General features: G+C 37.4%; 8 protein-coding genes, 1 long non-coding RNA gene and 2 other non-coding genes across 31 annotated transcripts; 5 read left to right on the forward strand and 6 right to left on the reverse strand.

The window, feature by feature from the left end:
* The first annotated feature begins 4,445 nt into the window (after positions 1–4,445).
* LOC113662540 (glucagon-like peptide 2 receptor) lies at positions 4,446–14,171 on the forward strand. 2 transcript variants are annotated; one of them, XM_047817004.1, is made up of 13 exons: positions 4,446–4,883; positions 5,834–5,930; positions 7,150–7,254; positions 7,503–7,624; positions 7,717–7,823; positions 8,731–8,827; positions 9,075–9,234; positions 9,523–9,583; positions 9,752–9,818; positions 11,165–11,253; positions 11,352–11,490; positions 11,571–11,612; positions 12,924–14,171. In XM_047817004.1, exons 1-13 carry the CDS (start codon positions 4,788–4,790, stop codon positions 13,254–13,256), a joined length of 1,515 nt encoding a protein of 504 aa, XP_047672960.1. In that variant the 5' UTR covers positions 4,446–4,787; the 3' UTR covers positions 13,257–14,171. The 2 variants fall into 2 exon arrangements, with proteins under 2 accessions (XP_047672960.1, XP_027033263.2); XM_027177462.2 differs by having other exon boundaries at positions 4,452–4,883; positions 8,671–8,827.
* Positions 13,784–15,221, reverse strand: rcvrnb (recoverin b). The gene is made up of 3 exons (XM_027177692.2): positions 14,759–15,221; positions 14,533–14,644; positions 13,784–14,403 (listed from the first exon to the last, which is right to left on the reverse strand). The coding sequence occupies exons 1-3, from the start codon at positions 15,137–15,139 to the stop codon at positions 14,285–14,287; spliced, it is 612 nt and encodes a 203-aa protein (XP_027033493.1). The 5' UTR covers positions 15,140–15,221; the 3' UTR covers positions 13,784–14,284.
* A 2,971-nt stretch (positions 15,222–18,192) lies between these two features.
* Positions 18,193–22,807, forward strand: pts (6-pyruvoyltetrahydropterin synthase). Of its 2 annotated transcripts, XM_027177413.2 has the most exons (6): positions 18,194–18,395; positions 20,226–20,305; positions 20,416–20,438; positions 20,597–20,653; positions 21,798–21,868; positions 22,254–22,807. In XM_027177413.2, exons 1-6 carry the CDS (start codon positions 18,301–18,303, stop codon positions 22,375–22,377), a joined length of 450 nt encoding a protein of 149 aa, XP_027033214.1. In that variant the 5' UTR covers positions 18,194–18,300; the 3' UTR covers positions 22,378–22,807. The 2 variants fall into 2 exon arrangements, with proteins under 2 accessions (XP_047673877.1, XP_027033214.1); XM_047817921.1 differs by lacking the exon at positions 20,597–20,653 and having other exon boundaries at positions 18,193–18,395.
* A 5,832-nt stretch (positions 22,808–28,639) lies between these two features.
* Positions 28,640–67,423, forward strand: LOC113662586 (myosin-16). Of its 4 annotated transcripts, XM_047817391.1 has the most exons (23): positions 28,653–28,791; positions 38,580–38,955; positions 40,128–40,355; positions 42,897–42,983; positions 43,233–43,378; positions 44,020–44,110; positions 48,818–48,874; positions 52,957–53,043; positions 53,127–53,372; positions 53,735–53,852; positions 54,083–54,210; positions 54,770–54,966; positions 56,323–56,455; positions 57,491–57,707; positions 58,248–58,384; positions 60,892–60,995; positions 61,170–61,362; positions 61,706–61,909; positions 62,077–62,202; positions 62,612–62,782; positions 62,958–63,158; positions 64,746–64,892; positions 66,004–67,423. In XM_047817391.1, the coding sequence occupies exons 2-23, from the start codon at positions 38,794–38,796 to the stop codon at positions 66,154–66,156; spliced, it is 3,333 nt and encodes a 1,110-aa protein (XP_047673347.1). In that variant the 5' UTR covers positions 28,653–28,791; positions 38,580–38,793; the 3' UTR covers positions 66,157–67,423. The 4 variants fall into 4 exon arrangements, with proteins under 4 accessions (XP_027033316.2, XP_047673347.1, XP_027033315.2 ...); XM_027177515.2 differs by lacking the exon at positions 38,580–38,955 and having other exon boundaries at positions 28,640–28,791; XM_027177514.2 differs by lacking the exons at positions 28,653–28,791; positions 38,580–38,955 and adding an exon at positions 33,725–33,917.
* On the reverse strand, positions 60,383–60,464 carry trnal-uag. The gene has a single exon. It is a non-coding gene; the product is annotated as a tRNA-Leu (tRNA).
* Positions 60,721–60,802, reverse strand: trnal-aag. The gene has a single exon. It is a non-coding gene; the product is annotated as a tRNA-Leu (tRNA).
* Positions 67,424–68,313: 890 nt separating the features above from the next.
* Positions 68,314–107,235, reverse strand: LOC113662587 (growth arrest-specific protein 7-like). 3 transcript variants are annotated; one of them, XM_027177517.2, is made up of 14 exons: positions 106,852–107,232; positions 97,126–97,246; positions 90,249–90,326; positions 86,029–86,114; positions 84,314–84,364; positions 78,808–78,900; positions 77,401–77,516; positions 76,410–76,484; positions 74,932–75,010; positions 73,382–73,510; positions 72,704–72,827; positions 70,147–70,226; positions 69,960–70,058; positions 68,314–69,753 (listed from the first exon to the last, which is right to left on the reverse strand). In XM_027177517.2, the coding sequence occupies exons 1-14, from the start codon at positions 107,029–107,031 to the stop codon at positions 69,640–69,642; spliced, it is 1,425 nt and encodes a 474-aa protein (XP_027033318.2). In that variant the 5' UTR covers positions 107,032–107,232; the 3' UTR covers positions 68,314–69,639. The 3 variants fall into 3 exon arrangements, with proteins under 3 accessions (XP_027033318.2, XP_027033319.2, XP_027033320.2); XM_027177518.2 differs by lacking the exon at positions 84,314–84,364 and having other exon boundaries at positions 106,852–107,233; XM_027177519.2 differs by lacking the exons at positions 84,314–84,364; positions 86,029–86,114 and having other exon boundaries at positions 97,136–97,246; positions 106,852–107,235.
* A 4,015-nt stretch (positions 107,236–111,250) lies between these two features.
* LOC113662659 lies at positions 111,251–112,739 on the reverse strand. Its single transcript, XR_003445303.2, has 2 exons — positions 112,493–112,739; positions 111,251–111,500 (listed from the first exon to the last, which is right to left on the reverse strand). It is a non-coding gene; the product is annotated as an uncharacterized LOC113662659 (long non-coding RNA).
* A 641-nt stretch (positions 112,740–113,380) lies between these two features.
* On the forward strand, positions 113,381–123,379 carry adprm (ADP-ribose/CDP-alcohol diphosphatase, manganese-dependent). Of its 2 annotated transcripts, XM_027177575.2 has the most exons (4): positions 113,381–114,242; positions 116,947–117,069; positions 118,653–118,901; positions 123,064–123,379. In XM_027177575.2, the coding sequence occupies exons 1-4, from the start codon at positions 113,639–113,641 to the stop codon at positions 123,093–123,095; spliced, it is 1,008 nt and encodes a 335-aa protein (XP_027033376.1). In that variant the 5' UTR covers positions 113,381–113,638; the 3' UTR covers positions 123,096–123,379. The 2 variants fall into 2 exon arrangements, with proteins under 2 accessions (XP_027033376.1, XP_027033375.1); XM_027177574.2 differs by lacking the exon at positions 123,064–123,379 and having other exon boundaries at positions 113,383–114,242; positions 118,653–120,328.
* Positions 123,380–126,485: 3,106 nt separating this feature from the next.
* map2k4b (mitogen-activated protein kinase kinase 4b) lies at positions 126,486–136,514 on the forward strand. Of its 2 annotated transcripts, XM_027177570.2 has the most exons (13): positions 126,487–126,909; positions 129,280–129,315; positions 129,764–129,796; positions 130,388–130,490; positions 130,597–130,771; positions 130,903–131,022; positions 132,667–132,786; positions 132,908–132,959; positions 133,433–133,560; positions 134,078–134,155; positions 134,244–134,392; positions 134,478–134,523; positions 134,700–136,514. In XM_027177570.2, exons 1-13 carry the CDS (start codon positions 126,786–126,788, stop codon positions 134,811–134,813), a joined length of 1,278 nt encoding a protein of 425 aa, XP_027033371.1. In that variant the 5' UTR covers positions 126,487–126,785; the 3' UTR covers positions 134,814–136,514. The 2 variants fall into 2 exon arrangements, with proteins under 2 accessions (XP_027033373.1, XP_027033371.1); XM_027177572.2 differs by lacking the exon at positions 129,764–129,796 and having other exon boundaries at positions 126,486–126,909.
* A 1,486-nt stretch (positions 136,515–138,000) lies between these two features.
* Positions 138,001–229,290, reverse strand: myocd (myocardin). Of its 12 annotated transcripts, none has more exons than XM_047817744.1 (17): positions 216,325–216,422; positions 215,713–216,148; positions 214,839–214,950; positions 174,102–174,571; positions 151,426–151,491; positions 148,423–148,478; positions 148,129–148,204; positions 147,658–147,822; positions 145,863–146,044; positions 145,428–145,529; positions 144,905–145,188; positions 144,647–144,803; positions 143,528–144,466; positions 143,212–143,355; positions 142,376–142,504; positions 141,622–141,676; positions 138,001–141,416 (listed from the first exon to the last, which is right to left on the reverse strand). In XM_047817744.1, exons 4-17 carry the CDS (start codon positions 174,520–174,522, stop codon positions 140,905–140,907), a joined length of 3,288 nt encoding a protein of 1,095 aa, XP_047673700.1. In that variant the 5' UTR covers positions 174,523–174,571; positions 214,839–214,950; positions 215,713–216,148; positions 216,325–216,422; the 3' UTR covers positions 138,001–140,904. The 12 variants fall into 12 exon arrangements, with proteins under 12 accessions (XP_047673700.1, XP_047673699.1, XP_027033363.2 ...); XM_047817743.1 differs by having other exon boundaries at positions 138,001–141,479; XM_027177562.2 differs by having other exon boundaries at positions 141,622–141,679.
* Between the last annotated feature and the right edge of the window lie 7,182 nt (positions 229,291–236,472).

Here is a 236,472-nt window from a genome sequence, read left to right on the forward strand (position 1 = left end):
ACTTTATTATGTCCTGGAAACACTGAGTGCCAGATGATAATGCACCCTGGATGGGACGCCAGTTCATCGTTAATACCTAGTGGTGATTTAGAGCATACAGTCCACCTACAGGAGATTTTTGGGAGGTGGGAGGAAACTGGAAATCCTGGATGGACACCACAATGAGAGAACATGCAAAGTTCCACTGCCATAATGAGGATTTTTATTACCAAATTTTCAGGTACATTTTAGCAACTATATCCTCCATACATCTGTGGGACATGGAGAGTTTTTACTCTTTCTTACAGATTTTTAAAGATTTGATGGATTTAGCACCTTAGGGTCATGCTGTGCTATCTTTAGTGATGCCAAGCTACTAGTAGCATAGTGTAAAGGTTTCCTACATCAACTGATGAACTAAAAGTAAAAGTAAAATTAAACATAATAGATTTAATAGGTTCTTTCATTTTATAGGTTCTTTGATTTTTTTTCAAGTGCAAACATTTTTTCTACATACCCGGGGTGTTGTTGATAAGGATAATCATTCCTTATAAATTGTTTATATGTTAAAAAAAAAAAATGAAATTTGCAAGAGAAACATGCATACAACATCTTAATGTTTGATTAAACCAAACAGTTTACATGTCTAACCAGCAGCCTGTTTAAATTTCCTAGATACCACCTGTCTGTTTTACCAAACATACTCAGACCCATTTACAGCTGGTCATAAACATGCTGTAAAGACTCCTCCCCATGCAGAGCTGTGTGTTTATCAAACGTGTAAAACATCACAAGGTAGTGAGGTACTGTGGTGTAAAGTGGAAACGAGGTGCAACCCAAATATCAGGCTTCTGTGAACTATTAATTTATTTACAGGATGTTGAATTGCACAGCATGGTATTAAAACGCATTAAGAGTGAATGCCGTATTAACACAACTTCACTGAATTCTACACATTCGTAATGTGATTTAACATTGAAAACCTCAGATAGTTCAAATGTAGAAGTTGTGCTGTTCTGTGTAAGTAATATAGATTATATATATAGATAAATATAGATAATCTAGAAAAAACTAAAAATATAATAATAATAAATAAGTTATTAATCCAGAAAATAAAGGATCATTTTTTTTATTTCTATTTGTGTTTTTCTTTCTTTCTTTCTTTCTTTCTTTCTTTCTTTCTTTCTTTCTTTCTTTCTTTCTTTCTTTCTTTCTTTCTTTCTTTCTTTCTTTCTTTCTTTCTTTCTTTCTTTCTTTCATCAGTTATTTATTATATCTTATTTCACTCTATTAACCTATTTATTTCCTATTTTATTTGAAAATAAGAGTACATGGTTATGTCCTCTCAGACACAGCAATCAATCCAGGCCAGATCATGATCTAAAAATACATCAGAAATATTATTGCTTGCTTTTGAACATTGACTGAACAATCTTTTTTTTCTTCTTTTAAGCACCTTGCCATTTTAAGAAAACACTGACCAGTCAGACCAAGCTCCTTGTTGATGAAGTCATCACTAAACACACAGTCACTTTCCCAGAATGTGATATAATGCAATCTTCAGTCCTTTGAGTAACCAGTGGGAGTAGCTTTGTTGCATTTACACAATAACACAGGCTGTGTGTGTAGCTATCTTCACTTATTTACCTGTGAATAAATACATTTTGGTACTGATAACAACCGTAAGACCTGGATATTATCTGGATATTGATTTAAGTAAAATATGACTAAATAAATAAAATCCTGCCTTGATGCCCGATGGCGCCTGAGATATGCACAGCCTCCCCGTGACCTGAGAAGTTCGGATAAGCGGTAGAAAATGAATGAATGAATGATTAAATAAAGGGAGACGAGATGAAATCTATGTTCATGTGCAGTAGTTGTCAAGCCAGTTGTGTTCCACTAAAACAATGTTCTGAAAACTCTTTACATCAATTAGCTGCTTAACACATCTTTGCGACATTACTTACACAAGCAGCACTCGTTCAGTTGCATTCTGACATTTTCTACGACTTGGTGCACGACATTTACTGAACAAAATGCTTTGCAGACTTTGGCTCCTGCGCAAATTTCTGCAGTTGTGTTCACTCTGTTCTGCTTTGTGTATCCGTTACACATCTTGACCCCAGAGACAGAAGGCATGGGAAATTTCTAAAGTCTCTTGAAGACAGGCAAAGACACTGTAAGTGTACTGCTATTTTAGTTTATATTTCTAGTATGTGTTTAAATCAAATGGAGAGGATGTTGTTCCAATGAATAATTTACCAAAGTTTAGGAAAGCAGACATTTTCATTCCCAAAGACAATGATGAACTGTGAAAACATGCTATAAATCACTGTCAAAAATTCTTTATATTTTCTAATAACTTCCTGACTTTATTATCATAAATGGACACTGCTTAACGACTATCTTATGTACAGTATATCATGAGTGTGACTTTATTTTACAGTCAAAGAAATAGGTGCACAGTCATGGTTTCATTCTTGCATGTACTGTATTTACATCGTAACACAACGTAATAAGAAATGGTCAATAATATATTACTAATCCCCTCACTGCTGTAGCCTAAATATTCTGGAATTATATCACTAGAAAAGACCTGATTCCTCTAATGGATTCCGATTTGGTCAGTGAGAGGCCATTGAAGTGCTCAGTGACACAGTGCATAATCATCAAACACTAGAATAGGAAAAAATTATGATTTCAGTGAGTGCCAGACTGGCCAGTAGGAGTATTTTATAGAAAGATTTTAACTTTGTCTTGAAATTGACATAGTTGTTGTTGTTGTTGTCCTTTGGCTGCTCCCTGTTCAGGGTCAAAACTGCGGATCAACTGATCTGCACGTCTGATTTTGGCACAGGTTTTACCCCGGATGCCCTTCCTGACGCAACACGCTCATTTATATCTGGGCTAGGGACCGGCACTGAGAGTTATCTCCTCAGTGTCCAAGTTGGTTCACTGCCTGGGAGTCAAACCCTGGTAGTGTCATTGAGAGTTAAAAATTTACACAGAACTATGTTGAAAAAATAAATAAAAATATCCAGCAAGAGGCAGGTGAAAACGTCTTCTTGGCAAAAGATGTCAGAGGACAATAGATGTCTATGACACCTCCTTTCAACCGTCTTGAGCAGGAAAACAACTTGCACACACAACATATGGAATCTTTAGGTGGACAGGTTACAACAGGAGAAGACCCACATCAGGATCTGCTCCTTTTAAACATGAACAGGAATTAATCTGAGGCTGCAGTAGGAACGAACTTGATGAAAGGAAAAACATTACAGTCAAAATGTTTGTCTCAGATGAATAATAAACGTATTTAAACAAATATTGGCATAAAAGTTTTTCATGAATTTGTATGGCCACGTCAGGCTACAAAACTATTATACAGCTTGAGGCAAAAATACCAGTGTGATCCATGTTTGCAAAAGCTGAAACAATAATCATGTGTGTGTTTCTCTGATAGGTCTGTGACTATAAACTTTGTTAATGGCTTATTATATTACCTTCATGTACCACATTAGATTAAGCTTTAATGCAAAATCAAATCATAAAGAGGAGGCACGTAATGCATGCTGAAGTACAGCCTGGTTAAATGTCGATATGATGCTTGCGCTGCTGTCTCACTATTACGATCAGATTAACTCGGCATGAACAGAAAAACACCTGTAACCAAGTTAAAAGGTTTCTAATGACAAATACGTACAGTCACATTAGCTAATCGCTTTTCCATTTTGGCCATTACTGTAGTGCCTCATGTCTGTGCAAATTAAGTTTTCTCATTTACATGATTAGCAAAACATGCAAGGTGGTAATGCACTAACAAACAAATTAGACAAAATGTTTATGTCTTAATCTTTTGTTTATGAATGTATTTTGCTCCAGCGATTCTGATGATGAAATGAGGGGTGGGGCATAGATATTTGTCTTATCAGGGAAACGTCATTGTGTTCACACTAATGCAAACTTATTAATGTGACCTGAGTTGAACACAGTGAACATTTACAGAGAGTTTGCATCCATTTATCGGTTCCTGTTAACTGCTTTAATCTATACATTAAAATAGACCCTGTGACCAAATACAATAGAACCGAGCAGTCTTTCTTGAAGCGTATCTCACATATACAATGGAGCTTACTTTTACTATCCTAATGTATATAATGAAGGCGAAACAAATATATGTGTCAAATATGAGCTTCTGTATCAGTCCAGAGTTCGAGAGCAAATTCTCGATGAACAACAGTCTAAGAATGTTAAGCAGCTGGATTATGATTACATTATGCACTATCCACACAGACGCTTCTTTTTAGATGGTTCAAACCTTCAGGATAAAGTCTTCTCTGTGCTGCTATCTATGATTCATAGGTACGGAACTCATAACATCTGAGAGTCATCGTAAAAATCTGAAACCCCTCCTGGAAATGTGATTTAGATGCAACATGTTTTTTATTTCTGAATGCTTCCTACAGAACTGCAGCTGTCATTGTAGGTTGACCTTATTGCTTATCTTGAGTGGTTGGGGAGGGACAGGAGGAGAGAAGCCAGCGAGTAAGCAAGACACTTTCCCAGTTGAAGTCGGGGTGCTAGAGGAGTGTGGAGTAGAGGAAGCTTCTGAAGACCTTACCTTTTTTTTCTAGATGATATTTCTATTCATCAAGGCTACTTTTACTCATCAAGACTACTCTGATATCATCAAGTGTATACATCAACAGGAAGTTTTCTCAGGAGCAACAGCGATTGACGGGCTCAGGGATGTAGTGAGAAGTCAAGGTGCACTGTACGCCTTGTAAGAAGGTGAGCAGTGAGACATGCATACACGGTTCTCCTTCCAGCCAGCCACGAGGATGGCAAAAACTGGTGCCATACAACTCCTCAGTCTCCTTCTGCTGCTCCCATACACACGGGTAAGTGTGAACATCCTGGCTGCCCTCTTCACTGTTGCTAATGGTTAAAGCATGATTCTTTAAATCTGTTCATTTGATGAGAAACAATATTTATTGTATATTGGAAAGAGTTTGTTTTCACTCGTTCGTTTTTGCTACAAAAATTAAAATACAAAATGTGATTCGATTCTTAGAGCATTTGTATAAATAAATCATGTATACAATCATCTTCTTACAACAGCACAATTTAGTAGAAAGCAAAGTGGACAAAAAGAAATTTTCGATTTTAAGCTGATTCTATCCAGGCGCTACCTTAGACATGATGTTTTGGAGATAAATCCCAGCTCTTCCCTGTTCAGTTGTCTAATTTAAAACTTTCCAGTGATGCAGTGTGGAAATTTGGGGTAAATATTTGGTAAAGGGCTAAAGTGTGAGCAAATGGTTGCTAGGCTGTGAACAGGCAGCAAATATTAGGTCCAACTCCCCAACCTTAGACACGTATATATTTCAGCGCAGACAGCAGAGGTGTGTCTATGATTTAAACTGTATTAATTATAATATTAGTATGTTAGCTGTGTGATATCACCTGCACTGTCACTTATGAGACATATTTAAATATTTAGAAAGAATTTTGATTGAATAAAATGTATTTAAATTTTAACAATAAAAAAATAATTGTTATTATAACAATTTCTTTAGAGATAAAGAAAAGACCGTTCCAAAAGATTCAGTTATTGTATTATGATATTTCTACTAATTTGAGAGGTTTTCACAAATTAATGCAAACAAATTAATGCATATTATATTATATTATATTATATTATATTATATTATATTATATTATATTATATTATATTATATTATATTATAAGCAAAACATTTTTTCCCTTAGTTTTATTGTGCTAACTTGATATTGTGTCTGAATTTGTCAAGTAATCAAATCTTATTGTTGTTTAACTCCATTCCTAAAGGTCACTGGCACCATCTTTGAAGATCTGTTGCAAAAACATGCTGAATATAAAGAAAACTGTACCAGAACCCTGGCAGCCACCCAGCATACTGTAACTGGTGTGTAGAACAAATAGATCAACCAAATAATATTAATTATTATATCAAAATGATAATTTCTATGAAAAAAATAATACATATTGACTGGATATATTTTGTTGGTGAGTCATTCTCAAGCCCACAGCAACTGGGGTTTAAATACCCCAGAGGTACTTCTGTTGATACACTCATACCCATGCCACACATGCTACTATGACACTAGTGCATTATATCAATGTCACAGATGATTAATATTTGGTTTGTTGTCCTGTGGTGGTCTCTATTCATTCATAAACAGAGGTTTAAATTTCCCCAACTTTGGTTTACGTGAATGTCAAGTAGAGCAGAGCTTTGCTACTATCATTTGGAAAACAGAATAAACCATAGCATGGCATAATAATGCTAAGACGAATCATATACAATTATATTTTGTTGTAAAAAAAAAAATCATTTCAGAAATATCAAAAGTTTTTATATACAACCTTTTGTGTATATATTATTTATATCATCATATCAAAAAGTGCTTACTTAGTTAGTTTAAAGGCTTCACTCTTATGTATTTTTGGTGTAAAAAAAAACATATAGAAAAATCTAAAAGGTATTTTGATATTCAAAGCTAGACTGAAAACATTTGCCTAATTGAATTTAGCTAAATTTGTTCTTTGTCACCGAACCAGATTCTGTATATCTGTAGCTTCGGCGGGAAATACTTTTGTTGTTGGAGCAAAATATATATATTTTAAATATATTCTTCCATAATTCTGTCTAAAGAATTGGAGATTTATCTAACAATACATTGCTTTCTTGCATACAGAACTGATGATTAAAAGTCCCAAAAAAAGTTCCCAATCATGCTGTGATAATATCAGCATGGACTCAAGAATCACAGCCATGCTGATATTTAGTATAACAGCACTCTTGCTCATGTGGTATTTTTAGCTGTACATACAGTATTTAGCCACCACAGTTTAAAAAAAAGGTATATATATATATATATATATATTGTTTACATTTATATGTTGCAATGAAGTGCATTAATTTTCAGTAAACTATAAGAAAATGCAATGCATTATGGGATAACTAAAGAGAATGATCTGGACATCGGAAAATTAGGTTTTAAATAATATATATTTATTGCAAGTAAATATCATACATTACTATAAATATGTTTAATTGCTTATCAGTAATTTTATGATAAAGTTTAACATAAATGTTGACTGACCCTTCTTTATTTTTAAAGGAATATACTGCAACGGGACATTAGACCTTTTTGCCTGTTGGCCATATTCATCTCCGGGCAACATATCAGTGCCTTGTCCCTCATATTTACCATGGATTAAGGAAGGTAATACTGTCTTGACTCCTCTCTTGTAAATATCTGCCATATTTGCATGAATAAACAAAAAAGATAGCTCAGAGAATTTGGGTCATTGCTGCTATAGTGGTTTATGTGTTTTGTTTTCTTACCCTGTACTTGAGGGAACTGTGGAATTCTGTGGAAAGACGTGATGTGACAAAGAAATAAACATCTGCAAAGACAAGAACTCTATTTACTTTTTCAAGTTTTATCTGCAATGTTTCTGTTTTATTCAGGTTTTTCAGGAAAAGTTTATAAAATATGTACTTCTAATGGAACCTGGGAAACAGAAGAGAATTCCAGCACTGTCTGGCAGGATAAATCTGAATGTAAAGACCCAGGCTTTTTTAAAAATAAGGTAAAAATTTGCTTTAGTTCTAAGAATAAGACTAAATGTTCTTCCATACATCAGTTAGCAATGGTGTTTACTTTATGTGTTGTGTAACACAGGAAGATGAAGCGTTTCAACATTCAGTCTTGAGGGTCCTCTCCATAGTTGGCTACACGTTGACCTTGTCCAGTCTGATTCTAGCTATGATTATTATGGCATTTTTGAGGTAAGTGGAGTACTGTAGTATGCAGTTCTTGTTCATTCTTTGTACATATGTTGTTATGTAGAAATGTACATATAATTACAAAGCCAGAATTATAGGGACAAATGACCATTGCACCCTTATGTGCTTGCTGAACATCCCAATCTAAAACCATGGGCTTTAAGATGAAGTTGGTCCACTCTTACAGCCTCCAAACTCCTGTGAAGGCTTTCTACTAAAATGTGGAGAATAGCTGTGGGGATTTGCCCATTCAGTCACAAGACTGTTAGTGAGATCAGATATGACAATGATATTGGGTAAAGGGGCTTGGCATGAAGTCAACTTTCCAGGTCATCCCAAAGGTGTTCAGTGGGCTTGGGCTCCGTGAACAGCCACTCATTTTCTTTAACTCCAACCTTAGCAAACCATGTGTTTATTGACGGTGCTTTGTGCCCAGGTGCATTGTCATGCTGGAACATTTTGGTCACATTAGTTCCAGTTAAAGTGAAGTCTTACTGATATAGCATGCATGGCATGATAGACAATTGAATGCTTTTAACTCTCTGGCTACTGTGGGAGGATGACCCACATGTGAGGATGACCAGGTGTCCACATATTTGTGAAATTATTGTGATTTTAGCTGAGTTGTTAAATCCGTGCATCTGTTTCTGGCATGACTTTGTTCCCCTCACCAATTGATCAAGCTTGTTGTTTTTGTTTTTCCCTATCATTGATACATACTGTATGGAGTCTGCTGCTGGCTCCAGTAATCTGATTGTCTTATTATATCGATTACCGTCAAAGCTTACTAATTATATTGATCCTAAACAATGGTTTATGCAATGAACAAATCTCTATTTCTAATTTTCAGGAAGCTTCACTGTACTAGGAACTATATCCACATGAACCTCTTTGTGTCATTCATGCTTAGAGCTATGGCAGTCATTACCAAAGAAATCGTAATCTACATCACACGCTCCAACAAGCCCAATGATGAAGCTGGATGGAACAACTATCTGGATTCTACAGTACTGCATTGTTGCGCATTTCTCAGTTAATCTTTATTGTTGACTGTGATGAAAAATAAAATATGAAAAAAGTAATCATCTGTATGACTGACTAGTACCATACAGTATACTGTATAACTGTGATGTTATTATATGAATTAACTTACATGCCCAGAGAATGTAGTGCACATAGGATAATTCATTATAAATTCCTAGCATAAATTGATTTTATTATATTAACTATATTATTCAAATTTCACCCTTGCAGAAAGCCCTGCTGTGTAAAGCCGCTGAGGTAGCAATGCAGTATTTTGTGGCCTGTAATTACTTATGGCTCCTGTTGGAGGCGATCTTCCTTCACACTCTACTCTTTACTGCTGTGTTGACCAAGCGGCGGCTGCTGAAGAGATACATGCTGGTAGGATGGGGTAGGCCATCCTCTAATCCATTAACAGTATGTTGCTGCATCATTCGATGTGGAAAGAAAGCTAACTCCTAGCTAACTAACAACAGCTCAAATGTTAGCTAATATAATATTAACTCTGATGATGCAAACTAGATGAATTCTAACAGCTAGCTGTCGCAATACCTGGATAATAGCCTGGATAAATGCAGTGTACTCAGCAGTAGATAGGATACAGGGATGGGTTTTAGGTTTGGCATATGTGTTAATCCTGGATTTTATATGAATTTCAGATTATCTTGTTTTCATTTAGGGACTCCATTTCTGTTTGTGATACCTTGGACAGTGGCTAAAGCTCTGTATGAAAATAAAGGGTAAGGCATGACAACTCACATTACTGAAATTAAACATGGACTTAATTAAATTTTATTCTACATGGCCTGTCATAGTGAGTATTTCCAATTTATTATATATGTATTAGGATTTATTTTACATTTAAATATGTTTAAATAAGCACTGCTTGTGTTTTATTTTTCCCAAAGTTGCTGGGTCATCACTAACAGATGGATCTGGTGGATTATTAGAGCTCCAATTACACTGTCAGTTTTTGTAAGTATAATATAGTCCATGCCTTGAAAAGGGTGCATGATAGATCTATAAACATTATTTTAACACCGTTTGATGTCCTTACTCAAACATGACTACTTCCCTTGAACAAACCTATCCTTGAACATACATAGTGAGCTGGATTAGGTTTTGGGAAGGAAAATGACCAATCCCCGCCAGAGTCTGGCCCTCTAGGACAGAACATAATGTCTTCTGGGTATAGATGTCAGTATCATTTGCTCATTAACATTATGAATGTTTTAGAATTTAACATTTATGAATGTTAAAGTGTTGTTTTAGAATTTAACATTTATGAATGTTAAAGTGTTGTTTTAGAATTTAACATTTATGAATGTTAAGCACCATTTTTAATAGAATTTTTTTACCCACATAAATATTACAGCACTGTGAAATTCTTATTCTTGCATATTTTTGGAAGTTGAGTTATGACATAGTGCTGCTGGAGCAGTGAAGGTTTTTAGGGGCCCGACTGTGGCAGCTTTGCAGTACTGGGGCTTGAACACCAATTTAACACTTTTGATTCTCCAAAACAACACCCCAAGTCTTAACCACTTAAGCCACCACTGCGTTTGATAACACAAAAGCTATATGTCATACTGTGGTTATTTATGTAACAAATAAAATTGAGCTTGATTTGAATTTAATATGAAGTTGTACCAGGTAGAAAATGCTGACAGAGATTGGGTTTTTCTGAAGCATTGCGCCATAGTGCTGTAGAATTGTCGCAACTGATTGGTCAGAACTTTTTAAAAAATAACAGCAGCTTTGATGGACAGATCATGGGTTTATAAATGTATTTTATTGTGCTCTTTCTATTCAACTAGCATTTATGTAGTAACAACATACAGTAGGAGTTTTATGGTGGATGAAACACATTAACAAATTCATCTTTGCAACTGTTGATATGGTGAAAAATTGTCAGTTTATTTCTCATTATTGAAAGAAGACTCCATTGATAGTGTGCTGTAACTAAGCTAAACTTATAGTTAAAGCTGTTTACATTTTGCAACAAAGGAAAGTCATCAGGGTGGAGAGTTTCTTAGTTAAATCACATTTTTGGTCTAATTAACTGAGAGAGAGAGAGAGAGAGAGAGAGAGAGAGAGAGAGAGAGAGAGAGAGAGAGAGAGAGAGAGAGAGAGAGAGAGAGAGAGAGAACTGTTTATAGCTGTTATAATCTTAGTGATAATTAATAACTAATTTGTTAAAAAAAAAATCTGCAACATTAAATGGAATATTTTTATATACAGATATAAAGTGGTTTTTGGACACCTACTTAATTCTGAAAATGCTCCGACTTAATTCTTAAAAATGCTCTTTTGTTTTTCAGGTTATTTTCTGTATATTTCTCAGGATCATAAAACTCCTGCTGTCAAAATTACAAGCTGATCAATTAAGGTTTACGGACTACAGATACAGGTCAGTATGTGTTTGCATACTGTAGTTTGGCAAAACTCCATGATTTAAACATATATTACACAGCACTTACAATGATTGTTTCCTTTTCCCCTTCACAGTTTAGCAAGAGCAATACTGGTGTTGATTCCATTGCTTGGGATCCATGAAATCCTGTTCATAATCTTAATAGACGAAACTATTGAGGGAAGTCATCGATATGTGCGAAACTTCATCAATTTAACTCTGAGCTCTTTCCAGGTAATGAGCTGATGGTTGCCTGCATCAATAATGTTGTTGCTTATAAATAATTGGACTAATCATTGAATTTCTTTCACTAGGGATTCTTGGTTGCTGTTCTGTACTGTTTTGCCAATGGAGAGGTACGTCAGTGGAGCTCATGTGCAATTTTCACAAACTAACATCGCTAGAACGTTTTAATATGTTGTTTTGAAATTGATTTTCTTCTGTATTTTGATACTTCCTGGAAATATACTCTTGTTAATTACACTTAAAAGGGAATATCTATGTCAAATGAGTGAACTCTAGACGTACAAGGAAAAAAAACTGTCATGGTTTTATTACTACCAACAATATATTGCCATGAGCATAAAATAGCAATGAAATGAGTAGACCAATTCACTGACATACCTACAGTACATGCACATTCAATGTATAAAAAAGTGACCAAACCATAGAGCAGACCTGGCAACCCTGTGTTTGCGTGAAGAGACCTGTAGTGTAATGGATTGAGAGGTACAATGCCAAATTTGTTTTATTATGGTGAATACAACAGTAGTCATAGTAGCCCACAGTAAAGGCTGAAGAACAGAGAATCAGCATCAAACACATACTATATATACATAATAGAGAAATGAGTAAAAATGGGCTAGCTAGAGTTTAATACCAGGAAACACAGAAGATGCTTCACAATGAAATCCATAGTCATTGGGGTAAAAATAGACAAATTGAGGGCAAACAGGTAAACACAGGGGGCAAAGGTGGATAAATGATCAGCAAAAGTAATGCCAAAAGAGAGTTTCAAAAAAGGTTTTTAAATCAGAACACACTTGCCTTGGCCTGCTGGCCTTGATTTTCTTGCAAATGAAAAATTTTATACCGCACAAAAGATTTAGATGGGTGTAAAGCAATGCTTTCAAAACCAGCATCTTGAACACTTTGTAAACTTGCACAAAGTCAACGATTTTGTAGGATCAGTATCAGGTGAATGATTAACCAATTGTACCAAGCAGGTGGTAATGATCATCAATTTCATATGTAGGTTGAAACACAGTCATTAACTGCATTAGGAAAAGCTGTGTATGTAGTAACAAAGTATATTTTGTAACATTCAAATGGAAGAGTTGCAAATCCCAGTTTAAAATAATTTAATTTGATAATGCAAATAATGCAAACAAATAAACTAATGGTGGCTTTAGAACAGGTTTGGCTCTTGAAATCTCCAAGCATATAGCACTTCTTTAAAAGAAGGCAGAAGATATTGTCTTAAAGAGAAAATAAGGCATAATTCAATCAGACTCTGGAAACATGAAGTAAGAATACAGCCTTAAAGGGACACTGGCCACTGAACAATGTAACGAGATCGTAACGAGAGGTTACATGTTTCTGCGAGTCCAGCTTCTTCTAAAAGTACTATTATCTCTTGATGAAATAAACATTTGTTACGTCTCCAGGTCCGTGCTGAGCTGAAGAACAGGTGGCACGTGTTTGTCTCCAACCGCATGGAGTATCACAACTGCTTTGCAGGTATGCACCCCAAATACTTATGGAAACAGTCATTGAAGGGGAAAAGACACCCCTCGGATCACAGTGACTCATATGAAGAGCGAAGCCATGCTCCCACACAAACCCAGCTCACTCAGGTGACCATCCAATCAGGGGTAGAATTGTCCTGTGGACAGTGTACAAGTCTGGAGTTTTACACAAGGAAGCGTCTGTCCAGCAGTGATGGGGACATGACTTTGGGTGAGACCATGGAGGAGATTCTAGAGGAGAGTCATTTTTAACTTTTGTTGCCTTTGACTTCTTTATAGGCCAGAAGTGCTGGTGAATTTTTGTATAAACACTGTTGGGTAATGCTCATACTGTAGGTTTTCAGCAGCAGCAGATGTAGTCAGCCCAGCATATTAATGAAAGAAAAAAAATCCTTTGCGTCTATATTATTGTCATTTCTTGGAACAGATACACTTCTATTTTATCAGCTGCTTCAATATACAGTAAGCCTTCAGGTAAAAAGCACTTAACTTACAATGCGCTGTTGTTAAACTTTTCTTAAGGGATATGTACAAACCTGCATAAATATTATAGTTGTAGATATGTCAAATAACCTAAAACAACAAGTTTTGTTAAGTTTTGTTTCTCTGATTTAAAGGATGCCATGTAATGTAAATATGATGTGACTTGCCTACCTATCAAAATGCTACTTTTTAAAACCTGCTGTTGTGTTTATTGCATGTACAGAAGCACTTTATCTTCAGTTCTTTTTGGTGATTATATATATATATATATATATATATATATATATATATATATATATATATATATATATATATATATATATATATATATAATTAACTTTTATTATACAGATAACTGCACTTCTACATGAATTAAAATGCATCTAATGCCACACTGGTAAACCTCAGAATTGATAGACTAACAATATTCAAATATTTTTAGGTGGCAAATGTGAATGTAGCATGTTTTTAATGATTGGCTGCTTTTTAAAGACTTGTATATTGGGCATACCTGTATATTGTGGACAGACTGTAACCTATATTACTTTAATGATTGAGCCACTTCATTTGTATGGTGTTTAATTGTTCCAATCATTTATATTTATCTACAATCTTCAGCCTAGTGTTTGTTCTTATAAATGTTAAAAATGATTCGGATTGAAATAATAAACATTATATTTCATACATGTCAGTCTAATATAATTATGAGTCAAAGAATGGTAGTGTGTTGTCATAAATAAAGGGCAGAAAAAAAATCCATCAAAAGGTGAAAATTTGAGCAGACAACAGTACAAACATTATTGCTTCTTTTGTTTCAATCGGTTTTGAATCTTCTGAGGCTCATCAAACTGGATCAGTCTGAGGATGTTCTTATTGTCCATCACTCCGTTGATGAACTCTCCTTCTGTAATTTTATCTGCAGGGAGAAATGAATAAAAAAAGGATAATAGAGATACTCTGTTTTTGTTAGTATATTGTTGAACATTGACAACTTAGTAAATTTAATTGCCTTAGTAAAGCTCTTTAACTAAACTCATTTCCCTACCCTTTTCTTTTTTCCCAAAAAAGTCCCAGATTTTTTTTGTTCTTTTTTCTGGTGTGTTTTCATCTTCTGGGAGGTTTTTCTGGTCCTCTTTTGAGATCATGTTAAATATTGACTGAAAACAAAAATTGAGGTAAACTGAAGACATTAAAGCATTCAATTCCTACAGCAATATGCCAACACTTTATGCATTTCTACAATGATTTTGCAAGCAAACCAAAAAAATTACCTTGACAATTTCATTGATCTCATTTTTTGTTATGCTGCCGTTCTTATCAACATCGTACAAAGCGAAGGCCCACTCAAGCTTTTCTCTGGTCCTTCCAGAGGAGGTGAGGTGCAATGCCACAATATACTCTTTAAAATCAAGTGTGCCATCACTATCCGAGTCAAAACTTCGGAACACGTGCTGAGCGTAGGCCTTAGGGTTCGCATCAGGAAAGAACCTTGCGTAGATGCCCTCAAACTGCTCCCTGCTGATGCATCCGCTTGGGCACTCTTTCAGAAAGGCTTGATACCAGGCGTAAAGCTGCTCTTCGGTATATGTAGTGTTAGACTTTAGGTCCTCTAGTAGTTCTTCAGAAAGAGCACTACTTTTACTGTTGCCCATCTTGAGAATGGTTACTTTGCTCAGCTGCTCTGCTTTAGTAAGCTGACTGACAATCACACCCGCTATTTAAAGCCAGATTGTTTTGCTCTGGATTACATGGGATCATGGTTTGGATTTTTATTTGATCCATTAAAGGGAAACTTTGGATATTTCCTGTGGCGCTAGACTTAGTGTAACACATGGCTCAGCTCACAGCAAGGAACCTCTTGGCTTTATTAATGCAACCTAATCAAATTAATGTGTTAGATCTTAACCAGTGTACAATATCCAAATGTCACTCTAACATGTTTCTTTAAAGCATATAACCATATTATTCTTATATAATAAGAGATTTTGAAACAGAAATCTGTTCAGGAAATAAATGATGGAGATGTTGCACAAGGATCTGTAACATATGGAACTAGTTCATCCCAGGGTCTATAAATAATTTAAGCGCACTCTTTCAAGGATTGGCCCCAATTCTACCATGACCATGACCAGGATAAACTAGGTATTGCAGCTGATTGACTGAATGAAAGTTTCTTTTAAACAAATATTTGTTTGACCCATTCTTTCAGTCCCCATTTATAAAAACATTTGTTTCAACTGTCCTGCTGTGTATGTTGAAATGAATTATACATTTCTTGGAAATCCTTTCAGATCACACATGCACACTTTTATTCATTCTGAACCCAATATTATATTATTATCTACAACAAAGTAAGTAAAACGGTGGTGGTTTACATCTAGAATTTTGGGAAATCATCCAAAATTTACTCATGTGGGAAGACTCAGCCTTTTGTGTTGGACATTTGAAAAGTGTAACTAGCTAGTGAATTTGTGCCAAAACAAACTCCCAGTGTCTGAAAGTTGATTTAAACATGTAGCACAGCAGGATTGAATTCATGAAAATGTAACCTGTCCTAGCTTTTCAAAATTTTTATGAGGCTTTCGCTAAATATATATAATAAATATATATATAATATAGGTTTACTAGTTATTATCCTTGTGGATCTCTACTTGACATATTTCTTTTTAATTCAGCTAATTAAGGTGATGCCAAATGTGCCTACCAGATCAAGACTGTCAGATATATGGGAGACACATGATAGATAAAATAAAGATATAAAACTTCCCCCTCCAAAATCAGGTTCAGTTTATTTTGTGTAATGAACAGATGCATGGAATCAAAATCTGATGCTTCTTTTGCTTCTGGTAGGATTTTTATGTTAACACACCACATTTTAATACCTCATCAAACTGCAGCTGTTACATAAGAGTGTTTCTGTTTGCTCAAACCCTCTCGGTTTACAATTTCTCTAGTTTTGCACTTTAGCTATCTACTTTATTATATGCAGTATGCACACTGGTCTTGTAGTGTTTTGTATTGTCTGTTTGCAATGTCATTGTCTCACACTGTCTGCACCAGGTTGCACTTTTTGTGGCTAGGACAACTTACTTTAAGTCTTTAGCTCTGTGTTGTTTTATGTAGCTTTATGTCACTTTATGTTGCATCATTGTCCTTTAGAAATCGTGTCTCGATTCAGTATGAACTGCGTCAACTACTGCATATATGGTTGAAATGACAATAAAATCTTCTTGACTTGACTTGGAAACAATGCAAGGAAAAATAGAAATGTAAGAAGTTCTTCTTGTTACCAAATCACATGCCTGAAATAGCCTTTGAATAAATATCACACATGAAGGAAGCTGTTGTGACCTTGACCCTGTTTTAGTCGAGAAAATAAATGGTATATTCTTTATGGATGTCCTATTTAGTCATAGGACATCTTAGTCTATAATGCTCTTTTGCTGTGAAGTAAAACCATTGTCATCAAAAAGAAGCACCAATGATTTGAAAGCAATTTCCCTTTTTTGGAAGATGAAATCAACAAGTGCCTCACGCTTGTCAACCAATTTATAAACCCAAATGTTTAATAATAGAATTGATTGAATTGAAACAGAGTCAGAGCAGTTTATAAATCAAAAGATAACATAAAAAATGATCATGAATGGAAAGATAAGATTAAATTAGCATTTGATGCACAGTAGCACTCATTAAGCATTATAACTGAATTCACTCATTTTTTCTGAATGGAAGTGGCATGGCTTATTTCTGTAATTGCTATCAATCTTGTAGAAATGACTAATTTCCCACTCTTTATATACAAAGAAGGTATTGGGATACTAGTTTTGGTATTACTTCTTGTCCAGTGCTAACACCCCTTTTTGGGGTAGGCCTGAGCACTGTATTTAATTGTGTTCAGGAATTCTGCAACACTGTCATCATAACGCTACTTCCTGACCACTTGAGATTTCCTGATGCCGACAAGTTATTAGAAATGTCCACTTTCTTTAAAAGTGGACATTCTTAAAAAATGGTCATCTTCAATTGTCGGTGCAATTGATGGAACCCACATTCCAATAATTACACCCATGGGCGTAAAAGTACAATTAGACTGTACTATTTGAGTCCCCCTTCAAAAATTGCTCATGACAAATTTTATATTTACCCCCCCCCCCACTGTTAAATTAAATTATTCTGACTATTCTGGGATGTTTGTGTTGGCTATTCAGGGAGTGTGCATGATGCCAGTGTGCTACAACAGTCACATTTGTGGGAGGTCCTAAGTGATGGGGAATTACTAGGGCAAACCAAAGTGACCATTAAATGTCTCACAAAGCCCTTTTCAGATACTGGCAGAATGACCTCTGAACAAAACACCTATAATTACAGGCTGAGCAGTGCATGGCCGGTTGTGGAGGTGTCTTTTGGGAGATGGAGGTGCCTCCTAAAAAGGAATGACTGCAAGCTGGAACTGAGTCGGAAAATGGCACTGAGCTGCTTGTGCGCGCCTTAACATTTGTGAGGAACATGGTGATAATTTCACTGAAGAGCACACGTTATTTTTTATTTTTTCTCAAGGGAATCATTCACCATTCCATCAAGGATCACTGCTAATGTAGCCCTTTGAGGCGGTTTTTCCAGCGGCCAATGAAATGGCTGATCAGATCTCGTGCTTCCTGGATGATGACGATGCAGGAGCGAGGTCCAATAAAAACACCGCTTTATTAAGCAAGAAGGAAATTCGAAGCCCCGCCCACATTCAATAAACCGCTGTGTTATTAAAGCTGCTCCAGCTGTTTATAACAGTGTCGCTTTCTCCCAGTCGTGTGACATAATGGAGAAACGTGTGAAGCGTGTGATCGATGCAAGGGAGCGTTTCTGTTATATTACACGGGTGCAGAGTTTCAGCGCTTGCCATCGACTGCACAGGTAAATGATTACACTTCACATCAACACACTACACTGCCATGTTTGAAAAACCTGTTGCTTTAGACAGATGCATCATGGGAGTTGTAGTTCCTGCACTCATCCAGCGTAGACGCTCACCAAATGGTTAGTGATTGGTCAGGTTTGGTTGTTAGGTACACAGGATTGTGCCATTGTGGTGAGATTGAATTTCTATAAACACGTTATGTATAATTCAGGGCTCTCAAGTTTTGAAGACAGGCAAGAGTGACATATTTTAAATGTCTAGCCCGCCCCTGAAAAAAAATAAAATAAATAATTATTAATAAAAAAAACATTATGACATAAAACATTCCAAAACTTAATATTTGAATTAAACAAAATATATTAAATCATACAGTGTAGTGCTGGTGGTTAGTAGCCTTATTTTTCTGAGATTTAATTCAGGGGCGGTTCTAGACCTTTTGGGTGGCTTCAGCCCCCCTGTGTGTGATCTCAGCCACCCTAAAACTGTAAGGATAATTTTTACTTTCATAAATAAACAATGAAAATTACGTTAAAATGCAGGACATTTACTTTGCTTTTACGCGCGTGTAGTTTTTCGAAAGTGCGTCTTCGGCTGTCAGCTTTATTTGAACGGAAAAGCACAGGTACGCGCAGCGTGCACGCGCAGTCAGAGCTGGAGGCGTTTATCTATAACGTTAAACGGCGGAAAGACGCAAAGACGGCAACCAAAAGCAGTGAAATGTCACTATTCTTATTACCAGAGTTGTCATATAATATATAATGTAGAACTCTTCTTGTTTTAAATTCTCACTGAGGGCTAAACCCCCTAAAGATGAAATCCTAGAACCGCCCCTGATTTAATTTATGATAAATTCATTATTTTATAAAATGTCATAAAGCCAGGGCCCCCTGGCAGTGTTGTCACACCATCTCAGGGCCCCAGTTTGAGAACCACTGGCCTAGACTACTTGTTCTGAGCTGGTGTTGTCAGTGAACAGGCTATAAAACTGTTGGCTAAGTTACAGACACTCATGAAAAACTGTTGCTGATTATCTGGGAAACATCTCTAACAGCAGTCAAAATGTCATTGTTTGTGTCAAACAAGAATTTTTTGTAACATTACAACAGGAGATCATGACTTACTGAGTGCCCAAAGTGATGGTGAACAATTCCAGGATATGCTTTTTTTCCATCGGTTGTTGTGTTAAATCTTACCCAGATACAATAGTGCTATTTTCTGATTGGCTATTTATTGTGTAGCCTCTTTTTTGGTTGGCATGATAAGTGTCAGGCTCGACTAAGAACTCCAGGGGAGATGCGCTTGATTCCTGCCCGGTTCCATAGAGACAGCGGTGCGGACAGATACATTTTGGGCGCTGCAGCATATTAAATATATGATAAATAGTACATTTTTCTGTATGAGAAGTACAATGTGTGGTGGGAGAGCGTGACAAAAGACACTTAATGCGTGACACTTGATAGCCATGATAAGGGGATGTAGTGTTGGACGACTGACCAGAAGGTCGTGAGTTTGAATCCCAGGTCCACCAAGCTGCCACTGCTGGGCCCCTGAGCAAGGCCTTTAACCCTTAATTGCTCAGTTGTATAAATTTAAATAAAATTGTAAGTCACTCTGGATAAGGGTGTCTGCTAACTGGCAGAAATTTAAATCTAAATATATATTGGAGAATCTTATCGAGAGCAGGACAGTTGGTGAAGTATACTAAAAAGCCACTAAATTTGTCAAAAAGCTATTTTTGTGCCTACACTAACTAAAGGGGTCTGGAAAGTGTCTGAATCTCTCTCTAGTTTTCCGATCTCTTTGCATTTAATTCCCTTTGCATTTAGTAAATCACTGACTGATGAAGAGAACGAGAGAATATTTGGAAAATGCAACAATCCCAATGGCCATGGACACAACTACAAAGGTTAATCACTGACATTATTCTCATTTATTCAGTAGCCTACAGTTAAATCCAAACTTTTACCTCATTTCAGATTTTATGTGTTTGCTTTAATGTATTTTGCATTTTTTCAGTTGAAGTTACAGTACAAGGAAAGGTAAGCAATATTGTACTGTGCATTTAAACACAACATGTTTGCTGAATTATCTTAATTTACAGTGTTTAAATTAAATGATTATGGCACATTTGTATAATATATATACTGTAGAAGTAAAATATACAAGTAAGGCATATCTGTGATTTTTCTTTATACAGATTGACCAAAACACAGGAATGGTGATGAACATCACTGATCTTAAACAGTGTATAGAGGTGGGGCTTCCCATTGGCAGTGTCCTACAGTATTAACTCATGTTATGCTTGGTCTGTTCTTGATTATTGTTTGTAGCTTAGAGACCAAATGACTAGTCCAAAGACATGCATTGGGGGATGAGTGACATCTCTTATTTGTCCGTAGTGTGTGATTGTGTCCTGCAGTGGGTTAGCGCCCTGTCCATGGTGTGCTCTGCCTTGTACCCCAAGTCTTGGATAGGCTCCAGGTTCCCTGTGTCCTTGTGTCCAATAAGCAATACAAAAATTAAATGGCTGGGTCGATAGAACTAATTTGTCAATAATCTAAGTCAATCTTTTGTCAACTAATCAAGTCAATAATCTTGTTTTAACAATACAGGGTTTTTATATACTGAAAATGAGGGTTAATAATCTATGTGTTGAATCAAGAAAAATTATCATCAGCGATCTAAATATTTTTTATCATTAACCCAATTGTAACCATCCAAACAGTGATAGTTTCACTTGTACATGTTATAAATGTAATCATTTATTGGGTAGTTACTAAGTATGAGATTAGAGCATAGGGATTTGAAAGGAGTAAAACACAATGGGCTGCGCTGAGATAAATACTGAGTGACTGAATAATATAGTGTGCACCTCAGGTGGATTATTTTCTATAACAGCATATAGAAAAAAGAGAAATTGATAGAGGATGTACCATGTACCATGTTCAGACCTACATGGTACATCCTCTATCAATTTCTCTTTTTTCTTCTCTTATAATGAATACGATAAAAAAGACGCTGCTTGTCATGGTTCAAAGAAGTTGGAAAGTGTGAAAAACGTCCATGCTGAAGAGTCTTCCATATTCGAAAACAGCTTCTGTAAATGTCTAATAAATGTTTTATCACAGAAAAGTTTACCACAGTGATTAGACTTGCTGTTTATACTATATGGCGTGTGCTTCTCGCAAGTCTCTGTGAAAGTCTTTACTACAGAAACCAGCGCATGTTAATGTTAGCTAATGTTATAGAAATGAATCAAAATCTTGTGATGAGTCAGAATCAAGAATTCAACAGCGTTATCATAAAAAAAAGGGCTTGGAAATGTGAAGGTGCATGAAAAGGCAAAGTGTGAATGAAATGGTGATATTTGATGGGAATAAAATCGGAACTGTTTTTAGGAGGGAATCCTGAAACCACTTGACCACAAAAACCTGGATCTGGATGTGCCATTCTTTGCTAATACTGTCAGGTATGAATAATACATAGTATTCCTTTGTGCCGCTATACACTCGCAGTCCATTTATTCATTTACATTATTATAAACACCTTAGAGTTCATGCAACAAACATCAAAATGAGGTAGAAATGTGATTTCAATGACTAATAATAATAAAAAAAATATTCAATGAGTGGTGGTTAATGTTAGAGGTCAGTGTCCAGATTAGTCTAATACTAAACTGAAACAATCACACTTTTTACGCATGGTGAACAGAAAAGCATCACACAACACACAATACTTCAAACTTTGAGGTGGATGAGCTACTGAGCATGAGTGTAGATGTTCCTATTAAAGTGGCCAGTAAGTGTACAGTATGTACACCTTTCCTAACACCCTTCCTGTCTCTGGTTGTGCAGCACAACTGAAAACCTGGCAGTGTTTATCTGGGACAACATGGTCAAGCTCCTTCCACCTAACATGCTCTACGAGATCAAGGTGCATGAGACGGACAAGAACATTGTTGTGTATCGAGGGGAGTAAAGCAGTTCCTTGGCTGATGCTTGTTTATTTAGCATTGTAGATTTGTATTAGATTAGAGCAAGAGGAACACCTGCTGTGGCCTGCGCATTAGGATTAACATAAGGCACAACAGAGAATGTGGCTCAGCTCTCTACCATGTGATGTGAGACTGATCCTATTAAACATGGAGCTTACGGCAAGTGTAAATCTTTTTTCCCCACAAATTAATTTACAATCCAACTTTGTTTCCTTATGTCAATTTTTGAACTTATTTTCAACATGTTTATATTATTTGCTTGAAGTAACTCTCATTTGTGTTAATAAATTGCTTACATATTTACAGGTGTTTTTTTTAACACTAATGTCATTCTTATTAACCAAGAATATTTTTTTCTCTCACAACAAAGCTTTAAACCCATTGTATATTGAAATAAACTATTTTTAAATTATGGTTATTTATCTTCATGTAGTGGTTCCTTATTCCATTTTTGTAGAATCTTTCATTTCTTGAAATGTGATCTAAATCTTTTTCTACTGTTACTGTACTTAACCTCACATTCCTCACTGAAGACAGAACACGCTTCCAGTGTGTTACCGCTGATTTACGCAGCTGTCTGTGGTTTGCCCTGGAGTTTTCACACATACATGTTGACAGTGTTCAGTGATCTATGAAGATGTAGATAATCAGTGACAGAGGAAGTAAATCTAAGTGTCTATGAAGCACTTCAGAAGAAATCAGCCTACAAATCAAAAATGACTACCTAGCAATTTATAAATCCGATAAAGAGTTAATGCTTTGCCTGTATATATTCCGGAATTAAATCATGATTTCAGTTTTATCTTTTCTGCATATGACTTTATGATATTTGCTTAATTTACCATTTTACCAATAAAGCGTCATTCATCCAGTATAGAGTAAATCTGTATGTAAATACTGTAAGGGTTCTTATTTATAATAATGTCCTGTGCACTACTATTACTTTCAATGCTTCTTTGTTAAATCTCACACATTTTGTGTTCAGAAATTAAACAGTATGAGACCTGGTATGTTTTTAAGTTGTGCTGTGTGTCTGATCAAGCAAACACACAAATACATTTTGCTCACATAATGTTACATAAGCATCTGTTAAATTTATTGCAACATCTAAACATAAAAGATACCAGATTTCAATTCACTACAAGTTGTATACTGTGTATAACTGTGTATGTGACAAAAAAAAAAAAAAGCTTGAATACTAAAGTGTTTAGTACTTGACTGAGATAAAAAATACATACAGTATGCAAGACATTTGGCAACACAATTTCATCTTTATAAAATATACAGTACGTCGCTACAGTCAACTAGAATTCCAATGTGTGTGTGTTAGCATACCGTTGCAACATCTTACGCATGGAGTACTAGTGCTAGAGCCTTGTGCACAATTCCTGAATGTTACATGGTGTTTGAGTGTATCTAGTGTATATTTATTTCAACACACTGCTTGAACAAACCAGGAAAATCATACATGTTAGCGTTTTGGTTGCACTCCACGGTTTCCTGTCCCTTTAAGCTAGTTTTAAAAGCTACATGCTAGCAAAGAGTGATACCAGGACGGACATAAACAGTACATGTATCACATCTCATATATTTCAAAACCTAATTATGTGTGGGAACTACACACAAACACCAAAGATAAACTGATATACTAACAGTTTAAATTACAATTAAACTAATAACATTACAACTGTTATTCAGATGTTCAGTGACTTTGGTCGAGTGAACAGATTGGGGTAAAACTGGAGTTGATGTAAACAAATGGGTGAAAAAAAACTAACTGTTGAAGACTTAGCATCTCCTATACCAAAATCCACTAAACTCAAATCAGGTCAGAAAAATGTTAAGCATACATTAAAGCGCTCAACATAACTGCACTGATTTTTACTGCAAAAAAATTCTAAATTGCATTTCCATCCACAGTAGTCAGGCCAACAGAAATGTAATGGTGTGGCTGTCCCAGACGTTTCCTCACCAGACCACCAGAGGGCAAACTTGTACACCTTTTTGAACTTCTTCCCTTTTTTGTGTTTTCCATTTAACCCCATGATCATGCTCCCCTGTTGTTTATTAGTTCATTAGTCCCCTTATTGAACTTCCTGTATTTCTGTACTTTTGTTTATCTTACAGCTTTTTATATCACGCCAGTCCTCGTCAAGTCCCTAGTATGTGTGTTCCATACTCCTTCTAATATTGTCCATGCTTTGCTAGTCTTGTTTATGTGTTGTGTTTGTTCAGTTCATTTTTGCATATAAAATCACTTCAAACTTACATCTGCCTTTGCTACCAATGTAGTGACAACTGGTCTTTAGGAGGTCTCATGAACACTGCCCTAAGATCATGGGCTTCATTTACCAAACTAGATATGAATAAATTGATTGCATGGACACTTAAACAAATGTGGAATGAATGAAAATCCAATTAGTTGGGTAAACAGTCATATCTTACAAAAGCTCTTGAGTTTTAAGTGTAAATATAGTTATAATGTGAACTTTACGTTACCATATCAAGATTAAAAAGCTTAATTATTGATTTTTATGACTATCCATTCAATTAGGACAAAAATGGCACCCCATAACATGTGAAAGTGACAGTCTGTGACTATGGTAGCCAGTGAGCTTAAGAGGCATTTCCTCTTAAGTCTTTCATTCATCCATCCATCCATCCATCCATCCATCCATCCATTCATTCATTCATTCATTCATTCATTCATTCATTCATTCATTCATTCATTCATTCATTTTCTACCGGTTATCTGAACTTCTCGGGTCACGGGGCGCCTGTGCCTATCTCAGGCGTCATCGGGCATCAAGGCAGGATACACCCTGGATGGAGCGCCAACCCATCTCAGGGCACACACACACACTCTCATTCACTCACGCAATCACACACTACGGACAATTTTCCAGAGATGCCAATCAACCTACCATGCATGGCTTTGGACCGGGGGAGGAAATCGGAGTACCCGGAGGAAACCCCCGAGGCACGGGGAGAACATGCAAACTCCACACACACAAGGCGGAGGCAGGAATCGAACCCCCAAACCTGGAGGTGTGAGGCAAAATGTGCTAACCACTAAGTAACCGTGACAACAACCCCCCCCCACCCCCCCCCCCCCACCCACCCCACACACACACCTTAAATGTCATTTTGTTGTTTTCAGCTTTTTAGAGTTTTAGGGTCGTCACTAAATATGAGTCAGCTGTAAACTCCAGAATACAGAATTGAAATCTTGCCAAAATGCATTTGTGTCTCATGCAAACATTACTGCTTATTCAAGTAGGCTACTTAGATGGTTTCACTCCTACTAGTGGATGAATAAGGAATTGAAAAGGACAGCTTTATGTGGTTAGTCTTTTTTGTACATGCTTGAGTCCCCCATTTGTTTGTGCCCTATAGGATGAAAACCTAAAGCTCTACACATCAGTGCAAGTTGCTTTGGTTTTAAGATGAATTTATTGGTATTGCTTTTACTTGTTTCTCTGAGGAAAATCTGAACGTTGGCCTTTATTCTGTGTGAGTTGGTATGCATCACATGTGCTGAGGGATGACTCTTACCATACCAACATACCACGCCAAAGTTATCATTAATGTCAATGGTTAGAAGCTAAATTTTTCGTTTTCTCCACAGACCTTTAATTAATCAGATTCCATTCAGGCACTGACATACAACCCATAGCAGAGGGAGCTCGATACAAGAGAATATAGTCCTATAATTACACTCAACACGAATTGAGTGAAATGTTAGCAATTAAAGTGCAAAAGCCTGTTATTACTCTTATGCTTCAGGTGATTAATATCTTCCAGCAAAAGTAATCAAGAAAGAGCTAAACCAGACTGGCTGAGTTAAATCTGTCAACCTTTCTATCGTCTTAATGCTGAGTGGTAAAACATTTCAGCCATAAGTCAACTTGCCTAATACAGAGATGACATGTCCAGGCACCGACCTATGAACGAGTCAAAAGCCAAATGGGAGTAACATTTTGGGTCAAAGGCTCCGGTCTTTAAAATGCAGATCCTTTGCTTTTAAAATGCAGCCAAATATCTAACACAGCTTAGTGTTTGCATGGAAATTTTATTCACCTGCATACAGAAAGCCTACATTTCACCAGCGCATGCATGCTAGTTATCATTAAATGTGGCTTTCTGGACAAAAGCTCCATTCACTAAGGGCCAATCTTTGCTTGATGAGCTGCACTACCCTGAAGGACTTGCACAATGAAGCTCCTATCAGGTCCTAACTGCTGTTTTGGCAGATGCCCCAGCTTTATTTATTATTTTGGGTGTTGGATTTGTGTGGATCAGTGATCACAGATTGAATAGGTAATAAAATCCTGTCAGTTTTGGAAACTAATCAGTGGAACATAATTAAAAAATACAGTATATACCTATAAAAGTGAACTGAAAGTAACCCCAAGTCTGAAAAATAGCTTTATTTTGTTGAGGAAAAACATTTATCATGCTTAAACAGTAAGTGGTAAAGCTTTGTAATGAATCATGCTAATCTGATCTAACCTCAGGTCTGTGTCTTGTTTTCTTGTATTCCCTTGAAAATAATAGATTTTTTCCCTCACCATGAAAGATGATTTATTTACCATGTCTCATTTGATATAGACCAAAAAAAGAGACCAAAATCAGATGCTGTATGAGCTTTCTGATTGATCACTGAAAACATACTCATCATTTCCTCTCAGGTTTTTAATAAATCAGAGTATCTTTTGGTATCTTTGGCAGATGACATGAGTCAATGATTTCCATTGTTAAGGATAATTAAGCGCTGAAGTACGTCTACCACCTTGGCGAAGAAGCTCAATATCCTTGCTGACAGTTTTTTCCATGTGTAAGGTTAATATAATGGCACGCTTGATTAACACTTCCCTGCAGCTATTTTGTCAGATTTCGCGAGCTGAAAAGGATTTGGAGAGCGGAAAGATGAGAAGTGAAAAGGAGTGTCAGCACCTGTCAGCATCATATTTTAACTCCAAACTCACACTCAACTTCATCTTTGTCTTGTAAGAAATGTTTATTATAAATCTTTTTGTGTTATGTAGGGAAAAACATGAACACCTGATACAAAGTGAAGTAACTGTTACCATCTGTTTTTAGTTCATTATTTTTTAGGAATGCCTGTTTTGTTTCTCTTATAAAACAGTGACTTGCCAAAACTTCTATTCATTAAAGAATTGTAGAAAATTTAGTTCCAATTAAAGCAGCTATAAAAAGTCTTTCCTGCACCAGCGTCTTCCCATTTATTAAAGAGAAACCAGCAAACATGGTAGAAATTTATTGACTATTACTAAGTGCTGACACAGGAGACTCTTTCTATAAATAGCGAAACAGTGAAAACATCACCATATCAAAATGTATCTATTTCTGTTCCTAAATAACTCATTTCTAATTATCATTAATATTCTGAATTCATTTTATTATTTACAGTCATGGCCAAAAGTGTTGCTTCACTCTTCCTTTGCAAACTGCTCCCAGTCTCTCATATTGGAGGGAACAGCAACAGCAATTTTAAGCCTTTTCCCAACAGCAATTTTAAGCCTTTTCCCAACAGCAATTTTAAGATCTCTCCACAGGTGTTCAATGGGATTTAGGTGTGGACTCATTGCTGGCCACTTCAGAATTGCAATAGTTTTTACAAATACTTATTGTAATACTTTTCTGTGAGAAACACTTCATTTTCTGGAAAAATTTCAGGGGTGTCAACATTTTGGCCATGACTGTATATAGTCATTGACTGTACATCCTTGACTAAGTTGTCACTATAGAAACAATAACTTATAGCTGAAATTATTGTGAGTGTTCTGCAACTTCTAACCAGTCAGATATAAAAATTCAAAAGGTTTCTGGAATAAATAATATTTTTATAAAGACTCTTTTAATTATTGCAGAAGATTAGTGCCTGTTCACCCTTTGATTCTTGATTATTCCCTCATAGTTATTTTGAAACATGATTATATGATGCAGTAAAATACATGCCCATGATAAATATTTCTAGTCTGATTGCACCATTTCACTAGTTCCAGATGAGCTGCATCCAGATGTGAGTGTGATCCAACATAGAGAGGGCTAACACTTAGGACTCAGGGTGGCCCTCTTGCTCTTGCACATCTGCCAATGGATGGTGATGGCAGGGTGGGGAGGTGGAGTAGAGTGTCAGAGCCAGTTTAGATGTTTTCTTTTGCTGTTGGAGTTCCCTCCCCCTTAGAGAGAGTGTGTGTAGTGTGACTCAGGGTCAGGTAACAGAAAGCTCACTTCCTCTGGGAGCCTAGAGGAGACAGCAGGATGGGCAGTGTGTGCCTGTGCTGAGGATGGAGAAAAGAGTGTGTGTAATCCAGACTGACTTTCACCAGTACAGACCCTTAACTGGAATCCACAGTAAACATCTGGCACAGGTAAGACTTTGCAGTTGATTCTCTTAATTGTTAACATGCTTCAGGTTTAGAGTGGAATGAGTTGGTGTGCAGGACACATATTAAGCCAAGATTGGGTTACAGTGATTGTCTACTGAGTAGCCTTTTCACAATACATGGTCTAGTCTATCTGACAATTCAGGCCTGTTTGTGTGATCATAAGTAGTGCACCTGTAAAAGGCTTCCACACACACACACACACACACACACACACACACACACACACACACACACACACACACACACACACACACACACACACACACACACACACACACACACACACACACACACACACACACACACACACACACACCTTACATTTAGCATTCTCCCTCAGTTCTGGATTTCAGCTCAGCAAATTTTCATGTGTACAAGTTCCCTGTGTGCTTTCATGAAAAGAGTGCTGTCTGGATAAAAACACAGGCTTAGCGGCATGCTCACACACACGCGCACACACACACACACACACACGCACGCACACACACGCGCACGCACATGCACACACACACACACTTCTCAGGAATGCAAACATTTCAGTGCGGGTCAGTGATCACAAAAAAGCATGGGAGGGTCTTCTCTTGAGTCAACTCAGGCTTAAGAAGTGGATAATTACTAATTACTAATATCTTTAAAACTTCCACATAAGATTTGGTCAGCTTCCAGCACACATGCAGTTGTGACCTGTGCTTCTGACATTATCAGCACTGCTTCCTGAGTAGCTGTGAAGTTTTGATCTGCAGGTCGTCCATTCCATCTGTTGGACTGTTGGAGATCAACAGTGGAAACTTACACATTCTATAGAACATACAACATAGTAATTTACTGATATATATGTCATAGTCCGAAGTAGTATGAAGTTTGTTTTATGGGATGCGTTTTGGATATACATACGTTGGATATATATACGTTTTCATTATCACATTTTGTATTGCAGCTAACGAGTAAAATTGCATGGAGGATGAAATCAATTCTTCCGTCCTACTTTAATTCTCCAGACTCTTCACAGAGCCAACACTTTCTCTAGCATCATCAAACCTAAACACCATGATTAGGATTTTCATATGTACTGTCAGTGATTGTGCCAAGTACTCAAGGGAGAAATGTGGAAATAAGACAGCAGTAATTTTGCAATTATGACTTCAATTTGTCAAAGTGAGAAAATGTTGAGAAGTTTAGAGATGTTGAACACAAGACCATTCGTAATATTTTGAATTTAGGCTTAGGTCCATTTTGCTACAACACAACTTGATCAACTCCTGACCTTCACACTGTGTGGAAAACAGATTTAACCTGCAACGTTGTTGTATCACTATGTGCTAAGACATTGAGAGAATATTTCTTTTGGAGAAATATATTTATATTTCTATTGACAGAAAACAAAATTTAGGCTCTATTGTTTTGATCATTTTTGGTGATTGGCATCAGGCATTGTAAAATTTTTCTCACCCACATTGCAACTCACATAGTATTAGTGTAAGTGTAGTTTAAAATGTTTCACAGTATTCGAAATGTGCCAAAAGCTTACTGTTATTACATCTAATAGCTAAAGCACTAAGATACGTTACAGATATCTGTGGCATTGAAATATCATAAACTGCCCAAATTCAGGTTATGAGCATTCCAAGAGCAATGTTTTATAAATTTCTACTCATAAATATTTGTGGAGAAGGGCTTGCAAAGCTGTTCTCATTATCTCGGGTCTGCAGCCTGGCCTCCATGTCTCCCTGTCACCTCCACTAACTGGGAATGCAATGAAAGGGAATAAATTTATTTGGAAAATGGCTGCTCGTGATCTGGGCCTGACACAATTGAGTATGAAAGCAAGAATGTTTGATGCCTGTTTGCCAAAGGGACAGTCTTCAAGTCATACCTAAAAACTCTGTTATCTTCCTCAAAGGGCCAGATCTCACAGAACTAATAAATAGCTTGATTAATATGTTTTGTGTGAAATCCTGATTTGAAACATCCTCCCAAATCAAGTCAAGGCATGAGCATTTCTGCAACACTGAATGTCTCATTCACAAAGGCTCAAGGCTGAGACACTGTAACCAGACCAGTGTTGAGGTTTGGAATGAGCATTCTTACAAAAAAAAAAATAATAAATACTTGTGCTGACTGTGAAGAGAGGTTTGGAGTTTCAGAGGAGATTAAATAACACACTGTAAAAATGTTGGGTTTGGTAGAATTTAACGTGCAAGCATTAGTGTCAGCCAATGCACAGTAGACAATCTAGTGGTGACATTTTAATTGCATCATAGTGTGTAATTTTTGCTTAGAAAGTACAGACATGCCATCTTTTTGTAAGACATAGACACAAATGCTGAACTCTACATTTTGTTAAAGCAGTTTGTTAAGGTTCACACCCAGGGATTGGCAACTAACCAACAGCAACCATGACCAGGATAAAGCTTAAGTAAAATAAAAGAATGAAAGAGCACGGACGTTTAGAAACTTGTGGGCAAACAGATCCTCTTTTCTTTTGCACTTCATCATGTAGTAAAATTTGTAGTGTTCATATCAAGAGTAGTGTCACTATCAGACATTTTTCAGTCACAGGGATAACCTGGCTCAAGTTGCAACAGGTTTCTTCTCATGTCATTTGCAAAGCTGTAATAAATGACTTTGAATGAGCTTTGGAAAATTAGTATACACTTTTTCACTATGACTAAACTACACTTTTGATTTCTTTGTTGGTTAGCCAAAATTGCTTGTTGAATCTTGTATAGATAGGAGAACATAGACTTATACAAAATACAAATTGACACTGCAAAAAAATAGCATGTCACATGAGCATGCATGCATGATATCAAGGCCAGGGAAGATCTCAGAGGTAAATGGTCAACAAAAATCGTTCCACTAAGTTGATGCATGATGTGCTAAAGTTATTGCGGTTGCACTGTTGTCGCCGTATGGTTATGTTTTGGAAGGAGCTTGTGGAAAATTAGTCAATCGGCTCTCTGCTTGAAATCTTAGCAAGAACATTTGGACTGATTTACACTACAATTTTTCTATTTGTTATTTTTGGACTGAAGAACTTGGTAATAAGGAAAGAGTGGATACTGCATGCTTTTAAAGTCTAGTATAACATTAACCGAAATTAAGTAAAGTAAAGTAGAATCGGCTTTAATAATATCTTAAAATGTCTACAATACAGCTATACAGACGTACGGCTATATAGAAAGGAACCCTTAACTCTTTAATGAAATAGCGATGTTCAGAAAGTTACAAGACACTTCTACAGTATAAGCCCTTTCTGACAATGGATATAAACCTGCAGGAAAAAAGAAAAGGCTACAGGTGTTGGCTGACGTGAACTGTCAACTTGACTTAACACTTGTGTGAATTGACAGATAGACGTCAACATAAGATTTTGTTATGACATTTTGGGTGCTGATTTATGCTTGAGGACTATGACAACTGGGCTTGTAGCTGTGTGTTTGGTATGTCAGAGGCATGTTATGGTGACGATGTTACATGTTAAACATCCAAATCAAACTCTTTCTAAGCTCAAACACAATATCTTAAAACTTTAAATTATACCATTAAAAATCATTTAATAATAATTGGACTCGGAAGTACCATCCCAGGTAGAAGATACATGCTAAAAATAACATGAGTACATAAAATAAGATGTACTCGTGATTGTGCAATCCCCAGGACAAGGAAAAGTACTCTTTGGAACCATTTTTCTGAGAGTGTAAGGTAATGTCATGGTACTTTAAGAACTCTTTAGCTCTTAATTTAATTCCCGATATTTTTCACAGCACTTTATAGCATTGTCTCTGAAATTAGAAAGAGTTTGATTTTGATGTTTAACATATGACATCATCACCGTTATGTAACTGACCTACAGTACAGGAAGTTCACATTGGTCATGACGTGCTGATGAAGACATTGCTGTTATACAGTAAGTGTTACAGCAACAAAGAATCTGTCACCTGCTTTAAATTTAATGTCAGCTTCACATCGAATCTGTCCCAAGCATAGCTGAATCCAGTTATTTTTTTTATTATATAATGATGCTTGTAAGATGATGTTCTATTGATTTGTTGTCATAAGTCAATCATGATAGCCTATCAACTTTACAAGCATTGTTGTTATTCATCAGTCTATGATCATGAGCTGCTGATGGAATAAACATTTCTGCTTTAAGTCTCAATTCTGGGTTCTTTCACGTGTCATGAAGGCCTTATGTACAGTATGTTAACCTTATTAAGCAGTTATTTATGTTATTCAGTAGCTACTAAGACACAACTATTCCAAACCTAATAGGAAAGGTCTGAACAGGCTAGACACACATGCAAAAAAAAAAAATAGCCATGGTTATATATACGCCAGTTAGAGACAGTAAAAATGAAAATGACAATTTAATTCTCCTGTGGTTAAATAGATTATCCTATCATTTGTCACATGAGCTACTGTATAGTACTGGATGTCAGAATATGTCCCATCCAATCGAGGGTGAAATAATGGCTGATTGGGAAAAACTGCTCTGAAGTGCACAATATGTAATAGTTTAAGTAAGTGGATGAAGGACGATTTTTCTGTAGTTATCCAGAGTCCTTCAAGGATGCCAGAAATATGTTTCTCTTTCCATACCTTACATATTATGTGTCATTGTGAGTAATAGCAGATTACTTTAACAGCTGTCCTTATACCTGTGCACAACTAATGGATGTTTATTATATCTTTCTGCCTCCACCCCCACCCCCCACTAAAACTCAGTGAAGAATGAAAACTATAGAGTGGGTCGTGGTGGTATTTGATCCTGGGGAATTATTGTAGTCTAAAAGTATAAGTGGAAGAAATTTGGAATTGTTTTGAAATGGGCCAAGAGGCCCCGGGAGCAGGAGGGTGGGGAGGAGGTGGGAGTGGAGGGTTTAGTCCAGAGTGATCGTAGAGAAGCGAGAGAGCGTAAGAAGTGAGCAGAAGTGGATCAGGTTAATCCAATACAGCAGTGTCTACAGGCTGAGATGAGGGAGAGAGAGGAGCTAAAGAAAGCCATCGAGCAAAGCGACATGCTGCTGACTCGTGTCCGCCAACTGGAGGAGGAGAATGCCGGACTCAACAAGGAAAAGGATGACACTTTCATTAAGATCCGTGCTGTAAGTCGACTGGGATTTTACCTGTGAGATTGTTGGTATTTTACGGTTCAGTCACTTGCACAAGGTTTAAGGTCTTTTTTTTGTTTTGATTTTTTTTATTTAATACACTTGTCTAATTGAATCACCCTTGTATTTGGTGGAAAAAGAGTTTCATTTGGAAAAAGTGTCTTATTCATGACAGAACTTATCTTTGTATCTTCAAGCTCAGGAAATTCTGTATTCTGTATGTGGCAGCTCTCACTGAAAACCACAGTCTTGCCTGTTTAGCTGAGCAGTGATGATAAGTAGGTAGCAGAGCTCACTGTTGAGTTATTGCTCCTGCCTTGCCTCATTGGGCTAGAATATGGCAGACACAGATGGCCAGAGACATCTCCATGTGGAAAGGGAAGGCATACTGAGCAGTGAAATTCACAGGTATTTTTTGGATTGGAAATGACTCAGCACTAAGTTCTCCTAATATGTCTGATTATTTTTGCTGCTGATTGCATTAACAGATCCTCCAGATTCACTCATAGGCTACTTTCCATCCACCTCTTTATGCTCTTTTTGGCAGGACTTGAATTACTGAAACTCAAGCAGGATTTCTACATTCAGTCTTTTGCACCCTTCTGTTTCTTTTGTAAGAGTTAGCTTTGTAAGATTAAATTGATTAGCATGTGGCATTGGAACATTTCATATGTAACTGAAATACTAATGCTTATCATCTACAGATCTATAGTAGATGTTCCAACATATAAAGCCATGTGGAGAAGAGTTCCTGAAATACCCCAGGGGGTAACTGCACCTTTTATTGACAGTCGTTTGATTTGATTCGAAACTCCAGTATGTGTAAATATTTGATTTATCATTAATACTGAGAGAATATTGTAACATAGTGACATTTATGGACATTTGTAGACTGGATGTAAATGTAGGTAGCTACCTGGTGATGCAGATTGAAGGACACATTTAATATAAATGTGTGAAATTTGTCCATCGTTACAGGATGATGATCGGCAGGTGTTTGAACCTTGACCATCAGAACGTTTTGGTCGGTCAGTGGTTAACAAGTCACATTCAGATCTTTTTTTTCAAGGATTCCTGCAAAGTATCTGACCAAGTGCCTAATACTGTTGGCTGATTTTAATATTTTCCAGTGTACTCGGAAAAAAGACCTGTGCTTCCCACTTTTCTTTTGCCTTTGTCCTTTATTGTGCTTTCAGCTGTTTCTGTGGGATTTCTCAGTTGTTTCCTGGAGAAAGATCATCATTCCATAAATAATGGGATCAGTGCCTAGTGTGTAGGCAGCCATGCTTCATTAACTCCATGAAAGGCCAATGCAGTCTGCTGGAGAAGAAAGATGTTTAGATTGTAGTCTGCACATAAATTTGCATTAAGTTCGGTAATAAATTGGTTATGACACTTTTATTATTTTTCCCATTTTTATTATTCATCCCATGAATTTGTAAATCCGATTGATCAGAATGTGATTCATTTTCAATAACAACATCTCTGACAGTATTTCTGTCAACAACAAAAAAATCATATTTTATATTAACACTTTTATGCTTGTAGAAAACTGTTGCAACAACTTCCACAGGGACTTGTATAATGGAAACTCAACATAAACTTAATAAAAACAAGTATAATTGTGGATGTGGTAAAGTTTGCTTTGGTTTGATGTTTAATTAGCATTCTTGAAGGAATCTCCAGTGTCATCACTATAGTCAGTAGTTATTTTCCTACCCCTTGCCCTGGCATGTTTTATTTCTTGCATTAATTATTTCAAGGAAAATATCAATATACTATTTGCATCCCGTAGGTAGGTCTCCCACTGTAGCCTTATATTAGCTAGTGTGTTAGTGCACGGAATGAATAACATATTGATAAATGCATAAGATTAGCAAGTTTGATTAGATTGTAAATTAAAGCTTGGTGAACACTGAGGCTATTGACTATCTATTGATGGAGATGAAATATTAGTTATATGTACTATGTACTTTACCCTAGTAGCAGACCTACCAGTATAGCAGGATGTGCCAATTCTTTTAAGCATGTGCACAGTTTTGTTGCTTTTGTTGTTGAAGAGAGCCAGTACAAACTATATCTGTTTTAAATAGTTTCACTTAAACACCTATGTTAGTAGGTAATCTACTAATCTACTAATCTACTCAGGAACATTAAATATATATCAAAATGCATATTATTTATGTGATAAGTATTATTTTAAAACACAGATGCTAAACTGGCAAAACGTAAACTATTGTTAATGTCAGTTAAATAGTTAAAAAACTGCAGCATAAGCTTTTTTTTTTTTTATATCCACCAATAATTATGAAATAAAATGTGAAAATGTGTTTTCCAGAATCATCCACATGCCCTATTTAAACATGTGGAAAAACTTTAAGGTCTGGGCTAGCTTTAGAGTTTTTGTGGCTTAGGGCAAGATCTCTGAATAAAACCCATCTCCTGGTTAAATCAGAGTGAGAGAAGTGAGATTAACACAGCACATCTCATGTATTCTTCTACAATGATGTTTTCTTTAAACTGTAAAACGCCATTGAGCAATTACTCAGATCTGATTTAACCCAGTAAAATCCAGATAAAACTGTAAAACATCAGAATGCAATTTTCACTGTTTTTATGATTATGCCATTTCCTCCATCTGTAAATTTTGTGTACTGCTCATCCTATGCAAGGTCACAAGGACTGCAATGAGCTGTACCGAATTCAAAACAACACCTATATTAAACTGTTTACATGCTGTTTTTGGGATGCCAGTCTATTGTAGAGCACAATCACACTCACTCAAACACTAGGGACAATTTAGGAATGCCAATCTGCATACAAGCCCATGTCTTTGAACTGGAGGAGGAAACAATAGTTCCCAGAGGAAACCTCAGGGGAGAACATGAAAACACAGGGAGAACAAGAAAGCTCTCCTATCCCTCGCTAATTGAATACCACTTTTTCTGTCCTTATTTTAATATGTACAAGGTTTGCTTAATTAGCAAAAGATGGTTGGGGTTGTGAACAAATCCAGGATTCAATTCATTATACAAGTTTATAAAAAAGATGTAGAGCATGGCTGCTTTCACATTTGTTTTCAATTTTATACAAAGGTATTTATTTAATCAATCCCAGTGAATTAAACACAATAGGGTTTGCTGCGAAAGGGAAATGATGTGATAGCATGATGCTTTACCACTCTGAAGCGGATTCATTTCACATCCTGTTGTACGTTATTCAAATTACCAAAGATTATTAATTGAGTGTTTTAAATAAGTTCTTTAATTCTCAACAAGTGGAACTGGAGATTGGATGAAGTATTATGTTGTACCATTTCATACCTTAGCCCTCGAGTGTATTTCTAAAATGATCTATTATTATTCTTGATACTGTATGTCTTGTTGTTGCGCACTAACATACAGTACTTAATTAACACTTCACTATCTGTTACAGGTATATGTGAATGGTGAAAGGGTTTGAGGATAGAGAACTATTAAACCGTTCGATTCAACCAGAACGTATAGGCAACATTTGTGACGTTCAACTCAAAGAAATGGCACCTGAATGGAAAGCTACAACATGTAATCTCTTTCACAGAGCTGACAATGCTGCAAATACTAATGTTTTGACAGGATCAACTTCTGAGCATGTGATCACATTGTCGATAGGCTTAAACATGCTTCCTGGAAACAATTTTTACATCTAATTTTCTGCCACACTTTCAAAAGGTTTGAATGAAAGCAAGGAATCCTTCTTTACTGCTTAATTTTGAAATGCATCGATCTAAAGGGAGTTACCCTGATAACCTCTGGTATCTTCCTCTTTCTATTCTGTAAACATTCACAGCATTTCCAAGGGTGGAAAAAGAGCAATCAAATGATATTCACATCTGGTTCATGTTTGGGGGAAAAAAAAGGAAAATTCCCTGTGAAAGCTAAAGAAATGTGGAGAACTTGTGGGAAGTTGCATTATTATTCATTGTCATCAGTCATTATAAAAATCCCAGAGGTTAAAGAGCATTATTGTGGTCACCAGTGAGCATTGACTGACTGAGCTGACTTTTGTTGTCTGGGTGGATGTGGGTGTAATATTCTGTTTCATGAACAGCTGGCTATAATACTGAAGAGGAGAATAAAATAGATGTCATTGTTGGGCCTGAAACACTCAGTAGATGGATTTATGCTGCTTCTTAGCGTGGGTTTAAAGACAGATTATTTTCACTTTATGAGACAGCTCAGATTCTGGAATGGTCCATATGACCAAAGTAAGTTTACATTTGAAGAGGCCCATACTGTACCTTGATGCTTCGTCACCTGCTTCGATGTTCATCACGTTTCACCCTTTGATGTTTTTAACCGACTGATTTTAACTAGCCAAAACAAATAAAAAGGCGAAACATGTATTGTCTGTTAATTCATTCAAATGTGAAGTCACATTGGAAAAGCATGTTCAATATCCTTTTTGTTCTCCATTGAGTGATGAATAGCATGGCATTTATTCATGGCTGACACACAAACACACACACTGTCTTTTCTTATCTTTTCTTTCTTAGCCCTTTCCGAAAGGGAGAGTCAGTGTCGGTTGTTTAATTTGCAATGACACTGTCCTCGTTTTGTTTCATAGCTACTGTTAGGGTTATGAAAGCTAAAGCATCCTATACCCTGGCTTTTGTAGAATCCTCTGGATAAAGTGGGAGAAGACACCACCTCACTCAGAAGGAGACGTTACATGGTGTGAGGTGGAGTAACAGTGAGCTAACTTCAACATCAAGAAAATAAAACAGGGAGCTGTGAGCACTGAGAGAAGAAGCCAAGTGAACCTGTACATAAAGGTGTGTAGAGTTCCAGTTTGAGGAGCATTTGGCAGTTGGAACCACTGCATCTGGGACATGGAGGCTGTTTGTCAGAACCAGACTGAAGGTTTTTCTGTCAATTGCCAGAGGTGCCTTTTGCTGTCCGAGGATTCAGAAGAAGCCTGTGAGACACAGGTAGAGCCAGAACAAGAGGAACTGGATTGGGATAATTTTAGTACATCCATACAACATCGCCAGGTGTGTGTGTGTGTGTGTGTGTGTGTGTGTGTGTGTGTGTGTGTGTGTGTGTGTGTGTGTGTGTGTGTGTGTGTGTGTTTGAGAGAGAGAGAGAGAGATAGAGAGAGAGAGAGAGAGAGAGAGAGAGAGAGAAAGAGTGCGTGTGCACAAGTGTGTGTGTGTGTGTGTGTGTGTGTGTGTGTGTGTGTGTGTGTGTGTGTGTGTGTGTGTGTGTGTGTGTGTGTGTGTGTGTGTGTGTGTGTGTGTGTGTGTGTGTGTGTGTGTGGTCATTTAACAACTAATAGAGCCAAAATGTTTCCTATTGGTTAATAGGAAATTAGGTGAAGCACAGATGCTAATAATTAATATTAATGTCAAGTGTGTGTGTCTGTGTGTGTGTTTGTGTTGCAGTTTGAGAGCAAGAAAAATGTCAGGTCAGGCTAAATCTTTAATACTGCTGACTGATTGTGTTTAACTAACATATCTAGCTCTATCATTATTTATCAATCATTTCTTTATACTACTGATTATTTTTTTATTATACGTTTAAAATCACTAAGATGTGAAAATAATTTTCATTTAGATTTCTCTGAAAGAATGTCAAAACACAATAAGCATGGAGACAGGATAAATGCAAAATAAATTCCCAATTGGCAAACACTTCCTTCTCATGTTTTAGTGATAATAACAGTAGTTTAAATGAATGCTATCATGTTAGGAAGTAATTTGAGGTCTGAAGTCTGAATAAAGCATTTGGTCTGATTAGTTTTGATAGAACATCTGTTTTATTTTTTTTAAGAATGACTTGGGACTGGATTGTTTTTTCTTCTGTCATGACACGTTTCTGTTTTATGCTCTCTAAATGAAGAGCCATGTGTTTTTGGATAATTCTGTTCATTTTTTTAGAAACAAGCGTTCAGCAGAGACTCATCAAAGCAGCTTGAATATAATCTATATCACATTCATATGTTTCATATTCAGTATGCATATGGAAAAATATTTATTTTGAATGCTACTGACTGTAGTGAAAAATTCGGATTTTGACCTGAAGAGACGAGGTTAAAGAAATGACACGTCTCTTTCTCTGTTTCATCTTTCTCTGACTTCATCTCACCTTCACTTCACCTCACTGCTCTCCTTGTTCATGTTCAATTCTCCACCTTCTCTTTCTCCTCTTCCTCACCACTGTGCAGGAGCAGGAGGCATTGCAGCAGGCCGAGCAGCGCTGTGTACAGTTGGTCCAGGCCAGACGTGAGCTGGAGGTTCAGGTGGCTCAACTTGAATTGCGCGTAGAGCAGGAGGAAGACGCTAACGCACAACTCGCCTCACAGCGTCACACACTCCAGGCTGAGTGCCGTAGCCTGCATCAAGACCTAGAAGAACTGGAGAGTGCGCTCAGTGCAGTTGAGAAAGACAAACAGGTGATGCATAGACAAACGATTACAGTGTCATGAGCTTGTGCTATTCATGCTAATCATTTCCACACTGGTTTCTGCTATGTACCTTATTTGTATAGATTTTGATGTTTCACCTGTCATTCAGGTGCAAAGAAAAGCATTTGAATACACAGTACATGTACAGTACATTTACATTTTACTGTTAGTCCTTCAGGTATTTTTTTATTATTAATATTTCTAGGCTCAGTTTTTATAATAGTATTTCTTCCTCATCAGCGTTCTTACTTCTGTCATCTGGTTGTTTAGTTCATTGTATTCTGATGAATGATTGGATTACTGCATTACCTTGAATGCACCTTGTAATAAATTTTACAAAGCTGTACTGTCCTTTGTTTAAGAACCGGTTACTTTTTGTATAATAAATGGCTAATAAGTCATTTGTTGCCTACGGAAGAGTAATGGGAGGCACTCAAACATCCAGTTTCTTTGACAGGCATTTTCTTTGCTAAACCTTACCGTACCTGATATTGAACTGAACACAAGAACAGACCTGTACTGTCAGTTGGCTCTTTCTCACTCTGAACAAAGTCTGTTTGCACTTCACCTATTGCCATAGCAACATAGCAAGGATGTGAATGATTTCAATTTCATTATAAAGTGCAGATAGGTTGTTTTTTTTTACTTTTCCATTAGTATTTCTCAAACTTAATCCTGAGCTTCACCATCAAACCAGGTTAAAGTTTATTAGCCTTTTTTCCACTACAAATGAACTCCACTGGCTCTCAAAATAACCTTTTATTTCAAAGTTGGTGTACCTACTAATCATTCCTCACTCAATTCCTTATTTACATTTTTTCTGTAATCAATTGGCTTCAATAACAGATGGTTACTAAAATTTTTGTCTGGTTACATACTACAGTTTGATGAGTTTCTGCCTATAAAAGTTTGAAAAAGCCTTGAGGTCAGAGTGGAGTGAAGCAACGGTACTGATTTTGAGATGAAAGCCTTGCCTCCTCCCCTCCATAAGCACTTCTGGTTTACATCTGCTTTTCAAAGTCTCAACAAGACCACATGCACACACACACACACACACACACATGCGCACACACACACACACACACACACACATGCATGTACATGTGCATGCACACATGTACACAAATAACATCCACTTATGTTTTTAAGAGAGAATGCATAATGTTTATCAGCTGTAATGGCTGTAATAATAATAATATACTCTCTCTCTATTTCTTTCTTTCTTTCTCTCTCTCATTCTCTTCATCTCGCACCCCCCCCATCTCTCTCTGATTCCATCTGACACACTCCTTCTCTCATTCTTTCTCTTTCTCTCATTCTCCATCTCTCATCCTCGCTCTCATTCTCTCTCTCTCTCTCTCTCTCTCTCTCTCTCTCTCTCTCTCTCTCTCTCTCTCTCTCTCTCTCTCTCTCTCTCTCTCTCTATCATTCCCTCTGACACACTTCCTCTCTCATCCTTGCTTTCTCTAGCTAAATGAAGTGTAGTAGTGTGCATAGTAGTGAACATACAGTAGGTAAACTTGTGGTCGATTTTTGCAGCTAAATGGTTTTTATACCTCATTCATCACAGTCCAGTTGTTCGTATTTAGCACAGTAGCCAGCACCTTGATCTCAGAGAGGACACAGAGACACGTGTAAGAAAGCTCAGGCTTGATGTTTTAGAGAAAAGGTCACTCCAGCGGGATGGAGAGAAGTTGTTTCCTGGCTGCTGTACTTCTTGAATCTCACTCGGCTAGAACACATGTTGAAGGCTGTTAAGATCTGAGATCACATCAAATCGGCAGAAGTCCAGCTTTTATCAGCTTACTAGGAAGGAATTTTAGAGGAGTACACAAGTTTTTTGTCTTTTTTTTCTTCTTCTTTAAAATACATTTTTTCATGAATTACAGTAGAATAAATTGGTAAAACAAACCTTAAGTTCCAGGGAATAGTCTAAGGACCCATGACTGCTATTTGCTGAAAAACACAAGGGAATGTTATAGAATAGGGAAATGGTCATGAACAGAATATAGTCATGAACAATTTGTCTTAAGTGCTGTAATCACATATATCTCAGAAAATTCCCTACAATTCAATGATTATCTTCTTTGAAGGACTATGAGTGTATTGTGCAGTAAAAGCTAGATAGTGAACAGTAGAAGCTCCATTTGCCAGGTTATCACCATTTGTAATTTAGAATCTGTGGCAGTGGGCTGTTTTTTTCCTCACCCCATTGAGCGTGTGTGTAAAGAGCCGGTACTGTTCATACAGATAGATGGATAATTGAGTCAAATAAAAATTATATCCAGGATGCAGTTTAGTGTTTATTTCTTGGTCAGATGTTTTAAATCTACTTGGAATTTGCATTGAAGGATTGGATTCGATTAAGCTATCGAGCTGCAAACTTCCTCTGACAGCCTCCACGGTTGAGGTAAACGAACGCATCCCAGCTGTGGATCAAAGATGGCAGCAAGTCAGATGAGAATCAGAGTTAATGTTTTAGTGCCTCATATGCTGCACAGACCGTAACATTTCTGTTACTTTTCACAGAAAACCATTGAAGACCTACAGTTTGAGGGGGAGAAGGTGAACCTTCTAACTAAAGAGAAAGTGAAGTTGCAGGTACACATCGAGGAGGTGAGAACTGCAACCTTTTTCTGTTTCCTTTTTCCCGGTGTCATGTTTGGATGATGTCATGGCTGATACCCAGAGCAATATCTCTCACTGATGCAAAATAATTTGTTTATTCTAATGCAGATTTTTAGAATAATATCAGTGATTAACTTAGATGCACTAATCAGTAACTAAATCACTGAGTTCTGAAAGTTTATGGAGCTCGCTGGTCTGAGTGGGATGTATGGCTTTGTGGTGTGTGGTGTGTCACAGTTGGAGTACCAGCTGGAACAGGAGAGGAAGCAGCGCTCTGAGCTGGAAAGGAACAGGAAGAAGTTAGAGGGAGACAGTAAGAACACCATGGAGAACCTCAGTGACCTGGGCAAGATGAGGGTCAACCTAGAGGAGCTCATCAAAAAGTGAGTTTTTAAATGTCTTAGATTTACTTAGGATTTAGGAAGCTGAACACCTTTCAATATCCATTGGAATTTTTTCAAAGTCAAGTCAAAAGGAGATCTTTGCACAAAAACAGATGTTAGATGTAAGTGTCTCAGTTCTGTAGAAAAACAGATGTTTGGATGCCTTGTGGCTGCTATAACATGATATCTGCTTGGAGTGCCGTTATCTGAGCTTTGATGAGTTAAAGGCCTTCAGGCCCTCAGAGCTGTTCAGGCTTGTTAGTATGCACTTACCATAGCAGACCCAAAGATAATCCCCAGAACAAAAAGATAACCTCAATGCAGACAACTAAGTGCAATAAGAAATAAAGAGAATGCTATTTTATATTGTATATAGAGTATATAGAGTATATAGAGTATTCAGTATATAGATGGACATTAGAAATTGTCCATTCTTTGGAGAGTTATTTATTTATTTATTTATTTAGTTAGTTATTGGACCACACTTGACAGACATTTTAATAACCCTTCAGCTGAGATGTGAAACATGAGATGATGTTTCTCAAACCTTATTACACCTGATTGCTTCTTAAGCCATGTCATACACCTCTTGCTCTTTCTCCTCTCTGTCATTCTTCTTCCCCTCCTCTGGATCCTGTCAGGAGAGATGTGGAGATTATTGACACCAGCAGTCGACTGGAGGCCGAGGAGGCACTGAGTGCAGGGCTCCAGAAGAAGAATAAGGAGTTGCAGGTGAGGCGTGTGGGGGAGAGGGAGCATTCCTGTCTTTCAGCGCTCCTTAGGTCCCAAACTCTGATTTGTGAGCCTGTGCCTCTCGACGCTCCCATCTTATGCTCTGAGATGGCAAAAACATCCCTAAGAACATACCTGATAATGATCTCTCTGATGTAAATCCCCCTTAAAATATTAGCATGGAAGGGTCTTTGAAAATAGACAGGAAAAAGGGGGAAAAAACACAATTTATACAAAAAAGCTGCAAAAAATATATGATGTATAAATTATACTCTAACTAAATTATGTTCAGTATTTGGTTTGTGAATGCACCTTTGCATTACTTTCACAGGAAGTAACATCAAATGTTAATCTCTGACTGTGAGCCAGCCCTGAAATGTAACACTGAGACTTCCAGCCATATGTCTGCAATGCAGTAATGATAAATAAGTTAAAACAGCCAGCCCTGGACAATCTGCAGAATATGTTACCAGGCCAGAGTCTTTATTCATCACTTACTTTAATAACTTAATCTTCAGTGTCCTGGTCAGGGTCACAGTGGACTCTGGGAACACCGAGAGTGAGGTGGAAACACAGATTAGATGGACTGCATTCTATTACAGGGCAACACACACACACACACACACACACACACACACACACACACACACACACACACACACACACACACAAACACACACACACACACACACACACACACACACACACACACACACACACACACACACACACGCACACACACACACACACACACACACACACACACACACACACACACACACACACACACACATTTACACCTAGGGGCTACTTATTATAATCAATTCTCTCCTCATTTAATACATTTGGGAGGTGAATCTCCTCTAATGCATGAAGAATTGATCATGAGCTATTGCTGGAACTGGGATCTCTAAAACTATGAGGCTTTAAAGTTCTATTTTGAGTTCTTACAATGATTAAAATAATTTGTCTTGTGGCATTATGTTATTTCAGGCATTGTTGTAAGGAAAATTCACAAATACTGTACTAGGTATCACTAATACAAAATGCTCTCCAATTCAACTGTAATTGTGTCTGTTTCAACCAAAAAACTTTTGTTTGTTTAGTTAAAATGCTGAACGTGAAATGAAATTTAAACCAGGATAACCTCTGTCACTCATTCTGTCACTCACTCAATCGTTGCGGTGTTATATAATCGAGCAAGTCTATGTTGTTTTTTTTTTATTTGATCATGTGGTCGGATGAGTGCGGATAAGTGGTAGAAAATGAAAACGATTGAATGAATGTGGTCGGATGTTGCTTACAAATGAACACTGATCACAGGTATGATGTCAACATCAGTGGAAATACTTTTACATACATATATAAAACCCTACAATCTAATGAAGTAGCCTTTATTTTGTCACATATACATGACAGAACAGTGAAATTCTTTGTTTGCATTTCCCAATTTTGGAGGTTGGGGTCAGAGCACAAGGTCAGGCATGATACAACACCCTGGAGAAGTTAGAGTTAAGGGCCTTGCTCAAGGGCCCAACAGTGGTGGCTTATTTATTATTTGGTAATATTTATACTTTGGTATTCAAATTTCCCCCAATTATTACTCAATATATTCAACACACCCTCTCTCGAGGGTATTCCATCCTAACGACTCTTCCTCACTCCTAACGCCAGTCTCACCTTCTCCTTGTTCCCTTAACGAGGCTTAGCAGGCAGGGAAAGATCCTTGACCCTTGAGGATACAAATTTGTGGAATCCTGCCAACTTTCCAACGACTGAAGAAGCTGCTCGGATGAGTAGTGAAACATTTCGGTCAAAATAGAGTCCAGTTAAAAGTCCAGTTTACATTACTCTTACAACTTCCAGAGTGCTTATACAAATAACAAAGCTCTCTTCTTCTCTTCCACCCAATTACTAACTACATATCGATTAAAAATCTATTTTAGTAATGTAGAAAAAAAATATATAACATCATCTGATATCTGCTGTGTCCGTCTTATATTACACATTGTAGTTAATGTTTTAGCTATCTGATGCGTATCTGTAGATAGATAAGTCTCGCGACGAGCATCCTTGACAGTATAATATGTCAAGGTGCTCGAAGAAACCAATACTCATTACTAATTTAAAATAAGGCATCTCTTTTGCCTCCATAAAGGTATTAAATTCAGTGCAGTGAATTTCAAAAACTTTGTTTAGTCTTGTTTAGTCTAGTTTATAATAGCATTCACCAGCTATATTTAAGTTATACAGTAGTTACATTTTCTTTGCTAGCTTTACTAGCATTGAGACCATAACTAATATTAAATGGCTAGAAAGTAAAATTGTAGCTAACGGTCAGCACCGTTTTTATATTGAGTTGAACTAAGAGTTATGTTTCAGGTATTATTTCATGATTGGTCAAATATTCCTAATATATTAATAAATCTTTAGTCCTTATGTCTGAACTGCTCAGAAAGACAAGACATCCAGAGAGATACCGAAAGTGACAAAGTATGCAGTTACAGTACAATACCTCTCTGATCAAGGAGGTTTTTTCCGTGCCCAGAACATAGAGGCTCTTGTGCACGCACGGCTGAAATGGTATTCGAGTGTCAGTGAAGGTAGACGTGTTTTCACGTAACGCCAGGGCATTATCTATATTACACAATGCGGGCTTTATGGACAACTCTCCATTAATCACAGCTTAGGTGGACCTGGAAGGAACAAAAGCTAAGCTGGTTTGACAAGAGCCCCAACGCGTGTTATTTTAGTAGTCCAACCGATCACACCCGTTCAGGTGGAGCCTTTCGTTAAACATACAACTGTGCGTCTCTTATCTTGGATTATTTTTCAGCACATATGATGTTTACGGTTTGAGTTTCAGCATCTAGTCCGTCACTCAATTTCCCCGATGTCTTTGTTAAAAAATGTTGGATAATATTAGTCTCTTTATCTCCTTTTGTGTGGGCTTGAAGAGAAATCCTGTCACTAGCCAGTTAGATGATCTAATGTCCTGGTTCTGTGCAGCACATAGTAAAAAGGTAACCAGGGTAAAATGTACACTAAGGTCAAAGCAAAGGAAAATTGATAAGAGTTTGGCCTCTCCAACTGCCTCTACTATTGAATATCCTGTGGACACATGTGCAATCAATTTCTAGCCTATGATGATGGTTAACCATAAGAATCCATAAGGAAGTGTAATTATGTTGACTGAGACAACTGATTAATAACAGGGTTTATACCAATAGAGCAGAACTTTCTAGTGACGTGGATGAAGTCAGTGAAGACCACAGCAAGAATCAGAAGCTTTACTGAGGAGGCTAAAGGGGGTGTGGAGTTTTCTTTCAATGCAGTGAATCAACTGTGTGTGTGTGTTTGTGTGTGTGAGTGAGTGAGTGAGTGTGAGTGTCTCTGCATTCGTATGTGCTAGACTGTTTTGGTCTAACTGCTGCTTGGCCATGGCTGTGCTCTCTGCTGAGGTTCTGCGCTGGCATGTGAGTTTCTGTGCATTCTATCCATGCACATTATTTATTTTGTAGCTATTTTGTGTAAATTTGCTCAAGCTCTGTTGTAGTGTATATTTTGCTGAGCTTTCTGGGATTGAAAATTCTGTCTATTTACGTCTATCCTGCTGATTTGTACTGTTATAAGTGAGTCATCTCTGAATGTATGGATGCTTTGATTTTAGATATTTAGATCGATCTGCTCATGATGAACGTGTGTGTGTGTGTGTGTGTGTGGGGGGGGGGGGGTGTACAGGCACGCACGTGCATGCAGGTTGCTGACTGATTATCAGGGTGTACATTATAGGATGTCCTCCAGCTATATAACTTCCTCTGTAGATTAAAAAACATACTGTGTGCCAGAAGACAAAGCAAACAATTAATTTACACACTTACTCACTTTTTTAATTTAATCATGGGGCAGGTATAAAACCTGAGATTACCTCCCACATTGAACAGTTTTGATATTCATTTCAGGGTTTTTTTTTTAAAGAAGATATACAAGATAAAATAATGTATAACAGTGAAATACAGTGCTATTTAAATCCTTGGTGCTTTAAAGACTTTACAAAAACTGCAGCAGGGTTTCTTTGTGATTGCACTGATTAGTGATCTTATCTTACAACTGGACCCAATTAACATGGACACGAACCAAAAGCTTTTCTTTCTATCCTTGAAAAAAAAAACAACATGTTTTTCTTTTTTGTAAATCAGGAAGATTTCTATTTATCACAATGAATAGAAATTCTCTGCTAATGTAATATAATGACTTGTGAGGAGCAGATACTAACTATGAGGCATTCTACAGATAAAAACAGTGGGCAAACAAATTCCTGGACTAAATTGCACCCTGTGTTAAAAGCCACCGGTATGTAGGACTAAAAGCAGGACTAAAAGAATTCTTTACCACAATACTGCTCTTTATATGGCAACCTCTTCAGCACACTTTAAAGGACAAGACACTGCAACTGCATTGCAAAGCTGATAGACTAAACATTTATGCTTGGAGAAGAGAATTGTTTCCTTTCAGACTTTTATTCTAAACGCAAATAAACTAAAGCAGATGGAGTACGAGCGCAAAATAAGAACAGTGTGTGTCAGATTACATTGTCTCATGGCACTGATTGATTGCCTTTTTCAAAATAAAAGTGAAATTGCCGTGAAATCGAACATCACCGTCTGGATATATTGACTTCATCTGCTTCCGTTCTCCAACCTGCAGGTCCGCATCGAGGAACTGGAGGAAGAGCTGGAGGCAGAGCGAGCCATGAAAGTGAAGGTAACTGCTTCAACTGCTTTAAACTACTTTCATTCTTGTGGATTTCTATCTCACATACAGTACGACCTTCTCCTTTAACTCTTTATATCCTGTTTATAATAAAGGTTTTATTACTTTATATTTTCCTTTTTAATACTTTAGAAACGTGTTAAAAGTCTTGCTCAGATCATCTCAGAGAGACTCACATTGGGAGGATTTGCATTTATACTGTAAAGGATTTCAATCACATCATGAACTTACCAACAAAGCTGCATGTGATTAAAGTAAAAAAAAAAGTGAGACAGGATTTAACTCCAAACCTGCAGATAAAAGATGGCCTCTGCTGTCTAAAGCTGCTAATCCTTAGCAGATTTGAGGCTGCTTACAGAGGACAGGTGTGCTAATTTACCATATGTTTGGCCTGTGCTTGCACTTAGGGGTAGTGAGTGTGTGTTAGCATCCTAGAGAGAAGGGATAGGGCGGAGAGTGCTCCTGTGGTTTAGCCCAAATTATTTGCACCTGGAATAATAAAGCTAAAATATTTAAAATCTTGACAGCTCAACCTCATCCTCCAAGATTTTCCCAAGAGCTTGATGAAGGATACCTTCAAGATTTATCTGTTGCATAATCTTTCAGTTAAAACTAATCATATATGTGTGTGTGTGTGTGTGTGTGTGTGTGTGTGTGTGTGTGTGTGTGTGTGTGTGTGTGTGTGTGTGTGTGTGTGTGTGTGTGTGTGTGTGTGTGTGTGTGTGTGTTCTTTTCAACTGCATTATTGTGCAGTGTTTTTAGTAGTGTGTTAGTAGAAAATAAAATAAAATAAAATAGCCAGTGTTTAAACAATTTTTTCCAGAAATGTTCCACAAACTAGAAAAGATATCCCAAATAAATAAAACATTTCAAATTTTCTCATATTCACTCAATTCAAGCTTCTATATTCTTTTCTTTTCTTTTTTTTTCTTGTAAACAAAGTATTAAATTAAGCAAAATCAGTTTATTACTGTATTACTTTGTTTATTTTTACTTTACAATCAATCATTTTTAAAAGTTTTAGTTACTGCACCTTCTGTTTTCCGTACATTTCCAGAACATTTCTAACCCGTACCTGCACTTTTACACATTACAGCATAGAGAAAGCTGATAAAGAAATATTTTTGATGATGCGACATGATGTCTGCTAGAGGCACATGATGACATGCCTCCGGGCTTCGTCTCCACACTGGGTGGCATTCTTAATGGAGCACAGCTCTTCCATTCCCTGAGTCTAAGCCAGAGTGGAGTGTAAAGAGTCATGCTCAGACATGTACACCTTTATCTCTGTTTGCCTACCTGCACCTCCGCAGACCCTTCTCACTCACTCTCTTACAAATATCAGACGCACACAGTCCTGCCATTGTTCTCATCTTTCTTTATGCTGATAGAATCCTGAGATAATCTGCAGAGAAATATCTTTTCCAGACAAAGCATAAACTAATATCAATCCTTACTGCCATGAGGTTAAATACACTTTCTTTAAAACATGTATGGTCTTTTTGACCTGTTTTATGTAAATGTAAATGGGAGGTCGATTGACAGGTGAGTAAAATGAACCTAATATTGACACACTGAAGCAATGGAAAAGTTTTCTGCCAGTGCCAGTGACAGGTCAAGCGTATGATCCTTCTAGAGGTCAAAGGACATGTTGTTGAGCTTGCCCAGGCTTGCAAAAAGAAGCCCCTCTTCGGTGTTAAATGCAGTTTTCACTTTATCAGTTTAAGACACAAAAGGTCATGAGGGTCAAAGGGCTGCAACCATTCTTCTAGATTACTGCCTCCTAAATCTCCATGCTAGCAGGAAAGTGCAACCTTCAGTCAATCTCATGTGGCTGCTACTGATACTATATAGTACTGTACAATATATATATACAGTACAATACTATACTATATATATATAATACTATATATATATAGTATATGGAAGGTTGCACTTTCCAGGTAGCATGGAGATTTAGGAGGCAGTAGTCTAGAATTTAATTCTCATTTTCTTCTGATCTGAAAATCTGGATAGGCCTTTAATATGTTTGCTTTAATTTAGAACGATTTTGTGCTAGTATTACATACCATAGCAACAGTAACCATGGGGGGCAGAGCTTAGCAGATGATAATCACACCTCAGGGTATGAAGAGAGTTGTGATTGGGCACAAATCCAACATAGTGGTGATGGAAACGCAGGAAAACCATGGATTGGAATGAAAAAAATGGCACAGTGTACTAGAATTTAGTTTAACACAATGTAATTCATTTCATTCTTAAATGCTGATGTTGTTTCTCACTAAGAAGATGAACTAATGTTTAAACAACAGGCTTCACTATTTAACGCGGCATGTCTTTTGCTCACTCTTGTGCTCATTGCTTACACATACGCCATTAATGTTTCAGATTTATTTAACTTCACAGTTACATTGTATACTAAAGATAGACTCATAAATCCTGATTATCCTTATTATCTTTATTTTTAGACTAATTATAGACTTAAAAATACAGTTCAATATTTCATTATTTGTATAGCACTTTTAACAGTGGATGTTGTCTCAAAGCTGCTTTACAGAACATAAAATATTATACAAAGATTAATATTATACAAAAGTTCAAGATTTATATTAGACTCATATTTAAATGTGTTTGTATTTATCCCAAATGAGCAAGTCTGAGGTGACTGAGGCGACAGTGGTGAGGAAAAACTCCCCTTGAGAGGAAACCTTGAGAGGAACCAGACACAAAAGGGAACCTCATCCTCATTTGGGTGACACTGGAGGGTGTGATTATAAACTGTTATAAACACCAGATTTATTATGAATGATGTCATTTCTACAGTCAGATACAGTCTGACAATTGTGTATTGATGATGAGGAGGTTGTTGTTCTCAAGGACCGTGTGTCTAAACTCCGAACACTATCAGGAAGGAGATACGAAAATGCTCTCCCGCCTTTAGTAGATATTGATATTCTGGGCACTATCTTCAAGTCCTGAAGTTGTGGACGTTTATTATAAATTATGTCCATTATATAGTAAATACTGATATACTGTTGGTCTACTTGTTAACAGTTTATTTAAAAGACACCTACCTAGGTCCTTGTAACATATGCTTAAAGTACTGAATAAATTGTTCATAAAGCAACACTATAGAATTTCTGAATGTGCATGTCACAACTTCTGAGGTATCAGTAGTATAAACTGTTTTATATATATTAAAAAAAATAGAAAAAAGTAGGATTTTTGTTTTCAAATTCAAACGTGATTACCACTTTAGTTTGAGAGCCGTAAAAACATTTGTCTGTTGTTTTTTTTTTAGATAAATGAATATGGATAGGAATTACGCAAATGGATCTGTATTAAAAACGTGAAAGGTAAATTCAGTTACAACGCTGTAGTAACTGATAGCCTCATTGCCTCATTAGTGTACGTGAACTTATTTCATCTCTTTAACCCAAATTGACAATAAAGTTTTAGATCAGTTATTTGAAACTTCCATTGTCTTGACGGCGTGTGAGCTAACAGTAATCAAGTAACACAATCTTCAGGTTGAGTTTACTCATGTTTTTTATGCAGCAGGAGAACTTTCATTTCTAAATGTAACCATTGAACAGTAAACATTACAGATTAGTGATTTAAAGCATTGCATTACTACTCAGAAGGTTGTGAGTTCGAATCTCAGGTCCACCAGGCTTCCACTACTGGGCACTTGAGGAAGGCCCTTAACACTCAGTTGCATGAAATAAGATTAAAACCGTAAGTTGCTCTAGATAAGAGCGTCTGCAAAATGTCGTAAATGAGAAGATTTCTCAATACTTCATAATTGTTCGGTTAGTAAAGTTAAACTAGTAACTTCCAATAAAACATTTTGATGTTGACAAATCCTCTTCAATTAATCAGTCTTTATCTATGTCTTATTAAGGTACAGTGTTGGTAAGCTTATAGATGACTGATTTTTTCCTCACTCTTCACATGCTATAGCACTGCATAATCTGCGAGTGAGTTCTTAAGTGTTAATTCTACAGCTTTAAATAAACTGTGTAAGAGTATGGCCTTGTACTTGCTCACTGAGTGTACGTCTGAACTCTCAGGTGGAGAAGCAGCGTGCAGACCTGACCCGAGAACTGGATGATCTGACAGACCGGCTGGAGGAGGCAGGAGGAGTCACAGCCTCTCAGGTACATTCATAGTTAATACACTAATAAAGGAAATAACTTATCAACTTGCATGCTGAATTTATGGCTCACTATATGTGCTGTAGATGGAGATGAATAAGAAGCGTGAGGTGGAGCTGCAGAGGCTGAGGCGTGAGCTGGAGGAGTCTTCGGCTCAGGCTGAAACGATGGCGTTGGCTCTGAGGAAGAGGCACGGAGACGCACTGGCTGAGATGAGCGAGCATTGTGAGGGCTTGCAGAGGACTCGTGCCAAACTAGAGAAGGAGAAGCAGAACTTGTTGCTGGAGGTGGACGATCTGGCAGCTTCATTGGACACCATGCAGAAAGCCAAGGTCAGAAACCTAGAACACCTTCAAGAAGGATCTTCTACTGTTATTCTGGGCTGTAAATGTTTTAACTCTAGTAGGATAGGATCAGCATGATACAACACAGGAAAAGGGTTGTTCAAAGCCTCGTTCCTATCCTTAATAATACCAACAGCGATTAACGAAAAATGAACCAAAAAACCCTCTGAGGTACATTATCAAAATAGACATATAATTTATGTCTTTTGGAAAACTGAATGGATATGGGGCATTTTCTTATTAATTGTACATTATGATTTACCTGTTTGATGACTGCTTATGCAGCGAGGCAGCATAAAGGAATTCCATGCATTTGGCTCAAAGCTAATGTTGTCTTTGTATAATACCAGGCATCCACTGACATGCAGCTGAAGAAACTGGAGGACTTGCTGTCTGAAGCCAGTTTGAGGAATGAAGACCTGCAGAAAGCTCTCACTGAGGTCACTGTGGCCAAGAACAGACTAATAGGTAGGAGAGATAATGTGGCGGGAAAACATGAATATATAGATTTAAAAACAGTATAGACAGATTAGAATAATTTAAAAGATACGTGTTATTTTTTTTTATAAAATATTATCCAGGTTAATGTACATACAGTGATCTTATGCTGCAAACAAAAAGTGTGTATGTAAAAAGGATTTTCTTTAGTTATGAGCAAATACAGTAACAGGATCTTTTTGGTCACGACCGTTCTGTAGCTGACAATAATGAGCTGAGCAGGCAGGTGGAGGAGATGGAGACAAAACTCAGCCAGACAAGCCGCACTAAAAGCCTGCTGATGGCACAGCAAGAGGAGCTCAAGAAACAGTACGATGAAGAGGTCAAGGTGTGTTCTTTTACTCACATGCGAAATAGGATATGATCTGAATATGATGCCATTATGTTTAAAGACACGCCTGCTCGTGAATAATGTTTCTGGTTATACTGTACACATTTCTTTAGTAACCACAACCCCTTTCCTGATTTCTGGCTGTATCTTTATGCACATAAACATTGGAGAAAATATTATGAAATATTCCTGTAAACAATCCTGTCGCGATTATGACTTTTTGGTCAGAAATTAATTGTCATACACATAATTTCCATTTTTGATAAGAATTTTATGATGCTTTTGTTATATTGATTTTTCGACTAAAAAGTTTTCAAGGGAAGGCAAATAATAAATACTGTAACAACTGATTATATAAAACCTATTACTGTAATATAGCACAACCATAATAAATATATACACACAAATCACACCAAATATTTTTTAATTGGGTATTGTTTTCAGAAATGCGTGTGTGTGTGTGTGTGTGTGTGTGTGTGTGTGTGTGTGTGTGTGTGTGTGTGTGTGTGTGTGTGTGTGTGTGTGTGTGTGTGTGTGTGTGTGTGTGTGTGAACAGAGTAAATTGGCACTGAGCAGCAGTTTGGCAGTAGTGCGACAAGAGTGTGAGTTGCTGAAGGAGCAGCTAGAGGAGGAACAAGAGAGCAAACTGGAGCTGCAGCGCCTTGTCTCCAAGCTCAACAGCGACGTCACACACTGGAGGAGCCGCCATGAGGCTGACTCTATCCAGCACAGTGATGAACTAGAGGAGGCCAAGTACATGTCTCGCATACGCACACACTCTCACATCCATACTGTATATACACACATGCATGAGCAGTTCTAGTGTGCACATGCCAATCCCATGTGCATACCTTATAATGAACCATACAAGTTAAACAATGACTAATTCCTGTCCAGTCAAAGCATCTTGTATGACCCTAGACGTGTTAAAGCTTTCTGTTTACTTTGGGCCGAAATGATTATTCATGTTTAAAATATTCATCCCAATGCATTGTTGAATTTTCAGTTCTAACTGGTCCGAAGGTTCATTCGATTCATTGATCTTATGATTCTTATGATCGTTTCTATAGTAACTACTGACACAGGGATTCTGGAAAAAGCAGAGGATTTCGTGCTACATTAACTGCTGTAAATAACACATGTAATAACTGATTATGATGACAGATTCTGCAATAAGCCTGAGCCATTTATTTAGCATTTCATGGAAGGAGAATCCATGTTTTTTGAAAAAGTTTTTAAGGTTGATCACAGTTTTTTCAGTAATATGAATTTTTTTGGGGGGCTTAAAAAGCAAATAAAGCTGGTGAGGTAAAAACTGTTGCTCTAACATGAGATAACAGGAACGAACCTGGTTTGTGGACATTCAAAATGTAGCATTTATTAAGTGTTCATATAAAAATGTGTTGCCAGATTGCTGCTGTGTAAGAGAAATAAAGCACTTCAGGATCTATAGTGATACAGGAAATCACCATAGTGTTAAAAACTTCTGTGTGGTAACATTAACTTTGCCTGTCGGGACACATCACATCATATCACCCCATCATGAATTATATTCCTAAATCAGCAAACCTGGTTGTGTTTTATTCTTCACATAAAGCTGGGGCTATATTGAAATGTCTCCCACAATGATGCTATTCATTTCATTATCAATTTGGTCTGTATCAAGGTGAAAAACCAAACAAACCTGTAACTGTATTTCCTGTCATATTTACCTCCTTTCTGTTACATTCGCACCTGTGCTCACACACCTGTCAGTACAGATTTTGAGAATATTATTGAATAATACAGTTTTTATCATTATATTGTGTCAAATCAAACAGTCTGTTTTACCATTGTGTTATCCATTACCACTGAACAGAACATAAGGGTTCAAATGAATGATGAAATGAATAGACAGGAGACAGTTGACAGTCATGTCATGACAGGAGGCAAATATAATTAACCTAATCCAGTTTTACAAGAAAGGAAAATGCTCTTTAGGAACTAGTCAAACCGGATACAGGCCCATTTTTTTGTTTGACACTTTATACAAGTATTTAAATAAATAAATGGAAATACTTTTTTTTACTAACTACTGGAAATTATTGTGCAACTGTTGTGTGTCTGCAGGAAAAAGTTGCAGGTTCGGCTTCAGGAGGCTGAAGAAGCTGCAGAGGCCACACAGGCCAAGTGCTCCAGCCTAGAAAAAACCAAACAAAGGCTGCAGGCGGAGGTGGAGGAGCTCTGTTTGGACCTGGAAAAGGTAAAGAAGCATTTCTCCAACATTCTGAACAGTGGAAAAACTTTCACTGTTACTGGAGACTCCTTCCACAAAATCTAAATAATCATCACTGAATATGAAACTTTACCACCTCAACTTGCAATTTTTTTATCATCTGTGTCTTAAAAGTTGTTACCATGGAAACAACGATGCATTAGTACAAGCACATTCATACAGTATAAACATGTGTATTAGCTGCCGTTAGAGAAATTATTCAACACTTTCTGACCAATCATAAGTGAGAATTCGAAGGCTTTAGTTAAATATACACATTTTGCTTAAGATTGGCTATAGCTTTATGTGATAAGACCATCTGAAATTATAAGATTGTATTCATGTACTCTATCATAAAAAGGATTACAAGCTAAGATTAATTAGGTTTACTTTTTTAATGTTGTCTCTCAGGCTCAATAACAAACACTCTGCAGTGTGATATGATGATTTGAGCAGACATCATGTTCATCATGGATATTATTTCAAACACATTCTGACCGAGCAAGCTTTTAATTTTTGGCCACATTAAATTATTAATTGTAAATTGTAAAGAGATAATAGATCACAATCTGCACAAGCTATAAAGTTATATAAATATAATTAGCACATTTTGGGAAGATACAGTGTCCCTAAAAAAACAACATCTCTTATAATTAATATAGTTTCATGAAATTGTTTATTTGAATAGACTTTGTTTATTCAATCAGTTTTGGAAGTATGCATGTATGTATGTATGTATGTACGTACGTACGTATGTATGTATGTATGTATTTATTTACCTCTGGTAAAAGCAAAATTTGATTTATTGGATTTTATCAAATAAAATGCATAGTTTCTGCTTTGTTCATAATTCACGAAAAAAAATGTCTATTGAGTCTTTTTTTTTTATTTAAATTTTGTTACAAATAAACTGAATCAATTGGAGATATCAGCGTCTTAAACCATATCGACTCATGGCCAGAGTGTTTTGTTACACATTATCTTAAATATTTAACTAGATGCTTCATAATTGTAATACCACAGGCCAACAATGCCGCTGCGGTGATGGATAAGAAGCAGCGAATGCTTGATAAGCAGCTGGGGGACTGGAGGCAGAAGTGTGAGGAGCTGTTAGCCGAGGTGGAAAGCTGTCAGAAAGAGAGCAGACAGCATGCCGCCGAGCTCTTCAAGCTCAAAACAGCCTACGAGGAATCTGTGGAGCAAAGCGAGGCTCTACGCAGGGAAAACAAAGCCTTCCAAGGTAAAATATGCAGTCTCTAAATTACATTAATGCAAACTTAATGCCGTATGTTAAATGACCTTAAATGACCAAATGCTGCCTGATCATGTTTGACATGTGTACTGCTTTTCTTTGTTTTATAGTAATTACAGTAAGTTGTCAATTAAATTACAGTAAGTAAAGCTGTCACATGAAGATTGGCTATTGGCTAGTATGACAGTCAAAATCAATACACATGACTCACTTAACCCACACATACATTAATTACTGTTCAACTACACTGGTATTATGAGGGATTAAGACCACACAATGCCAAAATAATCTTTCCTTTTTATGATTGGGGTTAAAAGAGAAAGCTATAATTAGCTGTGCAGAATGTATCCAGTGTGGGAAACATGCTGACTCAGTAGGGTTCCTCAGGCAGAGGTGGTGTATGGTGTGAAAAACCTGCCATATTTTCACATAAACACTGCTGCAGTTCGTTACCACCAGCCCTGAAATTTTATGACACTGAATCTAAAGTCTGTTGTGTAACTCTACACAATAATGATGTTATTTCAGAGGAAATCGCTGATCTTACTGACCAACTTTCGGATGGGGGAAAGAGCGTTCATGAGCTTCAGAAAATGAAAAAGAAGATTGAGATGGAAAAAGAAGAACTTCAGGCTTCACTGGAGGAGTCTGAGGCAGCATTAGAGGTATGAAGTGGAAAAATAATCAGAGCTGACCTTTATAAAAATAATAATAATAATAATAATAATAATAATAATAATAATAATAATAATAATAATAATAATAATAATAATAATAATAATAATAATAAAGGACTCATGATGGTTTTAAACTTGGTGCTTTTATAAGGTACAATACGGCAACATTATGAAATAGATAATGCATGTAATTCATTCATTCACATAATCTGGTAACTCATTCCACTTTTACTGTATGACGTTTATATAAGCAAGCAAGTGACACTCTTCAGTAGTCCTACATTCAAAACTTGCTCTTGGTAGCAGTGGGATTCAAACTCAAGGCCCTTAGTCTTTATGATCACCTTTAATCTGAACTCAAGCACAAATTGTCAGGTCATTACACAATTATCTTCTGCCATGGTGCTCTGCATAACTGCTACTGTATCCTTGTTTACTTTCCTTGGTAACTTTACATTCTATGACAATTTCTTTTCCACAACATACCAAAGTCGAAGGTGGAAGCAGTGCAAATTGAACTCACCTCCAAAAAGACTGGAGCCTAAAGCTTAATCTTAGACTGCTCAGACACATTACCCTGTTAATTCTGTTTAATGCCCCTGAAATCCTGGGAAAATTGGAAATGGGTTAGGAGTGTAAGAAGGTCTACATTCTTAGGGGAAAAAGATTGTTTAAGCATTTCTTTGTAAAGATTTTTAGCTGTTCTATGTAGATTGCAAACACAACCTCCTAATCAATACATCATTGTCAGACTGTATCTGACTGTAGAAATGACATTATTCATAGTATCACTCTCCATTGTTTATAACAATTTATAACCACAACCTCCGGTGGCACCCAAATGAGGATGAGGTTCCATTTTGTGTCTGGTTCCTCTCAAAGGTTCTTCCTCATCCATATATGTCTAGTATTTGTTTTAAATCTTGGTAAACTATTAAACTTTATGTAATTTTGCATTCTTTTTATGTTCTGTAAAGCTGCTTCGAGGCATTATCCATTGTTACAAGCGTTATACAAATAAATTGGAATTATATTGAATTGAACTTGCAGAGGAACAAACTGAAGAACAATTTAGATTGTTAGGTTAAGTCGTGGCCTAAATTACAGCATGATAATGCACATTATCCTATATATGAATACTTTTTTCAGTTTCTTTATTTGGCAGACACACTTATCAAGGTAACATAGAGAAGTGCTCTTAAGCCAGTAAATACAGCCTGGTACTGGTTAACAACATCAATGACTAAGTGCACTATCAAATAAAAACCCTGTTGGGGAAGTCAGATTGTATGAAAAACACACAGACAACAATACAATTTTTAAATAACCAAGGGGTAATTTATGTACACCATTAGCAGGTACTGTATGTCATTAGTCATCACTTGAAGACAGCTCAGCTTATTATCTAGTGAATGTTCTTTCCACCACCTAGGCACTAGAACAAAGAAGAGCCTTGATGCATGCCTTCCTTATACCCTGGTGGAATGGTAGAGCCAACACAAGCAGTACTAAATTAAAGGAGGGAGCATAGAGCAGTGCAGGTGATGGTGCATTTTTTGCTTTCTAGACAATCGTTAGTGTTTTAAATCTATTGCAAGGACCAGGGCCAGAAATCTTCTAGGTTTTAGAAGAAAGTGGGCATGAGAATTCCACAGATGAGGGAAATGAGGAGATGAACATTTTGGTGGCAGAAGCCAGCAGTAGAGAGGAAAAGGAGAAAGGGTTTTGAAGGTATGATAGGGTGCAGGATGTGCAGGACCATCTTACTCTGAGAGATGGTGGGACCAGTCGAGCAGTGCTAGTAGATTGGTAGTAGATTCAATGCATATAATCAGAATAAAACTTCAAGAACCACAACACTAGGTATAAATCATTCTGTTATATTGTTATTTTTCCCAAATAATCAGAATAACACCGTACAGTGCGATCAAATTCAATCTCAAGGTCTAAAAATCCCACATTTCCAGATATTCAAAAGACCTCATATGGCAGCGGTGGGATTCGAACCCACGCCTCCAGAGAGACTGGAGCCTAAATCCAGCGCCTTAGACCGCTCGGCCACGCTACCCACATATAGAAGCGCATTTTTTTAAGTCTATTAACAGTCTAGTATTATAAGTCTAGTAACAGGAAATCATCACATATTAATTAGGATAGAGGATTTATAATAGATTAGCTCGACTTTTTAGCTCGATTTTAAGGGGATTATTATTTTTCAAGTATCAAACTTGACAGCTCAAGGAAAGCATTTTATTTTATGGCCCTCGGATTCTCCTTTGATGTACAATGGTTTCCTTAAAATCATCAATCAAAACTCATTGTTTTGGCAGCGGTGGGATTCGAACCCACGCCCCCGAAGAGACTGGAGCCTTAATCCAGCGCCTTAGACCGCTCGGCCACGCTACCCACACTTTGTGGTTTTTTTACCGCTCTAACTGTAAAAACGTAACCGTTAAACTGGAAACACAACTCTAATCCTAGATTTGACTTTGCAGGCTGAGGAGACAAAAGTACTTCGGTTGCAACTGGAGCTTTCTCAAGCCAAAGCAGACACTGACCGTAGGCTGCAGGAGAAGGAGGAGGAGATGGAGGCTACAAGGTGACCAGTTTGCTGTTCTAAAATACACTACATACAAAAATGTATACTCTTAAATTAATCTTTCTCGTTTGTTTTACTATCCCCAGTAAGAAGTCCTATTCTTGACTCTTTTGCTTGTGCTATACAAAGTCGTAAAAGCGTAAACAAACTTAAAAGTGTGAATGTTACATGTAGGAAAATCCACCAGAGGGCGCTGGAGTCTGTTCAAGCCAGTTTGGATGTGGAGGTGAAGGGAAGGACAGAGGCGGCGCGTGTGAAGAAGAAGATGGACGGTGATATAAATGAGCTGGAGTTACAGGTGGACCTGCTCAATAAGAACAACGCAGAGCTCATGAAAAGTGTCAAAAAGATGCAACAACAGATCAAGGTTTCCTCACCTCTAGTGTTTTTGTTATTTGTTTATTTTCACATTTCTCTGCAACTGTACAAAGTACCAGTTCCCTTTGTATCACTTTATTATGAATCATATATTTAATCCACACTTTTAGCAGCATGACAGTTCCTCAATTACAGGGCTGTATTCCAATCTTTTAACATTTAACAGTTCCATGATTTCCCACCTCTGTGAACCTGTATGTTAGATATATGTAATAAAGTGGCCAGTCAGTGAAGGTGATAAACTGGTACATTTCCTTCGTTAAGAAACGGTGTGATGAATGATCACGCTGAACCTTGCACAGTGACACCTGACACTGTATGGTCTGCTTCAGGACCTGCAGGTTCAGCTGGAAGAAGAAGCACGGTTGCAGGAGGAGCTGAGAGAGGAACAGGCACTGCTGGAGCGCCGCTGCACTCTGCTGGTCACCGAGGCGGAAGAGAGCCGCACCGTACTCGAAGCGGCAGAGCGAGCTCGCAAAACCCTGGAGACTGAGCTCCAAGAGTCCAGGGAGAAATACAACGACATCAACAACCAGGTGCGGTCGTGTTAGAAACCTGACCTGGTGTCAAAAACAATTAAAACCAAATTGAAACAAATGATACATTAGAATACTGTTTTTATCATTAGTGAATAAATTCATCATGCCTTCGACGGCGTTATTAAGACGTTCAACTGTTTTCTCATGACTTCATGTCCGTGCAGCTACAGTCAGCCTGCAGCGGGAAGCGAAAACTGGAGGTGGATCTTCAGCAGGTCACCCAGGAGCACGAGGAGCTGCAGAATGAACTGAGAGGAGCTAATGATAAGATCAAGAAAGCTCTATGTGAGGTATAGTAATCCATGGTAGCATAGACCCAAACATCATTGGTTATGGACTCCAATTATCTGGTCAAGCTCTTGATTAAAACACAAGATACACAACATCACACTGACAAATTAAAAAGATATGCAGTGATCAGATCTTAACATTTGACAGATGGCCTTATCCAGAGAAACTTACATTTAATCTCATTTTTAGACAACTGAGAGTTAGGGGCCTTGCTCAGGGGCCCAGCATTTGCAGCTCGGTGGACCTAGGATTTATACTAACAACCTTTTAATCAGTTGTTCAACACCTAAACCACTAAGCTACCACATCTCGTAGGACTGCTATTGCTATGCAGTTAACAGTACATGAGCTTGGAGACGATTGTCTTTACCTCACAGACTCTGTGATCTTGTGTTTTTTTCTGTGCAGACTGCACGAGTGGCTGAGGAGCTTCGTGTGGAGCAGGAGCACAGCATGCATTTGGAGCGTGTGAAGAAGGGCTTGGAGGCTCAGCTCAAAGACATGACCATCAGACTGGATGAGGCTGAGCAGCTGGCCATGAAAGGAGGAAAAAAGATTATTCAGAAGCTGGAAGGCAGGGTAAAGAACAGAAATTCACACTGCCTCCATATAAACTGCACTTCAGACACACAGAGGTGTTCACCACTCAACAACCTTATGTCTCAGCATCTGTTCCTGTGCTTTTGGTTTTTTAGACAATCCAATAATATCTCCAGTACACATCAGATGTTTCCTCACTTTCTTTATCTTGTAGGTAAAGGAGTTAGAGCTGGATTTGGAAACAGAGCAGAAGAAGTGTGCAGAGACGGTGAAGACGCTGAGGAAGAATGAACGGCGCCTCAAGGAACTCCTCTTCCAGTCTGAGGAGGACCAGAAGAACCAGCAAAGAATGCAGGACCTGCTGGAACGCCTGCAAATCAAAATGAAAACCTATAAGAGACAAGTGGAGGAGGCGGTATGAAGAAAATCATTCTAAACCAAAACGAAAAATTCTGAACACATAAGTTCAAACAATTCACAAAATGGTCTAAAAATGCATAGTATAACAGTAACATAACTTAATACAGTGGTACCCCGCTTATCGACCGGCTCGGACATCGACCTTTTCGCTTAGCGAACAGTTTTCCAACCGAAATTTGTGCCCACTGAACGACCAAATCCCCGCTTATCGACCTCGACCCACGTGGCCCGAGGGGAAGGATCTTCCCAGTCTCGCCTCAGCCTTCGTGGAAAGAGCATCTATCGTAAATTAAACTTCGGTTTGTGAACAATATTAGTGTTATTTAGTGGTCAATATAATTATTTTTGTTAGTATATTTATTATTAGTAATTTTTTTAGTATTTATGTACCTGTATTATTTTATGTATTATTTCGTATTAATACTGCTAAAAAGGGGCAAAAATTGTTAATTATTGGGTATCGGTGGAGGTCTGGAATGGATTAATTGGGTATCCATTATTTCTTATGGGATAATTACATTCGCTCTTCGACCTTTTCGCATTTCGACCGGTTTTAAGGAACGGATTAAGGTCGATAAGTGGGGTACCACTGTATCAGGATATACACTGTATATATACACTGTACAACCTCAGAAGAAGACTTTAAGTGTGAGTGTAAGTAAGAAATGATTTATACTGAGAAAGCAGTTAAAACTTTTCGTATTATCAGATGTTTTCTCGGATTTTCACCTGAGTGGATATTCTTTAAAAAGCGGGATCTATTCTATAATATCTTTTCTAATTTTAAGTCACTTTTGCTTTTTTTTAGCTTGTATCCCTAAGCTAATCACCAATGCAAGACTTCCCTGTTGTGGGACGAATAAAGGATTATCTTATCTCATCTTATAATATCCTTTCTTAAAATATTAGTTATTTATAAATAATATAAATATAAACGTGTCTGTTAAATGCAGTGGCATGAGTGCAACTGAAGAATCAGCAAAAAGAAACAAAAAAAACACCTGTCATTTATCTGAGCTCTGGGTATTGAACCCAACAGTGTCGTCATCCTATTAATATGTGAGCCGACTCTCTGTTTTTAAATGAAACGAGGTGTGTGGTGAAGATATGCTTTAAGACAAGTGTGTCTAAATCATCTTGGACTAAATTCAGGCATTGGCACATTAGGTTTACTTCCACATGCTGACAAAGGCCAGGAAAATTAAACTTATGTGCAATGTGAACTAAAATGAATGGCTAGACTGCAGAATGAATAAACAACAAAGCTCAGATTTTACTTAGATCAGAGATATCAGATAGATAGAATGCAACTGAGCGAAAAGCTTCATTTGACCTAAACTAAGCCCCAGCAAATCACTGTTTAAAATCCCCTCAAATTTATTCCTATCTGACTTAGGAATCAAACTCAAATATACTGTACCGAGACCCTCTGTTTATTTAACATTCTCACATGCTCTCATCTTGTACTCAGATTTATCCACCTGCAGCCTCGATTAAAGAAGTTCAGTGTGTCTTGATATCTGTGTGCTGTCATGAGGCCAGCTAAAATATTCAGCTTCAGTTGATGAATGTCTTCTTGCAGGAGGAGCAGGCCAACACAAACCTGGCCAAGTACAGAAAGACCGTACACGAGCTGGACGACGCAGAGGAGAGAGCCGACATAGCCGAGTCTGCTCTGACTAAGATCAGGACCAAGAATAGAGGCAGCTTTGGCAAGGGCTACTCATCAGTAAGTCTGATCATGACAGCAGTTCCCCTGGGAAAAAAAACTACATATACACTATATTGCCAAATGTTTTGGGACGCCCTTTCAAATCATTGAATTCAGGTGTTCCGATCACTTCCATGGCCACAGGTGTATACTGTACATGGAAGCACTTAAGCATGCAGACTGTTTCTACAAACATTTGTGTAAGAACAACAGCAAATCAGCCTCGAACTGGTAGGCCATGTAAAATCACAGAGAGAGGTCAGCGCATGCTGAAGAAGTGGCCAACCTTCTGCAGAGTCAATCGCTACAGACTTCCAAACTTCGTGCAGCCTTCAGATTAGCTCAAGAACTTTGCATAGAGAGCTTCGCGGAATGGGTTTCCATGACTGAGCAGCTGCATATAAGCCTTACATTATAAAGTGCAAAGCAAAGCGTTGGATGCAGTCGTGTAAAGGAGTGACGACTCACACTTTTCTGTCTGGCAATCCGATGCATGATTCATGGTTTGGCGCTTGTCAGGAGAACGGTACTTACTGTATGTGCCAAGTGTAAAGGTTAGTGGAGGGGGATTATGGTGTTGGGTTGTTTTTCAGGGGTTGTGTTTCTCCCCTTTGTTCCAGTGAAAGGAACTCTTAATGTTTCAGCATATCAAGACATTTGAAACATTTCCATGCTCCCAACTTTGTGGGAACAGTATGGTGATGGCTTCTTCCTGTTCCAACATGACTGCGCACAAATCAAGCTCCATAAAGACATGGATGAGCGAGTTTGGTGTGGAGGAACTTGACCGGCCTGGATAGCGGCTTGACCTCAACTCGATAGAACACCTTTGGGATGTATTAGAGCGAAGACCTTCTCGCTCAACATCAGTGCCTGACCTCACAGATGCACTTCTAAAGAAATGGTCAAAAAGTCCCATAAACGCACTCCTTAACCTTGTGTAAAGCCGTACCAGAAGATTCGAAACCGTTATAGCTGCAAAGTGAGGGCCGACTTCATATTAAACCCTACGGATTAAGAATGGACATTAAAGTTCATGTGCATGTAAAGGGAAAGTCCCAAAACTTTTGGCAATATTGTGTATTTTATAGTGTCTTGTTCTGACATTGTGTTGTTGAATTTGTCACAGGGTTACAGCACTCCTTATGCAGGGGTGGTACGATCCCCCAGCTCTGTGGGCTCAGAAGGCAGAGGCGAGAAGATCCTCACTGATGATGATGAATCAGTCAGTTCTCTCATCCCAACTTATCTCAATTCCCTGAAAAAACTGATGATTGACTAAGCCTTTTGCTGGTCACACCTTTATATTCTCAGTATTATCCTTTTTTTTTTACTTAAAATACAGTGTAGGCTGTAAATATCTGGTCAGTGACAATTTAGTTGTTTTGGCTGAGAACTCCTGCACACTGGATCTGAAATAAATCACCACACATGAGCCTTAAATAAAAACAAACTCCATCTTATTAATTGTCTGAATCGTATAGGAATCATTTGGCCAGCTGTGTATTGTTGCACTATTAGTTCATACACAGAATAGCTAACCAGATGTGTTGTCATTTCTCACCGTTTATAATTTTTTTAAAGAAGAACTTAAGAAGAGGACCAAAGAAACAGGACATCCTAGAGTACATCTGATATCTATCAGAAACAAAGCCAAAGCAACAATATTGCATGACTGTTCAATTATTTGAATGTTTTTTGCCAAAACGTCATTCTGAAATGCCAACAAGTTCTTTTTGCAAATATAAGATATATTTGATTAGTTTCTTCTTCTTCTTCTTCTTCTTCTTCTTCTTCTTCTTCTTCTTCTTCTTCTTCTTCTTCTCATTATTATTATTATTATTATTATTATTATTATTATTATTATTATTATTATTATTATACCCACTGAGTATTTAAAGATATATAACTGTACACTGCTGTGTAAAAGTTTGGGATCACTCGGACATTTCAGTTTTCTAAAGAAAAAAACACATTTGATCTATTTCTAAAACATAAAACGAATCCGATCAATTTTAAATAAAGATCATTATTTCAAAGAGGATCATTATCAGTAACCATCAGTCCTCTGTTTCAGTCTCATGTTGTTTGCTAATCCATGTTAATCGTCTTTAAGGCTAAACGATTATAAGACGATCATTTTGTAACTGAACGGGTTGTAAACACCTTCTTTAGCTTTAGTTTCACTTTAGTTCCGTGTCTGGAGGATCATCAGGTGTTGTGGGTTTGTTATCAGGAAATAAAGAACGTTCTATCTTTTTATGATTATGAAGTTATCTTACCTTACTGTGAATTTCTCTCTTCAAAGAACAGCACAAAATAACTCTAATTAAAAAAGACAAGGGAATTTCCAAGTGATCCCAAACTTTTGAACAGAAGTGTAGGTTTGGTAGGTTTACTTACATTCCAGTTTTGCAAGTGTGCAAATTTTGGAAATAAATGGATTACTAAGGGATTTTTTTTCAGACAGGATTCACTGTATTAATAAGATTGTATTGTAATCCCTTATAAATGTCAATTTTTTAACAATAAAATTAGAAATAAAAATATTTTTGCATTCTTTTTATTTCCAGGAATGAAGGTTGTAACTTTAATATACTTTATTTCACAAGGGAAAAAAAATCAGTTGACATTTTATCCTTCATTTACAATCTTCTACATACATTTTGTAGTAAACACCAAAACTAAAGAAATGTACATCAGCAATCAAAGAAACCATAACAAAGCTGTTAGAAATTGAGAAAAAAAGAGAGAGATCTTTTTTAGTCAGTAACATAAAAACTTGTGTTATTATTATTTTCAGTACAACATTTGGTATAAAAACTAGCATAGTGCAAAATAATTTCAATATATTATCTGTAGCTCTTTAATTTCTACACATTTCTTACATGTCTGGATGTTTGGAGCCTGTCCTCAACACTGTCTGTTACAAAAAGTAAAGAAAATTCTCAAAAGATCAGAAGGAAGCAGATGGATAAAGCTGTTTATGGAGCTGTGTTGTGGAAGTGTGCCTCAGTATTCATTAGGACCAGAAGATGGTGGCAGTGGAATATGATATCAAAGCTTATGAGGTCAAATCCCCAGACTGCATGATAGCCACTGTTTGGCTTGATTTGCCAAATTAATACATTAGATGTATTCTAAAGTTTCACAAGCTCTCAAGATATTTTTTATTTTTTAGTATTATATATAGCTTGAGATATGCAGTTTCAGTGCACAGCTATACATGCTGCAAGATTTCTGAGTGAAAAAAATGATGACTAGTAATAAGACTTAGTGCGAAATCATCCAGAAGAAAAAGATCTAAAAACAAACAGAGTGAATCAGTGTATATTATAACAGAGAGATTCCCATATGAAAGATGAGCATATGAAAAGAGCATATGAAAGAGCATATGAAAGAGGTTATGAAAGAGATTGAAGGCTGTTATAAAGCCAAATAATAGGAATATAAAGTTTATTTCAATATATACACACACAAATCATATTAATATCACATTCATGAAGTCAGATCTAAACCCTTGCATCATTGCAATTGTAATTGCAAACCAATCACAATAAATGTATTCTTGATATAATAGAAAGTTTGTCTTAAAATTTCTACCCTTTTTTTTCCACAAAAAACTTTTTTTATTTTATATATATATATATATATTAACAAGCATTTGATTAGGCAGCTCAACACTCTTGGAGGAGAACATTCATGCCAGCATCTGTTTTTTCTACCTGAAGTGCTGTTGCAGACAAAAAAATTAATTCTGTGATCATGAGATGACATCACGTCCCTTAGAAGACATAATGTGACTGACAAACGGGTTCCTACTTTAGTAAAAATACGACCAAAAATATTTGACCATGACTGCAATTTAGTATAAAGTGACTGGCAGCTGCTATGATGTTCTGTGATAATGGACGAACTATACGATGGGATTGGATTCCAAATTGGATTGGATTTTTACTGTGCAATCCCAGAACGCACTGATTAATGGTGTAAGCAGAATATCATCATAGAGTCTGACATGAAGAACATGTTATCTGTTAAAAACTTCAGCCACAATTTTACTGAGCTCAATTTCATCAATGTGAAAAGTAATAAACATAAAAAATATTCCCAAAAGTATCAGTTTACAAATATCAGTTTGATAGAGAGGACGGTCCAATTGTTCCTCTATCCATAAATGCACAGCATCTCTGGGATTTGATCTCACAAGCTCCAAAAGATCAGGTGAACACTTGAGACGATTTCCCTCCAATTTGAAGACTTTAAAGAACAGCAGATTAATTCATGCCAATTTTCTCTTAAAATTTTAACACAGGCTTAACATTTTAATTAATCCAGTTCATCTTGTAACTGTCACTTCATTATATCTCTCCGTTCATTGTTTTTACAGACATTTGTGCAGCGATGGTTCTTTGATAAATCCTGTGTGAGTGAGTGTGTGTGTGTGTGTGAGAGAGAGAGAGAAAGAGAGAGAGAGAGAGAGAGAGAGAGAGAGAGAGAGAGAGAGAGAGAGAGAGAGAGAGAGAGAGAGAGAGAGAGAGAGAGAGAGAAAGATTTATACATGTTTGTATTGGATCTATCATGTGGGTCAAAGTTCCACTTCTGTATAACACACTGCTTTGGGCAGTTGAGCTCCAGCTCCTCTGACAGCAGTTTCATTCATAAACTCATGTTTCTTTCTACTCCAGTATGTTGTTTCTCCCCATGTTCTTGCAGAAAAGACCAAAGAATCCATCTCTTCTTTCACCAACACCTTCTCTCTGAGTTAGAGCTCCATGTCCACTGGTCTCACCTCACCTGTCTTGTGCTCCTTTACCCATATCTCTCTGTCTTTAGATGGATCTACAATCTGGAGTAGTTTGTCCACTGGCTCTATGGTCTGTACAACAGAAAACATTGTCATACTTTATACTGCATGTTTTTTTGTGGAAGTGTGCTAATGATAGTTTCACAGAAATGTGTGGCAGCCTGAAGGAATGCAACTATCCAGTGACTTGATCAAAGCCTGGCATTGACTATTCGAGGTAATTGTACTTAGCTGGTGGGATTCTAGCAGTGTAGGTGTGCTCCAAGGGTATGACTTACGCTTTGGTTGAACATGTCCGTCTCATGCCGCAGCGTCGTGTATTGTCCGAGATGTTTTCTGATTATTTCGATTCGCTCCACTTCAAGTCTCTCCAGCTCCTTATAAATACAAGAAATGCAAAAACAATGTCATAACAAAATTCAGTGATTCATAGTGTATTCTTATAGAGCAGGCAAATCATCTCACCAGACTTGTAGTGACCATCTCCTCAAACCATTTAGACTGACACTGGTTGTACAGGTCAACACATCGCATCAGATCATCACCTGTGGTGAGAAATCATATCCAATACTGATTCTTTTTATTTCAGAATGATGGCACTATAGTAAGGGTAGATAGCTTCATGCTAGAGAAGATCAGTATGTTAAGATGTTTAGGTAGCTTTCTTAATTATTTATCTTTTATGAACTGTGAGCTCCAGTTATCTCTTCATTCAAACTGACATTTAGTCTAACTTGAGAAATGTTCATAAGGAAAATAAAAGTAGATTCATAATAATATTAGGGAGAAAATGAACTGACTTAAAAGTTTACTACTCCATATTTAAGCGCTTGTTTTTATTTCTAGCGCAATGCACATAATTCACCGCTAGAGGGAGCCAAAACAACATTTTAATCTATACTACTTGCCGAGAAACGTGCTTTAGACTGGTTTCTTTGTGTTTATTTGTCTTCCCAAGCTTTCAAAAATAGTTCTGAAACAAGCTTAGTCTTTTCCCATTCTTCCAAATTCCCTTTGTCTATATCCTGATGTTCCAGGCTTGTGTAAGTAATTAAAGCAAATAAAAAACTATGTTTTTAGTTTTATCACTGTAAAAATTATGTGTTCTAATCTATCTGTTATGTCTTCCATCTGGATCTTGTGTCTTTTTCTATGTATATTTCTCTTCTTTCTTTATGTCTCTTTCACGTCTTTGTGTCCTTCAGTGACAATTTTTTTCCTGAGTTTTCCATTAGCTTTAGCCACAATAAAACCCTTACCGACAGACAGGGGCGGTTCTAAGATTTCATCTTTAGGGGGTTTTAGCCCTCAGTGAGAATTAAAAACAAGAAGAGTTTTATATTATATATTATATGACTACATAGTAAGGCAAATGTTATGGTATTATTTAAAATGGCAAAAGTGGACACCAAAATCTTATGCATGATGTAATGATGAATCAAATCAGTTCATGTATGTGTGCATTCTCTACGAACAGTGTGTCCGATGAATGCAGTCAATAAAAAAATATTCACAAGACAAAGACCAAATCAATAAATGCTATTTTCTATTTAGCATTGAATTGATTTTTGCATTAATATTTTGTTTGTACTATCAACACTGGTAATAAGAATAGTGAATTTCACTGCTTTTGGTTGCCGTCTTTGCGGTTTTCTATTCGATTAACGTTATAGATAAATGCCTCCAGCTCTGACTGCGCGTGCACGCTGCGCGTACCTGTGCTTCTCCGTTTTGATAAAGCAGACAGCTGATGACGAACTTTTGAAAGACTACAACGCACGCGCGTAAAAGCAAAGTAAAAAAAATCGCTCTTGGATCAAACTGATAAATAATTTTCTTTCCCATGTCCTGCAACGTAATTTTTATTGTTTATTTATGAAAGTAAAAATTATACTTCTAGTTTTAGGGACGGCTGAGATCACACACAGGGGGGCTGAAGCCACCCTAAAAAGGCCTAGAACCGCCCCTGCCGACAGACTACCTAGATCCTATGTGTTGGCCTGTTTTGAAAAGCTACCCATGAAATTAGGAGTTATTTAGGAACTAATTTTATGTAAAAATGTGCATAGCTCTGCTGTGTGTCTTTCTCTCAGGTTGAGCTACTAAGAATGAAACCCATGAAGTGTGCCAATACTCACTGTTCAAATATTCAATTAAAGTGAAAATACACTACTCATTCACCACTTGATATTCTGAACTTTCTGCAAGAAATGTGTCTCATACAGGTTTCTAACACCATTTCTGACTTGCCCCAGATGGTATCTGGGCAAAAGGGTTAACTAGGTTCTTGGGTATGAAATGGATTATTCACCACTCGGCTTATAGGTCACTTGAGTCATACTGTACTTCCCAGTGGAAATACACCTTGCTGCCCTGTTTTTTTTTTGGTTTTTTTTTTTGGTTTTTTTTTGCACTGTGCTGTAATAATAGCTCAGAAAGTACTTATCTTGGTCTTTGTAACAAATCCAACTAGTTCTCCATAAGAGCAATGGCACAAAATCTTAAACAAAAAGATAAAATATATGTGGCAGTATGTGAAAAGTGCTTCATAATGCAGGAAGTCACACATAGCAAGGCACACTGACAAGCAGACAAACTTTAACTGTTAATGAAAGCGTGTTAAAGTGGCTCTTTACCTAACACGAATTTAAAAATCTATTCAATTAAAAAAAAAAAAAAAAAAAAAAATTGGTATTTCTTCCAATATTTTTCACACCAGAATTCAGCCACGTCGGCAAGTGATGGGTTTCCCAGACTACCACACAAACTGATTTAATTAAAAAAAAATAATAATAATAATTAAATAATGTTTAATTTTAGCTACTTTTACTAAATGGCAGTCATAAAAGCATAATGATATAGATAAAGATTTATTTATCTATAATGTCTGTTTCAGAAATAAATGCACACATAGGCACTGACTTTAAGTTTAGAAACTCATTTCAAGTTTAAGCCTTCATAAATCATAAACCTACAAGGATGGGAAGAAAAGTGAATTCAACTTGACTTCTGTGAAACTGACCTGCCTGTGTGGATTTCCTGCGGGCCTTTTTGATGTCCTCCTCAATCTTTGTGTTCAGTTTGATCTCCAGCTGTTGAGTCTTTACCTCCAGGTCTTTCTGCCTTTCTGTGAGCGCTTTACGTGCCTACAAGCACAGCAGGCAGAAAAAAAAAGGGTTTAGTTTATCCTCTTTTCTGAGCGCTGTATATCTCTTATCCAATTTCCAGTCATCTCTCAATTAAATTACAGATGTGCCTCCCTATTGACTCGCTCGACTATGCGAACCTAAATTTATATTATTGGTTTTCTTCCACTTTGGCTCTTGTAATGACCGCACTGAAATTAAATCAGCTTCTCGGGGATGGTTTATTTACTGCTTTCACTTTTCCACTGCAGACAATTGTATGCTCTGTCTCAAGGTCGTGCATGAAGGGCAAGGCCATGTGATTATTATAGAGCTCAAAAAGCCTCAGGGGTTAGGAAATGGTCTAGTGATCTGGGAAATAGAGTGGAGCTTTAATAATGCATGAGAAGGATTCCTGAAATGCTAGAAAAGTTAAACAAAAGTTCTTCTTCTGTAATAGTTTTGGATATATTCATACTTACATCACTAATATTTTTGAAAAAAAAAAAGATTTATGAACTAATCCTGTCTGCATGTACAGTACTGACTTAATAACACAATGTACTGTACTGTACCTTCTCAACAGCAGCATATCGACTGGCCAGCTGTTTCCTGAGATCGGCAATTTGGTGATCGAACTTCTTCATGTCCTTTTTAAAGTTGTCTCGATATGTAAGGAGGGGCTTTTCTACTTCACTCTGTATCTGGAGAATATATAAAAAACTAAATCAACACAAAGTCCATGTTAGTCACACATGCATGGAAATAATAGATATAACACTGACTAACTCTCCCAAAGAGTTTGCCTACATTTGCCATTCTGTGGTCATATTCAATAAATATCTTGCAGATTTGATTATTACACTTGTAACAACACTCTGCTAACAATGAGATATGATTACAGCTATATGATGATAGCTACAAAATATTGTACAACACTAGTTCATTGTATTAAAGTGTGAATGTAGTGGGGACTAGAATTCCTGATGCATGAGACTGGGACCAACCTGAAAGGTTACTGGACTAGATGCATTTTACATCTTACACACGGATGGAAGTGGGCAGTCAGATATATGACTCATGGGACAAAAAAGGCCAAATTCATTAATGTTCATTCATTTTCAATAACTGGTCAATGTCAAAGGGATTCAATTGTATGTTTTCAGGGAAATAGAACTGAGTATGTTTGTTAAAAATATTGTGGTCTGGTGCAAACAAAAGTAAAAACAAATTCCATTTTTAATTAAGCCATGACACATTTAGGTCAAAGTTATAAAAGCTTTTGGGATTAGTTAACATTTCTACTGGAATGGGTGAAATGTTTCTGCAGGACTGAGTAAGATTGGTTAGGTTTCCTTGGGAGTATGGTGGGATGATGCAAAAGGTCTGCAGGAGTTTTAGGCTTGGTCAAACCTTATGTGGGAGTGGGTGACATTGGTTAATCCCTTTTGTGGGAGTGAGTAAGATGGGCTAAAGCTTCTGTCGGAGTAAGTTAGATTGGTTAAAGCTTCTGTAGGAGTGGGTTGGACTGGTTAAACCTTATGTGTTAGTGGAAGGGATTGGGTAAACCTTCTGCGGGAGTGGAAGGCACTAATTTATCTGTCTGCAGGAGTGAGTAAAATTAATAGTAGTAGGAGTAGGCGAGATTGGTTAAACTTCCCGCCTGAAGCAGGCAGGACTGTTCAGAATTTCTTGGTAAAATGCATTTCTCCTTTGGGAGTAAAACTATTAAACACACCCCTAGGTCGAACTCGGTAGCCAGTTCATGTAAATACACTCCCTTATCGACCGATGAACAAAACATGACTCTCCTCCAAACAGCTGTACAATAGATCCCATCTTCATTTATTTGAAACTTTAAAACAGTGTGTCATCATGAGAGTTTAAAATGCATAATGGCTTTATATACACTAAACATGTAATTTGTGGAGATAAAGAGAATCAATTTCTATATAGTATAAACTCAATCATATAAATTTGAACAGTATTTTGGCTTTGGTTGATTCTGACATTTGATGTGACATTCGAGGAAATTGCTGCTTTGAATTAAATATGCAGAAACGTCAGCTTGGATATACTTTTGTAAATCACTAGACAAAATTCAGTTTCACATCTTTTGAATTACCTTAGAAGAGAACTTGAGATGCACTTCGGCCTCGTCTGCCAGGCTTTTCTTCAGCTGGGCCCACGCCTCTCCAAGTGTACTAGAGATATATGAGGAATTTGCATGAGATGGTCATATTGACCTAGCTCATTCTGGACATGATGCAAATTCAGTACTTTTGATCCAGCACCATGCACATTTTGGATAGATAGCTGTGGAAATAGCTAAAGACTGAATCTAAGGCAAAAGAACATAATTGCAGCTGTGACACAGTTGTCTTTATAGTAACAGCTTATGCTGTGTCTTAAAATGTCTATGCAAAAGAGTATGTTGAAATTCACCAGGCCAAAAATGGAAAAAACTGCATAACTAGCAGACTAGCAAGTTATTTTTAAAATATGTTTAACTGATTCATCAGTTAAAGACTCATCAGTTTAAGGGTCAAGCAGTACAATAAGATGAACCTGCATGGAGAAGTGTTTATTGTCTTGTTTCAGGCATTCATCAGACTTTTTTTTTTTTTTGTCAAACTTGTTAGCCTGAACAATTAGGAGCCCAAAGTTCTGAGTGAAATAATTGTGGCCAGTGTGCAGATTTAAAAGGCTCTAAATGGGAGACGTGTGGACTTTACTTTTCCAATACATCCCTTTCCTATTCATCTTGGCACAAAACAAAGACAATACATACTAACAGTCTGATAAGATAAAGGCAAAAGTGACAGAAAAATTACTTTTTACCAAATTCTTTAATGCACACTTCTTACGTAATTATGTGGATGGAATTGTTCATGTCCTCAATTTCAGAGGCAGCACATGGTTTTCCAGCAAGGTATTAAAGGTCATGGCCTGCACTTTAGCAACAAAGCCATCTACAATGGAAACTACACAAATGTTAATTTCAGGAAAAACGTGTTTGCGGACGTGGCTGCAGGAGCCAGGCGGCGGAACAATGGCCATCACAAGTCACAGCAAAATCTGCCATGAGAGGCAGAATAATGCAAGCATTGTGGCGCCTGTCTGGGTGGGTGGACCTCTGCTGCATGATCTGTGCTCTGTATGAAACAATTAGCCCTCTTTATCAGAACTGGCATGGCGACTCAGAGAAATCTGCAATTGGGCAGAGTGACAGCTTTGTGGTAATGACAGAAAAGCTGGAGGAATGTTTTATGCTGGTCAGAACTGTAGTGGCGCACTGATTTTAATGGACACACAGATGGATACAATTAAATGTAAACAAATGTATGTAAACGTCTGATCTACTGAAAAATTGATCTAGTAAATTAAAGCTAAGCTAAGAATAGTAGCCTCTTGGCTATTAGTATAAAATGACCTCTGATGGAAATAACTTAGCTAAAACAGGAGGATTCTTACAGTAACATGAAATGTCTGGAGTTGTGAAAGTTGTAATATTGTAGTCAAAGAACTTTCTCTTAACCTACATCATATGCTTTAAACCCATTACCACTTTACCTACTACAGCTGCTACAGATGAACACTTACCCTTCCTCCTGAGCTGCGAGAGGGATCTGAGAGAGTTTCAAGAGATTCTTGGCATACTCTTCTTCGATCTTGATCCTAAAGGAACAAAAGCAAAGCATCTTTTATGTTTTTTTCTTTGTTTTTATTTTTAACATGTAGAAAACATGGTTTCTAGCTATGGTGGTTGAAGTGCATCTGGGTCTAGAAATTCTCATGATGAGGGCATTTCCTGCTCTTCTTGTCCTTTAGCTGACCCCCCCTCATTCCCACTGTGAGGAAAATGGGAAAGTGGTACTACGTTTGACCCCTTACATCCCATTCCTGCTACTTTCCCTGATTTTTCCCAGATCTTTTCTGTCAGCTGCTGGTTTGTGCAGTACATAGGACAATGGACTTAATTTAGCCTTCCCTTTAAAGTACTTGGCATTGCTGACCCTACTGTGTAAAACATTTTTTATATAGTTTCCTCATGTTATTAAAAGCTACACGGCAACAAACAACAAACAAACAAACAAACAAATAAATAAATAAATGACCCAAGTGATGGCATGGATAATTTCTGAATACACTGAAAGGGAGCTCGGACTGAATACACACTGCTGTTTCAGCGATCAGGAAACAATACTAACGACACCTAGCATGAGTTGTCATTAAGCTGAATTGTGTAACTCTGTCCACTCAGCAGGAAGATTTCCCAATTTTGAAAAGAAAAACTTGTTTTCTGTAGAGAATTTACAGAACTTCAACATCTGTCATTAATAAAATAGAGGAAATTCGATGTGACACTGGTGGTTTTCATGGCAACAAAAGAGAAGAAGTATAAAAGTGTTACACAACCCAGGATTTACAGAGAATCCTGCTGAGTTGCCAGCTGAAATGTCTTTAAAGTACCATATATTTGTGTGACAAAACAACATGGGATTCGATCGGAACTCATTACGAGTCATCTGTTCATAAAGTAATGGTAATGCAGGATACACAGACTAAAGCAGTGCTATGAGATTTGATCTACCTCTCTCTCATAAAGTCAGCCATCTCCTTCTGCATCTGTTTTCCCTTCAACTGCTTCTGCATTAAGACCTCAAAGCCTGAGATGCTGGCATTCCCCTGTGGGTCCTTTCTGTCTGCCTGCAACAGGAGACAAAACATGAGAGCTGGTAAACATGCCGAGAGCCACACTGTCAAATAAAATCAGCAGGAGTTATATGATGGAAACAATGTTTTGTCCTGCTTGGAAATTTCTTCACATATTCTTGAGGTAGGAATCTGCAGAGACTCTGTGTGCAGTGACCTAAATATTAACATGCTGTTTATCTCCTGTATCGGTACAATTTAAAAGAGTGGCATTACAAAGGAGCCTAAAGAACACAGTGAAACCCGGGCAAAGATAAGGTGCAGTGACTCAAGCTTGAAAAGAGCGCTGTGGAATATTGATATTGAAGTCTCGAAACTGATTGTTCAGAAACTGATTTTTGTATAAGTTCAAAGTTCGAATATTAAGCATAGGTTAATATCAATGTACTCATTATGTTAATTTTTTGTTTCTATAGTGACTAGTCCTGCACTGGGACTTGTATTAATTACATCACAATAAATGAAATACAAAAAATTATTGCTGTTTAAAAGGTTAATATTTTAAATTTGTGGTACAATTGTTGGTGTAGCCATTTTTTGTTAGGAAACATTTATTTATGGAAACAGTCTCAGTTGTAAGCACTATGCAACTGTCACGGTGCTTTAATTTCCCTTTTTTTTTAAAAGAGAAAGAGAGACAGAGAGAGAGAGAGACAGAGAGAGAGACAGAGAGAGAGGGTTGTTCAAATGACAGAGAAAAAGAGAAGCAAATGCTGGTGAGCTAACTACTGTTTACATTGGATAAAACATAAGTGATTACAGGGTCTTCAGTCTGATATAACCAGAGTGACACATTTATTTCTTTTATACAGCTGAACAACTGAGGGCTAAGGGCCTTGCTCAGGGGCCCAGATTGGTAGATCTGGGACTCAAACTCATGAGCTTCCAATCAGTAGCCCAACACCTTAACCACTGAGTTACTACATCCACCTTAAATAATTATCATCGTCTTAAGTCCATGATCCGTTGTGTATTAGTGCTTTCACAAAAAAACTGTACATCAATGTTTACTTTAACAATTTGCAATAGTTGATGCGAATAATGTGAGTCGAATTACTAAGTTTAGAAATGAGAAGAACTAGAATCAGAAATTACAGAATGACACGTGTACCTACGTGTATCATACCTCTGGGTTTGGACTGTATTACTTGGTGATGAAAAATCTCTCTCTCTCTCTCTCTCTCTCTCTCTCTCTCTCTCTCTCTCTCTCTCTCTCTCTCTCTCTCTCTCTCTCTCTCTCTCTCTGTGTCTCTCTCTCTCTCTATTACATCCACTGCTTGCTTACCCAAAAATAATCGCAGTAGCTCCAATCGTTTGGTTTAAGGAGTTGCTGTTCGGTGGTGTGTAACGGGAAGGGGAACGTCACACAGTTGATTTGCTGAAGAAAAACAAACAAAACACAACACACAGCATGATAGAACATTTTGTAAAGGCAGTAACAGCAAATACTAAATCAGAAGGAATATCTGGATTCATTTTTATACCAGCAGCTCTGGCTAGAAATTAAAAGAATTAAATGGATCCGTGCGTTCTTATATGTTGGAGTTTCCATAGTAGCAGCTCATTAAGTTGAGGAATAAGAGAACTGATAAAAACTAAGAGAAATAATATGAACAACGTAAGTAAGCAGACTTTTATTTAACAGTTATGGAAAACAACAAGTTGGGTTTCTTTGTGTTATAACGTCACAGGAGAGAAAAATGAGGGGCAGGTGAAGGAACTACTGTTTATGACTGATTAATGACTATGTACCTAATCACGTAAGGAGTCTCACAACATTTAATGAAATTATAAATAGTTTAAAAAAACTCAGTGTTATTGATTAAAAATTAAAGTTTCTATTCTAGTCACCGTATTATAAGAAGAGTAAACACTTGAAAATGTGCTGTTATAGGAAAACGGAGCTATATCCTAAACCAGAGTTTATCCTACACTTATCGCATCACTTTTTTCAGCAAATAATGAGTGATTTTAGTCATTTAGGCGGAGCTTTCCTGCTGTGAGATTTTCTTACACTCATTGTCACTACGTGACTCAACGTGGGCATTGTATAATGAGCCGCACCCACGCTACGGTCACATGGCCACCCTGCACTATACCACAAGAGATACACAAAAGGCTCTCCTCCTTTAAATCTGTCGTTCCTTTGAAAAGCAAAATGCAGGTCCAGTTCCTTCTCGATGTGAATGTTATTTAGAGATCTTCCACGATGAATGAGTATCATTAATCAACTCCTTCCTCATAGCGGCTTTGTGCCCGTGGTCCGCCTATGAGGCTAAATTTGCTTTGTTTATTCTGCATCCTATGACAGTTCTGAGTTCTGTTTTCAGGTTGAATACAGCGCAGAGCTGTGACAACAAGACTGACTAATAACAGATGTGTTTCGTGCTGCCTGTCTAACGGCAGCTTACAGCTCCCTGTCTCAGTAGAGTGCTAAACAGAGTGAAAACATCTGCAAGGCACCTGGTGATGTCTAGACTTCTTACATATTTACAATCTGTGAATTTTTCTCCGAGATCAAGATATACCTCTTTGGTCTATGGTCCTGAGATACAAAAAAGGTTGATAACACCTATTAAAAAAAAGGATTCATCTTTCACATAAGCTAAAAACAGCATATGTTGAATTTTCCATGAGGGATGTCTCTACCTAAACGTCAAAGATAAAGGGTGTTGTCAAGGTGCATATGTTAATTTAGTACATACAGTGTGATTTAATAAGCCTGAGAGGTACAGATGGTATTTGTTTGTGCTAATCGATATGGTTGAGGAGCAGGTATTATATTCATGGAAGTCAGTTTCGGAGACCAAAATTATATCATGAAAGTTTTTGAAGATTGGTGAAAACAATCAGACATTTTCATAAAATGCTGAATTTCAGTGGTTGGTTTTGTATTAGATATCCGCTGCATGGTGTCTAGTGTTACTGCCTCACAGCTTCAGCCCTTAATTAATGTAAAGGTTCACATGTTCTCCACATGTCCATGCTGATATCCTCAAGCTCCTGTGTTTCCTCCCAACTCCAAAGACATGCCATGATGACTGTGGTCCAATTAGCGATGTACTCCTTTGTCTCTCATCCAGTATTTACCACAACCCTAACCAGAATAAATAATGAATGAATGAATGAATGAATGAATGAATGAAGGTTCGCTCTAGATTCTCACCTCTGAAGTCAACACTTAAAAGATAGTCTGAAAGGATTTTCAATTTTTCTCACATCTCCCAGCCTTTAGATGGCTTCACACTGATAATTATTCCAAGTTCTATGTTTTTTCTTTTTACTTATCTAGGAGCTCTCAAGAACAAACAATACACACAAAGCCTCATTTGCATTTTTTTTTTACTTCCTTCACTTTGTATATGATGAAATTCACATGATTACACTTTGTTAATCTTCTGCAACATGCCCACTTTTTGCATGCCCAATTTATCCCTTTGCACATGCAAATTATTTGGGCTCTTAGAAAATCAAGGACTAAGAGTTTATTTGCTTGTATTTTTATCTCACTTTTTTGCATTTCTTTAAATACCTGAAGCAAATGAGCTTCTTTGGGATATTGTATTAAATGTGCACTATGCTGTAGTTCTGCAATTTTTTGGTAAACCTTGAGTTGATACTTTACTTGAGTGAAATTCAACCATGATGGTTCTACTACAACAATTAGTAATAAATAAGAATTGTTTTTTTTTAATGTCTGGGAAAATTCAAATGTCATTAAACCTTGGTTTAAGTGTGACATCATAACACTAGCAGTGTGTCGCAAACTACTCAGAAACCTCTTGCTAACTCTTTCAAAATCTTTTGAGGAAAATTTACTAAGCCTTGTGGAATTACTGCAATACCTGAGTGGCTCCTAAAATGTGCTCATTGTTTAAGTCATAAAAAGTAATATACAGTCTCGAAAGACAACATGAACAATCCCAGGAGCACAGAGACAGTCTGTAATGTCTGTCTAATCCTCCCAGCATTCCACACTAGGCACCCTGATGACTTAGGCCCGGGGTTCTATGGCTTCACAATAGCAGCTTTATCTGTTTTCACATTAACTCCCATGCATCTTTGCTGAGAAGAAGTTGAATAAACTAGCAACGATGCGGTCTCAGAGCTCTCAAAAACAACACAACAATCTGCTTATCAAAGTCCTCACTATGCTCAACCTTGAACAAGAGGATCAGCCCGGATCCGTCACATCCCTCTTATGTCGTACGTCTGCCATTCAGTATCTACAGAAAGAAATGTTTGAAACCATCGTGTCTGTTTATCCTCAAGTGGAACCTATAACTTTTCAGCGGCACTTCGCAGACTAGCAGAAAAAAAAACAAACAGAACTGCAACATAGTACCAGTAGTCAAGCCACTGAAATGTGTCATGTTTTATAGCATGCAGCTTGTTTTTAAGCTGACAGACACACAATGTCAGAACACATCCACTTTTTAAGTCTTGGTTCTCTGCTTAGGCAACCATTAATGGCATGTAGCTAATCGCACTTAGTCTCAGTTTAATACATGGCATTACACCATGTAACATAATCACATTGTATTACCTTATCTTTTTTGTTTATTATTTTTATTCATACAATTCATATTTTTAACAAGGTTTCTTTATTTACTTTATTTCTATGCACTGTCAAGGTGAAGCATACTGGGCTTTAATTTCACTTCGAGTTCTGTGAGAAATAAAAATCTTGAATCTTGCTCCTTATCTAATGCAAGTGATTTTAAGACAGAATTAATCACTGTCACAAACCAAACAAAACAAAACACTAAAACCATGTTAAAAACCATTTAGCATTTGTGACTATTTAATACACGTCAGTGTAAAAAAGCTTTGTGAAGGACATTTTTACAGATCAATCTAAAAAAAGATTTCTGCATTAAAGTCCTGACACTGAGTCACACATTTCTGTGGCACTGACTCACACTGAATTACTTGCAAAGCAAACACTAAATGTAGTTAGTCTATGGAGAAATACTAAGTTTTGCACTTTATCACAGCATTTTAAATACAATAAGCGTTTACATAAAATGTCAGTATCAGCTGAAAACGTTCTTTAACACGTCCCAAATGGTTTCAGACTTCAATCAGCAGATCCTACTGTGGCACAAACAAATAATAATGATGTCAGTCCATAATGTTGGTTCATTCTGAACTCTACTGGTTTCATGAACAGAATCATGTTGGCTGTTTGAAAAGAAACCGATTTCTCATTTCCCTGTGGTTTCCTTTTTTTTTTTTTTTGTTTGTTGACGTGTGACATTTGAGCAACTTTATGGCAACTCCACATCAGTTCCTGTTTTATTATTGCACTTCAAAAACAAAAAGGCTGTTCAGGGAAACATGTTGTTAAATGTGCAGCTAACTTAAAGTCCTTCATTGTTCTTTTATTTGTATATTAATTTATTGCTAGTGTGCTTTAGGGATAATATCAGCTAATATGTCAATGACATAACCTTTTTGTCGAGGCTTGTCATAATTATTTTGTTTTGTTTTGAGAGAAATTTCATGATTTGAGTTGATTTACTTATGTGGAAACAGAACATTTTGTCAAGCAAAATGTTTGTACATTTGAAAAGCCTTTTGCAACTTAGTACATTGTACATACAAAGACAATGTGAGACTTAAAATAACCACCCTACCATTTACTAAACATGATAAACAAAACTATGCTGGATGGATAACATGACCCTAATTGTGTACATGCTAATTAAGCTACACTAATAAAAGCATCTTACATCAACAGCAGTCAACATACGAGTTGTGATTGAAATAATAAGGACATGAGTAGAGGTGGTTTGTCCACTAACTTGATGGTTTTACTATCTGTGATAAAGTGAACCATATATAAGAACCTCTGCACCTCTGAACATAGAGGAGCCACTTGAGTCGGTATGGATCTCTCCTGATGGCCCCTGGAGGAGCTTTATGAGGCATATGAGACCCCAGGTTAAGGGTAGACCTAATAACAGCTGAAAAGATTACATCTTAGAGTTAGCTTGGGAATGTATAATGATCCCCCAGCAAGGCCAGGAATGTGTGTTGTTGTACATAATGCTGTACATAATAAAAAAAATTACATTGAAATGAATCTGTGGCTGGGGAAAGACTGACCTACTCAGCTTGAAAATGAATGAATGAATGAACGAATGAATGAATGAATGAATGAATGAATGAATGAATGAATGAATGAATAGCACAGATACTATGAAAAACCTATAAACTCCATGATACGCTGTTTAATAAACCAGCTCCACTATCCCGATCTGCAAAATCAGCAGTGAAAGCACACCCAGCGGGCTCATCCCATATAAATGCTTTATCTCAACAGTGCTATCCCACTACCTATGAAAACCAACGATATACCACTTCTGTAACCCCTGACACCCTGTGCCTCACGTCCACTTAAGGTTGAAAGCCAGCACTGATTATTCCTCCCAGAGCTTCTACCATGCTCAGCAGTCCCTTCATACACACAATTCAAACTTTCATTTTTCCCCCAACCATATCACAGATCTAGAACACATGAACAAATATTTGCTTCTGCACTAAACCTGTATGCCAGAATCTGATACGACTATCACAGGATCATAAAAACCAACGTCCACAAAATAACTAGCCAATGTTAAGACGCTAAAAAATGTGAAACTGCTGCTAAACCAACAGATGGACTTGCTCAGCATGATTTCTGTCCTGGTTTGGCAGCTGCTTCTTATCTCTGTACTGTGCAGGGTGTTAGGGGAGTGTGCTGTAGATATCCAGCTGCTGCTGCTGCTTTTGTTCGCAGTACTCACCGTGACTGAGGTCTTGTGCTCCGACTTCCTGGGAGATATGGACACGGGGCTCTGGGGGAGGAAATATTATCATCTTCAACTTTACTCCATAAGAGGAATACATTTTGTGCTTTAAAGTCTCTCTACATGTGTTCTGTTGTTGTTGTTGTTTTTCACCACTATGATGATCAAGAGGAGGGGCTGTAATGAGGGTTTATAATAAACTGTCACAATGCTGTCATTTTCATTTAAACATTTAAACATTTAAAATTTCCAAGTAGTCCAAAGTTTATACAAAACACTGCTTTCAGATCTATTAGAACCCCTTTAAAGTATATGATTGGTGGCCTGGGAAAACCCCTTTGCATTCTTTGTGATCATCAGATGAGAAGGCAGCTCTCCTCACACAGACACATACAAACCAAAAGATACTGACCTACAAATGTAGTCAGTCTCAAACATTACACCCATTGTGTGTCATTCTATTCTATTAAGTTTGTAATAGTAAATCTTTCAGTAAAACGTGTAACTAATTTACCTTTCAGTTAGACCTTTCAGATTGGCTCAGTTGCTCTTGTGTGTTATAATAATGCTGTGTTTTTAATCTTTAGAAGTCACATTATTTCAGGTTGGATAATTTCAGGTAGGATTTAGATGGGAATCATAATTAACAAAACAAAGACCAGGGTCACATTATGGCATATTTTCTACTATATACGTATGAATGCTGAAATATTGGTGCAACATAAAGTTATAGCATTTTAATGTCAGTTTCTCTCCCAAAACATGAAAAGGGAAAAAAATTACATTACTATGGTGTAGCCTCATAACACGACAGAAGGTATCTGATTACAAACTGAAAATCGATTAGGCTTATTCACTTTGGCACACAGCAAACAGCAGCTTCACTGTATGAGTGAATGTAATTGAATGACTGTATGGAAATCACCCTCATCTCAACAAGGTTTCATCTTTTGGCAGACTGACTGCTTTATCACAACCACCCATTAAACTGGTTCCTTATACAATGTGCAGGAAGCCTAGCTCTACAGGAGCATAAAAACATATCAATCTCCAAATAATTTTGCTCAAATATGTTAATAGGCTAAAAAATCATATTGCAGGCACAAATACATTTATTTTAGCCAGAGATCAGCCACAGAAGCATCCGATGGATTTTCCCAGACCACTTCACATCTTTTTGGTAAAGCCTTCCTTGGGAAGAATAACCAGTCTCTTCCTGTCTAATTTAGAAATACTTATAGAGTATCTTAGATACTTGTACATTCTAAACATTTTATACTCCTTTACAACTTTATAGTGTGTGATTTGTAACTGCAATAGCTTATAATACAAAAGCACTCCTATTTCTTAATACTAGTTTTTTTTTAACTGTACTGTGTGCAATTATAACGCAAGAAACACTACATTATTACTAGGATTCCCATGGATGTTTTGCTAAGGCTAAACAAAGCCTGAGTGGGAGGAAAGGCTAGGCAAGTCACCCTGTTCTGTAGCAATCTGCATATAAGCCAGAGGTTTAGGTTCTTTTAGTGCTCTTAATGTCTGCCTCACAGGTAGTCTTTTTTTTTTTGGTATGTGTGTGGAAACATTTGTGTAATGTTTCAGAGGGCTGATGAAAGACCACTTTCATAAATTTCAGCTTAAGCAGAGATGGATGGTGGTTATAAAGTTAAATAAAGAAGGCGAGATCTACAGTAGCAGATCAGTCCTACCTGTTGATCTGTGTTGGCCTTCTGTTTTGGTACATGTGACTGCTCTGTCTGATGCAATGGGCCACTGCTGCCATGAAATCCATTCACTGGAAAGAGACACAGTGGAAGGAAGTGAGCTTGACAAACTCAGAAATAAGAAATGAGCTATTCCTATCTTCAGGTTACTCCTGACTTGAGGAACAGGTCATGTCCTGGGTGATTAAGATTTCTAGATGGAGTTGCGAAAGAAAATGCACATAATGTGTGTGTGTGTGTGTGTGTGTGTGTTTGTGTGGTGTGTGTGTGTGTGTGTGTGTATGTGTGTGGTGTGTGGTGTGTGTGTGTGTGTGTGTGTGTGTGTGTGTGTGTGTGTGTGTGTGTGTGTGTGGTGTGTGTTTGTGTGTGTGTGTGTGTGTGTGTGTGTGGTGTGTGTGTGTGGTGTGTGGTGTGTGTGCGTGTGTGCGTGTGTGTGTGTGTGTGTGTGTGTGTGTGTGTGTGTGTGTGTGTGTGTGTGTGTGTGTGCATACACTCGTTACGGACAGAATGCCAACTCCAAAGCAAACAAAAGTGTTTTGAGAAGTATTATTTCTTTTTCTGTAGTATTTTTATTCACTCAACATTTTAATGGCACCGTCCTGTGCTGAATTCAATTTCAACTTCAGCGTCTGTGTTTTTAGTACTGAAAGAAAAGTGCATGTTGTGATTGTGCTTGAAAACACGCCGCTCTATTCTATTATAACAGAAGGCGGGTAGGCGCAAATGTCACCCTCACAGGGGCCTTGTTTAATCTTCAAAAACACCACAGAAGATGTGGTATACAATTCAGCAATGAATGGTCAACCAAACATAAGAGGGACTTTAGTCTTTTGATCAAATTTCAACACATGAATCAATGTGCCTGACAAGCACTCCCTTGAAAGTGTGTGGAGCTCCTCATGCTCAGTCGTATGAGTCAATACTGACAACAACACGTGCTCACGAACGGTAAAGCCACTAATAAGACACATCCTTATGTGGAGATCTTCTCATCCTGAACACATTTACAGTTTCCTTCCTCCATTTATATTGAGTGACTGATCTCTCAGGGCTGTGTCACAATTACATTAGTTGCTACACAGCAGTTTCAACATTTTTTTTTTTATAATTACTAGTAAATTCAATTATCTTTCCACCACATAAAGGAAATGAAGGTTCCTCTCTCCTGTATATCTGTACTAAATATACATTTGCTGGCCACTTTATTAGGCACACCCATAGACCTGCACATTCAAATCATTCATTATCCAATTAGCCAATCATCATCATCATCATTATCATCATCATCATCATCCATATACTGGTCAAGAGCATCAGTTAATGTTCACATCAAACATCAAAATTGAGAAACAATGTGATTTCTGTGACCTGGACTGTAGTGTGGATTTTGGTGTCAGAAGGGCAGGTTTGCGTATTTCAGAAACTACTACTGTAATATCCTGGGATTTTTACACAGTTTACACAGGAAGGTATAAGAAACAACAACATCCAATGAGTGACTGACTGTAACTGTGAGGAATACCTTGGTTAGAGGTCAGAGGAGAATGGTTAGCCTGGTTAATGTTGACTATAAGGCTACTTTAACTCATATACTGTAACCACTCTTTACAATTGTGGTCATCAGAAAATCTCAGAACATGTTAAATCCTGAGGCAAATCCTGATGCTACAACAGCAGTAAATACTAAATTAGGTTTTACTCCCATCATCCAAGAACAGGCTACACTGGGCTACAGGATCAAAAAAATTGTGTGGGAAAAGTTTGTATAAACATCACCTTGTCTGATGTATCTGAATTTCTGCAGAGGCACATAGATGGTAGAATTATGGAAGCGTTGGCTTGTCATATTTACATTATAGCACAGTGAAATTCTTTCTTCACATATCCTAACTTTGGAGGTTGGGGTCAGAGCACAGGATCAGCCATGATACAGCACCCTGGAGCAGGGAGGGTTAAGAACCTTGCTCAAGGGCCCAACAGTGGCGGCTTGGCAGTGCTGGGGCTCGAACCCCGATCCACAATCCAGAGCCTTAATCACTTGAGCCATCACTGCCCCATTATATAGATTAAAGCACCTGATTCCCAGGCAGTCTCTCATTTAAGTACTAGCCAAGCCTTAGTCTGCTTAGCTTCCAAGGTCAGACAGATCAAGCGATCTCAGAGTGGTATAGCCACAAGCACATTGAGTTACAGTACAATTTGTAAACAGCAATGAATCCATGGACCTAGTCTGTCTTGTGTCAACAGTTCAGTCTGTGGTGGCATAATGGTATGGGGAAAGTTTCCTTGACATACATTAGGCCCCTTACTACCAATCAAGCTTAATTTGAATGCCACAGACTATTGATGCTGTCTTCCCATTTATGGGATAATTTACCCATCTTGTAGTAACAATTTGCAGAATGATAATGTGCCATGTCAAAAAGCACAAGTCATTTCAATCTGGTTAGATAAAAATGACTATGATTTCAATGCCCTTCACTGGCCGCCCCAGTCACTAGATCTGAATCCAGAGCACCTTTGGAATGTGGTAGAACAGGGGGTTTCGAGCAGAACCATGCAGTTGATAAATATGCAACAATTATGTGATGCAATCATGTTAATTTGGACCAGAATCTCAAAGGAATGTTTCCAACACTGTGTGATGTTAGGAAAAATTTCTGTTAAGAATTAAGGCTGTTCTGGAGGTGATAGTGGGGTGGGGGTCGGGGAGGGTATGGTGTGGAGGTATGTAATGGTAGTATTCCTATGGTAGTGTTCCTAATAAAGTGAACTAATTGGAATTTGAGCAAGTACACTGCAAGGCTACACAAAGCTAAAATGACAAGAGCTTAATGCAAACAAGTCTCATGTGACAGCTTTTAAAAAGGCTGGGGAATCTTTAACGATCACGTTTATCACTTCAGCTTAATCACACACCCCATAGAGACAAAGATCCCATCACTGTGCTGGCTCTATTTATGGTATTGTTTGGTTGACCACAGAAGCCTGCAGCAATGCATAAGCTTAAAATTGAGAGTGTTAATCAAATCTTGGGCATCTTTAGAGAATCACAGTGTGGGTGAGTCTGTGTGGGAGGTTGTTTAATAAGAATGAGACTGGAACGAAGAGAGGTTAAAACAATGCACTGCATTTACACCACATATTGCACCTCTACTATCACAGAAATCCTGCATTTTCATGAAAATGAGAAAAACTGCATACATATGCAATGAATAAAACATGCAATGATGTAAGCATAATGTGTAGAGGCATTAATTTAACACAACATTTCAAACAAAGCCCACAATTTTTTTTTCTTTTTTCCAAAAACACTAGTTTCACAACCATTCTTTCGGAGAAGCGAACTCTGGAGTGAACAACATCCCTGAGACTTTGGGCCACTCCTCCATAAACCATCCATTCACAACACATGTTTTTAATATAGTTCAAATCCCGAACCATTATAAAACATTCATTTTGTGTTTACTATGTTGATTTGGATGCATGTTTGAGGTCATCATCTAATTGAAACATATTTATGGTAGAGACATAACCTCCTGGCAGAGCCAACCAGGTTTTGAACTTTCCTGGTACTTTGTGATATGAATATTCAGAATATCCTCATGCCAGCTTCACAGAACAGCAAACAATCCACCACTATGTTTTGAGTATTTGGTGTGTTTTTTTGTGTATACAATCCACAATGTGTTGATTTGGAGGAGGTATTTTTCATCTTCCTGTCAGATTCTCCAACTGGTCTAGACATTTAGGTGCTTGAATAAGGTGCTTAATTATATCCAATATCTTCATTTTGTCAGTCAAGCAAATGAATGGTGATGAATTTAACAGACTGTATCTAAAGTACTTCTTTGGTATCACTAATTTTGCTAACGATCTTGTCTATGCACAAAGGGAAATAGTCTGAAATAAATCTGTAAGGTCTCTTTATTTATTTGAGTAGTACTATTATTTTAATGGAACACTTTAGTCATTGTGCGTAATGTTTATTTTTCTTGGTGCTGTTATTTTGAAGCCAATTACAGGGCAATCCATGATGTCAGCATCCTGTTCTTGACTGCAAGGGAATCACTGGTTACTGAACATGTTGCTAAGGTTCAAAACACAGCTGACATTTTACCACAGGAAATATATTACCACTACTAAAATAAAGTAGGTACATGAAAAACATGAAAAGGTGCATTTTGCTTAGAAAGCAGGCTCACCTGTTGGTAAGGAGTTCTTGTGTCGTAATAATGTTCTGGGCGTCCCAGGAACACTGGAAGGCCTTTCCCATGTCGTCTCTGCAGCAGAAAATGAGAATTGTAGAGTATTTCCAGGAAATTACATCGATTAATCAGAGTGCTGTGTTGGACCTGAGAATGTAGTGCACTGTAGCAAGTAATCTGGATAATCTAAACTCCTTTAATACTTTTTTACCAGTACAGTACACTGCCATTAAATTATGCAGGCAGAATAAAAATCGACAGAAATTTTTACTCAGTATAAAGAGATGAATTAATTTATGGCCGCAGGTCTGACATAAAATGATTCAGAGATGTTTGTTTTAACCTAAGCTGGTATAACAGATTCTTATAAAGAACTTTAAGGCTTGAAGGTAACGCCTTCACATTTTAGAGCCTTATGAACAAGCACTTGCATCCCAGAGACCAGAAATTGGTTTGACATCAGCATTTACTTTGACTATGAAAATATCACCCACTCTAGGCTAGAGGAAAAAAGAAATATGAATATATGCATATGAAAAACAACAAATTGTTAAAGCCCCAAGTGTCTGCTATCATGTGAGGCATTATGCACTACTGTGCATTGTTACTTGGCAAATATATTCACTGCTGAACATGGAAACCCCAAAAACAAGTGGACATTTCTTTCATTCTGGTTTGCACCCTTTCAACTAACGAAGTTGTGATGAATCCTAAATTGTCTGAAAAATAAATCTGACCATGGGTGTTACTCCGGTTACTCATTTATGTCCAGTACGCAAACCGTGCAACAGAGTAAACAGAATTTATTAAAAGCCGAAGTAAAACAGGACTGATAATGTTATCCACACAGATTTAGATGAAGCTTTGACGTGCCAACAGAGAAAGCAAGCCCATGCCATCAGTTCAGCACAAATGGCATGCATGGAGAATAGATTTGGCAGTGTGAGCTCAAGATCTTTCAGAAATGATTTAGTATGTCATCAGAGTGCATTCAATCATGCGACTTTTCCTCCCCGCTTCTTCTAATGAGGCGATCGATAATATGAAAGGCATCAGCTAAACTGGTGATGATAATGTAATTGCCTGCAGACTGCTAATGTAGAGAAGACATGTTTCCTTCTCATAAACGCCAATAATGTTATGTAACTCTAATTAGCATGTCAACGATGTCGTTCTGATTGGGTTTATTCTGTTTGCTAATGCACAACTAATCCGAAATCGTTTCTCCCATCACTTTCCTCCGTCTGACTCGAATATCAATGGGGCACTTTAGCTACTGTGGGTATTCATCACCATAAAACTGAAGTATAGAAAGGACAAAAGTCTATGCAGGATCAGTCACTGTCTTTGCAAATGTAATAAAAGACTAAAATAATGCATGCAGATCATTTAATAATCTCTGACTCTGAACTGGTTACTTAGCAACAAGCATCTGCGCTAAACATAAATCAAATGATCTCGTTCAAACAAGTGTCCTGCAACAAGATGTCAGGGCTGAGATTCCACATCGATGTCCTCCGATCTCTCGGGCAGGCTTATTATCGATGACAACGGGCAGAATATCATATGCTTCTGGTCTATAAAGCAGATATGGCTAATGCTGTAAATATTGCCCTAGTTACGTCTAGTTATGAAGTCCATCTTTTATTTAGCGCCATCTGTAACGGCATCGACTGTGGTGCCTGCTGCTCCTGCCTGACAACTTCTCCAAGGGTATAGCCTTCATTTTTCATTGATTATAAGCAATTTCACCATCTGATATTTCCAAAAAAATTTCTTTATTTTGTAATTTATTGATTAATTTGATAATTGATTAATATGGAAGATACATTTAAATGAGGTTATGTAATTAATCAAGTAAGGTTTTATTGTTAAGTTTACAAGTGTCCTTAAGAACTGACTTTAAAACCTTTTCTAATTGACAGCCCCTCTGTTCAGAGCCCATATAAAGGCAAATTCCTCAAAGCATAGAACGTAAAGTAAAAAGTAGACCATTGACCAGAAGACATGATACGACATTGATCTGAACTTATGGTTAATAATTGCTTTCAAAACAAAAGCTGCATACCATTCCCTGTGAAAATATCAAGGAGAAGAACTACAGCATCTTCAATACAAGTAGCATGATCAAATTTAGCTTAACTTCATTTCTAGCTGCAACCAATCTAATACTCGTGAAGCACAAGCTAAATGAAAATAACATTTCCTATTATTAATTTCTATTCTTAAATCATTTTATACAACTCATATTATTCTTGACACATAATCATTCCCAACACAACAAGAAATCCCAACACAATGAAGCATACTGTACAGCTGTAAAAGCACTAGGTACACTTTGTTTAAAACCAGCTAGCTAAGTTTAGAAAGAAAGTTACTCTTTTTGCTGTTATTATTTGCATAAATGTCAAAATATTATTATTTGCATAAATGTCCGTGTCAAAAAATGTACAAGGATTTATTTTACTCAGTTTAAAAATATTCCTAAGGAAAAAGACTTAGCAGGGCAGCTCAAGGGACGGACGGTTCAGAGAACAGTAAGCATGTAACAGCTGACAAAATATTGTAAACAGTAGAAGAGCAATTCTAGATATGAACAATATATTACTAAGTTTCATGCTCTATTCATCCACCTCAATTTAGATTTTTATTTTTTTTGACCAGTGGTCTGTTTCTCATTGCGCACCATGACATTTATTCCATACGGTTTGTTGTGCCATGATGGATATAACCAGTAGGGCAGAGAGCCACTGAACCAAAAAGCTGCTACACAGAACAGGAAGGAAGCCACAAAGCACAACATAACACAACACAACCCCCCACCTCCACACATATACACACACGCAGATACAAACTATACTCGTCATGTCACCATGGCAACCAAACAACACAAGATAATGTGTGGCAATCTGACATACAGAGCATCAGAAACCATAGTAAAATCCTCCAAACTCAAGCTTGTTTTGCTGTGTAATGGTTTTCTTCACTGTTCACTGAAACGGTCATGTCCACAAGCGGTGACGGAGCACAGGCTAAACAGATTAGGAATGTAGTCGATTTATAATAGGTGCGTTCCAGTACATTAGTCAGCAGGGGGATTTATGTGAGTGACTGGTCCACAATCATATGAAGTCTTTGTTTACACATTAACAACTTTAGTGAGTGCTGAGGAATTAGCTTTATAGAAACCAGCTGCCTCGATTGCCTTGAAATTGAAAGTGGTGTACAGGCTGTCAGGGCCATTTAGCAACAGGTCAAAGCAACAAGAATTAACTTTCTTAAATTAAGAGCTACTGTAATGTATGAGAGTGTTTTGACTCACAATTACATCCAGTCCCTGCAGTGTGTTGGCAGTTCAGGGGAAAGTGCATAAAAATCACAACTTTTTGTATTTACTGATGTAATCTTTACCCTCTTTTCAAGTAAGGTGAGTAATTTGTGCTACCTTTCATATCCAGTCACATTCGTGAATAAAGCAAATTTCAGTCTAAAAAAATGGCCCCTCATTAGAAAAATCATGTGATTGAAAACGCTAAAATGTAATAAGTCAAGTCAAGTCAAGTCAAGAAGCTTTTTATTGTCATTTCAACCATATATAGCTGTTGCAGTACACAGTGAAATGAGACAACGTTTCTCCAGGATCAAGGTGCTACATAAAACAAAGACAGGGCTAAGGACATGTAAGTAGTCTTAGCCACATAAAGTGCAACTGTGCAACCTGGTGCAAACAGTGCAGGACAAGACAAGCAAGACAGTGCAGGACAAAAGACAGTGCAGGACAAAAAACAGTGCAGACATTAAGTTACAAGACAATACAAAAAGTACAAAAAATGCAATACACAAAAGACAATACACAGTAACAGAAACAGCGCCGACCGACCAGTGTAAATACTGAATGTTCAAACGATATTTTGTGCAGTAAAAGAATGAACAGCAGCAGGTTCTTAGCAGCAGGTCCTTTGGATTATATATGGAGTTGTGCAAAAAACAGCAGATGACTGAGATATTGTCCAATATGTGCAAAAACAGCAGAAAAGTGTGCAAAACAGTGTGTGTGTTTTGTGAGGGTCTGTGCAGTCCATACAGATGATGTGTGTGTATGTTGTGCTCAGTATAGTACAGTTCGGTTATTGAGAAGTCTGATGGCTTGTGGGAAGAAACTGTTACGCAGTCTGGTCGTGAGGGCCCGAATGCTTCGGTACCTTTTTCCAGACGGCAGGAGGGTGAAGAGTGTGTGTGAGGGGTGTGTGGGGTCATCCACAATGCTGTTGCCTTTGCGGACGCAGCGTGTGGTGTAGGTGTCCATGATAGAGGGAAGAGAGACCCCAATGATCTTCTCCGCTGTCCTCACTATCCGCTGCAGGGTTTTGCGATCCGAGATCGTACAGTTCCCAAACCAGACAGTGATGCAGCTGCTCAGGATGCTCTCAATGGTCCCTCTGTAGAACATGGTCAGGGTTGGGGGAGGGAGATGTGCCTTTCTCAGCCTTCGGAGGAAGTAGAGACGCTGCTGGGCTTTCTTGGTGATGGCGCTGGTGTTGAGTGACCAGGTGAGGTTCTCCGCTAGATGAACACCCAGAAATTTGGTGCTCTTGACGATCTCTACAGATGATCCGTCGATGTTCAGCGGAGAGTGGTCGCTCTGTGCTCTCCTGAAGTCCACAACCATCTCTTTAGTTTTGTCCACATTCAGAGAAAGGTTGTTGGCTCTACACCAGGCAGTTAGTTGTTGCACCTCCTCCCTGTATGCTGACTCGTCGTTCTTGTTGATGAGACCCACCACGGTCGTGTCATCGGCGAACTTAATAATATGATTCGATCTGTGCATTGCTGCACAGTCGTGAGTCAGCAGAGTGAACAGCAGTGGACTGAGCACGCAGCCTTGAGGAGCTCCAGTGTTCAGTGTGGTGGTGCTGGAGATGCTGTTCCCGATCCGGACTGACTGAGGTCTCCCAGTCAGGAAGTCCAGGATCCAGTTGCAGAGGGAGGTGTTTAGTCCCAGCAGGCTCAGCTTCCCAATCAGGTGCTGAGGGATGATTGTATTGAATGCTGAACTAAAGTCTATGAACAGCATTCGTACATAAGTGTCCTTATTGTCCAGATGGGTGAGGGCTAAGTGGAGGGCTGTGGTAATGGCATCGTCTGTGGAGCGGTTTGGACGATACGCGAACTGTAGGGGGTCAAGTGAGGGTGGTAGCTGGGTCTTGATGTGCCTCATGACGAGCTTCTCGAAGCACTTCATAACTATGGGTGTGAGTGCAACGGGACGATAGTCATTGAGGCAAGACACTGTAGACTTCTTTGGGACAGGAACGATGGTGGTAGTTTTGAGGCACGTAGGAACAACAGCGCTGCTCAGGGAAATGTTGAAGATGTCCGTAAAGACATCCGCTAGCTGTTCCGCACATTCTCTGAGCACCCTGCCAGGAATGTTGTCTGGTCCAGCAGCCTTCCGTGGGTTAACTCTGCATAGAGATCTCCTCACGTCGGCCGTGGATAGACAGAGTACCTGGTCGTCGGGACGAGGGATGGTCTTCCTTGGCGTAACGTTGTTCTGTACCTCGAACCGAGCGTAGAACTCGTTCAACGCGTCTGGGAGGGAGGCGTCGCTATCACAAGCAGGTGAAGCTGTCTTGTAGTTTGTGATCGCCTGTATGCCCTGCCACATGCGCCGGGTGTCTCCGCTGTCCTGGAAGTGGCTGTGGATTGTCTGGGCATGTGCACGCTTTGCCTCTCTGATGGCTCGGGACAGTTTGGCCCTTGCTGTTCTTAGGGCCACCCTGTCCCCTGTTCTGAAGGCTAGGTCCCTAGACCTCAGCAGAGCACGCACATTAGCATTCATCCACGGCTTCTGGTTGGGGCGTGTAGTGATGGTCTTGGAAACGGTCACGTCATCAATGCACTTGCCGATGTAACTGGTCACTGCTGACGTGTACTCCTCCAAGTTGACGGAGTCGCCGTTGGTTGCAGCCTCCCTGAAGATATTCCAGTCAGTGCACTCAAAGCAGTCCTGAAGAGCAGAAGTGGCTCCTGCTGGCCAGGTTTTCACCTGCTTCAGAACCGGTTTTGAGCGTCTGACGAGTGGTCTGTATGCTGGAATTAGCATAACAGTGATGTGGTCTGAGTAGCCGAGGTGGGGGCGGGGCTCCGCACGGTACGCGCCGGGAATGTTTGTGTAAACAAGATCCAGCGTGTTTTCACCTCTAATAGATACTCTTCATAGATATTCTCTATTATCACTCATTTGCAGCTCATGTATTGTACAGATTTCTGTCATTTTGAAAAATGCAGAATTTGCTATGAAACACAACACTTCCTTGGAAATAAACCTACAGTAAACGTGTGAACAGAGACTGTCAATAGAGAATTATAGCCTGACTAATTCTGCTCTCAGCCCAGATCCTTATTTAGTCATCTTGAAAATGCCCTGATGGATGTCATGTGGGTGGGAATGAGGACGTAGGACAGTCCACTGAGGAACAGACACAATGTTGATTGTTTTGAAGCAACATGTGAAGACAATAGGAGATAGCTTGAACAAGCCTCTGATCTAATGACACCGCCTTGTACCAGCCTCACATACTCACACATAGTATAAGCAGACCTGTTCTTAATTTGGCATGCGGCTTGACCTTAAACTAAGAAATTAGTTTTAAAGATTCACAGCATGTGTAGCGTTTCCGTCTCATGGAACTAAGGTCCCCAGTTTGATCCTGAGCCCAGGAGCTTGGGAAACGGTCTGTGTAGAGTTTCTGTGCATGGTCTGAATATATTCCCCCACCTCTCAAAAACATATTGAATGAATGAAATTCAAAGAGTCCAAATAGCAGGATTTGTGATTGTATTGTGGGTAAATGCATTCAGATGTGCTCACCATTGCTTACAGTGTTGACGTAGTATTTCTGTCCATGTGGTGCCATGTAACACTTCCAGTCTTTGGGCAATGGGCTTTCGCAAGGCTCCTCGCCAGGCAACACACTCAAGGAGGCAGATTTCTGGATGAACAAGTCAGAGAAGCTTATTAAAGGAAAACATTTAATTACATGATTATCATCATAATACATCAGGTTCTAAAAATCTGAAAACTTGTTCTCAGTTTATAATAGTTGTGATCATCATCATTGTTTAAATGGCATCACAAATACAGAAGTAAGTAAATACTTTGATGGATTTTCATTTCATTACACATTCTCAAACGACTTAAATAAAACTAAACCCAGGGGGTTTTCTTCACCCCTAAATATCGGATTACTAACGTGTTAAAATTCATCACATAATATAATAATTTTTTTTTTTTGCAGTATTGTACTCTTTACCCTGTTGTATAAAACGTGCTACTAGAATGTTACTTAAGGAATCTGATTAGAGACAATAATTCATGAAGTGTGGCACAGTCTGAAACTGTAACAGTTAACTGCTGTCTGGATTTGGCCTCGGTGAAACCTCAGTGCATTTCAGCTGTGGCATTTACCAATGTTTTTCTACAGCTTAGCTCATAGAGGTTTTCTCATCCGTAATTTTCCTCAGTTAGGAATGCTGGAAATGTAGAGAATGTTCGGCAGTGAAAAACACCACACTAAATTACATATATAGCATAAACAGGGAGTAACATAGGGCTATGCACAGTCTGGGTTACGCAGTGAAAATTTAGCATATAGAACTTATCTTAAAATATTATTTTACTTTGTTACTAAAGTAATGTCTCCAGTGGTCTCAAAAGGAAAATTGGGAAATCCTTTATGTTTTCAAAACCAAGCCAGTTTCCCGAATTTGAACATTCTGTGGTACAAAAGAATGTTCTGGTAGCAAAACAAATGATTTAACACTGTTAGCTGTGATCTAATCCTTCATTTCCTTCTAATAAATCATTAAGAATAGTTACTCATTTAGAAAGTCTCTAATAGTCTCATCCTTGTAAAATGGGAAGTTCCGCATATAGAATTAAATTTCATGCAGTTGTGAATAATAGTGTGCGAAACATGTAGATATATGAAAATATGATAAAGGGGAAAGTAGCTAATGAAAAATCTTGCTGGAAGTCACCAGACTACATCATAGACACATTTAATGAATTTGAAAAAGAAAGATTTGCTGATAAATAAAATAAAATAGAGTTTTAGCAAAATACAAACTAAAACATTATTAATTAGAGAAAAAAAAGGATTTAGTAAGGAAATTGTATTTTGATGTATTTAGATATTTTAGAAAATACCTAAAATATAAAAATAATACCTGAAATAAAAATGGAAATAAGTATATATAGAAAAGTTTCCCTTTTATTATTTGCAAAAATTGGCAAGCAATGTGTTAACTACAAAAAAAAATTAAATGGTATGATCATCAAATAGCTGTTGTGAATAGTGGTGTTCTGGGATTGGTTGGTGTAAACTGTGATGGCCAGGGATTAGTTGTTATGGGACAAACAATCAGTGATCAGTGAATAGCTGTTGTGAACAGTGGTGTTATGGATTAGTTGTAAACAGTGGTGTTCAGGGATTTGTTGTGGTGAACAGTGGTTGCCAGGGATTAGTTGTGGTCAACTTTGGTGGTCAGGGATTAGTAGCTGTAAACTGTGATGGCCAGGGATTAGTTGTGGTGAACAGTTGTGGTCAGGGATTAGTTGTGGTGAACAGTTGTGGTCAGGGATTAGTTGTTGTAAACTGTAATGGTAATTGATTCGTCGTGGTAAACAAAGGTGATCAGTGATTTTTCATTGGGACTTATCAGCACTTAGTCAGGCTTTACACACCGGTAGTGAGTTGACCAAATGTGTATAACCAGCAGCAGTTGTTAAAGAGATCTAAAATATGCCAAATGATGATGTCAATAAGCTACCAACACTGATTGTACCTCACTTTGAAAAAAGCAATGAAGAAATCAAATCACACTCATAATCTGCACCATGCACTATTACCAAAACAACCATCAAACATTAAAATCCTGTCATGTGTGAATGGGGTTAGTCATTTAGGCACTCATCACAGAGACAGAGAGACGAATAACCATGTCACATAATATCTTGTCCTCTCTGAATCCTGCAAGCATACAGAATGCCCATGCCAGTCCTGATAAACACTATTTATCTACTGAACAGGACACATGGTTCCCACACCCAAGGCTGGAAAAAATATATATCAAAGCTTTCCTTGCATTCCACTGCTATCCTGCTGGGAAAGTCAGCAATAACCTGACAAAGAAAAAATTCTTCAAATAACTGAACACATAGATGAGGCACAAAATAATCTTTAACTCTGATCTTTCCATTTTTAGAGACAAGGCCACAGTCTCTAAACAGTTATTATTTACAGCACTTCCATGGAAACATAGACAGCATTTCTAACACAGAAGTGTTTATGGTCACTATGACAGATAAGCTCTTCCAGATAAAACCACTAAAAGCATATAAATATAATGTGGAAATCATCATCTCATCTTTATTTTGAATCATCCTATTTCATCATCTAAAGATCTCTTTCTTTCTATATAAAAATTTGTTTTTACACAAATTGACCATTATTAAGCCTTTTCAAACATTTTGCTGTACGTGGCAATTACTCACCACTCTCTCTAATCCAGAGTTGCGTTAAACCAAACTAAAAGTTTCAACAGAGATTTACAAAAACATTTTTTATTCAGCATGCTAGTTCCTCATGCCTGCGTGAGTCAGTCTTTCCTGAGCCATACAATCTGTTAACATGACCCAAGCACACAGCACATGATGTTCCATGACCACGATTGTAATATATGCGCAAAAAGATCATGTGTGAATCAACCAGCATATATAAAAAAATCACACAAGCAAGATTACTGAATATCAGCACAGGTGTGACTCGGGCCACAGACTGATATTACTTTTATAATGTGTTTTGTTTATTTTTGCTCAGGCATGGAAATATTTGCCAGAAAAGCCAGAACCACATAGAGCATTGCAGGTTAGTCATGCAACACAAAGACTAACTGATAACACACAGAACGTGTAACAAACTATTGCTAGAATTCACATTCAATTTAGCATGTCTAGTGTACGTATAGTTTGTATGGTCTTGTCTTTATCAGCAATCATTTGAAGATTTCAGCAGGAAGGAATTAGTGTTAGGTCTGTGGTAAACTCAGGAGCTCTCGGTTGCACAACTACAAACTGTTGTAGAAAGGACATTATTTACATTGACGTTATTTCCTGTCTAGTGTCACCCAAATAAGGATGAGGTTCCCTTCAGAGTCTTGTTCCTCTCAAGGTTTCTTCCTCATATCATCTCAGGGACTTTTTCCTTGCCACTGTCACCTCAAGCTTGTTCATTAATAGTAACTTAATAAATGTTAACTTAAAATTAAACTGTACTATTTTTCCTGTTTCTATTCTTCTGTAAAGCTGCTTTGAGTCAAGGCGAATTTTTAAAAGCGCTATACAAATAAATTGAATTAAATTGAATTTAATTTAGGTAATACAGTAATCCGTCGCCACTTTGCGGTTCAAGTTTCGCGGTTCAAGTTTCGCGGGCTCAGTGCATCGCTGATTTTTCAAAAATATTCATTGAAAATAAAAATAAAAACGGTTTCCCAGAATGCCAGACAAAGAGACAAACTCTGTTAGAGGCTTTGTACATACCCACGGGCACATAGACAAGGCACATGATTGGTTCCCGGCGCGAGATCTGAGCTGATTGGCTGAGCATCATCGCATCCTCTCCCAGCTTCTTCCCTTGTTGTATCTCGCCACTCTTGTTCACGCTGTCAACTGTGTCTCGCGTATTGTGTTCAAAATTAACTTTTTGTTAAGCCCTTACAATGCCTCCTAAGCGACGTGCCCCACGAAAGATTCCTCTAGTGAGCCCAAGAGGAAGAGGAAGATGATGACCATCAGTGAAAAGGTCAAACTTAGGGCCAATCCTACTTCGTGGATTTTCACCTTTCGCGAGGGGTTCCGGTCCCCATTAACCGCGATAAACGAGGGATCCCTGTACACAAAATGCACCAAAATCGGATATGTTGTAGACCCTGGTCTGAACGGTACCGGGTCTCAAAGTGGCCTTTTTTGCCATGGACATCCATATTAAATTTAGAGGTTTATAATTTTGAGCTATCATGGCCAGCTTCTTTAGTGTGATACTCTGGACATAATTGGTGTACCGACTGGGCTTTCGGTTTTCCTGCAGAATTTTCTATACAAAATCAAAAAACTTTCCACAACATTGACGTGACATCACAGGTATTGAGGAATGTCATACGCTCATATTTACTCGCCTCGAAAAGTATTGCAATCCTAGCATACCGGGCTTTGGGAATACCTGCTCCGACAAGCCAACATCGAAGTTTGTCACGAAGAACTTTACAAATCTAGTATTATTTGTTGTGCTGCATACATAGATTGACTGTATTTCCTGATGTATAACTATAATGGGATGCTTCACTGTGTGTATTACGCCACTCGTTCTTGTTCACCACGCAAAAAAATTCCACGTCCTATTCTACAGTAGGATTAGTGACATCACAGTCATAGCAAACACACCTTACTGTATATACACTTTTGCAGGAATATAATTTTTGCCATAAAATATGAAAGCTTGTGAGTTGAAGATGAAAAGGAAGAAAGGGATGATGATTTATATCCCTGATTTAGTAAGCAATTTAGTAAGCTAGATTACACAAAGTCTATACTAAAGTCTATAAGATATAAAGAAGTGCGGCTTCTTCGGAAACAGGACATTTCTATTCTATTATTGTTTCAAGCATGTATTACACAGTGTTCATTTCTTGTTTCTTCTTGATCATGGCTTAAAGCAGAAGTTAATCTTGCTTGTGTGATACTGCTTAAACACTTAATATCAGCAGTATTGGAACGCCACTTATCCAATCAAATTATAAGACCAGAACTAAAAGACAAATAATTTTATATCTATTTATACGTTCCCAGTAACCTTCGGGTACTGCGGATCCAGGGCAGGAAACGAACTAACATCTTTTCAACAATTGGAGAATTTAGAGAAAGTTACAGGGACTATGTCACAAAATCTGGTTTTAAAAGCAATCATCTTCATTTTTTGGATCCTTGTTAACATCAGGTCAAAACTAGTGTTTAACAAATAAAATGATAAAATGATCTGATATTTATATATTTATAGTTTAAATTTAAATAGACAAATATTTTACAGAATTATAGTTCATAATTAAAATGACCTTGCACATTTTTCAATCTAGAAATATTTAAAAAAGGTAATTCAAAAAGTAATTAAATTGATCCAAAAATGATCAGTTGTACTTCAAACAAGTCAATTCTATAAATGGTTCACTTCACGGAGCAATTGTTAGATTCTTTTAAAGTATAAGGGAGTATATAACGGCTTCCACTCTCTTTTATTTATTAAAAAACTTTCCATTAACATAAATATGGATATTTTTATTGAATGCCATGTTGCTAATTTGCTCCAGCAGCAATAGTCTAATGTAATAATGGTGAAGATAATAAATAATAATAATTTATTAGGTTAAAATAAAATAATAATTTAATAGGTTCTCAACTATAGCTCTGCAGCCAGGTTCATTCGTGTCAAGAACTATGTATGTGAATTATTTCAGTCCAGGAGCACTTTATTCAGGAGTTCTGCTTCTTCTGCAATGCCACAGTTGATCATACTTGACTTTCGGTTCAGAAAGAAAGTGAATAAATAAAGGAGGAACGCACAGAAATTCTAGTTGCTTCATCATGAAAAATGTCTGTGTGAACATCGCTCCTGCTGTACTATCACTTACGTTAAATAGTTATTCCAGTCATCCAGGAACTCAAATCCAGTTTTATTGAAAGCTCAGTCCCAGATGCAGATATCTAGCTGACAATATTTTATGTGATACTTCAGGCAGGAGATTCATGTCAGCAAGTTTTGAGCAGGGAAGTGCCTGTTTCCTACTATTCGTTTCCATGTTTCATCACCTTCTTCTATTAGGTGGGTCCTTTCTGACAGACTGTGGCCTTCACTCTGGATATTTCCACGATGTACATGGCTATGGATTTCCTACCTGTGCCAACTTTCCCAAATTCCCCTTATGAAACAAAGAGCTTTCATACCAAGCCTGGTTTTCAGAAAGAAACAAAAGTGTCTTCGTGCTCTAATATTGCACAAGCAGTGAGCTAAAAACTTCCACAAGCTGCTGTGGTTAACACGACCTTGTCAAGCCAAGGCTCATGGTGGTGAGGAGTCAATTACCATACTCTTGTAATATATCTGCGCTAAAAAGACCTGTACGGTTTTTAGCAAGGGGGCATGGAGAATATTTGTCATACAGCAGAACTGATTAGGACAGGGATCATGAGTCATATGTATAATGTAGAGAATGAGAGGTGAAAATTTCCAAGCCCACAGCACACAGAAAGGCAACTGAGAAAAAGATGCTACACTCACAGCCTTGCTTTGGTGGACAATGTTTTAGTTTTGGCCAGATGTGATGCTGTGGGACTCACTAGCAGATGTTTTAAGTTATCCTGCATGGAAGCCAAACATGTAAGATATTCCCAAGCACCCCATGGGTATTCCTTAGACATTCTTGAATACATTTCATCCAAATACCTCATCGTACTCCTACTGAAGCTTACAGTATAGTTGCAAGTAATGCAGCAAATACTGATTTCTTTAAATAATATGGCATGACGTTCTTTTCATTCACCCATTTGGATAGGCTGAATTAGAGTTTGCCTCTCTAAATGGAAGTTGTTGATGCTTTTGCAACCATAGTTGCTATGCAATCTGCTGAGCTTTGTTCATTAATAGAGATAATTAGTCACTTGGCATCATGACTGCATCAAGTTTGTCATTTTCCTTTTCATGGCCTTCAGAACATTTCCTAGGTTCCTGTCAGATTAATTAAAGCTGCAGTGAGCTCAGCTGTGCCCTCTTGATAGTCTGCCACAGTCACTGCACGGTGCCATTTTAAATCAGTGATACACACGAGGTCTTCCTTGTATCTCTGCAGGAAAGTGGTTAACATACATTATACCACAGCGCTACTGAAAAATATCAAGTGTCAATTGTGTAACATTGTTGATTAATAACACATTGTGATTAATGTTTACTATAAGGAGATTTTATTTAACATTGATCAAAGGAGTCTCCAGTATCAGTGCTTCGTAAGAGTCAGCAGGTTTTCCGCCACAGAAGAGTGCTCAAGACAGGCTACTTAGAATTTTGTGTTTTCTTGGAAACATGACAAGGACAAGAAGAAGAAGAAGAAGAAGAAGAAGAAGAAGAAGAAGAAGAAGAAGAAGAAGAAGAAGAAGAAGAAGCCAAAAAGCTGCATTGTTTCACTCTTATAAAGTTCAAGAGATTAAAACTGGAAGAAACTGGAACTTGTGAAAAGAAATTTTATTAAAGTTAAATTTGTACCAACTTCAGGGTGGTAAAAGTCTCCCTTCTTCATCACTCTCTTCTCTTTGGTGTTGACTATTTTCCCAATAATCACCACAGAGTAAAGTTTCTTCAAGGGGTTCTTTGTATGGGTTCTAGGTATGGGATGTAAGCTTCCTAAAAATTTCTGAACTGGAGAAACAATACGTTGAAGTTCTACATAAATTCCTAAAGGGGATCTAAATAACACGCAACACTGCTAGGCTGATGAAAACCATGCAGCTGCAGAAAGGGCAAGTCTGATACACCATGTGGTTCCACCATGTACTCTGGTTTCCTCCAAAGTCCAAAGACATGTAAGCTGACTAACATCTCTAATTGTCCATAGTCTAATCTTATTCAGTCTAGCCTGATAGATGGATGTATTTCTGTGAGATCTGTTCACACTGTTGTTGTAGCATCCACGCTTCTCAGCCATAACTAACTCAGCCAAAGTTTTGATCTCATCATTTTATTGAAAACTATCTAACAGAACTGATGCTTGCAACATATTAATTACACAGTGCTGTGATATCTCAGTATGTAAAGTGTCAGTAGATCAGCTGTGCCATAAAATAAGTCTCTTTTAGCTTTCGTACTTTATATCATGGTCCTCTTGAAGGTCACACAACTGAACCAGTTAATCAGGGCCTTCAGCAGTGTCTGAATATTAAAGCCAAGGGTATTAATCTTTCATAACGATTAATTCACGATTTTGTCTGGCTACAATTTTTTATTGCATATGTAACTGACCAAATATTCATAGCAAGCTCAAGGTTTGTAGTATCCTAAAACATTCTGTGACACATTATCTTGATAAGGATCCTGTACAAGCAGAAAGTAGGCTATGGAATGTGGTTATCAGATAAGACCATGTTTTAAATTATTCTAAACATCTGAACTCTCCTTTGTCTGGAGAATCTTGCTGGATGGATGCGTTGAAGCCAGATGCCACAAATGGTTAATCTCTATCCTTTGAACAAGTAAACACTGAACAAAATAGCTATAAAAAAGCATTTTGTCTGCAACTTTTTAACAATAGGAAATTCTGCAAACTCACACATTTGCCTGTCTTTATCTGGAGAAAAGACATGGTTTATTTAAGAAAAGAAAAAAAAGCTAAAGGTGAAAACATTATATTTACTGTAATGTTGGTTCAAAATGGATAAGCTTAATGGGCAAATGTTTGTGGACAACTGATCATCACATGCCAATGTGATACCTCTGCAAACTGTTGCCTCAATGTTGGAAGCACACAATTGTACAAGTTGTTGTATTCGGCTTCACTGAAACGACGAGGAACAAATACTCCATATCAGTTTTAATCAGATGCACCACCTCTACACTTTTTGACTCGTGCTCTTGAGTGCCATAAAAAAAAAATAAAAGTAAAGGAGGAGTATCAGCCAAGTTGTAACTACTATGTTATTGGGGTATGCAAAAGACAAGTTGTGGATCTTAGCTAGGTACATTTAATTAATATGTGGACATCGGTTCTCACCTCAGTGGAGCCTTGAACCGTTGTCACTGGAGTTCTTCAACATCCTCATGAGAAGATGCAATGGTTTATATTACTATTACATGAAATGATCACTGATCATGCTTGCTACAAAATTCAATCTAATCATTTGAAAATTGTTAAATTTTAGTTTATTTTAATTAAAGATCTGATGACTAAAGTAATATTTATATGTAAACTATAAGTAATATATTAATTCCGACCAACCACATGTTTCTTTTTTCAGTGTGAAAATAAACCAAGTTTAAATAACAAATAAGTTCAAATCAGTTGTAATCTAAACGGCTTTTGAAGTAATCAACTTATTTCTAGTCAGAAACTCCAAACTCTAAAAGAAATAAGGACAGATTTAAACAATGAACAGAATCCGAACAAACAAACAAACAAACAAACAAATAAATAAATAGTGTACACTGGACGTTTCCTGACCCAAGTTTGAGATGAAGCTCTTCTCTATTTAACACTTCAACCTCCTTTTATCCAACAAAACTGATGCATAATCCAAATACTAAAAAAAAAAAAAAAAAAAAAGATCTACTAGGAGATTTGTTACTTAGAATTTGTTACTTTGTCTTAGAATGGTTTATTTATGGTTCTTTCATGAATTACTTAAATTGTCCATGAAGACAAAGTAAAGTGAGGTGTTAAAAAGCAGACCATGATCAACGTTTCTCAGAAGTAAACACACGTCAGTTGCAGACATTTCTACCTCTAAGACTTGGACGTAACTGGAAGGGAACCATCCCGTTATTCCATCCTTCTCTCCTTCCCACCATCCTCCAGGCAGCGCGCGCGTGACGCGGATCAGCTCCCCGGGCTGAAAGCGCAATCCGCGCTCGTGCTGCTCTCCGCTGAACGCGTACAAACTCCGACACAGCGATCCCGACATCGCAAACGAACTTCCCTGGTGCTCTTTCTCGCAACACCGTCAATCACTTTATCTTCTTTCTGCTCGAGTAGTCCTTTTCGGTTCCTTCTTTACCGCGGTGGTTTATACAGATGTTTATATCCAGCGGATTCCGAGCAGATGTGCTTCACTGTCAGCACGCGCGCGATAAACCAAAGTCTCGATCCCTATTGGACATATAGTGCACTACGTAGGGTGGGGAAGCCACTGGCCACGTTCCAAACCGCACGCTACTGTATCAGTATAACAACGTAGTACGCCACCTATATGGCAACCTTAGGTTCTATTTAGCAGTCATACAGCAGCATGTGGTTCCTGGACATTATTTAGTGCGCTTATACAAGGACGAGAGATCTAACCTACTTTAACATATGAGATTTAGACACATGACAGCAGTAAGCAGTGAACGGTGACTGCAACTTGCACACGTTTCACACGCAAATGCACGTTTTTGTGCGGTTGTTAGAAGTGTGAGAGCTTCGCACGTGCCAGATTAATACAAAACAACATTAAAGAAATAATAATAATAATAATAATAATAATAATAATAATAATAATAATAATAATAATAATAATTCTATTAGTTTATTGCACAAAATATATTACTACAACCCAGAACAAGTACAGTAACAATAACAACAACAATGATAATAAGAACATGAATAATAAACCCATCTATTTTTTGTACCATTTATCTTACACATGGTCACAGGGAACCTGGAGTATATCCCAGGGTACTAAGGACACAAGACAGAGACATATCCATCAGACACACACACACACACGGACACACACACACACACACACACACACACACACATAAATGATCAGCTCAGCAACCTGTCACCTGCAGAAGTTCTCTGATGCCATGGTCGGTCTGAACACAGATGATGATGACAGGGAGTACAGAGGTGAGATCCAGAACTGGTGCCAACAGAGCTTAGGCCTCCAGTTAAATGCGGGGAAATCCAAAGAACTGGTGGTAAATTTCCGTAGGCACAAACAAACTTCATTACCACCAGTGAACATTCAGGGAAAGTACATTGTGAGAGTGGACTCTCACAAATACCTGGGTGTTCATCTGAACAGCAAACTGGACTGGACAGACAATACAGAGGAACTCTATAAGAAAGGACAGAGCAGACTCTTTCTGCTGAGGACACTAAGGTCTTTTGGAGTGCAGGGAGAGCTACTGAATACCTTTATTGACTCAGTGGTGGCCTCAGCCATATTCTATGGTGTTGTATGCTGGTGCAGCAGCATCTCTACTGAAGAAAGGAAGAGACTGGACAAGCTGATCTGGAAGGCCAGCTCAGTCCTGGGGATTCCTCTGGACACTGTACAGGAGGTGGGAGACAGGAGGATGGTAGCAAAACTATCATCATTGCTAGGGAACAACTCTCACCCCCTGTATGAAACGGTTTCATCTCTGAGCAGCTCCTTCAGCGAAAGACTACATCCTAAGTGTCTGAAGGAGCGATACAGACGGTCTTTTCTACAACACACGCAATAACAGAAATTTTGATACCATGCAATATTACCTGTGTGAAATATGTATGTTAGCGTAACTACTTACTCATGGTCTTATGTATGTAATACTTACTGTATTATGTATTTATTCTTTTATATATTTGCATTTCTTTTTTTTTTTTGCTGCTGTAACAGAGAAATTTCCCCATTGTGGGATGAATAAAGATATATCTTATCTTATCTTATCTTATCTTATCTTATCTTATCTTATCTTACACACATGCACACACACACAAACACACACACACACACACACACACACACACACACACACACACACACACACACACACACACACACACACACACACACACACACACACACATACACACACATACCACAGACAGAGACACACTAACATTACCCTGTAGTAATAATAATAATAATAATAATAATAATAATAATAATAATAATAATAATAATAATAATAATAATAATAATAGCTTTATGCTTACGTGCATGCTCAGGCTTCTCAGAGTATTTATGTTATGTTTCAACATCCATTTCCATATAACTATTGAGCTAATTAATACAGCCTTTCAGGGGTTAAAGTGAATGTGTTAGTGCAGGGGAAAGGCTGAAATGTGCGGAAAGTTAGATTTATATTTGGTCTGACTGGGGTTGGGTATCTAAAGGTTAAGATTTAGTGGGCAAAATGTTATGCTATGAGTTGTAATCCTCACACTACACTGCTGTATGCCTGACTGAGTCTTTGCCTCACTCACTCAATAAAATAATTTTGAATTATAAGAGCAAAAATAAATGCAAACCTGTGAAACACAATGTTTTTAAGTGAAGACATTCCCTTAAAGGGGTTATGGATTCAAATAAAAACTGTGGGAAGAAAACAAAAGTTGAAAAATGTGAACATTAGCTTTGTGGCAAAACTACATACAAAGTCAAAAAAATAAAAAAATATTCAACAGTACAATTGTGGTTGAGTAATTTGGGGAAATTGGTTGGTATAAAAATAACATATTAACTTACACAAGATGTTGGCCTTTTCTGGGTAATTCCCATAGAAGTTAAGTATGTAACCTAGTGAACCAGCATTAATGTATTCAATGTTAGATATTTAAGCACTTATGTACGTCGCTCTGGATAAGGGCGTCTGCCAAATGCTGTAAATGTAAAATGTAAATGTAAGTTCTTACCCCTTACACGGCTTGGTTGTGCCCTTTTTCATTCAGTAACCTCATCATTCTGAAATGTGAGATCAATAAAGAAATATGCAAATAAATAGTGCAAGGTAAAAAGGAAAACAAAAGTGGAAGTGCAGGAGGTTCAAATGCTCAATAAGATCATTCAGTTCCTGATTTGATGTGATTCTCACAGATTCTCACACTTATCATGTGCGTACTACAGTATGTAAGTCTGAGTTTCCTGAGTGAAGTTCATATTGTATTTAAGTGTATCATTCAGTATGTTGGTGTGATTCATCTAGGTATCATTATAACTGACATCTTTTCACATACATTGCAACCCATTGTGGTGTTGTTCCCTTTTCTGTTCACACTTCTCTGTCCATTTTTCATATCCTCATGCCATCACAAACCCATATGAGTCACAAGGAATTTTAGACTGGCCAGCATCTGCCATGAAATCATTTAAAACTGAGGCTATTAGACTAAAATTTGCAGAATTCCAGTTATATAAATATATTGATTAGTTATATAAATGAGGCTATTAGACTAAAATTTCCAGAAATCCAGTTATATAAATATATTGATTAGAAGACAGACGCCCTTATCCAGAGCAATGTACAGAAGTGCTTAAGTCTCTATCAGTGGATACATTAACTCTGGTTCACTAGGTTACATACTGTACTTAATGAGTCTAAAACATTGTTCAAAGTTTTTTTTTGTTTTTTGTTTGTTTTTTGTTTGTTCTGTCTCTGTGCTTTGGGGTTTCCTTCAGGTACTCTGATTTTCTCTCCCTACATTACCTACACTCTAAAAAATAAAACGTTGGCTCAACTTAAAAAAATTGAGGTAACAATTTGCATGCATCTTTTTAAGTAGCTTCAACTCAGTCATTATTAAGTAGATATCATGTACCTATTATAGTTAGACTAACCAAATTTGTTTAGTACAACCAACATGATTTGACTTAACCTCTAAGAGCTTAATTAAGTTGAAACCATTCCATTCTACTTAGATATGTCCATGCAAATTGTTACCTTAATTTTTTTCAGTACAAGTAACTTATTTCACTTCAGTCAGGAGAAATAACACAGCAATTCCAGTTTTATGATGAAACTGGTTTATTATAAAACCAATGTCAACTTATGTACAAGAAGAGTGCTTTGACAAAACAATGCTTTGACAAAAAGATAATTATCCAGGACTAAAGTATTTTTTTCAAGTAAAGTCAAGTAAAGAATCAAGTATTTTTCTGGTAGGTACATATCAGAATAAAATAAAATAAAATAATAACAATAAATCACAGGGAACGTGGGAAATGAATTCCTACAACAGACACAATTGCCAGCTTATTGGGTCCACCTAGCTGAAACTAAAAGTTTTCTTACTTTTTTTTATTTTACCTTCATCACATAAACTACAGCCGCCATAAAGTCTCAAACAAATACAACACTGTAACCTTCATGTAAAAAATTGTCAACATTACAGCTTCTGTATGTGTATGCACAACAAAACTTTTACATGTAACATTTCAGGAATACAACAGTTTATTGTTTAAAGACATTACCTTCGGCCTAGCTTTCAGACCATCCAGCTCAAGAATTATTTTCTGAAACACCTCAAAAGTATTTTTTAGTTCCTTTGGGTAGCTGAGGTTGAGAGCATATACCAGCCCTAGCAGGGCACAGGCACTGGATACATCCAGGTCTTGCAGGACTTCCGTTCCCTCAATAATAATACTGCCGTTGGCTGGGTCAAAATTTGTGGCACCTCATCATCCTAAGTAGATCAAAATCAATGTCAGTGTTTTAAGTCAAGGAAAGGAACAAGACATTAGACACAGGAGTTAAATCTTAGGAGTTAAAACTTACTACACATGAAAAATTGCAAACTTAAAGAAATGTGTCAGCTGCCTAACCATCAAACATAATGCTGCAGATTGTATATGAAAGAAAAATAAAAACTCAAATGTTGTAATGGCAAATTTACAAAAAGCTCAAGGTTTACAAGGTTACAAGATGGATCAACTGTAAAAACGTCACAGCAGATAAAGATGGCGTGCACACACATTGTCATCTTAGGTATTGTGCTTAAATTAACTTGCTTATTAGTTAACTATTTAACTTGTTACAGGTTTATGTATGTATGTATGTATGTATATGTATGTATACATACTGTATGTGTGTGTGTGTGTGTGTGTGTGTGTGTGTGTGTGTGTGTGTACGTATGTATGTATGTATGCAGGTATGTATATGCATGTATGCATATATATGTGTGTGTGTGTGTGTGTAAGTCTTAATCAACCCAGTGTAAACTTTAAATTCGGACGACACTAAACATGTTCGATATCAATTAACATCATTTAGCTGCCACTGTAAAACAAAACATAATGCCTATTTTGAACACACTAGCTAGCTAAACGTCTATTATCTTTAGAATCGATGAATTAGCTTAGCTCAAACTGTCTTTTCAGTTTAGTGTGTGACAACAACGATTTACTTAAGTAAAGTCTGCCGCATTCATTTTGTTTCATATTTAGGTTTATATGTATTTTGTCCACCGTGGAGGAAAGCTGATTTTGAGGAAAACGCGGTTGTAGCCGCCTCACTACATTACTACGAGAGAAAAGAGGTGTAGCGTTTAGATCAGGAGTCATTGACTCGGGAAAATCATATCTGTGAATCTGCGGAAAACTTTACTTAAGTCAACGATTTTTTGTGCATACAGTTGGTAGCTGCTGAGATTAAAACAAAGCAAAAATATTAACTTACCTATATAGCCTCGATTCTCCTGTTTCTCCGGCTCCTAGTAGTCCTTCTCTGGCAGAAAAACACGTCCGGGCAAATTCCGCCTTTACTCAGCATTTAAAGGATGCTCACTAGATATACAAGTTTCACTAACTTAATATTTTTCTGTTGTTACGAGAAGGTAAAAGTGTGTGCTCAAAATCGATATATAATTAAGTTAAGACAGTATTCTTTATTTTAATTTTGAAAGACTCATTAACTCATTTACTCATTAAAATGAGTTATCAACTCACCAATACAAGTACATATTACAAACTTAATTATTTTAAGCTTAAAATATTGTTTATTTCAAGTTTTACAAACTAACCCAATGAATCATTTTTTAGAGTATATAGTGTGTGATTGTGACCTCTGACAGTTGGGTGTATGGTGTTTACTTGGGTTTTTGCATGTAGGATCTCTAATGCATCTCAATCAGCTTCCTAGTTCAGTAGTCAGGACATTAATAGGGGCATTTTAAAGACTGTCTTAATCGCTAAATTCTTCTACTGGAATGTTTTTGCACCAAAATTCCCACAGCGCACTTTAAAAACCAGGGATCGTTGATGCATGCTTTGTTCCCTTTCTTGAAATTCTATTCAACTTCGCCTACAAACCTAACCTAGCTTGTTCGTTGTAGCTCTCAAATGACTCCTTTTCATTTATTTGAAAGTCTATGGGTTGTTTGAGTTTCTACCATCCTGCTTGACATGCCATGATAAAAATATGTGATTAAGCTACCAAATTAATATGACGTATAAAACATAAATATTTGGTATGTTTGGGTTTTTGAGTCATCAGTGACCAAACTAGAGCTGATCGAGGCGCCCTAGTTTCCTGCACCAGTAGGTGGCAGTGTTGTGCTGATAGCGCAGGTAACTCTAGGAAGGAGAAGAAGAAGAAGAAACTGAAGCTGTCATTACAAGTGTCAGATGAAACATAAACAGAAACATGTCTTTATTCTTACAGCCTATTACAGTGTAGTTGCCGTGTAAATAAAGACATGTATACAACAGGACAGGTTTAGAGACATTTACAGACATCAGTATAGCCAGCGCGTTATTTTCCACATGATCATATCCACATTGCTGCACTTTTTTCCCTGTTGTTATCTTAACACTAAGAGATCAGATGGAGAAGATCGAGGCTCAGATGGACAAGATCGAGGCTCAGATGGAGAAGATCGAGGCTCCTTTGTTCACCTTCGGCGTGATTGCTGATATTCAGTACGCAGATTTAAAGGACGGTTATAATTATCGCAGAACCCGGAAGCGTTATTACAGAAACAGTCTACAACTGTTGAGAAATGCCATCAGGAGCTGGAATGAAGAGGATGTGAAGCCCAGCTTCATCCTGCAGCTTGGAGACATCATTGACGGCTTCAACAGCAAGAATGGTGCATCAGATAAAGCCCTGAAAACAGTGATGGATGAATTCAGGAGCTGCTCTGCTCAGGTCCATCATGTGTGGGGCAACCATGAGTTCTACAACTTCTCCAGGAGTGACCTGTTCTCCTCTGATCTTAACAGTGAGGTCAAGGTGGATGAGGAGATAGATGATAGGATGGATTTGGTCTACGCTTACCACTTCAGCCCAGCTCCCAACTTCAGATTTGTGGTCCTGGACGCTTACGATCTGAGTATCATTGGCCGAGAGGAATCGTGTGAGAAGTACAGTCAGTCGTTGGACATCATAAAGTCACACAATCCTAATGAGGAACTAAATCAGCCTGCAGGTACCTGAATCTGCTCTAGGGATGATCCTGTGATAGAAGCTGGAGCCTTAAAAACAGTCCCTTCTTTCTTTCTTTCTTTCTTTCTTTCTTTCTTTCTTTCTTTCTTTCTTTCTTTCTTTCTTTTTTTTTCTTCTTGCTTTCTTAATTTTTCTTTCTTGCTTTCTTAATTTCTTATTTTTTCTTTCTTTCTTTCTTTCTTTCTTTCTTTCTTTCTTTCTTAATTTCTTATTCTTTCTTTCTTTCTTTCTTGCTTGCTTGCTTGCTTTCTTGCTTGATTGCTTGCTTTCTTTCTTTCTTTCAATTCAATTCAAGTTTATTTGTATAGCGCTTTTTACAATAGACATTGTCTCAAAGCAGCTTTACAGAACATAAACACAGAGCAGAAGGTAAACATAATTAATGATAAAGGAATTAACGAATAATAAAAGAAATAAGAATTAACAGAATAAAAATTCTAGATTATTATTAGATGTATATAGTTCACAGTGTGTATGTATTTATTCCCCTATGAGCAAGTCTGAGGTGACTCAGGCAGCAGTGGCAAGGAAAAACTCCCTTGAATTGGTAAAGGAAGAAACCTTGATAGGAACCGGACTCAAGGGGAAACCCATCCTCATATGGGTGACACTGGGGGTGTGATTGTAATATACAGTCAGTTAAATGTTGTATTGGTGTGAGGTTCAAGGACTTCTGATCTCCTGAGTACCACAGAGTCTAACTGGAGATGTCTCAGGATTCTTAGAGTCGGCCTCGGTTCAGTGGACGTCCAAAGGCTTCGTCCCACAGAGGACGTTGGGAGCTGGTACAGTGTCTGGATGCCTCGGGATAGGTACAAAGAGAGAAGCAGTGGAAAGGGATTAACACATCTGCTGTTCATAAAAATGTGCTGGTCTGATGTACTGGTGCATGATATTATGGGATGTATTATGTGTACGCCTGACTAAAGAGATGAGTTTTTAATCTACATTTAAACTGGGAAAGTGTGTCTGCGCCCCGAACACTATCAGGAAGACTATTCCAAAGTTTGGGAGCTAAATAAGAAAACGCTCTACCACCTTTAGTAGACTTAGATATTCTGGGAACTACCAAAAGTCCTGAGTTTTGTGATCTCAGAGAGCGTGAAGGATTGTAACGTGTTAGAAGACTAGTTAGATACATGGGAGCTAAACCATTAAGAGCCTTGTATGTAAGTAGCAGCAGTTTGTAGTCAATTCTATACCTAACAGGTAGCCAGTGAAGAGATGATAAAATTGGGGTTATATGGTCATACTTTCTTGTCCTAGTGAGAACTCTGGCAGCTGCATTTTGGACTAACTGTAACCTATTTATTAAAGATGCAGGACAACCACCTAGTAATGCATTACAATAGTCCAGTCTAGAGGTCATGAAGGCATGGACTAGCTTCTCAGCATCAGATACAGACAGGATGTTTCTCAGCTTGGCAATGTTTCTAAGGTGGAAGAAGGCTGTTTTGGTAGTATGGTCTTTCTTTCTTTCTTTCTTTCTTTCTTTCTTTCTTTCTTTCTTTCTTTCTTTCTTTCTTTCTTTCTTTCTTAATTTCTTTCTTTCTTAATTTCTTATTCTTTCTTTCTTAATTTCTTATTCTTTCTTTCTTTCTTTCTTTCTTTCTTTCTTTCTTTCTTTCTTTCTTTCTTAGTTTGCTTTCTTTATTTAATTATCTCAGAATTGGATAATTTGTCTATTCCCCCTACTACATACGGTTTCTATAAAATAGCTACCAACAGGGAAGGATGAAGGCCAGCACATGGTTCATGCGATCTTCCCTCTTCCTCATACATCTCCACCTAGATAGTAGATGTGGCATTGTCGAAATTTGAATTTGAACTTGAATCTCGAAACAATGTTTCATTGTTAGTAGGGTCATTTGTAACCATTTCTACCATTAATGTGTGTACCTTCTTACCATTAATATGTATCTTTGACTTTCAAATGCTTGACAGTTTCATATGAATCTGTAGGAAGCATGTAGGGGAATGTTTTTCTTTTGTGCCTCCTGAAAGCTTATTGACTGACATTTGCTGCTGTAACAGAGAAATTTCCCCCATTGTGGCACTAACTAACTAACTACTATAAACTAACAATTACATACTGTATGTTCCTTCTAAAGCCTTCTAAATTATTCAGGATCCTCTTCATGGTATTTACAGCAGGCACGTTATAGTGACAAACAAACACATCACGCTTCTGTAACACACCTAGGATGGTTTTGAGATGTGGTTTAAACAGCACAGTCATAGCAGAAGGGCCTGCTGGCTATTTCCTCTTTTTACTTACCAACTGTCTGCAGATCCTGATATTAAAACCTTTTGTTTTCTCCTGTTCATGCAATTTAACAAGAGAGGAAAGAGGCTAAAAACTAGATTTGCCCAGTCATGCTGGATTTCATTACATTTAATGTTATATACCCAGTTGACACCTACCAGTTATTAAAAGATGTTGTTAGTTGAGCTTCTGAGCATGATTAATGAAGTGAAATGTGATCCTGTACTGTATGTCCGGAGCACAACTGTCTTGGCTCATTGATAGTTAATTAACTCCAAAGTTGCAATGCAAAGATTATAAAGCATATATTTTACATTTACTGCTTTTGGCAAACACCCATATTCACTGATTACTGATATTAACTGATGTTTGATGGTGTCTGAAAAAGCTTTGTGACTTAAGAAGCACGTTCGTTTTGCAGGCATATATCCTTTGGATGAAAGGTTTGTGAAGTTCAACGGAGGATTCAGTCAAGGTCAGGTCGACTGGCTGGATAGAGTGTTGACCAGTGCTGATGAGAAAGGAGAAAAGGTCACGGTTGTGAGTAAGTATAGCCTTTACATGTTCTATTACTTTTGAAGGGAAATCCTTGAAGAAATTGTTTAAATAGAAAGGAGTTTTCTCAACAAAGTGTGCTAGGGTGTTCACTAGAGGCAGGAATGTAGTTTTTATCTGTCTATCTGAATTTTTAGCCTTTGATTTCTGAGAATTTCAGTTCATTTGTATGAAATGAAATGAAATAAAATCGAAGCCTTGCTCAATTGCCCAACTCTGGCTTGAACAGCGACCTTCTGAACAACAATCCAGAGCCTTAACCACTTGAGCCACCACTGTAGCTCCAGCAGACCAACCTATTTCTGTAGTCCTTAAAGTTATTGCTTGTTTTAACCTCAAGAGCTGTTTACACATCATTTCTGAAGAGCTTATTCATATGTTCATTAATAGACTAAAAAGACTAAAAAGCAATTTCCTGGATAGCAGCCATAACAAATAAAGTTCTTCTAAATGAATAACACATGCAGAAACCACAGTGGTCACGCTCAGGTTGGTGCGATGCCATCGGCGAACACAAAAACATGCCTTCTTTCTGTCCATACAAAAACAATATAAATAGAATTTTTAAAAAAAATCTCTACCTCATCGGAAAGTTTTGACAAGCTTCTTTTCCATTGTTTTTACAAACACTCTTTACATATAGTCAGGCTTTACTGTAGATCTTCCATCCAAGAACCCAAGCCACCGACTTCAGAATCATGAAGGCTGCAATCTGATTGGCTATTCAAACTGCTTCTGAACATTGTGGCATAATGGTGTTTGAAGACAAATATAGTCACTAAAAGGTTATGACATCCTAAAGTGAATTAATTACTTTAATTTATGTTTGCTACTAGTGACCAACATACCCACATATACCTTTATAGAGAATTCTTTGGGAAAGGCCTGTGATTGGTGGATTTCGGAGTCTGTGATGAAATTCATTCAAATTGTCATTCATTCTTTCTTTCTTTCTTTCTTTCTTTCTTTCTTTCTTTCTTTCTTTCTTTCTTTCTTTCTTTCTTAATTTCTTAATCTTTCTTTCTTTCTTTCTTTCTTTCTTTAATTTCTTAATTTTTCTTTCTTTCTTTCTTTCTTTCTTTCTTTCTTTTTTTCGCTGTTGAATCTAAGAATGACTTTTTTAAACATATTTTGCTGGACTTTAATACTTGTAACCCTTTGAGAAACCTGTTTTTTTCCTGCGGATACTTAAAAATAAAAAGGTTTTTAACCGCGTAAATCTGTATTTAGTCATAAGGTTTTTAGGAAAACTGAATCTAAACACAGCTCTTTTCATGAACATGAACACTCTTCAAAAAAAGAGTGAGGTTTCTTCACCTGTTTTTAGTCTGTATTGAAGTATGTGGCTCTATAAATATCTAGACACCTTGCTCGGCTTGGGTATGATAATAGAAGTGCAGCACTTGACTGATTAAACTGCTCGAATTTCTGCTGTGAACACACTTGACCACATGTTGCTGAATCTAACTTACAGAAATATGATGTCTTATATTCTACACCCACTAAAGATGTGAAACTAGCACGAAGATCGACTGGAAATTTACTCATATAAAATGGATATATTTTTTGCAGGTCATGTTCCTGTTCATCCCTTGTCCACTTCCTCCATATGTCTGGCATGGAACTTTGATGACGTCCTTTCTCTTCTGCAGTCTCACAAGAGCGTGGTGTGTTTCATGGCTGGACACGACCACGATGGAGGTTATTGCATAGATACAGCCGGTATTCATCACCTCACGCTGGAAGGCGTTATTGAGACACCACCAGGCGGTGATGCATTCTGCACTGTTTGTGTGTATGAGGACAAGATGATCCTCAGAGGTAAAGGGAGAATTAAGAACAGGAAGCTTTGGTATCGATGATGAAGATCGATTAGATTTAAAATATCAGAAGTATGTTTCTGTATCCAATATTTAAGTTAGGGTTTAAAAAATGTCTGGTGTTAAGAGTAAAATGACCACAGCTCTCTGCTGTGATAATGACAAGCATACAAACTATTTCTTCTTCTGAGGTTATGGAAATGTGCCTGAGATGATCCTCCTCTGAGAGTGTTTTTTTCCTTGTATTTCTGAAGTATAACAGACCCATGTTGCTCAGTTACTGTAGGTAGCTTAGATTCCTTCTAATCTTAAAATGGAAAATAATCCCATTCTGTATCTCCACCTGAGTTACAGGTTGGCTCAGTGTGGGAAAAAATAATGCTTCCAAGCCCCATGATATATGCTGCCGAACGTGTCAGAAACCAAAGCCAGATTTTGAGTTATACATCACATGTCCTATAGAGATGACAGCGTAAATTGGGCAGATAATTCTGTCAGGAATTTACAGGTCCATATGTCCAGGTATATATGTGTCATTTGATGTGAAATTAATTAAAACAGAGACTTATAAGATATTTCTTGGAACAGCTGGTCAGGCCTTTGTGAAGCCTTAAATAGAGAAGAGAAAGTATCTATGGTAGTTAAAATCCACTTACTTGAGCATTACATCCATCTATCCGGTCTGGGCTAAAAACCAGCTGTTAGTTGGGGTGGGAATTTTGATGTAATGTAAATGTCTACATATTTTGTCTCAGTGTCTTTCAGGTCTAAGGGATTGTGTGTTTGTGTGTGTCTGTGTGTCAGCTTCATATACATTGGAGATACATAGAAATACATTGTACATGTATTTTGGCTGCTTAACAGTCTATTTAGATTTATTAATGTCACACTAACTCTAACTTCCTTTTCCAAAATAACAAAAACATCCTAATCTCTAAAGTTTTTTTTAGTAAAGTAATCTAAAGATTTTCACATACAGCCCAGTGACTGGCATATTCCTGTTAGTTAGTAAATTATGGTAATTTACATCACATTTTGCCTTTTTGATCATTAAAAATATAAGATAGTGTGAAATAATACATTACTTCAGTGTACAATCTGCTGAAGTGTCTGCTATAGTGGAATAGACTGATATATAATCACTGGAAGAAAAAATGGTATATCTCTGCAGGTCTTTTTCATACAACACTGGGGTCACTGGGATCCTAAACACATCAAAACACAATTAACATTGTCATTTATAAAATCAGGTTTTAATGGGGGGAAAAACAACAACAATAAAATCAGAACCATAAACTTGTTGCAGAATGTTGCATGTTGAAATACTCAATGTGCAAAATTTTATTTTGCTATTTATATTTTTTGTAAGTGTGAATAATGAATGATGAGAATAAAATAATCAAATGTAATATTTTAATAATTTAAAAATGGTCTACATGAGTTTATTTTATTTTCTGATGACACATCTTGTTATTTTCTATAGCAACCTTTAGCATTAATGCTATAATTAAATGAGCAGAGTCACAAGTTCACAATTTACTCAAGCAGCTTTAAGAATAAAACAGTCTGAGGTGTGTAGGGATGTGGTAGCCTAGTGGTTGAGGTGTTGGACTACCAATTGGAAGGTTGTGAGTTTGATACCTATGTCCACCAAGGTGCCAATGCTGGGCCCCTGAGAAAGGCCCTTAACCCTCAATTGCTCAGTTGTATAAAAATGAGATAAAATGTAAGTCACTCTGGATAAGGGCGTCTGCTAAATGATGTAAATGTGTGTAATTATTTATTCCTCTTATACCACAACAATCAGAATCAGAATGAGCTTTATTGCCAAGTATGCTTGCGCATACAAGGAATTTGTTTTAGTGTCATACGCTTCTAGTACACAGAGACAACAAGATGAGATTACCAAAAAAAATACACATATGTAAAAACTTAAAAAATTAATTATAAAATCAATAAATTGTATGTACAGATGTGCTATAGATGGTAGAATGGAATTGTATAGAATGAGGTGCAGGGATGTAATAGGATAGAGATTTTAATAAATAATTGTATGGTTATTGCATAATGGTGAGAACATTTAACGGTTCATGAGGTTGATTGCCTGGGGAAAGAAACTGTTCTTGTGCCTGGTTGTGCTGGTATTTGGGGCTCTTTATCGTTGGCCAAATATTAAAAGTTTAAAAAGTGGATGACTTGGATGTGAGGGATCCAGAGTGATTTTATGAGCTCTTTTCCTCATTCTGGATATATACAGTTCTTGAAGGGTGGGTAGGGGAGCAACATTAATCCTTTTCGGCAGTCCGAACCTTTCTCTGTAGTCTTCTGATGTCTGATTTTGTTGGTGAGCCAAACCAGACAGTTACTGCTGTGCACAGAACAGACTCCATGATGGCTGGATAGAACTGTTTCAGCAGCTCCTGTGGCAGGTTAAAATTTCCTCAACTGGCAAAGAAAGTACATCCTTTGGTGTGTCTTTTTTTTTTTACAGTGGTGTTGATGTGAGTGTCCCACTTTAGGTCCTGGGAGATGGTAGAGCCTGGGAACTTGAATGCCTTTACTGACAGAGGGGTCATTAGAGGTGCAGTCAGTGGGTGTACAGGGAGAAAGCAGTGGGGAGAGAACACAACCTTGAGGTTGAGTGGCCGTTTGACATGAATTTTCCCAGTCTCACTAGCTGCTGCCTATCTGTAAGAAGACTGGTGATCCACTGACAGATAGAGTTAGGAACAGATAGCTGGGTTTGTTTGGTCAGGAGGCGTGTTGGAACGATGGTGTTGAAGGCTGAAATCTACATACAGGATCCTCGCATAAATCCTGTTTACTGCATCATACATGGACCTGTTTGCTCAATAAGCAAACTGCAGCTGGTTCAGTAAGTGTCCAGTGAAGTATTTCAGATAAACCAGAACCAGTTTTTTAAACAACTTGTTCCTGGAGATGTTAAAGGTTGTGTAACGAGATGATCTGAACGGGTGTGGGGGATTTCGAATCTACAATAAAACTCATTCAGATCTTCAGCAAGATGTTGATTTGCCACAGTGCTGGGGGATGGTGTCTTGTATTTGGTGATGGAGTTCTTTCCAGACTGAAGCTGAGTTGTTAGAGGTGAAATAAACCTTCAACATTTTAGTGTAGCTCCTCTTAGCCGCGCTTATCTCCTTATTCAGTGTGTTCTTGGCCTGATTGTACAAGATCCTGTCTCCATTTCTGTAGGCATCCTATTTAGCCTGACTTTTGACCTTAGTTTTGCAGTAAACCATGGCTTATCATTGTTGAATATTAGATAACTTCTGATGCATATGTCTTCACAGAAACTGATATATGAAGTTATAGTGTCAGTGAGCTTGTCCAGAATGTTGGCAGCAGCTTCAAAAGCACTCCAATCTTGCAAAAACCTGCTCTGTTTGACCCACAATTGACCCACTATCGATTTTTGACTAACTACAGAATAGGATACTGCTTCAGTTGATCGTTTTATTTAATGTTGAAACTCTGCACTGACAAACAAGTGCATTATACTGTCTATATTAAAAGCTAGACTAGTGCAGTGCCAGGATGTGACAAAGAGATTGTGAATGTCAGATCACATTACTGTACTCTGCTATTATTTTGTTTACTCTGGCATCCTGCTCTTGCCTATAAAGTATATCTTTTGCCAAAGCCCCAGCTCTAAAATATCATGCTGATCTCTTGGAAATATTAAAGCCCCGTTATAACCCCTTTCATCAGCTGGTGCAGGTTTACTGCTAATCTCTCAGATCACTTTAAACTATGCTGGTTGTAGCCAGCTATAGTTCTAATACTGTTTTAACATGCCCTCATCTATTGCACCATCATGTACCTTGCAGAGTTGTTCTTAATGCATAGTCTTTGTTCTTCCAATACTTTTTATTCCAAGTTATTTTTTATTAAATGGCACTGGTATTGAGAAAATTGTAGATACAGTATCAAGAGCAAAATTTACCCAGAAGGCATTAGAAGAAAATAATAATAAAAGAAGTGCTTAAAATAAACATTGTTTGTACAAATATTCAAGGACATGCTTGCCATTCTAATAACCTCTGTTCACATCTGTAACGTTTTAGAAGTATTATTTACACATTTGTCTGGTGCATGTCACAGAACACCCATCCATTTCCTGTACTGCTTATCCTACACAGGGCCACTGAAGCCTATCCCAGGGAATCCTTAGATTACAAGGTGGACCACTGTGGATGGAGTGCCAATCCGTTGCAGGGCTCAAACACGCACTTTCATATGCGACAGACAATTTTAGAGATCAGCCAACAATGTATGTCTTTGGACTGGGGTAGGAAACTTGAGCATAGAGGATGCGAGCCACTACCACCACTTCCTCTCACAGAACATATCTAAGTTTATTTAAACAATTATTTCAGTTCAATTTTTATTGTTTGATTAAATGCAGAATAAACTTAAACTCGTACACTCCCACTTTTTGTATACCAAGCGTCTGTAAAGAAACGATACTCATGAATAAAAGTGTAATATTGTACTTATACAGTAGCTCACTCAAATCTGACTGTCCATAACATCCCCCCTGTTCCACTGACATTGCTGTACATGTTTTTATGATCCACTGTGCTGTTGCTGTATTCCAATTAATTGTACTTGGCTGTGTCACTTTTAGATTTAAAGTCAGAGCAGTATGAGTCAGAAGAACCATAAAGACATTCTGTAGAAAAATGAAACAGTTCTGATGAAATTGTGGCCACAACTGAAAGTGACTGTCAAGAAGTCATATGACTGTTACTACTGCCTGGCATGATCACAAGGTAAGGAACCAGTTTAGCAATTAGCTGACGTTGGAAATTTTAATAGATTTTTTCTATTGTTTTGAATAAGTAGATTCGGTTTAACATTGACATAAAAATCTGTCTATAGAACTACAAAGAAATCTTTAAATGCAAATATTTTTAGGGTAACCCCAATTTTTGGGGTAACCATAAATTCTATAAGTAATAAAACACAACAGATTGTAATGTATAGGAAAATGATAAAGGGGCACATTTTACTCAAATGTTTTATTCTTTGTACACCACAGGAAACTGCTGTGAGACAAGCTAATTAATTTAAGTTATACTGATAATCTGTCTAAAACACTATAATCTGACTTGTCATTGAGATACAAACAAAAGAGAAACATAGTTAGGTGCAGGAAAGCCTGTAGTTTTCTAAAGTGTATATTCTATAAAATGTCAAGAGTGGCACAGCAACACAGCAAGTAGCACAGCCACTTTGGGATACTTGGTTCGATCCTGAGCTTAGTTAGACTCTATACAAGTCTTGCATCTATGTGCGTCTTCTCTCCTCAGTTTCCTTCTATATCCCAAAAGGTGGAGATATGGCCACAAGCTTGTGGACACCTGACCATCTAAACGTTTGTCACAAAGTTCAAAGCACAAAATCGTACAGGTCTGAGTATTGCAATTTCCCTTCACTGGAGCTAAGCAAGTCAAGTCGAGAAGCTTTTATTGTCATTTTAACCATATATAGCTGATGCAGTACATAGTGAAATTAAACATTGTTCCTCCAAGACCATGGTGCTACATAAAACAACATCAGAATCAAAATCAGAATCAGGTTTATACGCCAAATGTACACAGACGCACAAGGAATTTGTGGTTTTTAAGGTACTCTTGGTACATACATACAGACATACATACATACTGTACATATCTGGCATGAGAACAGTAAACATTTATATAGTAAGGATTTACATAGTACTTGAGAAAGAAGCAGTAATTATAAATGGAGAATGATTTACAGAACACAGGTAATAATCCCTGTATTAGCTGTTTAAGATATGGCATGGGAGGAAAAAACTGTTTTTGTGCCTAGATGTTCTAGTGCACAGAGATCTGTAGCGTCTTCCTGAAGGAAGAAGTCCAAACAGGTTGTGGCCAGGGTGAGAGGGGGTGATGTTACCTGCTCGTTTCTTCACTCTAGAGTAGTACAAGTCCTGAGCAGGTTGTCTGTGGCAGGTTGAACTTTTTCAGTTAACGAGGGAAGTACAACCTTTGTTGGGCCCTTTTTCACAATGGAGTCAATTTGAATGTCCAACGTCAGATCCTGGATGAATTTGAATGACTCCACAGCAGCCACAGTGCTGTCCATGATGGTGAGTGTGGGGAGGGCAGGGGGGTTTCTCCTGATGTCTACTATCATCTCCACTGTTTTGAGCATGTTCGGCTCCATTTTGTCTGAACTGCACCAGACAGCCTGCTGCTCAACCTCTTATCTGTAAGCATACTCATCTCTGTCCTGGATGAGACCGATGACTGTAGTGTCATATGCAAATGAACTGTCTGTCAGGAAGCTGGTGATACACTGACAGATGAAGATGGGTTACAGAGAGCTGTGTCAGTTTATTCAGGAAGCTACCTGGAATGATAATGTTGGTAGAGCTGAAGGTGGAGCTGAAGTCCACAAACAGGATCCTTCCATAAGTCTCTGGCTTGTCCAGATGTTGGAGGTTGTAGTCCAGTCCAATATTGACTACATCATCCACAGACCTGTTTGCTTGGTAAGCAAACACCAGCCTCTCAAATGACTTCATGACCATAGATGTTAAAGCAATGGATCTGTAGTCATTTACTCCTGTGATTTTTGGTTTCTTGGCTACAGGGATGATGGTGGAGCATTTAAAGCAGGTAGGGACTTTGCACAGCTCCAGTGATCTGTTGAATATCAATGTGAAGCTGAATGATAACTGGACAGTCCAAGCTTTGAGGCAGGCTGGAGAGACACCATCTGGGTCTTCGGCTTTCCTTATCTCCTGTTTGCTGAAGACTTGCGTACATCATCTCCACCGATCTTGAGTACAGTGGGGGGAGGCAGGGGGAGGGTGTTGTAAGATAGTCAGAGCAGGTGTAAGGTGTGCTTTTGTTTTTCAAACCTGCAGTAGAACCTGTTCAGGTCTTCAGCCAAGTACGAAGGAGAAACCAAATATTTGTGGCGCCACTTTAGATAAAACAGACCTACAGAAAACAAAACAGAGCTTCATAGAACAACACAGAGCTAAGGATTGAAAGTAAGTCATCCTAGCCACATAAAGTCCAACGTGCACTCCTGTGCACAAAGCTAGGTTTATGACGACATGACGTGCTACGGTTGGTGTGGAAGTACTCGAGTGTCCTGCACAGAGCCCTGTTTTCAACCTAGATAAACACCTTTGGGATGAACTGGAACACCGACCGCACCCCAGACTTTTAATTCATCATCAGACCTCACTAATGCCCTTTGTGGTTGAATGAACACAAATCCCCACAGCCACCAAAGCCTTCCCTTAAGAGTGGAGGAAACAAACAAAATGGGACAAAATCTGGAATGCAGTGTTTAAAAACAACAACAACAAAAAAACACATATTAGTCTGAAGCTCAGGTGTCCACAAACCTTTAGCCAAAGTGTATATTCCCAACCCAAGCCTAGTGTTCGTGATTAGGATAAAGCGATTGTTGAACATAATAATTTTGTGAATAAGAACATGTCCAAATTATAGTGGAAGGCTTATAGGGCAGTTCAGACCTTTATTATGAAGTGGCGTTTCTCCGTCTCGGATATGTCGTGTTGTGTCGCTCTCTCTGCCCACTGCACTTATCATTAGCAAGACAAGCAGCTGTAATGGAGCAGGTTTAACCTTCTGTCCTACTCTTATGCGAACGATGTGCTGATTTATGCGAGATCTGTCTCTGTACACCTGTTTGGAATATCGCTGCCATCCTCTCTCTCTTTTTTTTTTTTTTTTTGCGGTTCTGCTCGCTTCGCTCTCTCTCTCTCTCTCTCTCTCTCTCTCTCTCTCTCTCTCTCTCTCTCTCTCTCTCACTCACACACACTCTCTCTCACTCACTCACTCTGTGAGCAATGGCGACTCCCAGTCCTAGCACGAACTCTCCAACTTCATGCAATAGCATGAGCGCGACAGGATCCCCATTGCAGCATCACCAAATGCAGACTCAACACCTAACCCCCATGAGCAGTGTGCAGGGTAAGGACACGGTGTTTAATAACTTACCTAAGTAGCATAATATAACAGTTTCCGTATCGCTTGCATAATCACGGTTGGCTGCTGTCACTGCGTCTATAGCACACAGTTATTGCTAATGTTAGCTTATCGTATCTCGTTTAGCTAGTTGGCTAAATGTTTGGGCCTTAAGTCGTAGCGTTTAACGCTTGCCACCTAGTTTATTTAACACAAAAACGTCTCAGGTGGTGGTACATGCTCTTAGCCGATATGAGTAGAAACACAACACCAAATCTGTCGTAGTTGTTACGGATTAACAAGTGTACAGTCAGTGATTTTTTTTGGCCTTTCGTTGATGAAAGCTAGCTGGCTAACTGCGTAAACACTGCACCGAACGCCGTGAATATATCCATAAACATGGGTTGTATTTATTTAAAGAAATCAAGTTTTAGTTAAGTTTGTCAGAAATACAGCAGTTCTGTTAGAACAGGAACAGCACTGCTTTCACCTTAGTGATTTATTGGGTTTAGGAGGTTCTACTTCGCTTCCTGACAGCAAGTGAACAAAGTATATCACAAGTCTGTGCTAATGTCGGGGAATATTTTAGAACAAAGCTGTCTGTGGCTTGTATTCACGGAACAAAAAACCCGTATTCTCTTTTATATGTATTTATATATCGGTCAAGTTCATTTTCACGAGTTTCTAAGGCTTAGGTTTGTCATTATCTCAAAAACCTTTAAGTTTTTAAGAAAACAACACACCTTAGGCCCATTTAGGTCATCTCAAACATTTGTAATTCAATTTATTCAGGTAATTAGGATAATGGGAGATAATTTACCAGTTGGTAAAGATGGTGTACCAGTTTATCAGACCATCTTAGCTTAGTCTGTGTTTTGGCTAATCAGGGCTTATTCGCTGTTCTTCGAGCTTAGCATTTGCTAAGCTAACGTTCCAGCTAGCTAGCTACCTGGACGCCTGTATGTTATGAAATGTTAACATCGTCTGTCTTAGTGTGCAGCATTCAACACACACAAGATTCAGTGACTTGTCAGCACAACACTTAACACTAACAGGTGATTTCTGGCGTTGTGCCTAATGATAATTATAGTTGCTGGCTTTGTGACTTTAATTGTTGATTAATTTTCTACAACAGCAGTTCTGACAATAGTGTTGGCTCTAATCCAAACCACAGGTTTATATGAATGGGCTTGTTCTAGTATGTTATTCATTTAAAGTTATAACTCAATCACGAGGGCTTGTGATTATTATAGCAAACAAGGCACATAAATAAATAAAAAGAGATAAGTTAAAGCTTTTCTAAAGGAGTTTAGGTTGTCGCACCGCCTCGCTTTCCAGTTTCTTCAAATTCAAATCAGATCAAATTTTATTACGTGTCACATACACATACATACAAAGTATGACATGCTGTTACGAATACCGGACATGAAATGCTTTTTGCATCTGTCCGGTATTCAAACATAAGGCATGCAATTTGGGATAAAAAAAAATATAACTAAAAGGAGGCATTTAAATAAAAAAGTATAAACTATATACAAAATAAACTGTATAAAATATGAAAAGATAAGTGAAAAATAATGTATATACATAAATGCGTGTGGTTTTTAATTATTGTCCTTAAAGTGTCCGTGTGCAGTATGGTGTGTACTGTATATGGTGTGTGTCGGTATAAAGTGGTACTGTGCTGTGCAAGTCCAGAGTTAAAGTAGCAGTCCAGAGTGCAAAAAAGGTGGATGCATTTGAGAGAAAAATCAAATTAACGGCAAGAAACAGTATATTTTTCTACACATTTTACTATAATTCCGTTAATAGTAAAAAAAAATAAAATAAATTTTCTGCCAATCAATTTGGTTAAAGAGGAATAAAACATAATGGGTCAATAATATACTAATCAACACTGGGGTGCTAATAATAACTACATTCTGAACAACAACACTGCAATCTGTCATGGAATGTTTTCTTACATGCACCATCATGTTTTATTCCTTAAATCAAGCAGTCGAGTGAGTTTGTGTTGACTTGTTATGCATGTTAATGCAAGTAAAGGTCAACTTGAGATTTTTTTTTACTTTAGCTTCTGCTAACATGATGTTACTTGATTAGTTTATGACAAATATGCTGTAGGTATTAGGTCTAGTATCATGTTTAAAATATATTACATGGGATTTCATTCCAACAGTGCTTTATTAACAGCTTTGCAATGAGTGCTATAGTGAATTTTAATGTCAATAGGAGTACAGAGGTTACTGAAGACTGGAGTGTTTATTATTCTGTAATAATTTATTTTCATATGTCAAAAGGGTATTTTATCCACGAAATATTTTCAAGTTGGAAATTTTTCTTTAAATGATGTATAATGCAGTTTTCTCTCCACAGAGTCCAACACTTGCTGGAGATGTCAGAATGAAACAGGTAAAAAAAAAAAAAATTTAAACAGTATGGGTCACACCAACATTACATGAAAGGTTTTTTTAATTTTGGAAAAAAAAAATGTTTGTAGAAGCATCTGTAGGCATGTGGCAAAAATAGAAGTCTAGTATTGCGTACCTGAATCTTGACTCGTCATTGGGGCATCAGTGGCCTCACAAGCGTCCACAATAAGAGCAGGGATTTTAAAAAGTTTGCCAAGTATGTCTAAATTTATATTTAAAAAAATGTTGAATATTTTGTTAAATGCTTCTCGAGCCGTTTTCGTAAAATCGAGGTCAAGAATTTCCTCGTTTTCTGAATATTTTTACATTTTGAGAGGAAAAAAGCTGTTCACGCTTCTCTCCAGTGGTTTGCTATATAAATCATGCCTGCAGTTTTTTTTAAAAAAAAAAACCTTTTTCTAATGTTTTGGCATCAATTTCTGCTACAGGGTTTCAGATAAATCTGTCTGGTGCTCCTCAAAGTAAGTGTCCCTTTTTTTTGCGCCACTGTTTAACCGTTATTTTGTTTTCTTATTATTCTGTTATTACACCTTTTATAAGCAGTGTAGGTCTTTTATAATGCAAAATATGGAGTCTTCATGTAAGTCATCTGCTTTGTGTTAAAAAGGTAAGCATACTGTCAGAGCTTCTAGCCAACTAACTTGTGTGCTTATTATGTAGGAGAAACAACACTGTGGAGATTGTGCACGAATAATAGGTGCAAGTGTGAGGCAAGATGAATCTGGTGTCCAGTCCAGAAAGCAGGATTTGAGAGTTAACTTAAAGATGAAGAAAATCAGGATTTTTCCATTCCAGTTAACAAAGATTAGAACAAATCTGTATCAAGTGATTTAATGATTTGTTTGGAAGCTAACCTGGAAAACAGCAATTTAGGTCATGTTTAATTATGTGTCTTGTGTATTGTGCTCTTTCTATCAAACTTCTTCCTGACATAGAGGTCTTGGCCGTAGTCAAGGATTGGATTTAGGAGTCTAGAGTCAAAGCTTCTTTCTTTCTATGCAGAGGATACAGATTGTTTGTTAATGCAAAGCACAAATGGTTCTTGTTCCCAGGTAAACGCAAAGCACTGAAGTTAAACTTTGCAAATCCTCCGATTAAACCGAATGCAAGACTCCCCATCGCATCAGCCAACCCTTCCTTCCATAACCCACACATGTAAGTGAGGAAGAATCCATTTTCCAGTTTGATGGACGTTTTCCGCTGCAACAAATGCACGTATTTATTTATTTAATTATTTATTTATTTTTGTGTGTGTATTCAGAGAAAGGCTGCGCAATCACAGTATCGAGTCCTGTGGGAAGCTGAAGATTTCTCCCGAGCAGCACTGGGACTTTACTGCCGAAGACCTGAAAGACCTGGGCGAGATTGGGCGAGGAGCCTATGGCTCGGTCAACAAGATGGTTCATAAGCCCAGTGGTCAGATAATGGCTGTTAAGGTAGGACCCAATACACTGTTTACTAAATTCATTGTATGGACATTTTAAAGAAACTCAGAAACCTGAAAGGAATACTCTAAGGAAAGAATAAGGTTTGTGTGTTGCATGACTGTTGTGTTTGTTTTTTGCAGAGGATTCGTTCCACTGTTGATGAAAAAGAGCAGAAGCAGCTGCTGATGGATTTAGATGTGGTTATGAGGAGTAGCGACTGTCCCTATATCGTTCAGTTTTATGGGGCTCTGTTCCGAGAGGTGAGTTTAACTTTCTTGGTTGACTTAAATTTAAGATTGAATAGAAATGTTATCATTATTGCTACTTTTGCTATACAAATATTATTATTATTATTATTATTATTATTATTATTATTATTATTATTATTATTATTAATATTTTTTATCACTACTGTTATTATCTTTTTTATATCTAATTTTGATGTTTAAATGAATATAGTCACTGCTGCTAATATGGCATTAAGCAACAAATAAATAAACTTTCTAGTTTTCATAAGGGCCGATTTAAACGATCGTGAAACATACGAAAATGTCCGCAAATGCAAAGGACGATTGTGTTTCTCTCTGTAGGAATAATAACCAGAAACCAACGCAGATGTAAACTTTTGTAAAGCACAGAGGATAAAAAAAAACCAAACAAACAAACCTTGGATGATGAAACATAAATCACGTGCGTTCTTAATGAAAGTACTTCAGAATCTGTACTAAGTGACTCATAACATACTGGAGCATTCCTATAATGTTTAAAACCTCAATTCTAGTGTTCACTGAAAGCTTGGAATTTTTTAATTTATTTTATTCATCAAGCTCAGTACAGTATTAAATTGCCCAGTATATTTACGGCTGCAGCCAGAACTAATCAAAGCGCCTTCTATTTATGAATGCAGTTTGACAAAAATACCGTATTAAAATCAAACGAAGCGAACACGTACATTAAAAACACACAAATACAAACTTCAATATGAATGTCCGGGCAAATAGCCGCATGCAGCTCGGGAGCCGCGGGTTGGCCAGGCCTGATATAAACTAATATTTTTATTTCGTATTTTTTTGAATATTTTCCGTTTAGCAACTGAACACTTCCTCAGCAGCATATTAGAATTTGCCAGAACCCTGGTTAACAGCTTTTATTTTGGATACACACAGCATGTGAGCAACTTTGCATACCACATAAACCCTCTCTCAGGGTTCTCTCTCATCCTGAGAAACAAATATACAAATATAAATCCGCTTAAAAAGTTACATTCCTGTTTAAAGAAGAAGGCTTAGCAACAATTTTTACCAAGGGTTATGAAACTCTCCACTTAACTCGACATGGCGGTTTCAAACGTGTAGCGTGAAAGGCTGCAGTATCAGAATGTTACGACTCGACGCTTGGTAACGGACAACCAATCAGAAACTGCTATAACATCAGACAGCAAAAACGCTGAACATCACAGAAGTGCACGCCATGGTGAGGCGGAAATATGAGACAACTGCATGGCAGACTTATAAAGACCAACAATACAATTTGATGCCTGCTCAGGTGTACAACAGTTGGCCTGCCCTTTTTCTCGCTGAAGCAAAAGCCTAGGACAAGCTGTTATTTAAATGTTGCAAGCTGTATTTATTCAGTCCTGGTTGTTGGCAGTGCAAATATGCATATAATCCAGGGTTTAGGATTGTACTGTGAGCCATCAGATGAATTGTTCACCCGGGGTCAAGTATAATCAGTGTGAAACAAGATAACCCAGGATTCGGTTTACGCAGAGTTCACAGTGACCAGGGGGAATTTTGTCAAGCTCCATAAGCCCTACTATGTATAATAATGAGTACAACTTTTTGCTTTTTCTAAAATTTGTGTTTTCCTTTTTTTTTTAATAATTTTTTTTTTGTTTATTTTAGGGTGATTGCTGGATATGCATGGAACTTATGTCTACCTCGTTCGACAAATTCTACAAATATGTATATTGCTCATTAGATGATGTCATTCCAGAGGAAATATTAGGCAAAATTACATTAGCGGTGAGTGCGTCCTATTATCTATCTATTTATTTATTTATTTATTTATTTATTTATATAAAAAAAAAAAAGTCGCTGCCAGCGTTGTAGGATGCTTAATTCCCCCCTCTCAATTTTATTGCAGACTGTGAAAGCACTGAATCACTTGAAAGAAAACTTGAAAATAATCCACAGAGGTGAGCGCTAAATATGCAACTTTTAAAGTGCAATATTACATTTAATCCACTTTAATACGCATTAAGTTGTGGTCATCTTATTTATGTATTGCATAAATTCAAGGCTCTGTGGTTAAAATTTAAGTGTAACGTTGAGTTAGAAGACAGGATGTGCAAGGAAAGGATAACAGAAAGGAATAGCTGTTTGTCTCTTTAAAAAATGTCTTTTGAAGCAACGTGAGAATAAATAAATAATGCGAGTAAGCATTCAGCAAAGCTCTGTTTATGTGCCACGTGCCACTAGATGGCGCTATGCTATTAGTTAACCGAACTGCTGTCAAATAAGCACTGACAAAGTGAGAGTTTAATATATTAACCAACATATGGATAAAAGTGCAGATTCAGAAGCAGACTATAGTGCACGGAAGTGTTCTTATCTTTCCCTGTTATTATAGAGCGAGTCTTTAACATGTTTTATATTTATAATTTTGTAGACATCAAACCCTCCAACATTCTCCTGGACAGAAATGGCAACATAAAGCTGTGCGACTTTGGGATCAGTGGCCAGCTTGTTGACTCTATAGCCAAGACTAGAGATGCTGGATGCAGACCTTACATGGCTGTGAGTCACATCATCACTCATGCCGTCATTACGAACGAACGTGTATCAGTAATGCCAGCAACTGTGTGGTACTGTATGCTGAGCTTCCTGACATGTTTTATTCCTCTTACACTACAGCAATTTATCAACGATCATATATTTCTGATTAACCAATGACATGCGTTCAATGTTGTGCGCCTGTCAGCAAAGCACATTTTTACTTGCATGTAGTTATAATAAATACTCAGTCACTTTCCTGACCTTCCAAAAGAAAGGAGTGGAAAACTTAAGTCTTTTATACTAGTCAACCCGTTCTTTGTCTTCTAGCCAGAAATACAATCAGAGCTGCTGTTCTAGAAGATCTTTCTAAGTAATCAGTACTGCTGTAATATAAGAAAGTTAAGCTATATTAGATATGGCTATATTTTTAGAGCTTTTCTATAACAAAGCTCAGAAATTCAACTGTGAATAAAATGTCTCTGTGAGTAAGGAAAATATTCCTGCCCTTGTTTTCATTTCTGTTCTTTTTCTCGTTCAGCCCGAAAGGATAGACCCCAGTGCTTCTAGGCAAGGCTACGACGTGCGCTCGGACGTTTGGAGTTTGGGAATTACGCTGGTAATTATGCTGTGATGATAATGTGTTCCCACCGACTGCTTTTCATATCAATATTAACCGCCTCATGGTTCTCCGTCTCTTCCGTCAGTACGAGCTGGCAACCGGGCGCTTCCCATACCCCAAGTGGAACAGCGTGTTCGATCAGCTGACCCAGGTGGTGAAGGGAGACCCACCTCAACTAAGCAACTCTGAGGAGAGACAATTTTCTCCTAAGTTCATCAACTTTGTCAATCTCTGGTGCGTTCCACAGCTTTCCGTGTTGTTTCCAGTGACCGTAAATGTACCCCTGTAAAACAAGACTCCTGTCTTTTTCTTTTCTCAGCCTTACAAAGGACGAGTCGAAAAGGCCAAAATACAGGGAGCTTCTGGTAAATACGTCTTATGTCTACTGGTATACTGGTTAAAAAACGTTGAATGTTTGTCAGTTAACCAACTTTAAATTTGATCTTTTTGACCTGAACCTGTTCATATGCACTCTACTTAAAGCCATTCAGTCAGATCTTAATATTTTTCTAATTCAGTTTCTCTGATTTCCTTCCCGCAGAAGCACCCGTTCATACTGATGTACGAGGAGCGAGTGGTGGATGTTGCCGGTTACGTGTGTAAAATACTGGATGAAATCCCCGCCTCCCCCAGCTCTCCCATGTACGTCGACTGAGCGCGTACGTTACCCGAACGCAACATCACACGGCAGCCTTCTGGCGCACCGCATTGTCCCGTATCACGGTTCCACACTGCTTTTAAGGATCGACACTCCCAAACATCGTGTGCAATAAGGATCGGCTTTTCATCTTCAAAACCATTAGTGTATTGGTCTGTAAACAAGCTAGAACAATAAGGAAAAAAATAAGAAGAGAATTTTTTTTGAGGTGTGATATTTATTTTAATGCCACATGTAAATGTTTAGCTGAGCGCATTATAGAAAATTAGAACAACAGACTTGAACCCCCTTATTCAAGACACACTTTATGTTACGTGGGAACGTTAAACATCTACTTGAAAAAGTGATGGAAAGAACAAGAAATGGAACTGAAACAAGAAGTCACATCGATCTTCGACTAGAAAGAAAACGCCTACAACGTTGTATACCGTATAACATTTCTTCTGATAGGATGTGTCATTTAGAGCAATATCTGTAGGTGTGAAGCACAGTTTAATTGTGGTTTGACTTGACGGAAGAGTATGTGGCAGTATCGTCGTTTGTCAAAAGCGTCGGTTAAAAAAGGTTGGATCATTTCTTCTAGATGTTGCACTCCACACACACGGTTGAAATTCCAACATTTCGTCTGAACGATTTTTGTGACGCATGAATTTGTGGAAGAAGACACGGATGACACATGGAGGCTGTCTGCTACCATTTGACAGATCAGTTTGTAGATTGAAATATTAACAAAGTCATCTTTAAAGTAGTTTTGTACAAATATGCAACTTTAACTCACCAAATTGTATTGAATGAATTGGGGGGGGGGGGGGCAAACTCTTGCTGGAATAGTGTACGCACTTGCAAACGCGTCGATCTTACTGTAAATATCAGTTACAGTTGCAGTACATGTCCCAAACTCTGTAATGCTACTTTTTATTTTGTCACTTTTTATGAAATTGGCTCTGACATCTTGGCTAGCGCATGCATTCGGAAAGATGTTCAAATATCACTATTTAGGTTACTCACTTTAAAAGAATTGTACAACACTTTGCCAAAGCAGACTTTTACTAACTGACATAATAAGACGACTGAAATATGACACTAGACTGCATCGAAAGACTCGGTGGAAAGGATTTGTTTTTTCGTGTGCGTGTAAAATAGAGATCATCTGACAGACTTAAGATGCATCACTGACCTAAGAATGCTTAACTAAACATCCCTTTTATGGGCAAATGGTAATAAAGAAAAAAAATCCCAGTTTTGAAAACAATCTTACAACTGTACAAAATGGCACCGCAGTAGAATATTTAATATTAGAAGGGAAATTAAGGATTTTATGTAATGTTATATTGTATCAGTATAAAGAGTGGGAAATATCTACAAGAATCGTTCACACTGTGAAAAGATTTTAAGTGTATACATTGTGGACAGCAATCTGTAAAAAAAATTGTAATTAGAGGATATGCAGGGATATTGCCTTATGTCTGCTTTTGGAGATATTAACCTCTGACGGTCTGAGCTATTTGTCTTCTTCACTTCACATATTTAAAGGGTATTGATGAAATATTAGTGTCCTTGTAGTACTGATGAGAGCTAAGTATCTGCCTGCAGGTCAGTGGTGATAAGGCTATGATGTGACCTTATCGAGCTATTTGGTTTTTTCTGTAAGGTCTGGAAACAAATGAACTGAATGCTAGAATAAATCCTATGAATTAGCCTCTGCTGTTGTGCTGGCTGTTTGTGTGGGAGAATAAAAACACATGTTGGTGCCGCAGGGTGAGGGTGTGGGGTCCAGCTCAGGTTATGGAGCTCTCTATCATATTTTTTCCTGTCATGTATTTATGATGGTTAAATTTTTATTGATTAAATTGTGTGTAAGAGAGTGTGTGTGTGCGCGTGTGAGAGGGGGTTTGTGCGCGCGTGAGAGGGTGTGTGTGTGCACGTGAGGGTGTGTCTGTGCGCGTGTGGTCGAGAGGGTGTGCGTGTGAAAAGAGGGTGTGTGCAGATGAGTGTGTGTGCACGCGTGTGAAAAGTGTGTGTGTGTGAAAAGAGTGTGTGAGTCCTTTAATCCTGAAAAGATGCTAAGGATGACTACTCGGACAAACTAAAATTCACCATGAGGTTATTGTGGTTGGTACCAATGTAGAAACATGAGGATGGTTTTAATGTTCCTTGTTCTACACCTTGTTGTGTAGCTGCTAATAGCAGTTTGCATTGAGGTCTAACTCAATGAACACCTAATAACTTCAGTTGGAATAGACTTCCTGTTCAAACAAGCCACATAAAATGTCCATTTTATTAGGAATTCCTGTGCACCTGCACAATTGTACAGTTATCTAACCAGCCAATCATGTGGCAGCACTGCGATGGGTAAAGGCATACAGATACAGAGCATGTTCACATCAAATATCAGAAAGAGGGGGAAAATGTGATCTTTGTGACTTTTTCAGGAACTGCTGATAAACTGGGAATTTCACACATGACAGTCTCTAGAGTTTACTCATGAGACCCTCGTTTCTGTGGATGGAAAGACCTTATTGGTCAGTTGCCATATTGGTTCTGCTGCCAGTAAGCATATTGTAACTCAAGCTATGTCTCAGTAAAAGTTTCCCTTCTGAAATACTCAAACCAGCTCGTGTGCTACCAACATCTAATTCACGATTGGATCTGAGACAAGTCCTAGAGATCACTTACCTTCCATATTCTGCTGTTTGATGTGAACATTAGCGGACGCTCTTGGCCTGTATCTACATGACTGTGATGCTGTGAGATGATGGGTTGATTTAAATAAGTGCATGAATATATTATAAAGTGGACAGTAAATGTAGAATACGGGTATTGAAGTGAAATGATTTGTAATTTTTAAATCTCACTATCCAGTGTCACACAGATGAGGTTGAGCTCCCGTCGGAGTCTGCTTCTTCTCTAGATTTTATTTTTCATGTCATCTCATAGAGTTTTTCATTCCTCGTCTTCGCCTCTGGCTCACTTTATAAGGATGCGTTTATAAATGTAAGCTTTATATCCATTATTTATATCTTACCATTAATCTGCTTTGTAAAAATGTCCATAGTTTAAAGCGCTGTATGAATACAATTGAATTGAGATGACTTTAGATGAGATGACAAATTTAGATTTGTAAAAAAGTGTCTTCACTGAAACAGCAACAGGATTAAAAAAAAAAAGAAAATTACACAGGAAGTTCATTCTTTTGGAAATTTAGAATTTGCTGGTGTTTATTGAAGTTTTAATAGTACAGTGGTGGAGACATACTGAGACGGTTTACATTGTAAAGCTGTTCAGTGGCCAAGCAGTACAAAAGCTTTTTGTCACATCTAAATATTTCTTCCTCAGGAGAAAAAAATGAAGACAAAAACAACACAGATTTGTTTTCTTCTGAAAGACAGAGCAGTCGTGTACTGGACGGATGCTACGGAATGAAGGAATTCTCTCCTATCTGGTTGGCTAGGAGTAGTGTGGGGTAAGACTGGGGTTGATGCATAACGTGCCATTAAATGTTTTTTAATCCAGCACAACAGACCAAAAAAAAAAGGTGTGCTTTGTCTAGTTATGAATTTGTTCAGGGTTAAAAATAAAATCCTTAGTGATACAATTCTCCAGACACAAATGTATAGACATATATTTATAAATCCAATATATTTTCATTACAATCTTCTATTCCAAAGTTTGGTCTCTCAAAACATCGATGTAGAATGATCTGTGTCGAAGTCATTAAACAACATCTACTACAGATGTTCTAAATGCAGGTTAAATGCACTAGACGCAAGGCTGCGGTGTGAATGCTCTGATCGTCGTGCTGGTCTTTTCCATTCAAACATTTAAACAGTTTACATGATTAAAAAAGAGGTGGACTCTGAGGATAGTGTGCAGTGTTTACAAAAGAAATGCTTCACTGGTGTGGGAATTGAGAACTTATGATTTTGCTTAAATTCTCAAGATCTAAATATGACCAAATCCATTCGATTGTTTTGTAGGACACAAATCTGCTCTGTTCACAGTTTAAATGGTTAAACTTGATTTTTCTCTTCTCACTCACTAATCAGACACCAAGGTTTAACAATACATTAAGATGCATTATTATTATTATTATTATTATTATTATTATTTTGTGCACACGTAAAATACTGTTGAATTAATAAAAATAAATGTCCACAGGTCTCGTATCTGGCAGCCCTGCTGTGGGTGCAAATGTTCACAGTAAAACAATACACAGTATAATACACTTCATTCTGGGAAGAAAATGAAAAGATCCTCTTTCATTAACACTGTTCTGATTTAAAAAAAAAGGTTCATTTGTCAATGAATTGCTTACTTAGAATTGGAATTTCAGCTTTTAGTTACACAAAGTACAAAAATTTGAACCAAGAATAGCTCACAGTGCTGTTAGTGCAATCTGAACATTTAGCCTGACTTGCTATGTCACTGACTTAACCATGGAGAAGCAAGGAAAGGGAAACAAAATTAAAAAAAACAACACCACATTAACACTTTCATCTATAGTGTATTTATGTCTGGTTGTAGAGTGTCTAAATCTGACTGGAATATTTTAACCATGATTTGCAGTTGAATTCTCAGGTGAATTGTCAAAAATAATAATAATAAAAAAATACAATATTATAGAATACACTGTATGTCTATATTATACAATTATTTTTGAAAAGTTTTTGTGCCTTTCCAACTTTCATTTTATTGCTAATTACAAACAAATGCATCAAAGCATTTTGTGTAACTGTATTTCCCCAGTTGTATGACTTTAAAGAATTACGTTCAAGTGTGTCATTTGAAACTTTCCTTAATAGTGTCTTTTCAGGATATTATCTTTTATTAAATGTATTTATGTTTGGGCCATTTGTATGCATCGGAGAATAAAACAGCTTGTTTTACAATTCTGTATAAAAATAAAGCTGGGGAGTCAGGTTTTACTAGAACAACCATGAGTTTCATTAATCTATTCTGTGGCTATATGCATTTCCTCTATCCTGTTCCTAAACAAAGGAATGTCTCATAAATATCTTCTGTATAAATACATCTATGCAAATATCCAAATGTCCAAATAAATACATCTGAGATGTGACGTCTTCCAAGATAGCAAATGGGTCACGCGTCAATATTATTAGTCATATTACAAACAGCCATCAAAGATGGAATCTTTCATATAGGGGCAAGCAGTGAGTGAAATGTAAATCTTAGGCCTATATATTTTTACATAGGAAAAACATGTTGAAGATGTGTACCACATGCCTATAAAGTTTTATATGTAGTCATTTATTAAGGGAATAAAAATGAAAGGTGGCGTTTCATTAAGTTCTGACCTATATCCGTCGACTGTAATATTGGCATGTTTGTTCATGTCTGTATTTAGTCCAAGGACTTGCAACTGAAACATACTCTCACATTATAGATAAAGATATGTTCTGATACAACTACATTGTATCTAAGCTGTTTAAATAAATTAAAATGATTTAAAAATAAAATAAAAATAAAATTGGGATGGATACAGAAAATATCAAAATGATAGAACAATTACATGCTGTCTGAAAATATATGTCAAGCCAAATGTGACAAAGTACTATACTACTCAAGGTGCAGTGTGAGCATTAATGAATATTTACAATAGCACATTACAATACATGAGGTGGTGATTTGTTTTTTGTTTTTTTGTGAACACTTCAGAAGTGTTTCGCCACACCCCACATGCAGGAAAGACTTTTGAAGCAGTAGTGTAATATTTACAAATGGATTTGCGAATGCTGTTGAATTTATTTTAGATGTTTAGTTTGAATTTATTTGGTTCATTTGGTTTCTACTATTTCCAGTAATTCTTTCCCACTATATAAAGTCCAAAGGATTTTCAAGTTTTGGACCTGTACAAGCTGCTTCTTTCTTTTTTAAACTGAGTTTAAAAATAGTTTTTAACTATAGGAAGAACATATCGACTGATATTTTAACAGGTCAGTCTGTAGTTGTTGTCTGTGCGTCTCTTGGAAAACCACATCATTAAAAAATTTGGATGACAAGTGCTTTGTGTTACTGCTCATTATATACCTGGCTGTTTGTTTTATCTAATGGAGCTTCCTGAACAGCTTCACCAGTGCTCAAGATGCAGGTCCATAGCTGAGTTCAGTCCAATGTCACTCACATCCAGGAACTCTGTGTTGAAAATACTAGGTGCTGATGGAGTGATGCTGCTGCTGAATGCTGTGGCTGAGCTGGGAGGAGTTAAGTCCAACCACTCCATGGTTTCCCATGGTGACTCAGAGAATGTCATGCCAAGCCCTTGGCCATCTGTGGGCACTGGTGAGACCTTGGTGGCCATGGGAGACAGAGGTGTGTCCATCATGTCCCTGCTGCTGAGCAACTTGTCATGTTGATGACCTGGGTAGGAGTCTCCTATGTCCTCAAGCTGACCCTCATCAGTGCCCATCTTGACAGGGATGATGTCACCATGGCGGCTTACGGGGCTTAGAAGCACCTCCAGTTGGCACTCGCTGTGCCCTGTAGCATGTTCATATGGCACCTCAGCAGGGGAAATGTGGCTGTAGTGGCGGTGAAACTTTGGCATGGACGTGGCACTGGTGGCAGTATTGCTGGGTGAAACTGTAAGGTGAGGTACAACTTTGGTTACAGGGGGCCTCTCTTCTTTGGCGTTAGCTGGCATTTCTTGAAGGGTGGGTGGGGGTGGGGGAGATGGGCAGTGCAGGAAGAGGGGAAGGACATTACAGCGTTTATCAAAACAGGTTAGATTAAGGAACAGGGGCAGGGGTCTAGAAGGGGCGTGCTACTTTCATACATTTCTACTCACCTCCACTTTCAATAAGGACATCAAGAAGTTCATCCATTTGCTGACTTCTGGTCATCTGCTGTAACAAGAGAGTGCATTCATGTAGCTCATTTATCATACAAATATTTAGTTTCATATTTTGTAATATGCCACTTTGCATTTGGGTTGTAGTTATTATAAACTTACAAATTGTTCCTGCCACAATTGGACACAACAATTATGCTAAGCCACTGAAACTGTAAAATACAGTACAGCTTGTTTATTTCTCATGATAAAGATATTGCAGCAAGATTTCTTTACCATACATAATGGCTTATCCCGCAGTACTGACACTGTTGTTTAATGCTCAATGATGGGAATTTCACCCAAAAATGTTCAATTTATCTCTTTTATAGCACTAATGTGCTGATATAAACTAAACTTGTAGAACCAGTATGCTTTTCCAACTTGCTTACTTGCTGGTTAAAGCCTGAAAACAGATTGAATCAACTCTTTCCCAGTACACATTAAATATAAAGATCCAATTTAATTAAACACCTTTTTGGGTGTAATTTCACTTGTGTTATTTCTAGGCAAATATCCGGCAGGCTCTCTAATCAGCACAACTTTTTGAGTATTAGGGTGCTAATCATGCATTGTGAAAGCAGAGAAGTGTGCGTTGTGAGGGTGGCATAGAAGTGAGACTGTGTTTGAGATTTATGTGTGTATAAGCAATGCCAAAAGCTGGAGGGATGGTGGAAGGCATGAGGCTTGGCTGGTATTGGGACTCCTTTACCTGCTTCACTGCATCCTCATAGCATGGGGGCTGTTTAATGGCAGATGCAGTAGGATCTGAGCTACAGAAGGTAGTGGTGGAGGTGGCGCACTTTTGGCCAATGTGCCTGGGAGAGTGTAATATTGCCATCTATATGAGGAGATAGGGTGAAATGTTATACTTCAGATGTGTAAGAGGGACCAGAAAAGGCTGAGAAGTTTTCATAGATCACGCTCGTGTTTAGCAGGCATTGTACGTGTTTGGCCTTGAGAAGGGGTAAAAGAACTGTTCATTGCTTTCCTCACTATCTGTCTTGGAATCATCTGTCAACATTATATAATAGCAGGTAGCTTTGATTTGTCCTACAATCTTGTGCAAGTTTGGCATGTGAAATGACCACATGATCAAATTCATGCACTTTGAGAAACATGTGACTAGTAATGTTTATTCAGTTCAGTGAATAAAAGGCTGATGAAAGCATGTGACCAGTATATTCATTTATGATGATTGTGGACATTTTAAATATATATATATATATATATATATATATATATATATATATATATATATATATATATATATATATATGTATATGTGTGTGTGTGTGTGTGTGTGTAAAATGTCTATAATAACATTATTATTATTATTATTATTATTATTATTATTATTATTATTATTATTATTATTATTATTATTATTATTATAATAACTCTAGGAGGACTGGTTTTGTGGCCACAATTAGAAGGAAAATAAGAAGAACCTCCAGTTTGTGTGTTACGGCTTTTCTAGATAGATTTTGTGCATGAATACAGTTAAGAATGTGGGATGATGTGGACTAATCTCATCTCCTTACAAACCTTTTGCTGCATGTTTGGAGTTTTGGCCTTAGAAGACCCTCTGGGGTTTAGGTTATTCTCATTGCCTGGGTACACTGGCTGCATACTTCTCTGGTCAGGTGAATAGGTGCAACTCACTGACTGAGCAACATTCTTCTGCTGGAGCTGTGATAACGACAATATTTTGTTAGATTTATTTCAGAGCCTTACAAGTTCTAATATTTACATTCCACTGATGAATATAAAGTGAATGAACAGTTACTGTACGTTCCTTGATGAAAAAGACTAGAGCCCTACATCATAAAACAATTATAGCTCTTTGTAAGAATCTGTGTACCTGCATTGGATGTGGCCTGGCTCCACTGTGAGGGCAGCTGTCCCTACCCAAGGGAGGTGTGAGCAGAAATGAATGACTGGGAGAGGCAGGCAGACTGTTGGGTTGTGGGCTGCTTGAGTTCTTGGTCACTGGTGAGTCTTGAGGAGAGCACTGGGGGCTTAGATAGGCAGGGAGACCAGAAGGACTTCTAGAGGAGGCAATGTCCAGGCTCCGTAGTCCACCACCTAGACCACAATGTCCCATTGGCTCAATGCAGCTGTTTGGGGGCCCATTCTTTTGCTGCTTGGAGGCCATTGGACAGCTTGAGGCCACGTGCTCCTGTTTGATAGACACACCAAAGTAGTGCTGCATCTGGTTAGGTGGCTGCAAATGCATTGGATCTTGTAGGCCATGGCTGTGCTTCCGTTTATGCAATTGCATCCGTAGCTCCTCCACCTGCCTTTGTTCCTGGTGTAATTTCCAGGTCAACTCCTCAATCACCTTCTGCTTCTCCACCAACATCTTGTCTTTCTCAGTGTCCAGACCTGGTTCACCATGCAGGCAGTTACGTAAGTTCTGGTTGTCTTCTGCACTCAGTTGAGTTGGTGATGGCTGCAGGCCAAACTGCGGAGAGGACATAGTGACATCGCTAAAACTATCAGGAAGAGAACCACTTACAGACAGCTCAGAGGAGGCAGGAGAGATGGGTGGGGTGGATGTAGTACTGCAGAATGGGTAATATCCCCCTACATGGGACATTGTACCAGAAGAACTTGGGGATTGGTAGGAGGAGAGCAAGCCAGTGGGGGTCACCGGGAAGGTCACAGTAGTGATATCTCCAGAGCTGGAGGGAGAAGTGGAGCTAGAGTCTTTATAGGGCCTCAGCCTTTCTATGAGGGCAGTTTTGGTGCCTGACACTGGGAGACCTCGTATTCTCAGTTGCTGTCGAAGCTCAGAAACCTGTTACCAGAAAAAAATAGGCAACTGTACTTAATACAAGTGATGATCCAAGGTCTTTACTTCTCTTATTAGATCTAAGCAGACAACAACTGTATAATATTAATATATGCAGATACTGTATGTAGATTTGCAAAAGACTATCACTTGAGAGAGATTTCTCCAGATAAGTGCATTTAGTACCTTTAGATCATCAAGGTTAGCAGGCAGAGGCCCTGGTCTGACTGGAGTCATGTTGGATGTGTTGCAGTATGTGGTCTTTACAGGAGATGAACAACTGCTGCTTTCTGTACTTGTGGCAGCACTGGAACTGCATGGTGTTTGCTGTTCACTTGTGTGTCTGAAGGATATCCACAGAGACAGCTCAGATAACAGTTTTGTCCTAAGTAATATGACTGCATTTGGAATATCCTAACCAAATCTGAAATGTATCTGACTTACTTGGTTGACAGATGCTGCTGTACAGGCTGATAGCTAAAGCTTTGGCTTTGTGGACACTGGGGCTGGTGTGAGTGATTCTGCTGTGTGTGCTTCTGCTGGCTGAGAATCTGCAGTTGCAGGAAGAGCTGCTGCTGCTGTAGTAGCCGGGCATAGGCTGAGTCCATTGGAGGAGGAGATTTTTCTGCTTTCTGGTCTGGCGGAATGTATTGGTGGTACTTCAGCTTCTTCACCTTTGGCTTAACATCTTTGGGCTTCTTATGACGATTCTTGTCTGACGTTTTGGACTATTTCATGGTCACCAAGGGTAAATTAATATATAAAGAGGTGTTTATCATTGGGTTACTTAATAGATACATAGAAATGACAAATTAAATAATGTCTATATTAAATGATTGTACATGTCTTTGCATTCATTTGGAGGTAATAACAATATATTTCCCAGTTGCTGTAATGCACCAGCTGCTGGTATAATTCTTTATAACTACTATTTGCAGACAATATTTGGAGAAAATGCATGCCTTACCTTTATTATTGCAGGGACAGGAATGGGTGGACCTGTCTGGCTGTTTGTCACAGGCTGACCTTCTTCTTGGTTTTGAACAGTCGATTCTCTGGTTTGTGACCCCTTAACAATAAAGTGTGACAACTTAGCAAGAGAATTGGTAGTATCTTATTCAAATATGCCTCTTGAGGCTCATAGGGGGAAAATTGTGTCTGTTAAGCCATACCAGTTAATATGTAAAAGCCATTATATTGTTGTCAGTTTCTGGGGGCATGTAATCACTGTAAGCCTTATACACTTTATACATGGATAACAAATTAAGAAGGACACTGCAATTTAAACCACTGCCACAGAGGGCAGACTTCTCAAAGCTGTATTTTGTCTTCTAGTAACCTAAAAGTTTAGTCACTGTAGATTGGGTAGTGTGTGTTATTGTATGTCAATTTGGGTTATCACCTGTGTGAGGCCTGTGGTCAGTGATGGGGATGGAATGCCACCACATGCCTTGCTCTCTGCCAAAGGTCCAGCTGAGCTCTGGGACTCGTCACTAAGGGGCTGTTCAGGAGACAGGCTCTCACTGCTGCTGTCCTCCTCAAATGCATATGAGTCCTCTTGCTTTGGAAACTTTGCATTATTCACTGGAGGCATAACAAGTGGAAAAAACTATATAATAACACTGAAACTCCTAGGAACTGAGATAAAACTGTGAAGCCAAACCAATAATCAAGCAAATAACAGTTGATTCACTCTTAGATTTACCTTCTGACTCATAGAAAACAAACAGACTGGTTAACACGTTTACTTAAAGAATGACTCTAGCATTTGTATATATTAGGGATTTTTCTGTCCTGTGCACACCAGTTTTGTACATGTGCAGGCAGGGGACCCCAAAACTGAATTGATTCTGGCCTTTGTTGAATATTGCTATTTGTTTTTCACTTACGCCTAGTCAAAGCACTTTGGTTAGTGGTGCCATAATGTGGAGGGAGTAGGCTGACAGGACCACTTCATTCTAAAGGGGGGCCTTGATAGTACTGAGCAGCCTTGTCCTATCAGCAGAGGTCAGCCAAACGGCTACGAGAGGGACAACGTGTAGTGCCAGTGTGTGTTGAGATGGGAAATGGTGTGTGTGTGTGTGTAAGTGTATATGTGTGTATGTGCGCTAACGCTTGTGGGACTTGTTCAGTATCTAAACATGTGACCTGCCAAAATAGTGGGCCCTGGTTTCAATCATGACAGACACTCTGCCTGCAGTGTGCTGGGCAAAACTCTGTGTACCCTCCCCCAAGCCTAACTGCTGTTCAGCTAAAGCCAAGGAAAATGTGAGTGTTTTTACCTTCCACCTGTTGGTGTTAGACTGGCATGGACACTGTAACTAGAGACGCCTGACCTCTACCTGTACACTTTTACCAGCTAAGTTCATCCCATACTGACCCATCTGATAAAAATATACGAGTGTATAAAGGTAACAAATGTTGCTCAAAGAGTAGACGAATTGCATCTGAGTGTATATATAAAGATACTGATGACTTGTCAGATTACAGAGAGCTTGCAATTACCCTACGGTGACTATTGTAAAATCTCAGAGCTCCTTTGCTTATTTAAAAGTCTTCAGGTTTAATAATCAAACCCGTAGAGTAGGTCATGAGAGTGTTACAGGATGGGGATCTCAGCACTGCAGACAGCTGCAGAGCGGCACAGTCCCCCCTTAGACACCTTTGTAGGTGGCTTGGTGGAGCCACATAAATCATGACGAGTCAAAACAGAGAAGCGAGAGGCCACATTCATTTGATCTCCAGAGAAAAGGGTGGGTCCAAATACAGCTGCTGTTTGTCTCAATAAAACATACTCGTCTTCCCGCAGAGGTAATGTAAACTGAAGTCCTCTGCCTTATGGTAGGGTTATGCAATACATTTACAGACAAGTCAGAGGAGAAAACAGAATGTTTATTTCTGAGAATGTCTAAAAACACTGGCTTTAGCAGAATGTGAACAACGTGTGGTTATGCAGCATAGTAAACACAACACTAAGTTAACGCTCATGCCCTAGAGCCAATGGCCTCCTAAATCAAGTTGTGTTTTGTGAGGAAAAGTTTGGAAGGATTGTCAGGAATCTTGCTAAATATCACTTGGTGGGAGTGTTTTTTTAGGGTCAGTGAGTCATCTTCCGAGCATGAAAATGACTTGAAAATGTTTCCTTCATGTTTCCTTTTGATTTGATGCACCAACTTCAACCAAGCAATTTTTGGTACCTTTTAAAGCAACCTCTTTGACAGTTGAATCTACGGGTATGATGTTCTTCTCAACCAATTCCAGCGGACCTGGTCTCAGGGCGATTTTCTCGTTAAGATCGTCGGCAAGTCGGGCACGCTTAAGTTTGCTCTGCGAGTCATGAGCGGGGCACTCGCTGGCAGAGTCTGCATAGTAACACAGAAATTATAAGATGTATTAATCCAGATCCATAACCTTCCACTTGCATGAACACGGCACGCAGCAATAGTCGAGTTGATAGCATAAACAGTTATTGTCAGACTGTCCAAGACAGGCCTCACCCATGATGCTCATCAATCAATGTGGCTCAAGCTGTCTAAAATGCAGCTCATGTCAAATGCAATGTTGTATGAATTACAGCCAATACAAACCATTGTATTTAGTAGGGTCCTTTTTCATATTAATATAAAATTCATAGGACAATGTGATTGTCAAAGCACTGAATGTCTTACCTTGTAGAATGTGCATGTTAACCAGCTCTGACTTCTCTGGTCTACTTCGGATTTTATGCTTTAAATAATCTCCAGTCTGCAAAATATTAACAATTAGTGCCTGAAGGACAGAAGAATTGATGTTTTTAACCAGATGACATTTTTCATTTTACTCATGTACGGTACTAGACTATTTCTCTATTATCCATATTTATTTTCCAAATAACACACAAGTTCCTACTGGCAGATATGGCACGTGCCAAGGAGTCATGTTTAGTTTTGCCTCAGAAAGATAAAGTGGCGTTTTGCTCTCACCTTGGAGCGTTCAAGACTTTTCCTCTGTTCGTGAAATGCAGCTGGACTCTTCAGGGCTGGAAAAATAAATGAGAGAGAACTAAATAAATTAGAAGGAACTAACCATCTCTGTCACTGGGCCTGTCTGTGTGCTCGTCGTCAATAAATCCTATATAAATAAGCTCTGCTTGTCCCATTTGCCCACTTCTGGATGAACTTTGCTGTCCACAGTTACATTGTTGATTCGATGCCTAATCTGATCACGTTCTATTAAACTCACAGAAGTTACTTGACCTCATATTTGGGTTGTTGACAAAGCTTTCTCTTGTTTGAGATGTTAATTAAACATGTTAAATGCATTGTTGCTGTGCAATGCAATCCTCAGGCAAACCAGTATACTTTAGATTGTTTTGTTTTTTCTGTATACACACACACACACACACACACACACACACACACACACACACACACACACACACACACACACACACATATACTGTATTCTGTACACAGATGGAGAAGAAGCATCACGGATAACCTCCCAATATAAATGTATTGTTTCTCACCCATGTTATCTAATAGATGTGCTCTATGGATGTGATAACAGTGGTCCAAGTGTTCAAACCTATTCCTGGAGGCCTTCCTGATTAACTAGCACTAATGATGCTGATTAGATTAGAAATGTTAGATTTCTGCTCAGCCATGGTCTAAGACATCATCCAGACTCCTTGTCCACTTTGGCTTGTAAAGAAGGAAACCATGTACAGGTATTTTGAAATGACAATTTCAAATTATACACAATTGGATTTAATCTGTCTAAAGTGTGACATTTATTTACATTTATTTATTTACACCAGTGATGTACAACCAAGGAATCTTCATTTAATAAAAAATTTGTTACAGTATTGGAGCTCACAACCCACATTATTAAGTATATTTAGGGGTCTAAGCACTCATTCATCTGAGACCTTATGTGTTCTGTTGGTGGGAAATTCAGGAATACGAAGGCTCACAATTATTAAATAAAGGGAGTTTATTGTTAAAGGGGTCCCTAACTCTGTTTAAGAAACCAATGGTTTGGACTGTGTGTATGTGCTTTTAACTATTAGTAATAAATGGTTCTCTAAAAATCTACTAGAGCAACAAATGAACAAATGCTCAGTCACTTAATATACTGTAGTGTGTTCTAAAGCTAATCTGCTGTTCATTCTGTTAGCATTAGAAATATCAGTTATAGTGATGATAACCAGTTCCTATTATCAGTGGTAAAATACATTATAGTGTACCAGTAGTGAAATTATATGAAAAGAACATACAATTACTCTGTTTGGAATAGCACTTGATCATTATCTTTCAGTGTATTCCACTATAACGTATTATGTGTTTTGCAAAATATATTGTATAAAATTGCATTGTAATTGCGAACAAACAAGATTTTTTTTAATGGTTTATTATTTCTGCATAAACTGCAGGTAGTTATACAGTATGTTTATGTTGCGTTAAATGTTTTCTCCTCTGTCAAATGAAGGGGAAGAAATATTAGGCCTTTAACTTAGACTGCGGAAGTTTAGCTGAATATAAAGGAATATTCCGGGACAGTTCTTTAAGATAGGGTGAAATAAGACTCATGAAAAGGCTGCAAGCTCCTCCCGGCCACACGCCAAACAGCCTTGAGAGGCATGACTGCTGCTTTCAAGTGCCTAATAAACACCAGATGTTCCTGGAGAGATATATATTTGGGGCACACACACTGACCATCAACCTTCCAGACAACAGAAGAACGGCTGAAATATTCCATCCATAAAAGAATGTGACAGATTTAGTCAATTCAGCCTCATGTGAGCTCTTAAGGTAAGGTGTGCATTGGCAGGCTGGAGAATGAGAACTGATAGATGGTGGAACCGACCTGGAAGAACACTGACATTCTGCAGTCATAGACTCATTATACAGTTGTCTTTAGTGATGCTATAACATGATACAGGAGCTCCAGCTCTGTTATTTGTTGTCATAATATGTATGTATGTTTTGTCTGGTAAAAGCTTGTCGATGGCAGCTGTGGCACATGTCCAGCTTCATCCACTCCTGGCCTCTAATCAATTGATAAACAGTCGCTGAAAATTCTTTTTAAAGGCTGCAGGCTGGCCAATCATGATTTTAGGGGCATTTATCTTTGGCAGTCTCCCAGAGATTGATAGGACTGGGCAGGCCTCTGGATTCCTTTCCTGTGCGCACTTACACTAGTTATCTCACCACTGGAGCCTTTCTGCTTGCTATACCATTCAGCAACATGTCTCAATATAACCAGTTCAAGAGCAAACTACACTGTGAGTAAGCTGAGACCCAGACACATAACAACACTGCATGTGTTTATGTATTTATAAATTATAAATGTGTGACACTAAGTAGGACTATAGAAAGGGGATACAGATCAGAGGTGAGCCATCCATCGGGCAGGTGGTACATATTATTTTACCTTAATGTCAATCGACTGTCACTATTCTCACATGAATACTGTAGCTCCTTCTTGATTTTCTAACCTAATGAGTGAATGATTCTTTGCATCTATTGATGCTTTGCTGCTACATATATCCACATTATGTTGGTGGTGCACTTGGCTTGCTTGTGGTCCCAGACCGCCTCCTGAACAAAGAGCATTCCACTGAAGTCATCCTGTACAACAGAATGTGCATGAAGGAATATGATTTAAAGCCCTGTGATGTTTATCACTTGTACAAGCCATTCCTTTTTTTTCATTCTTCTGAGGAAGATCTATGCCAAACATTGCTGTACTTCCTCTGAAAAGCCTGACACTTCTGGCCAGGCACGTTCTAACATCTGATCTGTGTGATTCTCTACATTTATGCCATACGCTTCACTTTTCTTTTTTACCACTTCCCCATGTCTTGTGATCAATCAGCTGGTTGGTTTCAGACTGACACGTGTCAGACGCCACTTAGTATAATGGTGCAAGCAGACAGGGGGGTGTTGGGTAGTGATGAGTGTGAAAAAAGAAGTGTTACTCACGAGGCATGATGCCCTGGTCTGCTAACTGCTCTCTTGTCCTCCTTTGTTGGAGCCTCAACTGCAGGACTGTGAGTAGAGGAAGGGAGGGAATGAGAAGAGGAGATACAGATAGAGAGACAGATAGAGAGTGAGAGACAGAGAGAGAGAGAGAGATTCACTATCCATGAAGCAAAACTAGAGAATGAGCTGTAAATCTTTGTCTGGGCAGGGAACACATCATCCCCTGCAGGCATGCAGAGATAGCAGAGTGTCTTTCTTGAGGAAGAGAATCGGTAACGTACACAAACCAGCAATGGGCTAAACGAGCAGCTCTTGCATTTATGACCCTCCTCTTCACGGGCCATCACGCCCACGAGGACCACACACTGTAGGGAGAGTTGTTTAAAAGCCAGGAGCTGTGTTTATCATAGACCTACATCCTGTTATAAGAAATATTTGTGGGTCTGTTGCTTTCTTTGTTTTGGGTGGCGTGTCTCACATCAGCATAGCAGACTGTCAGTGTGTCAACTGTGGGTCACTACATGAGAAGTCATTATAAGATTATCTATTGAGAAATGTTGAAATGTTATCATATTGCCGTAAAATGGAATTTGCACTTATGGATCAAATCCTAGAGGACATGCAGAAATCACGTACACTTTTTACACTGCTATCAGACAAAAACAGTCTCTGAGCAGCACATCTGCTTCTCTTCTGAACACATTTTGGGCAAGATGAAGCTGGGAAACACTGCCAAGTACAGAAGAGTGGGCTGTTAATGGGCAAATAGATGGACAGCGCTTGGGAACCTGGCTGAGTTTTGGCACTAGAACTGGCAGTTCTCACAAGTGCCATCGTGGATAATACATGGAAGCCTTTTTGGACACCTCAGGTTTTTTTTTACAAGCTTGTTTTAGTTAAAAAAAAGAAAGAAATCTGGGTCACGCACACATTTCTACCTGTTGTTTTTCTCTTTTTTTCAGATGTATATTTCAAATAAACTCTGACAGGATTACAGTGAGAGCAACAGGTGAATAATAAAAAAAAGGGAAAGAGAGGAAAAAATGGCTGTGAGCATGGGTCTGAGATTGCTTTCTGGCACCGTCAGCACTATTTGGCGATGTTAGCAGTGGGGAAAAGGGTTGGAGGGTGTGGAAGGCACGATGAAGAATGCCAAACCCCTTGATTGCCCTAAATAATTATCCTCTATAAGAACCATCACAGCTTCACAGATGCTCTGGATCAAATAACCTCAGCAATAAGAACCATATGAGCTGACTTAATGGCCTAAAATAGCTGCACCAGTTGTCTTCGGGGCATATATCTAGAATATGGAAAAAAAAAGCCTTGTCTCAACCCGATAACAGTTTTGCAGTTGTGCCTGCTGTTCATGCCCAGGGAAATTTCACTGGTATTGTACTGGTATATAATAATCAACAATAATCCCTTACATGTTGTAGAATAATAAGCAATCCATTTTTCCAGTACAGAACATCGTGGACTCCATCAGAGTAAGAACAAACAAATCCTGAGCCCTTTGAAGTGAAATGCTCTTTCTGTGAATAGTAAAAAGGCAGTAATCTTGACATGATACAGATGGCTCTGAGATATTTGTATCCATATGATCAGTGTGCTTCTGTAGTATTTGACTTATCCCAGCCGTATAGTTCATGACACCAGCAACTGCACACTTGGCTATGGGTAGGTCCAGCTGTTTGGCTGTTGCATCTAATCAGGACTGCCATTGTTTTGTGTACCACCAGCATCTTGTTCCATTCTCTGTATCCCAACTCCCTATCATTTCTATACAGAATAGTCAAGGTCAAATCAAGTCCCAACCTCAGAGGAGCATCTGAAGGTAATGCAGTAGCTTGCAATAATTATGTTATTTATGCAAGTTAGGGGGAAAGGATCATGGTGGGAGGACATGATAAACTCTCTTTGACTCACCAGAAGGCTCACAGACTTATTAAGCTGTCAGTAATTTGAGAATACCTCACACATGGCCAAACACACAATGAGCAGATGCAGTTAAACCCAGTCTAAATCAGTGACGTCTGTTTGGGGTCTTTTTGCAGCTCCTAATCCAAATGAGCAAAGCGATTAGCATTGGTATTAGAGCTTGTTTACTAGGCCCAGACTGGCTAAAACAGAACCACACTAGGGACTATCTAGGGTCCAAATAGTAAGTTGGCTCTCAAACGAAATGACCATTCCATTAGTTAGTGAGTGTAGTAATAAAAATAATAATAAAACCGGCTTGGAATTCGGAAATTTTTGAAAGTTAAATCAAAATGAAAGCAAAGACATCAATCTGATAAACGAACCCATGCATATTATCAGCTGATATGGACAATTTAACATCTTACAGCATACAAACCAGCCATCTTTGTGTCTGCATTGGTAATGTGACTGCTACTGGATAGTTCTCAGCTGCGCAGGGCAACACTTCTGAACTGCACACCTTTAACTGTCTTAGCTTTTGGCACAGCATGTGCACAGTTATTTACTTGCGTGATTCCGCCCATCCCTTACAGCCACTGATGAAGTTTATCAAAGATATGAACAAGTCCACTAGGGACGCACTGGCAGATCTCTATCTACCCTGCTTTCTCTCACGCACACACACTCATGCAGGGGAAAATAGTGGCAACAAGTGTGCATATAGAAGCCAAAACCTATGTCTCTGTATAAACAGACCAACATCTGTGTAGCATTATAGCACTAATATGTGCTGGTCAAAATAAGCAATGTTTTTTAACCATGCCACTTTGTGGACCCGAGGCTTTATATCTTCGATTTCCTCTGGACTCAGGGGTCATTTCCTTTGTGTCAATGCTCTAAGCAACAGGAGGGAAACGCTCAATTTTGCCTGCAATTTTGGGTGAGCCATTAAAAAAATGTAAGGAAGAAAAAATTCTTCCAGGCTGTGAAATCCTGAAAATCTTTCAAAGCGAAGTGAAAACTGCAAACATCTTTCTGTTGGTTGTCAACAAGTTGTCTCTGTAGTGTGTTTTAATATTTGGCACAGACACATCTATGCCTGTGTCAGTAACTTTTGTGTCAGAGAGATGGCAGTATTGTTCACATCAGATCCTTTCTGGACATGATTCCTGTATTCGTCTGAGAGAAGTGGCGTGAGACGACTTGTATATAAACATTAGCACAGAAGAGAGGCTTCTCAGTTCCTGAGAAGGATTGCAAGGCAGAGAGAGATGAACGGAAAATGATAGAAAACAGCCGAACTAAGCTAAGAACATGAGGTGGACATTTCGGCATCACTACAGCTAGCCCTTCAGACTGGTAAGGTCATGTCAAACTGCCATCTTTGTCGTCTGATAACCTTTGACCTCTGTCTCACTTCAGTTCAAGCTACTGGAAGCTAACAATCACCTCTATGTATACATGTGCTGTACACTAAAACTACTACTAAACAACTCCTAAAATCATAAAATCGCATAGTTTACAGAGTGATTTGTTTCACAAAATCATCACCATCATTCTATACGATTCAGTTTTCAAACAATACCAACATAAATAATTTAAGTGGTTTTAAGTAATTCGTAATTACAAATGTTTTAAAAAAAAAAAATCCAAACAAAGTATTTGATAAAAGATGGACAGGGAATATCTTACCTGATCTAAATTTGCTGCGAATCAGTACCGAGTGTTCAGAGCCCAGCAGGGTCATTCTGGTCACAGTAAGATTCCAGTGTCAGCACATTAACAGAGAAGTTTGCTAACTTCAGTCCCGTTGGAGAGAAACGTCATCAACAGGGTGGCCCCGAACAAGTGAGCACAGAAGTGTCAAATTTGTACACATCTAAATGCTGAGCGCAAGACGACCACTGAGTGTCAACCAGCCTGCTCGACTCTTCAGAGTGGCTACGGTTCCATATAGCAGTGGGGGCTCCAATACATGAGAGAGAAACTGATAGGACTGTGCTGCTGGGAGGGTCTTAAACTGGAGGAAAGTGCGTGCTGAGCCCTCCTCCAGCTCACTAGTGAGTTCTCCGTCAGCATGGGACAGGGCTGCCCCTACTGTTCAGCAGCATGCAAGCCCACCACACACACACACACACACACACACACACACACACACACACACACACACACACACACACACACACACACCTCAAAACACATACACCCCTGGAGATCAACAGGTGTCAATGCCAGGAATGAAGATGTTCCACTTCCTTAACCAAGCATTCCTCCTCATATTCACATCTGCTCTTAAATGTAGGAGGTGTGCACTATCCTCCCATCTGGGATAAATTGAACTTTTAGTAGTATGGTTGTTATTCAAGCTTCTAACATGTTCCTACAGACAGCAATACAAAAATAAAAAATACTGTACTTAAACTCAATCTATGTGTTTGTGTATTTTATCTTATCTTAAGAGAAGAAATCTGCACTCAGTATGCTGACAGCCTTTCCTCCAGCTTCCACAATCCTAAACAAATGTCAGGGTGGATAATTTGCTCTGCTTTAGTAGTAGAAACACTTCAACTGTCCCTGTAGACCCACTGCAACACTCCAAGCAACACACAACAGAGTAGCCAGAGCATAGACGAAGTATATACCAATTTTTGGGGGAAATCTGAGAGATATAGTAGCTACAACTGTCTTGTGCTGAAAATTGTGTAAACACTTGCATTCTAGCGCATCTGTCCTTTGTATAACTGTTTACAATTTGCAGGTTTCCTCAGAATGGATTGGAATATCAGAGAAACACTGTTGGAGTGTCATTGCTGAGCTCGGCTCACACTTCTGTGTTCCTCATGTCTGTTTTTCAAAGCTTTTTTTTCAGACTCAGCACTGGCTCGTCGTTTTAAAACACTTTAGATTTTAAATGAATCCAAGGGCTTAAACTCGCTAATGGCACCCAAACAATCTGTCCACTCCCTCCGCCACACGTAACGCTCAACAGTCCAATATACAAGCACGGTCAAATATTTACATTAGTACATCTTGAGTTGTAAGCGGGCTGTTTTCTGGCGAAAAGAGCGCCTGGCTGCACACAGTTCTCCTTGACTGGAGCTTGGAAGGCTTAATTAGCAGGTGAAAGTGCTTAAAGGGAGGTTGTGGCAGCGGCCGAGTCTGAGCATCCTTGCGAAATTCCTCAGAGGGTCACTGAGTCCTATCTTAATCCCTCCCTTTAATTGGGCCTCGCGTCTCTAAAGGAGACATGTTTCATCTGAGCAGACTCCTCAAGAGTGGCTCAGTGTGACACCTCGAGACATGAATCACAGTTCTGGGTTGATGATAAATGACTATTTACAATCATATAATATCTGCCTGAGCAGACGCACACGGGTTTCATAGCGTAGAATTCAACCATAAGATATGTTATGGCTTTGGTGTAATATAGCTTTATGACCTCTGGAGTTTTAAGTGCTTCTTGGAAATCTGTGGCTAACACCATACTGAATTCATCTGTAATATCACCATCCTCAGCGATGTGTTTATTGGCACCCCAAAATGAGGTTTTATTAAAAACCTTTGCTTTGACAGTAATGTTAACATTTGAATTTGAGTTTTATTATAACCAATACTGTACACGTGTTGATTCATTTATCAGTTAAATTTTTTGAAGAAAAAAGCTTCGAAAATTTATGTGGATCTACAAATTCATTGGTCTGATTTTTTTTTCTTCTGTGTCTACACAATAAAAGATTTTCTAACATTGTATACGGATTTTCAGACATATCGCTTTATGGATCTGTAGAAATCATCAATGTTTCTATAACGTTTTCATTGTTTCAGAAAGTCAGAGGACATAGATTTGTTCAGGACTGCAAACAGACACCCACCTGTTTCATGTTCTGTGATCAATGGCTTTTTGTTGTACACTGTGCAGTGATGTACACTGGTCGATGTAATGTAACTATCTCTGTCACTACAGATTTAGACAGTCTGAAGGCAGAGCTGAGCGGAGGAGTGGAGCTTGTCTTGCTCTTGGCTGTATCTCAGAGCACATCAGACAGACAGCGTCTCACACACGCAGACGGTCAGAGGAGGAGCCGCAGCCTGCCGAGTCCTGAGTGGAGCCAGCAGGACTGAAGAGTGAGAGAAAGAGAGGCAGAGACAAACTGAGAGAGAGAGGAAATACACAGAGCGACAGTCATAGAAGGGACAGAATCAGCAAGTTAAGATTGAGGGTTAGTGCTAAGACAGAGTTAAAGTTAGCCTTAGAAATAAACTGAGATGAGTGAAAGACAGAGCAATGAAGGCAAGCAAAGGCCATGAGCAGGCTGAAAACCTGAAGCAGCAGAAACAGCTGGCTCTTATCTGTCTAAAACCCACTGGTCTCCGTTACAACATTGCTTTAATGACCATTCTCTGCTTACTGTCGCTGCTGCCTTTGCCTTAGAGCGATGACTATGGCCACAGGTAAACACTCCCAAATGGAGCACCCAAAGAGTCTCCTGAGAAAAAGCCAAAAGATCGGAAGATTTGTCCACTTTCGGGAATGTACAAGAGAGCTCTTTTCTTTCTTTTCTTTTCTTTTCTTTTCTTTTCTTTTCTTTTCTTTTTTTTGCTAAGGCATTGTTTAGATCCCTTAACATCTGGGTTATGCTTTTTCAAGTTCCTCTGAGGGCTTTTATTTTTTCAAAGAGTACAGCCAATTTTCGTCAGATCCAGGTTTAAACATGTATGATAATGAAATGTTGATAAAACAGAATATTAAGGTGTGAACAAACCACTGCATTTTCTTCACAAAGCCTGAATTTTGGGGGTTAAACAGGTAGGCGAAAAGCCAAGGGTTAAAACTGCACTAGGATCATATTAGATAGTGCTAGGGACAAAATTATAAGTGAAATAATAGTGTATTTTCTTTGGTGTCACTGAGTAAGGGATCAGTTGTGTTGGCAAGAGGAATTGTACCTGGAATCTGTAACACAATTTATGATTATGCTGGACCCGAACTCTGAGTATCCATACTTAATCTGGATTGTGTTTTGTTCAGTTGGATAGAGTGCTTTCAAATGAATTCAGGGTGTTGTCTGAAAAGAGAAACGTGCCTGAATGATAGCCATGTGAGGGCACATGGAGCTCTCGCATCACTTCAGATTCTTGCTAATGTTATCCCTGTTATTAGTTAAATTGAGATTGAAATTTACGCATGCTTAAAACCTGACCACTTTAAATACACTTTAACTTTCTCCAAGCTTAATTTTGCTTAATCTGAAGCCATGACTAATACTTAGATAAGAGCAGGTATCAAAAATAACATGCGAAGGATTCAAGATCTCTCTTTTCTTTGCTCTGACAGAATAAAATTGACTGGTTTCTGTCAGGTAAACTATGATCTGTTTTTCTAGTTTGATTTATGTATGGAAAGGAATGTTTGCGTATGTTTTGATCAGATGTCTCTGAACTACATGTAACACTCATCACTGTTTAGTCTAAGGACTACTGTGTATGTTGAGGATCATGTTTGATGTATAAGTCATTGTCATTGTAGTCTCATGAGCCTAAAGTAAAGTATTTTGGCCCAGTTTTACAGTGTAGCCTGTGCTGGATTAGCAAGATCGTGTATTGTGAAAATGTCAAAAAGACGCTGAACAGTGAAACTGCAGTCACTTTCCAGCTGCTTAGGAATAAACTACCTAGGTATAGGTGGGGTTCAAATATCATCTGAGGGATACGCATGCTTGCCGAAAATATGTGTTTGTCTACAGTATGTGTTTGAGAGAGAGAATTTAAATTATGATTGGATTAGGAGTTAGGAGTGTTTTATATCAGATGTTCTTGTACAGAAGTTGGATATAAGATTCCAGATACTCAGATGTAAATACTCTGTAAGATGTTTCACTGATGCAAAACCTATATATATATATATGGGCTCTCCCATTGAAAGATGACCCACTTTCTTAACCTGGATCTACTCGTCTAACCTTTGGCCTTGAATATGTCAATCTCCTGTCTCTGTCTCAACCTTCCAGGCAGAAAATAACATGCCCCCCAGCATGCTACACAGGCATGAAACAAGAGTATCTCATCACATGGGCTAATATTTATCTTCACGTGTTGTGCACTGAACCAAATAATTTTATACTACTTGGTTGAAATGTGCTGTCAAGGAGCACATTTCCCCTCCAGATGGGGAAAGACCAAGTCCTTGTTTTGGTTGGTGTTAACCAGTTGGTTGTTAGACCACACATCGTAATATACCTCATGTTTGCTTAATGAGGATAAAGTGCATCTTATCAGGGTCTTTGCTGGATAACAGGAATTTATCTGTAGTGCTCGTTCCCATATGACCTCGAAGAGTGTTTATTGGAAGGTACTGCTAGTCTGTGTTCAACCTAAACATACAAGTCATCCACAGAGAAAGGTTGTTGAATTGAATTGACTTGTTCAGTGTGAAACCAGGTCCTCGTCACTCTGCAGGGTGGCTCTGCTACACTGCATTTGCAGTATTTCTGTAGCGACTGGTGATTTGTTCAGGAAAGATGTGCTTTCTTTACCGACTGAAAAGCTGCGAAAACACTTAAAGGCAAATTCTTGATTTTTAACACATATGAGAAAATTCATATGAGGCACATCCAACTTGCATGCCTACTTTTTTTGACATTTCTAAAAAAAAAAAAGTAAAATATATTAAAAAAGGCAACTCAAGTCAAAGTAAAATGATGTAAAAATACTTGCAACATATTTTTTTTAACAATTACACAAAATGTATATTTCTATATAGAACAACTACAGTATTGGCTGTTTTAATTACAGTAACAGTCTGTATACATTATATGGCAAACTGTTGTGAACACCTGAACATAATACACATATGTACCAGATTTAGTCCTCACTTTAATGTTATGATAAGCTCTACTCTTTGGGAAGGCTTTCCAATTGATTTAGAAGTATTGCTATGGAGATTTGCATTCATTCAGCCACAAGAGCATAAGAAAGTCAGACATTGATATCAGGTGAGACGGCCTGAGGTCAGTGGGGTTGAGGTCTGGATTCTGTGCTTTCCATCCTTGGCAAATCATGTCTTTATGGATCACTATATTGGCACAGGGATATTATCATGTTGGAACATGTTGGGGTTCCAGTGAAGGAAATTGTAATGCTACAGCATACAAAAACATTCTAGACCCTTGTGTACTTTCAAATTTGTGGCAACAGGGTGAATAAGAATCACATATGGGAGTGATAGTCAAAACACTGATTCAAAACACTGTTGCTGGCCTACAGGCTCCCTCTTACCTCAAAGCCCTCATCACTCCTTGCACTGCACCCCACACCCCCGATCTACCAGCACTGTTTGACCAGTTCCATCATCTCTCAGGGTAAGAGTATACTACAAGACTCTTTTCTGTTCTGGCAACAAGATGGTGGAATGAATTTCCCCTAGGTGTCCGGACTGCTGAATCACTGACTATTTTCAAACGACGGTTGAAGACCTACTTATTCAGGAAACACTTCAAGTCCTGTAGCACTTCTTTCCCTATTTTTGCATTAAAAAAACAACAAATTTTGAAACTTTTCCATTGTAACTTTGAACAATGTTTTAAACTCATGGTATCTTAAGTATGTAACCTTGTGAACCAGTATTAATGTATCCAATGATAGAGATTTAAGCACTTCTGTATGACACTCTGGATAAAGGTGTCTGCCAAATGCTGTAAATGTAAATGGTCAGGGGCTAGTGATGTGAGAAGCTCAGTGTTTAGAGCCTTGACCTATTGCTCAAAAGATTCTGTTCTTGTCCCACCAAGACTAACCTTCTCTTCCTGGGTCCTTAAGCAAGGCATTCAACTGTTCAGTTGTATAATGAGATAATGAGATTTTACATTTATTTAAAATAAATTTTTATACTCTATATTATATACTACTATACTATATGCTACACCATATACTGTGTATAGTTTATGTAGTAATTATGGAGTCTTGCTCAGAATGTATATGACGTTTTATTTTAATTTAAGTTAATGTTTCTTACAGGCTCATATGTCTTTATTTGATTTATTAGCTGTTTCACAGACAGAAAAGTGAACCCTGTTGGAGTGTGAAAAGCAACAAGTGATGGAGTAATAAAAATCAGGGTAATGGTGTACATATCATTGATGTGTTTTGTTGATGATTTACATCAGCGTTTCTAAATTCTTATCCTACAGTATATGATGTATACCATACCTTAATAAACTGGAATTGAATGTGCCATCCTGGATGTTTACAGACATTATTGTTCATTCCAGCTCTAGAAAATCTGAGCTCTGATTGACAGGTTGTCTCAGGATTTGTTATTGATTTTTCAACCAAGTTCAATATGAATTCTAATAAAATCTAATTAATTGAATCAATCTGAGAAATTTTCTACTGCTTTTTCTGATCATACAGGATACACAAATGACTTTACAGCAATGATCATGGTTTTTATTTTCATCAAGCCAGGAACGCTTACTTGTGGAGGCTGACAAGCTGAACTTTCTTTAGTCACATACCTTACAGAGATGTTCTTACCCTTATCTCATCTCCTCCTGTCTTGTCTCTTGGGTACTCCTCATGGTCACCCGTTCCCATCTCAGAACATTCTAGTTTTGTACAATGAGCCATGAAGGTTTATTGCTCAAAATTCAAAAAAATTGTGTTAATTATCTTACATTCCAGATGAGATCATGTTTCTAGATATACATAGAATGATCATATTATTGATATCCAGAAAAGGAAAAATGTCTATATATTATTTCAAATCTAAATTTGAATTGATTTGTCATCCATATTTATGTGTAATGCCATATTACTGTCTACATCCAATCAATTTAATAACCAGTTAAAAATGATAGCAAGATTTAGTCAATCCGTGTATTATTTTAGTTCTATAAGCCATTATCGGCTATTGGAATGACGATAACATAAACATAGTTGCCCTTCAGAATCTTTTAAAACAAGAATAATGTTCTGTATATATTTTTTTACTCAACATATAATAATAGAAGTCTTGACAAACTCACAAACCAAAATACTTAGTATCAAAAGTAATGTTGGCATTGTTATAAAGAAGCAAGATCTTGGGCAGTGATGGAAAAAGACTGGTTTGGTTTGTGGTTTTGTGAGCAATACAAGACTTGGCTCAGCATTAGGGTCAATTACCACAATGCAGTCATACTTATCGTAACTTCCACACAAGAACGCAAATCACATTCAAGGCATCCTGCGTGGAATGCTCTGGAAGGAGATGTTTTTTGGCAAGCAGTACAACTAAGTGCTTGGCCTCATATGTTCTTGTGTTAATCAGGTAGCCAGAGGACTATGAATTACAAAGTACTGAAAAACATTACCGAGGCACACCTGTTTGCAAACTACTCAAAGTACGCTTGGTATATTACTGAGCAATTCCGAGCACAAATCATGCTCGCTACGATCCGAGAGCAAGTTAGTGATCTTCATTCTTATGTCTTTTTAGATTACTGCACAATGTATTTAGTTAATCAAATGAAGACACGGTCTGTTTGAGTATTAAACCTCTTGAGGGCGATGCACATTCTCAGAGAGACTTGCGAAGGTGGTCACTGTGGTGAAATTTCAATATTAAGAGGTATTACGCTGTTTGTATTTGAGCCCATTCCCAGAGCTGCTGGTATGTCAGCTGAAACCTTTAAAAAATATGACCCCATCCTTCAGTGTTTTACTTGGCCTTTGGGAACGACAGCTTTCAAAAGAAATTTTGAGCACTATTTGATTGATTCCCCAGCATTACACTTTAATGAATACCACATCCAGTACAGAGTGTGCAGCTTCCTGCTCATCTAATGGCTTTATGCTCTATTTGAGTTGATAGAGATTACTCTTTGATAAGCTCGGCCTTTAACAGTTGGCTTGAATTAAACAGATATGTTGAATTCTCCCGACTAACATCCACATGGGATTTAAATGCATCATGGGTCGTGCTAACGATCAGCAACATGACATTCAGTTGGTTTTTTCAACCTTTATTATGAAGGCATAGAGGTTAGAAGAGCTTCCTGAATTGTTTAATGGCAGCTATTTTTATGATGAAACTAAATTTACGTAATAAAATTTCACTAAGTGCCTCCACATGACAGAAATATCTTGAATTATTTATTTATTTTTTGTACATAGTTTAAAGGCGATGAAAGATGTCTCTTTTACAGCAACTGTTTTCTATAACATTTTTATAACTTAGACGGCTAATTAAGCGAGTATATAAATTAATTAAGCAGTGTTTGTTTTGCCAAAACAATCAGCAATACATGAGAAGGTAATATTATGTCTTGATTACTAGAAAAGAAATACAAAACCAGCCAAATGACAAACAAAATACAAGGAAAAACTTGTCCCAAAATATTATTCACAAACATCACCTCATAACCACTTTATTGAAAAAACACAGGCCACTTTCCAGAAGCACAATATGGTACGTTATGTAGCTACAATTCAAGAACTTCAGTTAATACAGACATTAAACTTGGCCGTAAATATAATCTAAGGCTTCAGAATCTGACGCTGCAATGTGTACAAGTGCAGCCAAACTGGACAGTTGAAAAGGAATGAAAGTGTTAAAGAAACGATATTAAAACCATACAGTTTTCCTAATAAGTCACTGAATTAGGGTTAAAATGGATGTATTAATATAAAAAAAATCTATTCAGCAGAACACCAAAAGTAGACAACATTTACTTAACTCATGATAACATGATAGAGGATGTGAGAAGTGCTATATAGACATCAGGCTATTTTTGACTGTATGGTCAAAGTTTATCTTGTAGGATGTTGTTTAATCTTGAAACATAATCCACAGGCACGGTTCGGGCACTAAATACACACTTACAATTAGCAATGGTCTACAAAATGTTTCCTTGCTTATAGGCTAGAGATAAAGGCAAATAATCATATACCTACTGTATATATAAACCCTAAGAACAATATCACTTGTAAATACAGTATCACATTTTAACATATTACACTGGGATAGCCAAGTGCCAAAAAAGTCTTGGATGGCTTTCTGGTTTCTCATAACACACCAAGCTGCATTTTTTTTTACTGTTTATAGCAGCTATAACATACGTGTTAAAAAAACTAACTTTTTGTGCAGACTTTCCACAACATGTATTAGGATTAGAATCAAATCCACCTTCCACATCACACAAGCCCATCACTAATTATCTATCTAAAACAGCATTAGGTTTAGTCGTTACTCAACACACTTTCCAAAAACCTATGAGACATGTAATTAAAAACATATATCACTTAAGAGTAATGAAATGTAGCTACACTTTAAATTTCTTTACATTTTATAGTACATTTATACATAAAAAAATTTATAATACAGTTTGTGTGAGTAGTATGTGAGATTTAACTATTTATATTATATTATATTATATTATATTATATTATATTATATTATATTATATTATATTATATTATATTATTTCTAGCAATGTTTACAATTATTAAATATAAATGCTCATGTGCTACAATTATGCAATAATAAGTATACTTTGATTAATTGATATAAAATTATATATTTAATTATATATTTTAATGAATTAAATTTTTTTATTAAAATGTATGTATGTATGTATATATATATATATATATATATATATATATATATATATATATATATATATATATATATATATATAATCCATTAATTTTAATTAAATATATCAACAATATATATTAGATGAGTAGTAAAATATTAAAAATACAATTTATAAGTACAATATTTTAGTAGGGCAATGAAATCATAATTCTTCCATGTTTTCTAAAGCAGCTTGTATGTAGTGTGGTTACAGTATGTTTAAGTCAAGGCTTTCCTAGTGAGGACTGTGTGGATTTGTTTTGTTTGTTTTTAGCAGTAACTTTCTAACATCTGTCAGAAATGCACAAAAGAGCTTTAAAGCATAAAACCCACAGATCTCTAAAGCATGAGTTTGGCAATGCATTACTAGATGTCTCACCTGACCTCATAAAAGAAATCCTGAAAAAAGTCAAATTAACAAGGCACAAATGAAGAAAAATGACACTTTAAGCACTTCCTATCACAGTTAATTTCATTGAGAAGACGCACATCACCTTTGCATCATAAGAATTCATAAATACTTACATCATCAAACCAGTTCACTAGACATACTGTCCATTAGCCAGTCCAAACTATGTCATGACATACCGAATGCATTACACGCTGTGGGTATTTATAGCACTGATTTAAGTGTTCTGTTTATCAGAAGTGTTCTGTGATAGGGTTTCAGAGCTCGTGTAAGAGAGAGCTTCAAATGAAGCATTGAGCCATTTTTCTTTCATTAAATCTAGACATTTTGGCTCATAGTGGTGAAAAAAACCTTTCTGGCTGTTACTACTGAACTTAATTAATCAAAAACATGGCTCTGACACATAAAAAATAGCCAGGCAGGTAAAATAAAGATGACATTGGTTCAGTCTTTGGGGAGGAAATTGTAAAAAAGGTTTATATTGTTCTTTTATTGAATAATAAAGTCCCCTATTGTTTGAAGAATGTGAGCTGGCAGTGAGATGAATTAGGATCTTGAGTAATAAACTCTGCAAGTGTTGCACCAAAAGCATGGGGTATTATTTGGGATGTCTCTTGATGTGGACCTGTTATGCATTAATGGTTTTTTGTTTTCTTTAAACAAGTATGTTTTCCTACCTGGCTCATGCTGCCGACTGTGTTCGGCGCATTCCTGTCGTCAACAGCGAGCCTCTAATCATAGCCAGGTGCTTTCTACTGAAATTAACATGTGGTTCTAACTTACCTCCTCTGCACAATGACACATACCTGAGCTGCTAGTGTGAATAGCTTCAAATTAATTTGCCATTCTTTTTATTTCTCAGAACATGCAAAAGTTTGGAAAAGGTCAGAATGCAAATGTTAAGTGATATCACTTGTAATGCTATCCTTTTTTTTGAGGTGAGAAAAGTGAAAACAGTCGTTCCTGCTGGTTCTAATGTCATCACTCATAGCATGTTTTATTTTTTTATTTTTTTATTTAACAAAGATCTAAACTAGATTGAAATGGCACTGCGATTACTCTTGCTTAATGAAAAATGTACATTCTGACCTTTTCAACTTCCAGTTTTGCAGATTCGGATTTCCTCCATCTCTCAGTAACTACATCCCTTTCCTATTAGTTTCAATGTAGCCTCTGAATAATTCAGTAGCTAATAAATAATGTGCTTTGAGATTAACTGAATAATAAGTTGAGAATTTAAGACAGGAAATCTCAAATAATTTGGACAAAAAAAAAATAGATGTATTGAATTTTCTGCGACTTTTGCATTTTGGTTATATATATATAGAATAGCGTGGCTTGTTTGAATGTGACTCGTAAAAACTCACAAAATCCGTCTTTACAATTAGTTTAGAGTGATTGACTTAAACAAAATTTAAAAAATAAATGAATACAACAAAATTGTAGGCTTCTCACACGGACAGAATTTCTGAATTAAATGAATTGCTGTCATTTGGGAAAAACTCTGATTTACTAACAAATGTTAGCTTCATATCGGTATGAAATAAATAACAAACAAAAACATTTCAATCTAAAGAAATGTTTGAGCAGATTTTGTACAAAACTACATTGTTTAGTAAGATTTATAAATGAGATTGTGTTAGGATTTATTTATATAATTTAGTTAACAGGACTTCATGAATCGTCAGATTTACAAATATGGTCATGAGTGAAAACTTTAATTTAGTTATAGTAAAAAATTTTTAAAAAGCCTTTTAAGACTCTAAGTACAGTATGATTTATCTAGTTGCTGAAAACATTGAGAGACTTTTGACTCAGTGGAACAACAGAAGTCATATCTATCAGGTAAATACAGTAGCTGGTTGTTGGAATTTACAGTTAAGGTTAAAATTTTCAAAATGACTTTTTGAAGTAGGACTGTTCAGCACTTCCTATTTTTCTCTCAGCAGTGCTGGATCAGGCCTGTGTATTGTATTACTGTTTTCATTTCCAAGGGAAGGATTTCTCGCTTGGTAAAATTCAAGGACCAAATCTCTTGTATCCACAATACAACACCTGGAAAAAGAAAGCGTTCATTAATCTTTGCCGTTCTGAAATCCGCAGCTTTGAGCACTTTACTCCTCGAGCACATGCATCCAAGAGCTACTTCAAGACATGACTCTGGACTCTGAGTTTCAGAAGAAACCGTGTGGGCTTTTCAGGTCACCGTGGCCGAGTGCTTTCTTAATTGAGTCTCTGTACGCTTTGTTTAATATGCAGCCGTTAAATAGACAGCTATAAATAGAGCGCTGCATGTAATGAGCTCATGTTTTCACTCCTGAGAGACTGCGGGATGTTTTATAGCTGACGCTCCTTATCATCTGCTGTTGTGAGTGATGAATGTATTAAGATAGGCTGTGTCTTTACAGCTTAGTGTGCTTGTCACCAATGTAAAGTAAATATTGTTCCTCAGATGGTTCGAGTCACAGTACAGTACATTTCAAAGTATGTGAAGTGAAGTAAACTTGGTGTTCATCCAAATGTGCAATGAGTATAGTATGTGTTGTATTTATTTTCTCTGGTTTGTATACTGTTATACTCCCTGACATAGTTTTGGATACACCAGATTACACCGTTCTAAAACAAATCTAAATAGTGTTAGTTAATGCATATGCAAGACTTATTTCTGTATTAATTTATCTCAGATGAAATTGACTTCTCATGTAGTTTTCATTTGAACTCAGCAGAAGGAACCACAATGTTTTGGAAACTTTTGGAAAGTTTTATTGCTCTTATAGCAGTTTGCCAACAATGACATTTTCAAACATTTTTTTTTATCTGCTTACAGTTACATTTATTGCTGTGGAATGTTTTTATATCACTTATGTTAGAACAGTTACAGTATAAACAGCCATCCCCCCCCCTCACTCTTTTCCTCTGTCTGTCTGTCTGTCTGTCTGTCTGTCTGTCTGTCTGTCTGTCTGTCTGTCTGTCTGTCTGTCTGTCTGTCCCCATCTGTCTGTCTCTCTCTCTCTCTCTCTCTCTCTCTCTCTCTCTCTCTCTCTCTCTCTCTCTCTCTTCTCTTTTGTGTAATGTCTTGTATTGTTTGTTTGCACTGTCTTTTTTGTCTTGCACTGTTTGCACCAAGGTTGCACAGATGCACTTTATGTGGCTATGACTAACTTATTTTAAGTCCTTAGCTCTGTGCTGTTTTATGTAGCACTGTCTTTGTTCCGTGTAGCACCATGATCCTTGAGAAATGTTGTCTCAGTTTACTATGTACTGTGTCAGCTATATATGCTGGAAATGACAATAAAAGCTTCTTGGATTAACTCTTGACACTCTCTCTCTCTCTCTCTCTCTCTCTCTCTCTCTCTCTCTCTCTCTCTCTCTCTCTCTCTCTCTCTCTGTCTGTCTGTCTGTCTGTCTGTCTCTCTGTCTGTCTCTCTGTCTGTCCCCTAAATAAAAAAAAGCATGTCTTGTTATTGAGACACTGATCCTGACACTATAGACTCCTTTCATGAATGTTCAATAAACAGCTTCACCGTATCAACAATTATACGTGTTAAAATACATGATAATTAGTTTCATATTATGTGGAATGTAAATTAGTTTTAGTGAACTAATATATTAGAGCACATGCAATAATACTGTAGAAAGGTCTGAGTTGATCTGTAGTCAGTGCAACTACAACTACATCTCATGTCGTGTAGAGAATTCAAGAGCATTAACCTTTAACTTTATAATAACTTAATAGCAAAGTTATTAAAGCCATTAAAGCCATTTCAGCAGTGTAATCTCATTTCAAGTGTAAGATAATTAAGAGTTAGATTTATTTAAGAGTTACAGAGCTTATAGAGGCTATAAAGGCTATAGACAAGGATGTACAGCATTACAGTGTACCAGCATTTGCTGTTTTTTAATTGTAAATTCCTTATACAGTAGGTGAACAACTGCTTAGCTTTGGCAATGAATATTTTGAAGCTGACCATGAAATCACCTATCAGTGTTCAGTCAAATGAACATATGCCATATGTGCTGCAACACAAGTAATGATGTCTTATTCATGCTTTTGAGCTCATAACTTAGTAATTTTAAATAGCATTCAACTAGAATACAGTTCAATATGAGACCAATTATGATGTTCCCAGGAGGCAACAGAAATGTGGCCTTCAACATTTTTAACCCACTTTTAAAATTCAGCATTTGTTTTTTTTTTTTTTTTTTTTTCATCTCATTTCATTCCCCAATGTTCTAGGCCATGAAAACCTATTTATATTTTCGGACATGAGGTTTAGGTACCAATAGCCTGAATACACGATCCATCAACTAATCCTCATTACCAGCGCCCTTCAAAGCTGAAATCAAATGTTGGATGTACATGTAAGTAATTTCATGGATGAACTGGAACTGCAGAACAACAGCAAGCATAATACATTACTGCACATTCCACCTGTTCCTTAATGAGAAAACCCTGGACCTGAGATTTTGTTTTGATTTTGCTCTGCTGATTGTATCAGCAGTGTGCTTTGGCAAAGTATCGTTACCTTTTTTTCATAGCTGATAAATGATGCGAGACTTTTTGGAGTAAACAAGGCAGTTTTGGACCATAAACTGAATTCAGTTTAAGAGCGTGTGCATGTATCAGGTATCAGCTCCAAACATTTCTAAATGTTATCATAAATGAGATCAAAAGAACTGCACTAGGATTTTCACCCCATGTTTAAACAACTTCATTCGCCATCTCGAATGCGAATGTAAAAAGATCCTGTCATCCTAACAGTTCATTACAAATTATACCAGTGACTTTATCCCTTTATTTAATTTCAACAACTTGTAGCACAGTTGCTCCATTCAGTCTCTTTGTGTAGCTGCATTTTTATGTAGAACCTTTTTTTTGCCTGCCTCACTGAACAATTTCAAACACATGGATGTAATCTCTTACCGGCAGTCACCAAAAAACCCAGCATGGACTTCACATGAAAGAAGCCCAGAGCAGAATCTGCCTTTGCCAGGCTGTAAAGGCTTCTTATGGCAGGTGTTGGTCTGAATGGAAGAGCCAAAAATTGTTTTGTCAGAGCCTCCCTCTTAGCACTATTTCACTTTCATGATAGGATCAGGTAACAATTTCGTTTGCATGAAATGGCTATAAAGAGAAAAACTAAATATATTAGTTCCATGTGGAAGCCTTATCACTATTAAAACACAAATATTCAAGATCTTTGAGGTCTGCTCAGCTGTATTGACTGCATGCTCATTGTTGAACATTTCTGCATAATGGAATGAATCAAAGTCAATCATTTTCCATATCTGTGTACACAATCACGAAGCATTGTTGCATCCAACCCTAAAAACCTCAAAATATTATGACTATAAGGTCAATAGTTTGTGGAAGTCTGACCGTCATTCCCATGTCTATCCTTGAACAGGAATATGGGCGTTAATATGGAGTTGGTCCCCTTTTCTGTTAAAATATCCTCCGTTGTTCTGGACAGATTCATCAGACTATTGGGATTTGTGCTACAAGTGTGCTTTGGAAGGAAGATTCTGATGACATGATGCGTATTATCCCAAAGGTGTTCATTGGGGTTGAGTCCATGTCATGGCTTTGTTCAGGACACTTCCAATAAAAAAACTTCAACCTGGAGCTCACCTTGTGCGCAGAGGCATTGTCTTGCTGGAACAGATTTATGATTTTTATTCCCAGTAAAGTGCAGTCTTAATGCTGAAGTAAATGCTGTGCTTCCACCTTGGTAGTAATAATTTAGGGAAGCCTCACATATAGGTTTGATGGTCAGGTGTTCACAAACTTTTTACACTTTTTTAATGTTGGTGATGGGCAGCAAATTTCTACATCAGATGGAAACAATATAATAAAGCTTGATGTTTTGATCCAGAGCAACAAAAATGTTCTAATTATACTTTATAATTATACTTATTAAACTAGATGCAGTTCATCTCAAAAGCACATGACTTTGAGAGTACCAGAATCTTTTCCCTAATTTGCTTTACAGTGTCTTGACAACAGATCGTCCTACTGATGATGGAGCTAACCAAAGTGTACATTGGCCAGAAATCCACAGGGATTTCTTGCTATGCAATTACACAAATTAGAATGTAAACTAAATTTAAATAAGAAACGTCTGAAATTTCTTAAGATGTAAGTCTACAATATGTCAATAGCAGGTGTCTAGGTTGCAGCAAATTAAAGCCAGTCTCCTGCATTTGACTGAAATGTCACACAAACCCAATCATAAACCTATGAAAGCATCCCAGGCCTCTGTTGTGTGAATGATGCCATCATGTGGACTCTTTAAACACATCAAGCCAACAACACATTTCAGGTCATGTTTTGTGTATCGTTCCTACGTCACAACATACAGTAATGCGCTTACATTCAGTAGGTTTTGGTAAGTGTGGATTGCCATAGGACTCAATCTGAGACCACTTACACCACAGCGTTGCTAAATTTTTAATTCTAATACCACCAGGGGTGTTGATTATTAACTTTCTATAACAGCTGATTTGAAAGTATTTCTGTTTGTACGGCAAATCAAAGATTTGTATTGTTGCACTTTCTATTGGATTATCACTCCTATAGACCAACATGCACAGCCGATACTCGAAATAAACAAATTAAAACCATGTGTAATTATTGATGTGGTGAAGTCTTTTGTCAGGAAACATTTAGCTAAAATTTTTGGAAGGAGCCTACAGTGTCACTGCTTTCTAACAGTCAGATCTGTAGCTGTTCCTTTAAATATTCTGGTACGTGAACGGCGCTTTGGTTTTCTCAGTAACTGCAGCTGCATCTTTCTTCTTTCATTGGTGTAGACAGTTCATTAGCTGTTATAATGTAAGTAACAGGAGCACACTTTATTCACAGATGTTCACATCACCGGCTTATAATTATGGTCATGTGTTCCTGGACCAGAACCAAGAGTTAAGGACTGATATCATAAGATTAATGCAAGTTTTGGTGAGTTAGATAAGTTAGATACAGCCTTCATGCATATAACTCACATTCTAGCAACATTGTTACAACGGCAGACTTTAGTGTGACCAGATATAATGTCTTGTACTTATGTGTACTCTTAGACTTTTCCACTGTACAATAGTACTCGAGAGTCAACTTATGTTCTTACGGCAGAACGTTAAGGAACAAGCCACTCTACACCGCAAAACGAAGTTCCTTCAATTACTAGACAGTTTACATAACATTAACCGGCGAAACTGACTGCAAGGACCTTATCTTCAATTTACTTTCAGGCTTTAGAGTTTTGGCAACAGGACAAAACTACATGGTCAAAGTTTTGAGCTATTAGACTCATTTGCAGAGATAAAAATAATACCAACCAACCAACCAAAAAAAAAACCTTGAATGAAAAAAACATTGAAGCTCATATTCATTCTTATCCCTAGTTCCTTTCACCCAAGCACCACACATGACATCATGGAAAACTGAGGCGGCTCTTAAAGTGAAGTGGGAAACAGTGTATTTCTTTCACCGTTAGATTGAAAGGCGATAGATCCATCATTCTAAAAATACAGTGTGCATCACTGGATTCCGGGAATACTTTCAGCACCAAAAAACCTTGTGATTTGAGTGGCATTTAGACGGGTGTGATTAAACTCGGAAGTCAAGAAGCTGCACAGACTGAGACCTTAGCAGGGATTACACATCAGTTGGCTCTAATAAAATGTTTTTGTTTTTTTATATTGTCCAGGGAATAACTTGGCAAAAAGCATGTTGCATACTCACCTATTTACCTGGTATGTATGCTTACAAAAGTATATGCTTTAAAAAATATTTGTTGAGGAGGATCCTTTAGAACATTCTAGATTCACTTAAAATTACATACATGTCTTCTGCACAGCTTGTAAAGGAAAGCAAGTATTTCCTGTATTCCCTCTTACACGTGTACCAGTGTTCTGAGGTAAACCATTAAACAGCTCTAAGTGATGTTTAGTAGTTCTTGCTAACTCTCACCAGACTTCCACCTTAAGAAGCCAATCCCAACCTTCTATTCAAAGCCATTCATCCAAACCCCACTCCAAAAATTGTTCTCTAAATCCCATCCCTAAAGACATGCTCGCACACAATGAACTGGTAAGAAAAGATGAAAAACAGCAGCAGCGTGTTTGTTCCATGCTAGTAGTTAGACACGTAATTCCAAATCAAGAAGCTTAGAAATCCTCTACACTGATTGTGGAATTAGTTCATTGTGCAACTGTTTGGTTGGAAAATTTCTGCAATTATGTGATGAATTTGTAGACTGCATCCAAGTGTCGTTTACCTACGGATGTAGCTAGCTTCTTTAATTTTATATCGAACATAATTACAGTTGCAGCAGAGTAAGTAAGTATCACAGCACAACCACAATGTCATTTACACTGAAATATTTAATATAACACTCAGAAATAAAGATAACCAAAACTTTTGTTGTTGCTGATATGGTATGATAAAGTCTTCAGCTTTCGTAGCTTTAGTATATATTTTATATCTTTGAAAATAATTTAAGGTCCATAATTAGGTCTTATAGGACTATTGGTACCTGGTACCTTTAAAGTTTTGATATAAATTGTTAAATAAAGGTGCATCATACATTACTAAAGGCGCCCATATTCCTTTTAGACAATATTCTATCAGTAGAAGCAATTTCAAAGGGCTTAAAAATATCATGTATCTTATTCTTAAATTATAGTTGAATTGTCTTTCTTTTGGGAGACACTAGCAACTCTACTCACCGTTGTTGTTTTGTGGTTGGCCCGATGCTTTTGACGAGGCCTGTCTGTCGGTGTTGCTCATGTTTCTTGAGCCCTTCTCAGCACTGGTGTTGGGATTCACCCTATACTTGGACCCTTGGTTAGCACCAGAGTTATGGTTTACTGAGTTCCTCGAGACCCTCTCTGTGTTAGTGTTAAAGTTGCACCTGGAGCCCCTTTGAGCATTGCTGTTTGACTTGCCTGTGATCTTCGAACTCTCATTGCTGCTGTTGTTGGAGTTGTGCATGTTCCTGGAGCCTTGTTCCACACTGGTATTGCAGTTGGCAATGCTCCTGGAGCTGCTCTCAGTATTGGTACTGGGGTTTCCCATGTTCCTCGAGCTCGGCTCAGTGCTGGTGCGGCTCTGTCCCAGCCTCTGCTTAGTGCTCTCCACTGCATTCATTGCCTCAGTCGTGTGCCTCTTCCCTTCAGATCACCCACAGTTTGTCCCCCTGCCAAAACATACTCGTTAGGATACACCAGCCATGTTTAGCATAGTTGCAATGGCAGCAGTGTGTCATTTTACATTTGCTTGATGACAGCATGACAGTAAACTAAGCATAAAATATTTGCACTGAATAAACATTCATTCGATGTCAGATTAGGGCTCAACACAGTTCTTAGACTTTAAACTGTACATTGACCTTCATTTCCAACCACACTCGAGAATATGGCTCAGCTATGGAGGAGCACTCTGTTGATTTTTATTAAAATCCACTTAAGCCGGAAGACATTCAGCAGCAACTAGAATGACTCTGTTTGTTTATGGAGCGTAAGCTCACTTAAAGTCCACAAACGTATCTCCCTGTTGGTGCACCAGCCAACTTATTAATTTACAGAATTTACAGTGTACAGACCTTACTAAGGCCTACTCTTCTGGATGGCACCCCCCCGCCCCCCAACACACACACAGAGCATTCAGTAGCTTTGAGAGCCCCCTAAATGTGTCCCAGTGAAAAATGAGGCCTTCGCTCCGTATTCTACAAGCCAATACCTCTGCATGTATAATACATCATCTACAGAAACAACCGCATGGGGCACCACAAACATACATCTCTGTTTTCTTTAATAAGCTGTGTTTTGGAAGTCACTTTGTATGACTGAAAAACATTCATTCACACCCAAAATGCACAGCTTGTAAAAATAATCTTCCTATCAAAGCCTCTTTTCGAATTTATGGCACATTTGGGAAGCTACACAACCTTAAAAATGTAGGAGATAAAGTTTACGGATAATGGAATGATGGAAGGCTGTGAATTTAGAAGCCACAATTACAAATCAGTAGTTTTGTTGTGTCTAGGTTCAGCATTGAATTTCTTTGTCATGTCACACACCACAGTGGTGCTTAATGACTTACATGGAAATAGAAACTTGTTGACTTAATACTTAATGTGTAGTTTTTCTACAACTATTCCTGTTTTTATCTAGGCTTCTATGGACAATATAGTCATAGATAAGTTTCAAAACGACCCCAAAATGCTTTGGTTTTCTTCACACAAATGTTTTTTATCTTCAAAGTAAATGCTGATACCAAACCCATTTCTGCTCTAAAATTTGAAGCTCTTCTCTTTAACTACTAAAATTCTGTATAAAGTTATTATCCCAGCAGAGGTAAAAACATCTCACAATGAAAGCCAACAGTGTCCTGACTCATTTTATACCAGACTTGTGTTGAGGAATCAATTCATTTTTATTTATACTGATTAAACATTTCTGATAAGATAAATGCCAGTGTACTGTGTTTAAAGTAATACTTTGGGATAAAACAAACAACTCACATTTGTCACACAAAAAAGACAGACAGAACATTATACGTTTAAAATCTTAATATCTTTAACTATTCCTAATTGAAGTTTCAGAGAAACTGATCCTTACCTAACATAATGAACCCAGCAATATTATTTAAACCATTACAATTTATAAAACATCCAGAAAAACTAATTTGTCACCACAAAAAGCCACTGCTTCTATAAAGACAAAAAAGATTTAGATCGGATGACAAACCTCGTCTTTTTTGTCTCTGGAGCATGACTTTAATGAGGTCTTAACTGATGGGCAGGACTTTAAAAAACCCTTTCTAGAATGGAATCTGGGCAATTTATATTCTAGTGACAAGTTAGTCCTTTGGGTTTGCCGATTAAGCGTCCCAGATGAATGCCAAAGCATTGAATATGTAGGAGCGTCTGCAGCCAAGAGGCGATGCCATTCTGATTACTGCAGCCGGAGAAACATCTTCAAAGTCTGAGATAACATCTTCCAGTATGTGATATGTGCTCATGCTCATAATTTGAGAGTTAGGACGGAACGCTTTAATGGAATTCATGAGTATCGGTTAAGCTTATTACAGTATCCATAATGTCATCACTGTAAATTCTGCATAATGGCGTTTGAGAAAGCGCAGATCTTAACGTCTAACTTGTGGGTTCTTCGAGTCAGTATTATAAAAAAAAGGGCAACTGATTTAATCACACTTCAACTTTCCAGGGTGGTCTATTCCACGACGGAATAGTAAAAAGTAATTAGGTTTACAACAAAGCCGCTCCAAACGGCCGCTGTCAGCAGGAGGCCGCTTTCATTGATAAATTATTTTGGGGCAGCCTCATGTGCCGTGTTTTCTTTCCTTCTGTCAGTTTTAATCATCTCCCCTTTCTCTCACTTTGCACGTTTTTTTTTTTCCGCTTGCTGACCACCAGTTGAGTTGAGCCATGGCCAAATTTAGGGGAGGTTTTCATTGCTTTCCTTATTTATGTTGGGGTTATTCCAGGACTTCCAGGATGACATTGAACAAGGAATTAACACCGAGAACTTTTCACCAATTATCATTTAATGATCCTGAACAACCATACAGTTTAACATCAACATCTGAAATGGTTATAGGTTTTATGGAAAAAAAAAAACCTGTCATCTACAGATCAACAATTCACCTGTACTTAAAACAAGTTCACAATACATGTAAAGAACAAACGTCTCAGGAAACTAAAGGAACAGGTTGAAGTGAGTCTGATGACAGGTGATAATGAAGCGGAATGTAAACGCAAAGTTTTGCTGGGTGACGTCTTTAACAAATGAGGTGCAAATGCACTAATCAGAAGTTTTATGAGTAGCAGAGGTGAAATGTGAAAGCACGGCTGTGATGGTTTGTGTGATAAGTTCCAAACGTCATGCATCAGAAGTGACTATGTTTTAGCATCTACCTGAAAGTAAATAGACCCCCGTAATACAAAAAGGTGCCGGCACTAAAAAACAGTACGCATCACAGGACAAGCTGTTATTAAAATGACATTTTTTAAAATAGGATTTGGCAAGATTTAAAGCTTTTGCCATTCTATAATAAACAACAGCATGGCTATATTGAAAATATTTACTTAATTCTCTAAAGTGACTTATGGCAACATTGGCTACTAAACAGAATGTCATGAGTGTTATGGCGTCAGGTGCCATAGACTGTATAAATATTCCCTGTACACTTGTTTATAGGAAAACCCCATCTGGTTTTGGCTAGCAGAGGCAGACATACCGGTGACCCCAGGTTTTTCTAATGGAAAATATAACACAAGTGTTTGCTAAGCTGGAGCAAAGCTGAGAGAAGTACAACAGTCAACTGTCAAGTGACAGACAAGACAACGGTGTTAAAATCTACAGGCTCCATATTCAAAGGTCAATGCTTTTTTCATGCCTAGTAAATAGCATGTTAACATCTGAAATGCAGTCTAGAAAAAAAAAATACAAGCTTTCTCTTAAAGATATTTTTTTTTAACTAAAGTTCACTGCATGACTGAGCTGGATATTATCCAATTTCCATGCCTAAGTCCATGATTCGTGCTGTTTATATAAAAAAAAAATTAAATCCTTGTTCAACACTGAATCAAGAGAACATACATGTAAACTTTCAAAACCCATATCAGGCACCAAATTGTTATATTTCTGCTAATAGGTTGCATTTTACTCATAAATGAATAACTGGACTGAGTTTTTTTTTTTTTTTTGGTCTTTTTTTTGTATAGAATTAGCAAATACGCAAAATGTAGATAAGTAGCATTTGTGGCACAGGATGGCAGATGATTTCCTTTTTTCCACCTTTATTTTGTAAATTAATTTCAATCAGTATTTTCTAGCGTCCAACATTAAGAACAAAACAGAAAATGTGGACTTTATGTAAACTTGATGCTGATATTTCAGATGATGATATTAAATAGAGGTGAATAGAGACAGAGTTGAGCGAATGTTAATTGGAATTGACAAGTTTTTTTCATTTATTGAAATTCATTTAAATTATTAATAATTTCAATATCTAAAGTGTTGCCATTGTAAGCAAATTCATTACTATGCACATATAACAACAGCTACAGTAATCAATAATAATTGCTTATATTATTTTTCATTATTTTTTAATATTAACATTATTAACATTACTATTATGTCAATAATATCATTATTAATATTTTAACAATTAATAAGGATAAAAAAATTATGATAAAAATGACTTAGAAATTATGATGACAATGAAGATGATATTTATTATTATTATTATTATTATTATTATTATTATTATTATTATTATTATTATTATTATGCAAATTTTTGAAGGACACTTTGCCTACACATGTCTTTTACCTTTGTTATAAGACCTTTGCTATATGTTATATAATCTAGACAAAAATGACAGCCCAGTCATGGTTTCACTCACTTGACTGACAGAGTAAATAGAATTGAATCCTTAATGCAGATGCTCTGTTTTCAGCATTAACAATCCCGCTGCTATTCCAAACCATAGCCTCTGACCAATTTCCAATACTGCTCTGCTCTGCTCTGCTCTGCCAATACACACACATCCAGCAGACCTACGCTTAGTGAATGCAGACCTGACATGATTGTGGTTTGTTTAAATGACGCTTTTTGTGCCATTTAGCTTATTTGTGAGTCTGATTGTAAGTCTGTGGAGCAGGCATGTATGATGAATGGAGACAGATTAAAGCTGTGACTTGTGGAGGATTAGCTATGTAAACTGATGTCTAATAGTTGGTTGGTTATACATCCAGACTAATACAAGAAAAAGGGAAAAAGTTCATGTCCATGAGTTTGTTTAATATTGTTTTATTCAGGACTTTTGTTTAATCACACTTTCAAAGTTTGAAAAGTTCGACTGATAAAGCATCAGGCAAGCTTCATTTCATTATATTCTAAACTCCAAGCACAAATGTACCAAAATGTAGGTGATTACTATATACTCTTCCTTTATAATAACATATACATAATACAACAAAATACATAACACTTACTTTGGGAGAAATCTTCATGATTTTCAAACATAGCTTAGTTTTTAAACCCCTCTGACCAGTACACTGGTGTTCCACTGGCGTTCAACTTATGGCACATTTTCAATCAGTTTCAGTATAAACAAATGAATTGTTACTGCTGCAAGTCTGATAAAATGATTCAGGACACTGTTGGCTTTCAGTCTGAGATGTTTTAACCTCTGTTAGATAACATTACACAGAATTCTAGATGCTTATGAACAAACTTGGGGCATCTCAGATAGCAGAAATGGGTTTGATATCAGCATTTACTTTGAAGATAGAAACAGCTGTGTAAAGAAAATCTAACCAACTTGTCTATGAATATATTGTCCCTATTACTGTAGCTTAGATAAAAACAGTAATAGTTACAAAACACTACACATTAAGTATTAAGTCGATGAGTTCCTATTTCCATATAAGTCATTAAGCACCAATGTGGTGGGTGACATTTCAAAGAAATTCAATGCTGAACCTGGACACAACAAAACAGGTGTAAATCTATTTTTTTTTGTTACCTCTGGGAAAAAGAATTTTAAAAATTCATGTTTTTTTTTTTTTTTTGTCAGATAGAACATAACTCATAAAGCCTTGAGTTGTATCTAAGTATAAATATTCATGGGGCGTATCAGCATTTACTTTGAAGATTAAAAACAAAAGAATATATATTTTTTCTTTTTTTGGAGCTTTTCAATGAATTTATTGCCCCAGTAGTCTAAATAAAAACAGAAATCGTTATGAAAAACAACAAATTCTTAAAGCCCTGAGTGTCTACTTTTATATAAGCTTCACATCAACCACCACTGTGGAGTGTGACATGACATTCAATGCTGAACATGGACACAACAAAACAGAAGCAAATTCTTTTTATTTGCCCTCAGGGGAAAAAGAGTTCAAATTTTGTAAACCCTGTTGTCTGTCCTCTGCTCAGTAACTACACTAAGTCAAACCACCCATATTTCTTTTCAAAGTGAACTAACACAACAGTCAGTATCATAAATCGCTAAGCCATCGAGTTTCCTTCTGAAATTGACATCATACAGACATTATAGTATTCTTTAGCCAACACACATTTAAAAACACAGCTGAACTACTTGTTCGGGATGAAAATATTTAACACTTTAATAATCAGCACCCACATCCTTTTGAAAGAGTCACTGAACTTGTACACTTCATCACATCTTGGGCAAAAAAACAGAACAAAATTCCAAGTCTCCTTGTGCTAATGTTCAACAAAAAAATAGCTTAAATTCCCAAGAGTAAAAACATGACACTTGTCTGAACAGAGATGCCAAGAAAGATTAGTATATTAGCTGAAAGTGAGTGAGTCAGTTTCTCACAGCTCACCAGATGTAGACTAAATGTAATGCCAAAGAACAGGAGTATAAAACCCATCAGTCCAAACCAAAAAAACATCAAAAAGACATTAAGTCTGAATGCTCTGTTTTACAGCCAGTACATGGACGTTAGGTTTGTGACGTGATCTGGGCTGGCTTTGGGGAAATGTGCTAGCAGGACTGTTTTTTAAAGATAATATAATGTTTCATTTTTGGAATCGCACCACCACAAGCACAACCCACTGTATGTACCATCTACTGCATTTTATCACGATCACTTACTGTACTGTACTGATATCAGACTCCCTAGACTGATATCCTTGTACTATATGTGCAATAAGTACCTTCCTTATTATGTTCTACTATGCCACTTTATGACAGCACCCATTTCTACATCTCCAAACTTGAAACGTTGAACCAGATGGTTGGTCAGAACAATACACAGAAATGTATGAGGTGAGATTGGGGCTGATTTCTCTCTAGCCCAGACTGTAGACTTACGCAGTGAGATACACTTTTCAGAGTGAAATACTCCCTGGATTTGATCTTTATGTGCAGATATTTTTTCAGAACACTTATGTGACACATCCCTACAGTGATGGAGGATGTTTTGTGAGGATGAATAAGGTGGATTATTCAATCTGTAAATCTTTTGGAGAAGAAAGTATAAGAAGACTGAATTAGCACATGTTCTCAAATCAAAAGTACAAATTACACAAAAAGACAGAATTGTATATTTTGTGGATTTTTTGTTTGTTTGATGGAATGAAACGGTTAAAACGACATGAAGTCAGCATCAAGTCAATTAATAATAATAATAATAATAATAATAATAATAATAATAATAATAATAACAACAACAACAACAATTATTATTGTTGTTGTTGTTGTTGTTTTTATTATTATTATTATTATTATTATTATTATTATTATTATTATTATTATTATTATCATTATTATTATTAAATTTATTTATTGCCGTATTTTTAATCACTCATGGTCACAATACACATTTAAACAAGTAATAAATAATAAAATAACAGTAAACAACAATAAAACAATATTTACATTTAAAAACATTTAAGGAGATTTAAGTTCAGCCGAAGATCATGTGGAATAAACACTTCTGAATAAATATGTTTTGAGTTGTGTTCTGATTGTGGTGAGAGTTTGTGTTACGGATGATTTCCGAGAGAGAATTTACAAAAAAGCATAAATACAGCTCCCTGACTTCCTTCATGTGTGTAATTACTTGCCCCACATATTTCTTTTTACACCATCAACAAGACCTTAACATGCTGTGTTCCTCAACTCAAACAGTTTCATTACAAACCTTTTCAAAGATTTCAGGTTTTACCGCTCATATCTAAAGTCATCACTATTCATCACTGGATGCAACGATACGTCAAAGAGGGACTCATTAAGCGATGAAGATTTCCAGTTTGACCTATCAAACTATCAGCTGCTTGTATAAATAGCTGTGAGGACACCAAGGTCCAGATCTCAGAAGTTTGGGGAATTTTTTGCTACAAATTCTATTTACAATAAAGACGTGAACAATAGAGATGTTTATATACACATTTTGTTAAAGTTTTCCTGGAACAAAACACTTGACTTGGATGAGTTTGCTAAACAAAATTCTATCAAAATTTCTTAACTATATTTAATAACTGGATATAATAGATGACTAAGATTAAGATCTTTAATGTGCTGCTCTTCGATATGAAATTGTGTCACTGTAAATGTTCTAATGCAAGATAAAATAAAGAATTTTAATCTGGAAGAACTAGGCTTCAATTTCAAGACTTATAATAAGCTGTTATTATAATAATTTCCAAGATTAAAAGATCCACATTTATTCTATTCGTGTATGTTCTCCTTTAATATGAAATCAGTTCCAGAAACATTCAAGCAAACCCCAGAAAAAAAATCCCTCTAACATCGTGAACTTGCCTATTTTCTAAAGTCCTCATGTCATTTTTGGAAACTGAAAGGTTTATGGTAGAATTTACCTAAGATTAAGGATTTTAACCCTGACATTTCTGTGATGCAGGACCTCAACACCCATCTAATTATGATCCTAGTACAGCATTGCTTGTGTCGAGTTGAATATAATAATATCAGGGTGAAAAATGTCGATGAAATTGTTTTGCAGTATGCAAGCATTCGAAAGAAAAGCCCAAACTGTGTATTAGCTAACTGAAGTAAGCCATCAAGTCTTGCTGGAAGCATCTGGTTTATAAAATAGTTTTGTACACTTTAGCAGTGAAATCAGTTCCACTTCACTGAAATGCATGGCTGAGAGTGCTGCATTTGTGTACATTTGTTCTTTAGCATTTCCAGTTTCCATTTCTGAGGAAATGTCTTCCAGATCTCTACCATGTAATGGGAATAATGCAAGTGCTGAGTGGCAATTAGTCTGAGCGCTCAGTTCAACAAGGTTGTAAAGGCCATGCCAGCAAGCACATCTAACCTGGTATGTTTGTCCTCACTTTGAGCTTGTACAATCCTTTTTTTTTTAAATAACACTGGGAGGTGTGTTCTGTTCTTCTCGCTGTGTGGTGAGATCTACATGAGTTAGTCCTTCTGACCATGGCCTCTTTGACCTTCTGTAGCACACCATGTATTGAAGACATTCACATTCATCTTTGAAGATCTCAGACTATCGGGACAATAACTCATTTCAAATTTCCAGCTTCCTTTCTTAATGAAGTACTGTGTAGCTGTAAATACAGTGTGTTTTGATTTGGCCGCTGATCCTTTGCTGCTTTGTACTATTTTATCCTCAGGTGGCAGTGTCTTTGTCTCAGGCTGCCTCTAAGTGTCCACCAATCATCCTGGTACACTACAGGTCCCCGTCCATAGTTATGAATAATACCGCATGTGTTTAACTTGGAAAATTAAAGAGAAGCTGTGTAATCTAAATACATAAGGTAATATAAATACAAAGAAACTATATAATCTCCAGCGAGGCTGGCAGGCAGCATGTGAGCGAGTGTGCGTATGTGCGTGACATTTTTGCTGAAGCTCCCTGGTTCGGCTCTAGCTCTCTGGGCTGGCACAGGCAGTGTTTAAAAAGCTCCCCGGAAAGTTTATAGTGGGTGTACTTCTCCTCAGGTTTGTGTGACAACCTTTAACGCACCATACCCGTCACAAGCAAAACACAGGGGACCTCCCTGGAATTTTTCACATGAATTTCCATTCATGCATTTCCACATGTTCGTTAAGCTTCCTGCGAATCCTGCAGGTTTTTGTCGATCGAAGTCAGGGCTCAACTGCAAATTGGTTTATCCTTACACAAGGACATTTTGTCAGTCCCTTAAAAAATAAATAAAAACAAATTCCATGTTTAAGAGATAATTAGCTTCTCTCTATTGGTATTATTTGGAGCAGAATAATTAACATGTAGTTACATATAAAGTGTAAAAGAGCGATATTTGTACAAATGTTCTCTCACGGCTAAGTGTGCTGACTAATCACAGGAAGTGCCTCTAGCTAAGAACTGAGTCTGAGCAGGATTTGATAGAACACACCTGCAGAGGCTTGGACAAATCTAAACACCTGCCTTAAACATTTTGGCCATTCAGGGTTTTTTTTAACACGGAAGAGATGATGGTAAGAGTTTAGACATTGTCTCAGCCAAAAAAAAAGACCACAATTTGCTTGACATAGAGATTATGTGATCTTTTAGAGATAGGACAAGTTAGTGTGTTCTACTTCATTCAACTGATTTATTCTAGTCAGAATAGAGGTGACTCTTTAGCTTATACACGGAATAGTGGGTGTGAAGCAGGAATACACTCTAGGGATTTCACACTATCCTTAACCCTGGATTATCATCATTCTAACGTTTCAAACGAGTAATTTAGAAGCGAGGTTAACACGGTTATGAAACTGAGAGTTAGAACTGTTTTTGTAGTGTTAACCCTTCATTGCAATGCTAAATGTATGTAGTGTTAGAATGATACAACAAGATGCTAAACCAAACAGAAATTAAACAGTGTGTGTCTCATATCAGGTGAAAACCAGGATGTAGCAACATTTAAAAATGACTCTGTAAAGGTAAAACACTGAACATCATGAAAGTGCATGAAGGAAATCCATTTGTGGAAGTTTGATATGAGTGAACCTGGTGAACTACATATGACAACGACATACTTAAAAATGCCAAAAAGTATTAGAAAGCTGCAAATGATAGCAGAACCTTCTCTGGCACAGAAAGGCAGATCTGTCTAGTATTTTTCACTGAAAAGTGACAAACCATTATTTAAGGCAGACACATGCTGTATTTATCCGATCGCAATTGCTCATGGTGTGGATATGCAAATAAGAAGGTTAACCCAGGATTTAGGAATTTACAGTGTGAAACATTAGATTATGAAGAGCCAGGATTAAATGTTCACCCAGGGTGAAGTATGAGCAGTGTGAAATGTGAAAGAAGACAACCCAGGATTCTGTTCATTCCTGGTTTATAGTGACCCAGGATGAACTTTTTCAGGATAACTATCTAACACAGCAGTCCATTGAAAGGCGCCGTGCATATATATAGATTCACAGCCTATCCATAGGAGGTGGGAGGAAATAGGAGAGCATGAAGTCACAGGAATTGATTGTCAACCAAAAACAAGGGCAAGTTATGTGCTCTCTATGTAACTGAGATAAGGAAATAATGAAGATGGAAATCCAGTAATGTATAATGACTTTAATAGAAATCTATAGCATCATGGTATTTAGAAAGAAATAACTTCTCTTAAGTGCTAAAAGGGACCGATATCCTCCTGTTTACTTGCCTGTATTGGTTTTGGCTTATTTGCAATAGGAGCTCACAGAGGGAGTTACTCAGTAAATTTGGACAGCCTCCTCATGACTGTTAGCCTATTGAACTGACCTTTCTTCAAGATAATATTTTATACTCTTTGCTAGATAATTATAAATATTACACTACAAAAGCACTGGAATTGTGTGACTCATGTACGTCCACTGTCTGTGAGTCACCAAGCCTTCAGACTCCATCTCTGACCAGTGAAGTCATCTACCTTCACTTCTAATGTACTTGAATTAGCAGAGAATGGCTTTAGGAAACAGCAGCAGCGTGATTGTAATGACAAGTGGCAACGAGAACATTCCTAGCTTATTCCTGTCTTTAAAGACTCACTTCGTTCTGTGTATCTGCGTCCAACCCTTTCAGCATGACCTCAGCTCTAAACCGATTACTACACTCGGTGTCGTTCTAGAAAAGTGACTGTAACAAGCCCTGAGATTACAAAAATCCCTGCTGTCAATCATTTCACTTAATAGACATGCATACTTTACATGCCAAGGAGAAAAAAAGTTAAAATATTTCAAGCTTGAAAGGAAATCGCCTCCTTTGTATCAATGAGCTTAATATAATTTTTTTCTAAAGGACAAAATAAACAGTAGTGTTGGAGTTAAAGTCTAAGCTTGGTTTTTAGATAAATGCATTGGGAACCTGTGCTTGACAGACATTAAGACATTAAAAGAGTTAATTAAAACTTTATACTAAAGTGTTTGTGTGTGTGTGTGTGTGTGTGTGTGTGTGTGTGTGTGTGTGTGTGTGTGTGTGTGTGTGTGTGTGTGTGTGTGTGTGTGTGTGTGTGTGTGTGTGTGTGACTGTGTGCGCGTGCCTGTGTGTGATTAAGTTGTATACACAAACACTTTCCATGAGCGAGATAATTAGCCAGATGAAGCATCAGTGAGAAACAGCATGCTGCAGATGACCTTTCACAACCAGTGAAAATGGAAAAGCACAGGCAATGTGCTGATGCACAGCAGTGCATTCCAACAGACAAACATTTATATGACACAATACAGAAGTGCATTTCTGGAGACTTTAGCAAGGCCTCTGACGAGGACCATGACTGGAAATATCAGCAAAATTTTACATTTCACATTTATGCGACTTCTCCGCATAAATATCAATAGCTGTCGCGAACGATCGTGAACTGAAGAACAAAGACACCGCTGAGCTTTGAAGAGACTTGAATTCTCTTGTTCTTGTCAGTTCTGGAGTCTGCTACAACTTTTGTCTTGTACAGGTTTAACTCAGAATAGGATTAATTGGAAGTTGCATATAACACCTGACTCCTACACACTCACACATACACATGTGGCTGCCTGGGATAAGCCTTCACCTTGTCACTATGGAGAGAGAGAGAGAGAGAGAGAGAGAGAGAGAGAGAGAGAGAGAGAGAGAGAGAGAGAGAGAGAGAGAGAGAGAGAGAGAGAGAGAGAGAGAGAGAGAGAACAAGTCAGGAAGAGAGAGACAGACAGACAGACAAAAAGAGAGAGAGCCACTGACTTTCCTGAACTAATGACTTCTATATACAATGAAATGATTATGTTATACAGTTATACACTCTTAACAGACGCAGCGCAAACATGATGTTAGCTAGTATGTAGTACAAAAAGTTGTAAACTCTAAACAGTGGACACAAACAAATTTGTTTAATTGAAGTAAAAAGAATCTGTTGGATTTATATTTACATTTGAGCCATTTGGCAGACCCTCATATCATGGGCAACTTACAATTATCTCATAAAATGTCCAGCATTTTACAGACAACCATGTATATCATAGGCAACAACCTCTCTTTCATTGAGAGAGCCATACTGAAAAGTATTTTACTTCATTGCTGGTCCTGAAGGTAGGTTATTGCTATTTGTTCACATTTTTTATAGTCTCTCTCTCTCTCTCTCTCTCTCTCTCTCTCTCTCTCTCTCTCTCTCTCTATCTCTCTCTCACACACACACACACACACACACACACACACACACACACACACACACACACACACACACACACACACACACACACACACACACACACAAACACACTCTTCATATTGTCTTCATGAGGTCTTCATATTAACATCGTTACTATAATAGAAGCTTTTTTGACTAGCCCCACATAGTGACCACCAAAAGGTCCCCACAATGACAAACCAGTCAGACATTCCTCTCATCATGGGGAAATTTGGTTCCCCGCCAAAGTATAATTTCATTTATTCCCCACCACACACACGTTCAACTCTGAAACCTGTATTCCAGTTTGTTTAGACTTCTTTCACACATTATGGATGAAAAGAATCAAGCAAATTGGAGAAAGACCCCATACAATTTCTCAAAGACCTCTAAGAGGGTTTTTGTTTGGTGTTAGCTGTTAAATATTCTTCTTTCATTATATTCCTCAGTTTCCCTGATTGTTGGTGGAATGTTTTGCTTGTGCGCTGATAGACTTCGCTGAACTCTGAAGGGTCATGATAATTCGAGCATGTTGTTTCAAGTGTATCATACTAACAGAACAGAGCAGTCCTTCTATCCAAGGGATTTATAAATGTAAATTTAGAAAAGCTTAAATACCTCAGTACTAATATGGTCAGTTTGTGTTTGTCTAATTGGCAAAAGGCTGTGATTAGTACACAGTAAAAAAATGTGGCATTCCACGAAGAACTGGCAAGTCCCAGGTCAGCATCATCTTATTCTGTTTAACACTGTATTAAAGTGACTTTAAATCCAGATTATTCTGCAGCTTGATAGCAAGCAGGCTAGCTCCACACCAACACTTGCGAAAGTGCACTTCCTTATAAGCATAAAGTCTTATAGATTTCCGTTTTCCTTTATACTTATCGTTTCAGCAAAGTCAAACAAATGCAGAACACAGAGTCCGAGAGTGACCCAGGAACACAACTTAAATTGTATTTTGCGGATGTGTGGAGTTACAGAGACACAGACTTAATAATGAATGGCTGTCGCACATGTTTAACCTTCTCTGCATGGAAATAAAAGAACTTTCTGACGTGTGTAGAGTCATCTTATCTGCCCTGGTCTTCTTGCTTGATTTGTGCTCAACCTCCAACACAAGCAAAGCTCTCGCCAGTGGAATTCGGTCAGTCTTGGAGCCTCGGGGGATTTAGCACCCTAGAAACCTTCACAACTTTGAGAAGCTGGAGTTCTGTATGTCAGCTTGAGGACAAAGTGCTCTGAAAAACAACTAACACAGCGAGCCTTTGGCAAACACAGCGCTCTGACTAGCATGCAATTTACAAGCAAGTTTGCCTGGTTTAGCTAAGAACCCAGAAGAACTTATTTCTCTAGTTGACATTTTGTGGAGCATTACATACACTGGTCAGTCAAGTTCACTGGTTTAGTTCCCATTGTACAAATTTTTTTTAAACTACAAAGGTGCCATAACGCATAGGGATTTTTTTTATTGTGTAATTTATTTGATGATATTAACAGGGTTGTCAGGTGTGTGGTTTTCCTGTTGCTGTGGGTTTATATTTATGGGGTTTATTATTATTATTATTCTTATTATTCTTATTATTATTATTATTATTATTATTATTATTATTATTATTATTATTGCATTCGATTTTGGATGTAGGATGTGTTTATGGAAACTGTTTACATCTTTTTTAAATACTAGTTTGGTAAAAATTTAATGTATAATGTCATTTTTAAAGCTGTGTATAAACACCTAAGTAAATGAGTGAAGAAACATAGATGGTTGGTCTGTATACAGTCTACCGTGCTGTGTAGTATGTAGTAAAATGCTGGGCAGGTCCAGCTGACCTCAAATTTGGCTTAATATTGCACAAGATTTTGAAAGAGGGTTCATTATTGGGGCAGGGGCTTCAGTCATCTATCCTTTTTCTGAAGCACTTGTTCCACAAAGGTTTACAGAGGGCCTGTAGTCCATCTAAGGGAACTCACAGGACAAAACAAAGGACACCCTGGACAAGCCTAGGGCACAGACACACACACATTCACCTCCATTCATATACTAACATATGATAACATGCTAACCCAACCCCCAGAGTTGTGAGGCAAACTAAGCCAACGTGCCTACCAAGCGTAAATCAGAAAAAGGTTTACCGGGTGTGTGTTTAAATAGACTGTTCTTCAGGTGTCAGTGACAATGTAGGGCTTAAATTGATAGTCATTGAGAACACAAGTCGTCACAGTGTATAAACCCTTCATCAATTAATTAAACCTAATGATTAACAGACATATACAAAATCATAAGTTGCTGTCCTCTCTGTTTCAGGGGCTGTATCATGGCTGAACATGTGCTATGGCCCCAACCTTCATAGTTGAGATATGCGAAGGAAGAATTTCTCTGTGATGTAATGCATATGTGACAAACATTTTAAGATGCCATGAGCATACAAAGTTCATTGAGGATACTGTTAAGGATTCTAAAACCTGAATTAATTTTGATTTGTTTGATTGCACATTCAAATAAGCATTTTCTGAATTCACGTGAGTTTCTTATATCATGCTGTCTTATACAGTAAAGAGTATAGGATGGTCTACAGTATGCTGTGAATAATTCAATAATTGAGGGTGGGAGATTCATTCACACAGATATCCTTTTAATGCTAGAACAGTGGCATTTTTTCAGTTCCTTCTAGCTGGTGTCACAACAACATTTTGGTTTGTGCACATTCCAGCACTTGACAAAAATCCTTTTAACTGCTTTATACAACATACTGCAATGCTTTGCCAGGTTTGCAGTAGTAGGTCAGATAATTCTCACTCACGTTACATATGCTATATTGTCAGTATTAGACATACTGCCTGAGGCATGTTATTATGATAAACAGCTGTGTGTGACCAGAGCTAGAAACATGAGATGGCTGTACACAATGTTTCACACACAAAACAATATTACCCATGACAAATCACAGTGATTTCAGTAAACACCAGCATTTCTGTTGATCCAGATAATAAAAAAGTAAGAGAAAGGCCAACAGGTTCAAATATTCAGCTTGAGCAGGGCTGGCTTAAGTGGTTAAGGCTCTTTGTTGTTGTTTGCAAGGTTGGTGTTCAAACACCAGTGCTGCCAAGTTGACACTTTTGGGCAATTGAGCAAGATTTTAACCCTCCCTGCACCCTAGGGGGTGTATCATTGCTGCCCCTGCACTCTGACCTCCTCAGTAGGGATATGTAAAGAATTCCACTGTGCTGTAATGTATATGTGGTGATAATAAAGGCTTCTATGCCCCATTGTCATTCATTCATGATCTGCCCATGGGTTACAGTAATTGTGTTATAAGCTTGTGTCCCAATAATGAATTATACACTATGCGCAATGTACTCTACCATCTAGTGAATGAATTTTGGTGAAGGGTCGTATGATGGAACACTTACTATCTGAGTCATTTTGCCTGGTCACCTTATTCCTATATGATCCATGGTCCAGTTCTAATGCTCAAATGCCCATTGCGAGTGGCCCCATATACACTAAGCTAATAAGATAATCATTGCTATTGACTTCACCTGGCACTGGTTTTGTTATGGCTGATGTGTATGCTGCCATAAGTAATGTCACATTAAATGGTTTTCACAAGGTTAACTAAATAATAAGATGCAAATATTCAGTTCCTTTTCCTTTCCTCACATGGTGTAGCCTAGGGCTATTCAACTAGTTTGTCATGGGTGGTCAGTTGGATCCCAAATAAGGGGCGGATATATATGGCTTGCAATATGAGCGATGACACAACAGCAATATAGGAGTATTATATGTTGCATTTTTGCAATATTGTATTTTGGAACTGCATTACATTCATGAGGTAAAAGATGTTTTCTAATTAATGGCAAATCATGTCAAACACACGTATCAGTCCACTTCCTTGTAAACTTTGGAACACCAATTTCAAAAAAGTTTTCCAACAAACCATTCTTAAGGGTATTTGCTATGAAGTCTTTTTCAAGTGGAGGTTGAAGACCTACTTATTCAGGAAACACTTCAAGTAGCACCTTCTTTCCTTATCTTTTGATTTTAAAAAAGAAAAAAACACAACCTTTGACACTTTTTCATTGTAACTTTGAACAAATGTTTTAAACTCATGGATGTAACCTAGTGAGCCAACATTAATGATGTAAATGTAAATGTAAATGAAGTATTTAGTAGTAAGTGAATCAGACAGTCTCCAGTTTTGCATACACAAAAGTGGTCACTTTCTTTTCACCATCAGTTATGTGGCTTGTAACTGTGAAAGTAGGCGGTCTGCATTTCGTGACTAAAAAACAGCAGACTATTATTCTCTAATGTGGTTTTACAACTGAGCCACTCTGCAGCTTGATGGTAAGCAGGCTGTTTTAGGATCACTTCTAAAGCAACACTTCCTTATAAGCATAAGGCCTTATAGATTTCTGTATTCTTCTTATCTCAGAGAGAAATTGTGATCTCATTAATAACTCCTCTTCTGAAGAACTCCAGGGACAGCACAGCACACAAAAACAGAAGCTGCGCCAGTACTATGCACTGCAGTGTTACAACAAAAACTATGGTGAATAGACAAAACATAAACAAAATTAAAAACACAACAGTAAAATCTGGAAATTCAAAAATTTTAAATGCTTGATGCAGATTGGCTACAGTGAGAATCGGTCTGAAGAAATATGCACCTGTAGTAAGAACTGGTAGCTGAGTGGTTAAGGTGTTGGTCTACTCATCGAAAAGTCATGAGTTCAAAACCCGGAGCAACCGAGCTTCTACGTCTGTGCCACTGAGGAAGGCCTTTAACCCTCAATTGCTCAGTTGAATAAATGTAAGTCACTCTGGTTAAGGGTGACTGCCAAATGCTGTAAATGAATTAGAATCTACTCAAGGTTTTATTTCTGCTTATTTTAATCGAGGGCACTCATATCACCAATCGGTGATAACATTAAACCAACGTGTCTATTATTGTGTACTGTAGGTCTTTCTTATGCCACCATAACAGCTCTGCCTTGACAAGGCATGGACTACATAATAGTTCTGAAGGTGCTGTAGCATCTGGCACCAAGATGTTAGCAGCAGATCCTTTAATTCCTGTAAATTGTGAGGTGGGGAATTCATGAATTGGACTTGTTTGTCCAGCACATGCCTTGTTTGTCCAGCACATCCAGCACATAAGATTGAGATCTGGGGAATTTTGAGGTCAAGTCAACACCTTGAACTTTTTGGCATGTTCCTTAAACCATTCCTGAACCATTTTTTGCAGTGTGGCACAGAGTATTATCCTATTAAAACAGGGCACTGTCATTAGGGAATACAGCAACATTGTTTAGGTAGTTGGTAAGTGTAAAAAAAAAATTCACATGAATGCCAGAACTTTGCCCAGAGCTTCACACTGCTGCTGCCACCAACCTGGTTCCTTACCCCAGTGCATCCTTTTACCATATCTATCACATGGTGGTCCACATGATGTAAAAGAAAACATGAGTCATTTTGCCTGGCCACCTTTTTCCTATATGATCCATGGTCCAGTTCTAATGACCACATTCCCATTGCGAGTGGCCTCATATGCACTAAACTAATAAGATAATCAGTGCTATGCAGTGATTTTGTTATGGCTGGTGTGTATGCTGCCAATTTTGGTTTTCACAAGGTTAACTAAATGATGCAAATGTCCAATTCCTTTTCCTTTCCTCACATGGTGTAGCCTAGGGCTATTCAACTAGTTTGTTCTGAGTGTCATGGGTTGAATTCCAAATAAGGGGCGGATATATATGGCTTGCAATATGAGCGATGACATAACAGCAATATAGGAGTATTATATATAAGAGACCCAAGTAAGATTTTTTTCCCTACATTTAAAGATGCTCATGTTGTATTTTGGAACTGCATCAGTGCAGTTGTAAGATGCACTGTAAGACAACATCAGTGCATTGTAAGATGCCCAAGTAATCTTTTTTTTTTTTACATTCAAATGGGTAAATCAGAGAGCCATCTCACACTTATATAGAATTTAACTGAGATTTAAGTGCACAAAAAAAAACAGTTCTCAATATGGAAAGTATCATTGTTTCATGGTGTTGTCAAAATAAATTATTTTAGTATGTCTATTTAAACTACAACAGCCATCTCAATAATTGGCAAACATTTACGTTGCTTCTAATGACGTTTTTAGATTTTGCAAGAGCAGTGAAAATGGGTGTATATGTTGTCAGTGCAATACACATACAGGGCTGTGAGGGGTGCGTGATTACTCTTTAAATGACATTTGTACATGTGAGTAGAGCTAGGGAAGTAGAATAGGGGTAATGTTGTTTCATAAAATTTCCAAAGGAAGAAATAAACAGAGAAAGATACAAAATAGATAGAAGTTCGCATCTTTCATTGTTCTGTCAGTCATCACGTCTCACAGCAGAGGCTGCTCGTGCCACTCACCTAATGTCACGTGACTCCTGCTCTGTGATGTGACTGCAGCTCATGCTAAATGAAACAGGTGCGTGTCACTTCATAACTGTAGTTCTGTTCATTAGTAGGTTAGTCTGTTTTACACATACAGGCAATTTACGAAAAAAGAACGAAGGCAGGATTAAGAATCAATGAAGGTCAGAATTCACATGGTACAACATTCAACAGAAAGATCAGTATTAAGGCAACACCTAATCCAGCACTGCACAATATCTGTTGAAATCCTCTACACAAGGAGCCAATGTGCTTTTGTGTGGCCTAGCGGAGGTTTACACATGGCACAACATTTAAACAAATGTAAGACACAAGGATCATTATTTTCAGTTGGGTCACTCCTGGCAAACTTGTAAAATAAGATGTGGCGTATTTTACAGGCTTTCTTTAACACAAGCTAAAAGGCCAACTCGAGACCACTCCATGCGTTGATTTATTTCGTTATTCCACATTTAACAAACAGAGGAGGTGACAGCTGACCTACAATGTCCTCCTGAAGCCCCCTATCAAAGTTTGTTTTCATTATAAGTTTCATGTATATACACCATTTTGTGTTACGACTTTCACAGCTGAACTTTGCTGTGTCATCGTGTCACTAACGACTTTTTTTCCATCTCACGAAACAAAACACAGAAATTCTGGACAAGAGAGCTTATTTTAGAAATATTAGTTTTGTCATGCTTTCCATTTAATTCTGAGTAAATCGTGTGAGTACGTTTGATTTGCTGGAACCTTTAGAAAGCATTCCTTAAATATAAGCCATATTTGTTTTTTCTAAGCTCCTACTCTTTTGTGTTTGCTCTAAATTTATGTTGATTCTCATGCTAGGAGAAGGACACCATGACTTAACATACGCCTTTATATTACAGGACTATTTGTGCTGTGGTCTAATGAATCCCCCCAGGTCATGTATTATCTGCTGAAAGTCTGTAGGTTGAGGGATATGGGACACTGACTGCAGAACATAGCTATTTTTCCAGGGTAAATTCTTTGTCATTCATTTTCTTAGACTCGGCAGAACTAAACTAACACAATTACTATATTTTTGGCACGAGAGAAACGTAAGTCCAAAATAAAGATTAATCACAGTGCTGGCTTGGTTGCAGATGCGATAATGTGGTACATCTGTATTCGATAATGGAAGCGATCTGGAATATTCCAGAAGCTTTTGAACAACAACATCATTACTACAACTAAACAATAACTTTAAAAACTACTTTTTACTTTTGAATTACATTTCTGAAATTGTCTGATAAGGCAATTATGATAAGATCGATGTGATTTTTTTGTGTTTTTATGCATACTCTAAAATTATGCTTTTAGGTTTCACTGTAAGAAAATATAAATGTTTCTATTGGATTGACCAACAATTCCACAGCAAATAATAGTCCCATTTTAGGCAGTCCTGACAACACGAGCATTCTCTATACAGGTCACAACACACATCAAACATATTTAAATACTTTGTCCGACCTTTTTTATGTCAGCCAATGCTGTAACATCCCACTAACTTAAATGTTTCTGGATTGCTGTGTTGCCAAACATAAGGACAGTGCACCTTTACTCCCTTTTAAAATCCCACAAATCCCAGGGAAGATAGCAGATGAAGTAAGGTCATGTATCATGATGTCATAGCTTAAAAAAAAAAGACTCATCCCACTTCTGTATCGCAAATAGAGTGTCTACAATGAATGTGATTTTAACACATGCCTTTGCTCACAGGTTAAAGGAAGATGAGTGATTTTTATTCTGTCACTCACTGGGTAATCACAAGACATTCAGACTGGGACATCTCTCTCTCCTCAGACCAGGTGTTATTCAGGAACCTGAAGTGATATACAGTATGGAACCTCAATAACTCTGGTACTGATTCCATAAGCCAGGAGAACTTTATTTCCTGAATTCAACAAGAGAGTAGTTGGCAGACACGCATTTCATAACTTTGTGGTTAGCACTAAATCCTTATTGGATTCCTTTCTTTCACTGAAAGAGCTCATTCAATTTAGGGATGCTGTGGATCTGGAGCTTATCCGTGAACATTGGGTAAAAGAATACAGTACATTCTGGACAGTCTGGGCATCATGTGCACATTCTCACACCTATTTATTTAGTGTAACCAGTTTACCAATAAGATAAATGATACTGATTACTGATCGGAAGGCTGGTGGTTGGAGCCCCAGCACTGCCAAGCTACAACAGTTGAGGCCTTGAGCAAAGCCGTTCTGCTCCAGGGTACCCTGTCATTACTAACCATGCACTCTGGGATACACAAGAATGAAATAATTTAATTTCAATTAATTGCTGTAATTTATATGTGACAAATATAGGCTTCTGTTTTCTTCTTCTTCTTCTTCTTCTTCTTCTTCTTCTTCTTCTTCTTCTTCTTCTTCTTCTTCTTCTTCTTCTTTGTAAAATGGATACATGCAGATACCTGAATAAGCATGAGGGAAAGATACCCCCCCCCCTTAAAAAGACAAGATAATTATACAATTTATGTTAAACCTATTTTACTACATAAGTTGTTGCTTCATTCTGTTGCTACCTACAGTAGACTGCAGCCAGCATGTTCACACTAGATAACCTGGGCCATCTGGCAGTCATATCCACAATATAGGTGATGGATAAAGATAAACTTACATAAAAGATAAAAATACACTTTGAATTGTCATGGCACCCTCTGGAGAGAGAGAGAGCTGGTTAGCCCTGCTATACAGATTTAAAGATGATGCTAGTTTCCCAGCATGTTCAGTCATTGATTTGGGTATGGAAGGTGGGTCAGAGAGAATATGTCAAATTCCATCAGATCCTTACAAACTTGATCTTAGGACCTTTTTTGATCCAAACCATGAACCTGCCTAATTACCCCACTACTCCTACTGCAAAACATTTAGACATCAGAGTTCATACACAGTTCATATGCTTTACTCTATTCATAATATATACTGTGTTACAGTATGCCAGGTTCACACATACAGCCATTGCAGTGCCAGAGTGACCAGAGATTGTTAATTTTTAATGGGATCTACCAACTTTTGGTCACATGATTGACAGCAACTGTTGGTGACTAGATGAGGCCACGGAAATTAGAGAAAAGTTGAACTTTATACAAATATGGAGTGACTCACTGCAGCAACTACCATTTGGAGCAGGGCAAACATAATACACAACAAACTGCTTTTTCTTCATTTTGTATGATATGATGCAGATATACTGTACACTGATGAATTTCATAACAAAAAAATCTCCCTCTAGAATGTTTCATTTTAGAAAAATGATTTGTTGTCACGTAGAATGCTAGTTGTTCCACCCAATGAGAAATGGTGTTACTATGGTAAGCAGTAGTAGGAATGCCTATTTGTGAATTGACAGATATGTCTTAATATGCTAAGAATTAGTGTGTGTATTAATTCCTATTCATGAAAGCAGTAGTTAAGCATTGGTATTTTCCTGAGGTAGGTGTATTATAAGGATGACAGCATGGAAAACAAGCTTATCAGAACTAATTAATGTTTGTCACAGCCCTCTTTATGCAAAGCATGACATTTGTCTATTGATGACTCCAGTGAGGCTGCTGCCTCATAATCTCTAGCTTCCTTCACCAAAAAGCTGCTTCTTTTCTGAGGCCTTGACTAATAGCTTTCTTTTCAAATGACTGCTTTGCTACACAACTTCAGAGAGGAGGCCCAAGCATGAAATTCAATTATGCAGCACACGCTGGGCCAGAAGCTGCCTGTGTTAATCCTCTCCATGCCTGCAGGATTTCCAACACACACCTCAACCCCTTTTATCACCACCCACACCAGAGGCCCAGGACAAGAGATGGGTAATCTGTTTACCCCCAAAGGGAGCGAACGAGATGTATGTGATAGAAGAGCAGAGGACAGTACCTTAAAAAAGACACAACGATAACTCTGTAAAGGTGAAAACGACTTTACGACCTCCCAGGGGTTGAAGCTATGCTGATATATGATACATTGATATGTTTGTAGCCTTTAAAAACAATATACTCAAAGCAAAGAAAGTCCATTGTGGAATCTCTTAAGGACTGGGTGGTTTATGATGCAAGGATGATGTACAGTGTGGGGGTGGAAGAGCTAAAGGTTATAATGTTTATGAAATAAGATGATAACTGTTAAATCAAACCAATGATAATTAAGTCAGACTTTAATTTGTTAGAATCCTGTTTGTTTGAAACTGCATTTTTCTTTTTCTTTTCCTTTTTAACAAGTGAGTGGGTTTAACAAGAGAGCAGGCAGTGTACTCCTTATGTTTGTTGGTCAATAAGAATTTGGATTGACCTCAAAACACTCAGTAAACATGACAGATTGAAAGTTTCACCACATGAGTAAATGATACACCAGTTTATTTTGTGAAATACTGGTTACTACACCTACAATAATTAATTAAAACAAGTGCATTGTGCAGTGATATCTTGCAGCTGGCATTACAAACAGCTGCTTTTATAGATAAAGATGTAACACCTTCTGACCAGATTGGAGAATTCAACAGTGAAACATTTCAATGTACATAATGAATAATTTCAGCTGTAGCATTTAACTTTTGTAACTTATGCGGTTCATTTGCGTCTTCACCCCACCCACCGTATGTTTCAACAACCAATCAAACCTACACAATGTTTACAAGAAACAAAATACAGTCTTAAACTACAAAATTAAAGACAAAACATCTCACAGATTTTTGTAGACTCTCATTCCACAGATTGAAAGTTAGCAAAATTAACTTTGTTAGCTTTAACTTACCTAACTAGAGAACCAGTAGCTTGCTTATTTAGCTTATTTAGTGTTTGAGTGCAGTTGGTTAGCAAAAAATTTTATAATGACAAAATAATTAGCCATCTTATAAACACTGCTAGCTGAAATGATCTAGCAGGGCATCTCAACTATCTCATTAGCTAGCTAAATGTTTAAAAAGCTTATCAACTGACTTTTAAACTAATAATCCAATGATCCAAACAGTTTACCGTTTCATTTGTTACAGCTTAGATTATCTGCCCCTGTCTGTGCCCAACAGGGAGTTTTTTCCATTTTGTGTCAAAGCTTTGGTTCACATTGGGCACTACTGCATTCCACCATGTTTGTTTTTCTAAGCACTAAATATGTGGACCCTAAAGGGAAGGGGCCTTGGCTGAGCATTTATAACAAGGCTGACAAAGAGGGACTCTAATACCAAGCAAGTCCACCGACTTTCCTCTTACCATTCTTTTTCAGGTATATGAAACACTTCTTTCAATAGTCACATCACATTACATACTAATTACTTGAACATTTTAGTGTGTTCTCTATATACTTTCATATTGATTTTAATAGTTATTCAATAAAAAATTATTACTACAGCTTTAAAGAGTAACAGATCATGGAATCCAGATGGTATCATTTTTAGCAGACAGATGCTAGCTAGATAGAAACTTTCATTTTCATTTCATGAAAAAGCAAATGTACAAAGGTAGATGAATTAATGTATCTACAAGGTAGTAGCTAATAATATTTCTACTAACACTTTGTTAATTTTTAAAACAAAATTAAGGCACAATTTGGATGGACATGAAAAGAATTATATAAATTTTCTCATGTGTGAACATACAGTAAAAACGATGTTGCAGTTAATGTTAGTTACTGTAACTAGCCATGTTTGCATTGTTTGCTAGCTGAAGTGTTGTTTATGTGAAGAACATTTATGTAAAGAAACTTTGCTAGAATCATTTAATTATTAATCTGGAGTAAAGATTGTTTGGTCAGGTTGGTCGAAATTATTTTTTTAAATCTGGTTAAGGATCAGAAATCCTTTTACTCCAAATTCCTATTGATGTATTACCAAGATCCACACACTCAATATGCTGAGAGTCAAAAATTCAATTCAATTCTATTTTATTTCTTTATAGCTTTTTATCAGTAGACATTGTCCAAAATAAAAAAGCATGAATGAAGAATTCTAAGGACTGAAAAGTAACACTGGAAACAAATACAAACTAGCAAAATTTGTTAACTTTTTCATGATGGATCTTATAATATTTAAAAAAAAAAACATTTTAATCTTTACTGCTTTGATGTCTTGTTTAATTTAACTAGCTTATATATTATCATTGAAATGTTAAATGCAATGATTCTTACATTTGTTAACCACCAGAGCCTTCTTTTCTCTGTGGAAATATGAATCCACTTTATGTGAAATCCCAGCTTCTTGATTATCAGTGCATAGAAACCTTTTATATGGTTGAACACTGGCTACGTTCCCTTTGCGCTAGTAATTGGCCCACAGCGATTGCTGTTTTAGACAAACAGAGTGAAACCAGCATCCAGGTCAGTCCCTGCTGTCAGAGTTTGGCCATTTCTGCTGAACCCCTGGGGTCAAAGCGAGACACAGGGCTGTGTGGACCGCCAAGAAATGCAGGGGAGGCTTCCTTCCCCTGATCCTGAGTGGGAACATGCTCTGTTGCTTTCTTCCACAAGGCTCAGAGACAAACAAGGCCGCGTTCTGTACCCACATGCTTGCTAAGTATCTGAGGCCAAGCGGAATTTCGTGGTCAGATCCTGGGAGTCTGGCTTGTTGTTCAGCGCCGTGATTGTTATGACTTGATGAGCTATTGGTGGAGATTTATGTCACTGTCTTCGTCAGTAACAACATGTTTCAGAGTGGCTTGTAGCCGTTCCCAGCTTTTCTGGGTACAGAAACAACTTCTGGAGCTGTATTTATGGCTATAGAGTATCAGCCATCTGGGGTGAAATCTATGTTTGAGTAAGGCAAATAATCCTTACAAAACATTATTTTTCAGTTGGACATACTGATACATCCATCATCGGAAGACATATTTGGGGACATTGGACACAATTTTTAAATACAGAAATACTCCAGCAGGTCTTAATAGCTTCCAAGAGGAGTTTTTGAATGTATGGGAATTCCCATTGTTATTCTCAATGGGAAGGAGAATCGCTAGACAAGGGTTTGACAAATCACTGCTTATATATCAGTTGGAAAAAAAATTCAATATCAACTCCGGTGACTTTCATTTATAATTCTTTTATAATTCTTTTATTTTTTAATCAAAGTTTGGCTGATAAAAGAGCCAATGGACACTAGCCATGATAACCCTTTGGGGATTGAAGCAAGGGGAAACCCCTTTAGGATGCAAATAGCATTGGGTGGTAAAGGGCGGTAGACAGCAAAGAACCTCCCCAGCGTGTGTGAATAAAATGGCAGCTGGGAAACAAGCAGGGTCACTGTTCACTGGTGCTCCTATGGGAGTTTAGACCCAGATGGGCCTCTTCAGAACAGAGTGTATCAGAATGCCAGGGTTGATGCATCAGATCGGCCCCAAGAGACTACAGGAGATGGGACTGGCCAGCAGAACTCTACTACTTTATCATTTCATCAGATGTAGTCGGTGTTAGAGGAACCCAGAATTAGAGTGATATTTTCAGTCTCGCGGGAAAGATACATTCAGCTTCACACATCCACATTCTCAGGGAAATGGCAAAACAACTTTCCAGTTTAGTGTGTACATGTGTGATCTTTGGAAATTCATCGAAAATCATGTGTGGGTTTGGGATTGAAATTGAACAAGCACATCTAAATGAAAGCATTTTAGATTTTTCTGAGATCATTGACACAGTACACATGTATGCTTTTGTTGTTCATATCTGTGTCATATCTTTGTCAACATCCTAAATAAGGCGTTTTAGACCTCTATATAATTTACTGGGAAATGTTTAAATAACCTTTCTATCTATTGCCATGAGTAAATGATTGCTTTATAAGAAAAATATGCTGTAGATAAGTATTCATTTAAAAGCAAAAACCCACTCATTTAAGTGAGGCAAGAAAGATGAAGCCCACGTCATGATGGTTTGTGTGGGAAAAACAAAAAGGGGCAGGGATTGTCACATGGGTCGACCAGCTCCCAGAGGCTCTATCACCCAATCCATCTCTCCCTCTCTCTTTTTCTCTCTGTCTGGGTTATCATAACCTAATATGTAATATTACATACGTTGGAGGTTAAATATCCACAATGACATAGAAGCATTCTTTTTAATAGTTTATTTCCTGTGAGTGTGATTTAGCTTATTTAGCTTAGCTAGCTTTTGCAAGGACACTCAAACGTGTTACTATACTGAACATGGGTGCGATGACCATGATGATCATGAGGGATTTATTTTCAAGAGGCTTTACAAAATTCTTAATCATTTTGCACAAACCATAGAAAAAAACGTAGTCAAACTACTGATGATAACGGTGGCACTCTGTTTACATTTGTGGCCCAACAAGCCTGTACAAGTAACATTTAATTAAAAAAAAAGAAATCAAACAAAATGTATTTTTAGCACCCCTTTAACCTCAATGTCCCTTTGTGGGAAATTTATTTTGATGCATTTTTATTTAATAAGCTATTCTTAGTTCATTGTGACTTTGCACCTGCTAATAAACAACTGGCAGTATTTTCAGTGTCAGAGGAACAGGTCCAGAAATAGCTTTCCCATGAGTTTAGTGTTTAAAATAAATGACTGGCAGGACACGCCCAGACTGCTGGAATGGCTCCGTCATGGGAACCTTTTCAAACTGTCAGTATGACTTGAACTTTAGGAAAAAAATTCGGGCATGTGTAAATCTATTTTGTCTGTGTTTGTAATAGCAACAGGTCCCTTGTGGGAATAAAATATTTTATAGCCTAAAATTAAATATGCCTTAGGTAGCCAAACTTCAAAGGTTCAAAACATAAGCGATACAGAAAGCAATATATATATATATTTTCCATGAATAAACATCTATAAGGAGTGTATAGGTATTGTACAGAAAATATAAAGTGATGCATGATGCGATAAGGAAAACATGATCCTGATAAACACGCTACACATACTCCAAGAAGGAAAATATGCATTTGGTATTTGTTTTACAGAAAATTTTTACATTAATATCAGAGATATGGCATCAGACACTCAACAGATCTGATAAACTTAATGCATCCGCTCACCTTCTTGTACATTTGGAAGTGAGGCTGTCCAGTGGGAATGGAGCTGTATCAGTTGGCCACAAGCGTCTTTTTCCACTGCAGAGTTAGTTATTCTTAATCGCCCAATAATTCATTGTTGTGCCTTGCATGCAGAGCCCACATTTGTGAGGTTAAGACGTGAACGTTCTAAGCATCTGGGGTAATAATATGTTTCCATGCTCCCTTAGAAAGGGAGTGTATTTACTTTAAGGTCGTGTGAGATATGTGGATATGTTTGATATGTGGTGAGACAAGAGTCCCAGGTTGTCACTGCTTGCACGGCAACTTGGGTGGGCAGGTCTTGCCCATATCCATCGAGGCTTACTAGAAACAGGTCTGATAAGATTGAAACATTTTGACAGAATTTATGCCAGATCTTCTCTTTAATGGCCAGGCATGCTTTTAGCCCTGTTGGGTTATGCGTTTATGTATTTTTATGGAAGGTCAGAATTGAAACATGGAGATAGTGAAAGATATGATAAAACATTAATACAAATCCCAACAAAAAAGCTTCACTGTACAAACAGTTTCAAACAAATACTTTAAAGAAGGGCTATGATGTGCATTGAGGAGGCGCTGAACTAAAGCAGCACTCGTTGGAAAGCATATTGAGAAATACTCCATTTTTCTTCCTGTCTTTTGTTCTGTTTTACTTGAATGCTTTTCGCAGGTAGCAGGATTTGTATTTTTATCTTTAGCTCAAACATCCAGATTTTGTTTAATGCTACAATAGAGTACAAGGTGTTCCTCCTTCCTTCTTGTCAGCATTTTTCCCATGGACCTGAGCTACAGTTGTAACCTCATCCACCACCTGAAGCACATTACTCTTCTCTAGCACTTAGCACTGAACACCTGAAGTTTGCTTTTGAAGGTGTTCCACGATACAGCTGATATCAGTTCGAGCCCCGCATTAAAACGTTCAGACTTGGTTCGTCTCCATTGCCTCTATATCTTGGACCTGTAATTATGTTACTGTACTATAGGACTGCTCTGATTTGATATTCACTGACTTAACAAGACATGCAGAGATACAGACTGGAATCTACACTTTCAGTCGTGAATCTCCCAAAAAGCACGATGTGCATCAAAGAACCACAAAAGCTACAAATCATGCTGCTGTTAAATCCAGTGCAGACATTACCTGACACGTCCAAAGACACTCTCCGTCTTCGGTTAAGCAGAGAGGAATGTTCCACCAGCTTACTCTGTTTCTCTTACTATAAACCACTGTAGAGGAATGGTTTTCTTCTCTGGACAACAAAGCTGAATATTGTACACTGTGTATGTGTGTTTAGATTACTGTCAGGCTCTTTATGATTACTGGAAAAGTTTGAGGAATCTAAACTTGTTTTCTCTCTCTCTCTCTCTCTCTCTCTCTCTCTCTCTCTCTCTCTCTCTCTCTCTCTCTCTCTCTCTCTGATGCTATCTCATCTTTATACACTGTCTGCTTTTCTAATAAATAATAAGTAAGAAATGTGTAACCAATTTAATGTAGATTCATTCTGTGATATACTATAGCATAGAAATTGCACCTTTTTAAAAGTGGGGCATAAAGAGTTGCCGCTGCATTTACACTTTTAAGTCCTTAGATAATCAGAAACAAAATTTAAACAAGGAAAGATTAAAGGTTTAGGAATGATTTATAACTCTTGGGTAAATAAACCGTGGCAGCAGCCCTCCTGCAGACATGCACAACCGCTAAACTCAAAACGTTAAAATGAAATATACTCATTGCTTTGTTTTTTTATGTCACACATTAATTTTAACCCTTAAACCCCAAGACTTGCATACTTCACTCTTATATCTACATACCTTCACTTTAAGATAATATAACATATCTGAATAATATCCTAGGACTAATTATGTAAGAAATCAAACACTTTGATTATTGTGGGATGTTCTGTAATAGGAAAATGATCAGTGAGATGTCTTTAACAATCTGAAGTGTTTTATTCCGCTTATAATACAACAAATCAAGATTTTTAATCCATTTGTATTTAGATTTATTAACCATAATGTGTTAATAATGTGGAACTGTGCTGTTAAAGAAAAATATATCAACCTTCTGCCTGGTCAGATTTAAGGATTCAGTAGTTCTGCATTAATTGATTATTTTCCACTAACAATCCCAATATGTCGGCTTATACCACAGCAATTTGATAATGCTAACAGATTTTTTTTTATAAAGTGTTATTGTCAGAGCTGTGCCGTTATAAAAATGAATCAGTATCTTCTGTCCGATCAAATTTCAGAATTACCTCAGAGTCATGGTATAAAATATGTAATATTGTTAATGCAAAAAGTAGATACTGTATGTCCACTGTAAAAACCATGATAGAGTTTTGTGCAAAAAATCACACAACCACACACACACACACACACACACACACACACACACACACACACACACACACACACACACACACACACACACACACATTTCTGATAGGTGTGTGAATTTTGAAAATCATAAAAAGTAACATCAAAGAGTTCAAAAATATGGCAAGACTTGCACAAGATATTGATATGTATCCATTATTAGCACCACAGAGGGTTACTGTGTACAGTATATTGTGCTAAATATAAAGTTTGTGCTGTGTTTTATGTGCTTATAGTATTGATATTTAGGTTCAACGAAACACCAAGGAACCCATGATTATGAGAATAAGCAGAAAACCTGACTTTATTCTGAAAAGACTGACATTTTTACCTGTTTAAAAGTCATGTAGCATATATTAAAGTTACAGAATGTGTCTGAAATGTTCCTCTCTGGTTTGGACTTGACACCAATCATTTACTTCTTTTGGGGAACATTTCTTGCGGTATAACAATGCAATAATCTGTCTTTAGGCCAAATGTTAGTTTCAGTTCCAGGAATCGAAAAAGTGCAAAACCAAAAGAGACATGAAGCAAACACAGAGTTTAGATCAGTGATATGGGGCTACTGATGCTGAGGAGTTTAAAACTTTTAGAGCTTATACAGTATATGGCAAAAGCCACTTCCCTGACAAGGAGTTGAGAGATGAGCATAAGAGCTGAGAAATCTGACTAGAAGGCTGGAATGCAAAATGTCATTTTTCATATCTCCTGTTTTGACACAAAAAGCTTAAACATGGAACCACAATTTAAAAAGATCACGGAAAACTAAATATTAATTTAACTCGAACGTGCGAGACAGAAATTGTGAGCTGCTGAGTGTGTTCTGCTTTGTTTGTCAGAATTCGGTTGCCATGTACATAAGAATATACAATTTGTGCGTAAGGTTTATGGAACAACAAACAAGTAAGGATTAAAAAGCGGCATGCATGATGTATGAAAAATAATCCATGAAGTGTCAGTGTCATGCAGGACTCAGTCGATTTTTTTTTTATATCTCAAAAACTACAAGGTGTATTTGAATAATTCTGGTATATAGAATATTATTATATTATTTATATATTATCATATTATCATTATATTGGTTAATAAAAAATGTTTTGTTGCTTCTGGTTCTGTGAGCTTTGGTATAAGTATTGGTAATAGCATGCTCATCCTATACCATTTATTGGCTGATTGATTGTGTCAGGTTTGTCGCAATGTTTACGCATTTTTTCTGTCTGAACATTTAGCTACTTGGTGTTGGAAATGGTCTTAGTTGTCTTTGCTGGCTCTAGCTGAGTTTCTTCGCATACTTCTGCTATGCTGTAGATATATTCAGGCTTTGTATGCTTAAGAAAGGATTTATAATTTCTGTCCTGGCTCAAGGGGTTAAGGGTTAGTTCTGTTTATCACTTACTTGGTAACTCAGTGATTGCCATGTTGATCAGAAGATTCAAGAAGCTGACACTGTTGAGCAAGAACCTTGACCCTACCAGGTCCAGAGGTGCTGTATCATGGCTGACCCTGTGCTGAAACCCCTAGGCAGTTGTGTCTCGGCACTTAAAACTGTGGATTACCGATCAGAGGGACAGAGTCTTGTGCCCCAGACCCAGCACCAAGCTAAGCTGTCACTGTTGGGTGCTTCACCCTGTCTGCTCTTGGGTTCCTGCATAATGACTCACCCTATTTTCTGATCCCAAATCCCTAACAAGCTGGGATATACAAAACAAAAGGATTTCACTATGCTGTAATGTAATACGTGACAAACAATTAAACAGTCATCCACACACTAGCATCTGCTAAGCACCACTTATAAAACTCTTCTCCCCTGAAGAGTTTCTCTTTGGGGAAAATTGAAATTAATCAGCATTATCTGACCAATTAGAATCCAAAACATTCAACACTGCTTTGGAAAAATTAAGAATAATGAAAAATATTGTAGTTGAGATAATGCAGCATGATTACAATGTTCACACAACTTATTTTAGATCAACGGGCCAACACAAACATTCAAGCCAGAGATACCGTCATGGCGCTGCACTTGTTTTGCTGTTTTGCTAGAAAATGATGTGACACGACATCTTATTTTGACTTGATGAAAGAGAAACATTCGAAAAGTGAGTGGAAAAATCATGCACAGCTTCGAATGGAGCACTTTCTACAATCATCCGAATTCAGTACAACATGTTTTTTAGAGTTTGTGTATTTAACACTTGAACTAATGGTGCGGTTCCATGCAGAGTGTTTCCAAGCTTTTATTATGATTAGAGGCTGATATAAAATTATGTCATTGGCCATCTAGTTTTATTAATCTCCTGAATGTAAAGTGATAACAGGAAAGAAAGAAAGAAAGAAAGAAAGAAAGAAAGAAAGAAAGAAAGAAAGAAAGAAAGAAAGAAAGAAAGAAAGAAAGAATTCCTTCGTGAGTCGAAAACGAATGAAAATGTAGTTTCCTCTAATTATTTGATTGGCGCTGAAATCCACATGAGTATCACATTGACGAGTTTGTCTGTAGCATGGAAGTGACGGTGCTGCCTTTTTAGGCTAATGTCATTAGATAAGCATAAGCTTGTTCCCATGTGATAAGAGCCACTTAAAACTGTTCAGGGGAAATTACTGCAAAGAAACACTGTTTGGTTACACTTTTCTCTGATTACAGCATTTGTTTACGAAAGCGACAGAATGTAACAGTGGGAGTAATGCAATGATAAATTTTCTTCACACAGCTTTTATACTGGGCATTAACAACAGTATGATCAAGACCTTAAACCCTGCATATAACCCATAACCCTAAACATAATCTGTGTTGCTTTTCATACAGTATCAATCTTTTCACATGAATCCTTGTAGAATTAAGCATAACCATATAAAGCAATGCTGCAATCGACTAAAACTCGTAACTCGGACAAACAAACAAAATTCCCCCTTTACTCCGAATTCCTACTCAGAAATGTGTTTTTCTCAACCATGAGTTTAATAAGTGACATCAAATGGCTACTCACGGCATCATCAGTAAACAAAATAGCACAGAGTAAATAAAGTTATGCATCATTTAGTTAATCAACATACAGAAATGCTAGCTTGTAAAGTCTAACGTAGTATACAGACTATACTGGAAACTATACATCAGCTATTTGGTTAGCTTTTTGCTAACAAAGGATGGAAATAAAGGCAAATTGTTGTTTTTGTTTTTCCCCAGTTTGCTACATGAATTCACAGGTTTGAAAATGACATCATTTCAAATGTTGGTATATCACTTTGTTCTTAATAATGTTTGCTGTGAATTTTTCATAGTTAGCAAATGATGCTACTTTTTTATGTGATCACAGACGAGCCACAAAACTAACAGACACAGGAAAACACTAGAAGGGAAACAAAACATGAAACAAAGAACAGCAGATAACAAATGACAAGGAGTCAGGGACAATAGGGATAGTAATTAGCTTGACATGAGGAACATGTGTACGGAGGCGAGACCGGGGATAAGGATCAGACGGGCAAACACACTTGAAAACATTAAAACATTAACATAAGCATATGGTACAACACAGAAATCATACCACCTGTTGAAATGCCCCTTGGAGTTCTGGCAGGGAATTGTCCAAGACATTATGACAGCCAGAAACATTCGGCTAAGTAAAGCAGCCTGTAACTAGCCTGTTTATAATGGAAGTTGAATTGACTTCAGTACAGCTCACTGGGGTTAGAGAATAATTAATAAAAAATAAAATGCTTTTCTCTGATATGATATTTATATTTGATATAAGCATCTAAATATATTATTGATGTGTTAGCCTAGTGGTTAAGACATTCTACTACTAATCAGAAGTTTACTAGTTCAAATTGCAGGTCCTTCAAGCTACCACTGCTGGGGTCCTGAGCAAGGCCCGTATTCCTAAATAGCTCAGTTGTATGAAATTAGATAAATGTAAGTCTGCTGTAAATAAAAGCTAAAAGTAGAAATTAGTGTAAACAACTTATTGTTTTTTTTTTGGTTTTTTTTTACCAGATTGCTTATGTAATTTTACCTGAATAATTTCATTTATCCCAATTTACTTTTACTCATGTGAATTTTTAATACAGTATCAGTACTTTTACTTAATCCTGTGTGCTTTGTATTTTTTTACACCACTGTAAACGAAATGAGCATACAGTTGCTGATTATCTTCAGGCTGCTCCGCTTAAGCCCGTAACACAGAGAGTGAAACCGATTGCATGTCTTATTGACATATTTGCTTTCAAAATTATCTTCATTAAAATAAAATACAGCTCCAAAGAGGTCAGGTCAGGTGATTGGTTTTTTTAGTATTAAAAAATCATGACCATTTGCAAGTTCTGTTTGCATAATGATACAAGCACGCACGCTGGCCAAGAAAGAACTGAGCGCTTGTTCTGTCCAATTCTGTTCTGTCTCCTGAAATGACAGACCTGTGCATATAAATAGCTTTATTTCATATGCAGTTCATTTAATAGAGATGAAAATACACTTGAATTAAAGCTGACTTTCGATGTCACAACATCATATTGGATAAATCATGGTCTCATGTCAGATTCACTGTGTACAGATTTCCAGTGCTGTGTCTGAGTGCTTTTCTGCTTGAAAACCAGATGGGCTGTTCCCTTTTTTTATACCCCAGATTTAAAAAAAAAAATTATTTGGAAGACACACAGAGAGCTCACAGGTGCAGGTTTTGGTGTCTGACCCGCTTTAAAGCAGACATACTGTGTGTCATGGTATTGTTCAAAAATTGGTGCTTCATATATTATATATATATATATATATATATATATATATATATATATATATATATATATATATATATATATATATATATATCATGATTAGCAAATGATGCTACTTTTTTACATCATCATTGACTAGCCATACAAAAACTCAAACTACTTAACATCATACTCAATGAAAGACATACAATATTATATTTCAGGTACATAAAACAATTGTAACTTTAATTTTTAATGGATATTTACATAGAAATGTATCAAAGTGTTTATGTTATTTGCTTTAATGTGCTGTGCATAAGCTATGCTAGTCTTACTAACGTTTCTGTGAAACACAGTCATGGTAGAATTTATATATATGGGCAACGGCAGCAGTGTGCCAATGCAGTGTCTGCATGTCCAGAGGACTTATCTTTCTGATTTGTAAAAGAAGGAGAAAGGAGAAAACAAAGGAAGAGACACACCAAACAGTAAAAAGGTTTGTGGGCTAAAAGCAGCTGTTAGACAGTTGTGTGGTAGTTAGCTAGCTAGAAGGCACAAAATGTCAGATTTTTAGCATGCTAGCTTGTGACGAAGCATCAAGACAAGACAAGACAATGTTCTGTGCTAATTCATTCATTCATTCATTCATTCATTCATTCATTCATTCATTCATTCATTTTCTACCTTATCTGAACTACTCATGCTCATTTTTAAATTGAAACTTTATTAGTCACACAGTAAGATGTGCAGTAAAATGTTTTTTATGACAAAAACAAATGACATAACAGTTTACTTGCATAGAAGTAAATTAAAAAAATAGAAGCAAATATTATATAATGGCTGTAACAGAAGTCTGTAGCGGAGATATTGCAGTGAAATATAATATAAACATACAGTATCGTAATACTGCTATATTAACGAGAAACTTTTTTTTCATAATTAATTATTTCCAAATCAATTATGCTGCAGGCTTTATGCTAGCATTCTTATATAAAGAACATCCTTGACCCATGATGTAGCCAGTGACCAGTATCATGAATCTGCTTTTTACTTATCACGCTAAATTACTTCACCACAATTTGAGCTTCAGAGAAACCAAGTAGCATTTAACAGGAAATAAAGGCAATGAACCATGAGGTCATTTGTTGCCGCAACAGTCATTAATCCGAGCGACCACTGAATGGACGTTGCACTTAAGCAGAACAATGAAAATAAATTCAGAGTCAGAGGGGAACAATTAAAGCAGAATTTTACAAAAAGCCTCTTAACTATTTTTTCTTTTTAATGCAGTATCTGACACAAGAAAGACTGTGATGACTAATAGGTGTCTCACCACATGAACCGATAATGATGATTAATACTACTAAATCTCTTATCTCTTTGTATGACTCATGATTGTTTGTATCTAATACCGAATGTTTCTACATGCAGATGTCAAATGCAGCTTTTGTTGTAAGCCAGTATTGAAGAGGACAAATGAACTGTTTAACTGCACCAGATGACAGTACAAGCTTTTTTTTCTAAATACTTGTATCTAAATGGGTTACATTAGCCTTGTATCAAGCAAGACTGGACAATGATTCCATAAAGTATTATGTATTTAAAAGTACATCTAAAAAGTCAGGTCATCCATCCATCGTTTATCTACACCGTTTATCCTTCTGGGTTACAGAGAACCTGAAGGCTATTCCAGGATACTTGGGGCAATAAACAGGGTACATCTAGGATAGGATACCAGTATATTGCATGGAACAATTACACACATTACAGGCAATTCAGAGAGACCTGTCAGCCTACAATGCATGTCTTTACTGTGGAGGAAACCAGAGAACCAGGAGGAAACCCACTTTTGCAAACTCCTCACACACACACATACACACACTTCCAAGGGAAATTGTGAAATTTTGGTGAAAAACCTCCAACCATGGAGTGTGAATGTGCTAACCACAAAGCCATGCCCCCTCAAGTCAGGTCATATTTATTTAAATAGCATATTTAAAGATAAGACATACAGTAGTGACTAAATTGCTGCACAATACTATATATATATATATATATATATATATATATATATATATATATATATATATATATATATATATATATATATAGTATTTGAATGTATAGTTGTGTTCAAAAGTTTGCATACCTTTAGTTATTATTGCCTCCTTTAGCATCAATGATGGCATGCAGTCTTTTGTAATAATTGTGGATGAAGTCCTTACTTCTCTCAGGTGGTATAGCTGCCCATTCTTTTTGGCAAAATGGCTCTAATTCCTGTTAATCTTTTGGTTCTCTTGCACAAACTGCATGTTTGAGATCTCCCTAAAGTGGCTCAATGATATTGAGGTCAGGAGACTGTAAAGGCCTCCAGAACCTTCATATTTTTCTGCTGTAGCCATTGGAGGGTCAACCTTGCCTTGTGCTTTGGATCATTGTCATGTTGGAACATCCGAGAGCTTTCATGCTGTAGAATGCAAATTGTCTGCCAGTATTTTCTGATAACATGCTGCATTCATCTTGCCAGCCAATTTTTTTTTTTCAAACTTTCCTGTCCCCAAAATAAACGAGATCCACCACCATTCTTTACAGTTGGGATGGTGTACTTTTCACCGTAAGCCTTGTTGACCACTCTCCAAACATAGCGTTTATTTTCTATGATAGCTGTACTCATGTTTCACGCATTTGAATCCAAGAGGCTGAATGCGTGTTGAGATGATTTAAAGAACATTTCTTAGGCAGAATCTGCAAAAAGTCTAAGGTAATTTTAAGAAATTGCAAGCTCCTCAGAATATTGTGGAATTTCCTTGATTTTGCATTAATTTTTGCATGACAAAAACTACAAAACCCTGGAGGGAATTAATACCCAGGCACCATTAACGTTTTTTACACTGGCTTTCTATTCCACCAGTTGAAGGGAAATCGTCTTATCAGACATTTTGCATCAGTATAAACAAATGAATTATTTTATTGGTGTAAATCTGATATAAAATGAGTCAAGACTTCATTGTATTTCGCAGTGAGACATTTGTTTTTCCTTCTGTTGGGATAACTTTACCCAGAATTTTAGTGGTTGAAGATAATAGCTTTGAATTTTAGATACATGTTCAAAAGCACTTATAGCAAATCAGAGAGCAGAAACATTTGTGTGGAAAAATGAACTGTTTTTGGGATTTTTAGTCTTTTTTTTTCTATAAATATATTGCTCAGGGTAAACTAGGTGGAAAACAGAAATACTTATAAAAACTACAAATTCATAAAGCCCTGATTGTCGCCTTTCTGTGATCATCTATGACTCATTATTAGAAATTAAAAGCTGATTATGGACACAACAAAAATGGAGGAAATTCCATTTTTTGGCCTTTTTTTAAAGCCCCCAACTATACAAGCGCATATAATGTAAATGTCTGTAATTGAATTCTAAATCATTGTAATGTGATAATTCAGAATATATTTCATAACTTGTTTTTCTTTTTTGTGTGCCTGACATATGCACATCTTAACACGTTTGCATGACTGAAAGTAACTAATAACATAGAGAAGCTCTACTTATGAGAAAATGTCTGTAATGTCCCAAGAAGTCTTTATCTACATTACAGCACAGGGAAATTCTTTCTTTGTTGGGAACAGAGCACATGGTCAGCCCTGATACAGCACCCCTGGAGTGGAGAGGGTTAAGGGCCTTCCACAGGGGCCCAACAGTGGCAGCCTGGCAGTGCTGGGGCTTAAACTCCAATCCTCCAATCAACAACCCAGAGCCTTAACTGCTAAACTGCCCCCTCTTACCAGGAAAACCATAGCCATTGCCATTATACAGTAGGTGAAATACAGTAAACTTGTATGAACATCCCTACATTTCTGACCATCGTAGTTTGATCAGGTACATGTATGCCAGATGATTTTATTCTGCATGTCAGTGGAGTACTAACTTTCTGACTGTGAGTCAAATATAAAGTAGTGACTATTTTGATAAGATGTTAGAGTCAGTATTGCTATTGACCAACTAAAGTCTGTGTAGCTTCAGTAATGGAGGCGCAGTTCTATATTATGTTTCGACCGTGTTAGTTCTCATCAGTGTTTAAGATTTTTGATAAAACTTAATTACCGTCGCTATCGTATCATCTGAAAGTTACATGATTGCATGTGTGTTTTCATCTCGGCAACGACGGCGGCTAATTTTGTAAATATGTGAGGAGGCGAGCCAACACCAATGCATATATTTCTACTCCACATGTTTGGCCACTGAATTGAAACTCAACATGAAGACTTTAGAAGCATGCGTTTTAAATAAAAAATAAAATAAATGTTTTATATATATATATATATATATATATATATATATATATATATATATATATATATACATATATATATATATATATATATATATATATATATATATATATATATATATGAAAGGGTTATGCAAATGCAATTAGCGCACTGATGTGTCTCACGGCAATTGCACAAGATAGAAACCATCTGCTTATGAAAATCAAATGAAGAATGCATTGTTGGAGAAAGTCTAACTAAATTTCAGTGCCTGAAAAGTTATATGTTCTGCTTTTTACTTATATGTGAAGAAACATCATGTAATAAACATTACTGCTTTCATGTTTTAATGTTTCTCAAAAAAAATGCTTCTGCATGAAAAGTTGCATCTCTTCACATACTTTGTGGTTTTTGTCCAAAATATTTACCTCATGTTTAGAGACAGCTAAATTGTTGGACCACAAGCAGATGTTTAATGAGTGAGGTGCATACCTGCGTGAAGGATTTAAAACCACAAAGAATAACTACTTACTTGTCACATTACCAACAATGTCAAGTGCTACAGACTTCAGGAATCACACATGCAGCAGCAGCAGTATCACTTAAACTAGACGCCGTTGCTTGATAACTTCTTTTTTCTTACTCTGAAAAAAATGAACTATTGTGAGATCACTTGCCCTGTGTGTGTGTGTGTGTGTGTGTGTGTGTGTGTGTGTGTGTGTGTGTGTGTGTGTGTGTGTGTGTGTGTGTGTGTGTGTGTGTGTGTGTGTGTGTGTGTAAAAGATTTAAAGGTGTTCCATTCTTAAAAAATCAATCCTTAAACCAACTTCAATAAAGCAAACATTGAAAAATTTCATGTTTTGTTTTGTTTTGTCCATGTTCAGCATTGAATGGCTTTATCATGTTACACTCCAAAATGGTGGTTAATGACGTATGAAATGTTGTAGTATTTCATAAGTATTAATGTTTTTATCTAGCCTACTATGGGAAATATATTTATAGAAAAGTTCTCATTTTTCACACAAATATTTCTATCTTTAAAATAGATTGTTATATCAAACCCACTTCCTCTATCTGAGATGGCCCAAGTGCTTAATCCTGATCTTTTCTACACAACAAAGAAATTCAAGGCTGAACATGGACACTACAAAACAGGCACAAATTCCATTTTTAGACCTCTGTGAAAAAGAGTTAAATGAATCACATAAGGCCAAGCAATAAGAACATAATACTTCAGGGTTAATTCAGGGTTAAATGGCCATCACAGCTGTCTGTTTAACAGCGAGCCAACTCGTGTTCGATCCATCGCATGACACCTCAGAACACGTGAGTTGTTTTAACTCAGAAGTTCTTTGATGTAGCAGTAGAAACAGATGAAATGAAATTACGTACTGTAAATGTCCTACCTGGGAAATTTCAGCAAGACACTGCGGAGCATTGCTTTGGCATCAGACGCTCATGTGGCCATTCTGCATCTGCTGCTCTTTGGCTTAGGGTGACAGTACAGTCTAGATGTGCATTTGGTGTAATTATGCTTTTCTTCCCCTGCTTGACTTTTAGTGTTCTTAAGATTTCCAGGTCTCTGACACTCTGACACACCAAACTGCTTCGACAACTCTTTTAGCACTACAGCCATGTCCTCACAAATACATCATCATGGCTTAAATCGGATAAGAACATTGAACATTTCTGTAGAGATAGCAAAAAAAAAAAAAAAATCCAAGTGCATGCTGATTGATTACAGCACTAGTGTGCACTTTGCATAAGGTGAAATCATAATAAAAATCGATTATTTCCTTTCAGATTAAAGGGAATGCAGATGTTTTGCCAGTGAGTCTGCATCTGCATGAGCAAAACATCATTTCATTAATGTTAAATTTGTCATGGTAAGTGCAATAGAATATTATTATTAATAATTAACAATTACCACAGACTGGGGCATTTCAAATAGAATTAAAAAAAGAGCACGATCATGCTGAAACTCGAAATGGATTAAAAAAACATAGCCAGCAACTTACATGTGAAATTTAGCAGACAAGAAAGGTCCACTGTGTACTTCCTTATCTCAGCTGCCCTACTGGTATACGAGAGCACATGCATGTAATGTGTGTGAGTGTTTGTGTGTGTGTTGCATTTGGTGTGTATGATAAAGAGGAAATGTTTGACACTATGCAAAGGGAAGTGGTAAAGTGACATTCATTTCACTGGTGTCAAGCTCTCAGCAGGCATATTTAGCTGAAGACCCGACACACACTACAATATGTGACAGTAAATGACATTACGCTTATATTTAGTGTTTATTCTTCATCTTTCTTTAGATGATGCAGAATCCAGTTTAAGCTTATACTGTATACTTTATCTACTAGATGTCATGCAGTTCTACAGCCTGTAGAAATTTTGTTGACTCCCTGTCTTTATTATTATTATTATTATTATTATTATTATTATTATTATTATTATTATTATTATTATTATTATTATTGAATCATTTAGTCAAGAAACTGAATTTCTGTAATAAATAAACAAACGAACAAATAAATAAATAAATAAATAAATAATTTGATTATATATATAATGATTATATAATGATTATTTTCCTATAATTTCTTACCTTGAGTATTTGATTCCTTTTTAAACTGCAGCAATTTCCATTAAAGTGGCTCTAGCATATTTTTAGTTATTATGATGATTGTATAGTGATACTGTATGTCACAGTTTTAGGCCATTTAGTGAACATTTCCAAAAAAAATACAAAAGTTCCCATCATAACAGCTAAAAACAGTCATTTCTTCACCACCCTGTCTTTGTGCTTTGTGGACAAAATATACAGCTTGATATCAGATTTTTTCTGACACTGGATACCAAAAATTTCCCTATAAAACCCTCCCCATGTCATAAATGGTACATTGTTCACATGAAGCCTCTGCTTTAGAAACCAGTGTTAGCGAATAGATCAATAGTATTGGTGAATATTAATACAAACTTCTGACCGATCAGAACAGAGAATTCAACATCTATTATAAGCTGTAACCTTATTATTAAATTAGCTTTATAAACTTTTATCTAACAATTCTGTGATTTCATGAACTCATCTTAAGATGTCCTTAGTATGAGCAAAACACTTAAAAAAAAAACTAAATACAAGAAAATAATGTAAAATGTTTTGCATATTTAATCATTATTAACATTTACTCTTTAAAATCAGATTGATAAATTACAAGCACTTCATTTTAATATAACATAATGGTGGGTTTTTTCGTGTATAAAATAAACCTGCTTTGGAATTAGTGTGACACATAAAACACAATTATAAAAAACTGCTTGTTCCAAGTGTAAGGCTGCAACAGAATAGTGATGTGTGTGTGTGTGTGTGTGTGTGTGTGTGTGTGTGTGTGTGTGTGTGTGTGTGTGTGTGTGTGTGTGTGTGTGTGTGTGTGTGTGTGTGTGTGTGTGTGTGTGTGTGTGTGTGTGTGTGTGTGTGTATGATATTTTATCAACTTTGCCTTAACATCCATCTTTATAGATTTATGGATGACTTGTGCATGTCAAAAAAACACTTCTCACCTCATAAAGATCCTTTCCATCACAGTTTGTTTCATTTCATTTTGTCTGAGCAACCAAGCAGGTTAAGTTAAAAAGTTTAGATGGGTCGTTTTTCAAAAATAGCTCCTTCTCCTCCTAATGCCTGTACAGTTTCAGTGATATTAACCCAGGACTAACCCTTTCACAGCATTATTCTGTTTTTTACTGAAATCGGACACAAAACAATATTTTTACATCAGCTCACAAGAATTTATGGGCAATAACTCAGAGACACAACACCCCTGGAGGAACTGCGAGGCCACTGGAGACTCTGTGAAAGAGCAAGAAACAAGCTTGCGCATGCTGCATGCAATCACACATGTCCTGCCCTTTTGCTCTTATAGCCAGTACTCAAGTGACACACACATACACACAAACACACACAAACACACACAACTCAAACAGCTATGCATTTATATTTACCTCTGGAATGAGTCTGAATTTAAAACATGACTCATTTCATAGCTCGCTATTTCTCCAAAGGATTATGCCTTTAATTTTGGTTTTGTAGGTAGCGTCCTTGTTCTGTTCTCATCAAACTTTCAAGACTTTGTTTACCATCAGACAGCAGCCAGCAATTATCTGCCAATTACCATCAGCCATCAGCCAATAACCATCAGCCCTCAGCAATCAGCAAACATCAACCATCAGCCAGCAAACATCAGCCATCAACAGTACCCATCAGCCAGCAACCATCAGCCATCAACCACCAACCATCAGCCAATAACCATCAGCCAGCAACCAACAGCCAACAGCTAATTGCCAAGAGCCAGCAACCATCAGCCATCAGCCAGCAACCATCAGCCAATAACCATCAGCCAGCAACCAACAGCCAACAGCTAATAGCCATCAGCCAGCAACCATCAACCATCAGCCATAAACCAACAAACATCAACAAGCAGCCATAAACCAGCAAACATTAACCATCAGCCAGCAACCAGCAAACATCAACCTTCAACTATTAACCATCAGCCAGCAACCACCGGCCAATAACCATAATCCATCAACTGCCAGCAACTATCAGCCAGCAAACATCAACCATCAGCCAGCAGCCATTAACCATCAGCCAGCAATCCGCAAACATCAGCCGATATTTCCTTTTAAACTGATATGAAGAGGAGGAGGAGAACTTAGAAGAGGAGAGTCTTGACTATTTCTTTCTTTCTTTCTTTCTTTCTTTCTTTCTTTCTTTCTTTCTTTCTTTCTTTCTTTCTTTCTTTCTTTCTTTCTTTCCGAACCAAATTTATGAGAGAAAAAAATGCTAAAGAAAACAGTTTCATCTCTCATGTATCATAGCTGAGGTTGAGGAGCTGTCAGAGCCAGAATTCACACACCTATGTCTTACTTCTGCGATTTGCAAACATTTTCCAGTGTTTCTGGTGTCCGCGTGGTGAGTTTATATTCAATAAAGCCTGTGAGGTTTAGGCCATGCCCACTTCAGGTTTCAGTCTGAATACAGCTACACATAAACTAGCAGATGTTAATGGTCAGATCTTTACTGACAATGTTACAGTATGTAAAAAAAACAAACCTGTTAATTCATTAGTCATTTCTTTCAATTGATTTTTTTATTCAAATAGAAATATTTATCCAGGTGATCCAGGACAGGAATTTATCACCGTGAACATAAATCCTCCATTCCTAATCACAAAATAATCAAATCATCATTGTAAAATGTCTTACGACATGCTTCATGCTGCAGGTTGTGTTGACATTACTTGAAATAATGATGTTTATTAATATAAGAAAAGCATTTGTCAGGACTTGACTGAATCCAAACGTCTTGGAAGAGCTTGTTTATGTAGTTAAACGTACTATTAGCAGTGTAGCAAATGCAAATCACTCAGCGTATGTAAATAAACAATGAAGTAACAGAGGTTTGGTGCATACCAGCATTAACTGTGCTTTGTTCAACAAATTAGGAAAAGTATAGATTCTGACATTCACTTAGGATTTGTGGATGAAGCTGTAACACAAATCCAATAACAGGCAATGAAGTAAAGCTCACAAGACCATACAAAATAGGATTGTGTCTGTGACTGAGATCGGAGTCTCACACACACACACACACACACACACACACACACACACACACACACACACACACACACACACACACACACACACACACACACACACACACACATGTTGTAAACATCCAGCTGCTTTGCATTAACCCATGTTGAACACACACATGGTTAATATGAAAACTGAAAACTTAAAAACCATAGAAATGTTTCCATATGGATTTCAGATAGATGATCAGATATATGTGCAGCTTCTTAAATATCATTCTTATTTTATTCAGGTCATTTAGATAATTGGATGAAAGTACAGATTACATTTACACTCCACCACACACTGCATTTTTGGTTTAGCTGCTAAAAGACAAGACAATTTCCTTTTAAACAAACAAACAAACCAATAGCTAAAATAACGTTCTTTAGTTTGTTCTAATGTAATGGGGGAAATCTTTAGCTCTTTTTACCAGTTTAAAATTATCTAAAGTTTTCAATCAGTATAAATGAATTGTTTTATCGCTGCAAGTCTGGTATAAAATGAGTCAGGACTTTGTTGGTTTTCAGTGTGAAATGTTTGTTTTTAACTCTGTTGGGATAACTTCAGTCAGATTTTTTTGTGGTTGTAGATAACAGGTCACACTTTAGATGCTAATGAAAAAAGAAAACTTTTCATAAAAAGCTAGAAAGCCAGAGAGCAGAAATGAGTAAAAAAAACTTTTTTTAAACTTTCCAGTAAATACAATGGCCTTTGTAAGCTAGGTAAAAACAAAAGTTAACCAAAAAAATGAGTATCTACTCATTTTTGAGTGTCTACTTTCATTTGAGACATTAACCACCACTATTGACACGGCAAACAAAAAAACAACAAAATATGTGCAAAATTGATATTTTAGCCTCTGGGGAAAAAGTTAAATAAAACAATCATACATACATAATAAATAGTTAATTCTATTCATTCTATTTTTAATTTTGTTCATTTCACTGCAAGCCGCTGTGTATAATTATATAACTGTGTACATGGCAAATAAAATCAAGACTCTTAAATAAAGAAGAGGGCTCTGCTTGACTCAAAGGTTCCTTCACACTTTAAAGCTTACTGATGACACAAAGTTTTACAAACTACCTTAACCAATTGGACGATTATATCAGTTAAAAAAATTATGCTGTTTTAAAAACAAAACATCATGAAAACTTAATATTTTGTTCTGCATTGTGTGTAAAGTGTTTGATCCATGAGAGACAGCTTTCTTTGAGAGTATTGCTACTCAACATGTGGACTAAAACTGTCCAAACTTTCAACCTATAACAACCTATTAGTGGTTGTAAAATCAGGCTAAGGTGAACAGACCTCTCAGAAGACGCACAGAATCTTTATCTTTCAGAGGACTTATTCGTCCACTCATTTTAGAGTATACTGAGCTGATTATATATTCCATGCTTTTTTTGGCACTTTTCTATCCAGTAAGCAGTAACTGTAAGCTATTAGCTGTGTAATGACTTCTGTGTTGACTGGCAGTTTCGAGCATTAATAGTAATAAATGAGAAATGGAGGCACGGTGGCTTAGACTCGTTTCCTCTGGGTACTCAGAGACATGCCGTGCATTTGGAAGGACTGGCACTCCGTCCAGGGTGTTCACCACCTCGTGCTCTGAGTTCTTGGGGATAGATGCAAGATTCCCTGTGACCCAAATTAGGATAAGTGGGACAGAAAATAGATGGATGGAAGGTCCATTTGAGGATGTATCATGGACTCATATGCTATCCAAGGTGTATTACATTCCCACTTTATTATCTGAGCTCCGGTAAAACCTCAGGTTCCATAATGATAAAACCAATCAATTCAACAACATAAAGACATAAAATACTTCAAATGCCTCAACCTTAAATTATCTAGAAAAATCTTATCTAAATTAAAAATCTTATCTAGATCTTATACCAAACAGCCAAACATCCTCTATGATTTAGTAAAGAGATCATTATCTCTGCATTCGGACCATGTGGAGGATCTCAAAGACAAATCTAGAACTCTTTATTACATATTAAAAGTCTAGTATAAGTACATTAAGTATGCACTCACCGGACACTTTAATAAGAACATCTTTAATGCTGGACATTCATGCAATTATTCAATCAACCAATCAGATAGCAGCCGTGTGACCTGAGCTTCAATTAAAGTATATATCTAACACCAGAATGCTAACAGTGGGACTGTTTTGGAATATTTCAGAGCCTGCTGATCTAATGGGATTTTCTCATACAACAATCTCTACACAGAAATGTGTGAAAAGCCAAAAAATATTTTTATGTCAAAAACGTCTTATTTTTGAGAGAGTGGCAAAATGTGTTATGAGATGAGAATGGCAGAACTAGTTTTACCTTCTTACAGTCCTAGCTGTAGAACCTGAGTGACTGCTAACTCTTATTCTTATAAGTTTAAAAAGAGGTGTAGGACTACTTGCCATTATTCTTACTACAGTACTACACTAGATGCAGATTTGCTCATGATCAGTAAAAAAAGGGTCACGTGAGCAGGAAAGAAGTCATTGTCAAAGATGTCTAATTCTTTCCTCGCCTAAATCTCGCCTCTTTAACAGAAGAAAAGAACAAAAGAAACAACAGCAGTCTGTTAACTGAAAAGAAAAATCAGCACTAGGGTAAAAACCAAATTATTTAATATTTAATCTACTAAAAAAAATTTATATCCATATTTTTACAAGTAGTACTAGTATATTTATTAGTACATACATACTGTACTAGTATATTTAATGTTTACCAGAAGTGTACTTAACACTTAGTGCACTTCTTTTCAGGTGTCCATATACATAGTTTTATATTTAGTGAGCAGAAGTGAACTTAACACTTAGTGTCTTGTTGACGTGTAGTATATTTAATGTTTACTAGAAGTGTATGTAACACTTAGTCTACCTCTTTTTATGTGTACTTAAACATGCCAGTATATTCAATGTTTGCTGTAAGCATACTTAACATTTACTGCACTTCTCTTTTAACACACTTATGTATATATTTTAATATATTTACTGCAGTGAACATAAGTTAACTTAACGCTTAGTGAAATTTCTTTAAGTGTACTTGTACATACTAGTATATTTATTGTTTACCATAAGTGAACTTAACTCTTATTTCAAGTGTACTTATACTAGTAAATTTAACTTTAAAGTTAAGTGTACTTAACCCTTCTTAACTTTAACATTAAGTGTTACTTAACTTCTTTTCAATGCTTATTACTTTTCAATGCTTGTACATGCTAATAGCTATATTTTCTAACATACAGTAAGTAAACTTGTGGACTTCTCTTTAAGTGTACTTATACATACTATGACATGTTTAACATGGTAGAATATTAAATGTAAGCTACTTCCCTCTGATACATACATCAGTATTGCTGTGTTAAATTCATTGGAGCAGGCTCTGTGTTGTTGATTGGTGGATCAGGGTTTAAGCCCCAGCACTGCCATGCTGCCACTGTTGGTCCCTTGTGCACAGCCATTAACCCTTTCTGCTCCAAAGGTGCTGTATCATGGCTGACCCTGTGCTCTGACCCCAACCTTCAATGCTTGTATAGGCAAAGAAGATTTTCACTGTGCTGTAATGTAGATGTGACAAAATAAAGGTTTCTTTTAATACAGTGAGTGGATGCAGAGAAAATGAATCTTTGTGGTTCCAGCCACTGTACAAAGGTTTCAAAGTTTAAGTTTGTATTTCCTCTGCTAAACTACTTTGTGGACATTCTTTCATTTTATTCTTAAAATTCTTCATTTTTCCTTGATGCAAGATTTGCGAAGACAGATTGCGAATGGTTGTGGCTGTGAAGTTCCCTCACGGCCTGACGATATTTGCTATATAAATGTAAATCATGTAAACTGATTGCAAAGAACAAAATGTCAGGTCCTGTCCCGAACAGAACAGAACAGCAAACACACGTAACGTCATCACATACTTCCGATGAATCATAAACTGGAGAGAAAGCACATGGAGTGACCTGATCACTTTGCAATTCTGTGCCACTTTTTTTTCTAAAAATAAGACCTGAGGCTGACCAAAATAGAGCAAAACCTATTTCGGTGGGTTGTTTCTATTGGACGAATATTTTGTACCCTATGATGTGTGCATGTGAGAAAGGAATGTGTTTTTTTTTTTTTGCTCTTTGGGGAGAAAAGCAGCTCGTTCTCCACTCAATCAGTTATGACTCATCACCTCAGTATAGGACTGACAGACTTCTACATAGTGCAGTCGTGTTTTTATTTTCCAGAATAGCAGGTTGTGTAAGCATGTGCTAAATTTACCTTAAACAGACATCCTCATTAAAAAACACATAAAGGAATATATTTCACATTTTTAGCACACTTTGCAAAACAGACATTATAAGCAAATATTGCGATTATGTGCTAGAAAAAAAAAATCATTGTTTCTAAATACAAAGAAGATTCATTCAATGCCAATTGGGACATTTTACTACTCCTATCAAGGGTCTAAGGTGTAATATTTAGAAGAATGCAGCTCTGATATGAATCCTTAAGATCACAGATCACTACAGAGGCAAATGTATAAAGGAAAAAATAAGACCCATGACTCACTTATAGCTCTGGTAAATCTGGATTTTATGACAATGGGTCATAGTCTTATGATCTCAGACTAATAACTGAATATAATTTCATTGTTCCTAAATGCCTGCAAGTATCTGAGACACATGTGAAGATTCGATGATTGACAGATGAAGTACAAAATATATGTACTGTATGAGCAGATAACTGAATTTATTTATTAGTCTCTACTTACACTTTGTTTTGACAGGATTCATATTATTCATATTATATTTATTATTATATTACTGTATACAATATACCACTGGTGTAGAGGCTACAACCGAAATAGGCATGCTAGAGTAAAACTTCCATTCGTACATATACGTGTAATATTTGCTGAGCGTATCCTAATGAAGGATTTTCATATTTTTTTCCTAGTCATTAAGGTGATAGACTACTGATCAGAAGGTTTTGAGTTTGAATCCCAGGGCCAACAAACTGCCACTCCTTGCCCCTGAGCAAGACCCATAAACCACAATTGCTCAGCTGTATAACTCTGGATTAGGATTAGCACAGAGCTAGAAGTCTCTAATGCCTGTACTGAGGAGTTGAATGAATGAAGAATTCTTACAAATTTACTTTGGACAGGATATTATACAGCTACCCAAAGCACACACACTGTATATAGCTCTGTAATTCTTCACAAGAAACAGCCATTTTATACATTATTAGACTATATATATATTACAATATATCAGTGGTTGATTTGTTAGAAGTAACAACTTTCAGGATGTCTCCTGCTACTGCAGTGGGATTTAAAACAGATGGTCCTGATAAATAGTTGAGCAGTCAGACGACATGAGATCTCCAACCTGTTGCATGTACAGTATATGGGGCGGCTAATGTATGGGGAAAATGCCTAGACTTGTTTCACCTGATTTATTAATGTTGAAATTAGTCCTATAAATCATTGTATGGTGTATCGTTTTATTCACATGTAAGATATCATATAAAGATCATATATAAATTGGAAGGGATTTTGTGATGGAAAAACAGAAGAAAACCAAGATCAATCATGTCAGATGTTTTTCCACAGGGAAAAGTGAAAACAGCCAGAAAAAAGGGGGGGGTTAAAATAATGTAATTGCATAAATGTGCACACAACAAAAAGTACTTGGTTGAAGTAATCTATTAGTAAGGCACACCTTGACCTGGCATTATTTTTTTCTAGATCCAACATCCCCTGTGAGTAGTCTGCTTTAAGTCATGTTACAGATTTGGAGTTGGATTCAGGTCTGAGCTCTGGCGAGGACATTCAAAAACATTGATCTTCTGTGGAGCGATTCCCCCCATCTTGATTAAAAAACCCAGGTCTGGCTGAAAAAACATTCCTAAAGCATGATGCTGCCACCACCATGCTTCAACATGGGCTAGGCTTTTTGTGATTTATTTATTTATTTTTAAACCAGACATATGATTTGGAATTTTGGAATTATTACACCTTGTAAAATTTGGTCTCATTAAAACATAACACATTTTGCCACAAGGTTTTGGGTAAGTTAGTTGAGTTAGTTGGAGAAAACACTTCTATGTAGCCACCCTACTCCAGACATGTAGAATATGAGAGATTGTTGTTACTTGCAGAGAATAATCAGTCCTTGACAAATATTCATGCTTCTTTTTTAATGTTGCCATAGGTCTGTTGGCAGCCTCATTGGTAAGCTTTGTTTTTTGTCCTTTTATATACAGTATTTTTGGAGGGACACACTGTTCTTGGTGATGTTACTATGGTGCAAGGTTTTTATATTTGTTGATGAATACGACAGTAACAGCTGATCTTTATTTGGGTTTATGATGACTTCTGGATGATAACTGCTTTTGAACATGAGATTGAATGTGATTGGTTCATGAACACAGCCGTGCTACCAAATATAAGAGGGTGTGCATACTTATGCAGCCATTTTTTTTTTCTTTGTTTTTTTTTTTTTTAATTTTCTTATTTATTTTTATATACAACAAGGCTATTTAAGGAATTTAACAACAAGGCTAAAAAAAACTTCTGATATGATTTATTTTTGTTTAATATTTCTGCACCAAAAAAATTTGCCATTTGGGTGTGTAGATCTTTTTACATCTACTGTATGTGAGCAAATCTCTTCACAGAGACGGGTCACATAGTCACAAGTTTAGAAACGAGTCTCCAGTTTCAGTGTGGAACACTTGAGCGTGTGCAGTGTAGAACACTTTAGCGTGTGCTGTTATTGAAAAATGACAGTTCATCATATTAACACATTACTGATTGTTTTTCTGGTATATTTTTTGCATGAGAGAGAGAGAGAGAGAGAGAGCGAGATAGAGAGAGAGAGAGGCTAGGTCAGTAAGAGTTCAGTAAAGTCCCCGTTAATTTGTATATTTCCAAGGACTTGGCTGTGTGAGTGAATCAGTAAGAATGAGTAAATTGTGTTGAAGGAGAATGTATATTTTGCTTAGCACCAGAACTCTATGTCTCAGTTTAACACCCGAGTGTCTAACCTTGGCTGCTTGCCCATAAGGGACCTCATCTGCAGGCACGGTGACAGCAGAGCTTACACACTCTCCGTGGTGAATTAGAACCCGTGTATCTGTAGAGCGGAGGGGACGGATGACATAGTGCCTCTGCGGTGCGGTATGTGTATGCTGGCTGACGTATAACACCTGTGACAAATGGTATTCTTCCACGACACAAGGGTCATATAGACAAGAGTGACATCTCCATCCATGATTTTTAAACCATCCCATTCAACCATCGGTTGGTTAACCAAAACGAAAAGACAGATATTTCTAGGACTTAATATTTCATCGAGGATACTTGATAAATCTAAACGTTTATGAAGAAATTATTGACGTAGGAATAAAAGACTGCCCTTTAATAAACCTGCATTTAAAAAGATCTCTGCAGATTTCCGTGTGCTACTCGTATCCATTTCCTCTCTGTGTGCACTGATAACTGATGATTAATTAAGTGTGTATTTTGTCTGTAGTGCTTAAGCAGCTGCATAGTCTTTCCTTTTGTGTAAAGCAATTATTTAGGCAGAAACATTAGCTGATTTCACCTGCTGTACCTTGGTAATAAAATAGTGCAGTAATGAAGTTTTCTCTGGATTATTTAGTCTAACACATATGAGAAATATTGACTGAAGGTCTCATAGAGCAAGCCAAGTATATCACTGAAGATACAGCTAAAAAATAACTTTTGAAATTTATCTCTGTCAATCAAGTAGATTAAAAAATGACATGTTTTTTCCCTGTACAGCGTGTAATGATCACGGAATAAGAAGAATAGCTATAAAACCTTTTTAAAAATTAAGGACAAATTAGGTTCATTTGAAATGTCACATTTCTTCTGTGTTAACAATATAGACAACACTGTATGGTTTTATAGAGTTTTATCACACGCTCATGAATTTCAGCCAAGGCCACTAGACGGTAGGAGAAGAGGGAGCAGAAAGACCCCTGATGTTGCTTCTACTTCATCACGGCACTTCCTGATAATGTAATGTTTCTCCAAAGCAACAGGGACAAAGCACCAATCATTTTGTAAGAGTGTAATCAAAAACAGACTGTGGCTCGACGAGTGAGTTTTTTTAATGTTTGCTCAGTGAGGCCTTAAATTCATGGCGACTCATCAGTGTCCACACACACACACACACACATACACACACATTTACCTACACACACATACATATGCACTGAAAGGGACACGCCACTGTCTACAGCTGATAAAAAAGGCAAGCAATTTGCCAAGCTTCATATAGAGATGTTGGGCTGCACTGTAGTGATTTTTATCCATTCGGTTTTAATTGGGCCTGGCTCCTGGGATCAGCCCTGAAGATATGTTCCTTCTGAACATTTCAACTTCTATAAACAACCAATCTTCTCGTTTCCAAGCTGACGGCTTTCAGGCACTGACGTGCTCGCCTCTGCCAAGAGGTCTGCGTGTTCCCCTTATGTTCTGCTTTTGACTAATAATCTCATTTCCAATATTCATTTACATCACCCAGCAAAAATCCCCCAAGGCCACATCATGCCAAGAGACATCTAAACACGATGTGTCACTGTGAGAGCATAGCCCCAGACTAGAAGATCATTTAATCACCATTTTGGAGCGGAGTGTGTGAAAACATTTTCATCAATATGATCTCAGCATGATTTACTTAGATCCTTTGCTGATAATGGTTGTGTCCGTTATTAGTCAATTGCCTTCCTCCTTCCCCGTGTGAACTGACCAGGTTTTAACCCCGTGCTTATTAGTAAAACGTCCAAAGGATGTCGATAATCGAAAAATATTTGTGCAAATTCCACCTGAATGCACGAAAAATCCTCTCAAACGCATTCTTTGCTCTTTCAACATGACCATAAATAAAAGGAATAAAATGCTTTGCTTCTTTCAGAGATTTGTCAGTAAAACATCCTTCTTTGTGTATACACCTTTACTATCAATCCATCATGCCTGTTGCACAAACTGACCTGGAAAAAGTTCAAGGACGTATCACAGGAAGGCCTCGTAATTTAGTAGCCGACAAACAGTAAAAGAAATGTTGTTCCGTGTCCAAAGTGAACGGAGTCTTAAGTGCAAAGCGTCATATTTTTGCTGCTTTTTTTTTCTCCTGATAGAAGCACAACAGGCCAGGCTGTAAGAGTGGTAAGGTATGAAGGATAAGTATGGAGGTTGAGTACTCACTGCACGTGTGTCAGAGAGGAGGTGAAGAGGAGGCTCGCCCTGGTCAGACCCCGTTTCCTGCAGCACGCACTCACCGAGGAGTGAAAGAGCACAGACTTCTCTCCTCCCCACTCTCCGAGCTGCAACTACTCTTTACTGCCATCACTTCATTAAGCAGGGGAATACATTGAACGGAGACTATTACCTCAGCTTCGCAGGGAGGCCTCCGATTACTAATGTCATCTCTGTTACAAGTACACCCATCATATATTTACCTTCTGAATGATTTCCATCCATTATATCAATTTACTTGATTCAAAGTCAATGCAAATCAAAAAGAAAGCATTCCACATTAGGTACACACAATTAGTGCTTCTTTGAAAAGTGTGAGATGTTCCCGCTGATATTTCACATTGATTTATTACGGCTTCGTTTCAGAGGAGACGTTATCCAAGAAGCGTACCTTATTTACATATTAAAACACATAATCAAAAACAGTCTGTAATTTTTTTTTTCTTTCTTCCGTTCTTCAGAAGACATTCCTGTTTTTCCTTTTAAAAGGTTTCACAAAAGTTTTCCCAGGAGGACAACAGACACATAGACACTCACTGATGTATACATGTATTATGATTTAATGTGAACGTATAGGTTACACGTCTACATGAACGAACCCGAATTGGCTCCGGCAAAGGAATTCAAAGGCAACCCATTACAGCTGTTTTAATTTAGAATGATGGATTTCTACTTCTACCTTGTGTTGAAAGGTCATTCGTAGACATCAAATAGAAACGTTTTGACAGATAGTTTGGCGTAACTAGTCCTAAAAGTATCAAACACACCCAAATTTTAATGCATGTTTTTTTTTTCATGTTTTTCCTTCTACTACTTTTCACAGAAGTATTTTACCAGTTTGGTATTCACAGGCTGTTGTAAACTGTTTTCCTGTTTCAAGTAACATTTTCACTTGCATCTAGTGATTAATGTATTATGATTAAATGCTAGTTAATATTTTAAATATCCTCCTTTTGTGCTCACAGTAAAACCCACTCTCAGTCACTGAACATTTTTGGGAAGTTACTTTACTCAAACGCTCCCCTGTAATCCATTTAAAAAAAGAAAAACCGTAGTGAATTGTATAACACAATAATGATGACATCACAAGCTAAACTTAGCTCGAACTTTATGCTTGGTGCTGTATTTGGATGCAGCACCAGCCATGATGTCAGTTTTTGCCTTTTTGACTGAGCGTAGCGCTGAGGTCTGTATCATTCCATGCCAGCTGAAACGAGACTGCCGGGGAGTCACACATGTCTGACAAAAAGAGAGATTATTCCTTTTACTCCCAGGATACACTGCAACTGTAAGCATACTTACATTAATATAAGCCTCAACTGGAGAGGCGTAACATGTAACGTGTTTCTTTAACATATATAAAAGTTCACAGTGACCATGTCGCATATATGAAATCCAAAAAAATTTACATTTTTTCTCAAACCTCAGAAATTGTAATGCAATGTGTGACACGCAACAGTAGTGCGGTCCAAAGATTACAAGGTGTCCCCTGTCAATCACAGCAAAGTCAGCCAATCGTCTGCTTCTGTTAGCTTGGGTATGCGGAAGAGGGCAGATAGCACTTTCCTCCAAGTGTGCTACACCCCCTCGGATGTTGCTTGCTGAGTGTTTCCGAGGTTGGAGAGATCTTTGTCCTCACGGGTTGGTAGGTACCATATGCAGGGCTCTCAAGTTTTGAAGACAGGCAAGTGTGACATCTCCAACCCCCAAATGGAAATTAAACAAAGTATTTGTTTCATTTCCATTTATTAATTTGTTTGTGTGTGTGTATGTTGTATGTTGTATGTTGTATGTTGAGGTTTTGTTCAAACCGACCATCGAAAATACCCTCACTAATGATTTTTTTTTTTTCATTGGTTGTTATGTTAAATCTTACCCATAGACTGCTATTTTCTGATTGGCTATTGTCTAGCCTCTTTTTTTGATTGGCTGATAAGTGACAGGCTCGACTAAGAACTGAGACGCGCTTGATTCCTGCCCATTTCCATAGAGATTTTGGGTGCTGCGGCATATTAAATATATGATAAATAGTCAAAAAGTTTTTCTGCATGAGAAATACAATGTGTGGCGGGAGAGCGTGAGAAAAGACCAAAATGCGTGACTGTCACTCTTAATGCGTGACACTTGACAGCCCTGCATATGATAGGGGAGAGCTGACTGGTAGGTGGGATTAAATTAAATTAAAGATTAAAAATAAAGATCAAAATCCAAGAAATGCGACAAAAAATCTTTACTCTGTTAGTATTTTTATTTCTGCCACAATATTTTCTCACCAGTTTATTCCCGAAAACATTAGAAATTTAGTTGGCTTTTAACAGCCACAGTGATTCTGACCAGGCAGTTACTAAGGATGAATAAATGAACAATGTATGTTTGTTCATGTTAATGAACACAGTCTTTTACAGTGTGGTTTATAAGCTTATTAATCTGTTTGGTCACAAAAACGAGTAAACACTGTAGTATAAGTTAAGAACAGTTGTTAACAAATCAGTTGCATCTCTAGTAATTATGTTGATTTTGAGCTCCCTGTTTGATGTCATGCCACAGATTATATAATCAACATTGTTGGCACAGGTTTTATGCTTGATGCTCATACTGATGCAACCCTCCCATTTTATCTGGGCTTGGGACCACCTCTAAGAGTAGTTGGGTTGGTTCCCTGCCCTGATTCCCTTCCCTGTAAGTGAACACGGGTTGTGACGGTTGCATGTCTATACTATCTGAGGACACTCAAAAGATCTGGCTTACCCAAGAAACTGCTAGTGAACTTCTACCATAGTGCCATTGAAAGCATAATAACATATTGCATGATGTCATGGTATGGCAGCTGCAATCAGGCTGACAGGAAGCCAGCACAGGACCAACCTACGAGAGCTGGACTCAATTTACAACCCGCTCTGCCTGCGGCGAGGTCAGAGTATTATCAAAGATACATCCTATCTAAGTCACCACGTTTAACCTTCTGCCATCTGGGAGGAGGTACAGGAACATCACTGCTCAAACTTCTAGAAAGAAAAATAGCTTCTTCCCTAGGGCTGTGATTATTTTAATAACTATTACCATTGATCAAGTGTGTAGTATTGATCAAGTTTCTTTCACACAAATGTTTGTTTATTTATTTATTTATGATTTGTAGTATCTTATGATGAGTGAGGTGGCCTTTGTAATCTTGTTGTTAAAATAATGTTAATATCCATCTATCTATCTATCTATCTATCTATCTATCTATCTATCTATCTATCTATCTATCTATCTATCTATCTATCTATCTATCTATCTTTCTATCTATCTATCTATCTATCTATCTATCTATCTATCTATCTATCTATCTATCTATCTATCTATCTATCTAGTACATACACTCCACTTAAACTACTAAACTGAGCATTCAAGAGAAGAAGAAAAAACAGTATATCCCTATCCCAGTGTATAAATAGGGTATGCATGAATAATAACTGTTTGTAAGAGATCCTCCAGGTGGATGATGGTAATAACACCAATGAATCCATAACTTGGGTTTAGATAAGTCAGACTTCTAAAACAGGCCCAACCTTCAGCTCTTTGTGAATCAAAAACGTTCTGCTGACAGACTTCCTGGCAAATTTTCTCGTCAGCCATGAAGTCGCTGATTGATTCCTAACTTGGCTCATGTAAATCCATCACTAGGCTTCAGTATCTGGAGCAGATGAACAGCATTTACCATGGTTTTAGAAATCAGCTTTCCCTTCTGGAATGGAGCATTAATGTTATTGTATACTGTGCTATTTAGTGCATCACATGAACATCTCTTTCTGTGATGGCGGAACTGCTGTTGTTTGGCAAACAAAAAAAATCAAACAAATAACTCAACGCATCACAGACGATTGGTGAAATTCGAGAACTTCCTGAGCAACCATCATCAGAAATAATGCTGGGAGGATGGAACATTGATGGTCTGTATTATCTTCGCAGGCTTGTAATGTCTGTTTTCAATGTGGCTCTTCCAACATAGTATGAGTTGTTTACAGCCTTAAGGGAAAAATCAATGCGATCCAAATGGCTCAGTGGACTCTATATTTAATTCCAACCACCTTTCTACATAATTTGTGGTGCAAGATATTTCAGTGGCATTCTCGTGTGATAATGTCTGTAGTGGTATTCTGATGCTAAATCAGTTTCATGGCCAAGGAACAAATATGTTGTTTGGGAAGATGTCTTCAGGTCATGAACGATGTGTATGCATGAGAAACGGACATTGGATTATAATTCCATCATCAGTGATCAATTACAGGTGTTTTTAATTTTATGTCTTGATATTTTGATATTAAGATCATGCTAAGCCTGTAGAAAGTTCACATCAGCAGATACGGCAGCAAATGAAGGTAGAAGGCTTTAATTAAAAACCTGTTTAACAAACTTAAAGCCTAAGCTGAGCTCATAGTCACAAAACAGGCAAGGACACACAGGACATATGAAACTCTGTAACATCAAGACTCTTGAGTCTCTATCATGCGTCTTGAGCAATCTTCTAGTTAAAAAATCATCTCTGAGACAATTAGTTTTTATGCACTATTTTGTAATTTCATTATTTTTGTTATAATTTCTTGGTTTGACCATAAATAAAAGGAATAAAATAAAATATTTATATAATTTCTTGGTTTTATTGGTTTGATAACTTGTATCTTGGAAGTTGTGTTGTACCGATATTTTCAAACAGATTTTATACAATCTTGTATCTCACAAATATCACAAATTCATTTGCTTGGTTAATATGTATGAAAAAACCCCACAATAAGTATTTAATGTGGATTAATTTCTAATAACTACATCCTGAAGTGTTTTATTTCTCTTATAGCAAAGCAATTTGTCAATGATTAAAACAGTTTTCTTTATTAAAGGGCAACATTGTACATTTTATCTATTTATAGTTACAGTTAATGTTGTGAAACATCTGTAAACACTTGTTTCCTTGTCTTTTTTTTCTTCTTATTAAAAAATATTTGAATTTTATTCCTATGACTGGTAAAAATTGCTGAGAGTGATATTTGTTATGTTTATGTGAAGCATCCACAATTAAGTTCTGGTATAAGTTGTTACGATGGAAATATAATATTTAAAAAAAAAGAGCATTAATAAGTACCTTTTTTTACCTAACTTATGTTATAGAAAATAAATCAGAATTATGCATTCATCGGCACTGCTGTATAAATGTAGATTCACAATGACTTCATTAGAACCTCATAATAATACTGTGTATGATCTGTGTTTACTCTTAGAACATCCCAAAATGCTTCATGGCACAGATTGTACAAGATGTTGAAAATTTTGTCCTTGTTGACAGGACTGTGTCACATAATTGCTGCAGATTTGTCAGCTGCACATTCATGCTCTACCACATCCCAAAACAGAAAACATATTGAAATGACTGGAAAGGCCACTGAAAAACATGGAACTCATTATCATGGTCATGAAACTAGTTTGAGATGAGTTGCGCTTTGTGTCATGGTGTATTATCATGCTGAACTTAGCCCATAGTAGACAATAAAGTTATGAAGGGATGCACATGATCAGAAACAATACTCAAATAGACTGTGGTATTCAAACTATGTTCAGTCGGTATTAAGGGGCCAAACTGTGCCAGGAAAATGTTGCAAATTGCCTGGACTAAAATTTGACACAGGGCAATGTTCATGTTGGTGCAGAAATCAGTATTCGACAGAACAGGCAACATTTTTCTAATCTTCAGCTGTCCAGTTTAAGCCTTAGATTCCTGTTTTGTAGATAACAGGAGTGCGCCCTGATGTGGCCTTATGTTTTCCTAGCCCGTCTGACCATTGGCAAGTTCGATGTGTAGTACTGTGTGATATGCTTTCATCTATTCATCAAGGTTGTAAACAATGATTATTTGAGTAACTGAAGCCTTCTTGTCAGTTTTGAATTAGTCTGTCCATTCTCCTCTGATCTCCCTCATCAACAAGTGCTTCCACTGGCAGAAAAGCTGCTCGCTAGATGCTTTATTTTTGCACCATTCTGCATATAAGATACAGACGTGTTTGTGAAAATACAAGGAAACAATAATTTTCTGGAATGCTAATGGTAAGGTATGGTATGGTAAGGTATGGTATGGTATGGTATGGTATGGTATGGTATGGTATGGTATGGTATGGTATGGTATGGTATGGTATGGTATGGTATAGTATGGTATGGTATGGTATAGTATGGTATGGGTTGGTAAGGTTTGGTAAGGTATGGTATGGTATGGTATGGTATGGTATGGTATGGTATGGTATGGTATGGTATGGTATAGTATGCTATGGTATGGTATAGTATGGGTTGGTAAGGTTTGGTAAGGTAAGGTATGGTATGGTATGGTATGGTATGGTATGGTATAGTATGGTATGGTATGGTATAGTATGGTATTCAGTGTTGTAATGTAACGAAATACTTTGTTACTGTACTTGTATAAAAGTACACTGAAAAAAAAAGTATACTGAAATTTCACGTATCTGTACTTTACTTCGCTATTTGAATTTATGTCAACTTTCACTTTTACTCCACTACATTTCCTAGATAAAATGTATACTTTTACTCCGCTATATTTCCACTAAGCATCTTCGTTACTCGTTACTACAAAATAAAATCAGAAGAAATGTGTGCGACTGCAATAAGGGAGGTTTGGCGAATCACTGCTCCTAGGTTGCATTACGCTCCGTACGCTCTATTTCAGCGTAATGTTGCCAGAGGAAGCACAACTGAAACCGCCATGGAAGCACCTACTGGAGTACCTCCCGTTATCGTAGACCAGGGGTGTCCAACCAGTCAGAGACCAAGAGCCACTTTACTGTGTTACCGCAAAGAGCCACATCATACACATGGGCACACACGATCATCACCTTTTTTTCCCCTGTCATTTTGAGAGCGAACTTGACACAAATTGTTTACTCAAATGAGCTTGCTCCTACTGGGAAACTTTGAGGTTTCATCCCACTCACATGCGCGTTTGACGAAAATACAGTATTGAACTCAAGCGAAGCGAACATGCACATTAAAAAGACACAAATACAAACTTCGATATGAACGTACAGTAAGAGGCGCGTGAAACCAGGGCAAAGAGCCGCATGCGGCTCGGGAGCCGCGGGTTGGTCGCCCCTGTCGTAGACGACCACCCCGACGATAGTGGTGCACTTGGTGAACAGGGTGAAGAAGATAACGTTATACACCCGTGGCCGTATTTGCAAGAAATGTTTCTGTACATTGGAATGAAAGATT

Source organism: Tachysurus fulvidraco, chromosome 8 (genome assembly GCF_022655615.1).
Source record: "Tachysurus fulvidraco isolate hzauxx_2018 chromosome 8, HZAU_PFXX_2.0, whole genome shotgun sequence".
Classification (NCBI taxonomy): domain Eukaryota; kingdom Metazoa; phylum Chordata; class Actinopteri; order Siluriformes; family Bagridae; genus Tachysurus; species Tachysurus fulvidraco.

Excerpts from the sequence above, each read along its gene's own strand:
- rcvrnb (XM_027177692.2), bottom strand. The coding sequence starts at position 15,139 with ATGGGCAACAGTAAAAGTAGTGCTCTTTCTGAAGAACTACTAGAGGAC. Across the intron at positions 14,645-14,758 it reads AGATCAATGAAATTGTCAAG|TCAATATTTAACATGATCTC; the intron begins GTAATTTTTTTG and ends TTTTGTTTTCAG. Across the intron at positions 14,404-14,532 it reads TTTTGGGAAAAAAGAAAAGG|ATAAAATTACAGAAGGAGAG; the intron begins GTAGGGAAATGA and ends TTCTCCCTGCAG.
- LOC113662540 (XM_027177462.2), top strand. The coding sequence starts at position 4,788 with ATGCATACACGGTTCTCCTTCCAGCCAGCCACGAGGATGGCAAAAACT. Across the intron at positions 11,491-11,570 it reads TAACTCTGAGCTCTTTCCAG|GGATTCTTGGTTGCTGTTCT; the intron begins GTAATGAGCTGA and ends TTCTTTCACTAG. Across the intron at positions 11,613-12,923 it reads ACTGTTTTGCCAATGGAGAG|GTCCGTGCTGAGCTGAAGAA; the intron begins GTACGTCAGTGG and ends TTACGTCTCCAG.
- map2k4b (XM_027177570.2), top strand. The coding sequence starts at position 126,786 with ATGGCGACTCCCAGTCCTAGCACGAACTCTCCAACTTCATGCAATAGC. Across the intron at positions 133,561-134,077 it reads GATGCAGACCTTACATGGCT|CCCGAAAGGATAGACCCCAG; the intron begins GTGAGTCACATC and ends TTTCTCGTTCAG. Across the intron at positions 134,524-134,699 it reads CAAAATACAGGGAGCTTCTG|AAGCACCCGTTCATACTGAT; the intron begins GTAAATACGTCT and ends TCCTTCCCGCAG.
- LOC113662587 (XM_027177517.2), bottom strand. The coding sequence starts at position 107,031 with ATGTCGGGATCGCTGTGTCGGAGTTTGTACGCGTTCAGCGGAGAGCAG. Across the intron at positions 78,901-84,313 it reads AGCACAAGACCTCAGTCACG|CAAATCAACTGTGTGACGTT; the intron begins GTGAGTACTGCG and ends GTTTTTCTTCAG. Across the intron at positions 69,754-69,959 it reads CGGACATGTTCAACCAAAGC|ACCATAGAGCCAGTGGACAA; the intron begins GTAAGTCATACC and ends TCTGTTGTACAG.
- myocd (XM_027177560.2), bottom strand. The coding sequence starts at position 174,522 with ATGAATGCAGTGGAGAGCACTAAGCAGAGGCTGGGACAGAGCCGCACC. Across the intron at positions 148,479-151,425 it reads AGACCAGGGCATCATGCCTC|CCCTGAAGAGTCCAGCTGCA; the intron begins GTGAGTAACACT and ends TTATTTTTCCAG. Across the intron at positions 146,045-147,657 it reads CAAAGAGGTTGCTTTAAAAG|TGAATAATGCAAAGTTTCCA; the intron begins GTACCAAAAATT and ends TTATGCCTCCAG.
- LOC113662586 (XM_047817391.1), top strand. The coding sequence starts at position 38,794 with ATGGAGGCTGTTTGTCAGAACCAGACTGAAGGTTTTTCTGTCAATTGC. Across the intron at positions 53,853-54,082 it reads GGCCAAGAACAGACTAATAG|CTGACAATAATGAGCTGAGC; the intron begins GTAGGAGAGATA and ends ACCGTTCTGTAG. Across the intron at positions 61,363-61,705 it reads AGATGCAACAACAGATCAAG|GACCTGCAGGTTCAGCTGGA; the intron begins GTTTCCTCACCT and ends GGTCTGCTTCAG.
- pts (XM_027177413.2), top strand. The coding sequence starts at position 18,301 with ATGGAGAAACGTGTGAAGCGTGTGATCGATGCAAGGGAGCGTTTCTGT. Across the intron at positions 20,306-20,415 it reads CCATGGACACAACTACAAAG|TTGAAGTTACAGTACAAGGA; the intron begins GTTAATCACTGA and ends GCATTTTTTCAG. Across the intron at positions 20,654-21,797 it reads ATCTTAAACAGTGTATAGAG|GAGGGAATCCTGAAACCACT; the intron begins GTGGGGCTTCCC and ends AACTGTTTTTAG.
- adprm (XM_027177574.2), top strand. The coding sequence starts at position 113,639 with ATGGAGAAGATCGAGGCTCAGATGGACAAGATCGAGGCTCAGATGGAG. Across the intron at positions 114,243-116,946 it reads GGAACTAAATCAGCCTGCAG|GCATATATCCTTTGGATGAA; the intron begins GTACCTGAATCT and ends TTCGTTTTGCAG. Across the intron at positions 117,070-118,652 it reads AGAAAAGGTCACGGTTGTGA|GTCATGTTCCTGTTCATCCC; the intron begins GTAAGTATAGCC and ends TATTTTTTGCAG.